General features: G+C 47.0%; 12 protein-coding genes, 1 long non-coding RNA gene and 1 pseudogene across 19 annotated transcripts in view; 9 read left to right on the top strand and 5 right to left on the bottom strand.

Moving 5' to 3' along the window:
- Positions 1 to 6409: 6409 nt before the first annotated feature.
- Pgam1 (phosphoglycerate mutase 1) lies at positions 6410 to 13143 on the top strand. Its single transcript, XM_021151862.3, has 4 exons — positions 6410 to 6708; positions 10137 to 10411; positions 11136 to 11316; positions 12088 to 13143. Exons 1-4 carry the CDS (start codon positions 6570 to 6572, stop codon positions 12255 to 12257), a joined length of 765 nt encoding a protein of 254 aa, XP_021007521.1. The 5' UTR covers positions 6410 to 6569; the 3' UTR covers positions 12258 to 13143.
- A 3945-nt stretch (positions 13144 to 17088) lies between these two features.
- On the bottom strand, positions 17089 to 26004 carry Exosc1 (exosome component 1). 2 transcript variants are annotated; one of them, XM_029472313.1, is made up of 8 exons: positions 25918 to 26004; positions 25715 to 25830; positions 25176 to 25250; positions 21947 to 22035; positions 20474 to 20507; positions 19360 to 19410; positions 18860 to 18944; positions 17089 to 17589 (listed from the first exon to the last, which is right to left on the bottom strand). In XM_029472313.1, exons 1-8 carry the CDS (start codon positions 25958 to 25960, stop codon positions 17555 to 17557), a joined length of 528 nt encoding a protein of 175 aa, XP_029328173.1. In that variant the 5' UTR covers positions 25961 to 26004; the 3' UTR covers positions 17089 to 17554. The 2 variants fall into 2 exon arrangements, with proteins under 2 accessions (XP_029328173.1, XP_021007651.1); XM_021151992.3 differs by lacking the exon at positions 17089 to 17589 and adding an exon at positions 17604 to 18223.
- Positions 26005 to 26142: 138 nt separating this feature from the next.
- Zdhhc16 (zDHHC palmitoyltransferase 16) lies at positions 26143 to 36109 on the top strand. Of its 3 annotated transcripts, none has more exons than XM_021151386.3 (12): positions 26143 to 26331; positions 27408 to 27554; positions 30202 to 30449; positions 30620 to 30814; positions 30961 to 31049; positions 31405 to 31433; positions 31984 to 32117; positions 32242 to 32289; positions 33031 to 33116; positions 33894 to 34017; positions 34313 to 34383; positions 35593 to 36109. In XM_021151386.3, exons 3-12 carry the CDS (start codon positions 30207 to 30209, stop codon positions 35705 to 35707), a joined length of 1134 nt encoding a protein of 377 aa, XP_021007045.1. In that variant the 5' UTR covers positions 26143 to 26331; positions 27408 to 27554; positions 30202 to 30206; the 3' UTR covers positions 35708 to 36109. The 3 variants fall into 3 exon arrangements, with proteins under 3 accessions (XP_021007045.1, XP_021007046.1, XP_021007047.1); XM_021151387.2 differs by having other exon boundaries at positions 27405 to 27554; XM_021151388.3 differs by lacking the exon at positions 32242 to 32289 and having other exon boundaries at positions 26144 to 26331.
- Positions 36110 to 36176: 67 nt separating this feature from the next.
- On the bottom strand, positions 36177 to 72772 carry Mms19 (MMS19 cytosolic iron-sulfur assembly component). Of its 3 annotated transcripts, XM_029472419.2 has the most exons (32): positions 72620 to 72738; positions 65453 to 65525; positions 61388 to 61436; positions 57801 to 57901; positions 56298 to 56383; positions 55844 to 55918; positions 55394 to 55463; positions 54945 to 55073; positions 54792 to 54853; positions 49770 to 49856; positions 49056 to 49130; positions 48421 to 48498; positions 47719 to 47857; positions 47315 to 47469; positions 47013 to 47091; positions 46627 to 46752; positions 46387 to 46468; positions 45842 to 45942; positions 45594 to 45743; positions 44366 to 44521; positions 42715 to 42814; positions 41740 to 41842; positions 41528 to 41596; positions 41214 to 41340; positions 40230 to 40330; positions 39721 to 39777; positions 38980 to 39166; positions 37687 to 37769; positions 37413 to 37577; positions 37283 to 37342; positions 36636 to 36736; positions 36177 to 36559 (listed from the first exon to the last, which is right to left on the bottom strand). In XM_029472419.2, exons 2-32 carry the CDS (start codon positions 65508 to 65510, stop codon positions 36532 to 36534), a joined length of 3039 nt encoding a protein of 1012 aa, XP_029328279.1. In that variant the 5' UTR covers positions 65511 to 65525; positions 72620 to 72738; the 3' UTR covers positions 36177 to 36531. The 3 variants fall into 3 exon arrangements, with proteins under 3 accessions (XP_029328279.1, XP_021007101.1, XP_021007102.1); XM_021151442.3 differs by lacking the exon at positions 65453 to 65525 and having other exon boundaries at positions 72620 to 72772; XM_021151443.3 differs by lacking the exon at positions 65453 to 65525 and having other exon boundaries at positions 45842 to 45939; positions 72620 to 72772.
- On the top strand, positions 66854 to 66954 carry LOC115030028 (U6 spliceosomal RNA; annotated as a pseudogene).
- A 139-nt stretch (positions 72773 to 72911) lies between the features above and the next one.
- On the top strand, positions 72912 to 128854 carry Ubtd1 (ubiquitin domain containing 1). 2 transcript variants are annotated; one of them, XM_021151444.3, is made up of 4 exons: positions 72912 to 73628; positions 92626 to 92717; positions 126184 to 126411; positions 127833 to 128854. In XM_021151444.3, the coding sequence occupies exons 1-4, from the start codon at positions 73534 to 73536 to the stop codon at positions 128216 to 128218; spliced, it is 801 nt and encodes a 266-aa protein (XP_021007103.1). In that variant the 5' UTR covers positions 72912 to 73533; the 3' UTR covers positions 128219 to 128854. The 2 variants fall into 2 exon arrangements, with proteins under 2 accessions (XP_021007103.1, XP_021007105.1); XM_021151446.3 differs by lacking the exon at positions 92626 to 92717 and having other exon boundaries at positions 72924 to 73628.
- Positions 128855 to 130089: 1235 nt separating this feature from the next.
- Positions 130090 to 139441, top strand: Ankrd2 (ankyrin repeat domain 2). Its single transcript, XM_021152093.3, has 9 exons — positions 130090 to 130317; positions 134065 to 134166; positions 134338 to 134496; positions 134590 to 134697; positions 136296 to 136394; positions 136710 to 136808; positions 138082 to 138180; positions 138373 to 138471; positions 139191 to 139441. Exons 1-9 carry the CDS (start codon positions 130231 to 130233, stop codon positions 139335 to 139337), a joined length of 999 nt encoding a protein of 332 aa, XP_021007752.1. The 5' UTR covers positions 130090 to 130230; the 3' UTR covers positions 139338 to 139441.
- Positions 139442 to 140104: 663 nt separating this feature from the next.
- Positions 140105 to 167516, top strand: Hoga1 (4-hydroxy-2-oxoglutarate aldolase 1). Its single transcript, XM_021151378.3, has 7 exons — positions 140105 to 140386; positions 154266 to 154394; positions 154545 to 154672; positions 155302 to 155436; positions 155677 to 155773; positions 157807 to 157940; positions 167205 to 167516. The coding sequence occupies exons 1-7, from the start codon at positions 140194 to 140196 to the stop codon at positions 167352 to 167354; spliced, it is 966 nt and encodes a 321-aa protein (XP_021007037.1). The 5' UTR covers positions 140105 to 140193; the 3' UTR covers positions 167355 to 167516.
- Positions 145802 to 147951, top strand: CUNH10orf62 (chromosome unknown C10orf62 homolog). Its single transcript, XM_021151379.3, has one exon. It carries the CDS (start codon positions 146759 to 146761, stop codon positions 147668 to 147670), a length of 912 nt encoding a protein of 303 aa, XP_021007038.1. The 5' UTR covers positions 145802 to 146758; the 3' UTR covers positions 147671 to 147951.
- Positions 167517 to 172275: 4759 nt separating the features above from the next.
- Positions 172276 to 183963, bottom strand: Morn4 (MORN repeat containing 4). Its single transcript, XM_021151750.3, has 5 exons — positions 183813 to 183963; positions 175950 to 176049; positions 175276 to 175390; positions 173752 to 173861; positions 172276 to 173553 (listed from the first exon to the last, which is right to left on the bottom strand). The coding sequence occupies exons 2-5, from the start codon at positions 176014 to 176016 to the stop codon at positions 173405 to 173407; spliced, it is 441 nt and encodes a 146-aa protein (XP_021007409.1). The 5' UTR covers positions 176017 to 176049; positions 183813 to 183963; the 3' UTR covers positions 172276 to 173404.
- A 4162-nt stretch (positions 183964 to 188125) lies between these two features.
- Pi4k2a (phosphatidylinositol 4-kinase type 2 alpha) lies at positions 188126 to 220532 on the top strand. The gene is made up of 9 exons (XM_021151762.3): positions 188126 to 188794; positions 199410 to 199610; positions 204411 to 204542; positions 204883 to 205036; positions 211909 to 211970; positions 213691 to 213790; positions 214534 to 214667; positions 215156 to 215215; positions 218314 to 220532. Exons 1-9 carry the CDS (start codon positions 188360 to 188362, stop codon positions 218473 to 218475), a joined length of 1440 nt encoding a protein of 479 aa, XP_021007421.1. The 5' UTR covers positions 188126 to 188359; the 3' UTR covers positions 218476 to 220532.
- LOC110285531 (uncharacterized) lies at positions 192297 to 204692 on the bottom strand. The gene is made up of 3 exons (XR_003835566.2): positions 204651 to 204692; positions 198464 to 198558; positions 192297 to 192544 (listed from the first exon to the last, which is right to left on the bottom strand). It is a non-coding gene; the product is annotated as an uncharacterized LOC110285531 (long non-coding RNA).
- Positions 220533 to 221810: 1278 nt separating the features above from the next.
- Positions 221811 to 227481, bottom strand: Avpi1 (arginine vasopressin induced 1). Its single transcript, XM_021152282.3, has 3 exons — positions 227243 to 227481; positions 223154 to 223432; positions 221811 to 222256 (listed from the first exon to the last, which is right to left on the bottom strand). The coding sequence occupies exons 2-3, from the start codon at positions 223420 to 223422 to the stop codon at positions 222097 to 222099; spliced, it is 429 nt and encodes a 142-aa protein (XP_021007941.1). The 5' UTR covers positions 223423 to 223432; positions 227243 to 227481; the 3' UTR covers positions 221811 to 222096.
- Positions 227482 to 247116: 19635 nt separating this feature from the next.
- Marveld1 (MARVEL domain containing 1) overlaps positions 247117 to 249970 on the top strand; it is a 4557-nt gene continuing 1703 nt past the window's right edge. The window contains exon 1 of the mRNA XM_021151856.2: positions 247117 to 249326. Coding sequence (XP_021007515.1) covers positions 247407 to 247928 — 522 coding nt within the window. The 5' untranslated portion in view covers positions 247117 to 247406 and the 3' untranslated portion in view covers positions 247929 to 249326. The remainder of the gene's footprint in view (positions 249327 to 249970) is intronic.

Here is a 249970-nt window from a genome sequence, read left to right as displayed (position 1 = left end):
TAAGCAACCAGCTTTGCCTATGCAGGACACACAATGTAGTTGGAATCACATTAATGTTACTGTCCAGGATTCTTGATATGGTTTGTTTTTCTATCCCAGCTAAAGACTTGAAAGGTAGCTGAGCAGTGGTAGCACACACCTTTAATCCCAGCACTCAGGAGACAGAGGCAGGTGGATTTCTGAGTTCGAGGCCAGCCTGGTCTACAGAGTGAATTCCAGGACATCCAGAGCTATACAGAGAAACCATGTCTGGAAAAACAACAACAACAACAAAAACCCTCTTAAGCCGGGCGTGGTGGCGCACGCCTATAATCCCAGCACTTGGGAGGCAGAGGCAGGCGGATTTCTGAGTTCGAGACCAGCCTGGTCTACAAAGTGAGTGCCAGGACAGCCAGGGCTATACAGAGAAACCCTGTCTCGAAAAACAAAAAACAAACAAACAAAAAAAAACCCTCTTAATATGAGTGAGTAAACACACACACACACTCACAAACACATACACACATATGGTGGGCCTAGAACTGTAACTTTAATGTTTTCAAAACATGTTTTTAGGGGGCTAGAGAGGTAGCAAGACGTTAAGAGTACTGCCTGCTTCTTCCAGAGGTCCTAAATCCAATTCCCAGCAACCACATGGTAGCTTAAAACCATCTATAAGGAGATCTGATGCCCTCTTCTGGCCTGCAGGCAGAAGGCTGTATTCATAATAAATAAACAAATCTTTAAAAAACAAAACGAAACCCTATTTAATGCTTTAATCTCCCCTGTAGCCCACCACCCAACAAAGAAAGAAAGATTATGGGAGGGGGTGGGGGAAGAGGAGTGTAGAACTGTTTAGAACGGTTCTTGGGGAGCAACTCCCATTTGGGTCAGTTTATAGGTCAGCAGCAGCTAGATTCACTGGAAAACACCTCACAGATGTGGCAGCAGTCCAGTTGAGGTAAAGTCGGAAGAGCAAACAGGAATCTGCAGCAGAGAGAGCCAGGGCTCTCTGTTTTGTCATCCAAATATAATCAGTATAGGCTGGCTCACACGAGGCAGTTTTGTGTGGGTCAGAAGAATTTGTGTACTACCATGCTTTGAGTTTTGTTATCACTGAGGGTTCACACATGGCCCAGTAGCAGAGGCTCTGGTACTGATAAATCCAAATGAAGGTAAGGGCTTGTCCCATAACTTGGCAAGAATTGCAGGTTGAAGCCAGGGCTTTTGGTGTGTGTGTGTGTGTGTGTGTGTGTGTGTGTGTTTATCTATTTGGTTTTTGAGGTAAGGTATCTCTATGTAGTCTTGGCTGGCCTGGTACTTAATATGTCTATCAGCCTGGCCTGAAATAACAGATCACAGATCTGTATACTTTTGCCTCCTAAATGCTAGGATTAAAGACATGCACCACCATGTCTGGCTGAAACCAAGAGGGAGCCCTTAGGAAGCCTTTCTTCTTCCTCTTCTTGTAGTGCCAGCTCAGGTTTGGTCATGTTCAACGATGACACATTCCGAGGGCAGGGATTTAAGCTTCATTTTGCAGGGAAGCGCAGCTCCTTCTTCACATAGAAGCTCAGAGGTGGCGGTAAGCATCAGCCTGGCTCATTCCCTTCCTCCCACTCGATGACAGTTTCCTCCCAGCCAGTGCTGAGCTGAACATTTGGCGATGAATGGGAGAAATGGTCCTACAGGCAAAGACATGTGGCGTCTTCACAGGGACTCCTTGGGGGCTGCGTGGCAGCCACTCCTTCCACACCTCACATATCTTGCTTCATCCCATTCCTTCTAAATCAGGCCCTGGGTGAATGTTCAGTTCTTGATAAGGCAATGTTCTGTTTGGGAAAAGAGATGGAGAAGGCCGGCTGAAGGAGGCTCCATTGTACCGCAGGGACAGTAGTGCCCAATAGGACTGTGCCTACTATTTATCCTCTCTGAATTTTCCCAGCCCACAGGTGTATTGTTTGAAAGCTGTCAGAGCCCCCAGGAAATTCCTCGGACCTAAGGAATTAAACATTGCTGTAGAAGAGGAGCCTTAGGCTCTTAGAGTTCAGAATTTCAGGTCTGGCTGGAGTCCAACTAGGACTTCATTTCTTAGAAGGCGCTCCTAGATCTGGGATAAGGGCAAAGAACACAAGCACGGACCCTTCACGGTCACGGTCACGGTCATCCCCACAGAAGGGGAACTGGCAAGTCAGACCTGCCCAATTTTAAACAGGGGTGGAGGTGGGAGGGGATGGGGAGTGGTTTGGTTCAGCGTCAGCCCACAGCTCACACAGCACATCATGTGTGTGTGTACTTGTATAATATCACAGAGAGAGGGAGGGAGGGAGGGAGGGAGAGAGAGAGAGAGAGAGAGAGAGAGAGAGAGAGAGAGAGAGAGAGAGAGAGAGAGAGAACAAAATATATTCTGGTTGTTTGCTTAGCTTTCCTCCGGCTTAGCTGGCATCTCTTCCTAGGTATCCTGCAGGGAGGTAAGCTTGGCAGAGTGCTCCCAGGTGTCCTCATTAACTTTTTCTCTCTCTTGGTCACACTGTTAATAATACTTGGGAGTACAATGTTGTTAACATTTCTCGCACTTAGGACTGATTGCCGGCTACAACAGCAAGCCCATCTCATGTGTCATCGGGTCACCTCATCGGGTCACCTCATTTATCTCTCCCCAAAGCTATATGCACGTGTGATTATCGTGTTAGTTCCTAGAGAGGGAAAGGGAAGAAGAGAAGGGGAATGACACGTTGCAAGTCCCTGAGCAAACCAAACCAGGCTTCCGAGGGCACCTTCTTTTTTATACTTCTTACTTGTTGTGGGATGGAGCACCCTAATTAGGTAAAAGCACAGAAATCTTGAATTTTGTGAGGCAAGAGCAGAATCTGGCAAGAGTCACAGAGGGGACACAGATAGGGCCAAGACAAAGGGAAAATGTGAAAATCGATTTTGGAAGTGAAGCCCGGCATTAGGTGAAGATGACTGCTGATTGGAAGCCGAGGGACAGTGTCCTGGAGGGTTAGGTGGGCTGTGGGAGAGATGGCTCAGCGGTTAAGAGCACTGACTGCTCTTCCAGAGGTCCTGAGTTCAAATCCCACCAACCTCGTGGTGGTTTACAACCATCTGTAATGAGATCTGACACCCTCTTCTGGTGTGTCTGAAGATACCTACAGTGTTTATATAATAAATAAATCTTTAAAAAAGGAGGAGGAGGAGGAGGAGGAGAAGGAGAAGAAGAAGAAGAAGAAGACGACGACAGATAGACAGCTGGGACTTATGTCAAGCAAGTTTATTAAAAAGTTCATAGTCTTACATGTTTTTTGGGGGGGAGTAGAGGTCAGCAGAAAGCTAAATGAAGCAGTGCTAGCAGGGACATAGGTACCTCAGGCACAGTTGATGACCATAGTCCTTCTGGGGAGAAAGCAGGGTTCCCAGGACCCAAACTCTTAACTCCTGGGAGGCCTAGGCTCCTTGCCAAGTCAGCTCCTGGATATGGACACAGAACTAAAGTTCCCTTTGTCTGGAAAATCTGACAAAGCCTCGGAATGGATTTTGTTTTTTTTTTTTGTTTTTTTTTTTAAGATTTATTTATTTATTATATTTAAGTACACTGTAGCTGTCTTCAGACATTCCAGAAGAGGGCACCAGATCTCGTTACGGATGGTTGTGAGCCACCATGTGGTTGCTGGGATTTGAACTCTGGACCTTCGGAAGAGCAGTCGGGTGCTCTTACCCACTGAGCCATCTCACCAGCCCCTTGTTTTTTTTTTTTTTTTAAGATTTAGTTATTTTTATGTATATGAGTACCCTGTAGCTGTCTTCATGCACACCAGAAGAGGGAATCAGATCTCATTACAGATGGTTGTGAGCCACCATGTGGTTGCTGGGAGTTGAACTCAGGACCTCTGGAAGAGCAGTCAGTGCTCTTAACCACTGAGCCATCTTTCCAGCCCCCCCACCGCCACCCACACACAACCACTCTTAAAGGGAGAAGGGAGGGCCTAGCTGTGTAGCACTGTGAACTATGAACCCCTCTGTGCAGATTTGTTACAAACTGAATACTGAGTTGCATCTTCAGGCCCCTGAAGAATTTGCCTTTGTGTTCTGGTTTCTCATCTATAATTTTTTTTTTGCGGGGGGTGGGGGTGGGGTGGGGGGGGTGGGGGGTGGGGGGGGGTGGGGGTGGGGGGGAGGTGGTGGCGGGGGTGGGGGGATGGGGGGTGTGGCGTCGGAAGAGACAGGAAATCTTGTAGCCAGCCAAAGCTGCTCTTGAACTCCTGATCCTCTAGCCCAAGTGGCTGGGACCAAGGCATCTCTGTCTATTATGCTCATTTTAAAAGATGAGGCTGAGAGATTCTGCAGTTTGATTGAGGGCTGTAAAGTAGAAGAGTGGCCTACACTTTAATCCCAGGACTTGGACCAAGGCAGCAGCAGGAGAATCTCTATGAGTTTGAGGCTGGCCTGGTCTATGCAGTAAGTTCCAGGTCTACCCAGGCCAGCTAAGAGCTACATAGTGAAATCTTATTTAAAAAAAAAAAAAAAAAAGTTGTGAATCAAATTCTACCCCAACTTTAAGGTCAACGGATTACAGCAAGCCTGTGGGTGCCACAGGCGTTAAGAGTGTGGCTTTTGAGCCAGCCGGTCACGGTTGAACTCGGTTCTTGTAACCTCAGTGGGACTGTCTGTCTATCCTGCTTTCTCATCTATAGTGTACGTGGGGCAAAAGTGCCCGCTTCAAAGGTTTATGAAACTAGAAAAGCTGGTGGCACATGCCTTTAATCCCAATACTCAGGAGGAGGGTTCAAGGCTAACCTGGTCTATACAGCAAGTTTCAGGACAGCCAGGCCTGCACAAAGAAACCCTGCCTGAAAAAAACAGAAGGGGGAGGGGGGAGAAAGAAAGAAAGAAAGAAAGAAAGAAAGAAAGAAAGAAAGAAAGAAAGAAAGAAAGAAAAGAAAAGAAACGGGGAAACAAGGAAGGAGTTAGTATGCATAAAGCACAAAAGCACTAACTCTGTTCAGTCCGTAGTAGGTACTTGACCATCTCATGTTAAAACTTTTCTTGGCTCTCTGTCGAAAGTACAGAAAGTGGCTCAGTTCTGTTGTCAATTGTTTAAATGTGGATTTTGCTCTCCACTAAAAGGACAGGAATCCATAACACTATGTTAGTATCTTAGTAATAGGCCACTGTCTGGCTAATGTTTAATGCTCATGAAGAGGCTTAATGGAAATAAACTAAGAGTCCACAGCCTGGGCAGGAGAAATTGGTCCTAACAAGTGGATACTAAAATTGGGGTAAGGAGAGACAGACCTTCCTTTTTGTAATGTTATAAGGGCCTAACGTTTGCTTCTCAGAAGGACATGAGCCTGTAGACCTACACAGGAGCTTCCACACACTCTCAGCTACACAATCAACATTGGGTAGAAGAAAAGGGATATAGAGCTATGCTCTTGGGGCTCGCGAGATGAGATGGATCAGCAGGTAACTGACTGCTCTTTTGAAGGTCCTGAGTTCAAATCCCAGAATCACATGGTGGCTCACAAACCACCCATAATGAGATCTGACGCCCTCCTCTGGCATGTCTGAAGACATCTACAGTGGACTTATGTATAAATACATATTTATTATTGTATTATATGTAATTATAAATGCATATGTATATATTTATTATACTATTATTTTTATAATAATAAATAATAAATTTTTTTGGCCAGAGCAAGCAGGGCCGACTGGAGCGAGCTGGGCCTACCAGAACGAACAGAAGTCCTAAAAAATTCAATTCCCAACAACCACAGGAAAGCTCACAACCCTCTGTACAGCTACATAAAAATAAATAATAAATAAATCTTAAAAAAAAAAAAAAAAAGCAGTGCTCTGACTGGCGTGTTGAACCACGCCTTTAATCTAGCACTTCGGTGGTAGAGACAGGAAATCTCTGAGTTCTAGGCCAACCTGGTCTACAGAACTTGTTCCAGGACAGTCAGGGTTACACAGAGAGACTGTCTCAAAAAAAAAAAAAAAAAAAAAAAACAACAACAACAAATAAGACACAAAAAACAACAAACCAACCCAAAAGAACCCATGTTTAGGTTTATAGAGTATTTTACAAGTGAGGCTGAGACGTCTTATGACTTGTCCGAAGTACAAGTTAAAAGGAAAAGGGTGTATATTGGAACTGCGCAGGGATGGGACTGTGGCCTGGCCGGGCTGAAAAACTGGTCAGAGGATAGTTGATCATCCCTAAAGAGGAAGCGCGGCACTTCCAGCCCGCGCCCGGAGCCTCAAGCTCGCAACCAGCAACCTCCGCGCTCCCTGCTTACGTGCGCTCCGTGACTGCCGGGTAGCACGCGGGTACCGCTACGTACGACGCATGCGCGCTGCCGCCGTGGTGCGCGACACCCCCCCCTTAGAAGGCCGCAGAACTTGCCTGAGGCGCATGCGCATACGGGGCGGGCGGCGGTCTATCGAGCGAGTGGAAAGATTTCGGGGAGAAAGTGCGCGGAAGCGGGGCGGGAGAGTGCAAGTGCGCAGGCGCGACCGGGGGGGCGGGCTGCGAAGAGAATCTCAGCGATCCTCAGTTGCTGCTGCATCCTCTGCCCGTCGTCATGGCTGCCTACAAGCTGGTGCTGATCCGGCATGGCGAGAGCGCCTGGAACCTGGAGAACCGCTTCAGCGGCTGGTACGACGCCGACCTGAGCCCGGCGGGCCACGAGGAGGCGAAGCGCGGCGGGCAGGCGTTGCGAGGTACGAGCGGGAAGAGCGCGACGAGCGCGGTGTGGCGTACAGGGCCAGCACTGGCCTAGGGGTCGCCTGAGCCCCCGGGCCCTCTCGAGAGTCGCGCACTTCGGTCTGCCTCTGCAGTTGAATTTTCATCTGGGGAGGTGAACGCAGGGTGGGGAGCCCGCTTGTCAAGGTCACCCCGTTAAGTCTGAGAGGCTGTGCCAGAAAGAGGGCACAGACGCCGCTAGGCGAAAATCTGTTCTTCCGGTCTGAGCAGCCCCACCTGTGGCGCCCAGGACCCTTTAGGGTACCACGAGGGCCTAGGGCGCCTGGCGGACGATTCCCCGTGACATCAGTGGCTGTACCCGAGTTTACTTGAGGCGCCTGCCCATCATGGCGAAGCGGCAGGTCACAGGCTCGGCCTGGGTAGTGTGGGGTGTTAGGTGGGGATGTCTAATGGCCTTCGAGACAACCTGGAAACCGCGTGCTTCGGAGAGCTTTGTAGCACAGCAGCAAACCACAAAACCGAATACAGGAATGTGAGTGGGTGATTTCAGTTGATGCTCTCTCCAGCCCTATGAAGCAGGCAGATCTAATTTCCCTCCTTTTTACCTCTCTCGGTCCTCTTGTTATAGTTTAGAAAAGTGACTGGAAAGACTTGTCCAAGGTCATACCTACTTAGTTCTAATCCAGTGTCCTTGCCCCATTTCTGGGTGGAGTAACGAGAAAGTGTGAGGAACTGGCGGGCCCGTGGCCAAGGACAGAGGCAGAGCAAAGGGTGAAAGCGTCCAGGAGATAAAGCTCGCCTTTGCCTATCCATACTGGGCGCCCTGCACCACCCACAGTTCTCTGTGATTTTGGAATGCTAATAAGAAAGGAAGTCCTCCCCGCTCCCGAGAGAATCCCTGTCGTGAAGAGGCGCTTCTCTTGGTGATTAGGGCACATCCTAACTTGGACACCGCAGTAGCTGTGTAAAAGGGTTGCTCATGCCTACCTGAAGTGATCTTGTGTCTTGGTTGCCCTCCCTAGCTTCTTGTACACCCTTTTCAGATGAGGGAAGACTTTGAACACGAATTCCTGAGGCAAGGAAACGAGACTGCTTTTGAGATGCACGGCCTATGTAGGAGAGGCTAGAAAAAAGGAAAGTGTTGGTTAAGGAAGCCATTTTCTTGAGCTCTGTGCCATGAAGCACTGTGTAGACCTGTGGTAGTTTGCTTATGCCTAGCTCAGGACAAAGTTAACTGCCTCTGTTCTCCGGGTTGAGCTGGAAAATAACAAGATCCCTTTCAACCTTAAATACTGTAGCACTAAGTTTTAGAACACCTCACACGTTAGATCGCACATGGTGTTGCATGCCTGTAATTTTTCTCAGCACCCAGGCAGCTAAGAAGGGAGGCTGTAGAGCACGGGCCAACTTGGACTACGCAGCTAGACTGTCTTTAAAAAGCTAATGTAAGTTTAGCATCTCCCAAAGATATCACAGATGATTAAAGGATGGAAGATTAAAAGCAAAAACCGACTGAGGGCTCCTGTGGATAATTCAGTAACAGAAAAGACCCAAGGTGCATACCATTCCACCAGTGTTCCTCCTGCTGATTTCAGAAGGAAACTAGAGAGACCTCCATGCAGCCTCAGGCGGAGGAAGGCAGTGGTCCTGGGGTGGGGGTGGGGTGGGGGGATGAGAGTTCATTGTCCCCCTGGCCATACTTTGGATTAAATGGGTGTGTCTTTGTGCTTCTGATGCTATGGCATTCTTGCCAGGGTCCTCAGGGGGTACCACTTTGGCCTTGGGGACTATTTGGAAATAATTGCAGTGAGACAGCAGCCTGTAGCATCTCATCACGGGTGCTGAGGCTTGTTCTGTGGGTATTCTGTGGGTGACTCAGCCTTTTTTTTGGGGAACATCCCTCCTCTTCTGGTTAAGGAGATGAAGGATGTGATGATGGCTGTCAGTTCTCATCAGCTTGTCCAGAGGCTCGGGGGTGAGATTGTCTTTCCTTGTGGGTGGTAGTGGTTTTCCTGGTATTAATCTTCCCTGTCCCCACTAGTTGGTCTCAGTGGCCTCATTGTCAGTTGACTGACTAGCAGGAAATTTTACTTCATTTTTTTTTTTAATAACTGTTGCTAGTCTCAATATGAAGCAATGCCCAGAAAAGTTTGTGGTTAAATTTGAAGAGGGCCTTGTGTGCTGGAGAACACAGGGGTGTGTCTTGGGGATAAGAAAAGGGACAGCTCCTTAATTCAAAAATAGAAAGACAAGTCCAACTAGCTAGGCTTGAACTCAAGATCCCCCAGGCTCCCTCTACCGAGCTGGGATTAAAAACATGCCGCCATGCCCAGTGCCTGTCTTTATTTTTCTGCTAAAAATGGGTAGAGAAGATAGTAACATCATAGGATTCTAGTGAAGACAAAATCACAGTGTGGTATGGGAGCATGAGCCCTTTAGAAAGGTTAGCTATGACTTAAGAGTTCACGTTTTAAAGATTTATTTATGTATAGGAGTATACTGTAGCTGTTTTCAGACATACCAGAAGAGGGCATCAGATTCCATTACAGATGACTCTGAGCCACCATGTGGCTGCTGTGAATTGAACACAGGACCTCTGGCAGAGCAGTCAGTGCTCTTAACCGCCAAGCCATCTCTCCAGCCCCAGAGTTCATACTTTTATGATCCTTTTTCTTTTTTTTTTTTTTTTTCCCTTTTGCTCCTTCCTGGTGTGGAAGGCTTAAGATTTATTTTATGTATGTGAGTACAATGTCACTCTCTTAAGACACACCAGAAGAGGGCATCAGATCTCATTTTAGATGGTTGTGAGCCATCATGTGGTTGCTGGGATTTGAACTCAGGACTCTTGGAAGAGCAGTCAGTGCTCTTAACCGCTGAGCCACCCCTTCAGCCCTTTATGATCCTTTTTCACTAAAACAAAATTAAACCCATTTTTCTATTGAGTAAGCACAGGTCTGTACACATGCATGCCTTGGGGTGCATGTATGGGGGAAGGACAACTTGTGGTCATCACTCCTTCCACTGTGTGGGTTCTGGGGATTGAACATGGTTTCAATCAAAATGTGTTCAGGAGTTAGAGTAAATTGTATAGCCTCAGGTTAGTTGGTTAACACTACATTATTATAATTAATTGGAGCCAATAGGAAGTGTGCTATTTGCTGTAATGTAAGTCAACAAAATTTCACTTAAGGGATGCAAGGATAATAAATATTTGCCAAAGAGACTTCTGTATAAAATCCTTGGAGCTCATGTTAGGCCTTGCTAGCTTCTCACTTGGACTTTTTTTCTTTCTTTGAGACAAGGACTCTTTGTAGCCTGGGCTGTCCTGGAACTTGCCGTGGAGGTCAGGTTGACCTTGAACTCACAAAGCCCTGTTGTCTCCCTAGTACCAGGGTCACAGGCATGTGCCACAATACCTGGCTCATTTGCACTTCTCAATTTCTAGATGCTGGCTATGAATTTGACATCTGCTTCACCTCTGTGCAGAAGAGAGCAATCCGGACCCTCTGGACAGTCCTGGATGCCATTGACCAGATGTGGTTGCCAGTGGTCAGGACTTGGCGCCTCAATGAGCGACACTATGGTGGTCTAACAGGTCTCAACAAAGCAGAAACTGCTGCTAAGCATGGTGAGGCCCAGGTAAAGATCTGGAGACGATCTTACGATGTCCCGCCACCTCCCATGGAGCCTGATCACCCCTTCTACAGCAACATCAGCAAGGTATGGTTACCGATGCAGGTGCGGTCACTTCATCAGCATTGAGTTAGCATGTGGGCCTCACACCAAGTTCTTATTTTCCAAGTCTATATATATGGTTGTTTTGCCTGTATATATTTATGTGCACACATGCCTGTCTGGTGCCTTTGGAGGTCAGAAGAGATCAAATCCTGTAGAGCTAGAAGTGATTGTGAACCTCTGAGTGCTGAGAGCCAAACCTGGGTCCTGTGGAAGAACAGCAGGTGTTCTCTTTTAACAGCTGAGCATCTCTCCAGCCCCAGGCCTCTTTTGTGTCTACATCTTGTCGTTAACCTTATAAAATTACAATAGTAATAAATAATATAACCTCCCATTGTTACAGGATTTAGTTAGAAGTTAGTGTTGTATCTGAGAGGATGCCGCCTTTCCACATCTCTACTGCCATATTTTATAAAGCCATCTCCAGCCTTCCTAAGCTAGCAGCAAACTAAAGTGAATTGGGAAACCTTGTTTGTTTTGTTAAGCCTCCTCCCTGGATTCTAAATTATGTGTTTTGGATTGGGAAATGAGGATGCAGGGCAGTGACTACTGATCCTCTTGTTCAAGTTCTGAGCTGCATTCTGGACCCTTGAGGGAGATGTTCATTAGTCACGTAATCCCTTAAGATCGGAGCTAGGTAGAATTGATAGACATGAAGTGCAACTTGGAATAACTGGCAACCTTGAAATAAGCCTTTGTTGTTGTTTAGGATCGCAGGTACGCAGACCTTACCGAGGACCAGCTCCCCTCCTGTGAGAGCCTGAAGGATACTATTGCCAGAGCACTGCCCTTCTGGAATGAAGAAATTGTCCCCCAGATCAAAGAGGGGAAAAGGGTCTTGATTGCCGCCCACGGCAACAGCCTTCGGGGCATCGTTAAGCATCTGGAGGGTAAGTGTATCTTCTCCCAGGAGTCGCAGGGATGGTGAGACACAGCTACTCGCATCAGACTGAGTTTTGTAGCAAGGAGGCTCTCTGGGGAAAGTATGATAGTGCAGATGGACTTAAAGACAAACTTGTTCTCAATCTACGGTCTGCCAGCAGGATGTGGTGGCTTACACCAGGGAGGCTGAAGCAAGAGAATCACTTAGAGTTCCAGGCCAGCCAGAGTTATATAGTGAGACCTTGATTCTAAGGCAACAGGAAGTGTGTTACAAAATAGTGACAGTGGGCCTTTGACACTGCTATATATAGGATGATCAGTTCAGAACTGTCACATGCTAAGTGACTCAATATGCATTAACGTACAAGCTTACCTGCTCTGCTCTAGGAGTGCTGGCTGAAACTGCGATCATAATGATGCAGGTCCTAGAGGCCTTGAGGACCTAGAGGTGCAGGTGGCTAGGCTATAGGATGTTCCAGGAGAACATAGTCCTTTCTGCTTTTCCACATGTACTTTTGTAGGGATATTTGTAGTGTAACTTTCTGCAGTTTGTTGTTGGCTCATCTTAGAATCTTGTATACTTTATCACTCTTTCTAATATTAAGAGGCTTGGAAAGTTATAATTGGGGGCTGGTCCATGGGGCACTAGATCCACTAACGGTAGATTGGAAAGGATGTCTTGTTTGTTCCTACTTAAGTGCTTTGCTAGTAGTAGATAAAGAGTAAATCTGCAGGGGATGTGGACTCTTTCTTGTGGCTGAAAATGGTGGCTCTTTTAGGTCTCTCAGAAGAGGCCATCATGGAGCTGAACCTGCCCACGGGCATCCCCATCGTCTATGAACTGGACAAGAACTTGAAGCCCATCAAGCCCATGCAGTTCCTGGGAGACGAGGAGACCGTGCGCAAAGCCATGGAAGCTGTGGCTGCTCAGGGCAAGGTGAAGAAGTGAAGGCGAGGAGGCAGACTCCTACCCCGACACCCTCCCTGCCTGTTCCTGCCTCTTGCACCCTCCCCAGCACCTGCCACACTGACTATGTCTTTAGGATTTTAAGTTTAAGTTGTAGCTGCAGATGGGGGCCTGTGGCTCCCGTTTTCATTGTAGTATTTTATCCCCTGCACCCACTCCCTTCATCGAATCTAGTCAGAATAACGCCTCTGGGGGTGCAGGTTCTTGGACCACATCGAGGGACAGCTCCCTGTACCAGGAGAGTTGAGAGATAGTAACTATAGTTTTTCTTAGGTCTTTGTTTACTAAGGGTCTGCTTAGGAAGAAGTCAGGGAGGAACTGTGCTGTGGTGTGACCAATGAGGAGAAGCTGCAGTCCAGTTTTGTCCCTGGAACCTGTCCTGCACTCTTCCTGCAGTTAGGTAACTGGGGGCATAGTCATTCCAGTGGAGAGTGGAAGTAACCTCATGGTGATTTTAACCCTACTTTCTCTCTGACCCTAAAGGAGCTGCTGGCCCTAGAAGGTTGGGATCAATCTTGTCAAGTCTATGTTACATTTACTTTTACAAATTAAAGTATATATACATATTATCAGCACACAAAAGCAACTCTGTGGTTGCTAAGTGACAGTTGAAACAGTCCTGTGTGGTCACCAGAAAATAAGCCATTCCTCATATCAGTGGGATAAACTTCTTGTACCACTTGCTGTGTTCGGATCCCTTGTTTTGTAGAGGTGAAGTACCCCTGGATCATGTCCGAGGTTTTGTCTTTCACTGTCTGAGTCATGTTCCAGCTGCTTGACCCTACCGTGTGGGTTCAGAGCTCGTTTGGGCGTAACAACTAAGTCTCTTTCCAGATCAGTATAATAAAGGAGTGATGTGCAATACTTACTGTTTGTCTTGTGTCTGTGAGAAAACCACAGCATTCAGTTTGAGATGCACATTAAGTCCTTGTTTTAAAGGTGCCAGAGGTGGCTCGCTTTGGATCACTTTGAGGGATCCAACATCCTCTTCTGGCCTTGGACACAGTGCACAAACATACTCACAGGGGAAACACCCATACACATGAAAGTAAATCTCACCAGCCATTAAATACACAGACGTGACCAAGTTGGGAAAGGAAACCAGTAACTACTGGATGTCCAACATGGCTTCTCAGAATCTCCTGTAGAGTTTAAGAATGAAGGACTGGAAGGGTGGCTCACTGGTTAAGAGTACTTGTTGCTTTTGTATATAACAAAATCAAACCATGTGGGTTTGGTTTCTAGCACATACCCACATGGTGCACGTACATACATATGGGTAAACCAAAGAGTTAAGCATCAGGAGGCCTGGCAAGATGATGGCTCCGTAAACAGGTAAAGCACTTGCCATTTAAACCTAGTGACCTGGAGTTCAATACTTGTACTCACGTAAAGGTGGAAGAATGGCAGGAACTGATTCCACAAAGTTGTGCCATGACCTCTACACTCGTACAAGCACATAGACACAGCATAGTTAAAGGCAAGTGTTTCTGGAATAATGGCTCCATGAGCTCATGTTTGACTATTTGGTCTGAAGTTGGTGGAAATGTTTGGGAAGGGTTACTTGTGCCCTGGGGGTGTAGACCTAGGATTAGAGAGGGACACCCAGCAATTGAGTTTGAAGTCAACCTGAAATAACACCCAATTCTGTCTCAAAAAGCAGTAGATAGTAATGGAAGGTGAGTCACACTAGGTGATAAGACCATCCTTACAGTGCTGGGTTGGAACTACACAACCACTATTCACCTGAGCTGCACCCCAGTCAGTCCCCTATCCTGTTTTTGTCCACACTCTTGGTGTTAAGGATTGAACCTACAAAGGCCGAATCCTTAGCCTGCTTTTTCTTTGTGATGGCTTTTCTTAAATCACTATAGAGTTAAAATGTTTCCTGGTTCACACCATCTGTCTTTCCCCACTAGAATGTAAGCTCTTCGAGGACAAGATTCACTCTTGCAGACGTTTACACACCCTGACTTCCTGAAGCTGGAAGGATTGTTCCATGTACCCTTAGTGAATGAGTACTGTCCAGCTAGTGTTCATGGACTGTCTCTCCAGAGCCATTGGTGTAAAGGAAGCCCCTTAGTCCAAGGGGAGGCAGAGCCTTTGAAGCTCTACAGCAAGATCTGACTTTGAATGCCATGCTGTTGTTGTATGGGAGTGAAAATAAGCTTTTTGTTTTTCTCTGTGTAGCCCTGGCTGACCTGGAACTCACTCTGTAGACCAGGCTGGCCTTGAACTCAGAAATCCACCTGCCTCTGCCTCCCAAGTGCTGGGATTAAAGGCATGCACCATCACTGCCCAGCTTTTTATTTTCTTAATGTTTCTTGAGACAGGGTTTCTCTTTGTAGCCTTGGTTATCCTGGAACTCCCTCCATAGACCAGGCTGGCATCAAACTGAGCTTACTTGCTTCTGCTTCCTAAATGCAGGGATTAAAAGCTCACACCACCACCACTTGGCATAAATGGATTATCCTAATTCTTGATTTATACTTCAAGATACAGGAATAACTGATACATTCCAGGTTCACTGAAGGAAGAAGGAAAATGTAAAACTGCTGCCAAGAAATTAAACTCTCAGCATATTTCTAGTTTTATGTAGCCCAAACGGAATTCTTTTCATCCATTTTTAGATTAATTGTATGTATCTTAGTGTTTTGCCTGCATGTATATGCATGCCTGGTTTCCACAGCAGTCTGAAGGCCTAGGATCTTCTATATTTAAGGATGGTTGTGAGCTACCATGTGGGTACTGGGAATTGAACTCAGGTCCTCTGCAAGAGCTGCAAGTGCCCTTAAGTACTGAGCCATCTCTGCAGCCTCTTTTTTTTTTTTTTTGTGCCAATCTCATGATGTAGACTAGGCAGTGCTGAGATTAAAGCCTTGTACCATAATTTTTTCCTTTCTTTCCTTATTAACCACTGGGTCTCTGGCTAGATACAACTCTGCAGGTGTCACCAATGTTGGAAACTAGATCAAAGGTACAAGAGATCTTTCCATTTTTAGTGCTGGTCTTGAATCCTGGGACTTGGTGGATGTCTTGGGTCAAGCCCAGCAGCAAAACATGAGCTTAGCATGTTCGAAGGCCTGAATCTGACCCCCAGCCAGCAAACAAAACACAAACACATGCCTTGCTTGTGGCCCTGTCCTGGAAATTTTTCTGTCAACTTGATACAAACCAGTTACCTGAAAGGAGGGAACCTCAATTGAGAAAATTCCTTCATAAGATCCAGATGTATGGCATTTTCTTAAATTAGTTGTAATTTTAATGGGGGAGTGCTCAGCCCATTGTGGGTGGTGTCATCCCTGGGCTGGTGGTCCTGGGTTCTCTAAGAAAGGCTGAGCAGGCAGTAAATGGTACCCATAGCCCTTGCATTAGCTCTTGCCTTCAGGTTCCAGCCCTGCTTGAGTTCCTATCCTCCTCCTTTACCGCTGAACAGTGCTGTGGAAGTGTAAGCTCAATAACCCCTTTCCTCTCCAACTTGCTTTTGCTCATGGCGTTTTGCAGCAGCAATAGAAACTCTAAGATAGGCCCTACAGTTATCTAAAGGGCGTGTTTTGAGATGATTCTGCTATTGTAGCCTAGATCGGCTTTACCTTATATTTCTCTTGCCTCCTGAATGTTCGAATTGCAAGTGAAGAACCACAGTGGGCATAATAAAAATTTCAATGAAGAAGACAAAAATGGGCTGGTGAGAAACCAAACCCAAGTCTGATCCCTGGGCCCACGTGGTAGAAGCAGAGAACCAATCTGACTTCCCACGGACAAAAATGTTCAATACTAGCTTTTTTCCTTTTTCTTTTGGACTGGGGAAGAGAGAGAGAGAGAGCTCCGTGTGTAAAGGCACTTGCCACACACCCCTGGAACCCATGTGAAAAGCTGGATGCAGGAACATACATCTATAATGCCAGGCAGGACTCTACAGTGACAAGCAGAGACAGGAGAAACCCTGGAAGCTCATGGGCTGAGCTTGCCTAGAACACAGAATGTAGCAGAAACAACAAAACGGATGGACACCCAGCCCAGCCCAGGTGCAGCGAGTGAGATGGCTCAGCAGGTAGAGGGGCTTGCTGTGCAAGCCTGGGGACTTGAGGCTGATCTCTGCAACTCACAGAAATGTGGAAGGAGAGAATGGACTCACATGGCTGTCCTTCGACTTTCAAACACATGCTGTGTCATACGTGCTGTGGTACAGACTTGTGCGCACAATTACACAATTTTAATTACACAACATAACTTTAAAAAGTGGCCATCTAATAAAAAAAAAAACAAAAACCAAGTTAGCTAAGAACTGATTCTCAAAAGCTGCCCTCTGACCACACACAAGCCTACACTTATATACATAGCACATGCTTACACATGCTAAGTAATTTCTTTAAAAAAGATAAAACTAAATAAAACATACTAACTTGCTGAAAGTTAGCAACCAGAGCTCACAGACCCAGGCAGGTTGAACCCAGAGCTCACCTCCAGCATGGACAAAGCACACTGAACTTCAAGGTCCTTGCATGTCAACAAGAGCCACCGTAGTGTCTTCATGCTTAGCTCATAGCTTTCCTCTTCCCCAAACTCAGGACGTGATTTCTGATCTCCACGCACAAGGATCACCTTCACGATTACCTAATTCCTTCACAATTCTTTTGGTATTGTCACCAATCCTCAACCATCTCACATGGTGGCATCCTGCCTCTCCTGTCAATTCAGTCAACAGTTCAGGGATGCCTACTCTGTCACAGTAACTATGTTTACTAAACATTTTCAGAACCGCTCACGTGCTGTTTGAGTCACCCAAAGGCACAACAGTTTTCACTAAACATAATGTACGTTAGTGAGAGGTTTATTATGTAGTACTCAGACCTTGTCTCAAGAAACAAAACAAAAAAGTGGGTGAGATCAGTGGCTGAGAGTAGTTGGAGCTCACAACTTGTGACTCCAGTTCCGGGGATCCAATGCCGTCTTCTGGCCTCCAGAGGCACTACACACAGGATGCACATAAAGGGAAGCAGGCACACATCAGATAAAACACAAAAGGATGGGTTGGTGATGGGGATAGTTAATGAGGGCCACTAGGTAAATTAACCTCATCCAAAGGTCACGCTACTACTTAGATTCTTCTCTCTGCTAAAGACAACAGAAGACATGGTAGCCATGCTTGTCATCCCTGTATTGGGGAGACAGAGTCAGAAATATATCACTGCACGTTCAACTAAATAGTGACAGCATGGGCTTGGGAGATGGCTTAAAAGGTAAAGGAAATCAGTACCTAACCATGAGCAGCTGAGTTAAAATCTCAAGCATTCACACGAAAAAGCTGACCCTGGTATCATAAAACACACACATACACACACACACACACACACACACACACACACACAGAGAGAGAGAGAGAGAGAGAGAAACTATATCACTAACAAATGAAAAGATTTTTTTCCAGTCATAGCAAAATACATATGTACATATTTATAAAGAAAGCATAAGGTATTTTCAATATTACATGATTTTGTTTGTTGAGTGCCTTTAAATGAGATTCATGAGCCAAGAGAATAAAAATAAGTTTCCCAAAAATAGTGTTTCAGATAGTGTACATTTTCTTTTTTGTCTTTTGGTTGAAAGAGTCTTAATATGTAGCCCAGGCTGGCCTCAAACTTGGGCACTAACAATCTTCCTGTCTCAGGGGCAGGGGCCTTGGGTGTTCATTACAGCATGAATACGTTTCTGGCACGTTGTTTCAAGAGATGGTTGCCAGCTGACTGCAGGGACCTTAATAAAGACCATGGCATCCTGGTGGGTTTTTTATACATGTACTTTTAGAAGTAGCTGAATCCCTCTTTGGGGTGGGTAGGCTTAGGTCTGTAAGAACTCGGGCTGTACTCGGGCCACTTTTCGGAATTCTTTAGTGTGGGTCTTGGGGCACTGCATCTCACACCAGCTGATGGGAACCATCTGAACACCTAGAGGGAAAAAGACAAAAAGGAGTGTTGGAGGGGACTCCAGAGACTCTGCTGAGGCTCTTCTCGTTTCAGCTGGGCACGATGTGGCTTCAGCTGAAGAAAGCTTGCTTAGCATATGGAAGACCATGGGTGTCATCCCTAGCACTAAGGGAACATTTCTCTAAGGGAAAAGAAGAAATCTTATTTATTTATTCCATGATACATGGGGCAGTTACCTAGTCTCTGACCTTAGGGGATCAATCTAATCTCAGTAAACTGAGCTATACATTGCTCAACGATGGGTACATGCTCTGAGAGATGAGACGTCAACACTGGGCAAGCATTGGCGTGAACGCACACACAGTAAGACAGATACATCACCAGGTGACCTTATCTTGTGGGTTTTTTTTTTTTTTTTTTTTTGGCTGGAAGATGCTGGGGACTGGACCCAGGGCCTCATGAATGCTAAGGAAGTACTCTAACATTAAGCTACATCTTTAGCACTGGGTGTTACAATTATAGGGGACCCACCATGGTATGTGACATCCATAATCAATCAAAATATTGTTTTCCACATCACATCTAAGTATGTGTGTCCCTATTGCTTCCCAGATAGCCATGGTTCCCAGGGCAAGGGACTTGGGAGCAAGGACTTACCTGACTCACTGTGGGCCACCACAACTCCTAGTTCGTTTTCAGCAGTAGTCAGCAGGTAATTGGACTGTGCGTCACCTAGGGAGATCTAGTCATACCGCACAGTGAAGGGAAATGAGGCTCTCAGTGCTGCTGCTAACACCACTTCACCTCCATTCTTAATACTTGTTTCCTGACATGGTTTTATTTATTCCCGGCCAGCCCTGAACTCCTGATCCTCCTGTCTTCACCTCCCAAGTACAATGATTCCATGATGTCATCGTGCCCAGTTCCATTTCTTCTTCTGAGAAACCACCAGAGTCTGGGGAATGAGGAATGCAGCGTGGGCTGGGCAGCTGCAGTGAGTCCCTTTAATCCTAGCACTTAGGAGGCAGAGGCAGGTGGACACCTGACTTCAAAGGCCAGCCCGGTCTAGAGTGAATCCCAGAACAGTCAGGATTACAGAGAAACTCTGTCTCAAAAACAAACACACACACACACACAAACACACCACAAAAGGATACAACTTTGGCCAAAACTATGTCACCTGGCCGAAAACTCTTGTAAATTTCTACCTGCAAAAACCAAAGAGGAATAAAAGATACAGACTAGGTCTGCGTGGCATCATTAACCATGCAGCAGAGGTAGGGACCTAAATTCAGGCTCTCATGCTCACACAGTAGGCATTTACCATCTTCATAGCCTACTAATACCTTTTATTTTTTTATTATTTTTTTGGACAGGGTCTTTTTCTTTTTTTTTTTAAAGATTTATTTATTATTCTACATAAGTACACTGTAGCTGTCTTCAGACGCACCAGAAGAGGGTGTCAGATCTCATTATGGGTGGTTGTGAGCCCCCATGTGGTTGCTGGGATTTGTACTCAGGACCTTCGGAAGAGCAGTCAGTGCTCTTAACCACTGAGCCATCTCACCAGCCGGGACAGGGTCTTTCTATGTAGCCCTGGTTTGCCTAGGACTTGCTATATAGACCAGGCTAGCCTTAAACACACAGGGCTTCACCTACTTGCCTCTCTCTCTTATGGGCACTGAAATTACAGACATGTACTACCATACTTGACTAATAACGTTTAGCGATAATATCAGCCTAACTTTATTTTGGTCAACTGAATGAAAAACATCTTGTATGGGAAGAAAGAGCAGTGATCTAAATTTCATGTCATAGCAGGAAATGTACTTTGAGACAAGGTCTTTGTAGTCTTGACCATTCTGGAACTAATTATGTAGACCAGGCAGGCCTCAAATTCAAGAGGTCTGCTGGCTTCTGGAGTGCTGGAGTTAAAGGTTGAGTATGCACCACTCCTGGCTATCCATCTATTCTCCTTTCTCTTAGATTTATTTATTATATGTGTATGCATGTGTGCCTGATATGTGCACCACATGCATGCAGGTGCCTGTGGAGGCCAAAATAGGTTGTCAGATGCCCTAAGACTGGAATCACAGGGGGTTGTTAGCCATTAGGTGCTGGGAACAAAATTGGTTCCTCTGGACAAAGAGTAAGTGCTCTTAAAAAAGTTGAGTCCTGGGGGTAACAATTTTTAAAGTAAGATTCCTAAAGTCACAGGACAAAACCCTCAAACCCCGACAAAAACAAATGCTCAAACCCCCAATCACCAACCTTGTCTTTTTCAGTTGCTCGGATATCTTCTTTGCTGAAAAAATCAAAACAGAGAGAGTGAGAGTGGTTATCTGAGGAGGAAAGGATAATGCAAGCAGACAGAATAGGCCACACTAGGTCGCCAACTGTCCCAAGGATGGACGACCATCTTTAGCATGGATGATAAAATTTACCCTCTCTTGGACAATACAGAATAACAACGGTTACCAGAAATTCAAGGTCATTCTTGGCTACATATGGAATTTAAGGATAGCCTGATTACAGGACTTTTGTCCCCCAAAAAACAAACCAAATCAAACCAAACCACCCCACCAAACCATCTGCCTACGATAATTGTGTAATTGTTTCCTTTCAAAGAAGCCACATAACAATCTACCATTTTATCCAGAAACCTTCTCTTCTTTTTAAAGATTGATTTCATGTGTATGAATGTTTTACCTGCGAGCATATATGTGTAGCGCATGCATGCCTGTTTGGTTCCTGGTACTGGAATTATCATGTGGGTTCTGGGAATTGAACCTGGGTCCTCTATAAGAGCAACAAGCACTCTTAACTGCTGAGCCATACCCCCAGGCCCTCTACAATGTTTCTTACAACCTTTGGGTTCAGTCAATATTAAAGAATAAGGTATACATTGTAGTGCAATTTTTTAATCCTAGCACATGGTTTATAGAGGCAGGAAAATTTTTGAGTTCAAGATCAGCCAGGGCTAAACATTGGGATGCTATCTTAAACAAACAAACAAAAAACAAAAACTAAAGAATAAAAAAGGTGGACAGCCAAGGTGGCCTAGGGCTAAAGACATGTGTCGTCTAAGCCTGATGAGCAGTTAAGTCTCTGGAACCTGCATCAAAGTGGAGAGAGAGAATCACCGCCATAAAGTCGTCCTGGCTTTCACATGTGTGCTGTGGTATGGGTCAGCATACACAGATTATATACAATAATAATAAAAATGGGAGAGCAGAAAAAGAACATGAAGGTGCTTCCTACGAGGCTCTACTTTGTCTTGCTTGGTTCATCCTGACATGGCTGGCTAGTGTACAGCTTTCCTCAGTTCTTACTGAGACAGGGTCGCATGCAGCCCAGGCTGGGCTTGAACTTGCTATGAAGCCCATATCTGCTTTTAGATTTATCTTGCTGTGTTCGCTGTGAACTTCTCACGTTCCTGTCTCCATTCCAGGCAGGCGCTGCTGCATCAGATCTATGTGGCACCTGAGAATCAAATCTCCATCAGCTGAGATGTATCACCAGCACCCTCTGCTTTATTTATAAATCCTCATTGTTAACATTGTCCTTTTCTTGTAGCTCATGTAACATTTCTCTGGGTGTACTGTGGGGCAAGAAGTAAAGCACAAAGGAAAGACTAAAGTGCAGAAAAAGGAACTATAATTGCTCCGCAAATTCCAGTCTTGCCCACCATGCTCTCCTGACTCCTGGTGCTGATGCAAATGTAAACACAAGAAGACCTCTTACCGGATAGTTCCTCGAAAAGCATTTTTGAGTGGTGTGGATCCCACATACAGGATGTGTACTTTGGCAAACCGTGAGTTGATGCTAGAGACCTAGGGGGCAGAGAAAGGATCAGCACCAGAGCACCGGCTACTGTCACTCAGGGAGCCGGAGAGCAAGGAGGGATTACTAGGACTTTAGCTCAGATTTAAGGGTTTTTGTTTGGTTTTGCTTTTAGAGTTATCTGATGCAATGAGTGTTTTGCCTACATGTATGTGTGTGTACCACATGTGTGTCTGCTGTCTACAGAGGTCAGAGGAGGGGGTTGGATCTCTTGGAACTGGAGTTATGGGTGATTGTGAACTACAATCTATGGTAATTGTGGGTGGTGGGAACTAAACCCAGGTTCACTGCAAGAGCAATAAGTGCTGTTAGCTACTAAGCCATCTTCCAGCCCCTCACTTAATTATATTCATGTGTCTGTATTTGGGTATGTGCACTTGTGTGCAGGTAGGTACTCATGGAGACTAGAGGTGTAATACCCACCCCCAGAAAATGCTGTCCCAGGCAGTTGAGCTGCTCAAAGTTGACGCTGGGAACTGAGAGCAGCAAGCGCTCCTAACTGGAAAGCCCTCTCTCTGTCCAGCCAGTGCTCCTAATCCAAGAGCCGTCTGTTCTGCCAATGCCCCTAACCCGAGAGCCGTCTGTCCAGCCAGTTTAAGGGAAGTTAACACTTGTCTAAGGCATGTCTGTGGGCTAAAGCCACAGTGGCTACCTGACAGTGCTATTATGAGAATCCAAAGAGAATATACAGTATTGTTTTTAAAAAGTACTCAGTAATCCTAAATCAGGTGTGGTGTTGTGGTGAATTGTCTATAATACAGTCCTAGCTACAACACAGGTTGAGACAGGAGGCTCTCAAACTGAAACCAGCTTGTTCTTCATAACTGCAAGTCTGAAGCCAGCCTCAGCAACGCTATCTCACTGGTCCTCTTTTCCCACTCCCCCAGACAGGGCTTCTCGGTGTAGCCCTGGCTGTCCTTGAACTTGGACAGCCTGCCTGGCTCTGCTTCCCAAGTGCTAGGATTTAAGGGTGTGAGCCACCAAGGACTGGCTCAAAATTTAATAAAACAACAACAACAACAACAACAACAACAAAAAGCCCACTAAGTTTTACATAAATATACAGTATAGGATAACAATCTAGACCCTTAACAGTTCTTCCCAAGATCCTAGTCTGTGGATGGAATTTAATCTACATTTCAGCTAATTCCTTGACAATGAGGTCATTGTGACTTTGTAACATTTCAGAACAACACAATACTTTTTACTCTAATAGTCTGAGGCCAGCCCTGGGCTACACAGTACGTTCCAGAGCATCGAGCACTATAGGATGAAACTTTTTCAAGGAAAAAGAGAAAGGACATCCTTTTCCCAGACATGAGCCGAAACAGCCTCGTGGGAATTATGAATTCTCTGAGATGCTAGGCTGGGATCTTAACTCACTGCAGAGGAAATGGTGATGCTGAACTATCTACCTTGATCCTGGAAGTCTTCAGATCAACAGAGTACAGTGGAACTTCTCCAAACAAATAAACAGAGCAAGCCTTTCTCACCTTTTAGAAAGTCATTATTATTACTATTATTATTATTATTAGTATTAGTATTAGTAGTAGTAGTAGTAGTGTGTGTTGGGTGCACTGAGTGCAGGCTCATATCCCACAGCAGAAGTGCGGAAGTGTGGAGGTCTGTTCGGTTTACTTTCTGTTACTGTGATAAATACACAGACCAAAAGTAACTTGGGAAGATTTTTAACATTACAGTCCATTATCAGGGAAAGCCAGGGTAGAAGAAACGTAAGGCAAAACCTCGAGTCAGGAAGAGAAGCAGAGGCCGTGGAGAAGCGCTGCTTACTGGCTCTCCTTGGCTTATCCAGCCAGCTTTCTTATACAATCCAAGATCATTTACCTAGTGGTGGCACTGCCCACAATGGCCCGGGCCATCCCACATCAAATGTCAATCAAGAAAATGTCCCATAGACAGGCCAAGCTGACTGAGGCCAATCCTCAACTGAGGTTCCCTCTTTCCAGGTAACTCTAGTATGTGGCAAGTTGACCAGACCAGACACCATTGTTGAGTTGGTTTTCTCCTGGATTCATATTTACATGGGTCAGCAGGCTTGCATGGAAAGTGACTGACCAGCTAAGCCACCTTACTGACCGACCCATGCTCTCCTCTACCCCTCCCTTTTTCCCCTTAAGACAGGGTCTTACTATGTAGCCCCACCTGTATCAGCACTGGCCATGTAAACCAGGTCGGCCTTGAACCACAGAGATATGCCTGCTTCTGCCTCTTGAGTGGTGGCTTAAAGGCACATGCTGCCAAGTCTGTCTTCTCTCTTTGGGACACAGTGCTACCACGCAGCCAGCTCTCCTTTGAGATCCTTCACCTCTCAAGCACCATCTGAGGAGTGTGCACCTATGTGCCCTGCCTGCAAAACTTCCTGTGATGTCAGAAATGTCATTTCCTGGGGCTGGACAGATGGCTCAGCAGTTACAGAACACTGGCTGCTCTGGTAGAGGATCTGGATCCAATTCCTAGCATGCACACGAGGGCCTATAATCATCTGCGCCTTCAGTCCCAGGGGTTACTACACCCTTTCCTAGGCTTTGTGGCACCAGGCATGCATATGACACAGACAAGATGACTATTCACACGCGATAAAACAAAATAAGAATCATTTCCTAGACCTGAGGGTGTTCTTCAGAGGAGTCCATCACTTTCCCACACCCCCCAAACAAGAGTCATATGCCAGCCAATATGGCAGTCACTAATCATGATTTGCTACTGATTACTTAAAATGTGAATAGTGTTGGGACTGTGGGGTACAGGGTCTCACTCTGTAGCCTATTCTGGTCTTGAACTACTGTCCAATAACTCTGTTCAGCTTCCAGATACTGAGACCAGACAGGATTAATTCTATCTATAAAGTAGCCTGGTTAAAAATAAAATTTTCATTTTTCTTTTCTTTTGAGACAGGGTTTCTCTACGAAGCCCTGGCTGTTCTGGAACCACTCTCTCAGTAGACCAGGCTGGCCTCACGTATCCACCTGCCTCTGCCTTCTGAGTACTGGGATTAAAGGCGTGAGTCAACACATAAACTTTAACAGCCCTATAGCCAGGCCACTACTGAATTAACTGAATTAAGCAGCGGACCACGCCAGTTGTAGCTTAGTGACTAGGACCCGCTCACCTTACAGGTGACGACAGCTCCCACATCTGGAAGCAACTGGGACTCTGTTTCTCTCATCACTGACACCACGGGAACCTGTGGAGAGAATAGAAAGGTCAGTGTAGTGGCTAAGTAAGCCTTGCTTTGAGAAGGCAGCCTGTAGATTCGTTTTTAGCCTATAGCAGAGGACATCAGTCATTTTAGGAAATTGAGGATCAGAGACCATTAGAATTAGGGTGCCAGGTTTAATATAATCATTCTGATTAGTTGTAAATTACTGAAGATTCTCTTGGAATTTCCTGGTACAAATCCTTTTGCGTGCTTTTCCCTCCACTTCCTTCTGCGAGTGCATCCACAGAACTTAAGTCAGATTAACCTAACGGGTGTGCGGCGGGTGTGCTTCAGCACAGCGCAGGGATCACAGCCGGGAGAAGCCGGGAGACCAAAGCGTTCTGCGGCCGAGCCACCAAAGACGCGTCCGCCCGCTCTGCCTGTGCCCAAGGACCAGAACTCAACGGCACCCTCAGAGGGAACGCGCGCTGGGTAGCCGCTTCCTTTACCGCGCCATTCTCGCTGGTCTTCGTCAAGCAGCCAGCCAGCGACGAAAAGATGTAGCCGTGCCGGGTGTAGGTGCCGCTGCCGGGGCTGCCTTCCTCCAGGTTACACAGACGTTCGCCTGCAGAAGACAAGCTGCCTCAGCCACGGGCTCCCAGAAGCTGGTTGCCACGCAGCCTAGAACTGCGTGCGGAGACCGCTCACTTACCGGGGATGCAGTACCTCACCGGTGGTGCCATGCTTGCCACCATCCACAACCCGGATGAGAACCAAGACGACTTCTCATTGGTCAGCTAGAGGAGCGGCCTCGCAGTTACACGAGTACCAATTGGCGCCTTCCACCGCACGGGGTGTAAGAGCGAGGCCTGACTCCATTTCCCAGGCTGCCCCGGGACAGATCTCTGGGCGTGCCTTTGCCAGCTCCGGGCCTCGCGCCTGCGCAGCGGGGTGGTGATGGGCGGGCGGCGGGTCCCAGTCCGATGGCCAGCGCTGTGGGCTGAGGGCCATGGTGGGTCAGCCTTAGCTCGGCCCGGCCTGGGTCCTGAGCTGGAAGGGGAGGCAGTGGGTGGCGGACAGGGAGACTGGGCCTAATCTGGCTGATTGAGAAGCTAGCAGGAGGCAGGTAAGAGTAAAGGCGCGGTTCTTGCTTCCCATCCGAGTCCCCGGTGTCCAGGCCTTTTAAGTTAAGTTCCTGATCTCTCTACGACCTGCCCTGCGTGGATGCGTCCTCCTAGGTCCGAACGCATTCTCAGCCCCAACTCGCGCATTTCATGAGTTTGAAGACTCAGATCCAGGTTTGCTTTGTACAACAAAGTGTCGAAGATGGTTCGAGACAGCCCAAGCTTAAGCCGATTTTTTTTTTTTTTTTTTGGACCTGAGCCCATCATAGATGGACCCTGCTGCACCTGGAGACACAACCTTTTTCTAGTTTTGTAGAACGACAGACAGTTTCTTCTCTTGCAGGCAGATATACTCTATAGAGTGTGAGCTCCTTAACTATGAATGAGCAGCTTGACGTTAGCATAGCATTCCTTTTGCTTTTTCCCTTTTTAGCATGTTAGCCGGGAAAGAAGCCTTCATTAATAGAATATTGTGCTTTATTGATGTCTGACATCAGCTTGAGGTGGCAAAGGTTCTGGGAGCAGCAGCTTTGTCCGGATGAAATTTGCCATGACTTTGATCTCAGTTTCATCTGTTGGCTCTGGAATTTATTCCTCTCTCCCCTTTCCCTCCCTGTCAGTCAGGCTTCTTTGAGATACAGATGGTGATTTAGTGCTGTTGCCTGCTAATCTCTAATCTGGTGGCAGATGGCCACTGTGGCCTGCGGGTTCTACTGAGAGGTGGCAGTACTTGGAGTGTGGAGAAATTATGCTGGCTTTATTCCTCCTCCGCTCATTCAGGTCATTCGTGCCTTCCCGCCACATTTAGATGTAAATACGACTTTGCTTTTTCTCTGTCTCCTGAGGGAAAACTTTTTCACTTGTGGCCCATTTAATATGTCTTTTTCTAGCCTCGTCATTATCCTGATATCCCATTAGGCTGAGGGGAGAGGGTCCTGGTCTCACTCTGTTCACTCAGAGTTGATAGGCACCACAAGCTTTCCATTTTACGGGTTTGATTTCCGGTTTGATTTGTCCTCTAGGTTATTGATCTCTAGAGCTACGATTCTAATACTGGTTTTATTTCCTTGTTAAGCAGAAAGGATGAGCGCGGCAAATACTTGGGTGTTATCACATTGGTGAGAGTGTCTTTGCTGGCTCCTGTACAGCTGCCAGCCTTTCCTGTTCCTGCATATCTCCAGGTCATTCATTCAACAAGTATTTATTGAATACTTCTACAAGCCAGGTATTAAGATGTTTATAAGCATTTGATTTAAACCTTGGGCATATGTGTGTTTATGTATGTATCTATATGCATACATTTGTATGTATAAGAATTTAAGGGTTAGAGAAGGAGGTTACAGGACTACTTATGGAAAGATTTGAACCCTAAATAGGGTATACATAGATGAGAATTGGTCAATTGAGCCTTAAAGTAGGCATTTCACACAGAACTCAAGGATGGAGAAGGTGATTGACAGTCGGATTCTTTATAAAGATACAGTTTCGTGTATCTCATGCTGGTCTCAGACTGGCTGTGAAGCCAAGGATGATTTTGATCTAATCCTCTTGTCCCCAGATGTACACACATGCCCAGTTTTGAGGATCTTTATTTATTTCTTAGGTGGGATATCACACTATATTTTAGATAGAACTGATTGTCCTGGAAACTCACTCTGTAGACCAGGCTGGCCTCTGCCTCCGAATGCTGATATTAAAGGCGTGTGCCTCAATCTTTCTTTTCAAAGGTTCCTTTTAATTCTTTCAGCTTCATAGGAAGTGATGGGAAAGGCCGGTATCTTACCCTGTGCAGTGGCTATTGGTCTTTTCCCCATTACGCTTCAGTTTTCTTGCAGGCCTTTTTTTTTTTTTTTTAAATCTTTTCATCTCACCTTGGGGTTTCCAAGATTGTGGAAGGAGATCATTAATGATTTTTGCAAAACCTTTTAAAGTGGGGTTGAGCCAGGGTGCAAGGAGAGTACATTACTCCAGTTACTGAACTGAAACCCATCTCCGCAGTAGAGTAGCTGCATCCAGTTTCTGCTGGGTCATGAGCTGCCTGTTAAATAAGTCAGTGAGGTTGCTGAAGGCAAAGCAGTATTCCTTATCCATCCATCGCTAAAACAGATTATTTTTACGAAGCTAATGAGACTATCATGGAAAGTCTGTTGGTGTCTCTGTGTCCACAGTTGTGTTCACTGCCTGGGCAGTGAGCTTCTCCTGTGTTGTAGAGGCAGTGCTGAGAGCCAGCTCAGTGCCTGGGAATCTTGGGGCCAAGACTATCAACCACAGAAATGCTACTTAAACAGAGAAGACCTGGAAAAGCTCCCAAGAGGGCAGGTCCCTCCCACTACTGTCTCATACCTGAAGTTAACTTGGTTGCTATATCCCAAGGAGAAGACTGGGAGTGAAACTGGAGACAAAGTATCTTATGTCATGCAAGTGATGGTTGACTGTTCTTATAGCTCACAGCCATCTGAAAGCTTCAAGGGATCCTCTGGCCTCGGCACTAGGTACAGGCATGGGTCTGTTGCAGCAAGTTTGATCACACTGTGAATCCCAAGATTATGTTATTTATTTACTGAAAAACTGTCTAGTTGTGGTGTGGCTCAGCCTTAGCACACACTTTTAATCTCTCTGACTGGAATACAGACACATGCTTAGTTCACACCTTTAATCCCAAACAATGAAGGTAAAGTTAGTTTGTAGAAGGAAGCACCCATTTTTGAAAGTTGTTGCGGCCCAGGCCACAACACGAACGGTTCAACTGAGAATGGCAGTTCGCTGAAAAGAGAGGAATCTAGACGGGGCGGAAGAAACAATGGAGCCAAGACAACAAGTTCTGATCAAAGCTCAATTTTACTATTTCCAGACACTCAGTTATAAAGGAAGGGGGAGGGAACCCAATATCCCACCAAGTAACTCAGGGTCCAGTAGCAGGACGAACACGTGTGTGCCTCCAGGCAGCAAAGGCAGGTTCCAGCAGTGGGCGTGGCAGGACGAATGAGCCGTTAGCTCCACCCTTGAGCAAGCAGGTTCCAGGCTGGGGGAAGGGAGGCCACAGAAAGTGATATCTAACTGAGTGGCAGACAAAGTGATGAATCAGAGAAAGATTTTGACAGGTTAGGATATGCCTAACTCTCATGAGAAGAGAGAGGAAAGGAAAGATATGTAAGAGAGCAGTGCAGAGAGAGGAAAGAGGCAGTTTTATTGAGACAGTTTTACAGAGACAGGTTGCAGAGAGAGAACGAGCCAGAGAATGAGAAGGAGCCAGAAGATTAGAACATACTGCCAAAGTTAGTATGAAGCCACACATAGTAATTTAGGAGAAGCTGAGAGTGTTTTGAGGCAGAACAGCTGAGATGAACCAGAATCAGCGATAAGTCTCAGGCTGAAAACCTTCTAGGCTGAGATTAGATTGTATGGAGGCTAGGAGCTTCCAGGACTGGGCCTAGGTTAGCAGATGGAGGGGAGACAACAACTAATTCAGGCCGATAAAAGATACTTTTAACATGGTCCACTTACATGCAGTTGTAAAGAAATACATGGAGAGCGACTGGGGAAGAGATACTTGATACCCATGTCTGGCCTCCACATGTGTCCTTCGACTTGAAGCTGTTTCTCTTTACTGTGGCCCTTCAGGTGTAAATTACCTGGGATTCCCTGCATAATCATGTAGTATAATGTAAATATGACCATCATTCCCTACATCCTGTAGTATGGTTGGAATGACGACACTGGAAATCCTATAGAAAAGTGACCTTTTCTGTTTTCATAGTTGATGACTGGCCTAATTGAAAAGTCCTCTAACTTGATGATTTGGGGTCTTCTCACTGTTGGAGTCGAGTGAGGTATGACTCAGGCTGGATCCTTATATTAGTATACTCTCCTAGGAGCCATGCGGGGCCAGCGAAGTCTGCTGTTGGGCCCAGCCCGCCTCTGCCTGCGCCTCCTTCTGCTCCTGGGCTACCGGCGTCGATGCCCACCTCTGCTCCGGGGCCTGGTACAGCGCTGGCGTTATGGCAAGGTTTGCCTGCGCTCCCTGCTCTACAATTCCTTTGGGGGCAGTGACACTGCCGTTGATGCTGCCTTTGAGCCTGTCTACTGGCTGGTGGACAATGTGATCCGCTGGTTCGGAGTGGTAAGTGCTGGGGCTCTAAGAGCCAGGAAGGGATGTTTTATGGGGAGAGGGTACATTTCTGATAGGCTTACGCTGAGCTTTGGAGGCATCTTATGAAGCTCTGGAAGTTCCTGAGTCTTCCTGGGTATTGCTCCCTCACGGCCTTTTCTTGACCTCACTGGTGTCGGCAGGTGTTTGTGGTGCTGGTGATCGTGCTGACCGGGTCCATCGTGGCCATTGCTTATCTGTGTGTCCTGCCCCTCATCCTCCGAACCTACTCGGTACCACGGCTCTGCTGGCATTTCTTCTATAGTCACTGGAATCTGATCCTCATCGTCTTCCATTACTACCAGGCCATCACCACTCCTCCTGGATACCCACCCCAGGTGGGGCCCCACAGGGCCTGGGGCGGAGCAGAGCTGCATGCTGTGCTAGCCAGTCCCATATATGGGAGGGAGAATGACTTGGGATCTTTGGAGGCAGAAATCTTCTCCTACTACTGTGGTCAAAATGTTCTTCTCAATGTGCACAGGGCAGGAATGACATTGCTACTGTCTCCATCTGTAAGAAGTGCATTTATCCCAAGCCAGCCCGAACACACCACTGCAGCATCTGTAATAGGTGGGTCTCAGCTTTGCTCTGAACCTCATTTGAGGGCAAACCGGCCCTGGAGTTAGTTAATTGTGTATCAAAGTATCTGTTAAGATGTAGCACTGTGCATCCCATCTGCTGACACCTAGTCTTCACCATGGTCTATGAGTGAGGCACTACTGTCACTTGTACAGACTGAGGCACGGAGATGTTTCCTTGTCAGTAGCCAATAAACGACAGAACTGTGTTTGAAGGAAGGCCTGGCTGTCTTCAAAGTCTGTGCCCTTTCCACCTCAGCAGGATGCTGGTCCTAGTAGGAAAGGATTGTCACTGACATCTCAAGATCCTTGGCCACCGTAACAGAGCCTGTGTCCCTCCCTCACAGGTGTGTGCTGAAGATGGATCATCACTGCCGTATCCTTTTGTTCTCTTCAGCCAAGGCCTTCTGTTTTACCCTCAGCGCACTGCACAGGGTTCATAGTCATGAGCTCCACACTTTCTCACTAGCATCAATCAGTCCAGAGAGTACTGGCTCATGAGAAGTTGGCATTGGGGAGCGGGGGGGCTTACCATTTTTTGGGAGAAGCAGAATGTTTACAGGTTTTCTAGAATGGATTTTGTAAGAGAAAGGAATTTTCTGGCATGTCTTTTGTGGTGAATCAAAAGGTGTTTGGGCATCTGTGGCTGAAGATGCCAGCCAGAACTGTGGGTCCCATTTTGGCTTTCTATGCAGATGGCTAACCTGAGTTAGGTTGAATATTTGCAGGTGGTTAAGATTTCCTGGTGGCATCTAGAAGCCCTGAAAAGCTTAGACAATTTTTACCTTAACCTTGGGAAACTGTCTCCTATTTCCTTGCCTTTATGCTGATGCCTTTGGGTGATGTCTTGATCTAAGGATGAGCTGTAGGGGGCTTGGACAACCCCAAATTATATTTGATCTTGTCCTTAATTATTCCTCCACCAGCCTGGCTAAACAACTGTGTGGGCCACTATAACCATCGCTACTTCTTCTCTTTCTGCTTTTTCATGACTCTGGGCTGTGTCTACTGTAGCTATGGAAGTTGGGACCTTTTCCGGGAGGCTTATGCTGCCATTGAGGTGAGCTCATGGCTAGGAAAAGACTTAAGTCAAACATAGCACAAACCTTTTCCCAAGGAGTTACTGGGTAGCCCCTTGTCTTAGAGGCCTGAGAGTATAACCCGCACTGTTTTCATCCCCTTAGAAAATGAAACAGCTTGACAAGAACAAACTACAGGCGATTGCCAACCAGGTGGGCAGTCTCCACTCCACTGCCTCCTGCTGCTCAGGCCTGAGGGTTAAGAGTTACGAAATCAACTGGGTCTGCTCTTTTAGGAATGTAGGGGTCAGAGGTTTCTAAGGAAGCTTTCACGGGTAGATTAAGTAGCCTGAGGGCAAGCTGGAAGTCTTGAGTAATCTATGCCAATCATCATTTCTTTGGGTTGAGCTTGGACTCTGCCTTCATGGTGGCCTGAGCAGCAAGGGGTCTATGTTAGTCTGTGTAATGGGGTCCCAGGGGACAGATACCAGGCTGGTCTGGCAGCTTTGGGATCACCCTGTTCATTTTAGGAAACCCCTTATCCTGTGCACTTCTTGGACTTTTATATTGCACTTCTGTTGCCTTTTCAGAGTCTTGCTCCCCTCCCCATTAGTCCAAGCCAGGTATAGATCACCTCTTGTGGGCGTAGCCACATAGTGAAGGATGTGGCTACAGGTTGGAGTGGTCTCCCGTGGTGTCCCATTACTGCTGGCAAGCGACATTCAGAGTAGTTCCTTCTGTGCTTGGCTGTCTACCCACTGTCTGTCCATGTGATGGTGCCACTGGGCTTGGTCCCCCATTTGCCTGCTGGTCTCATTTCCTCTGTGGCTTTAATCCCCATTTTTATCTGCCTGGTTTTATATTAATTCCTGCCCGTAGGTGCTTGGGGTTCTGGTGACAGTTTCTGGGACTGGCACAGCACGGGGGCCAGGCTTCGCTGTTTTCTTTTTGTAGACGTACCACCAGACTCCACCACCTACCTTCTCCTTTCGAGAAAGGATAACTCACAAGAGTCTTGTCTACCTCTGGTTCCTGTGCAGGTATTTAACTCAGTTTTAATAGTCCCCCATCGTCCCCTCCTCCTCCTGGGTTCTTGATATAGCCTTGGCTGTCCTGGAACTAGCTCTGTACACCAGGCTGGACTTGAATTCCTAGAGATCTGACTGCTTCTGCCTCTTGAGTGCGGGGAGTAAGGGCATATGCCATCATTGCCTGGCTCCATTTGGTAATTTTAAGGGAGGGCAGCATTAAGAAAAACCTTTTTAGATGCCATTGTCCTGGTCTGAGGCTGGCAAAGAGTGCTTTTCTTATATATTTTTGGGGCAGAGAACAATGGAATGTGACTATTAAGTACCAGTGGTACAATCATGCTTGTTATGGGACAAGGTAAAGCTCCTGTTTTATTGATCCCTATCCAAAAAGAACATGGCTCTATTTACTGAGAAGGGAAATCAGAAACTTAGAGGAATAAATGGATTTCTTCTGCAATGCACAGCTAGGAGTTGCAGAGTTGGAATATGAATTTCTGACAACCAAGTACAACCCCTTATGCTTGTATGAGCCTTCACTATCTTCTGAGCATGGACATTTTAAGAAAGTCTACATTTTTCTCAGTGGTAGACTTATTTCCCCATCTTCCTTTCCATTACCACTTTTCTCTAGCCTACTTTAACAAATCTCTACTTTAAAACGTAGAATACGTGCTCACCTAGGCCCTATATGAGATCAGGAAAATGAAGCAGAGAGGCTATGAGCCAGTCATAACCACAAGTTTGACTCCTGTCTTCCAGCTAAGTTCTATCAATTTTGCCTCTTAGTTCTGTGGCCCTGGCCCTGGGTGCCCTAACCATGTGGCATGCTGTTCTCATCAGTCGGGGTGAGACTAGCATCGAAAGGCATATCAACAAGAAGGAGAGGCGCCGGTTACAGGCCAAGGGCAGGGTGAGTGGGGAAGGGACTGGGTGAGCAAGTGGGGAACTGATTGTATGTCTAATAAACAGACCACCATCGGGGCTGACTTAGACAAGTTTCTAGCTTTTTGTTTTATTTTAAAGCTGGGTCCCATTATGTAGCTCTGGCTGGCCTGGAATGCCCAGTGCTGGGGTCAAAGGCATGTATCACCACAACCAGCCAACAGGTGTCTTAAAAGCTAGACTTTGCTTACAGGAACCCCATCATCTCCAAGATGAGAAGGAGATTAAGTTGAAGAGTAGCAATGTATTTTTCTTGTCTCTAGGTATTTAGGAATCCTTACAACTATGGCTGCTTGGACAACTGGAAGGTGTTCCTGGGTGTGGACACAGGAAGGTAAGCACAGACAGAGCAGTGCCGTGCAACAGAACCGTGATGGGGAGGTGGTCCACACCCAGGAGAGAGACTGTAATTGAGCTGAAGCAACAGGGAAGGTGGTCTGTCCACAAGAGCAGAGGCTGGTTAGTGCCACTGGAGCCTGCAGTTAGGTTTCATCCTCAGAAGAGCCGCGTGGGACCAGCTTTGTGTTATACATTTGGAATAACTACCATTTTATTTGACCCATTGGGGCCTGAAGCTAAAACTTTTTTTTTTTTTTTTGGTTTTTTGAGACAGGGTTTCTCTGTATAGCCCTGGCTGTCCTGGAACTCACTTTGTAGACCAGGCTGGCCTCGAACTCAGAAATCCACCTGCCTCTGCCTCCCAAGTGCTGGGATTACAGGTGTGCACTACCATAAAGAAAATAAAAGTATTTTTTCTGTGTACATGTATGCATATCATGTGCATGTCCGGTACCTGAGGTCGGGAGAGGGCACTGGATGGATCCATTGGGACTGGAGATGGTTACAACTTGCCATATGGGCACTAGGAATCAAAACTGGGTCCTCTGTAGGAGCAACCAGTACTCAACTGCTGAGCCATCTCTCCAGCCCTAAAACTGGTTTAAAAGGTATGGTTCAAGACAACTAGAGAAGAGCTTGTGGCTAGGCACTGCAGATTACTAGGCTAGGCATGATTATGTACGTCTGTAATCCCATCGCTTGGAAGGCACAGGCAGAGGATCAGGAGTTTGATGGCTTTGCCCCTCCTCACCCTATGTCCACCCTGACGGTTACTGAGGGTAGCAGTCAGATGAATCTGTGTCAGTCCTTCCTTCCTCTTTGCCCCATCGTCACCACATTCCCACCTCTACTGTGCTTGCAATCTCTTAAAAGATTGTGGCTGGTAATGGCAGCCCACGCCTGGAATCCCAGCACTTCAAGACCAACCCTATCGTGAAACAAAAATAAGTGACTTAAATTGAGAATTCTTAAGCTCTGTCTCCCCACTTTCTAGGCTTTTTGTGCTGAAACATAAATTAAAACTTTTCTTAAATTAAAAAAAGTGCTTAAGATGCCTTCAGAGCCCCAGAGAATACAGTTCTGACAGAATCAGATAGAGATGAGAACTCTGTCTTTTTGTTTGATGTATGCTTGCTACAGGGCAAATGGGAAGGACAACCAAGAATTGAGAACTAAAGAGATTTTCCCCCATCATTCCTCACAGGCATTGGCTGACCCGGGTGCTGTTACCTTCTAGTCACCTGCCCCATGGGAATGGGATGAGCTGGGACCCTCCTCCCTGGGTGACTGCTCACTCAGCCTCTGTGATGGCCGTGTAAGCCACAACTTGAATACTGTTTGATGTTTATCATCTCTGAAGAGCTACCAAGGGCAGCTTTTCCTGGAATCCATGACCATGAAGAGCCATCAGGCTTGCCTTAGAGTACTACACAGGGACCATCAAGAACAATCTTCTGCCACCTAAAAACAAGATGCAGCGTGCAGAAACTCAAGGACTGACGTCCCTTTACTCAGGCAAATAAGTCTTCGCTGCAGCCGAGCTCTAGGTCACAACACTGGGCTAACACCATCTCTTTCACTTTGGGAAAAGATCCATCAGGTATGTTCAAATTCTGGCTTCTCAACCGGACAAAGACAGTAAGCCTATTGCCAAGGTCACTGCCATTTCTCACGTGCTACAGAGGGAGCGAAAATAAAGGCATTTGATTTGTAAAAAGGTATGTAGCTTCTCTCTGCCTCGGTGTGTGCTTCTCTAGCATCTGTACAATAAGGCAATACACGTGAGTCTGCCCATTACAAAGAAGGCTTTATTCTCTGGCAGGTGAACTCAAGTAAGACCATCCCTAGTTCTCTAGGTCACACTCAGCTGCACTGACCCTTCAGCAGCACAGCTTCCTATTCCTGACAGGACACGGGAGAGCCCCAACATCCAAGGTCTTTTCCTCAAATACAAGTCTCGGTCTCTTCAACAATCCATTAGAAGTCATGGCTCTTTAAGAGTTTTGCACAGCCATGCAGGAGAGGCCCAGCATTTGTACTGCATCCATGGGAAGGCAGGCCAGTAGTCTTGCCTTGTGGGATGGCTCAACAGTTAGTACTTGCAGGTTAGATTGTCAGGAGGGTTTAGGCCATGACCAAGGGCTCAGCTTCCCGGGCTCCCAAGTAGGAACCTGTAGACATGAAGAATGTTACACACTATTCTGAGGTTCTCCTTGGTCTTGCCATTCCCTTCAGCCAACAGCTTACCATTCTCCCCTCGCTGACACTGCTTCCTTGCGCACAAGTCTCTTCTTGTCGTCCAGAGGCTTGGCTAAGGCTCGGATCACCTGAGATTTGTATGGCAGTAGCTGTGAAGTCAGAGACATCATCTTACTCTTGCTTCTGAGCAACAGGAAATGATGCTTCCCACACCATGCAGCTCACATTCTGATGGAAGTGAAATGCACCCGTGTATGCCTGGTGTCATGAGGCCAGATAAGGGCACTGGATTCCCTAGGAAGGACATTACAGTTGAGTGTATACTGCTAGGTATGTGGGTGCTAGGAATCAAACCTGGGTCTTGCTGAAGAACAGCCAGTGCTCCCAAGCAGTGGGCCATCTTTCCAGTCCCATTGTTCTTATTTGGTGTTTGAATGTTGGATGACCAATGTTACGAGGTGGTCAGAATTTACTAGATCCATTCTGTGCTCAGGGGAGGGGGTGGTAGCATATCTATGCTTATCTATGTGTACCATGTATGCAATTCCTGTCTTACCACACTCAGTTGGTGGCTAATCTCACTTGAAAGCAAAAAAGTATTCAACCAGGTATGGCAGTGTACATGAGTCAGGCCAGCATGGAGAACAGTGATTACCCTGTCTCAAACAGGCACTTCTGACTCTTCAGAGACTTACCACAGAAGTGGGGAGGCGAGTGAGAGCGTGCATACACTGCAGAGCAGCAATCCGGACAGCCTGAAACACAAATGAGGTCAGGGGAGACAAAAGGAGAAAGGTACTGAAGGGTGTGCTGGGCTCAACGCACCATTGAATGACTGGAGCTGAGGTTTAGGAATTTTGTAACCAGAGTGTCAACATGAAGACTCATGATTTGGGGTGCTTCCAGTAGTAGGGGTTGGAGACAGCTCAGAGTGGAAAGCTGGACCACAGAGTCAGGGCAGGATAGTGCTTCCAGCAGCAAGGAAAGAAGCTAAGGAACAATGGAAAATAGGATGCACGTTATGGTCTTGGATCTCCCTCTACCAGCTGTAGCCATGGGAACAGCCCCCTCCCTTGCTGAGGGTGCCTGCAGGACTTACTGTGGGCAGCTCTGGTAAAAGCACAGGCTTGGGTAGCCTGTTGAGTACGTGAGACAGACCCTTCAGATAGTTTGGCTTCACATCTGGGGATAGAAATAAAAAAAAAAAATGTGTGGGAGACAAACTGGGGTTAGACATTCAGTTTGAGAATTCAATCTCTAACTCACATGAGTAGGTATATCAGCTTATATAATAAGATGTGGTGACTGAAGCCTATTCAGCATTCAGGAGGCTGAGGCAAGGGGATTCAAAGCCAGTCTGAGCTAGACAGTGTGAGATCTGCCTAAGAGAAGGGTTGAGGCTAGGAACGATAGGTCAGGTGGGAAAGTACTTTCTGAGAAACATGAGGACCTAAGTTTTAGTCCCATTGACCCATAGGTACTATAAGTGCTGTAGTGCACCTGAGTGGAGACAGGGCACCTGGCTTGCTGGCTAGCTGATCTTGCCAAAGCAGCACGTTTGAGGTTCACTGGGAAATCCTGTCTCAAAAAAATGAAGTAGAAGCACTGGCAAGATAACTCCTTAGGTAAAGCATTTATGACCTAGCTCAATTCCTGGAACCCATTTGGTACAACTAACTTGGTTAGCTGTTCTTTGACCTCCAGGTGTACATATCTTTGTGCATGTACACACACACCACACACACATACAACACGGAGAACAATGGAAGAACATGTTATCAGGCCATCAAACTGGATCAGCAGGTCAGTGGGTATAGGCACCTGCTGTTAAGCCTGATTAGCATTCAATCATTGGAAGCTACATGGTGGAAGGAGAGACTTCCACAGACATATTGTGGCAAGCAATTAATACATAAAAAATGTAATAGGGCTGGAGAGATGGTTCAGTTGTTAAGAGCATTGACTGCTCTTCCAGAAGTCCTGAGTTCAACTCCCAGCAACCACACGGTGGCTCTGTTAAAGTATTGGATGCTGACTTTTGGCTCCCACACAAACATTGTCTCTGTCTCTCTGTCTCTCTCTCTCTCTGTCTGTCTCTGTCTCTCTCTCTCGGTGGCTCTGTTAAAAAAAGTATTGGATGCTGACTTTTGGCTCCCACACAAACATGTCTCTGTCTCTGTCTCTCTCTCTCTCTCACACACACACACGAGTTTAATAATGTTTGATTATGAACACTCTTGAGCTCATAATAGCTCAGATGTACTCATCAGGGAAAAGTGGGATTTAGTACAGCTCTGTAGGCATAGACCACAATATAGCATTTGGGTCCTAAATTACTGTAGGGGCTTATGGCCAAGAGTAGAGGTCCATATATTTGGAGATCAGCTTTCACCTTGGGGAGCGGCATGGAAACCTTGGACCAAAGCAGGCACATTGTCTGTGAAGAACCGCTGGCGGAACATGATCCGAACATCAGCATGGCCGGCACGAGTCAACACATCAGTGCAGTCAGACATGAGCAGAGAGAAGCCATCAGCTGCTGCACAGCCAAGTTCTGGATCACTGAGGAGGCCCATGAGCTAGTGAAAAACCAAACAAACAAACCAGCCTTTTAAGTGTGCTAGAAAGAAAAATCTCAAACACCAAAGAGGATGAAACCCTTGTAAGAATAAGAGACCAGGGCCTGAAGAGGTGGATCAGTGGTTGAGTGCACTTGCTGTTCATCCAGAGAACTTGTGTAAGTTTCCCACATGGTAGCTTACAACCACCCATAACTCCAGTTCCAGGGGATCTGACAATGTCCTCTGCCCTTCTCGGGCAGCAGGGATGCATATGGCACATCCTATAAACAATGGCCACATGTGCAAAACATAAACATTTTCTGTATGTATGCATGTATGTATGTATGTATGTATCAATCAATCAAGACAGGGCTTCTCTATGTAGCTCTGGCAGTCCTGGAACTCTTGAGGTAAACCAGGCTGGCGTCAAACTCAGAGATCTGCTTATCTCTGCCTGAGTGCTGGAACACAAGGCACCACACCCAACAAAGTTTAAATCTTTAAATAGTAAGAGGTAAATAGGATCCAAGGCAAGTTCTTTTTTAGATTTAAGTTATGTGTTAGAAACTTACCCGGGTGGTCAGGCAGGCACTGAGAGGATGGTATCTGAGGACTAGAGCCTTGGTTACCTGCAATCACAGAAAAGAGCAATCAAACTCCAGAAGCCAGAGGCACTTATAGTCACTCCTGCTACATGTGGCTCGGGGCTTTGGTGGCTTGGATGAGATGTCTGTCTCTAGTAAATCTGGCATTTGAGGACTTAGGAGGTCTGGCCTTGCTGGAAGGAAGAATGTCACTGGGGGTAGGTTTTGAGGTTTCAAAAGATTTAAGTCATTCCCAGTCTCTCTGCCTCCTGATTTTAGATCAAGCTGTTTCTGCTGTCATGCCTTTGCTCTGCCATCACTGACTGACTCCCTGAGACAAGTTTAAACCCAATTAGATGCTTTCTTTTTAAGCTATTTTAGTCATGGTATTTTAACCCAACAATAGGAAAGTAACTACTACAGGGGCAAAGAGGAATTTTTTTTAAAAATCTGACACACTTATCTGAGTCTAGCCAACATCTATGCTACCTCCTTACCCAGAGCAGCAGTGTGAAAGCCTGATCACGGGAGGATTCAGAGGCCAGGCCCGCCTCCACTGTGCCCACAGCGAGCTGGAGGAACTCCTCCAACTGCTGCCCTAGAAAGAGGAAGGAGGACATAGTAGTCTGTAGGTTGTTCTTTAAGGACAAAGGATGTAAAGGACCCGGTGCTGAGGACATACGAAACTATTAGAAAAAGACAACCAAAATGGCAGAATGCCAGCAGGACGGACTGGCAGAGTGCAGTACTCAACACAGGGTGCTGGCCCCTGAGAGCTGTCTACTCCAGTAAAGACTCACTCTGTGGAGGCTGGAGAGAGAGCTCAGCACTTGAGAGTACTAGATGCTCTTGCAGAAGACTGCGGTTTGGCTCTAGAACCCATATGGCAGGTCACAACCATATACAACTCCAGTTCCCAGGGATCCAATGCCCTCCTTTGGCTCCCAAGGACACCAGGCACCCATGTGGTGGACATAACAGGTAAGTTTTCATATACAAAAGATAAGCATCTTTTAAAAACATTTCTATGATCTTTAAGTATGTGTATGCAAGTGTCTGTGCAGCTATGTATACTGAGTGCAGGCGCTCCTGGAATCCAGAGGGTGCCATCATATTCTGGAACTAGACTTACAAGCAGTTGCGAGTGTTCAGACGTGGCTACTGGGAATTGCTCTATGAGCACAGTACATACACCTAACCCCTGAGCCATCTCTTTAGCCCCTACTTCCCACATTCTTGATAGCAGCATGATGGAACGAGATGGCAGGAGTTACTGGAGTCTCCTCCCACTCCTCTCTTCTTGGACCCTGAAATGCTCTGCTAAACTCTAGTCTCTGATAAGACTGTCTGAGAACAGTAGGTGAAGATTAGTCATTATGAGCTCCTTTAAGGAGAACAAGGACTAAATTTGTAGATTTCATCACTAGGTGGCCAGAGGAGGCTCGTGACCCAGCCCAGCCCAGCCCAACCCAGCCCTGTACCTGGAGGCTGCTTGTTGAGGAGCCCTGCAAAGCACTTGGTGGCGGCAGTGGAGGAGAAGGGACAGCTGTGGCCACAGCTCTGCTTCAAAAGCTCCCGCATGAGTCGGTTCAGCTGAGGGATTTCCACCTACAGAAAACCTGGCCATGTAATGGACCCAGAAGACACTTGAACTCTAAGAAATACTCAATAGAAAGCAACATCAGAGTTCAGTATGGAAAAGAACTTTTTTAAGTGGGGAAGCAAAAGACAGCTTAGCCTGTGAACTAAGCCCAGAGGTCATCTTAGTTCAAGAGTCTTAGCCGTGCTCACTTACATTTCGTGGCAGGGAGCAGACAAAAGCTGTAAGTAGTGCAACCAGCCGCCTCTGCCCAGAGGAGCCATCCTAGGAAGGAAGGAAGAGCCCCTTTGAACCTGCCCACCAGCAGAAGGCATGTAAGTCCATATGACCACCACAGAATAGTCCGAAAAATGAAGTCTAAAAGATATAGACTCTAGGCTCAAACATCAGAGATATTAGATTATTACCTGGAATGGCTGGAACTGGTCAGGGAAGCTGTTTTCAGGTAGAAAGGAAGTGTTGCCATCTAAGAAGAGGGGCACGATGCTTGTGACGCTCTGGGCAGCTAGTCTGGAGACAGAGTATCAGGCGTCATCAAGGAGTTAGGGTATGTACACATTTGTGTGCAGGTGCCATGGTTGTCACATATTAATATGTTAATTTGGTACAAAAAAGTCTATTCTAGACCCTGATGGTATAGCAATGAACCAGACTGATCAAAGCTGATTAAGACTCTGGGCCTGGGCTGGTGAGATGGCTCAGCAGGTAAGAGCACCCGATTGCTCTTCCAAAGGTCCTTAGTTCAAATCCCAGCAACCACATGGTGGCTCACAACCATCCTGAACAAGATCTGACTCCCTGTTCTGGTGTGTCTGAAGACAGCTACAGTGTACTTACATGTAATAAATAAATGGATCTTTAAAAAAAAAAAAAAAAAAAAAAAAGACTCTGGGCCTATAATCTTGTTAGGAATTCAATGCATACTTTTAAAACAGTCCACTGGTGAGCTTAGGCCTGAAAAGTTAGCTCAGTGGTTAAGAGCACTTGTTTTTGCAGAGGACCGGAGTCTGGTGCACAGAACCCACAGGGAGGCTAAGTTCTAGAGGATCTGACATCTTTTTCTGTCTGCATGAGGCACTGCATGCATATGGCACATACATTTGCATGCAGGTAAAACACCAATACACATGAAAGAAAAAGAAATAAACCTTAAAAACCCTAACAACATAAAACACTAACAAAACCCATTACCTCAAGGTTCACCTAATATTCTATGGTGCTTTTGAGAGACCCTTTCATTGTGTCACCATCAAACTTATAAAACAACTGCCCCCACACTTCCATACAGGCTCAGTGGACAACTGGAAAAGCACCATCTGTGGCTTCTGCCCAAGAATGCTGTCCCCTTCCTGGGGGATCAGGCCACTCATGGTTTTACTCACTCAGGGCTCAGATGGGTAGTGGCAGTGCCAATGACAGATGCCAACGCAGCCAAGACCTCATCCTCCAACAGTACTTTTCTCAGAACTGAGGATTCCTTCTCTGCAAAGAATAAGACCCACATGTACACCCACAGAACTAGAAGGCCACTACTGTGGTTCAGAAACCCAACTTTGACCAGGCACCTTTAGTCTCAGTGGTTAAAAGGCAGATCTCTGAGTTCGAGGCCAATCTGGTCCACAGAGCAAGTTCCAGGACAGCTAGGACTACACAGAAAAACCCTTTCTCGAAGAAAAAGTACCTGAAATTTGGGGTCAAGGTTGCTTGTAGCATCAGCTTTACAAGGCTGAAGCAGAAGGACTGTGGGCTTGAGGTCAAGCCTGGGCTGTGTTAAATAGTGAGACGAGTAAGGAAAAAGGAATTCAAAGTAGCTCTTGTCCTCCTTCTGACAGGCTAACTCCAGAGCATTTTTTAAGAGTGAGTGAGTGTGTGTGTGTGTGAGAGTGTGTGCGTGCGTGTTTGTAGGGGATGGTTTATGCACCTGATTGTAAGTGTCCTCGTAGTCCAGAAGAGAGTACGAGATCCCCTGGAGCCAGAGTGACAGGTGGTTATGAGCCACCCATGTGTTGGGAACTGAGCACAGGTTCCCTGGGAAAGTAGCCAACACTTTTAACTACTGAGCTACTCTCTCGCCCCTAATATTTCAGGCTATTTTTCTTCTTTTGCAGAAAGGGAGTCATCACGTAGTACTAACTAATCTGGAACTTGCTGTATAGACCAAGCTGGCTTCAAACTCACAAGAGACCCGCCTAATTTTGCCTATTGAGTGCTGCTGGGATTAAAGACATATGCAGTTACCATGCTTTTTTTTGTATTTTTTAATAGTATCTCAGGAAGCGTGGGCTATACCTGAACTACTGATCCTCCTGCCTCCACTTTCCACTGGGATTATAGGAGCACTCCACCACCCTGGTGAAAACCAGTAAGTTTAATGTACCCTGAACAAATGCTATGGGCTTAAAACCTCAAAGGAAGGCATAGCTACGCTTGATCTGACACAGGGCACAGGACTAGGAACACTGCACTGTGCTTATGGTAGTCAGCAGTGGAAAACAAGGCTGGCTAATTGGACAATCTTGGTACTGTAAGTAGAAATGTTGGCCTTCCAAATTTTTTTAAGACGTGCTTATTTTTATTGAGTCTTATTTATAAGCAACTATCAAACAATCAATACTACTGTCGCATTATCATTAATCCTTATCAATAACCTGTGATCACACAATATGTCATCCTACACACACACACACACACACACACACACACACACACACACACGCTGCTTAACTCTGCATGTTGTAGTGAGGAAGGAGCATTCAGATACGGTATCTTGTAAAGTTAGCAAGCTGAAGGTAAAACCCAACTGGACCTACTAGACTCCAAAGCTCAAGCCTAATAAATTAATAAAGCAATTACCATGTGCATCCCTTTGACTGATGCTATTACCACTCAATTCTGGTTATTGTCACTGTTCATTACAGTGGCATTTGTGCTTTACAGTATAACACACAGTGCTGGCAATACCCAGGAGGTAGTAGTCCTGTCCAACGCTAGTAGAAAGCCAACCTACTACAGGATGGAAGCAGAGAAAATCACCTGGCATTGAAGCCTGCACAGCCAATGCAAACAGGCAGGGTACAGCTGTCTTGTGGAAATACCAGTAGCTCTCAGGGTCCTGCTGGCATTTTTCTGCCACCTGCTGGAGACTCTGACAGACAGCAACAACTTCACTGGACTCTGTAACCATATTCCCTGTGGAGGACAACGTCAGAATTCTCCTTAGGGTTTTCTCTAAAGAACTTCCAGGTCTAGGGGTGTTTTGCCACCATGTCTGTGTACTCAGTGCCAACAGTGCCAGAAGAGGGCATCAGGGTCCCTTGTGACTGTAGTGACAGACATTTGTGAGTTGCCATGTGGGTTCTGGGAGTTGAACCAGGGTCCTCGGGAAGGGTTTTATGTATCCAAGATGGCCATGCATTTCTGATCTTCCTACCTATCTCCACATCTGAGTGTTGGTATACAGACAGGAAGACCTTGTCTATCTGATGCAGTGCTGGGGATGTGGCCCGGTGTTCTAGACAGTGCTCTACCAACTAAGCGACATGCCCAGCTCACGGTGCAACTTTTATACATGCAGATAGAACTGCGGGTCAGAGGATGTGTACTGTGTAATTCAAGAAGAGGAGCTCATTCAGTTTTTTGAAGATAATGAGACTGACAGAGTTGGACTGAGATCCAAATATCAGACTTTTCTTCCTTTTCCTTTTAACGTTTACCATGTCCACAAGAAAAAAATTTTTTTTTCATGTTTCAAATATTGGTTACCAGAGCCTGGAAAGGAAGGGAAAGGGAGAAGAGGGAGAGGTAGATACCAGGTGCCACACGAGATTAGAAGAATAGCTTTTGTGGGTGTGCACGGTCTCTGAATCAGCTACGAGCGTGAGCCAGGAAGCCCCGAAGATCCTCCCAAGAGATACAGTGTTCAACAGGATTACTAAGGATAAGAACAGTTTCTAGAATATTGCAAAATACCAAATAGAAATGGCTCTCAAGACTGCCGAGACACCAAAGGGCTGATGTGTAAGCTAACCGTAGACCACTTCCTTTCTTATGGTGTATTTGGATGAAACGTCAAACTGTACAACCGTAAATGTATATCTGCTTACTGTATAGCTATATTAATATTACTATATAAACAATCACTAGGTATTGGTTTTAAAGAGCTTACCATGTCACTGCTATGTACAACTACAATTACAACTTACAGGCCCTAGACCAGGGTTCCATTTAGTCCTGGCCCTTGGTGAGTGTTACTGCTAGTTACCTTTGTTTGCTTGACAGAGATGCTTCAGTAGCAGAGGCAGTGTCTCCTTGACAATGCTGGGATGTGTTGAAACAGCTGACAAAGCTTGCAGACAGCGGAAATGCCGGGAACATTTGGTGGGACCATCTGCTCTAGCCACATCTGACTCCCCTGAAAGCAATTGGTGAGATAAGTTTTTCCTGTGTGGTGGTGTGAAGGCCTTCTCAGAAAGCCCTGCTGGCAAGGGTTGGAACAGTTAGTACACATACCTTTATGCAGCTCCTCAGCAAGCTTAGGGAGCAAGTGTCTGCTGAAGGCTCCAGGATACAGAGTGGCCAGGGTTCCTGATGCCTCCAGTGCTGCCACCCTACTGGGGACAATGAACAGCATTAGCAGAGCCTTGGCCCATCACTCTTCCCAAGGCCTGAGAGCAGGAAGCTCCACGAGAATGGGCTCTCATGGATACCTTGCTGAAGAGCAAGACAAGTCCTACAACACTTGGTTGGACAGGACTTCTTTTTTTGTTTTTGTATTGTTTTTGTTTTTTGTTTTTTCCTTCTTTTTGAGCCAGTGTTTCTCTGTGTAGCCCTAGTTGTCTTAGAACTCTCTGTAGACTAGGTTGAGGTCAAACTCACAGAGATTGGCCTTCCTCTGCCTCTGAGTGCTAGGATTAAAGGCTTGTGCCATTGTCTTTCTGACCACTCAGCAGCCATATCCACACAGCACAGAACTCTGGCCTTGGCTGCATCTGCTGCTACTGATACAGAGGTGGGGTACAACTGCCCAGGATACCTCAACTGCTCTAGATTCTCACCAACTCTGGGAATCTCCCTCCAGGAAGGTCAGTCGGTACAGGTGACCTCCTGCCAGCTCCAAGTCCTCAGCAGACAGGAGACCTGCAGTTAGAGAGAACACTACCTGCATCTGTGCGTCCTTGTAGCCACCACCCTCCCAGGAAACCCTAGGACAAAGTACAGCACCCAGTGCCGCAGTGAGGACAGGGAATGCAAGGAGGGATCAATGCCCTCCTTGTCCTTTCTCCTGTGACATGTACCTGGCTGGGCACCCAAGACTGTGAGCGTCCGGATGCCAACAAGCTGAAGCTGGGTGCTGGGGTCTGTTAGAGCCATGAACACCAATGAGCATAGCTGGTCTTTGAAGCTACTCAGAGGCCTTTCATCTAGGAGAGACAAAGGCCAGGTCAGACGGGCTCACACCCATCCCTGACTGCAGTGCTGCAGACAACGTTGGGCAGATTTTAAGAGCTGGGATTCTAGGAGATGTGCATTGGAAAATGGCAATGCCATCAGTATAGTATTGCACTGCAGCCGATGAACATGGCCACTCTCCTGGACTCCTCTGTAGTACTCCGTCCTGCTGTACTTCTGGGCTACAAGGCTCAATAACTGCCCAGGATACCTCAACTCAAAGTGACCTCACCTCTGTCTTCATAGCTCCATTTCTGCTGTAGCTTTAGGAATCCCAGGATCATTTCAAGGATTGTCCGCCGCTGGTTGCTCTGATATTTCAAGGAATACTGGGGTCAGAGACTACGTTAAAGGATTTCAGCTCTGCTATTCTAACAATGAACCTTTTACTTAAGACAGAGACTATGTGAGAGTAAACAAGGGAACAAGCTAAGGTTAACAGGAGAAAACCCAGATCTATCTGAGACCAAACTAGAATGTCAGTCTCTCCAAGAAAGGGACCACAGGCACCCAAGTCTCACCTGTCCCCCTTACCTGGCTGTGCTTGTGGAACTGTTCCAGCAGCAAGGGAAGCACGTTGCTGGTGAGGTGCTCACAGGCCCGGGCAGACGCACCTGCAGCTGCCTGCAACAGCTTAGCGCTAGGCCATACAAGTTTCATGTCTGGTTCACATAGATGGTGCCTGCAGTCTAGAGAGGCAGCAATCACAGACCTGGGGAGTAGGCCAAATATTGCCTGTTTCCCCTTTAATCATAGAGGTTGGAGACTGACACCTGGAACTATTTGCTAGCAGTTAACATCTAACTGCCCTCAATACAAGTAGGGCTGCAGCCCCCAAATTATTGGACATGTGCGAGCCACCCATAAAGGGACACTGGCCCAAAGGAATATCAGCTCCAAGGTACTCACTCCCTTCGCTGGCTCCACGGTCCCATTACCTTGCAGGATGTTGCTAAGGAAGGAGCCAAGGAGGTCCTCAGCATCAGCTCTCAGCACAGAGCAGGACAGACACGCAGTCAGGGAGTGGAGAGCTGCCAGGCCCTCTGCCTCTACTCGCTCACTCGCAGTCTGGAACACCTGTCAGGGAGGGACCCCATGGCTACTGAGGTGAGCTTGTCCCAGCTAAGTCCCCACCACTGCACTGCCTTTCTTCTTGGGGTGCAGAAGAGTGTGCACTTGAGAATGTTTGGGGCACAGCAATGAAAATTAAAAACCCAACCTACTAGTATCTTCTTGGTTGGTTATATGTTCAGCAAGTCTTTTACCCGACTGGGAATGACATACTGCAAGAAACAGTTACCCACATAGAATAGAGATTATTATGACCCTTATTTAAGTCTCTTTCTCTCTCTTTACATTCAGATGGTGTCAGACCTATGCTCCTTGCCATGACAGGACAAGAAGCAGGCATTGTACAAAGGTGGCCATGTATTGTCACCAAGCAGGAAGCCCTCAAAAGAGAACTACCCCCTTTGACGTTCAACTGGAAATCTTTCTATCCCCTTGCTTGTTCACTGAAAAGAACACACACAGCATCTTGACTCTGGGAGACAGGAAAAAGGACAGGCCAGGGCCATTACTTCTCCTCATGCCCCGTATCTGTCAACTAACGCCAGTGAGTTCAAGTAACCAACACTCACCTCTCTACGGATGGAAGCCCAAAGGCTGGGCAGGAAGTCCTTCAGCTCCTTCTGTCCATACACAGCACAGCAAGCATTCTGCCAAAAGAACCACAGCCATTAGCTAGCTCACGCTCAAGGTGCTCTAGGATACATGGGCACCTAAATATGGTGGATTCTCAGCAGGGAAACCTTCAAGGTGTCCTAACAGTTCTACTGAGTGCACAGAAAAGAGCTCAGCCTATTTCTTACTGAAAGTACAAGGCTGATGGCAAAGCCCAGTGAAAGAGCGCTTGCTTACCTAGGATACATGAAGCTCTGGGTTCAATTACTAGCACCCATCCTCCACTAAGACAAGGTCTGCATTAGCAATACACATTAGTCTTATTAATTGGGAAGTGGAAGTAAAAAGATCAGGCCAGCCTGAGCTGAGAGACCCTTTCTCAAAAATCCAAAAAGAAAAAGAAGAACACTGACCAGTTCTTAGCTACACAGAGTAAGACAGTATGAATGTAATACAGTGCTTAGATAAACATTATAAGCCTAAGTCCTGGCCCGTGAGGCACGTGAACTGACCCCCGGCTGGCCACGAAGCTGCACTTTAGTATCACTAACCTGTGCAGAGATAGCTGGATCCTGTAAGGAGAAACACTCACCAGAGTTTGCAGAGAATCCAGCTTGGCACTTAAAATCTCCGAATCCACTTTCTCAATTAGCAGAGGCAGTAAGAACTGTGGCAAAGGAGGAAAAAGCAGAAGCCTGAGAGAGTATTTTAGCCATCAGAACCAATGCCCATATTATCATCAGCCCTAAGAGACAGGTGCTATACCAAGAAGTGGGGTTCAGGTCACGAGTTACAACTGTAACCAACATTCCTGCCACGCTGTGGTACTTAAGAAATAGGCACGTTAGCAAAGCTGATGCGTGTGAAGTACACTGTCTACAGAAGACATCAGTATTTTAGGGGATGGGATGATGACGTTTTCGATGCTGAAAGTCTGAAAGTATTTGATATATAAGATACTTATAGAACATCAACCCTAAAATACATAATAGAGCATTCTATCTCCTTATGCTTTTACTTTTCAAAAAACTTGTTGTTGTAATTGTTTTACGTGTATAAATGTTTGCTTGCAGGCACGTCAGTATACCACATGCATGTCTGATGCCACGCAGGCCAGAAGGTGTATTATATCATCTGGAACTAGAGTGACAGATGGCTGTGAGCCACCATGGGGTACTGGGCATCACACCTGGGTTCTTTGGAAGAGCAGCCAGTGCTCTTACTGCTGAGCCATGTCCAGACCCCCACACTGCTCTTTCTTTGGAGTGTTCTCTGGGCAGAGACTATTACAGTAGACCAGACCCACCTCAGCAAAGCGCGGTGTAGATGCCAGCACAGCACGGAGACTCAGGATGAGATCCTCTCTCTGGATGCCGTAAGGATCGTTAGGCGGCTGAAAATGGAAAGGAACCATGGATTTGTACAATTTTCGGGCCACCCTTGGACATAAGTCTGAACCTGGCAAGCCTGCAGAACAGGCAATCCCTAGACACAATCTAGCACAATCACACACCATGAGGCCCCAGCAAAAAGTTTTGCTCACTCTTAACATATTTTTGTCTTTAGGCATTTATTTTATTTTTCGGTTTCTTTTTTTTTTTTTTTCCGGTTTTTCAAGACAGGGTTTCTCTGTATAGCCCTGGCTGTCCTGGAACTCACTTTGTAGACCAGGCTGGCCTCGAACTCAGAAATCCGCCTGCCTCTGCCTCCCGAGTGCTGGGATTAAAGGCGTGCGCCACCACGCCCGGCTTTATTTTTCGGTTTCTTGAGACAGCTTTTCTAAGTAGCCCTGGCTCTCCTGGAACTCTAGACAACACTGGCCTTGAACTCAGAGAGATCCATCTGCCTTTGCCTTCTAAGTGCTGGGATTAAAGGTGTGTACTGAGTGGTGACACCCAGCAAGTCACTTATTTTTGCAGTGCTAGAATTAAGCAAGCATTTTGTACATGCCAGCCGAGCATTGTACCACTAAACTGTCTTCCCAACCCAGGCACATTCCATTCCCCTTTACCTTTATTCCTGTGTTTTGGAACGGTTGCTATGTAGCCTCCTGAATGCTAATTAGCATTACTAATATGAGCTACCACAGCACGCCCCAACACATTTTCTATCAGATCTACTGTTTACCACTTAGAGATAAAGATAAGCCCAATTACCAGCTGGCCTGCTTCTTCTCTGTATATATGTTAAGATGACTAATTGTATGGCTTGTAATCTATTTCTCACTTACTACATCAAGAACACCTTTTTAATAAGAAATGATCTCATGTAGCTCAAGCTAACTTGGAACACTGGATGTAGCTAATGTTGACCTAGAACTTCTGATTCCCTTGTGTTTACCTCTCAAGTGTTTGGCGCTACAGGCGTGGGCCACCAAACTTGTATTTTATGCTAGAATCAAACCGAGTACGTGGGCATGCCAGGCAAGTACTCTACCACCGAGTTACACTGTCAGTTACATTAAGATCATTCTCACCCAGGTGTGGGGGCACACAACCCTCTCTTTAATCCCAGCACTCAGGAGGCAGATCTCTGTGAGTTCCAGGGCAGCCTGGTCTCCAGAGTGAGTTCCAGGACAGCCAGGACTATACAGAGAAGCCCTATCTGGAAAAAACTAGAATGAAAATAAAAAAACATTCCCAAATGGTATTATTCTTCCTGAATATTAGTTTTATTATGTGGTTAAGTCAGTTGAAATAATTTCTCTTGGATGGACATTTTTATCTTTTTTTCACTTATATAAATAAAGCAGCAACTATGACAGTATAAAAAGCATTGATAACGTCTGTATCAAACCAGCAGACTGAAAATATCAATCAGATTTTTCCTTTTCTCCTCCGGAAACTGCACTAAAAATATAGTAAAGTTTGTTTGGTTTGGTTTGGTTTAAGTCAAAAAGCTAAATGTTGAAGAGAACCAGATAAGAGAGACAAAATTCTAGAAACTGGAAGGCAGACAGTCAGAAGGAAATGACTCAACACAGCTAAGATGAAAGACCCAGGGTAGACCTGGGGATAGCTGAGTGACTATCACTACACAGTCCCTGAGGGCTTTGGAACTGGCAGTTCTAAGGGAAGCTGGAACAAGGAATGGGGACAGAGAAGCAGACGGAGCTCCTGGACAGTTTCTCTATTCTTCCTTCATCATAGCAGAGCCTTGAAGTTTAATTTTCAACACTGGGTAAGAAAGGAGTCTACAGTTTTGGTGGTGCCGTTGAGAGCCTCAGTGCTGCACCAGGAGGTCAAAGGGATATGGTACCGGTATTGATAATCTCAGTTCACTTCTGCCAGGCAGTCCTTTTTTTTTCCTTTTTTCTTTTCTTTTGTTTTTCTTGTGCTAGGCAGTCCTAAGTTTTTTTGTTTTTGTTTTTTTTAAAGAAGATTGGCAAAATAAAGATGATTTTAAGAAGTTCCCATATATCCACGTTAAGTCATTAGAAAATGAAGCTCATATAGAATTTCCACCAATGTGTTCAGGGCTTCCCCTCAACAAAACAAAACAAGGGAGGGAGCAAGGAATATGTATGAATATGTGTGTATGTATGTGTGTATATACACATATATATATATAGAGAGAGAGAGCGAGAGAGAGAGAGATTGACCAACTGATGGAGCCAGTGATGGCTCACCAGGTAAAGGCCCTTTCTATCTACATAAGCCTAGCGCTGAGTCCAACCCTGAGAAGCCATGTAAAGTGCAGAGAGAACTGACTCCACAAAGCTGTCCTCTGATATCCACCTGTATCCCACGGCACCTAAGTACCAGCTATCCTCACACACAGACTAAGGAGCCGGCTCAGTGTGGAGAAGCTGGCACCGAGGCTGACGACCTGGGATCTACATGGTGGAAAGTAAGGGCCGACTCCCACATGCACAGGGGCTGTGGAGCAGTTTCCTCAGAGGCTAATTAAATTAAGCCTTTTGTTTTGGAGAAGCTTAAGACCCAGGATAAATGGGGATGTCAAACTGGGTATTTTAAGAAAGAATGTTTACAGGGAGATGAAGTACTCTATCCTCCAGGCAAGATGGCTAAGACAGGAAACAAACAACTTAAAATATCTTTAAGAAGTCCTTGAAATTGACCAGATTCACTAGCCTCTCCCTCTCCAAGTATATATCATAGGCAGTAAAAATTGTTGAGACACTCTCAGAGGAACCAAGCAGCCTGGAAGAAAGACCAGCTGAGCTGCCTGAAGAGGCTCAGGCCAGCGGAGGCATCTGAAAAGGGTACTCTCTAGCCTGCTGAGCTGCAGCAGACTGGGCAGTGTGCACCAAGGTATATTTTGTGAGATGTCATCTTTGGTGATGCACTTATCTTTGAATCATTTCTTTCCTGTAAATAACTCCTCACTCATATTCCTGTTAGAACCTCAATCAAATTGTTTCACCAATTCAGACTGTGTTGGTGTTCGTACTGTGGTCTGTTGACAGTTCCCTCTCTAGAGTGGGCAGACCTTTGTTTATACCTGCCAAGAACAGTGTTCCAGTGTGAGCAGTCACACAAATGTAAACAAAAAAGATTTAAGGGCTAGAGAGATGGCTCAACTGATTAGGGCACATAGTGCATGAACAAGGAACCTGAGTTCAGTTCCTAGACTCACGTTTGGATGCTCATAAGGACCTGTAATTGCAGCATCAGGGCACCAACACCCTATTCTGTCATATGCACACATAAGACATATATTCACTCAGATATATACCATAAATTTAAAAAAATCTTTAAAAAATTTAAAGTAACATTATTATTTTTGAAAGATATATCTACCCATGAACTAAAAACAGAACACTACAAAACAAAGAGAAATCAATAATGATAATGATGATGATGATGATAATAAACTTAAAGAAAACTTTCCTATCTAAGAGTGACACAGAGTGTGTGTCAGGAGATGTGTGAGAGGCCAGGCCTAGTGGTACAGCTTGTAATCACAACAGTTAGGGACTGAGCCTTGCTACAAGTTCAAGGTCACACACATAGCAAGACCTTATCTCACAACACCACCAGGAATAGAACTCACTTGTGTAGCCAGAGCTTTTACCTGCTGAGGCATCTAGCTTGCCCTATTACTTTACACACACACACACACACACACACACACACGCACACGCACACATACTCACACACCCTTGTCTGCCTGCCTGCCTGCCTGCCTGCCTGTCTGTCTGTCTGTCTATGTATCTTATCTATCAGCTGAACCAGTCTTTCACAGGTCTAAGGTTGTTCTGAGCTGTAACGATGGTTATTGGTTATGAAACATTTATTGATTATGAAGCAGTGTCAGCAGAAAGGAGGTCTAGCAGGATACCGACTGAGATAATCTGGGGAATGATGTCTAGTAAAGACAGCTGGGGCTCTTTAAAGTCAGCCAGAGCCAATATTCTCCAGCTCACTTGGCATGCTGCAGTCAAGGCTTTCATTTCTTTCACACTGCTAATACTTGCAGCACACATCCCCACACATCCCATGTAACAGAAGACCAAAGGTACCTGACCGTAGAAAAGAAACATAAAAGCAGAGTCAGAGCACACACTTGCTGTGCACGCTGTGTGGAACTGTAATACTTTGCTGTGATCATTTGCTTTATTACCTAGATGCCCTCCGTAACTACAAACTCATCTTCTATACTTCCCCCAGAAACCACCCAACATCCTCTCATCTGCTAGGTCAGTTCCTGCCAACTGTAGCTTCTACTAAACCCTTGTCTTTCAGAATGACTCTAGTACCATTCATTTTGATATCTAATCTATATTGTTACCTCAATGCTGCAGCCTTCAAGGGCAGGGACCACAGCTTACAACCCTGTGCCCTTCAGCACTGAGTGCATTGCTAGGTACCCTCTCAAGTACTTGCTGAGTTGAATCCCACCTTTGGTGTTAGATGACTCTCTATTTTCCAGTTTACTAAAATATGAATCCATAAGGACTTTAAAATATCTATCAGCCTGGGAAAATAGCTCAGTGGAAAAAGTGACAGGACAGCAGGAGCCACAGACCCCAATACAACGGTGGCTGTGTGACCCCAGCCCTGGGGCAGTGGACAGTGGTGTGCAGACAGTGGCCAGTCCAAAACCAGGGAGCTCCAATGTGCGTGGCAGACCCTGGTGGCAGGAGGGTCTGTCATGAACAAGTGGACAGGTATAAAAGAGACACTCAACGTCCTCCTCTGCCTCCACACTCAGGCACCCACACTGCACAAAACTGCACATGCATACACACTAAGCAAACAAAATGTAAATCCAGGGACTGTCTGTTTTGTTTGCGTGTCTAGAACAATGTCTCCACATAGCGCATATTCTTGAGTATCTGATCCAGAATGAAGGTGCTACTTACAGGGGTAAAATCAATAGGGAAATAACAAGATGTCACTTCAAATAACTCTTCCACAAAAGGTCCTGCGGCAACAGAGAAAGGATAAAGTTGACTTGGGTTCATTACCTCTAGCAGCTTCAATCAGGTAATTAATTCACTGCTATGAAAACATACCCAGACTGTAGTCCTTGGAGATGAGGTCATGGACGATGCGGAAAGCCAGCAAAAGATTACGGGGATCCTTCTCCCCATCCATCACCTGGATGAAGCCAAATGTGAAGTCAGCTCCCAGACCCTTCAGCTCTGGGAAGGAGAAAACAAGGTCACTGCTGTCCCATGGGACAGAAAGCCTGGTGTCTTCCTGCTGCCTCTTGCTCTCCTTTCCTGCCTAGATCTAAGTACTCAGTGAAGATATGTGCAAGTCAGTGTGTGCATGCATGCGCACTTACTCAAGTCCAGAATTAAAAACCTTACTATGCTGGGAAAAGTCTGTACCCCAAACCTTTATCATTCCTCAGTCTGAGGCCTTTCACATATCCCCTAGAGTACAATCCACCCTTCTAATGGGGGTTGCGGGGGGGCAGGGGGAGAAAGAGCAATCGCTTGCTTCTCAGATTCCTCACCTTCTTCTCGTGATCGCATGAAGTTAGTGATGATGCTGAAGACAGTATGGCGGTCCACCTGTAGCAGGGACTTGAGGATGGGGAAGAAAGACAGTGAGTGGAAAAGAGAACAAAGAATTCTTCAAACACTACAACCATTTCCTACTTCACGAATCTCTAAGCCAGCACGAGATCAGGTTAAGAGGACTGCAGAGAAAGGGCCTGGCTACTGACCAGCACAACAATGATGCCAGTAACCTAAACCTGCTTCATGTATGGCTTAGGTTCTTCAGCTGAGAGAATATTTCAGATCTAGTGTCGTCATTCCTCCCTTACCCAGTAGAAAGGTAAAGTCACCAGACCTTAAAGCATCCAGAACATGGAAGACAATCTGTTGTCACCTTGTCCTACTTATAGCAAATACACAAGACAAAGACTGACAACAAGAAATCAGCAACTATTACCACTCACCTGTACATGTACCTCCTGGAAGATGGCTTTAAGCACAGAGACAGCTAGTCCCGGGGGCAGGGCCACAGACATGCTCTGCGGTAGGAGGGAAGATATGAGTGAGAAAACTGTCTCTAAGATACAACTCTACAACGTGCCTCACTGGGTAATTGGGTATCCCAACATCCCTGCTCAGGAGGAAGCATTCACAGTGAGAAACGCTCTCTAGCCAAGTATTTCTCCACAGCTCCTTTTTATTTTTAGTGTAGATGATAGGTGCAGTGTATGACAAGGTAAAGTGGAACTGCCACACGGGGTGACCTCACCCTCTAGAGTAAGAACTACAGGTCTGGCTGACAGTAACCTACTCCTCTATGCGCCTTTGTCCTTCAGCATGTGAAGGTTCATCTCCAAAAGGCCCGGAGTGAACCTTCCAAGGACTACTGCAGACAGCCATGCAGTGAAAAGGACTTACCAGTGCCCTCAGGCCCTGTAGGACAGATGGGACCACGAGATGATGGTCCTTCAGCCGGTTCTCATAGAACAGGATCAGGTGGACCACTGCACAAACCAGATCGGTGTTAGCTTATCAGGAGGAAGACCCAGCAGCTACCTTTATCTGCTTCCTGAGGCCATCCCATTTCGACTTCCCTACAAATGTTCTTCTGAATCAAGAAATGCACTTTTAGCCGGGCGGTGGTGGCGCACGCCTTTAGTCCCAGCACTAGGGAGGCAGAGGCAGATGGATTTCTGAGTTCGAGGCCAGCCTGGTCTACAGAGTGAGTTCCAGGATAGCCAGGGCCACACAGAGAAACCCTTTCTCAACAAAACAAAAACAAAAACAAAAACCCTAAAAAACAAACAACGACGAAAGAAACTCACTTCCACTTCATGGTGTCTTTACTTAGCGAAACAGGAAAGTCTTTTACTATTCATTTTCATATAAACTCACAGCGAAACCCAGCTTTCCCCTCAGAACTGCTTTCTTTTTAACTGCATTATTTTATGTGTATGTGGTGGTCTGAATAAAAATGGCTCCCAAAGGTTCATCTATTTGAATGCTTGGTCCTCAGGGAGAGGCTCTACTTGAGAGGAATTGAGAGGCGTGGTTTGCTGAAGGGAGCATGTCACTGGAAGTGTTTCAAAAGCCCAAGCCATGCCTAGTATCTTTCTCTCCTTATGACTGTGGATCTGGATGTAGAACTCTCAGCTGCTTCTCCAACACCATGTCTGCCTGCATGCCACCATGCTCCCCATCATGGTGACAATGGACTAAACCTCTGAAACCATAAGCAAGACCTAATTAAATGCTTTTTAAAATAAGAACTGCCATGGTTGTTCATGCATCAGAACACTGACTAAGACACTCCAGACATAAAATGCAGGGCTCCAGGGTTTTGCCTAAAGCACCTTTATCTCTGAGCCACGTTATCAACCCCACAATCGCAATATGGATCTTTTCCTCTTTTGCTTTGGTGCTGGGGCTGAAAGCAGTTTCATGAGCTCCGCCACTACTAAGCTTGCTTTCTTTCTCTTTTTTTTTGAGGCTCTGACTAAGGACAACTTTTGGGCACCTGTTCTCTCCCTTTACTGTAGTTCCAGGGATCAAGCCCTGCTGTCAGGCTTGCACAGTAAGTGCCTGTACCCGCTCAGCCACAACAACAGTCCTCCACCTTTCCATTTCTTTACATGCTAGGGATTGAACACAGGCCTACCAACCTTTCTTTAAAGGGCCAGGCAGTAAGTATTATACATGCTTACAGGATGTAGACACTGAGATACACTGAAAAAATTATCAAAGACTATTTGAAATCCATGTCTTGTATCTTATTTTAGTCATCTCTGCCAAGTATACCAATAAGGAATGAAGTCCCTTAGTTAGCTGTGCATAGATAGGTTATAACCCTTTTGTCTGTGAACACTATGTAGGTCATGGCGCTGTGATTTGGAAAGTCATCCCTACTAGTGGTAAAAGTACCTTCCTTCTCCGAGAGCAAGGAGTGACACTGGAGCAGCACCTGTGACAGAAGCTGGGTTCCTCGAGCCCGAGTTCGGGGTTCTGCATTTTCCAGAGAGGACCTGAGAGATAGAAAGATAGAAAGCATCTGTCATTAACCAGTTCAAATTATCAAGAAAACATTCGGCAGCTAGTCACTACTCACACTTAAGTCTCTAGACAATAAAGAAAGCAAAGTCCTCTTAAAAAGTTTAAGAAAACAAACAAACAAAAAACCACCCAAAAACCCAGCCCATGAAGGTGCTCCTGAGCCAATAACATTAGTGTCCAGTAAACACCACAAGTCCCAGACAGGCAGTGGTACTGCACTTGAGAGGCAGAGGCAGGCAGATCTCTAAAGTTCAAAGCTAGCCTGGTCTACAGAGTGAGTTCCAGGACATCCAGGGCTACACAGCACTGTCTCTAAGGGGGGGGGGGGGGAGACTGAAGCCCAAACCTACCCTGATTAATCTGGCAGCAACAGAGGCTTAAGTGACACCACAGTCAACCAAAGTCTGTTTCCCCATCTCTTACTTGGCACCTGATGGGCACCATACTTACTGTGGACACATCCCTCTGAAACAGAGCTTGGTGGTACCCACGGGGCTTCAGAGATGCCTGGCAGCTGCAGCTTCTACTCAAGGGAAGCAGCAGCCTTTCACAGATTAAATAAAAACTCTGTGTATGTAGACAGAAATTTCTGTGTGTGTAAACAGAACTCTGGCTCTAGCCTTGCTTCGGCCCAAAGATTTATTTTATTATTATATGTAAGTACACTGTAACTATCTTTAGACACACCAGAAGAGGACGTCAGATCTCATTACAGACGGTTGTGAGCCACCATGTGGTTGCTGGGATTTGAACTCAGGACCTTCGGAAGAACAGTCAGTGCTCTTACTCGCTGAGCCATCTCTCCAGGCCTGGAAGGATTAAATTTTCCCCCCTTTTTGGAGACAGATTCATGTAGCCCAGGTTGGCCTCAAACTCCGCAATTGAGTATAGCCCCGAACTTATCCTTCGGTGTTCAACCTGAGTGCTGGAATCACAGAAGCGAGGCCTGATTTTATGTTGTTCTGGGGACTCAGGGCTTTGTGCGTGCTTGACAAGATCTCTCTCAACTGAGCAACAACTCTAACTGCAGCAGTTTTTGTTTTGGTTTGGTTTTTTGTTTGTTTGTTTTCTGTTTGTTTTTTTGAAATAGGGTTTCTTTGTGTAGCCTTACTTGCCTGAAACTAGCTCTGTAGACCAGCCTTAAAGTCAGAGAGCTCTGCCTGCCTCTGCCTCTGCCTCCTGAGAGCTGGTGTGAAAGGATCATACCAGCACAGTCCCTCCGACTCCAACACTTTTGGCTCATAAGGGAGTAGGTGAACTGCAGCAACAAGATGATGATATTCAAAATAACTCTCCTGAGATCACACTTCTACATAACCTCAGCAGGAAGTCGATTTCTGGAAAGCTGATCCCAGGAATTTAAAATTTAACCTTAAAGATAAAGGAACATACAACGATACAGAAATAAAACCACTCCTGATTCTGAGGACAGGAACTCAGAAATGTTTCTGCTTAGCAGGTAGAATATTGTGCATTTGCAGCATTTGAAAGAGGGACCAAGGCACACAAATGCTCCTAAGGGAATTTTTCTTAACAGCACAAGGGTGGAAACAACCCAGATGTCCATTTCAACTCATGTATAGTTAAACAGAATGCTGGTCATTGGTACAATGGAATGCTGTTTAGCAAGCCAAAAAAAAAAAAAAAAAAAAAAAGTAGACCTGACCCACGACAACATAAACCTTGTAATCATGCTGTAATGCTAACATTGGTTGTTATCATGCCATGATCTAGAATCACCCAAGAGACAAACCTCTAGGCAAACCATGAGGGATTACCTATATAAATATTCCTGTTACGGATTTTCTTGATGAAACTGAGTTAAGAAGGCTAACCCTGTATGTGGGAAACAACATTTTCTGGGCTGGGATCCTGGACTGCATGAATAGAGAGACCCCTGCTCCTTGATTTTGGATGTAGTATGACCTCATTTATGCCTCAAACTCCAGCCACCGGGCTCTCCCTGACAGAGTTTATCCTCGAGCTGTGAGCCCAATAAGCCTCCCTCCCTTAAGCTGCTCTCGTCAGCATTTCATCACAGCATTAGGAACAAGGCAGTGCATGCTCAGTGAGAGACCAGACACACGCTCACACAGCCCGCCCGGGGCTCTATATATCTGAAATGTCCACAGTCGGTTAGTCTATAGAGTGCCAGAGCCTGGGAAGAAGAGGGGCGAAGGGAATGGGTGGTAAGGAGCAGGAGGTTCACTTTGGAGTAAAAAGGATGTTTGAATGGCTGAACGTTGACGCTGGGGAAGAAAGCAGGGGGTGAGACAATTTAGTGAGCTTTGATATGTCAGATATGTATGTGTGTGTGTACAAATATGTGTATATATATATGTGTGTGTGTATAAAAATATATATTTAAAGATTTGTTTATGTGTATGGACGTTTTGCCCCTATGTATGTGTACCACATGCATGCCTAGCTCCCATGGAAGCCAGAAGAGGGTGCCAGATTCCCTGAGACTGGAATTAAAGACAGTTGTGAGCTGCCATATGAGTATGGGGAACTGAACCTGGGTCCTCTGGAAGAGCAGCCTGCATTTTTCACTACTGATCCATCCCTCTAGCCCTGTGTCAACTATATTTTCAATAAAACTATTATTAAAAAAAAAATAATGCTGAGTGGTAGTACACCTTTAATCCCAGCACTCAGGAAGCAGAAGCAGGTGGATTTCTGAGTCTGAGGCCAGCCTGGTCTATGGAGTAAGTTCAAGGACAGCCAGAGCTACCTGGAGAGACCCTGTCTCCAAACCAAACCAAAGCAAAAAAAAAACACCTAGGGCCATGAGAAAGTAACCAGAAAAGCTAAATAGTCTGTTCTGTGTAAGATGTGGCAGTTTTTAAAATCTTCCTTTAGTTTTCTGTTTTGATTTGTTTTTCCTATTTCAGAAGACATGCATTTTGAATAATAACTTATTAATAAGACTGGTCAACGTAAGTGGTCTGTGGTCTGAGATTTGAGGAAAGCAAGCCCTAGACTACAAGCATGTATCTAATCTGATTCTCAGAACCCAGGTTATAACACTCTTCTTTTAGCTGTTCCCAAGCCTCCTTGACTAGCACAGTCAAAGTCTGGGGATCTGGCACAGTCTTCCTCCCAAACATTCTCCAGACAGGGAGACAGGACCTATAGTATGTCAAAGCCATCTGGGGCAGCTAGACTCCTGAGGGATTAGGTGGATCTAAGGAAGCACAGAGGGCTGGCATTCCGATGAGACAACAGTGGAAGGCCGTAGCCGCCCATTTTACCTAAACCTGCAGGCTGAGTCAGAACCTGATGTGGATTACAGGCTGTACCTTTCTAAGAGGAACAACCCAAGACCAGCTTAGACTGAGTGCTGATATGGATCAGAAGCCTTCAACTACAAGGGAAAAAAATCAGGTTCTAGGGAGGGAATAATGCATAGAAGTATCTAGGCAAGACTGGAAGCATATTCTAAGAGAGGGGCTTACCCAAGGGCTTCTACTACTTGTAACACTGTATAGCCACCGGACTTCACATCTAGAAGAAATCGAAAGACATATGAAAAAGTTAAAACAGGGTTCAATGGTTGAGTGTTTCCTGTTTACACCGCGCCCCGTGCTAGGAGACTACACGCTGCTGAGTAAGATCCCCTCCTAGACAAGAAAGAAGCTGCCACATTTCAAATATGCAGTCGCAAGTATTTTTTTTTAAATAAGCATTTTCATCTGTAACTGAAATGATTGTATATGCAGAAAGGCCAAATTAAAGAATAAGCTGGCTACATATAAATTAGTATTATCAAATAAAAACCCTTTATGTATATAGACACACAACAGCCTATATAAAACAGCATAAAAGATGAATGGGGACAAATGGCACAAAGGCAAAACAAATAAACAAAACCATTGCTGAAGGTGTAGCTCAGCTGACTAAGTGCTGACCTGGCCTGCAGTGACTAACCCAGCAGCTAGCACAGCCTCGTAAGGGGTAGAGGAGGGTAGATCAGGGAGACCAAGAGAAAGAAAGGAACTAGATAGAAATTCAGGCCAGGTGGTGGTGGTGCACGCCTTTAATCCCACCACTCTGGAGGCAGAGGCAGGTGGATTTCTGAGTTTGAGGCCAGCCTGGTCTACAGAGTGAGTTCCAGGACAGCCAGGGCTACACAGAGAAATCCTGTCTTGAAAAACCAAAAAAAAAAGCACTCGATGCTCTGGCTTCATACCTGTCAGGATGTTGCTGCTTACAAAACAGACAAGAGACAAGGGCTGGAAGGACAGACAGAAACGGGAGTATGTACAAACATCGTTGGTAGAATGTAAACTAGTACAGTTGCTATGGAAAAAAGAGTATGGAGGTGCCTCAAAAAGAGAAAAAAAAAAGCCTCTACAACCCAGTTATAACACTCCTGTTTCACATACAAAGGAAATAAATTAATATCTGAAAAGAGTGTCATATGCCCACGTTCCCTGTAGAATTGTTCACAATAGCTCACATGTGAAACAAGACTGAAGTAGCTGTATGTGTGTACACTGAAAATCGGACAAGATCTCAACACAGAACAGTGTTATACTGTCCATGGTTATAGTATGTGCACAGAATACTTTATAATAATAATAATAAGTGCTAGGATTGAAGGCACATAGCACCACACCTGGCCTTGGGATAGTTTTAGATGAACAGAAAAGTTGCAAAGACAATGCAGAGTTTCTGTACAACCTTCACCCAGTCTTCCCCATTTTATCAGCGGACACAGTACATTTGTCAAATATATACATTTCTTAAAACTAAGAGCACAACATCGGCACACGACCACCTAACTCTAAACATTATTCAGGTTTCCCCAGTCTTCCCACTAATGCTCTGGGTCTCGGAATTAAATGTATCACTTTATAATTAGTGTCAGGAACCCTTAGGCTCCTCCCTAAGTGTCTCAGCTTTCCATGTTCTTCACAACCTTGATGAAAGAGGTCCTTTGCTAGGATGGCCTTCACTCTGGGTTTGATGCTCTTCTGTTTAGACTGCAGCTACTAGTTTTTAGAAGTCACAGGTCAGTGACTCTTCCGTCACAATGTCAGGGACAGTCGTCCGCAGGACCTCTTCTGCTCTCACAGGAGCCAGATTTACTTCAGACATGTGGCCCAGGTGTATCTCTCTCTGCAGGAGGTAGGGGTACTATTTCCTTTCAGGCACCCCATCCTTAAAGGGGAGCCATGGTTAGCCCTATTCAGGGAGGACGAGATTAAGTTCAACCATCTGGAGGAAGTAATTCTACCTAAATTATTTTAATTTCATCTACAAAGAGATTCTAGTTATTACTGTATCAATATTGACTAGTATATATTCATACACTGAGTTACAAACCAATAAATATAGTCAATTTAATAATAGCCAACAAGTCTTTTTCATTGTTCCCGATGCTCCATCTTTAGTCACTGAGCTTTTTGTTTTGTTTATCTGTGTATGTGTGCATGTGTGAAGGTGTTCTTGTACCACAGCACGCAAGTGAGGTCAGAGGATAACCTCTGGGAGACAGCTCTCTCTTTCTATTAGGTGGGCTCTGGGAATGGAATTCAGGTCTGTGGACTCGGCAGCAAGTCTTAACTTGCTGAGCCGTCTCACTGATTTGTTTTTGTTTGTTTGTTTGGTTTGTTTGTTTATTTTGGTTTTTCGAGACAGGATTTCTCTGTATAGCCATGGCTGTCCTGGAACTCACTCTGTAGACCAGGCTGGCCTCAAACTCAGAAATCCACCTGCCTCTGCCTCCAGAGTGCTGGGATTAAAGGCATGTGCTTAATTTTAATTTTTTTTTTTTTTTAACTTTGGCTGTCCAGGAACTCACTATGTAGATCAAGTTGGTCTCAAACTCACATAGATCATCTGGCTGTCTCCTGGGTGCTGGAATTAAAGCAAAGTACTCCTATTCCCAACCCCTACTGAGCTTTTCTCTGTGAATTGGAAGCCAGCTGCTCTCCATAGGAAGCTCCAAGATAGAGCTATATAGTAAGTAAGACACTATCTCAATGAAACCAACCAACCAACCATGGTCTGGGTGTGTCATTAGAATGAAACTGCTTCTAGATTCTCTCAGTTGAAAGAGCTGAGAAATATGTCTACACACACACACATACATATATATACATATATACACACATACATATATCTATATATGTACATTATATGTATGTATAACAATTCATCCACATTACACAAACATCTGCCACTATTTCTTTATCTGTATATGTCAAACTAAATATAAAATGATAAAAGTCTCTAAGTCTCAGGGGCTGGAGAGATGGATGGCTCACTGGTTAAGAGCACTGACTGCTCTTCTAGAGGTTCCAGGTTGGATCACATGTTGGTTTGTGGCTCCAATTGCAGTTCTGTGGGATCTGATACCCTGTTTTGATCTCTTTGGACACCAGGCACGAAAATAGTTCACAGATATACATGTATTTAAAAAAAAAAAAAAGTCTGCCAGGGTGTAGTGCCAACATACCTTTAATCCCAGCACTTGGGATGGGCAGGCACATCTCTAAGTTGGAAGCCAGCCTGTTCTATAGAGTGAGTTCCAGGACAGGACAGTCAGGACTACACTGAGAAACATTGTCTCAAAAAAACCGAAGGGGGAGAAATGAGAGAGAAAAGAAAGAAAAACAAGGAAAATTCTTTAAGTCTAATCTCTGTAGCCTTCAATTTGTAATATCTCTGACAGTGGGAAACTAGTTCTTTTATTTATTTATAATTACTCCTTGGTTATGAGGTATATATATATATATATATATATATATATATATATATATATATATATATATATATATATATATATATATACACACACACACACACACACACGTGTGTATGTGTGCTCATATTTGTGTGTGGTATATGTGTGAAGATGTGTGAATGCATGTATAGTTAGGGGCCAATCTCAGCTGTGGTCTCTCAGGCATCTTTTGTCTTTGACACAGGGTTTTTCAGTGACCTGGAACTTCATGTTGTAGGCTGGCTAGCGAGCCAGCTCCAGGAATTTACCTGTCTCTACCTTTGGTCACTCCGTCACTAAAGTACAAGCGTGTGCCACCATGCCCTGTCTGGGGATCTGAACTCAGGTCTTAATGCCTGCAAGCCCAAGGTATTAACAACTGAGTTACCTTTCCAGTCCCATAAATTATCTTCAGAATTGTTAGCCTCCTTGAGAAACAAGTTTATGGGAACAATACAGTGCTTTTATAGTTTTATCTTTGGCTATACAGTTTCTAGACAAACTTGTTCTCTAAAATCACTCATGTCAGATCTTTCCCCCCACCACTTCAACTGAGGCTATGTCCCACAGTAATAGCAAAGATCATGCCAGAGTCTACAGTCCACTGTGGGATGGAAGAGGAGCTTCTCACCATGTATCCTTTGACACCTTCAGTCTCCTACCTGGTAAATATATAGCTTAGCATTAGCAACACCACACAAGTAACAGATCTGCCTCTACATTTGCAAGAGGAAAGCAAGGAGTAACAGGCTGTCTTGGAAGGACTGGGTTATCATGGATGAAGCTTTACCTAATGAAGGTATGGGAATTACTTCCAAAAGTCTGTTCATGGTTCTTGACTTAGACATCTCTAAATGCTGAACCTGTCAACAAAAGGGAAATGCGGGAAAGACTTCAGCATGCTGTTCTAAACCTCCAGTTCCCCGAAGTCTGCTGGGCTTATGGCAACATTGTGAGCTGAGATGGGCAGAGGCTCAGTTTAGTACTAGAGTAAGCAATCCAACCAGACGGAGGGAAGGGGAACTCTAGTGAGAATTCATAGCTCGTGACTGGCACCAACTTAGCCTTCAGGCACTCCTAGCTCTACTTGTGCCAGGATGTGGAAGGCCCAGCTGCTGCCCACATGCCTGAGAAAAGAGCCCAGGGGAAAATGAGCAAGCTGTACAGTGGGGGTAGGGGCAACAAGGCAGGCTCACAGGACAAACAGATCAAGGAGCTCCCCACAGCCAAGTCCCACTCGAGAGGGTCCTTCAGATTTTAAACTGAAAGCTGCTTCTTCAGCATTCAGAATGAGTCAAATTGAAGCTGGCGGATTCCTACAGCAGAGCATCAGTGTGCGTGTGACTGCGTGACACGTGGTGGTTAAGTTTAGCTAGTATCTTATTCTAGCTCTGGTTAGTCTACCTGCCTCAGACATGACTTTCCACACCTTACAAATAACCACTACTTCTCCGCTCTTATTTTTGGTGTGATAAAAAGTGTTGGGAGCTGAGGATGCTCTGAGTGAATGCAAACTATTGACAAAGCCCAGCCCCTAGGCCCGTGGGAATTGGCAAAGGCTTCCTCCAGTCTGTGTGAACGTTGACACAGTGTACAAAAAGCGTGAGCTGCAGCTGCTCACAGCCGGACACTGCTCCCCGACAGAGACCTCCCACAGAGAGGAGCGATCCCTCTTTCACCAGCTATAAACACTGAAGGGGTATTTGGTACCCAGAAGACATCTGTGTGTCTATCCTGTCTTCATTCTCTCACTGCCTCAGTCAGGTTTTCAGGACTAAGGTGCTTGGGTGCAGTGGAAATGTTCCTGAGATTCTTTTTGTGTTGGGGCAGCTGTGGTGGGGTGCACATGTGCAGCTCAGAAGACAACTTGCAAGAGCTCATCTTCCCCTTGGTTCCTGGCTGCACATCACTTTTTTAGCCACTGAGCTTTTAGGATGTAGCAGTGCTAACAGAACACTGTGACTAGACAAGAGCAGCTGGACTGCTCTCTTAAAACAGTTCAAGTGGGTTAAGAGCACTGACTGTTCTTCCAAGAGGACCTGGGGTCAATTCCCAGCATACACAGGAAAGCTCACAACTGTCTGTAACTCCAATTCCAGAGGATCCAACACCCTGATACACCATACAGGAAGGCACAACATCAATGCATATGAAATGAAATGAAATGAATACAATTAAAAAAAAAGTCTTTGAGCTCACTTTAGCACATATGTTAAACTTGGAATGATACAGAGATTCTCATGGCCCCTATGCAAGAATGACATGCAAATTAATGATGCATTCCAAGGTTTAAAGTTTTAAAAAGGTTAAAAGTCTTCCATTCTGCTGGTACTTTATGTAGAATTATCTATCTGAAACACAACTATTTGTTTACCATCCTCATTTTCTCCTTATTGCCCCAAAGTCCTTTACAAGGTGGCTCCGGAGCTCTCTATCCACTTTCCCAGGAGTTTTCTCACTCAGTCACATGAAATGGGAAGTCCTCGTCCTTCAGTTTGAAATGCTCCTTGCCATTCCTGGTCTGAGGAACTTACGCACTCAAGTGTCAATACTTATGATGCCTTAAGTACCCCCAAGCAGAATCATTCTCTTCCTCTTTGGTGTTTCTTACATCTTAAAAGGCTGTTTTCCTTCAATACTGTTGTCTTTTATAAAGCAAACACTGGTAGGGTTTAAGGCAGAAATTGAGAGGGTCTTACTGTGTAGCCCAGGCCAGCCCTGAACTCACAGAGATCTGCCTCCCTCTGCCTTTCGAGGACTGGGCTTAAAGGAGTGTGCTTCCACACCCAGCTAGACAGGGAGTGCTTAAGAAAACCCACTGTTGCCGGGAGTGGTGGCGCACACCTTTAGTCCCAGCACTCTGGAGGCAGAGGGAGGCGGATTTCTGAGTTTGAGGCCAGCCTGGTCTACAAAGTGAGTTCCAGGACAGCCAGGGCTATACAGAGAAACCCTGTCTCAAAAAAAAAAAAAAAAACAAAAACAAAAAAACCCAAACCACTGTCAGGCTGGAGAGATGGCTCAGCTGTTAAAGGCTAGGCTCATAGCCAAAAATATAAGAAAACCCACTGTCTATGGGGCAGAAAGGCATTTTAAACAAAGTGTCCACCATTCAGTCTCCCCACAGTAATATAAAAAAGGTAACAGAAGGTGTTCTGTTCTGGGTCATGGAAATGGGTTACTAAGTTTATTTTGTTCTTGAAAGCAAGGTCTCCATCCATCCTATAGCCCAGGCCAAGCTGACCTACAACTATTTATCCCAGGCTGGCCTTTATAACTCTTCCTGGTAAAGTTTCCTGAAAGACAGGATTATAGATGTGAGCCACCTGTGCGCCTGAGCTACTAATTTTAAGTCACAGTACATTTTCCCAAATGAAAATAGCCAAAACACACAGAAATACTATCAATTATTTTTTGTACTTTGTACTTCTGGGGTAAGAGAACCTATAATAGTTAAAATAAAGAATTATTTTCCCCCGAGGGTAGTTTTACTGGCAGAAAGGAAAAATATAAGTTCCTTTCCCTTTATAGGACGCCTAAGTTTTTACAATGTGTGCAGGATTTTCTGTGTAACAATGGCCTTGCTAGCTTTCCTACCTTTGTATACTTTCCTTAGCCAAGCGAGTTCATGTGGAGCATGGAGAAGGGTCAAAAGCAGGATTTATGTGGCCACCAACACAGAAGGAACAATTAGGTCTCTGTCTGATGGAACTGCAGCCTCTTGAGAATCTGGAGTGGCAGCCCAAAGAAGGGGGGGCCAGGGCTGGGGTGCTGTGGGCAGAAGCGCATGAGCAGAATGGAGGGAAATCCCCCAGGAATAGGTTCTAGGCAGGCTCTTAAAAAGGCCATTTCTGGGGATGAGGATGGGCAAGTTCGGTTGGGCATGTGCCTGTCAGAGGCTCTGAGGTGGGTTTCCAGCACTGTATGGCACAAGCCTGTAATCCTGGCCCTTGGATCAGAAGTACAAGTTCACCCGCAGTTAAGCAGTTTTTGGCCAGTCTGCTTACAAGAGGCCCCATCTCAAAATCAAAACAAAACAACAAAAACCTTCCTGATGATGCCACAGTCGTTCCTCTACAATTACTCTTTACTCCTTAATAATTTTATTTCAGTAATAGTGGTTTCTTCGGGCAATCAAAAACATGACAAAATAGAATGAACGCTGAACTACAGGGAAACCCTAATGGTGGGGGTGGGAAAGTAGACCGGTGCTTCTGTTTTTGGATAAAGTTACTTCTTCTTTTTCCTGGCCCCCAGGCTCAAAATGCTGGGTAGGCTTTTTAGTTCCTTCAAGTCTTAGAGCTAACTGGGCCTCAAATTCCACAGATTCTACTTGCTTCCTTAATTCTTGTCACACAAACTTTTCTTTTTACATTTTGTGTATGTGGAGGTCAGAGAACAATTTCAGAGAAACTGTTTTCTTCCCATCACGTGTGTCCAGAGGATTGAACTCAGGATATCAAGCAATTTTTACTCACTGAGCCACCTTGCTGGCCCTGAAGAGTTTTGTGGTGTGTGTACTCAGGCTAGTTCCAGGGGACTCTTGGTAGAAATGGAAGGGTAGGGTCAGATGTGGGTACTCATAGACATACCTGTGAAATAAATCTGCTCGAGAGTTCATGAGCGGGTGGGAAATCTATTGGGGTTGGAGATGCTGTGTAGAACCAGGAAATAAGGAAATACCGGGCGGGGGAACAGCACTAACGGGCCTTGACCATACGGTCTAGCTTTGGATTTAGATAAAGCTGGTGGAGGGAACAGGAAAGACAGCGCTTGGGAAATGGAGAACAAAGGCTGGTGCCTGGAACTAAAGGTCCAAGAGGCTAGTGGTGAGAATGAAGGCTGGGACAACAAGTACTGGCTATCCATGAGAGCCTGCCTGAGAGGCCTTCATTCCTCGGCTTCCAAATCATTTCCTTCCTAGTACTTGCATGCTCGTGGGAGCTGACAACTATTGCCACCAGGAGCCACCAGGTGCCAAACAATGATGGCAGCTCCCTTGTGATCACAAAGGACTCCTTCTGCATTTGTACTTGTAAGTGAGCTGCTGCTTCCTAGGCTGATGTATGGGTTCAGTACTGCACAGACTGACTCAGGCTGGAGAAACTATCTGGGGACGGTTCAAAACTGTCCCCTTATCATAGTCTAACAACGAAGACGAGGATCAGTTAAGACTAAGAATACTAATTCAATCCTTCCTAAATTTCCTTCCATTCTACAACCCTTGCTTAAAGGGCTGAACACCCATTACCTAAAACAAGCCGTTCAGATCCTTCTGCTGGAGTTCAAGGTTATATATAATCCGGCTCCATCAACCCATTCAACCTTACTATTCCTTTGTACCAACCTTCCTTTTGTTAAGAGGAATAAATTACAATAGGTTCACTTACACAGGTACTACCAGAGTAGATTTTAAACCATACATGCACTGGCTAGTTTTGTGTCGACTTGACACAAGCTAGAGTCATCATTGAGGAAGGAACATCCCTTGAGGAAATGCCTCCATGAGATCCAGCTGTAAAGCATTTTCTCAATTAGTGGTCAATGAGGGAGGACCCATCCCATTCTGGGTGGTGCCATCCCTGAGCTAGTGGTCCTGGCTTCCGTAAGAAAGCAGGCTGAGCAAGCCACAGGAAACAAACCAGCAAGCAGCACCCTCCATGGCCTCTGCATCAGCTCTTGCTGCCAGGTTTGAGTTCCCGTCCTGAATTCCTCCAATGATTGACTGTGATCTCCAAGTATAAGCCAAATAAACCCTTTCCTCCCCAACTTGCTTTCTGGTCATGGAGTTTAGTCATAGCAATAGAAACACTAGAACAAGATGAGAGTTCAGGCTCCCTTTTTAGACATAACAAAAAAAAAAAGTATTTTATGAAAAAATAAGAAGGCAGTTATTTAAGCTATCTTTTAAAGATGTGTTACGCATCCATAAAATCCAAAATTATTATTCCCAGAGTGCACAAATGTGGAAGAACAATTACAGATAACATTACTATAGTAACATCTATCTTGGTATGGGGGTGGGATTAAGTATATCTAAGCTTCTGTGAAAACAATGGTCTTGATATATAGTTCACTGGATCTAAAGTTTACCCCCAAACAAACCAAAAGCAAACACTAGTCAATGAGAAGCTCGCTAAAGAAGTTAGAGATTAATGTATTGATTTCTGCAGTTTAAACGGGTAGGGTTGTGACAATTCAAATTAAAGAAAAAAATGTTAGTGATAGGCTCTAAGTAGTGAATCTATGATCTTTTAAAAAAATTTTAAGTTGGGCAGGGGTAGTGCATGCCCGTCATCCCAGCATTTGGGAGGGAGGGATTTAGATCTTTGAGTCCAAGACCAGCCTGGTCTACAGAGTTTCAGGATAGCCAGGGCAACACAGAGAGAGCCTGTCTCAAAAGACAATACACAAACAGATAGCTAACTAAAAATTAAAATTCTTTAGATTTTGTTAAATACTGTGAAATCTCCATAGTAAAATCTGGGAGGAAATGGCATTGATAATAACCCATAACAGACAATACTTGATTAAGTTGTAAAATGTTATAAGCTTAAGCGCAAGTACCAGGGGCTTTATTTTCTTTCTGAGATTGGGGCTCACACTGTAGCTGAGGCTGGCCTAGAACTCACTAGCAAACTTGCCACCCCCCTGCCAAATCCTGGAACTAAAGGAATGCACTACCAAGCCCAGCCAATAGCAGGCATTTTTGTCCCTTGATGTTCTGGAACCATATACTTACCTCTTACAACACAGTTCTTTCTCTCACTAATTATAATAGTTTGATGGCCATAGATAGTATCTTATTTGTATTTCTGTCCTCAATTCTTTTCATGCTGGGTAAAAAATACGTGCTCAGAAATAATAGAATGGCAAAGAATGTGGACTATTGCTAAGGACCAACATATATTTCTAGCAGTTCATTTCTCACATATTCCAAAAATTAATCTGTTCAATTTGCTAAAGAAACTTCTTCACCCATAAACTTCCAAACATAATTTTTAAAAACCCGCATCTATATCCATTTTGTATTCTATTTCTTAAACCCGACTCTGAAGGCCTAACATTCAACATTCAGAAAGAATTCTAAGGAGGCACCCTGGATTTGTTCAAATCCTGGATAAACTCGGAACTGAGAGATTCCTGAAATTGGAACTCTGGGAAGAAGGATAAAAAATGGGACATTAAAAAGTTATAAATCTAATTTATCAAAAAGCCTACTTAGGGCCGGAGAGATGGCTCAACAATTAAGAGCACAAACTGCTCTTGCAGAGGTCCTGAGTTTAATTCCCAGCAACCATATGATGGCTCACAACCATCTGTAATGGGATCCGATGTCCTCTCCTGGTGTGTCTGACAGCGTACTCACATACATAAAATAAATAAATAAATAAATAAATCTTTTTTTTTTTTAAAGCCTACTAAGACACACAGGTGAATCTTTAAAGACGCTAGTCATCTACACGTCCATCGACCTAGAGCCAGACTGGCTCCTCCTCTCCACCATCCAATTACAACCACTCAGACCGCTGGAACGCACGCTACTTCCAGGAAGGCAAGAGGCCGGAGAGTAACCCTTGGAACCCAGACCTTCTCCCCTTAACACTCCGCAAACAACGCGGTCCTGCCGTGCAAGCACCAGGTTTGGACCAGAACACCCGAGTCCAAGTCCCAGCTCCACTTCCGGAGTCGTCTGTGCCTTGCACAAGTCTATTACTCTCGGAGAAATGCAATGATTCTCTATGGACCACAGCGAGATGCGGAATGTAAAGAAAGCTTTAAGGAAGATGCAAGGGACTCTCCAACTTGTTAGGGCAGTAGCGCTCCCAGCGGGGGCAGAGCGGCCAGAGGACCAATCACAATCACCTCTCCCTTCACTCCCTTCCCGCCGCGCGCGGGTGCTGAGGCCGCTCCCTGCGGTCCGGCCCCTGCAGAAGCTTCGCGGCGTTGCTTGCCATACCTGCAGCCACCTGGTCAGCGGGCCCCTCCTGCTGACCCATGACGAAGTCTTGCACGAGGCCACACAGGGCGCCCATAGGCGCCGCTGCCTCCTCCAGAGCGGTGGCGGCAGCCATGACGCTAGCCAGAGATTGTGGGAGGGGGAAGTGGGTGTGGCTACAAGATGCGTCTCTCCGCGCACGCGCCTCCATGGCCAATAGTTGGGCGCAGGCTTCGGGGGCGGGGCACCCCGGGTCACGTGCCTGCCGGCTCTGGGCCAGGCAGTCCCTTCAGGGACCTAACGGCCCCTCCCCAGAGGGCGGGGCCTGGGCCGGGGCGCGGCTCCGGGAGGGGAAGTGACTGCCGGGCACGCAGCCGGGGCGGTTGAGGGCGCATAATTCCCGGCGGCTCTCCCCGGGAGACGGGCGACAGGGCGGGCACCTGGCTGGGTGGGGCCGAGGGGCGGTACGCATCCTGGGAGAAGCCAATGAGAAAACCAGGCCCGGCCCGAGGGGCGGTGCCGTCGGTCACATGCGCACCTGGGGCGGCTGGCGACCGTGGCGCGGGCACCCCAAGCGGGAGGAAGGGAGCGGGGCCGGGCCGGGGCGGGGTTAGGCAGGTGAGTGACAGGCTCCGGGGGGCCGGCCCCAGCTGGGAGCTCGGAGTGATCCTGGAGTAGCTGCGGCGGTGTCCGCCCCCTCCCTCCGCCCCTCCAGCCGGGCTGGTCTCTGGCCGGGCACTGTCGCGGGCCCCCCTGGCCTGGCCACCTCCCTCTCCCCTGGCCCGCAAAGTTTGTGGCGAAGCCGGCGTCGGGCAGAGCGCTCCCCAGGGGAGATCCAGGAGCTCCCGATGTCGGGCTGCGGGAGCCATTGACCCGGGGACGCCGCGGTTCGGGGCAGCAGCGTGGAGCAGCCGGCCGACCGCCGCCTCTGGTGCATGGGGGACCGGCTGAGAAGCCAGCATGGGCAACTGCGTGGGGAGACAGCGCCGGGAGAGGCCGGCTGCTCCGGGACACCCCCGCAAGCGAGCAGGTAACGCCAGGAAAGGCAACGGGGTCCCGGCGCGCTGCCAGTTGGCCCTTGCCTTGCCCGAACCTTGGGGTTCCCGAGCGACCTCGCTCGGCGCCGGGCGCTTGGGTTCCCCCATGGCTTCTCGGAGCCAGACGGGGCCCTCCCCGGCGCGGGCTGTCTGGGAAGCGAGTTGGGGTAACTGCGAGCGCTGACCCGGCTGGGAGGCCAACTCGCTCCCACCGGGAAGCTGGGGATGGGGGCGGGGGCAGGAAATGTTTCCAGACCGCGACGAGGCTGGCGGAGGGGGCCAAGCGAGTGCGCCGCGGATCTGGCAGCCCCGGCCGGGGTCGGCCGGCGGCCGGCCGGGGCGCGGCGTGGGCAGCCTGCGTCCCCAGAAGTCGGAGCGATCGAGGCGAACACAGTCGCTCATTCCAGCGAGTCACTGTGTCATTATCGGGCTGCAGGTCGTTGTCTGCGGGAATCCGACTTGTAAAAGCAGTGCAGGACCATGGAAAATAGAAATCTTTATTTCCCCCCACCTCTCCACACGGCTTTTTGGAGCCTCGGTGGCTGTCTGGGAGTCTAGGAAATGTGGGGTGCGGGGTGAGCGTCGCCTTCGTGTTTGTTAGGAGCGTTCTCAGCTCTTGGAATGGGATCCCTCTCAGCCATGAGAATGGGATCTGCTCTCTGGCAATCTTCGAAGCTCCAGTAGCGCGGTCTCACTTTCTTGGAACACCAGTTCTGTCCTGGTGCTTCGTTTGAGGGTCATTTCCCTGTCTTGTACTCTCTTCTCTGGGGGTGTTGCAAAGAACTTATGCAAATGATAAACTGTGGCGCACAAAAAGACCTTCAACACTGGACTGAATTTCCAGATCTACCTCTCTTTTATGTAAAAACACAGATCCAGAGAGGTTGGGCAGCTTCCCCTAAGTCACACAGTGAGTTAGAAGTGCAACTGGGGTTGGAATCCGGTCTCTTCCCCCTTGTTACCACATACCCCTTTATGTAAGAGGAGCCACAGGCGCAGTTGTTAATGAAGTGGAAACTCTAGTTGGAGTTTCCTGTCTGCTTTGACACTGAAGGTGTGTTGTTTTGCTTGTGTAAACTGGGAAGGAAGATGGGGAGAAGCAGAGGGGAAGTTGGGAAGGATATGTGTGTGTGTGTCTGTGTGTGTGTGTGTGTGTGCTGGACAGGATGACTTGTGCAAGCAGAAACGTTTTTATAGGAGGATGGAGTAAAACTTACAAATTCCTCTTGAAAGCAACCCTGGCCTTTCTTCTGACCAAGGAGTTTTGTTCGTTCATTCATTCATTTATATCATTCATATATTTGATCAAGCAGACAGTCAGCAAATAATTTTTTATTTCTTGTATGCTCCATCCTTGATCTTGCCTCGTGTTTTCATGGTTGACTACCCTTTCCTACCTCAGACTCCGAACTGCTTTCTATCTCTGCTATCCTTATCCTGGTTTCCTTTCTCTATCATTTTTTTTCCAGTTTTGAGGGTAGGAGTTTACAGACGCATTCTGCCTTGAATTGCATCTCTATCCTCCAATTTTCCTTTTCAATTTCTCTTGCCCACCCTCACCTGTTAGACACCAGGGGCTCAGTTTGACAATCTGGGTTTCCTCATGACACCCCCTCCCAGAGAGAGCTTACTTAGTTGCACAACTCTCTGTCCATCAGAAAGACCCCTGCCTCTTAGTTATCAGCTTGATTCCCAAACCCCCATGTCTAGGCAGACATCAGTACTGTGGATATCCTGGGGCTCCACCCATCCACAACAGGTTCTGCACATCTCTACCGGCTGTCCTATACTCTGCTGACTTGTCCTCAGCTTTCTGTCAGCTCGTCACAGGAGCCTGCTAGTTCTCCCATCAGAGTCATTGTGTCTTACAGACATGCCCTTTCCCAAACCATCTCAAGCCCGGCTATTCCCCCAGGCTGCAGTGAGCTCCAGGGAGGGCAAGCTCACCATCAGTCATTCATCTCATACCTGCATACACTCCATCTAGAAGCCACTGTGTGTCCAGACTGCAGTTATTTTTGTTCAGTACCTTCTACCTCTACAAGGCCTTTAACTTTCAAGACTGGACAAGTCTGGCCTGGTCCTTTTAGAACCCTATTGCTTCCTCTTCCTTGACATTAAGGCCAGTAATGTTTACATATACCTTTTCCACTTTATGAGAGTCTTTCTTCAGAGTACACCTCAAACCCCAAATTCATCCATCCATCCTATTTGCCTTCATTTCTTTTCTTTTGAGACAGGACATTGCAGTATAATGAAAACAGACTGGCCTAGAACTTCCTATGTACCTAGTATAGCCATGTACCCTAGCCTGGCCTTGAACTCTCTCTCCAGCCTCGAGTGCTGGGATTATAGGAGTCTACCACCACATCCTACTTTTTATTTACTTGTTTATTTGTTTGTTTGTTTTTGAGACAGGGTTTCTCTGTATAGCCCTGGCTGTCCTGGAACTCACTTTGTAGACCAGGCTGGCCTCGAACTCAGAAATCCGCCTGCCTCTGCCTCCTGAGTACTGGGATTAAAGGTGTGCGCCACCACACCCGGCTAATTTTTTTTTTTAATCAGCACACAAGATGGGTTTAGTTTTTGACATTTTCATATATCTGCATCTCATACTCTGCTCATGCCCATATCCCCTTGAAGCAGCCTGCTCATCAGGCCCCCACCCCCAGCAGGAAGGTGGCTTCTGAGAACTACTGCAGACACTTAGCAGTGCCATGGTGCCACTTTGTTAACAATTATCTGTTCTATATTATTAGTCATGTCTTTGAAGTTCACAGTCCTCTATCAGCAGCTGACGCTGTAAGTCTGGAGACCTGGCTTCTGTCTTTCCTTGTATGTTGGTCTGTTTCTGTCCCTCACTCACTCGCTCACTCACTCACACAACTATGTACACACAATCAGCACTGAGCACAGTGGCTCCTACCGAGGAAGCCCTCAGCACTTGTTACTGTAGAAAGCTACCCTGACTTCATCCTGCCACTTTAATCTTTTATGCAAACATTTTGCTGAAGTATATCTCAACTTTTTTTTAGCCTGCTAGTGAATGGTCCTTTTAATTCTGTGGACCCTACTATGAATAGTTTTATTCATAAAGTCCAAAGCCAAGGGCTACTCTGATGGATGACAGATTTGGTACAAGGGGAGGGATCCCTCTTAACTTCACAGCACGCACTTGGCACCCTGTAGTATCTGTGGCTTACCTTTTGACAGGGACACAGTTTCATGTTGTCAGACTGATGCCTAGAACTAGGGGGTGGCACAGAGGTAGACTCCTGGCCTATAACGTATAACTGAACCCCCAACACTGAGTTTAGGGTGTGCCTGACCCTTCCCCATAACTGAACCCTAACTTTTGCTTTCTTTTGTCATGTGTGGGATGAAGCCCTGAACAGAGTCAGGCAGGCAGGTCAGGTCACTTGGCACCAAACCTGACCATCTGCGTTTAATCCTTGAGATTCACATAATAGAAAGAGAGGACAGCCTCCTGAGTGTTCTTCTTTGACTTCCACACTCATGTCTGGGACAGAGTGTACGTGTACGTGTGTGTATGTGTGTGTGTGTGTGTGTGTGCGCGCACACACACAAAAACACATACAAAACATTTTTTAAAAGAGAGAAGGAGAGGTGGGGCATGGTGATACACATTGTGAATCCTAATACTCTGGATGCAGAGGCAGGAGGATCTGTGAGTTTGAGGCCAGCCTTGTCTACATATTGAGGTTTGGGCCAGCCAGGGATACATGATGAGACCCTGTCTCAAAAAAATAAAACAACAAGAAGTTCAACAGGAGGAGGAGCCTGAAGTCTGGGCCTAGGCCTCTGACCCTGGGCACCTCAGCAGGGCTCTCTACCTTGTCAGAGTGGACAGTCACTGGAAGCCATCAGTGTTATCATCTCCTTCCCTAAAGGTGGTTGTTCCAGCTGGGCGTGGTGGCACACGCCTTTAATCCCAGCACTGGGGAGGCAGAGGCAGGCGGATTTCTGAGTTCAAGGCCAGACTGGTATTCAGAGTGAGTTCCAAAACAGTCAGGGCTACACAGAGAAACCCTGTCTCAAAACAAACAAACAAACAAACAAAAAAGGTTGTTCCAGACTAGAGTTATTGGACTGAAATGTACCTCACAATGGTACCCTTTGTCCTTAATTCTGTCTTCTCAGTCATTTGACAAATGAAATGGACTCAGTGTCCCTGGTCAAAGAATCTCGGTCAGAGGACATTTGGCCTGAGTCGGTTCTCTCTGTCTGCCATGTAGTTTGTGGCAGTCACATACACAGGTGCTCAGTAGTGGTAGCAAGAGTTATTTTTATTTTATGTGTATTGTGCTTGTGTCTATGGGTACCCACAGAGGCCAGAAGAGTATAGAGTCTCCAGAGCTAGAGTTACCAGCAGTTGTAAACCATCCAATGTGAGTGCTAGGTACTGAACTCAGGTTCTCTGGAATAGCAGCAAGCACTCTGGACTGCTAACCCGCCTCTGAGCCCTCACAATAAGTGTGATTTTCTAGTCTTGTTCCTGTTGGGAACTCATTTGAGTGCTAGTGATTGAGAAAAGGAGTCTTGTGTATCTATGGTACTCTTTATTGTTTAGTGACATTTTAAATTTTTCTTGGGTAGTAACAACTACAGACACCAAAAACACTAATGTATTTTTAAATAATTTTTGAGACATAGTCTTTAGTTTTTCTTACTAGTAGCCCCCTTTAAAGTTATTTTTGTTTGTGTGTTTGTTTGTTTGCTTTGGTTTTTTGAGACAGGGTTTCTCTGTATAACCCTGGCTGTCCTGGAACTCACTTTGTAGACCATGCTGACCTTGAACTCAGAAATCTGCCTGCCTCTGCCTCCGCCTCCCCAGTGCTGGGATTAAAGGCGTGCTTGTTTGTTTGTTTTGCTCCGAATGCATGCTGCGTAGGCTCGGGTTCCCTTTTTCTAGATCCTGGCTATCCTGGATGCTTCGAAGCCTACTTGAGGATTTACTCCTGTGGCGAGTCCTTCCCATCCAGTGCCTCAGGTAGAGCAGCATCCTGCCCAGGAATGGGGTGAAGCAACCCTGGCCCACAGCCATGGTCGAGAGAAATGGAGGTGGCAGAACAGGCCCCGCTCTGTGAGACTGTGGCAGGGTTGAAACCCAAATGTCTGACCCTGTGCTGTGCCAGGTGGATCCACTTACATCCTGGACTCGTTAGCTTAGAGGGAAGAGCCCCGGGCCCTGGTTCAGCCTGGCTGGGCTGGGCTCTGTGGTTGCAAGGAGGCTGCTGCTTGTGGGGCCAGTCTTTTTTTTTTTTTTTTTTTTTAAGATTTATTTATTGATTATATGTAAGTACACTGTAGCCGTCTTCAGACACTCCAGAAGAGGGAGTCAGATCTCGTTACGGATGGTTGTGAGCCACCATGTTGTGAGCCACCATGTGGTTGCTGGGATTTGAACTCTAGACCTTCGGGAGAGCAGTCGGGTGCTCTTACCCACTGAGCCATCTCACCAGCCCGGGGCCAGTCTTAAAGGAGTAATGGAGCAGCTTCTCCATTTGCTCGGTAAACATTTACTGACCACCAGGCACCTTGCTGGCTGTGGACGGGCATGGTCCCTGGCCACACAGAGTCTTGGGGGTACAGACAGTAAATACAAGAAAATTACATGATTACCCATGTGATCATGCTTATTGTTTATAGTTATGTATTATATATGCTAGTGACTCCTGTGTTTATAATCTCAACCCATCCTCTTCAATTTCAGTCTTGAAGATTTTTCTGTTTGTCTGTCCCTCTCCTTCCCAAGGGTTTCTCACATGTACATCCAAGCCAGAGCGAATCCGCACTCCTCTCTTACCCTCCATCTTGTTTCTGTCTCTGTTATTGGTGACTTCATTCTCCAGTTGTCCTGGCCTCTAAAACTCTCAAATTTCCCTGTCTCAAATTCCATATCCATTTAATCAGTAAGTCCTGCTGGCTCTGCCCTTAGTGTATTCTGCACTAGACACTCTCCATTCTGTACCACTGTGACCCACAGACAAAGTGATGGTGTGACCTGTAAGTTAGATTTTGTTACTTCCATGCTCAGCCCTTCCTGGGACTGCCCAGCTCACTCTGTCCTGCTGGTGGAGTACAAGGCGCCCGTTCACTTGTCTTTAGGCATCTGCTCTCTTTACTCCCCTTCTCAGCCCCTTGGAACCTGAATTGGTCCCATCTTCTCCTCAGCCCTCCCAGGCCATTCTTCTGGAAAATCATCCCTCCTTCCTTTGCTCTTGGCATTATTTCCCATCTCTGTTCTGTTTTCCTCCATAATCCACAGCATCACCTAACACTGACTGGATCACCTTTCTCTGTGTAGTCAGAGATTTGGTCTTCAGTGCCAACAGCAGTGCCTAACATGGTAGGTGCCCAATCAGTTTTTCTGGAATGAATTAACATGTAACAAAGCTAATAGGATCTGCAGGAAATGTAAGTGAGCCTGCCTGCATTAGAGCAGGTATCCTGAGGAAAGAACTTGGGCTACAGCCTGAGTGACCTAGGACCAGCATGCCCCTACCCAGGAGTGAGTAGACCAGCTAGTGCCTGGGGTATGATTCTGAGTGGGAGCCTCATGTTGGAGACAGAGGTACTGAAGCTACAGCACTCCTTAGAGCAGCGTCACTGTGAGGTCCTAGCCAGGCAGGGGCACTGCATTTGATGTGTGCAGGCTTACCCTGTGTTCATAGTCTGTAACTCACAGGGCAGGGAAGAAGTAGCCATGTAGAATGTGAGGCAGGAAGTCAAGTGATGTGGATCCCAGGCCTCTTCATCATTGATTTGGTAGAGCATTTTTAGGATCATAGGATTTCAGAGCTGAAAAGAAACCTAGAGATTTCTTTATCTTTCTCTCTTTTTTTTTCTTATCCAGCTATTAAAAAGGAGAACAAAGGTGTATCCGCGCCCCACCTCGTTCACAGAACTACAGTGCAGCTTATATTTAAACTGCATGGGCTCTGTCAAGTATTGATTGCCATGAGGTCAAGAGGTGTGGTGTCGGCAAGGTCAAACGTATTCAAGAGGGAGGAACATTTAGTCTCTGTTATGTTCATGATTGGAGTAGGCAGGTCATTTGTTTCCTGCTTGGTTGATATATAAGTTGTATACACATACGTATATACATATATGACACTATTTCTAGTTTACTGCAGCAAGAAGTTATGAGGATGAAGTTAGCTAAATAATTTTAAATTCTTTTCATGGCTGCACAGTCTCAATCCAGGCTTTCATCTGACATTGGAGGGAAAGCTTTTCTTCCTTTCTCCATTCCAGTTGTCTGTGTGGCTTTGGATAAGCCCTTGATCTCTTTAAGCCTCAGTTTCCCTGTTAGTATAATGGAGAGACTGCCTCTCTGCTGACCTCTCAGAGAGGTTGTAAGACTGAAACGAGACCCTGGATGAAGAGGAGACTTTGTGAACTTAGAAGGTTTCTATTCAAAGCTACAGAATTTTTACAAAGGCATATCCAGTGATTTTTCCCCCCTTTTAGATCACTGAAGCTCTTTTTAAGGTGAAAAACTATAAAAGATGTAGTTAGAACCTATTTTTGGATGGGAATCACTAAAACAACCAAGGTTCTCCTGAGTAAGATAGATGCAACATAGAGATCGCTGTGTCACTTTGGTTGTTGAGGTCACTCCGTGCATGTGTACAGCACCTGCTCGGTGGGAGTGGGGACCCCCCAACAAGGTCTTCTCAGAAGCTTTATATTAGAAAGAAGAGAGTTCTGGCTGGCGAGAAAAGTGATGGGGCAGATGGCAACCATGAGCTGTCCTGCCTGTCACTGTGCATCTAATAACGTGAGGCCTCTGAGGCCTGGGGCTGAGGACTCCCACCTGAGTGGTCCCATGCTGAGTTCATTGTGGCCCGTGTTTCCACTTACAAACCTTGCTGAGTCTTCTTCCTGGAAATGAGTGGTCACCTTTCCCTGTTAACAAGCAGCCTAGTTAAGCTGGGCCACTGGAGAAGAGGAAGCACATGAATGAGAAGCTCGGGTCAGTTTAGGCCATAGAGGAAGTCAGAGGCCAGCATGGGTGACACTGAGATCCCGTCTCGTCAAAACACAGCAAACAGTGCCCCTCCCCCATGGCTAACCAGACACGTAACATAAAATATATATATAATGTACATAAACTATACTTGAGTTTCTAATGACATCTAGGACCTTACACGTGCAAGTCCTAGACCACTCGGTTATGCCCCTTCGGTTTTTAGGAGTGGTCTCATTCTGTAGCTCAAACTGGGCGGAAACTTGCTATGTAGTTTAGGCTGGCTGTGAACTCATATTTGTTGAATGCCTTGCTTCTGCCTTCTGAGTGCTGGGATTCCGGGATTGTGGCACCATGCCTATGTAGAATATTTTCACTATTCATCCATATTGTAGCATGTGTCAAAGTGTCTTTTCATAAAAAAAAAGAAAAGAAAAGAAGGAATACCTAATTGTCCTGCTGCCTGCTGCTTTGCTTCTGTATCTTTATAATATCCACACTAATGGTTTCCCATGTAGTGGACATGTCTTTTGGGCTCAGATAACCCCTTCAGACAGCAGAGCTTCTTCCGTTTAGAGAAAGATCAGTAGATCGGAACTTGAAGCCTGAAGGGTATTCCAGATGGTGGGTGTAGGCCAACATCTCTTGGTCAGAATCTGGCTGGCTTCTGGGTTTCTAACTCCGTGGCTGGTGGTTGGGAAAGATACAATATGGTGTTCTGATAATTCATCTGGCTCCTAATGTCATCTTACTCAGGCCTAGACAGCCACTAGTCTTGTTCCTTTTGCAGACAAGAGTAGTAGACCTATGGTTCCCCTGGGGGAAGGTAGGGCGTGGCCCAGGGCTTTGGCTACATGGTGAACTTCTTGGCCCCACAGGGCCATGCATGAACTCTTATTTTCTCCCCCGCCTGCAAGGACAGCATCCCCCTTGCATTGGAGAAAGACTGAACTCTGTGTGCATTGCACTTGCACCATCCTTGACCCTGGGTTTGTTGCCCTCAGGACAGCCTATTAGGAAAGGGACAGACCCTCTGCTGTGTCCATATGATTACAGTGCTGGAATGGCTCCTCACTTGCTGCTGTTTGTTCTAAGAGGCAGGTTTTAGGAGCCCACAGTGAAGAGTGGAATTCTCAGAGCCCAAGCCTGGATGCCTGAGAGCCAGCCAGCCACTGTCTGGCCAGTGAGCCCATGGGCTGCAGGGTTATTTTTGAGAACTCAAGAGATGCAGCTAGCAGGTCATCTGGGGTGCACCATGTTCCAGGAGCATCAGGTGCAGGATTCAGGTGAATTCTACTAACCAAAGGCTGCCACCATCATCTTTAAACAGGCAAAGAAACAGCCTCAGAGAGACAGTTTTGCTGTCCAGGAACACACAGCTTGTTGCACCACTGGACTGAAACCCTGATGAGCTGAGGTCTCAGAGCCCAGGGTTCTAGCACCACAGTTTTTTTGTCATTGCCTTTTTGTTTCTAGGTTTTTCATTTGTTTTTGTCTTTCAAGACAGGGTTTCTCTGTGTAGCCCTGGCTGTCCTGGAATTGCTCTTTAGACCAGGCTGGCCTTGAACTCAGAGACTCCTCTGCCTCTGCCTCCTGAGTGCTAGGGTTAAAGACATGTGCCACCACCTCCTGGGAAGGCCTGGACTCTTAATTCCATGTCCACAGAGCATGTGTATTGCTGTAGCCCTGTCCGGCTTATGGAAGCACCCAGGCTGACAGCCTTGAGGTCTACACAGCTCCATGATGAGAGCTTTCCTCTATCTGTTGCTGGTTCTGCCTTGTTTGGTTTCCTGGCACCAGACCACACCTTCACAGGCAGAAAAGCCCAGCCACCATCCTCTTGGCACATAGTAGGTACTTGATAGATGTGCCTGGACTGCTATTTGAGGGCTTAGTGCTGGAGGCAGTGGAATTCCGGCCAAGATCCTGATCCTGAAGAGAAAAACAAAACAAAACAAAAACAAATAATAAAAACAAAAACCAAACATCCCTCCTCCCCCCCAATAGAATGCAAATGTAACTACTCTCTCTGCCTTCTCCCAGTGAACCCCCACTCCCCAACTCCCAGGTGCCGGGACTTGAAGAAAGGAGTTGCCCACGCTTCACAGCCTCTGAATTATTCTCAGACTCCCAGGGAAAGCGAAAAGGAGAGTCACGTTAGTAAGTGCTCACAGAACCAGGCGTCACTCTTTGTGATTAGGAAGATGAACGATCCCTTGCTTTGCTCAGCACTTTGTAGATTTCAAAGTGCTTCCTCAGCCACTGGGAACTGTTGGATCCCCCGCAGCCTTCCTGATAGGCAGGCTGGGCAGGAATCCCGGTTCTCCTTCCAGGCACCTAGACTGAGAGAGTCCTGAGCTGCCTTAGGTTATTTACTAGCAAACAGCAGAAGCCTGGGGGTGAGGGGAGGCACTTGCTCCATGAGTGCTTGATATGTGTGGGTGTTTTGTGTTTTGCCTGCATGTATGTTCGAGTGCTGGTGTACAGGGAGGACAGAAGAAGAGGTAAGATCCCTCGGACTGTGAGCTGTCATGTGGCCCAGAATTGAATCTGGAGCCTCTGGAAGAACAGCCAGTGCTCTTAACTGCTGAGCCATCTCTCCAGCCCCTCCATTCAGTTTCAGTTTCTACGTCAGTGAAGTGGAGACCAGAGACTATTTAGAGTCACTAGGTTAAGTGTGATGATGAGTGGGAGTGGCAGCTGAGGGCTCACACCCATTTTAGAGAATGGTACTGGGTTTTACTGACATAACCCAAGGCAGAGCACCTGGTCCTGTGAAAACTGTCTGTCTTCCCCAGTGTTGAAAGGAGCAGAGCAGAGCTCATCCTGTAACCTGGGAGGGGTCTGGTAGTCACCCTCTGATCCTTTCTTCAATTGAGTGCACAGTAGGACTGGCCATGACTTTTCTTTCATTCACAAATACTGGAGTTCTCTTGCAGGAAGATTATGAAATAGTTTTCTTTTAGTGGCAGGAAACTATGGTAATTACGGTAAAAAAATTTATTCATTTGGTGTTTATCTTAAATATCACAGATCCTCTAGCTCATTAATGTAATGTAGGGCAAAGTAATTGGAATTTTTTGGCTCTCACTTTGTTCATCTGTAAAATGGAGAAGCAGTGCCTACCCCAAAGTGTTGTGATGAGGATTCAGTGAGCTACTCTGGGTAGAGAATTGTGCCCGGGGCGCATTAAACGTGCAGTTAATATTAGTTATTATTTACTATTGCTCTCTGTACTTGGTGGCTGTCTTCCATCTACCCCTCCCTTGGTTAAGATAACCAACGGATGTTCAAATGCAAGTCCTGATTCCTCAGTTATTTCTAGAGTTAGCTACCATTCTTTTTCATTCCATTTATTCAGGAAGGAAAATTGTAAGCAAGTTGCCAAACAGTGATGTTATGATGGAGCTAGCCTTGAATTCAGCTTCACTTTTAAAATGTGAATCATTCACAAAAACTTGAGAACTTCAGCTCTCATTAGTAGCAAATCATTGGCAGCGCTCCCGGCTGGCCGCTCCTGCAGATGATTGCAGCAGCAGCCAGTGGCTGTTCTAGGCTGTCTCCAAACAGACTCAGACAGTTCTTGTTCAGTAGGTCAGAGCTGCGGAGGGCACTCAGTTTGCTGGGGCGGTAGTACCTCCAGGTTGGCTGGACTGTCTCAGACTCTTTGGGGCTTCCTTCCTGGAGCCTTTGTTCATTTGTCTGACGCAGGCCAGCTGTGATCATGCTCATTGTTGCCCTCCTCACACACACACACACACCCCCCACACCTCTCCACACCTGAGAAGCAGCCCCTGGATTGGGTGAGTCCTGTTGGATTATGTGTAGTAAGCATTTACACCTGTCTGGTACGATGGTCCTGTAAAGGTGTCCCTCCCCACCCCGGGTGAGGGGTTCCGCACTTTGTGATATTAACTACTGTGAGAACTGGAAGGGGGCTCACACAGTACAAAATGGAAGAATGTGGACTTAGACCATTCCTCCTGACCCTCTCAGCCTTGGGTTCCTTCTCCACCCTACCTACTTACCTTCCAATTCAGCAAAGGGCTCACTGGTCTCTAAACAGGTATAGCTGGTTTACTGACGTCATTGCTACTCGTGACTAATAGTACCCTACTTCTGCCAGTTTGCTTCAGCTCCTGAATGTTCCAGAAAGTGCATTTGTAACAGTGTTATAGGTCCATGCTCCCAGTGCTGCCATCCCAGCATCTGGGGCAGGCCACACTTAACCTCTGTAGCATGGGACAGTGCACACAAGGTTGGTGCGTTGTTTTTCCTAGCTAAGGCTCTCTGTCTTCTCGCAATAGGTGCACACACTTTTATTTCCCAAGCCCTGTCCCAGAGCTGCAGGAATCCTTGTTACTGAAGTCAGTACAATTTATTAATCTACTACATTTATGGTAAGACCCCTCCCAAGTGTTTAACATTGAGTCTTTAGTCTTCACTTTGGGTTTGCGGTGTAGACCTGTCACTTCCACTTCACAGAGGCCCAGTGGGTGCGGAAACTAAGACTTCGGAGGATTACGATTGAGCCAGAGCTTCGTGCTTAAGGCACACACCCTGCTAGTGCTACCTGGGAATAAGATACTGGCAAGTGAAAGAGCTGCTGTAGAGTGGCCCCTGACCACTCTGCTGCCCGCTTCTCCCTGACCACTCTGCTGCCCTCTTCTCCCTGACCACTCTGCTGCCCTCTTCTCCCTGACCACTCTGCTGCCCGCTGCTCCCTGACCACTCTGCTGCCCACTGCTCCCTGACCACTCTGCTGCCCGCTGCTCCCTGACCACTCTGCTAACCCCTGCTCTTGCCAGATGTGAGAAGCACTGACACAAAGGGTCTGCTCCAACTCCACAGGGAGCGCACAGTGTGATAGCCTGAATGGTGCTGAGTCTCTGTGATTTGTTTTTCTAAGTCAGCTTTCTCCTCCCCACACCTACTCCTCCAGGGGCATCCATAGTTCACAGCGCCAGGATTCCCAGGGGACCTAGGGGAGGCAGTGCCCGAGGGAGCCCACAGTGCTCTCTGCACAGCCAGTTTATGCCCAAGGCCAACTTCTGTCTACTTTCTGTCCTCTGAATTCTTATGTCTGCTCTATAGAACCCAGAGCTCATCTGGGTCCAGAGCTCTGTGATATTCCTGGCATGACCTGGTTCAGGTCCGGTTGCTGAGGAGATGGGAGACATCATTTGGCTAGAAACTTATTACTGCTGTGATTTTTACATCATGGTTCACCAGAATCCTTTTACAGTTTCCTCGTTTCTCCTGTCACTGGGGTCTCTCTCTAGGAATAGGATGGACTAGCAAAAGGGAAAAAAGGGGGGGGGGGATCAGCCACATTCTCTGGGGGGTGCCTGTAACCTGAAGCCAACCCTTTCTGAAGCTGAGCCCTACTTTGTTCTAGTAGTTCAAGGTCCCTGAAGGAAGAGGCAGGGCCTGGCTGGCTGGTCCTTGATCTTCAGGCATTTCTCCTGAAGGCCTGGGCCAAGAATTGAGCCTGCTACAGTTCCACAGCACCTTTCCTTTGGCATGAGGGCGGTGACCCAGAGGCTGCTTCCAAGAAGCAGCTGTAGCCTTAGGCCCCATTCTTCTGGTGTCTGCCCACCATACTGTGCCAGTTTGAGTTTCAACAGATAGCCTCAGCTCTAGAGGTGAAGGGGTAATTTTCCAAAACCTGCGAGGTCAACAGGCTTGTCCAGATGCATCCATTGAAGTGACAGGGACTTCCCAACCCAGCCCTAGCCCTGAGTGAGAATAACTTGGTGTGCAGGGGGCTCAAGACACTGGTCAGTACAGAGGTGGTGTGAATTTGATGCTCTGATACCTGATAGGAAACATGAGCCTGTTTCCTGTGTTATTTGTGATAGATAGTTGGTCCTGCTTCACAAACAGGCGCGTGTAGCATCCTTGTCCATCACATCGTCTGCGATGGTTTATGGAGAAACGCCTAGAGGAGGGAACAAAGGCAAAGACGGTAGCATTTCAAACAGCAACTGTGCGGACCAGGCTTGCATGGTATGATCAAGTTGTATGGTCACTGAAGATGAGCTGGGTGGGGGAGGTCCCTGTAGACTCAGGGTTCAGGGTTCATCTCCAGAGGAAGCAGCTAAGCTGCTCCCTGCAGGGCAGGAGTTGGGGTTGCATGAGAGCTGAGCGGAGCGGAGGCATGAATGGGTATGATTGGCAGAAAGGTCAGTGCTGGGAAAAGGGTGCAGGTGGGAGAGAAGCAAGCAGTAGCATTTTTCTCACTGTAAAATCAGGGTGCATTCACGTAAAAAATGTGAATTACAGTGCAGAAAGGCCAAGTAAGAAATCTGTCTTCCTGCCACTGGAGGGTCTCCATTCTCTTTGGATATTTATCTAGCTCCTCACCCAGACCCTTTCCTTGTTCTTCTACACCAAGATTATACAAGATCTTGCATAGTGATCAGGGTGTTTGGATAAATAGGAGTTCCTGTTGGTTTGTGTGCGAGGGGACAGACGTATGAAGTGACTTGAGAAGAGTCACCTGGCATTGTGAGCAGGCAGGACTGGAGGCTGTCACACTCGGTGGTTTTAGCATTTACGATTTGGAACTTGGGACTGGAGATACGGCTCAGTAGCTAAGAGCACTTGTTGCAGATTCCCAGTCCCCACACGACAGCTCACTGCCATCGGTTACTCTGGTTTCACTGTCCCCTTCTGACCTTGAGGACACTAGGCATCCATGTGGCTCACAGATACACATGAGCAAATCATTCATATATACAAAATTAAATAAATAAATTTTAAAAACTTTAAACACAGATTTGGAACTCATTGAATCACTCATCTACCTCATAAATGTCAGGTTGACACCTCCAGTCCCCCAGAGGTCAGGGGTCAACGACAAGAATTTCACCAGAGTTGTCTGAAACACTTGCTTCCACTTCGTACACCCACCTTCCCAAAGACCGTTTTCCCATTGCCACATGCTTTCTGCCGCTGCCCTCCTCCGGACTCATGGACACAGAGCCAGGTTTTGCCACAGCACAGACCTTTCTACTATGTGAGGTCATTTCAGGGGAGAAACTATATATAGCAGAGGGCCAGCATCAGGACAATCCCACATTGTCAGGGCATTTAGCATCACCCTTCCGCTGATGCTGTCAGGGTCACCGTAGACTAAGCTGTCTGGTGGGGATGGGGTATGATAGGAGCACGTCAGGGCAAGTTCCCTGTGCCCACCACATAAGGCATTAAGGCTGACTCCTTGTCTGAATGATGGCGTTGGTCTGGCCCAGGATTCTTAAAACATTTTTAACTACTAAAACTCTTGCAGGTGGAGGTCACAAGACGCTCAGTAAATACAATCAGATGGACACTGCATTGAGAGAAACCAGGGAGAATGGTCCTCAAAGATTATACTTAGGTCCTTGGGTTCTATGAAGGGCACATTTTGAAAACGAGTTGGCAAATGTTCCTCCGAGGTGTCCTCCAGCTATTGAACTATTAGGTCTAGCTTTGTGTTTAGTCTATGGGACTAATGACTCATTGACATTGTCCTTAGTTTTATGACCTGCTAGAGACTGGTAGTCATCCTGGGCAGATCAGGGGTATAGCATAGGGCAGAAATACCAGGGAAGGACAGTCAGGACGGTACCGTTTGCGGCCCCAGCCTGCCCTGCTGGCCTGTGCTCTGAAGGCCCGTCATTTCTGGCCCGCTCCTGCTGCCTCTCCTTTAAGTGCTGACTTGCCCCAAAGAAGAGATGACAATGGGGATGTGATGCATTGTAGGCAAGGAACATGTGTTCAGCTTGAGCAGCCTGGGGCTGTGCTCCTTGCCTCACATAGTGGGTTTGTGGGGTAGTGGTGCCTTTGGCAGAAATAGGAAAGCTCAAATCTGGGGCCAGTTTTCCTTCATTTAGCAACCATTTGTGGAACACCTGCTTTGTATTCCTGGAAAAACTTAAAAGGGAGACCCTTGCTATATTAGGACCCCCAGATCGCAAGTAATGCAAACCAAATGAATCTAGCCTAATTTGGCAAGAAGCCACAGGCGGATTGGTGCCTTGGGAAATTGCCCCTCTGTGGCTCAGCTCTTAGTTGGCTTCTCTCTGTGCACTCTAACTGCTTCTGTCCAGGGCTCAAGGTCCTATGTCTTGCTGCTCAAATGGGTTGAGGTCTTTCCACTCAAGAGTCTGCATGGCTGGAGCTAGAGAGATGGCTCAGCCAATAAAAGCACTGACTGCTCTTCCGAAGGTCCTGAGTTCAAATCCCAGAAACTACATGGTGGCTCACAGTCATCCATAATGAGATCTGATGCCCTCTTCTGGTGTGTCTGAAGACAGCTACAGTGTGTATAATAATAAATAAATCTTTAAAAAAAAAAAAAAAAGAGCCGGGTGCGGTGGTGCACACCTTTAATCCCAGCACTCGGGAGGCAGAGGCAGGTGGATTTCTGAGTTCGAGGCCAGCCTGATCTACAAAGTGAGTTCCAGGACAGCCAGGGCTATACGGAGAAACCCGGTCTCAAAAAACCAAAAAAAAAAAAAAAGAGAGTCTGCATTCCTATAGGGACCAGTTGACCCTGCTCTAGTTAGGTCTCTACTGGTCTACTTAACTCTAGTTAGGATGCAGTCTTGTAAGACAGAGAACTCTGGCATAGGCCACTCCAAACATTGTGCATTTTCGTGACAGTTCTAGAAAAGGTGACCTGGAAGCTGCCCAGCTCGAAAGCTCTGTGCTCCTCAGGCCTCCAGGAGGAATTCTAGTCCTGGGAAGGAGACCAACTTTGTGGGGAACATGTCATAGCCACACAAGAGGACAATGAAACAGTACCTTTAACAGTGCCTACATCTGCCTCAGAGAAGGCTTGCTCAGCTCGGGCTATTGGACAAAGAGCAGGGCTCCCTGAACTTGATGCCGTCAGAGTTGCACAGGACAGCAGGAGATAACCAGGTCAACTTAGAGAAGAGTGTTCTGAGGCTACTGCCCCTAGAACAGGCCTGAAGGAGGTCAGGAATGGAGGAAGCTCTGTCTCTGGGACCTGTGAACATTTCTTTGCTTCTAAACATCTGCTCTTGACTCCTCCCTTGGTGGTCACATCCTTCTTACTCATCAGCTTGCTTCATGACCTAGCAGCATCCCAACCTCCTCAGCATCCCAGGGGAGCCTCGAGTCCTCGTGGCTCTTCCAGTCGGAGTGCTGTGCATACTAGAGAATGGATCCTTGTATGAATGAGCAGAGAGAAGAGCTAACTGAGCTAGAGCAATGTGTGTGTGTGTGGGGGGGGGGGCGGGGGTTGTGTTCTGAGGAGGGGCATTGAAAAGAAAGGCCGGAAGGGCACCTTGACTATAGAATTTAGGGTTAGAACTGTGGAGCTGAAGGGAAGACACGGGAAACTGCCACCCAGCCACTAGGGCACTTGTGGAGTAGACTAAAAAAGGAGGGGCTAGGGTAAGATGATGGTCACTTAGAAGAACAGAGTGCTCCAGGTAGAGGGGGTGGGCTGGGAGTAAAGTGGGGTGTAGAATCCCGCTGAGGAAGTCTACAGGACCTGCTGACAGGTTAGCTATACCAGCAGGGACTAGAGGGGTGGAGGCAGATGGTAGGAGACCTGGGGAGGGCTGTATGAGTGTATGTGTGTGTGTGTGTGCGTGTGTGTGTGTGTGTGTGTGTGCATGTGTGTGAGTGAGTGTGTGTGTATGTGTGTGTGCGCACGTGTGTGTGTGTATGTGTGTGTGAGTGTGTGTGTGTGTGTGTGTGTGTGTGTGTGTGTGTGTGTACTAAGCAGGCATTCTACCCCTGAGCTACATCCCAAGCCCTGATTCTTCCTCAGAGCAGCAGAACGCTGCTGGAAAGTTTGTAGTTTCTTGCTTAGGCTGAGGAGAAGTTAATGTCTTCATAGCAGAAAAGGAAGTTCTGGGGTAAAAGGGCAGACTGCTGCACCCACCAGCTCTGCTTCTTAGCAAGTGTGACCTTGGCCAAGTGGCCCCAGCTTCCTCTTCCAAATGGGAACAATATCTGCCCAGTCCCTCAAAGTGGGGAAGAAAGCCAGGCAGTGGTGGCGCACGCCTTTAATTCCAACACTTTGGAGGCAGAGGCAGGCGGATTTCTGAGTTTGAGGCCAGCCTAGTCTACTGAGTAAGTTCCAGGACAGTCAGGGTTATACAGAGAAACCCTGTCTCAGAAAAAACAAAACAAACAAACAAAAAAACCCAAAAAACCAAAACAAACAAACAAAACAGAGTCAGGGAGAGGTGACAAAGCTTTGTACACAGCAAACCCAGTAAGTATAGGTATCTTGTTAGCATGGCCTTTGCTACACAGCCATCCTGTGGGGTCAAGGAGACCTATTTAGGCCTGAGATGTGACTTGATACTGTAAGACTCTAGGAGAACACGGGAAGTATGAGTGTTAGCTTTATTATGTCTAGTACTGTGCTTGTTTCCCAGTAGGAATCTGGGCAGCTGGAAGGGCAGTCATCAGGCACCTGGCAACCCTCTGCTTTTCATTTCCTATTTATTGTCACAAGTTATGGACCCTGGTTGAGGACAAGAACAGCTGGGCAGGTCAGGGGAACATGCAGCAGCTGCGTTTTAGGAAAAGTAACATGCCAAGGGGCCTAGTTTGGGAATGAGCTGACACTGGAATTCAAAGTCTGGCCTGGGGTGGGGGCAGGCAGTTCCCACAGAGGCTCTGGGAGGGGAAAAGAAACAGAAATAGCCAAAGAAGCTATAGAGTGAGGAACACACACACCAAAGGCAGCGTGGGGCTCCTGGGTAAAGGAAGCTTTAGATCCACAGGAAGAGCAAGATGTTGAAAGCAGAGGGGAGCTGGGAAGGCAGGGCAGGATGAAAAGGAATACCATAGCCTCTCCTCTGCCTGACCCTGGTCCTTTCCTGAAGCCTCTTGCACCTCGCTAGATTCAGTGGGCCCCAGACTTTAGCCTCCACTCTCTTTCTCCATCTGGGTCCTCTTCCTAGGCTGCTGAGAAAACCGGATGCAGCAACGTTTCACATCCCCCCTTCCCTGTGTCTCAGGAACATGCGCACCATGGTTTTCTTGATGGGGAGCAGGCCATGGAGGCCAACACAGATGGACAGGGGAGTGGCCATAGCCATCATTACCATAGGTAAGTTGGCCTACCTGCAGGTCTTTCTGCACTGCACTTCTCTCTTGGAAGATGAGCTCAGCCCGCTCCCTCCTGACCACACACACACACACACACACACACACAAAGCAGTCATGGGAGACCAACAGAAGTCATCTGGAATGAGGACCTAAAGGTCACTCAGACAGGGCTCCACACCACGCCCAAGTACCACGCAGCATTATGTCATCTGAATGGAAGTATGGGCAGCTTGGGTGGAGCCAGTACAGTACAAAACATTTCACATGTATTACATTAACTCCATGTAAGCTACCGAGCTAAGTCGTATCCCCATCCTCTCACAGGTGGAGACTGAAGCTCTAAGGTGTTCCCTCTCCCCAGCACCATCAATAAGTGGGATCAGGCTAGACTCTGTATTGCTATGACTCCATGGTTGGTCTAGCTTGTGCTACCCTTGCCTCCTACTGGAGGAGGAGAGTTAGTTGAAGGATTGCAAGGCAGATACCTCCACAGCCCATCTTAACCCCAGCTTCTCCAGTTCCCCTTTTGGCTGTCGTAAACTGTTGCTGGCACAATTGAAGAAACTCCACAGTGTCATTCGCAGAGTGTTGGGTGGGAGTGAGAACTCACAAGTGTTTCTCTTTACTGTGGATTCCCCCACTCCAGTGGCCCTCTTCACCGTGTCGGAAACTGCCTTCCTGAAGCTATAGCCCAGTGGTTCTCAACCTTCCTAAAGCTCTGACTCTTTAATACAGTTCTTCATGTTGAGTCAAGCCCAACATAAAATTATTTTATTACATCATAACTATAATTTTGCTACTGTTACAATTTGTAATACAAATTATCTGATATATAGCTATCTGATATGCGACCCTACAAGGGGGCACAACCAATGGGTTGAGAACCACTGCCCCGGACCTTTAATTGGTGCTGTCCTGACAAAGGGGCAAAGGAGAAGCAGTTGTTCAATCGCTTGAATCCCCCTGCAAGCAGTCTTTCCACTGAGACTCAGCTGCCATCCTGCTGAAATGCCCATGGCTTGCCCTCTTCTGCACACTCTGTGCTGGTGCGGGCCATCTCTGCTCTTAGAGGCAGGCCCTTTATGTCTGTCATTGTCTGTGAATGGTAACTGTCAATGGGGAGAAAGAATAAATTGTGTTCTCTGGGAACTGTGGCAAATGAGACATTTGAAAAGCATATTCAATATCATAATCCCATTTTGGGTTTTGAAAATATATTTTATAGGTAGAACTGTTGAAGGGAGAGTGTGACAAAATCTTACCTACTATGGCATTACTTCTCAAGTGAAATATGGCTAGGTATTGGTGTGTGTGTGTGTGTGAGTGAGTATGCATATTTATCAGAAAGATGTGTACTCTGAAACTTCATCTTTCATCTCTCTTTCAGCCTTGAAGGGATATACTGAAGGTCTTTGGACATGGTCCCTATCTTAGGGAAGGCCCCAGGCTTAAGCAGATGCAGTATTTAAACACTGGCTTGCTAGCCTCAATCAGGTTACAAAGGGAGACCTTGCAGCTTAAAGGCTAGGGACACAGATTTACTTAATGATTGTATTGCTTAACTTTGTGTTATTGTAATAGACATGGTCTTACAGTATACAGCCCAGGGTGGTCTGGAAAGCTGGGTAACCTAGGCTGGCCTTGAAGTTATAATCCTCTTGTCTCAGCTTCTCAAGTCCTGGGTTATTTGCTATTATGCCCAACTTGTATTTCTTAACTCTTTTTCCCCCACTTAGATAGGGTTTCAGTATATAGCCCTGGCTATCCTGGAACTTGATCAGGCTGACCTCAAACATACAGAGATCCTCCTGCCTCTGCCTCCTGAGTACTGAAACAAACCGCATGTGCCACCACTGCCTGGCATATTTGTTACCTCTTAATGCCTCCGTTTTTACATATCTTTACGGAGGGTGCCTGGCACCAAGCTCATAGAGCAGCTGTGAGGGGTGAGTGGAGTAACCCCACTGCCTGGCATCCCCACAGTAGACACTGTTGTTCTTTTCCTGGCCTGTCTTGTCTCTGTTGAATCCAAGATCCTGGGGCACTGGGTGGCCGACTGTGGCTTTGCTCTCTGTATGGATAAAGGTGGCATCTGTGTCTATCTGAAGCATATACAGGTATTCCTGACTCACACTGAGGCTGTGTCCTGATAAAACTCCATAAAATGGAAATATCATTAGGCCAGCACCTCTCATCTAAGCTGGTTTGGTGGTGGTTCTATAGTCTCAGTTTCCCAGAAGGCCTCTGAGTCTAGAGGATGGCTTGAGCCCAGAACTTCTAGATCATCCTGGGAAGCATAGTGAGATTTCCATCTCAAATGTATAAATTAATTATACTTATTAATGTGTTAATACCTATTATATATTTATTGAGCCTCATAACGGAGTATTCTACCGTGAGTATACTCAGAACACTTACATTAATTTATAGTCAGTCAAAATCACCTAACAAAGTCCTGAATAACTGTGTCGTCTGTTGACTGCTGTATTAAAAGTGAAAAGCACAGTGGTGCCGTGCGGGGGGCCTCAGTGTGACTAGCAAACGGACGCTTCCTTAGCCAAGGACTGAACCCCACACCTCGGATGTGCGCTGAGTTTGTATGTGCTGGGCCCTGTGCCTAAGCTTGAAGTTGAACAAGGACCCACAGATAGTGGGGAAAACAGATGATAGTTAAATAACTAACATTGACAAATGCCACTGTGTGAAAGGAGGTGGTATGGGGACAGAATTATAGGATTAGAGAAACGAGAATGGGGCGAGGGGGTCAGGAAGACTTCCCTAAAGAAGGAACACAGTAGCCAAGCAGTCTCGTGAGGTTGGCACTGATGGAGCCATGTTTATCTCATGTGGTCCCGGTGGCCCCATCCCTGTTGAGGACTACCTGTGGATGAGTTTAAATAAATAAATGAAACTCCTCAGGGCTGGAGCATCCCTGCCAGAGCCATAGTTGACACTAGAACATGTGCTTTATAGCTGCCTCTGCTCGACAGTCCAGTTCTTCTGTGATCCATACAACCAAAGTGGGATCTGAGCAGGGAACTCCAAAGAAAGGCTCTTGGATGGTGACAGTCTTGCCGTCTCGTAGGAAAGCAGCACATGCAGCAGGACACTGGCCAGATTCCGAGGGCCAGGGCTGGCAGCCCCCTCGCCCTCCCCCTCCCCCAGGACCTGGTCTTCTCTGAGTTGTGTGTTGTCACTTGATTTGGATTATCATGGCCTGTGTTAAGAGTTTCCGTCACTGGGATGAAACACCATGGCCAACAAGCAGCTCAGAGAGGAAAGGGTTTATTGGGTTTATGTCCACGCCGTCGTCCATCACTGAAAGAAACCAGGGCAGGAGCTCTAAGAGGCAGGAACCTGAAGGCAGACGTTGAAGTAGAAGCCGTGGAAAGGCACATCTGTCTGCTTGCTCCCCATGGCAAATGAAGGTTTAAAGTCAGACTTTGTGGGATGCATGAACCCTAGAGCCTCCATGAAGAGACAGCATTGAGTTTACCAGAGCATTGCTTTATGGAGTAGCTAGGACCCTAAATCATTGGAAGGAAGGTTTTTATGTAGTGGAGCAGTGACCCTGCAGGGCTCGGTGTGGTACCTGAAGGGTACATCGAAGGTGCTTAGCACTACTGAGATTGAAGAGATCCCCTCTGGCATCTTACCAGAGAGATGTGTTCAAATTCTAACACAGAGTTTTGGCTCCTTTCCAAGACATGGCATTTATACATTAGCTGCCAAGTGACAGCAATGAGGGGATGTTTGAGGAACTTGAAATTATGCTGTCAGGAACTGGGAACTGCTTAGTAAGAAACTACAAGGACTTAGGGTGACGGAAGAGGCTCTCAGAAATCTAAACTGTCACCAAGGCTCCCTTAGCATTCCTACCTAGCATGTAGTGGGTGTAGCAGTGTGTCCGAGCTGTGCACACCCTCCTGCAGATCTCTCCCTTGTTAACCCATAAAGTGGATTCTCATCCCTCTTCAATAAGGGAAGAAGTCTGAGGTTAGGGAAATGTTCTACTCTTGGTTTTAAGCAGATCCATCTGACTCCATGGCACACAGTTATTGAGCGATCTGAACCCTACAGCAGGGCTTCCTGCCTAGAGAGTTGTTGTGTGATTTTTGTAGATAGAGTTACCACCCATGGAGGGAACTTCCTGGAAGTTAGGTTTTCTGTTCCCTATAAGAGAAAGCTTAAGAAAGCAGTCTAAAATAGGAACCAACTTGTGCCGAAGGAGCCCACCCCACCCCCAATTGCTCATGTCTGCTCAGGGGCATGCTTGCATCATCTGGGGCATCTAGCTAGGACCTTTCCAGCTCCAACAGGATCTGGGTCTGCAAAAGATAAGCCCTGGCGCCACAGCCTGGCAGTAGCTCTTTCTGGATGGTGCTTTAGAAAGGGTCACCCTCACCCAGGCATGAGCAGCATGCTCTAGACTTCCTTACAGGGGAAGCCCATTCAGGATCTCTGGTTACCCTTCTTCTTTGAGGATTGGTCCAGGTCCCCTCCAGCATGAGCTAGGCATCATTGTGTACCTCTCCAGAGCAGATTATACAACCACCTGGCCAGGTATCTAGATTGGGCATAGAAGCTGGCACTGGGCTGGGTCTGAGAGCAGGGTGCACCTACTGTCTGCTGTTGCTAATCAGCTAGCTAGTCCTGGGATTGTGGGGCTTCAGACTTTGCATAACTGAGCTGCCTATCCTTTGGCCTTTGCTCAGTCTCATTGACTTTCTGTAGGTACAGCATGGGTTTGGAGGTTCCTCTCAAAGCACCAAATGGATAGGAGTGTTGTGTAAACCTCAGAGGCTGCAGGAGGAACATATCTATAACTGGCAGTGCTGGGAATTGATCCTGCCTGATGCAGATGAGACTGCCTCTTCAGTGCCAGGGCTCTGGGGCAGAATACCAGAGTGGGAAAAACCCTGCAGGCCCTGCTGCCCAGATGTCTAGCCAGTGTGCACTTGCTCCACTTAGGGGCCTGACCAGGGCAGCCAGACTTTCCTTGAGCAAGGCTAGATCTCAGATGGACCAGTGAATAGGAGGCCCTTGTTCATGTTGGCCCATTCCTCTACAGCAGTGGTTCTCAATTGTGGGTTTGTGGGTTGTGACCCCTTTGTGGGTGTCAAACAACCCTCTTACCAGGGTTTCATATCAGATATCCTTCATATCAGATATTTATATTATGATTCATAACAGTAGCAAAATTACAGCTATAAAGTAGCAATGAAAGTAATTTTATGGTTGGAGGTCACTACAACCCGAGGAACTGCATTAAAGTTTTCACCTTTGGGAGGGTTAGAACTACTGCTCTACATTCTGTTTTGTTGCTACTTTATTGCACAGGGCTGCTGTGTCCTTTCGAGGACAGTTCTGTTACTCAGTGAAATTTCATGAGCTGAGTGTGCCCGCCTTGTGTGTGCCATGTGCTGGGTCTGTTCTGTTGGTTGGTGGGCTAGGCACTAACAATCTGTCTTAGAGTGGAAGGAATCAAACATAGGCCAAATGACTTGCCTGAGTCACCCCTCGGAATGCCTGCCCAGACACATTCTGCCTCCTTTCTGACCCACAGTCTTCTTATTTCAGCATCTGAAGAGCTCTGTTTGAAGAGTAAAGCTAGCGCTTTCGTTACCTTCTTCTTTAGAATGTGTTTGGCCAGGGGGAGAGTAGAGATGGGCATGCAGGGCCGTGTGGTGCTAGGAACAGGGGTGTTAGAGGTTGGAGGGGAATCTGGAGGGTGCTATACCGTGACAGTCTCTCTGAGGGGGAACTGACTGTAGAGACTAGGCTATTCTGGCAACTCCTGGGGTCTCTCCTCAGCTCCCCTCCCCTCCTCTCCCCTCTCTCTCTTCTTCATGCCAGTAATCACACCTAGAGCTTTGTATGCACTAGGCAAGGGCTCTTCAACTGAGTTACACGTCTGTCTTCTCCTAGGTCTTCTGTAGAGATTTTTATCTCCTTGTCCTGTTTCTTGTCTGCCTCTCTTTTTCCTTCTGATGAAGCATCCCTGAGCTAACGCCCCTCTAGCTGCCTTAGCATCTCTTGTCTGCCTACCTAAAGATCTAGAGACCTTGGGATTCAGCTCCCTTGACACATTGTACTTCTAGGTACTGTTTCCCTCCTGGTTCCTCTGCCACTGACATCTCATTTCAGAGCATCTGTTTGTGTTGGGCACTTTAGAAGCAGAGCCTCAGTCAGACACACTGCGCTCAGCCTGCTGGCCCAGATGCCTTGACCCTCAATGACAGGCCTGACGGTGGCAAGACAAGGAAGGATGACACTTGGGAACAATAAAAGGAAACGGCCATTTATGGCATCCCATGCAGGCACAGGCATGTTCTGTGCTTTCTCTAACACCGACAAGCACTGTTACTCTCTGCCTCACAGATTGAGTACCAAAGCTTGCTCGGGGTCACAGAGCCAGTTGAAAGGGTGGGATCCAAATGTGGAGTTTGTTCTGCTTGGCTCCCTTAGGCTGTGACACCTGTCAGCCACGTGGTTAAAGGAGACACACTCAAGCTGCCAGGCAGGCATAGGTGAGCTGTGAGCACCCGGCTGGGAAGGGAGTGGCTTTTGTGTTTCTAATGGATGTCAGTCTGTGGTCACTAGGATGTAGGACTCAGAGGATCCAGGCATGGAGTAAAAACAAGTGGTAATAGGTGTAGTAGACCCAGAATTGTCTCCTGGAGTACACCTCAGTGGGAGGAAGTTGTATTCCCCCCTACACACACACAGACCCCGCCCTACGACAGCCAAGGATGTGAGGAAGACCAAAAAGCAGAATTAACATAAGATTTGGGTGTATTAGCTTTTCCCTCAAGCCTTTGTGATAGTTAGCTTATTATTTCTGTAACAAAGTACCCAAGAGAATTACCTTAAAATGAAAAAAGGCTTGATTGGCTCATAGCTTGAGGGGCTTCAGTCCATGTTCTTTTGATTGTCACTTTGGGCCTGTTAAAGCCCATGGCAGAGGAGGTCTTTTCATTGGCAGCCAGGAAACAAACAAGAGTAGGTCAGGGTCCCAGAATTTTATCCAGTACACGCCACCTCTTAAAGGTTCTGCCGACTTTTTTTTTTTTTCTTTCGAGACAGGGTTTCTCAGTATAGCCCTGGCTGTCCTGGAACTCATTTTGTAGACCAGGCTGGCCTCAAACTCAGAAATCCACCTGCCTCTGCCTCCTGAGTGCTGGGATTAAAGGTGTGCACCACCATGCCCGGCATAGGTTCTACCAACCTTTAAGGCTAGTGACCAAGCCCGTAGCACAGAGGCAACTGGGATTCCTTTCAGATATAAATACCACATCCCTTTTACCACCATGAGTCAGGCCTTTAACCCCCTTGCAAGCTCTGATGCCGCCCTTCCCACCTCTGCCCTCTCCTCTTTGAGTTCCAGGAGGCCTTTGCCATGGCTTGTCTACCGCCTTCATCTCACCTCTTGTGACCCTCCTAAATCTTAGTGGATTGGCTGGGAAGCAAGACTCTATGTTCCCCCAACTAGCTAGGCACTAAGAAAAGGGGGTTCTGTTTATTTATTTCAAGATTTGTGTGTGTGTGTGTGTGTGTGTGCACATGTGTGAGTACTCTTAGAGTTCAGAAGAGGGCATTGGATATCCAAGAGTTGGGGGTCAAAAGTGGTTGTGAGTCACCTACTGTGGGTCCTGGGGACCAAACTTGATCTTGTGGAAGAGCAGCAAGTGCTCTTTACCACGGAGCCGTTTCTCTGCTCCACTAAGAGAGATTTATGAGGACAGTCGTGGCGTCAGGTATTCAGCCCATTCTATGAAGGCAGGTGTCTTCTTTGGTGTACAGCCCCATTGCTGTGTTACAGGGGCCCAAAGGCGTCGTGGCATAGTGGAGGGGAAACCTGTTTTCTGTCTCATGTACTGTTCCGGACATGAAGATACCAGGAGAAGTGGACCTCAGCTGCTGGTGCTCATCTCAGGATCCAGTAATTCACCCACTTTCTCTTCAACAAACTTGCACACACCCTTGCTGAACATCTTTGTCCCAGACTGCCCTGCCACAAAACTTCGTGAATCAGAAGCTGACTAAAGCACGTCTGCTCTGTGTAGAAGCAAGCTATTATAGAGACTCTTGTATATGCTGGGCAATGCGGTCACAATGTATAGATCATATCTGTAGACTACAAAGAGACTATGAAGTGCCAGGAGCAGACCAAACCCAGAGAGTCAAGAGCAGGAGGTCTTCATAGCGTAACACCCAAGCTGGCTAAGAGGTCATCAAGGTCAACTAGAGGAGGGGGGAGGGGTCTTCAGGAGGGAAACATGGGCCTGAGATCTGGGGATGCATGGAGAGTGGTGCTGGGTGTAGTCTGAGCACAGAGGATGGGCAGGAAAGAAGACTGTCCCAGACTTCCATGTGGCTCACTCTTTAGGTCATTTTGGCCTCTACACCTGTTCGAGCCTTCTCTAACCACTGTTTCTAAAATTATGCCCCTCTTCTCACTATGTGTTTCTGCTTTATTTTGAGAGGAATGCTTATGTGTATGCTCCATGTATATAAAGAGTACGCATTGAAATACTTGTTAAAAGATGAGTGGCCAGGCATGGTGGTGCATGCCTTTAATCCCAGCACTGGGGAGGGAGGCAGAAGCAGGAGGGTCTCTTGTAAGTTAGAGGCTAACCTGGTCTTCACAGTGAATTTCAGGACAGCCAGGACTAAAAAAGAAAAACCCTGTCTCAAAAAAAAAAAAAAAAAAAAAAAGGTAGTGAGTGAACTGTATTGAAGGGCATATTTTTGGAAAGTATGATCTCTGTAATAAGGAATTCAATTTCATCATTGAGGCACTAGTATGTTGTAGAAATCATTTAAACTTGGCCCCAGGTTTCTACCCTGCCTTACTTAGTTAGATCCTTTAGTTCTCAGATGAAGGACAGCACAGACTTCATATTTACAGTATAAGCCTTAAACAACATAAGTAAGAGCTGGGCAGCTACTGCTCTCTGTGCTGTCAGAATCCACTTTTCTTTTTTTTTTTTTTTTTTTTAATTTTTTTTTTCATTTTTTTTTTAAGATGTATTTATTATATGTAAGTACACTGTAGCTGTCTTCAGACACTCCAGAAGAGGGCGCCAGATCTCGTTACGGATGGTTGTGAGCCACCATGTGGTTGCTGGGATTTGAACTCTGAACCTTCGGAAGAGCAGTCGGGTGCTCTTACCCACTGAGCCATCTCTCCAGCCCCCAGAATCCACTTTTCAATCCATGACTCCGAGTTTTTTATTTACTGTTTCATCTGGGCTGCTCTTAACCCTTCTGCCCTCGGGTCCACGTTCTCTTGACTCCTAATCGACTCATGGTGGCTTCTCCTTCCTCATCCTGCACTCTTCTACCCTCGTAGTCTCCCTCTGACCCCAAGCCAGCGGAAACCTAAACCCCACCCATGTCTCTTTTGCTCAGCTATTTGCTGTTGGCATCTTTATTTACCAATCAGAAGTAACTTGGGGAAGGGTCACTCAGCATCTTACATGTAGACTCTCTCATCTCTGGGGTAACCAGTCCTAGGGGCCAAATATTAACATTAAAATATAAATAACATTAGGCCAACTCACTATATTTTAGGGTGTTTTTAGAAATGTGTCTATGTCTATGAGTGTACACTGCATGTGTGTGTATGTGTCTGTGTGTGTGTCTGTGTGTGTGTCTGTGAGTGTGTTTGTGTGTTTGTGTGTGTGTACCTGTAGAGGCCAGAAGAGTGCATTGGATTCCTTGGAGCTGGGGTTCCAGAAGCTGCCTGACTTGCTGCTGGGTCTTCAGGAAGAGGTGGCCTGCACTCTTTAACCACCGAGCTGTCTCTCCAGCCTCTGCCTTACAGGCATTGGAGAGTCCTGGAAGGGAATGTTTTTGAGCAAATGAGTGAGATATCACTAATAGTAAGGAAGATGGGTTAGAACAAGAAGAGAGCCTCTTATTTGGCCCAACCTATCTGCAAAGTCACTTAGCCCCACTTAGTTCCTTAGCCCCAGGTCCTGTTGACGTAGCGTAACCTGTTCCTGGAAGCCATCCTTTCATTCAGAGCCTAATAAAGGTGCTTCCTGAGTCTTCTGTCCTAACAGTGGAGGGAACAGGAGCTGCCCTCTGACCCCTGTTGGACCTGAACACTACTGCACTTGTGGGCACTATTGGTAGAATGGGAATTCAGAGGTCTTTCTGGAAAGCAGTTTGGCAAAAGGACCAAGAGCCCTAAAAATATCCTGCCTCTTTGACCTAGAAATTCCCCAGTGAGGATTTTATCACAGGGACCAAGCTGAAATGTGCCCAAAGCTTTATGTGCGAAGACTTTCATCACAGTGTAGGAAATTAGAAACATGCTGGGGAGAACTTAGTGGTTGGGTATGTGCCTGCCCTTGGTAAGAGCTCCAGCCTTGGTTTTAGAAACAGAGTTACCTAATATGTAATTCAAGCCCCTCCCAGATCCAGTCCCTCCATCCCCATCTCCATCATCTCCATGCAGAGACCTCAGTACACTGCTAGGCCAGGTTCACAGCAGCTCAGAACCCTGACAATCAGACCCTCTAATGGGGCCCAGACTGAGCCATGGGAGCACGTCCTCTTCTGCTTTACCTCCTCTGAGGCCCTCCATCTCTGTTCTCTGTACTTGTAACTTGATCTCTCACTGTCCTTTTGTGTTTGTCTCCTTGACTGGCTCTGACCTTGACAGTGTTTTTACTCTGTCCACAGTCCCAGGCCTAGGGCTTCATACGTGTTGTGACTGAGTAGATGAATGAATGAGTCGAGGATACTGTCTGGCTTTGAAGAATCACATTTGGTATAGTGCCTAGCACGTAGCATGGTGAGCACCGAGTAATTGCTTCCTGAATGAGTCTGAAATAAAGACAGCAGGACTTTTTATTTTATTTAGATTTCATGTGCTTCCTGAGTCACTACCAGGCACAACCAAGCATTTGGGCATCTGGATTTGCATTGAGCCGCCATAGGTGAATATGACTAGCAGCAGGGGGTTGGGAGTCACTGAGCTGGGGGCTGGCTTCAGAGTGAGGCTGTTACAACACCACAAGCTTCAGTTATGCACACTGTATGATCCCATCATTGCAGAAAATACCTCAGTGTGGTTTTGCTAGTTATTTTTAGGCAATAGAATACAGGTGACTTACATTTTTCTCTTTTTATGTTTCTCTTAGGTAATTGCTCTATGTGTGGCATATGTCATTTTAAAAAAAAATTTTAAAAAATGAGGAAGGTGTTTGGGTGAGGGTTCCTATTTAGTACTGCAGGGGGTGGGCTGTGTTTCTGTTCTACAACTTCTGCCAGTTCTGGGGCTGGTCCCAGGCATATATAACCTAGTCTACAAGCTGATCCTCTGATAAATCAAGTGATTGCCTCGGGATCTGGGAAGAATAGAGATAGTTCCTAGGTTAAGAGCAGATTGCCTGTGGCTTGAGGGTCCAAAAGGAAGAAAGGGGCATGAGTGCTGTGACAGACCCTGGGGTGAAGGGATTTTCCTTAAAAATTTGCCAGTGATGGGGCTGGAGAGATGGCCCACCAGTTAAGTGCATTGGCTGCTCTTATAGAGGATCCAGGTTTGATCCCAACATCCACCTGGTGGCTCACAACCATCTGTAACTCCAATTTGATGTCCACAGGCACCAGACACATACATGATGCACACATACATACATGCAGGCAAAACACCAGTATACAGAAACATAAAGGAAAAAAAAAGACCTAAATAATTCACCAGTGAAAAAGCCTTCACTGAGGCTGGCCTGGAGTACATTGTGGGGGGAACCTAGGGCTACATGTGGGCCTAGACAGCAGAGATTGTGACACTGGGGTCTAGGTAGTTGGCTGGCTTAGCAGGCAGTTTGAAGGTCAGCCAAGTGGGACGCCATTATTAGAAAGGTAAGACAGTTGAGAGATACTGACTGGCTTGCAGAAAGCAACCACCTGGAGGGAGCCAAGGTGTTCTCATCTTTGCTTCAGAGCAAACCAAGCAGGTGAAGCTGTCTGCTGTGGGGATGTGCTGGCTTGTTTTGTTATCTAATGCCACCCAGCTCAGAGCCTCTTCTGCATTCTCCCCTAACGTGTCTGTGTTCTCTCTTTTAAAGTCCTGCTCATCTTTGCTCTTGCCTCCTCTAGCTTTCTGCCCTTGCTTTTGGAGGGGCAAGATGGAGCCTTGCACATCTTTGAGGTCTTCATGTGACCATGTCGTTCCTGGCCCATGGTTAGGTTAGAGTCCACTGAGGGAGGCGTGCTTTGCATTTATCCACTTTCCCAGCTGGAAATGTCAAGGCTCAGTGTAGCTCTCTCTGGCTTTGTGACTGGTGCCTGCCCTGTGCTTCCCTGGGTCACCAAGGCGACGAAATGTTCACTTGCAAGCAAATAGCATCCCTGGTCAGGGCTGCCAGCCTTAGCTGTCCTTGCCTTCTAGCTGAGCTGAAACCAAGAGGATGCCTTTCCCACTGCTCTGAGATGTGCCCACGGGGCTCTCAGTCTGGTGGCAATACTGAAAACAGATAGCTCCTGCTGCCTGGCACTGTTGGCACTGCCTCCTCCTCTTGTTCACCTCACTCTGGAGCCTATCTAGCATCTATGGCAGGGAGTAGGTTTGGGACAAGTGCTCTTCTAGTGCACAAATGGCAGCTACAACCTGTCTGCAGGGGCACCATCTTCTCGGGCTGCTTCCTCCTGGGGGCCTCTTTTTTCTCCTGGGTTTGATAAAGAAGCTCCTGTCTTCTAAGCTACCCAAACAAGGGAGGGGCCCAACGCGAGGCTGCTCTGGCCAGTGTGGGACTAGTGGAGCACTCCTGAGAGAATGAGGCTTGACCCGTCTGCCCTGCCTCTGCATAGCCCCACCCATCCCAAAACTGACTCAGCTCTCTTTGACACAGATCTTAAGCCCTTGTCAGACTTGTCTCAGAAAGGACAGGTGATATGGGCTGTGACCAGCAGCCCCAGGCCAGCCAGGCCCTACGGCCTTCTACTCCAGGAAGCCTTATAGCCTGGAGCAGCTGTGACGCCTGGCCACCCAATTGTCAGCCTGCCTTCTGCTAAGAGTGGGCAGGTCCTCTCTGTTGTTCCTGCTGCCCCTCGCTCACATCACCTTTTCCCAGGAGAACTGTGTGTTTCACTCTGCTTCGCTCTCTTAGCACTGAGCTAAGCACAGTACTGAGCACCGTACATGCCTGATGCTCCTGCAGTGTGGAGGGAGGCTCAGTCCTGCCCCAAACCCCATTTTGGTTTAGGTTTTGGTTTTGAGACACTGGCAACTGCAGGACTCACCAGATCCTGTCTCAGCTTACAAGTATGTGCACTGCCGCACCGACCCTCGTAGCTCATCTGAGGCGCGTGGCTTAAGGTGAAGCTTTAGATGATCCAAGACGATCAATACATTTTTCTGCAACCAAAGATCCAGCTGGACTGTCTCAGACTTGTCACAACAGAGGTCTCTATTGCCCTACACGGCTTTAAATTCTCTACCAAACTTCATTTAGATGAAAGATACACACTCAGGTGCATTGCTCTTTAAAAAGCCCACCTGTGCACAAACATGCTGCTTAGAAAAGGCACGGCCTACCCACCAGCCCTCAGCTGGCAAGGTTGGTGTGTGTTCATCTAGATTTTCTTCCTCACAGGTGCCAACCTGAGCTCACTTAGAGTTGCCCGTTTTCTTGGGAAGCACACAAACCTGACAGGACCAACTGACCACTGACAGGACCACTAACTGACCACTAACTAACCACTGACAGGACCACTGGCTGACCACTCACAGGGCCACTAACTGACCACTGGCAGGACCACTGGCTGACCACTGGCAGGACCACTGATTGACCACTGGCAGGGCCACTGACTGACCACTGGCAGGGCCACTGACTGACCACTGGCAGGACCACTGACTGACCACTGGCAGGACCACTGACTGACCACCGACAGGGCCACTGACACTGGCGGGGCCACTGACTGACCACCGGCGGGGCCACTGACTGACCACTGGCGGGGCCACTAACTGACCACTGGTGGGACTACTAACTTACCACTGGCAGGGCCACTAACTGACCACTGGCAGGGCCACTAACTGACCACTGGCGGGACTACTATCTGACCACTAACAGGGTCACTAACTGACCACTGGCACGACCACTAACTGACCACTGGAGTTACCCCAGCTCTGCCAAGTAGAGGTGGTGTCAGATGCAGTTCTTACCTACTCCCCTGCCATATTGCTCTTTGTCAGTGCTTTAACACCATGGCTGGCAAAGGTGTGACTGCCCCCTTTCAGGATGACACAAGAGTAGGCATCAGGGACAGCTCACCAGAGACTGTGAGCATCTGGGTTTCTGTCCTTTCTCTCTCTGGCCTTCTCTCTCAGCTCTTCTGCTGCTGCCCTTCTCTGTCCTTAAGACCCTCTCAGGCCAGGCACAGCCATCCTTTTGGATTTGGGTCCTATCAGTTCTTTATGGCTTGCTTATACTGGACCAGTTTCAGTTGACAGACATGTCAGCATTTCCATCATTAAGAAGCTTGCCTGTGGCCGGGCGTTGGTGGCGCACACCTTTGATCTCAGCACTTGGGAAGCAGAGGCAGGTGGATTTCTGAGTTCGAGGTCAGCCTGGTCTACAAAGTGAGTTCCGGGACAGCCAGGGCTACACAGAGAAACCCTGTCTCAAAAAACAAAAACAAAAAAACAAAGAAGCTTGCCTGTAAGCTAAATATAGTACCACACACCTGTAATCCCAGCTCTCAGGAGGCAGAGGCAGGAGGATCACAAATTCTAGACCAGCCTAGGCTACACAGTGTCCTTGCTCAGCCTTGGCTATGCAGTGAGACCCTATCACAAAACAGAACAACCAACAACTTCCTGGGTTATCTGAATGAAGTTGGAGATACCTACTTTTGAGGCTTGGGAGAGAGGGGCCATAAGAGCTTTTCTTTAGTGCCCCATGGTGGCATGACCAGTTAAACGAGCTGATCAAGAGAGGTACAGAGACTAAAAACAAACAAGCAAAACACCAGGGCAGCCCAGTGAGTGCCAGCGAGAGTTCAGTTTAGAGCTGACCCCATCACCACACCACAGGCATGTGTCCTCATTTATCCACAAAGAAGAGTGTAAGTAGGCGGACCATGGGATGGGGCAGGGCACCCATTAGACCTTGCAAGGTCCAGGTCAATCCATCAGATGCCCAACTGGTCCTGCTGGCTGCCCTGGCTATCCCACCTGACTGAAGGCCTCTGCTTCTTCCATTCCTGCCACATGAGCCACTTCTTCCAAAGCCAAGGTCCCAAGGTCCTGTCTCCTGCAGTAAGTCTTCCCAGACATGCCCCATTCCATTCCCACCTTTGTTTCTCCTCAACCTTTTGGGTCTCCTTTGTGCCAAGCAATGCTTGTCTGATAACTAGCCAGCCAGCCAGCCATTCATCATCTACCCAACCACCAAGGACTTGTGAAAACTGAATCTGTGCCAGGGACCTAGCAACTATGAGGGAGAGATGTAGGCCCTGCCCTAGAGGCTACTTCCAGTAGTAGAGATGGGGTCAAGGTGGTGGGTTACCAATGGCTGGATTAGGAGGAAAGCTGAGATAGGGAATAGGGAGACCACTTGTTAGGTTGGAAGGGAGGACCTCTTGGAGGAAGCAGTCCTTAAGCTTTGAATATTCTTAAGGTAATTAAAATGTCAACTTCACTTCCTCAGGCCCTTGAGGGCCTGGCAAGGGTGCTCAGGAATCAAATGTTGAAATGAATCTGGGCCATGACCCTTTTGTCTGGGCCTGCACATCCTAGCAGCCAGTAATCATCTGCTTCCCTGCCTTTGGGCCTCCTGGCACCACCCAAGTTGTCATTTGAGCACAGAGAATTGGGTTACCTGGGAGGGGGGTGACGGGGTGAAGCAGGGTCCTAAGAACTTGAGTGGCCCAGTATGGAGCTCAAGGCTGACTCTGTCAGCACCAGGGGCAGAATGGCTGCAGAACTGGCAGTGTTGGCCCACAGGCTCTGGGTTGCTCTTTTACACAGATTCTCTCATAGATGCCTCTGTTCCCATCATTACCCCTAAGGGAAACTGAGGCCCAGAGCTTGTTCTTTTAGCAGCAGCAGAGGCCAAAGTAGGGCAGTGTGCTGTGTTGGAAGGAGGGTGAAATGAGGAGTCTGAGTTCAGGCACGGGGCTAAGGCTTTGTCCCTCCCTGCCAGAGCCTGTGTCACACAGGGTCAGGTTTGGAGGCCTCCGCTGAGCAACCCTGGGTTCCAGCCACTGCTGTGGTAGATGTGGAGGAGTCCGTGGGCCAGGGCGTATGCTCCCTGCAGACTGGCTACATGCCTCCACTCCTGTACCTACTTATTTGGATGCTTGTTTCAGCTTTGAATTTACATATTTATTTATTGTATGTTTATATAGTTTAAAAAAAATGTGCCAGAGCACACATTCCAAGGATTTCCTAAATTATTCAGATATTTTCATAACAACAAGTGTGAACATACTGTATCAAAAAACCAAAAACATTGTGCATCATTTATGTGATTCAGACTCGGCTGAGTCAAGGAGATAAGCTTGTCTGGTCAGAGACTTATTCTCATTTCAGAGCTGTCCACTGGGCCTAGCCCTGCCAGAAGACCAGCGAGTGACTGGGAGTATGTGAGTGGTCTGAGCACTTTCTCTCTGTGTCTCTCATGTCTGTCTGTGTGTGTGCGTGTGCTTGTGTATGTTGGAGGGCCAGGAGTCCTTACAGACTTTCCAGTGAGTGGGTTGGAGCTGAATGGAGAACGAGAAGCAGCTATGAACTGTAGTGCAGAGGAAGGAGCTCAGCTAAGAATCCAAAGCAGTGGGGGCTGGAGAGATGGCTCAGAGGTTAAAAGCACTGACTGCTCTTTCAGAGGTCCAGAGTTCAAATCCCAGCAACCACATGGTGGCTCACAACCATCTGTAATGAGATCTGATGCCCTCTTCTGGAGTGTCTGAAGACAGCTACAGTGTACTTATATATAATAAATAAATAAATCTTTTAGGGAAAAAAAAAAGAATTCAAAGCAGCTCTGCCCAGACTGCTTGATACAGGAAGGGCCTGCTGCCAGGTAATGTCCTGGTCTCTGAGAGTATCTCAGCTGAGATGTCCCTGTCACACAGAGCTGAGGTAAATGATGTCCAGGTGAGGGCCTTCCTCCTCCACCAGCAGCTCCTGTTGAGAAGCCGAGGGAAGGCATTGCCAGTGGGAGCTGAGGCTCTGGTGTCCTCTGGAGCCTGTGGTCTTCATGGTCCTCCTGTCAGGAGGAATGATGTTTGTACTCCACCCCTTTCCCCAGAACCTCTTTCCTTTGCCTGCCTCAGAGAATAGCTTCTTTGAAAGCCTTCTGCTACTTTCTTTGGGGTGTGTGTATGGGGATAAGAGTTTGCTGTTTTTAAAAAGGAAGGAAACAAAAGCCCGGTCTCCTACTGTTACTTAAACCAGGTCTCACCTGCCCACTGCATCAGCCCATTCTGTAGGGAAAGGAAACGAAGGCCTGAGCAGGAGGAGCACGGAGAGTTCCTGGCTCAGTTTGGAGGCCCTGCTCTGTGGCCTGGGATGTGCTTTGTGGGAATGCTGGGGGCCCTGGCTGCCCCTGGGTTCCATGCAGGTGTCAGAGCCCTCCTGGGGACATATACCACTGTTGGCTCCCTGTTTTCCAAGACCACTTTTTTTAGGCATTGGAAATTAAATGCCTTAGGATACCTGGACAGCCTCTCAGGCATTTCCACAACCAGCTGGGCACTGCCATCTGGGCACAGCCAAGGAACGCCTCTGGTCTCTCCACACACTGAGGAGCTGCTACTACTCATGTGAAGTCAGAGGACATGGTGCTACCAGAGTTGGGGCTATTGTCTCACCCAGAAATCTGGATCCTGTTATCCTCCTATGAAAGGAATAGGAGGCTCTGCTCACCAAGGTCCTAGCTTTTGTTGCTTCTGATTGCTTTGTGGCTGTTGCTGTTTGGACATGCATTCTTGCTGTATAGCCCAGGCTGACTTTATATTCGAGATCCACTGCCGCAGCCTCCCTAGCTGCTTGGGTTATAGTCCTGTAGCACCACACTGCCAGTCGATGGATGTTGAGATTGAGGTCACATCTGTGAAGGTGGCATCAAGAAGTAGACCCAGCCGGGCGTGGTGGCACACGCCTTTAATCCCAGCACTCGGGAGGCAGAGGCAGGCGGATTTCTAAGTTTGAGGCCAGCCTGGTCTACAAAGTGAGTGCCAGGACAGCCAGGGCTACACAGAGAAACCCTGTCTCGAAAAACCAAAAAAAAAAAAAGTAGACCCAGGTCTTGTGATTTCAAAACTGCTTTTTTTTTTTTTTTAATGTTCTAAACCCTTTTGTTTCCTCACCTTCCCCAGCTCAGCTAGTAACTTACTGAGCCAGCCCCAGGAGCCTGTGGGTATTGGGGGCCTAAGCTGAGCTAGGTTTTCTTGCCAGAACAGCCATACAGCCTAGCAGCTATTGTGGCCGGATATGTCCTGGAACACCCAGGGGATTAAAAGGGTGGACTTTACTTGTGCACAGTTCCAGTTGGGAGCCCCCTGTGGACTGCCCACCCACTTCTGGCGAGTGTGTTGCCTGCCTGTGAGTCACACAGACACTAATGAGTCAGGTTTTTCCCTCCTTCAGTCTGGAGCAGCTGGGGAGGAGCAGCTGGGGAGGAGTGGGGTTTCCTTAGGAAACAGATCCCTCTCTGCTCTCCTGCTCACTCCGGTCTTGGAGCTGAGTCTTTTCTATGCACACAACCACATCTTGGGCCTGAATGAAGGGTCTTCTGTGTCCCCACAGAAAAGGTATCTAAGCTCTGGCCACACTGGTCAGGCCTCAGGCTGAGTGGAGTCAGGAAGAGGGAAAAGTGAAAGGGCCTGCCAGCCTTAGCGGTAAGGATTGCAGGGAGCCCATCCAAGGTGTCTCCCTGGAAATCCATGCGCCTGGGTTGGGGCCCGGTTTGTTCTCTCTGCGCAGAGGTGACTGCCCTCTGGTCATGCATTGAGGTTCTCCCAAGCTATCCTCTGATCTCCCTTAAGCTGGCCCTTACTGCTGTTAGCCAGCCTGATTGTCCAGATGGTCAGCCTCAAGTAGGCAAAGGGTTCTCCCAGAGTGCCCCTTGCCAGGCCCTCACAGAGGCCTGATTAAACACAGAGAAAGCAGCCAGCTTGGCCGTGTAGCAAGTTCCTGAGCAGTGCTTCTTGGCATGGCTGTCTATTGGAACCATCTGGAGAGCGTCTAAACCCCTGTGGTGCTGGGAGCAAGGAGCAGACTCTAGAGCAGTTAAGTCAGAACTGTAGCCCTCAAGGCAGGGTGTATGTGTGTGTGTGTGTGTGTGTGTGTGTGTATCTTGTGTACCATTCTGTATTGGTTCTCAAGAGCTTGTTCTCCAGTAATTGACGGTATCTGCAAGGACAGCAAACCATGGGAAATATCCCGGAGAGTCACCCAGAGCTTGTGTTGGGGACTTCAGGCTGTCAGGAAAAAGACTTCCTTTGGTCTTGGATCCAGATGGACTGAGGCTAGAAATCTGGACCCCTTAGTGCTACGGAAGGAAAGCAGGAGGCCGAGGTCTGCCAGGGCTGATGAGTCACAGACTAGAGGAGGAAGGGGAAGGGATGAGTCAGGCACAGCTGCCGGCAAGGCCCAAACTTGGCTCTGGAGCACGAATGTGTTCAGTGAGTTCTCTGTCAATCTGCAGACTAAATGGTGTGTGTCCCAAGCTGTGCTGCACGAGGAAGTGGGTGATGAGCCTTGAAACGATGGGGTTCAAGATCTCAGAATGCTGAGCATTGGTGTGCATACTCTGAGCAGTTTACAGAGACTCTAGGCAGATAAAGGAGTGGCTTTCGTATGTGGCAGATGTGCATGGAGGATCACACAGGGAGGTGATGAAGAGGACTTGGACTTCTCATCCCAAGTTCACTCGACTAAGAATGTCAACCAGAAAGACAATGGCATAGAGATCCTTACTGACTTCTGAACAAAATGCCAATTAAACTAACGGAGGGCTTGGGAGATATTGGAGCCTCACCAGGGAAAGCCACAATCTTTTTAGCTGTGATCATACAAAGCAGGGCTTTTTTCTTTGTTTGTTTTGAGATAGAGTTTCATACAGTTGAGGCTGGTCTAGAACCCACGATAGAGCTGAGGATGGTCCTGAACTCCTGATCTTCCTGCCCCCTCAGCTGTTGTGATTACAGATGTGTCCCACATGCCCAGCTTGACCCCAGTAGTTTTCCACATGCTTGGCGTGGCGTTTGCTGTGGGGCAGAGTTCTAGTGTACTTGGTACTAGGCCTCACCTGGGCTGTTCAGTCCTCTCAACTAACCTAACTAAACCAACGCCTGAGTGTTGTTCATGGCCTCTCTCCTGGTTAGTGTTACCCTCAGACATTTTATTTCTTCCAGGTAAGTCTGGGGGAGTGTGTGTCTGCATGTATCAGACTCAACATCCTGAGTGTTAAAAATGAGAGAAGCATTAGCAGGAAGTAGGGATTGTCAGTGTGGAGGGTAGTGAAATGCAGGGAGCCCCACTGTTGTGTGTAGTTTTAAAACTACCGCCTTTGCTGGAGGTCTGATGTGCTCTGACCCCTCCCAGCTCCCACTTTGTTCTACCAGCCTAGCTCTGGGAGGTGACTCTGCCGACCCACTCCCAAGACCCTGGCAGCACTCACAAGGCTTGCTGAGAGGAGGTGGGGCCTTTAGGGATCTGTCCAGTGAGTGGCTTGATGCTTTCTTCTACGTGCGCCCCTTCCCTTTCCTGAACACATGCAGCTTGTTCTTTGGCTTTTCTGTTGAGCACATGACCTCATTCATTTAACCCCCCCTGTATCCTCCTGTACTTTGAAGCAAAGAGCAACAGGTTTCAAGGTTTTCAGAACAGCAACTTCCTGAAGAAGCTGACTTTGTTCTAATGCATAGTATTGACTCAGCTTGACGATTGGAGTCAGTTTCCAGCACCATGTATGGGACTTTTAGAATTGCGGGCTGAAATAGGCCTCTTCTTCCTTCCTGAGGTAGCTACTCTCTGCTCTTCTGTTATAGCAACAGAAAACAGACCAAGACAGTAGGCCATGCTAAGCTGTGCTGTTGGGTAAGTCAGGTATATTAAATGCATTTTTGTTTTATGCTGTTCAACGTACAGGGAGCTTACATCTTCAGGTCTGAGCATCTGTGCTCCCTTCCCCCGAGTGAGGAGTAACTAGAATTAGTGTTCGATTTTCAACACTTATCCAACAATGGAAGTAGACTTCTGCATGGTGTAGCAGTTGCCCCAAGTGGGGTAGTTATATGAGATTGGAGACTGGTCTCCACTACTGAGCCCTAAGCCAGCTGTGCTTAGTTGGGGTCTAGCTGGTTCCCAAATCTGTGCCTCTTCAAGCCTGTGAATGACCTGCTGGGCACTCAGTCCTAGGAGTGGGCTCGGATCCAGGATTTAGAGCAGGGCTGAACCTCTAACTCCTGTTACCTTGCTCCTATTCTGGGTTTGTTTGTTTGTTTGCTTTCTGCCTTTCCCACTCTAATCACTGAGTTTAGCTTTAGATATCTTTATTTTCCAGTTAAAACTTAACCTGCTCTGTTGGTGGAATAGGTTTTGTTTGTTTGTTTGTTTTTGTTTTTGTTTTTTCGAGACAGGGTCTCTCTGTGTAGCCCTGGCTGTCCTGGAACTCACTCTGTAGACCAGGCTGGCCTTGAACTCAGAAATCCGACTGCCTCACCTCCCAAATGCTGGGATTAAAGGTGTGTACCACCACTGCCCGGCGGAATAGTTTAACAGAAAGAATTTATGCTACATACACACACACACTTGGGAAACAGACATAGGATCCAGGGCAAGTCACCTTACCTCTCAGCCCCAGTGTCCTCATCAGTAAAACGAAGGGCTAAGGCTACAGTAGATTAAGGTATCCCTCTCAGCTTCATGATTCTGCCCTACCTTCAATGCTATGTGCTGATGAAATGGCATGCCTGGTCCTCACTGGGTTTTCCCCTGTGATGGCAGCTGAGACATCTGGTCTACCTGTGTGGAAAGAGCTAGTCCTGCCCTCTCTTTCCTCCCTCCTTCCCTACAGTCCCAAGGTAGCAAAGGGAGCTGGCCAGATGCAGGAGACCTTTCTAGCAGCCCCCAAGGAGCTCCTGATTTATTTATTAGCTGCCATCTCCTTCTTCTGCCCTAGGAAAACTGCTGAGCCTGTGCTGACCATGAGGCCTGCATGGGAACGCAGCGTCCATCAAGCCTGTGCTTTGTCCCTGATAAACTTAACCTCGTTTAACCCCTGTGTTCTCCTGTACTTGGAAGTACAGAGCAGGAGTTTTCAGGTTTTTAAAAATCACTTCAACTTCAGAAAGAAGCTGCTGACCTCTATCTAAGTGCACTGTGGTAATGCTAAATTAGTCTTTTATTTAGGCACCAGGCAGAGTGGTCACACTTAGTTCTTAGCATAGCCCCATGAAATGGTCTTTCTACATATGGGAACACCGAGGCATAGGATGGTACCACATTCACACAGGTGCTTGCTGGTCAGAGAGAGCCCCCATCTGCCCATCTCTGAAGGCCTTGGGGAGTAGTCAGAAAACAAAAAGGTAAACTGTCTCCTTAGTTATCTGTGGCCAGAGAATTCATGTTCAGGTCAGGACCCTGGTTGCACTTGGAAACAAATATCAGCACGAGATGAGGAGGAGAATGTAGTCACTTAAGTGTGGGGACTTTATCAACACCTGCTGTCTAATGGCATTTATGTCCTCTTCCCTCAGACTAGCCTCAGCTACGGGAGCAGTTGGCCATATGGCCTGTTAGAATACCCTCCTGAGATGGGGGCTCTGTTTGTCACTGAACCTCACATAGGCCAATTCTTCCTCAGGAAGTAGCCCGTTCCCTGGTTGGTAACCAGGGTGGTTGGTTAGTGCCCACTTTGGGTACTACCTGCTTTTGCTTGACTTTCCAGGGGCCTGGTCTGGGGGTTCAGGCCAGAGGGCAGATAATGACATCTTTCCTGGTATACTCAGGGTGTCCTGCCTGTGAATGTGTACGTTGTGTCAGAGTGGTGAAAACACAGGCTGTCTGTGCTCTTGTGAGCCCCCTTGTCCTTTTCCATAGCTGCCCCCAAGACTTGTGGGTAAGACTGTTTCTCTTGGCTACACTTGGAGCTCCCCTCACCGCAGAGGTTCCGGCCTTCTCTGGGCTTGGTTTCTGGCATCCAGTGCCTCGTCCTTCTGCAGTCTCCTCACTGAGTACTCTGTGACTGGTCTTGGACCTCTCAGGCCCTCCTCTGTTCCCTCTCCCTGTCTTACTCACAAACAGACCTCTCCCCAGTTTGCAAGGCTTTCTTCCCAGTGAATCTGCCATTCTGTCTGCTCACTTCATTTGTACCAGATGCTGAACCTGCCCATGGGACCAGGAAGATAAACTTCAAGGCTCTTATAGCTTCAGGCCACTGAAAAAGATAGTGGCAGAAGAGTGCAGTGCTCTGGGCGTGGTGCCATCCTGGAGCCAGAGTTCTGGAGGACCGGAGTCTTCCTGCCTTGATCCTTCTGCCCTGCCCAGGATGGCTTGAGACCTGGAGGACATACAGTTTAGGATGTCTGACTTGTCACTTAGCAACCAGCTCCACTCTTCCCCTTCCCTAAGCCCTGGAGGTTGACCCCAGGGAATGGGAGGCAGGGCCCATAAGGCCTGCTTAGAGCCCCAGCTGAAGAGAGCTGGACCAGCAGACTCCCTCTTCGTTCCCATCGAAGGTTACCCAAGCTCTGAGGGTCATCTCAGGCTACCTCTGGCTATAAATACTATCTATCCTGAGGGATTACCTGGACTTTTCTCCTGGCTGCACCCTCTTAGGCTGGGCTGATCCTCTCAGGGCCATTGGTTCTTTCTGACCTCTCATCCCCTTAGCCAGGTGGGTCACTGTAGACTTCTGCATTCAGCTGTGACTGCTGGGGACAATGGGAAGAGCCAGGAGAGACTGAAGAATGTATTCTAGCCAAGTGAGCTCTTGCAGTCCAGACTGCTGAGACCAAGTGACTCTGATTCTTGCTTTCTTCTGTGTGGAACTTTCATCTCCTTTCAGCCAGCACAAGCCCAGGCTTGTCCATAATCAGTACTTCAGGCCAGGACACTTTTGGCCCCATCCTTGGAGCCAGGCCTGGGGTGGAGCTTGGTAACTGAGTATGGAAATAGCTGAGGGATTTCTGCGGGCATAAATAGGGCCAGCTCTTGGCTTGTCTTGGGAAGCGTCTGTTCCCTTTTGTTGGTCTCCAGCTCCGTATCACATCTCAGGGGCTCAGTTGCTCTAGTCCCTGAACCATAGGAAGGATCTCCTGGGGTCTGAGATCAAGAAGCAAAGGGAGGGCAGGTATGATGGCACAGACTTGTGATGGCACAGACTTCAGGCTCAAGAGCCTGAAGCAGAAATATATGAGTTGTAGGGAGCCTGGGCTACGAAAGTAAGACCCCCGTGTACACACTCACACAGCCGTGCACTCCCATCCTGCTCTGTCAGTTCGTTCACAATTCAGCAGATATTTCTGTGAATCTGCATTGTGCTTGACACCCTCAAGACACTAGGTTACCCAGAGCAAGGCCACGGAGTTTGCCATGCCCTTCCTGTGCTTCTGAGAACTCCTGTTCTACATAGTCATTCTGACTTAGGCAGTCTGAATCAGGTGCTGGGAGTGACCACACACACACACACACACACACACACACACACACACACACACACGCGCGCTCTCACCACCGCCATAGGCAATTTAGAAAGGACCTGTAGTGTTCTCTGTCCTGCCCTCCTCTCACCGCCCTCCCTTTGGTGCCAGACACCACTCATTATCCAGGCCAAGCCACAGCAGCCACCATCATTATCCTCCCCCAACCCAGACACTGTGCCTTCTTGCTTTCTCCTCTCCCCAAGTCAGCTTGGCAGCCACATTGAAGACCATATGTTAAGCTAACCTGTGTTAACCTATGCTGCGTTATTACAGCATTTCCCTTCCTGTTCTGCTATGTTTACAAATAGGATTTTTTGGGAGGGTGGGAGGTTGAAGCAGGGTTTCATATAGTCCAGGCTGGCTTTGAATTCCATGTACAGCAGAGAATGACTCTGCACAACTCTAGCTCATCCTGCTGCTACTGCCCAATTCTAGGTTTACAGATAAGTACCCCACATATAAGTACGAATTGGGGTTTTTGGTTTCCCATGCTGGGGATTGAACCCAAGGCCAGGCACCTAGGCATTAGCTTGGTAATACTCTATCACTGAGCTGAACCCCCAGGCTGTCCTCTAACCTCCATATTGCTTTGTGACCCATGCTCCCTCACACACATCATGCCCACATACACACACACACACACACACACACACACACACCTTGGTTTCAGGGATCAGACTTAAGTCAGCAAGTGTTTCCTCCACCAGGACCACCTGAGCTTTGTCAGCTTGCATCTGTGCTCTTAGCAGGCACCCCAAGAACTCTGGTACAGGAGCTATGCAGTGTCTCTCAGAGGCTCCTCCACTCACACACACGTCCTGCCCAGTCACAAGAGCTTTTTGCTCTTGCCTGCTCACTCGAGTCACAGAAGCCCAGGACCTTGTCACTGTTTCTTTTACCTCCTCCCATGGAGATGCTCCTTGACCATAATTGTTGTGTTTACAGACTTTTGTGGGCTACATCCAAAGCCAGGGGTGTTTCCTGTGCTCCAGCTTCTAAGTAGTCACCACTGCTTGTGCTGCTGTAGAACCCGCAGAACCCACCCTGGCCCAGGACGAAACTCATGGTGTGCCTACCGGTGCTGGACCTCTGACTGCTGCTCTCTCTTCCTTTCCGTGCTCCCTGCTGTCCTCCGCTGGCTTCCAGTGCTCTTCAGTGTCTTTCTGGCTACCCCCAAAATACCAAGTGTCCTCGAGCTTATTAACAACTTCCATGGTAATCTGATTACAAACACAACAAATTCTCATTGTAGAAAACTTTTTTAAAAGAATTGTTTATTTTATATGAATACTCTGTAGCTGTCTTCAGCCACACCAGAGGAGGGCATGGGATCCCATTACAGATGGTTTGAGCCATCATGTGGTTGCTGAGAATTGAACTCAGGACCTCTGGAAGAGCGTCAGTGCCCTTAACCACTGAGCCATCTCTCCAGCCAACTTTGAGAATTTAACCAAAAAAAAAAAAAAAAAAAAAAAAAAATCACTGGTAACTGCTGCCATTCATTATAGCCACTGTTCACATTTCAGTATAAATTCTTGCAGCCTTTTTAATATTTATATAATTATACTCTTTTAGAAGCAAAAGCTGGGGCACAGAGCACTTGCTGGTCTAGAGCCTTTCCTCATTGTTACAAAGTGGCTGCCACTGATGGGTGGCACAGAGGTACATTTTACTTCTTTTTCTGCATAGTTCAGCTGTCCCAGCTGTCCCTGTATGAAACTGCTGAATAAAACCATTTGTCGCCGGGCGTGGTGGCGCACGCCTTTAATCCCAGCACTCGGGAGGCAGAGGCAGGCGGATTTCTGAGTTCGAGGCCAGCCTGGTCTACAAAGTGAGTGCCAGGACAGCCAGGACTACACAGAGAAACCCTATCTCGAAAAACCAAAAAAAAAAAAAAAAAAAAAAAAAAACCATTTGTCTTGGGGATATGTTCTCAGAATACATTCCTAGAAAGCCAAAAAGTTAAGCCAAACTTTGTAGTTTTGACATCATGTCAAATAAATAAGCTTAATACGATTTATAACAATGCATTGCCATACGAGTGAGTATTCATATCCTTTTGAGACAAGGTTTCATGTAGGCCATGCTGACCTCAGACTCACTCTGCAGCAAGAGCAACCTTCAGCTTCTGACCTTCCTGCTGCCACCTCATGAATCTGGGGTATAGACCTGTACCCAGTGGGTCTGATACTAAGGATCACACCAGGGCTTTGTGCGCGCTGGGCAAGCACTCTGCCGGCCACCATCAATCAACTCCATTCTTTTTTTTTTTTTTTTTTCGAGACAGGGTTTCTCTGTGTAGCCCTGGCTGTCCTGGAACTCACTTTGTAGACCAGGCTGGCCTCGAACTCAGAAATCCGCCTGCCTCTGCCTCCCGAGTGCTGGGATTAAAGGCGTACACCACCACCGCCCGGCCATTCTTTTTATAAAATGATTCTTTCATTTATTTCTTCATGTGCTTAATTAGTTAGTTAGTTAGTTAGTTAGTTAGTACAGCATCTTACAATGGAGTCCTAGCCAGCCTTGCATTTGCTGTAGCACAGGCTGGCCTCAAATTCTTGGCAGTTCTTCTGCCTCAGTCTCCTGACCAGTACAACTACAGCCAACTGTCCAATTTGATTTTAACGTGTGTGCATGTGTGTGGTGTGTGTGTGTGTGTGTGTGTGTGTGTGTGTGTGTGCGTGCGAGCGCGCGCGCGCATCTCACTATAGAGACACAGGCATCACAGATAAGCTCTACCTTTCCCAGCTCTTACACAGGGTTGGGGGGATTTGAACTTAACTTTTTTTGTTTGTTTTGATTTTTGTTTCTTTGAGATAGGGTTTCTCTTTGTAGCCCTGGCTGTCCTGGAACTTGCTCTGTAGACAAGGCTGACCTTGAACTCAGAGATCTACCTACCTCTGCCTCCCAAGTGCTGGGATTAAAGACTGTACCTAGGCTGGAGAGATGGCTCAGCAGTTAAGAACACTGACTGCTCTTCCAGAGGTCATGAGTTCAAATCCCAGCAACTACATGGCAGCTCACAACCATCTGTAATGAGATCTGATGTGTCTGAAGACAGCTACAGTGTACTTATATATAATAAGTAAATCTTTTAAAAAAGGCTTGTGCTACCACCTGGCTGAGGTCCTTATTTATTATGTAGCAAGCATCTTACTCTCTAAGTCATTTCCCTCAGCCCCAGTTTGTTTGTTTGTTTGTTTGTTTTGTTCAATTCAGCTACCTACAAAATATCTTGAAAGTAAAATTAAAAAGCCATCATCGATTAACTTTCGTGCTTAGATGAAAAGCTTCCTTTTCTGGTTTGTCTGGATTTTGTCTGATTATACACTCCGGCACATAAGGCTCAGATATCCAGGCATGTGTCCTGTGTGTGCTCATGTTTGTGCCTGGAGAGCTGATATTTTTATGCTGTTTGACCCACTGATGAGGATCCAGGCTGGCCTAGAGATGCTGCCACTGCCCTCTGCCGGCCCACAGGAGAACAACACTGAAAGCTCACTGGCCTGATGGTATCTCCCCTTCTGCTCCTGCCTCACCACCCTCTCATGGCTGAGGGAAGCGTGAAAAGCCTTGTATCCCCGGTCACTGTGGTACAGAGAGGCTCAGGAACAGTGCCAGCTCATGAGTGAGAAGTGTATAAATGACACTTTAGAAAGTTAGCGGCTGTGTGGGTGGAGGAGAGATAGCCCTGGAGGTTGCTTTAAGAGATATATGAGCAAAGCAGTATTCCCAAGGAAGTTGTAAACAAAGACAGCATCCCAGGTATAAGTGTGGGCTTCCAAGGTGATATAGAAGCATCAGATGACAGACACCATACCGCCACGCTGTGTTTACGTGGGTTCTAGAGATTTGAACTCAGGTCCTCACAGTTGCACAACAGAATACCACAGGGTTGTTATTGTGAAGATCAGTCCTTTACACAGAGCCCTTGGGAGAGGCACATATACATAGTTACGGTTCAGATGTCCTTAGGGTCACAACTAAGTTACCTCAGTTGTCAGGCGCAGCTGAGGTAACACTGAAACATCCCCAAGCTTGCCTGTGGCTTCTGTAGGAAGCCCGTGATTAGCAGAGAATGAGGGCACATTCCTGTAACGCTAGCATGGTGAGGTCAGAGGAGGCGGGTTAGGAGTTCAGGGCCATCCTAGACTAGCTGAGACCCCTGTCTTACAGGAAAGCAGTAAGGAAAGGAAGCAGTGCTGACACTCAGGTGTCTCCTTTTGCCCAGCGCTCAGCAGGTTAGTGGTTGCCATGTGTCAGACCCTATCTCTGCCCAAGCTAAGAGCAGCAGACAGCCAGAGAGAAATATATCTAGCAACAAAGGAGACAGGAAAACTACAGAAAGGTTCAAGAAGCCAATGAGCACTGAGCAGGGGCCAGAGGCTCATAATCAGGGTCCCAAGGGCATCCCCACTACTAGCCATGGCTCCTGCTGGATCTCAGCTCCAGCCCAGGAGTAATCACCCTCACAGACCCAAAGAGACAGAGGCAAAGAGTGTAGAAATCAGAAGAAGAGGTGGGTCCTTGCTCAAGGCAAAAACATCTTCAAACCAAAGTCCATCCCAAAAATGTGTTTTCAAAATGTGTTGCTATTTCCCAGTGCCTCTTTACGTTGATCTTGCTTTGCTTTTTGTGGTTTGTAGGAAACGTAGGGGTTATTCTATACGATAAACCTGTAACCCCAACATGATTACCAGATAGCTCACCTTCTACCCCTGTCCCTACCAGCAGTGTTCTTTCTTGCTGGAGGAGAGGTGGTATGTGCACCTGGGCTCATTTCCAGGCTCTCTCTTCTGTTCTTTTGGTCTCTGTCCATTCCTGATGAACATGGTGCAGGGCCTCCATAATGGTGGTGCTGGCTATCCCACTGTATCCCTGGCTCATAGCTCTCCCCCCTCATTCATTCATTCATTCATTCATTTTGTATCCCAATCAGTTTATATTGCAGCCCAGCTCCCTTTTCCAGTCCCTGGCTCATGTTTTAAAGACTCTTATTGCTTAACTTTGCTAATTGATAACCTGTTCTAATTCCAGTCTGAAAGTACTGGTAAGCCTGGTTCTTCTGCTGTTCTCTGGCTCTGACTCACACCACTGTATTTATTGCATCTTATGAACTTCATTGTTGGGTTTTTGTTTCTTTTGGTTTTTGAGACAAGGTTTCTCTGGGTAACCTAGATTGGCATAAAACTTACTGTGTGACCAGGCCATCCTCAAACCTGTGATCCTCCTACCTCCATCTTTTGAGTACTGGAGTTATAGGCAAGACAGAGTCTTATCATAAAGCCCTGGCTGTCCTGGAACTTGCTGTGTAGATCAGACTGGCCTCCTAGCTCACAGAGATCTGCCTGCCTCTTCCTCCCAAGTGCTGGGATTAAAGGTGTGTACCACTACACCGGACCTCTGTTGGGTATTTTCAAGAGCTGGTTTGAAGTTGTTTTCTGTGTTTCCCAGGAACATGTTCCATTTAATGTTGGCCATAGCTTTCCACTCACACAAAAAGAACTGTGTATTTTGGAGTACAAGCCATGGGATTTAGTAAAACCCCTCATTCTGTCTTCAAGGAGGCTATTTAATCTTCCTGCATCTGCCCTGTCTTCTGTGAAATTGCATCCTGGTACCTACTGCCTCAGGCCACAAGGCTGGGATGGGATAGGGCACATAAACGAAAAGACATCAGTGATGGTCAGTGAGTAGTGTGCTCTTGTACTGAGTAGCTTCAGTTCTGGCCCCCAGTAGGGGCCTCAGCCTCGGCTACTAGCATGACCAGTTACAGAGTACAGCCTTGAACTTGCTTTGTAGTCAAGGTGAACTTTAATGCTTCACCTAGCTCCTGTGAGTTCTCACCTCAGCTTTGCGATGGCTGAGCCTGCAGTGCCTGACAGAAGCCTCTGCCCCCGTCTTGACCATAGGCTGGAACTGTCTTGTAGATCATTTGGACCTGGGCACCAAGAAGAAATGACACTTAACAAATCATTTTCTTCAGATGTTGAAGAAATTAGTTGTTTATGACTTTTTAAAGTTATTACATCATGAATACACCTCAGAAATATAATGATTATTTATATATACAGACACTGGAAAAAAAGAAAAAGTTCATTATATCGACATGGTAGAATAATAAGATACTAGTAATTTTATGTGTATGAGTGTTTTGCCTGCATATAAGTCTGTGTACCACATGCATGCCTAGTACCTGTGGAGCCCAAAGTAGGACTTCAGCTTCCCTGGGTCTGGAGTTATGGACAGCTGTGTTCCAGTATGTGGGAGCTGGGAAGCAAACCAGAGCTAGTGAGACAGCCGTGTTTCTTAACTGCAGAGCCAGCTCTCCAGCCTCAAAATGTTTTAGTCACGTGAAAAGTTGACATTAATATAAATATGAACTAAGAGGAAGATTGAAATCGTATATTGGCATGAAAATATCTTAACTCCTTTCTGGGAAAAGGATTGTAAAGAAATGAATTTAATATCATGACCCGAGTGCAGAGTACAAGAGAATATTGCACCTGCCTGCCTGCCTGTCTATCTGTCTTTTTTTTCTTTCTTTCTTTTTTATTTTTTTTTTATGACAGGGTTTCTCTGTGTAGCCCTGGCTGTCCTGGAACTCACTCTGTAGACCTTGCTGACCTTGAACTTAGAGATCTGCTTGTTTCTGCCTCCCGAGTGCTGGAAGTAAAAGTGTGCACCGCCACTGCCCGTTCTGTATTCCTTTTGAATTCTAAGTAATTTTTTCCCAGTGGCAGCATAGAGCAGTGGTCAGAGGCTGGACTTGGAGTCAGAAAGTCATGGGCTTAGCGTCTGTTTGGCTTTTGGCGATAGACAGACTCCTGGTTTTCCCATCTGTTGGGTTGTTCTGAGGTGTAGTCATGTACCAGGGTACATTTCTAGTATGCAGAAAGAAAGCCTTTTTTTTTTTTTTTTCAAGGAAAGAAAGAAGGCAGGCAGGTGAGGTGGGGCATTGAGTCTAAGGACTTTCCTGTGTTCTGGCATACTTGGTTGTAAATGGTTTGCGTTACTAGGTTTCTCCTTGTTTACGGCGTGGCTTTGGCTATTTATACGGTAGGAAGCATATTCATGGGCATATGATGACCCCCTTTTCCTCTCAAAGCATGGGGGCTGGGATCTTCCTAGTAAGGTAATTATTCCCATGATCCTCTTGAAAAGCTTAAAAGATGGACCCTAGCCACGATTCGAACGTTGTGTAATGAAGTGGAGTACTCTGAGGACACAGATGTGTCATTAGTGCACAAGTCTGACTACTGGGAAAGTTCACTGGCACCATAGTTTCTGGCACCGTGGGAGGACCCTAACTGCAGCCTCAAGGATGCTTGTCCACAAAGGGCACCCTGGCCACTGGGCACTGCTGGGCCTTCCTAGTTAACCCAGCTGGTCTTATTCTGTTATTCTTAAGGTATCTGTGCTGTTTCCAGATTTCTTTTATGCTAAACATGTACTTCTTTATAATCCAAGAGCAAGATAAAAATGTCCAATAACAAGCTGGAGGCAATGGTTATATTCTCAAACCTTAGAAAGCTGAGGCAGGAAGATCGTAAATTCTAGGTCAGCCTTGAGATATTCCATAAAATAAAATAATAAACCTTAAACAACAGCAAAGGCTGTGCAAACCATCCCTAACTTTGGATCGTTTCATTGTCTGTCTTTTTTTTTCTTCTTCTTTCTTTCTTTTCCTTTTTTCCTTCTTTTTTTTTTCTTTCATTTAAACATTTTTTTTCCTTAAAAAATTACATTGTCAAGGTTAGAGAGATGACTCAGTGGTTAAGAGTGCTTGCTGTTCTTACAAAGGACCCTGGTTCATTTCCTAGGAATCTTGTATGGCTCACAACTATTTGTAAGTCCAGTCCCAGAGGCTCAAATACCTCCTTCTGACCTCTGAGGGCACGAGGCACACACATGGTGTGCACATGCAGCTAAGACACCCATGCACATCACAGAAAGTTTAGAAACACTCACTCATAGCCACACGGAAGTCAGAGGGCAGCGTGTAGGCCTGGTTCCCTCCTTCCACTATGTGGGGTCCTGGGAACAAGCGTAGATAGTGCCTTACTCACCAAGCTGTCTCATCGGCCCAAGATCTTTGGATTTCAGAAGGCGCAGAAGTGACAGACAATCAGTAGAAACCACACCTCAGCTTTTAGGTTTGATCTTTTCCTCTGCTAGCAACATACAGTGTGACACCCTCCCTGTGCTGGCTAGCAGCTGTCTCGGCCATTCATGGACAGCTGACACTCAGCTTGGGCTGAGTTGCTAAGCTGCAGTGGTCTGTAGATTATAGACACTGAATTTTGTCTCAGAATATTTTCAGTTTATAATGGATTTAGTAGTACATTGTAAGTCGAGGTTCATCTGTACAGAACATACTTGGCTCTGGGGCTGGAGAGAAGATGGTTCGGTGGTTAAGAGCACCTGCTCCTCTTATAGAGGACTCTGGTTTAGTTTCAGCTCCCATGTGGCAGCTCACAGCCATCCATAACTCCACTTCCAAGACGTTTAACACCCTCCTCTACTGGTTTCCTTTGACACCAGCCTTGCACATGGTGCACACATATAAAATAAAAATAAGTAAATACAAGGGACAAGAACATATTTGCCTGAAATTTTTATTTCATATCCCTAATGTGGGTTTCCATACTCTTTCCTGCTATTCAGAAAGTGTCCCAATGCCCTAACTACATAGGGACTGGTACAGTGAAGTCCCTGATAGGCCAGGGCCAGAGAGGGGGTCAGTTACAGCTTAAGTGGCTTTCAAGATGCTGAACCTCTGCACCTGTCTTACCTAGGCCGCAATGAGCCCTTGAAGAAGGAGCGGCTCAAGTGGAAGAGTGACTATCCCATGACTGATGGGCAGCTGCGGAGCAAACGAGATGAGTTCTGGGACACAGCACCTGCCTTTGAGGGCCGCAAGGAGATCTGGGATGCCCTCAAGGCTGCCGCCTATGCTGCTGAAGCTAACGACCATGAGCTGGCTCAGGCCATCCTGGATGGAGCCAGCATCACCCTGCCTCATGGTAAGCAGGCAGGGCCTGGGCTCTGTTCTTACCTGGACTGGGGCTTGAGGTTTCATTAGCACAGAAAGCAAGTCTCATGTGAGAAGTTTCTGTTTTAGCTGGTGGAGATAAAGGAGTATGCCTATATGTGTGACTGTCTTCTTCGTTTAAACGACTCTTTATGGCATGAACAAAGAAACACAAGACACAGAACCAAGCGTAGTGGCACATGCCTGTGATCATGAGAGGTAGACACAGGGGGATCTGAAGTTCAAGTTCAAGACCAGCCTAGATTACATGAGACTGTCAGGAGGAGGAAAGGAAGGAGGGGAGAAGGAGGAAGGGATGGACAGAATCCCCTTTTGCCTAATGAGAAGACAGGAAGACACCAATAAAACCTACAAGCTAAAAAGGCACTTGGGGCCTGAGAGCATTTGAAGCACTGATCTGGAACCTTCTGCTGCATTGCCACATTTCTGTTCCTAGCACCCTCATTAGCTGTGAAGGGAAGGTGACAGTAGACCCTCAGTCACAGACCTGGTTTTTTTTTTTTTTTGGTTTTCTGAGACAGGGTTTCTCTGTGTAGCCCTGGCTGTCCTGGAACTCACTCTGTAGCCCAGGCTGGCCTTGAACTCAGAAATCCGCCTGCCTCTGCCTCCCGAGTGCTGGGATTAAAGGCGTGCGCCACCATGCCCGGCTTCAGACCTGGGTCTTGACTGTGTTCTTTTCTCAGCTTGTGACTTTTCCTAGCCATATGTCCCAGAGCAGGGCAAGTCTCAGGTTAGAGCCTGAGTCTCTTGCAATCAATCACAAAGGATTAATCGTGATGTGCATAATACCACCTAGTCTAGTACCAGCACTTACAAGGATACTGAAGACTAAATAAATGTGTTCCCACCTGCATTATATTATACCAGTAAGGGAACAGGGACCCAGCCCAACACCTGCATGTGCATTCAGCCAGCACAATGTCAAATAAACACGTAAGAGGTAGCATCCTGTGGCTGAGGGAGCCAGAACCTGATGACCAGGAGGTTAGCCCCGGTCTCCTGACTATGGGGAAGGACTAGGGACGGTGAAGTAGCTGTAGTGAGTGAATTAACTTGCTTACACTGGTGTAGCAGAGGACCACAGGCAGGCTCCTCAAACAGTAGAAGTTTGTTGCCCACAGTTTGAGAGACTGGAAAGTCCAAGATCAAAGGCCCAGCTGTTTAGTCCTGGATGCTTCTTGGGTTTCTGCTGTTTTTACATGGTGGGCGTGCAGAAAAGAGGACTGAGTGGGTTCTCTGGGGCTTTTCCCTGAAAGGAAGCTGGTCCTGTCATTTACCCGTGTAATCTTATTCCTTCCAAATATGCCTTAACATGGGAGTTTGGGGGACACAGCATTCAGTGTGTGACATCAGGCCCCCCAGACTACACTGATCACCCTGCCTTTCCCACAGGAACTCTTTGTGAATGCTATGACGAGCTGGGTAACCGCTATCAACTGCCCATCTATTGCCTGTCCCCACCTGTGAACTTGCTGCTGGAGCACACGGAGGAGGAGAGCCTGGAACCTCCCGAGCCCACCCCTAGTGTGCGCCGTGAATTCCCATTGAAAGTGCGCCTCTCCACAGGCAAGGACGTGAGGCTCAATGCCAGCCTGCCTGACACGGTGGGGCAACTCAAGAGGCAGCTGCACAGCCAGGAGGGCATTGAGCCATCCTGGCAGAGATGGTTCTTCTCTGGGAAGCTGCTTACAGACCGCACACGGCTCCAGGAAACAAAGATTCAAAAGGACTTCGTCATCCAGGTCATCATCAACCGGCCCCCACCGCCCCAGGACTGACTGCGCAGACTCCTGGGAAAAGAGGCCATGGAGGGCCCCACACGCTGTGGGGCCCAGTGCTGCTGTCTTCTTCAGGGGCGCCTCCCACCGCCCTGCTGTATGGCTCTTAGTGAGCTGCGAAGGGACTTGCCTTCCGGGGTACTGGATCCACCAGTGCTCAGCACCCAGGGAGCAGTGCTGCCTGCCACACACAGGCCTTGCCAACCTTGGAGAAAAGGCACGTGGCACTCTCCACCGCAGGTTGGAGCCATGGGGGCCGTCCTGGCGACCTGTCATCTGGTGCCACACTGTGCTCACTCCAGTTTTCTGCTCAGGGTTGGAAGCAATTGCTGTCTCCCCTTTATCCCTCACCATGACTCTGCCCTGGCCACAGTGCCAGTCCCCTGGATGGGGAGGGAGCCCGGTGGGCCCCAGGGCTTAAGGAGCTTGAGGTGGGCCTCTCTGCCTCTCCCTGCACCCAGCACAATCTGCAGAGATGAGGCGGGTGGCCGGATAGCCAGGCTTCGTGGCAGGGGTTTGCACAGGGCTGTCCCCAACCTGTAACCCAGGCAGGGTGGGGTCCGAAGCCTGGTCATAGCCCAGCGGGGCCCTGTGTACAGATACATCTGCATTTTATCAATAAAGCCTTTGCTCCTCTCTTGCCTAGCACATGACTTCCTGTTTCACAGCATGCCAGCCAGCCCGAGTCCAGAGCTTCTGCTGGCTTGGCTGCCGATGGGCACAACAGAGCATCCAACCTGATGCTCCTCCTGGGGGCCCTAGTCTCATCCAACCTCGCTGTGTTCTGTGGGTCCTGAAAAAAGCCACTTCACCTCTGAACGCAGTTTGCTTTCCTTTAAAGGAGAGATGGTGCCTCCCGCCCTGCCTCCTGCAGCAGCTGGGACGATTAAGGGGGAGGGGGGTGTCAGAAAGAGTGAAGGAGCACCCACAGAGGGCAGCATAGCCATGTGGCAGCCACCCCACAGGGCCCACATGGGATGGTGGAGATGCGATGCCCATGCTGTGTCAGAGCGTGGGATGACAAGCTTCCAGAAATGTGCGAGCCAGAGACAGACAGGGCTGATTCCTCCTGTTTCTTCTGCAGAACTGTGTACATCACCAGAGGGGAATCTCGGGTGCCACTTGTAGTTGTAGAAGTATGGAACATTTGTAGTCCACTGGCAGATTAAACCTAGGTCATAATGACCTCGGGCTCCAGGCTGGGAGTCCCAGGCGAGGAGCTCAAAGTACAGGTCTGCCTTTCCTCTGTGTATTCTCTGTTCTCAGGGAGTGTGGCCAGCTCCGCCCACAGCAGTCTGGCATTGCCTAGTACTCGTGAGATGGCCTTAGCTCTGAACTCTTGACTTCCTGAGCTCTTAAAACAACACTGGGTTCTGCTGAGGACTCCAGGAAGATGAAACAAACAGATGGACAGGGTCTGTTCATGGCTAATGGACATGCCATGCAGCATAGCCGTGTTTCCCCAGGGCGTGCTATGGGACCCATAGCAGCCACCAGAGGGCAGCAGCCATTCCAGCTCTTGCTTGGAGAAGGTCTCCGATGCCCACAGATCTGCTGGGGCTCATATTTGGTTTTTCAGGCTCCCCTGCCTGGCACAAGCTAGACAGCATTTCTGGGCATCCAGCAGGTGGCACTCCAGCCAGACCAATGGCAGCATGTAGGTCCTTTGCAGCCCATTCACCCTGGCTAAGACTTAGCCAGTTCCCAGCACTGAGGACACACTGGACAGGCCTCTTTCCCACAGCTGTCCTTTGGGGCGGTGTGCCTTCTGGCTCTGGTAGGCCAGAGGTTAGGGGAGGGGCAAGTTCCCTGGCCTGGACAGTGGCTTCCCATGCTCCCTGGGGCTGTCCGAGGTGAAGGTGACAGGTGGGGGAGGCAGGTGGAGAGTTGAGATAGTAAGCTCATGACAGATGGAGAAACAAGCCTGTGAGCTAATGACAAAGGCGCCCAGTGGGCGGGGTGGGTGCTCGGGCCTATAAAGACCCCATGCCCTGTGGCTTGCAGAAACAGTCATGGAGGGTACCATGGAGGGGCCCGAGGCGGTGCAGAGAGCCACAGAGCTCATCGAGCAGCGGCTTGCCCAGGAGGAAGAGACTGAGGTGGGAGCTGAGGTGAAGGGTGTCAGGGAGGGAGGGAGGCCTCAGGGTTAACGGTTGGTCCATCTGTGCTGTCCTGGGAAGGGAAAGTCCGGCTGCTACCTGGGTCCAGACAACATGCTATTTCCCAGGGCCCAAGCAGGCCCATTTCCACAGGAGGATGTTCCTAACATGGTTGTGGGTGGTGGGAGATGGGGCTTCAGCCCCTCAAACAGGCACTTGGAGGGGGCAGGCCTTCCAGAGACCCTGCCCACTCACCTGGGCTTCAAGAGATAGACTGGACTGGACAGGGAAGACAGATGAGTATTCTCTGGGAAAACCAGAAAGGTAAGGTACACACACACACACACACACTCACACACACACACACACACACACACAGAATGTCCCCCTGGATGCCAGGGCTGGTTGCTGTGGGAGAGCAAACTGACAGGAGTCAGGAAGGGGAGATGGGGAAGGGCAGCTGGGACTTAGCCAGGACTGTGGGCAGAGGCCTAATGCACACGCAGGTTCGTTTTCTCTTGGCTAAGTTAAGTGGGGCTGGACTACTGACTGGTCCTGCTCTACATCTTATTCAAAAACAGTTGAGCCTGGTGTGGTGGTACATACATATAATCTCAGAGGTGGAGCCAGCCTGGGCTACATGGTGAGATTACCCTGCCCCCTGGGGTGGGGGTGGAGGACCAGGAGCCTAGAGTCCAGTGCGTAGGACGAAGGTGGGCACTAATTGCAACCTTTCATTTGTATCATCAACTAAGAAGCAGGCAGAGGGCAGAAATGGGCAATGGAGAGTAGTGGTGAATGGGTGGGTGAGCCCTTCCGGCCCTCTGGGACTACTCTGGTCAGGATGGAGTGTGAGCTGGGCCTTTGGGATTAAGAAGTGTAGTCGGGATATGGGGAGAGGACTTGAGGCTAAACAGCAGATAGATAAAAGTGGTCATGAAAATGTGTGACAGACACCAACATCTGGGGCTAGAAAGAGGGCCAAGGACAAACCAAAGAAGACCAGGTGAGAGATGCAAGCTCCGTGAGCAGTGAGGACCACTGACTGTTAGAGTGCTGTGCCACCGTCTGACCCGTTATAGAGCCGGTTCTGATGTTGCTGAAAGGAACTTATTAGAAGGGAAAGGGGGAGCCTATCGGAACTCAGAGGCCCCCATCATTTAAGAGAAGCGATGAGCTCAGATTTATCAAGGGGAGTGTGGACAGCAGCTGAGCATCCCTGGATCTCCAGGAATCTCGCTCCTCCCTCCCCGGAGAGCGTGTGCCCATGGCTGCTGCTGCTGGACAGGAACGTCATCTGCCTGTCATCTCTGGAGTGTGGCCACAAGACACTGGAAGCTTCTGCGAGGGGACACGATCCTCCCCCATCCATTCATCTAACAAATATAGCCACAGGGCTGCAGGGCCACAGGCACCCACAGTGCCAGCCTTCTCACCCAGCTCCTCTCCCTGCCAGCGTCTTTACAAGCATCCTCTCTAAGCTGAAGTGTGTTCTGTGGAGTCGGGTGGGAGTTTCCTTCTTACTCCGGACCTGCATTCGATTTCATAAACATTCAATGAATGCAAACTCTGCCAGCCCACCAACAAATCTGAGAGGAGTCAGAGTAAGAAAAGGGCGGCACTAGAGTGTAAATTCCTCCTGTATTGGAAGGAATAGAAGGCACCGAGGCCACTTCGGGATTTGCTGCTCACTGGGTAAAGTCTCCATTAACTAAGAACTACCAAGATGGCAGAGATGCTGCGTCTGTGTGGCCATTACTCATTCACTTGTTCACCGTCTGTTTGATTAACAAGTGTTAGGTGAGCAACTACTCCATGCCAGGCCCTGTCACAATAAATGCTGGAAACAGCAGGTGATTAAGCCCCATCCCCCCGCCCCCATGCTCCCTCATAATCCAGCCAGACTCCCACAAGCTAGTTGTAGCCCAAGGTCATCTCTTTTTTCCTAAAGGAAGATGCCTGAGAACAGCCCGGGAGACTCCAAATCATACAGTCCTACAAACCTGCCAGGTTGTGTAGTCAGAAGCCTGGCAAGAAAGGCAGTCAAGGGACCATCAAAATAAACACTGGGAGAGAGGGGAGTCACTCAGTTGATAGAGTGTTAGACTGTCCTGTGAAGCCCTGAGTTCTAGCTCAGCGCTACGAAAAATCAAAGTAAACGGGAAACATCGGAAATAAAACCTATAACTTTCCCTGGGAGAGGTTAGAACCAGGGCTCTGTGGGAATGGGCAAGGTGCCTGGGCCACATGGGAGGCAAGGTCTCTCCAGCTGCCCTCCTGCCTGGTTATCCTCAACCTGGGCACATATGTCTACCCACGCTGCTTAGGAGACGCTGGGGAAGAAGTGCCAGGACATCACTAAGACTGAAGCAGTCTGGGAAACCAGAGCTTCAGATGCAGAGAGGAGGCTCGTCATACCAGGACCATGTGACCGTGAAAGCCAGAAGCTGCTGTTCTACCCAAGCTCTGGATATTCAGAGCCGAACGTTTCTGAGAAAAATGCAGTATCTAGCATAGAACTACCAAGCTTTTATATCGCCGAAAGGGCTGTTAGGGGGAGAAAGACGATGGGGCTGGGGACTGTAGCTCAGTGGTAGAGCCCTTGCAAGGCCTAAGTTCAATACCTGGGGCTTGGGGGACACCAAGACCAAAATTGCCATCTCTGGTCACAATTATCTCATCAAAACGATTTTTTTCCCCATTTAGACCCCTGTATCCTTAGGTTCTACCTCTATGGACTCAACCAACCACAGATGGGAACTTTCTTACATTTTGGCTTTATGTTAATTTTATGTGTGTGAATATTTTTGCCTGCATGTATGTCTTGCATTACATGCATTTCTGGTACCTACAGAGGCCAAAAGAAAGGGTTGTATCCCCTGGAACGGGAATTACAGATAGTTGTTAGCTGTCATGTGGGTGTTAGGAATCAAACCTTGTTCCTCTGGGCGAGTAGTCAGTGCTTTTAATTACTGAGCCACCTAACCCTATGGAAATATTTAAATGTTTTATTTGTAATGAACATGAACAGGATTTTCCCGTCTTTATCCCTTAAACAATAAAAACACTCACATTGTTTTAGTCGCTATATATAATATTGAGGTTAAAAATATACGGGATTGTGTATGGGTGTCTTAGGGTTTTACTGCTGTGAACAGATACCGTGACCAAGGCAACTCTTATAAGGGCAACATTGAATTGAGGCTGGCTTACAGGTTCAGAGGTTCAGTCCAGTATCATCAAGGTGGGAACATGGCAGCATCCAGGCAGGCATGGTGCAGGAGGAACTGAGAGTTCTACATCTTCATCTGAAGGCTGCTAGCAGAATACTGGCTTCCAGGTAGCTGGAACTAGGATCTTAAAGCCCACGCCCACAGTGACACAACTACTCCAACAAGGCCATACCTCCTAATAGTGCCACTCCCTGGGCCAAGCATATACAAACCATCACAGTAGGTATATATAAAGAAGTATGATATTTTATAAAAGGGCTTAGATATGCTAGAATTTGTTGTGGTGGGGTTTGTTTTGGATTTTAAAACAGGGTCTTACTGTGTAACTCCAGCTGGCTCAGAACTCACTATGTGGACCAGACTGGCCCTCCAGAACAGTAATCCTCATTTTTAGTCTCAAGTGCTCAGATGGTAGGTGTGTACTACTACACCTGGACAAAAAAAGAAAAAAGAAAAAAAGAAAAAAGAAAAAAATCATATCCTTAGTCTTAAGTAGGTTTCGATGGCTTTCTAGAAACTTCGAAGATCCGCTCCTGGGAAGCTGTCGATGGACATGCTAGTGCTAGAGGAAGAGAAGCGCCTCGGGGTTCAGAGTCCTGCTTTACAAAAGGTTAAGGTAAGTGTGGAGGAACTAAGAGTGTGCGCTCAGGTGACAGGCCAGCTAGACCCTCTGCCTGCTGTCATCCTGCTGCCAGCTTGGCTCTTGTGGCTCTTGTATCACTCCGTATCATCCTGTATCAGCCCACACTCTGCCCCAGGGTGGAGGTGATGGGCCATCTCCACACAGGGCCAAGAGCGCGTGCGCAAGACATCCCTGGACCTGCGACGTGAGATCATTGACGTGGGTGGGATCCAGAACCTCATAGAACTGAGGAAAAAACGCAAGCAGAAAAAGCGAGATGCCCTGGCTGCAGCCCAGGAGCCGCCTCCAGAGCCGGAGGAGATCGTAAGGCTTCTGGTTTGGACAGATGTGGGCAAGGGGAGCCTGGGAGGCCCGGAAGCACCCTTTATTCTTTATTGGCGTATGTTCTACCTGCAGACCGGCCCTGTGAATGAGGAGACATTCCTGAAAGCTGCAGTGGAGGGGAAAATGAAAGTCATTGACAAGTACCTGGCGGACGGAGGTTCAGCGGACACCTGTGATGAGGTGATCCCCCCCCCCCCGCGCCCCCTGCCGTTGCACCCAATGCTCTTTCAGGACCAACACCATAACCGAGTTGGATCCTGTATTAGCTCCACTTGTGGGCTTGTTTGAGAACTCTCACAGATATTCTTAGGGTGGCTTAGGTAACCCCATAGTGGGCTTTCTTCCTCACTCCATAATTTCCCCAAATCCGTTTCAGACCTTTCTCCAGCCCAGGTCACCTCCAAAACAAATGTTACATGTTTCTGCATGGGAGATGAAGGAAAAGAATTCAATTAAGACAGCTCAGGAGATTTGGGCCAAAAATCCTCTATCTCCCTAGAATCCCTAGCTGTGGGACCTGGACCTGTGGCTACGCTGTTGCCTCCCCATGACCCAGATCCTACTAGTGTGGACCATGAGTGCCCCAGTACATGTTGAATGGATGGAGGGACTATAAAGTGTGTGCGGAGATAGGACACTTTCTCTTCCTTGTGATATACACTCATGCTTCTTTGTACAATTATCTTTATTTATTTTAAGACTGGGTCTCACTATGTAGCCCTGGCTGTCCTGGAACTCACAGAGATCCACCTGCCTGTGCCTCTGTGTTCTGGGATTAAAGCTGCATACCACCACGCCTGGCTTACAATTATTTATTAATATTGTTAGTATCATTTGCAGCTCCAGGGCACTGTGTGTACTAGGCAAGTGTTCTACCACTGACTCACACCCCAGTCCCTATTTTTATTATTCTACTGTGGAAATATATAACATGAAATACATCATTTTAACCATGTTGATTTAGAGTGACACTGATTATAGTGTTGTACGACTATGGCCACCATCTGGTTTTTGGGGGGTTTTTTGTTTGTTTGTTTGTTTATTTGTTTTTATTTTTCTGTTGCCTGGTGCACTTTTTTTTTCCTTTCTCTCGTCCCTGTCATGAGTCCAAGCCTGACAGTGGCCACCTACCCTTGGGCCTGCTCTGTACTATAATAGACATCAACTATGTCTTTTTTGTTCTTTTGCTTCCAGGCTCTTAATGTTTTTTGTCCCCTCCCATTTGCTGCATATCAAGACAAAAATATAAGATAAAACAAGAGGATGGTCATGGAAGACTGCCCATAACCAGAGGATAGAAAGACTTTCATTGTGGTACAAGGGTTCCCTGAATCCCAAGCAGAAAGTGGCCTTCAGAGAGGGAAGTCTGTTCCTTCCTTGAATCCGTAGTCAGGTGTGGCCTGGGCATCCAAGTCCTGCCTAGCACTTCATGTTCTAGGGATGCAGACTCCAGCCTGTCAGTGTTTCCCTTAGACTCAGGAAACAGCCGGAGGCAGCTTGGAAAGAGGTCTCAGTAAAACCATGGCACACACCTGTGAACCATCACCAAGCATCGTAGCATGTGAGGTAGAATAGCCATGACCAGCAGGGGTGCCAGCCACAGGCGTCAGCTATCCAAAGCCATGGCTGGCTGCACAGGAGCGGTGAAGAAGCTGGAGTCCCAGAGCAAGACTCCAAGGCCAGTCTGGATACAAGCGGGCTAAGCACAGCACACATAGGCACCAAGTTTTAGGCCTCGGTTTCATGGGACTCAGGGCTGACAGTCTCTTTGGGGACAGTTCCGTCGGACAGCACTGCATCGGGCCTCCCTGGAGGGACACATGGAGATACTGGAGAAACTTCTGGAGAACGGGGCCACCGTGGACTTCCAGGATCGGGTGAGAGAGCAGGTATTGGGTGGGAGGTAAGAATTAGATCTAGTCTGTAGAATTCTACTTCCTGTCAAATCTGTTTTAGTGGGCTGCCAGTGGGCTACCAGGGGGGGCAGGCCCTACCTCTGTGTGTTCTGTGACATCTGGTGAGCCCCATCACCCCCTAAGTTGTCTCTGGGACTCTCACATGAACTAGTTGGGCCCTGGGCTGTCTGTCCTACTTCCGTACCTTTTGTCCTTCCACTTTCTTGGCTTCAATCCTTTCCCCAGAGAGCTTCTTTCCCTTCAGCTCTCCCGTTAAATCCCATCTACCCCTTCCAGCTGGACTGCACAGCCATGCACTGGGCCTGCCGTGGGGGCCACCTGGAGGTGGTGAGACTCCTGCAAAGCCGGGGGGCCGACACCAACGTGAGAGACAAGGTGAAGCAGTGCTTCAGTACACATTGGGGTGCATGGGAGGATGGGGACAGCCAATGGCAAACAAGCTCAAGTGGTGGGCGGTGGGCAGGTAAAGGACCAGCCTGGTTTCTAGTCAGCAGAGGCTTCCGGCCCTCCAGGGAGCTTGGCAGGAGCAAGTGCTGAGAGGAGACAAAGACAATACTTTCTTGGCGCTGTGGTCCACTGAGAAGATGCAGGGCTTGTACATCCTTGGCATCCGCCATCCTTCATCATCCACCCGCCTGTCCATCCGTTTATTCATTTACTCATTAATCTATCATCTTTCTGTCCATCCATCTCTTTACATGGAAGCTTGAACACGTCCCTTGGCTTCCAAGGCACCGTTTGTCAGCCGCAAAACTTGTGGAGTTCTTACGTAGATCAGGAGGAAAATGTTTGTAAATGAATACTTTTTTAACATAAGAAGCTTTTGCCACATCTATCACAGTCATTTCTCAGTTAATGGCATCTAATATAATTATTCAAAAACGCCGGAGCTGGGTGGTGGTTTCACATCTTTAATCCTAGTACTCGGGAGGCAGAGGCAGGAGGATCACTAAGATCAAGGTCAGCCTGGTCTACACTGTGAGACTATGTCTCATTAAAAAAAAAAAAAATTACTAAAAGGAAGTGCGCCAGGTGTGGTGTGTGACTCCATGGTAGCATACTTGTTTAGTATGTGCAAGATCATGGGCTCAGTCCCACTGTTCCCATGAATAAGCATGTTAATTGATTGAAGGAGAACCTAGATACCTGGGAGGCAGAGATAAGAGAATTGAGAGTTTGCAGCTGCCTGGGCTAGGTAGTAAGACCCTGACTTTTTTTTAATATTTTATTTATTTATTTTATGTATATGAGTACATTGTAGCTATCTTCAGATATACAAGATGAGGGCATTGGATCCCATTACGGATGGTTGTGAGTCACCACGTGGTTGCTGGGAATTGAACTCAGGACCTCTGGAAGAAGTCAGTGCTCTTAACCGCTGAGCCCAGAGTCCCTGACTTTTTACAAAGGTAGAGGAGTGGGCAATAGCTCACTGCCAGGCAAGAAGGGAACTGCAGTAGGCTCACCAGAGAAGGTGGCACTTAGAGCTGTACAACCAGGCAACTGGGAGGGATAGTGGTATGTTGTACCATTCTCTCCTGTCCAAGGCTCAGGCTTTGGCACTCAGACTTTGGTGGAGATAGCTCTTCCACCCCAGGATACCATAGCCCAGGCCCATGTGCCAACAGTCCTGTTTCCTCCCGCACAGCTACTGAGCACCCCCCTGCATGTGGCCGTCCGTACTGGACACGTGGAGATTGTGGGACACTTCCTCTCCCTGGGCTTGGATATCAATGCCAAAGACAGAGTGAGTCCTTGCTTGCTCCCCTGCTCAGCCAGTATGGGTGTAACAGCAGCCTACCAGGCTGCCAAGGGCGAGTAGTCCTTCCTTACAGGACCCTAGGGTGTCCGCTTCTGAGCAAGGCCTCTAGCCCCATCTCCTATCACCCTACCCACCCACTGACCTCAAGGGTTACCTGTGTGCTAACACTGATTCTAGGAAGGGGACAGTGCCCTACATGATGCTGTGAGACTCAACCGCTACAAAATCATCAAACTGCTGCTCTTGCATGGGGCAGACATGATGGCTAAGAACCTGGTGAGTCTGTTTCTCTGGCTTGGTGGTTTGGGGTGCCCTTGCATGGTGGATGTTCTGCAGAGGCCATGGGGCAGCCACAGCCTAGGTACTCATGTCATTGGCGCTTGGCCACACCACCCTAATTCCAGGTCTCCCTCCATGTGTCAAGGTCCAAAGCGTAAATTTAGAGAAACAATAAGAGAGGTAGTGGGAGGACTTCCCCAAGATTCCCAGATAGGTGAAGGGGATCCCAGCGCTCAGGCCCAATCCATGGAGGGCCAGTGGAAAGGGAATCAAATTACTTGGTTGGTGTGGCCATTGTAGCACCTCATGTTGGTTCGTGGTAGGTCTCAGACTTTCTATGAATAGTTGTCCTCTGGCCCAAGCCTATCTATTGGTTCACAGAACCATCACAGGAGAGGGGCATGGAAAAGTTCTTCTGGCACAGGAACGCATAGGGACATTGAGGGAAGCAAGAGCACATGGAGAGGGTGTGGATGGTCTTAGCTTTGCAGACACTGGGGCTGGACGATTCATAATGAAGGGACTTTCCTGTGCACTGTCCCAGCATCTCAGGCCTCTGCCCACTAGAAAGCAGAAGCAACCATAACCTCTAGTTGTGAAATGCAAGATGGCTTTACCCCTGGGGATTTGCCTCTAGCTGAGAACCACTGGTATAGCTGAAGACAAGTTCGGGTGGGCTGCTCAAATCTGAGTATGTCTGCTTCTATTTTCTCCAGGCGGGAAAGACCCCCACGGATCTGGTCCAGCTCTGGCAAGCAGACACCCGGCATGCCCTGGAGCATCCCGAGCCAGAATCAGAGCAGAACGGACTGGAGAGGCCTGGGAGTGGCCGTGAGACACCTCAGCCTATACCAGCCCAGTAAATACCTACCCGGATCTGGGCACCCGACCCCCTACTATGAGCTGCCTGCAGCCAGTCTAGCAGGAACACCCCTAGATTCAACACAATAAAGTGCTGGCTTTGCTATTTGTGGTGTTTGTCTCTGTTCGTGCTCCAAACACGTAAGAGCAAAGACTGGATGCTAGAGTGAACTTGGGAACGCAGGAAATGTGGAGTCCCTTGGGTCCTGAGTTAGTAGGTCTCCCAACGCTGGCCTGGCCTTGCTTTGTCCCTCCCATCCTGCTTTTCTCTCCTAATCCCTGGGGCCGCGATTGTGCTATGTTTCACTCTGTGGCCTATTCATCTTCTGCTCCTATCTTCAAGACTGTTCCATGGAGCTGTGTGTCCCTGTGTGGCCAGCAGAGGGCTGACACGTGACGGCCCTTGGCAGCAGCTTAGTAGACAGGAGGAGTGATTTTTCACAACTGCTTCTGGAAGAGCGAGTAGTTGGCTACAGTAGGGTTCAGCCAGCCTAGAAACAGAGGGTGTGCGTATTGGGGTCAGGGGGTAAGGGTGGGGTGGGTGGCTCCAGGTCCCTGTCAGAGACTGTTTTTAGTGTTGAAACTCCAAGGGCCAGCTCTCTTTTGGGCCGTAATTGTGGCGTTTCTCCAGCGGCTTTCCAGCAGGGAAGAAAGCCGGCCTGGAGACTCTCTAGACCCGCCCCCGACCTGGGACACCCAGTGCAAAGCTGCACGCTCCCAAGCCATGCCCACAGGTTGTGGTGGGAACACAAAATTTTAACTGCGTATGTAGATCATTAACAGTGGGGTTGGGAGAAGAAGTCCAAACTCAGTTCCCCTGTGGTCACAGGCAGCTGAGGCTCCAGACCTCCTGCAGAAATGCTGGGCCCTCAAATCTGGGCCTCCATGAGGCAGGGTCTGAGCAGGGGCTTGTCTAGGAATGTGAAGGGCAAGAAGGTAGACATTGCCGGCATCTACCCACCCGTGACCACCCCATTCACCGCCACCGCAGAGGTAGACTATGGAAAACTGGAAGAGAACCTGAACAGACTGGCCACCTTCCCCTTTCGAGGTAAGAGGGCAGTTGGGGAGCCAGATCCAGGAGGGTGGGGAGCTGTGGGGAAGCTCTGACACTTTGGACAGAGCCTCACCTGCCTTTGTTTCCCCAGCTGGGAAGGGCTAAGGCACCTTCTTTGCTCCCAGGGTTATTGTAGTGAAAACATGGGGCAGTGAATGAGGGCATCCTTGTCTCTCAGGCCCGCTTGCTGATGGGAAGGCGCTAGCCAGGTCACACAGGAGGGCAGCCTGTTTTCAGCCTCCTTCCCCCTGGAGCCTGCCTGGGGGCTCAATGTGCTGGATCCTCTGATCCACCTCTTGCTTTAACCTGGGTCCTCTCCTAGAGGCCACAGACCACATCCTATGTGAGATTCATCTGCCTCACAGACATAGGTCCAGTAAGAGAAGGTAGAAAAGGGCAGTCCCCTGCCCCGCTCCATCCCATTCCACCCACCCAGGGCAATTCCTGGTCAGTGCTGTCAATGACACCATCTCGTAGGTGGGAACGTGGGCTCCCAGAGATGTGGTCACCGTCTAAAGCCATTCAGCTAACACATAGCTGAGCTGAGACTGGAACTGCTGACTAGAAGCTCTGTTCTGCCCACTGATTCTAACACCTCCTTCGAAGTTGTGGGATCTATCTAAGACTATCCCTACAAATGTCGTTTGCTGGGCACCAGCTTGGAGAATGGCCTCTTGCTGACCGAGAAGAAGATACAAGCTAGCAGCTAGGATAGTGGACTCTAGTTTCCAGTTGCTGCTTTGCCAGTGGTCTTACTCCGTGGGATACTCTAGCCCTGTTTCCCCATAAGACACACAGGAGTGATAATGCTCTTACCGTGGGGCAGCCAGAAGAAGAATCTGGAAGAAGGTGAAGAAAAAGCATGGTATAAATTCTATAGTGCTATATATTGGAAGGGATAGACTCTTGGGAAGTCTCAAACCCTGGGAGAACTATCTGAAGGATCTATTTAACATATCAAAGCAGACCTGGCTGCCAGGTTTTCCTAGCCTCGTTCAGTCCCTACCTGTTACAGGTATGGCTGGCATACCCCACCCTCTAGTGCCCTCCCTCCCCAACTCTCCAGCCCCGGGGGCTGGGCTGCCCTATCCCAGAGGCTCTTCTCTGTGGAGTGCAGCCATTTTGGTTATCCACCCTTTCTTTTACATCTTGGCCCCTGCACCTGATTCCTCCCATCCCCCTTCCCCTCCCTCCTCTCCTCAGTGGCTCAGGGTCCTGGTCACTCTGGACTCTCCCAGATGTTTCTATCTCTGGCTATGCTCTCCCTTTGACCTACAATGAACTTTTCCCTCCACCACACCTAGGAGTAGTCATGTCCTTTTTCAGTTTTTATTTTTTTTATTTTTTCATTCAACACTGTAGCAAAACTGCTTGGTGCTTGGTGACAGTGACCACTGGCCCAGGTGAGCCCACTTTATAGCTCAGGACCCAGATGATGTTTGTGAGGGGACAGTGGCCTTTGGGTGCATGTTCTGAGTGAGTAGGGGATAGCATGGCTACTAGAACTTGCTTATGCTGGCCTGGAGGGATAACCCTTAGCTTCAAATAGAACACTGTGCTTCAGCTTAAAGATCAAGGACACTTTAGTGTAGGGGCCAGAAGACTGGCTTCTGTATCCATTTTGTTTCTGAAATCCTGTATCTAGGATTTCACAGAGATCTCCACAATTGTCTTTGAATTCCCCCTTTGTCTCTCTAACTCATGCAACCAGCATCGGGTGCCCTGGGCAGGTTTGTTGTTTGGTTGGTTGGTAGAGGGAAGGATTTGGCTTCTGGGTTCCTGATGTTGTCTGATTCCTCCATTCACCACATAGCAGGAGATTGGGGCTTTGGGAGGAAGCGACCAATCTCTGAAGTTGGAAGACTCCTCTGGCTATTATAGCAACTGAGAAATCACACTCGGGCTGGAGAGATGGCTCAGCCGTTAAAGGCTAGGCTCACAACCAAAAATATAAGAAAAATCACACTCCCTCTGTAGTCCAGTTTCCTTACTTGAGAACAGGAGCTAAGCCCTCAGGAGCTTAGCCATGTGGCTCAATATAATTCCCCCAAGATGGGCAGCCATGGTGCTGTCACAGAGGACGAAGGGTCAGGGGTGTCTTTTCACAGTTCTAGCACGGAGCCAAACATTGATGTTTCTCTTTCTGGAATAGACCTTGCAATCTTAACACTCAGGAGAAGATAGAGACAGCTGCCAAATGCTATTACTACTTTGTATCAGTGTGGGTAACAAGCCCTCCAAAGAGGTGGGAACCTGCCCTTGGTGCTTCAGTGAACACAGAGAATATTCTTGAAGGCTTAGTCTGAGGCTGTGAAGTTATTTGTTTTGATTTGTTTTTTTGAGACAGGGTTTTTTTCTGTGTAGTCCTGGTTGTCCTGGAATTCCCTCTGTAGACCAGGCTGGCCTCGAACTCAGAGATCCCTGCCTCTGCCTCTCAAATGCTGGTAAAGTATTGCTAATTTGTGATTATTTAAATGAAGGGTATTCCTTTAAAATAAAAGTTAAGGACGAGATGGCACACTGGGTAACGGCTCTTGCTGTCAAGCGATTTGTTAAGTCCAATCTCCAGAATCTATGTAAGGTGGAAGGGGAGAACTAGCTTCTACAAGCTATCCTTTGCCCTCCACATGCATGCCATGATACACATGTCTCTCCCCTCCCACAAATAAATAAGTGTAAAAGGCTTTTTGGGGGGACAGATTAACTAATACTTTATCAAATGTGTTTTAAAACCCCACAATTATTAATAAAAGGACCATGCAAAACCTTTAGCCTCTGTTTATAGAAAATACATGTCAGTTTTGGGTCACAATAGTTCCGTTGAACTACCAAAAAAAAAAAAAAAGAATCATAAGAAAGAATTTAAAAGCTATGCAATGGCTGCTTTTAGTGTCAGCTACAACAAACCAACCCCCATTAGCTGTTTTGGAAAGTGAAAGTGGGCCTTAATTTGTAGATAAGGGATGTCTCCAGTAGTTTAGAAAATTATAGGGGGGCTGGAGAGATGGCTCAGGGGTTAAGAGCACTGATTGCTCTTCTAGAGGCCCTGAGTTCAATTCCCAGCAACCACATGGTGGCTCATAGCCATCTGTAATGGGATCTGATATCTTCTTCTGGTGTGTCTGAAGACAGCTACAGTGTACTCACATACATAAAATAAACAAATAAATCTTTAAAAAAAGAAAAGAAAAAGAAAACTATAAACTCTGCAAAAGTTTGTCAGTCTTATACAGAAGCAGGAAATGGTGTCAGCACCACAGTAGGCATGGGTCTGCTCTTACGTTTTCCTATCTTGTGCAGCATGCAGACTTGATGTTGTGCTCAGCTATAAAATGAACCTTGAATAAAGGTTTCTATAATCATAAGTTTAAAAAAAATTTTAAGTAAGGGACTGGAGAGATGGTTCAGCAATTAAGAGCACTGACTACCCTTCCAGAGGTTCTGAGTTCAATTCCCAGCAACCACATGGTGGCATCTCACAACCCTCTGTAATGGGATCTGATGCCCTCTTCTGGTGTGTCTGAAGACAGAGACAATGTACTCACATACATAATAAATACATGAATAAGTAAATAAATCCTTTAAAAAATTAAGTAAAATAAAAGTTATAACCAAATATGGTGTGCCTAAACTGAACTCGAGCAATGACAGTATTAATAAACTAGGAAGGGGGAAATCTCATGGGTTCTATCCTCAAGACAGAGACAGTTAACTACTGACTGCCAAGAGAGGGAGAATTAGCCTCTCCCAGGATGAACCCTAATTAGTTTTCCAGTGCCGAGTGGTCAGCCTTGAAGTCATGGACATATGGACTCTGCAGGTTGTATCTCTGATATGCAATGGTTATATGTATATCTGTGTGTAGGTGTGTGTGTGTGTATATATACATATATATGTATATATACATATACATATGTGTATATATATATATATATATATATATATATATATATATATATGCCTTTAATCCCAGCACTCGGGAGACAGAGGCAGGAGGATTTCTGAGTTTGAGGCCAGCCTGGTCTACAAAGTGAGTTCCAGGACAGCCAGGGCTATACAGAGAAACCTTGTCTCAAAACAAAAACAAAAACAAAAACAGAAAAAGAAAAAAAAAACAAAACAAAAAAACCCCAAAACAAAACAAAACAAAACAAAGAAGAGAAAGAAAAAGAGGCCATCTGTCTGAGGGGGAGAGAGGGGAGACATGGAAAAGGTTGGAGAGGAGAAATAGAAGAGGAAAGTGATGTGATTATATTATTATTTAAGTTTTTTATTAAAAATCAAACTTTTAGCACGTTATAACCAAAGGCCAGACGGGAGAGTTGACAGGAGGGCCAGTGGCCCTGGACTTACACCTGTCAATAGACTCACAGGTGGACTTTGAGTTGTTATTTCCAGTGAGGTCAGTGGACAGTCGCAGGGCTATTTCAGCAAGGCTGGAGAGGTGAGGTCCCCAGAGCTTCTAGCTGTGCCTTATTCCTTCCCCACATAAAGTCCACCAGAGTTTCTTCTCAAAGAGAAAACATTTTTGTGTATATAAAAAGTATTACTTCATTAAAGGAAATGTTTCAAATAACATTATTTTTTTGAGGCAGGTAAGAGGTTGGAACTCACTTTGCAGACTCAGCTGACCTTGAACCCACAGAGATCTGTCTACCCTTGCCTTCCGAGCGCTGGGATTAAAGGTGTGTGCCACCATGACTGGCAACAACTTTTAAAGACTATTTCCTTTTTAATTGTGTCTAGGTGTGTGTCTGCGTGTGGGTGTGGGCATGTGAATACAGGCACCAGATAAGGCCAGAGGTGTTAGATCCACTAGAACTGGAGTTACAGAGGACTGAGCTGCCCGACCAGTACTGGAAACCAAACTCAGGGCCTCTAGAAGAATAGCAAGTGCTCTGAACCTAGCTTTCCAGCCCCTCAGATAGCACAATTTTTTTTTTTCCAGCCAGGGGGTAGTGCAGAGATAGGTGGATATGAATTTGAGGCTAGCCTGGTCTACAGAGTTAGTTCCAGGACAACCAAGGTCACATAGAGAACCCTATCTAGAAAAAAAACAAAAGAAATATATTTATGTTTATGAGCTCTCTGCATGTCAGAAGATGACATCAGATCCCATATTAGATAAATTATAAGTTGCCATGTAGTTGCTGGGAATTGAACTTAAGACCTCTGAAAAGTGTTCTTAACTGCCTAGTATTTTTTTTTCCAGCTACAAACAACACAGCTTCTCCAGTGCCAACATTTGGCATTTTCTTTCTTTCTTTCTCTAAGATAAATATACTGTAGCTGTTTTCAGACACACCAGAAGAGGGCATCTGAACTCATTACAGATGGTTGTGAGCCACCATGTGGTTGCTGGGATTTGAACTCAGGACCTTCGGAAGAGCAGTCAGTGCTCTTAACCGCTGAGCCATCTCTCCAGCCCCCCATTTGGCATTCTCTAAGTGTGCTACTTGCCTTGAGGGAAACAGTAGCACAGGCCTGTTTCTAGCCCCACATACACAGGAGTTACTCAAGATTGGGCAGGCTAGCCAGGCTCAAAACTTTGTCATGTTTATCAGGGGGCAAATTCTGTATCTGCTGGCTATCACTCAGGCAAGATGTAGCTTAATTACCCTGGGATGGCCCTGAAGTCAGTCCTGCCTGCTCTGCCTTCTCAGCCTATTCTTTGTTTTCAATTGTGACCTCACATTGTTCCATATGAGCCCCTTCCCGGATCCTTTCTTTCCCTTCTGGACTCTCCCCTGTAATAGAGCTAGGGATATTGTGCTGACAGCAGAGATGGGTCCTGGAAATTGAGTACAACACTTATTGACCAGGGATGGATGCCAGTCTAATTGAGTGGTCCCAGTTTTTCATGGCCAAACTGACTCAGTATCCTCTATCCTGTGGGGGCCACTAGATCAGGAACAGGAGCAAGGGAAACCAAAGACTGGAAATTAAGCAGAACAGAAGAGCAGAATGCCTTGGAAGTGGGAGGCAGGAGAGTTTGATGATGCTATCTTTCTTTCTGCGGAGGACAGGAGACAAGACCTGATCCTTACACGAAGCTTGCCAAACTAGGTCTGAGTGATGAGGTGGCCTTGCCTCACCCCACCCCCAGCTGCCTTCCTCACAATGGGGCTCATTGCTGAGGTGTCAGAGGGCATCCTAGGGAGGGTGAGGCAGGGGCCTGCTTGCCAGACACCTGCAGGGCTCCGGGCCCCTTCAAGCATGAACCTTACCATCTGGGCTCCGGCACTCCCACTGTGCTCTTAGCTCTGTGTGAGGCCTAGGGCCCTGGAGGACTTCTTGGAGTTCCTCCAGCAACCATCATGCAGGGTGGTGCTGGGGACCGCTCTCTTGCTCGGAAGTGGAGGCCTCATGCTGTGGGCTCACCGGAAGAAAAGGAAGGCAGCCACTGAGACTACAGAAGGCAAGCCTCCGGAATCCCACAGAGCAAATGACAGCTGGATCAAATCTCACTTCAGCCGCCTATCTGAGGAGAGGTTGCCCACCTGCCGCTATGTCAGCAACAATGGCCACTCACCTGAAAGCAGGCATGGGGAAGTCAATACCACCCTCCACGTGGATACCCTCACCACCAAACACGGAGAAAGGGGCGCGGCTCTGCACCGAGATTCCTTTGCCAGCAAACAGAAGATATCTGGAAGCTCAATGACCAAAGAGATGCAGAGGGAGTCAGGGAAGTCCCCGTCCATGGAGGATGAAACCTGGGCTGCTGTGGCAGCGTGTACGAAGGAGATTGATGCCAAGGGGCATCGGGTGGCTAACTCCATGCTGCAGCGATCCACAACTCACCATCGTAAAGGCCATGCTGAATCCAGGAACATCAGCCCAGAAGAGCTGAAGGCTCTGGAGGAGGTGGAGATAAAACTGAAAGGGAATTTCCTAACTCACCATGAAACTGGAGTAGCTGGGGCCAACCAATCGCACACAGTCTATAGCCAGAGTCGCCATAGTAACCAAAGCCACCATTCCTATCCAAGCCACCAGAGCAACCAGAGTCATCCCGTTTACTCCAGCCACCAGGGTCATCCAAGTCACTTGAGCCACCAGAGTTATCCAAGTTACTCAAGTCACCAGAGTCATCCGGGCCACTCCAACCACCAGGGTCATTCAGGCCTCTCAAGCCACCAGACTCATCTGGGCCACTCCAACCACCAGGGTCATCCAGGTCACTCGAGTCACCAGAGTCACCAGGGTCAGCCAGGTCACCCAAGCCACCAGAGCCATAATCTGCCCAACCACAGAAACCAAATCTATGGCTCTTAAACCATGTGTCCCTGCCCCTGCAGGGCTGGCTCTCATACATAGGCCTGTTTTCTCTTCCATGGGGAAACCTACGCGGTCAGGGTAAGAGACTGCCAAACAAATTCCTGCTGCTTCTGGCCCCAGCAGAGGTCTTGAGGGAAGGAGGAAAGGACGCAGCTTCAACAGCCCAAAGGCCCTGATGACCCACGAGAGAAGACATGAGGCAGATTACAGGAGCAACCACAAGCCCCACACTGACTCCACATGCCTGAATGGAGCCAATAAAGCCCTGCACACCCTCACTCCGTGTCCAGGGGCTCTGTAGTCAACTGACATCTGGGCAGGGTTGGAAGAGAGGGTATGTCCCCAGCAGTGCTGCAAGTGGACCTTGTCTGGGGCCCTTTCCATTGCATTAGACTTAGAATCAGAACAGTCTCCCCTGGTCTGGGTTAGGGTACTGCCAGAGACCTCAATCCAATCTGCCTACTGTTGCCAAGAAGTAGGATATAGCCAGATGCTTGAGAAGAGGGACCAGGGACAGGCTTTCAGACAGGTGGGACTTTAGGCCCCATCCTCTTGGTGCCATCTCAAGTTTCCAGGGTCCACAGGGATCCATGTGTCCACAGCTGGAAAGCTGTATAAGACATAGCTGGGTCATGTCACCGTTGCTTGACTTGTGATTGTGGCTACTATAGATGCTGCCAATATTAAGACTACTTATGGCTACCACTCACGATTTTGTTTTTGAAACTGTGTGGCTCAGTCTGTCTTGGAACTCATTGTGTAAACCAGGCCGGTCTTGAATTCACAAAGATACGCCTGACTCTGCCTCCTGAGTGCCCTGCTGTGCTTCCTTTAAGTGGATGCTTTGTGTTAAGCCACAAATTCTCTGTCATAAATAAGGTCCCTGAGGTTCAGAGATAGAACTCCTCCTGGATGACTTAGTGAGATTTTTAGATCCAGCTTGCCCCACAGTCCCACAGTCTCCTGACCTCTGCTCAGAGCTTGTCTCCCTGTTCTCTTCTGTTCTGCCTCTCAGCCTATCTGTGACATCCCCCCACACCCTGCCTCCTCTACCCGCCCACAAGCCTGGCATTCTTCCCGTGTCTGCCTCCTGGGCCTCAAGGAGTAAGAAGTGACCCTCTACTCCCAAATCATGCAGCCACTTCTGCGATTCTTTGGACAGGTCCCCGAGTCACTGCTGACCTCCAAGTAAATCTTTGGCATAGATTTGAATCTGTTACACATTTGCCAGGGAGGTTACCAGTCGGTGGGCCTTAGGCCTCTGGGGCGAAGCACTGAGAATAGCCAAGTTCATAAACACCTTAAATGTGGTCAGTTGCTTTTTATGGAGTTTTATGGGAAGTAGTTTTATTTTGTGGACATCCCTAGTGTAAATCTATGCATTACATTCATTTTAAATGTTTAAACTTTTCTGTGGGCATATGATGCATCTGTGTAGAGATCAGAGGGCAGCTTTATGGAGTCATTTCTTTCCACCTTTGCGTGGGCTCCAGGGGTTAACCCAGGCCAGCAGCTTTTATCAAGGTGGACAGAGCTTTTTAACCACTGAACCACTGCCCCAAATGTACATGGATTTTTATTTACATTATTTTCGTCAGAATAAACATAAACTTAGGAAAACGGAGAAAGAATTCCTCCAAGTGAGAGGGGTTCTGTGAAAGGAATGCCTTATAGTTGCATATTTTAAATGTTTCATAAAGGTTTGACCATGGGGAGGTAGAGAAGGTGGATCTCTGGGGCTTCCTGGCCCGCTGCCATAACTTAGTGTGCTCCGCGCTAGGGAAAGACTGTCTCAGAAAACGGGATGGACAGAAGCAACAATTGAGATTGTCCTCGGGCCACCACATGGACACACACACACACACATATGTACACACGTACACATGTGGACACACGTGGACCAGTACATACACAGCCACCCACAGATACAAATACACTTTATTTGGCAAAAAGGGGGGGGGGCTCAATCAGTGGAAAGTATTGTAGGCTGCAAACTTGTATAAAAAGCAAGAGTGGTGAAATTTGGCATCTGAAATAGACAAAACATACAAGCACAGGACTGGAGATATAGTTCTATGATGGATAAAGCCCCTGGTTTTTGTGTTCAAGGTCTTGGATTTGTTCCTCTGCTCAGAAAAAAAAAAAAAAAAAAAGCAAAGGAACATATATTTGGGACATCTTAAATCATGTACTCAAAGACTTACATAAAATTTCAAATTAGCTCCCAATTTTGGAATTTTCTTTTCAAAGTTTCATCCAGGCACAGTGGTGCACAGATGCAATTTCAGTACTGTCAAAGATGGAGAGGCAGGAGTGTCCCGAGGTCACAGTCACCCTCAGCTCCATAGTTTGAGGCCAGCCCAAGCAACAAGTGACCCTGTGTCAAAAGAAACAAATTTGAAAATATTTCAAGTTGACTCAGTTAAGTGTTCAGCGAGCACCCATGTTAATTCTTTTTTTTTTTTTTTTTTTTTTTGGTTTTTCGAGACAGGGTTTCTCTGTATAGCCTTGGCTGTCCTGGAACTCACTTTGTAGACCAGGCTGGCCTCGAACTCAGAAATCCGCCTGCCTCTGCCTCCCGAGTGCTGGGATTAAAGGCGTGCGCCACCACGCCCGGCTCCATGTTAATTCTTGGTTCTGTTTGTTGTGCTGTAAGGAAGATGCTATTGGCATTCTGCACTTTCCGTCTGTCTTCAAAATCCAACGCTGAAACACTTGCCGACAACCCACAAGGACATACCAACGAGGACATACATGTCAAAGTTTTATTGTAGTCTTGTTGTAAGCAAAATGGCCCAGAGGCAGGCCACTCAAATAGATTCTTGGTGAGGACATTTTTATTAGGGAAAAGAAGAAAAGACAGATGACTGAAATTAAGGCTAGGCACAAAAGCAGCTAACTAGCCCTAGACACTGGCCTGAGTCAGCTGGGAGGTGGCTGGCTTCCCAGTCCCTGGCCTTATCCCACTGAAGTTCATTGGGAAATTGCTTAAGCATTTTGCTAAGCTTTTTATTCCCAGAGGGTAGTTATAAATTAGATCATGTTCAAAAGAACTCTGCCTCAGGCCTGCAGTTTATGATGGTTATTTTTGTTTGTTTGCTATTTTGTTTTGGGGATCTTTGTAGTCCTGGCTATCCTGGAATTCACTCTGTAGATCAGGCTAGCCCTCCAGCTCATATGTAGGATAATGACTTTATACAGCAAATTATCAACACCCACCTCAGAGAGTCTGTATTGGACATGAACAGGGCCACTGTCCCTGTCTGAATGATTCCAGGCCAAGAAAGAAGAGCCACACTCCTGCTTTAAGGTGAACTTTCTTCTAACTCCAAAAGTCTTGTATACCTAATGATTCCAGGCCAAGCAAGAAGAGCACACAGTAGGGCAGCGGGATGCTGTGGGCTTCAGGACCCAGAGGGACAGGGATTTGAGATACTTAACAGCTTTTGAATTTTTGAAGTATCTCTGCTGGGGTTGAAACAAAGTCAGACCATGAACAACTGTGCTGAGGCAGGAGAATGGCAGTGTGTTGGGACAGAACCCTGACAGATTTGCTTCTGTGGTTCTTAGGAATCTAACAAGGGCCTCACATAAACCAAGCAAGTGGTCCCTAAGACACACACCCCCATCTTGAGGGACAGGGGACATTAAGAGATGGGTAAGGGCTAGAGAGAAAGAAGAGTGAGTGTAGAACTCAGAGCAGAGGAGGACTTAGGAGTCTGTCAGCTCTCTGCTGTCATCCTGTAAGAGAGGCCAGGGTGAGAAGACTTCCTGATCCCTTGGTGTGGTTGAAGGGCTCCAAGCACCTCTACATGTGAGCATACAACAGGAAACATGATAAAGAACTGGGAAGGGAAGCTCAGAGGAGAAAGGCTCAAAGTCCAGAGACTCATAGAGGGGTCCCAGGGTGGTACTTTAGAGGAGGAAGTGATGTTGAAGCACCACGGGGCCATACCAGTAACCAAGGTTGCCTTTTCTGTGAGACACCCAGTCTCCTGTTGGCCACAGTAAATCACCAGGTCTCCTGTGCAGCCCAGCTCCAGGCAGCAGCCTCAGCCACTTGAGCAGCCAGCTCCAATGAGAGGGACTCCTCCTGCTCAGTGGGAGACAAGAGGTGAGAGGTGCTCCCTTCTGGCTCAGCCACACTCCTGCTTTAAGGTGAACTTTCTTCTAACTCCAAAAGTCTTGTATACGTAACGCCCACTATTCCCGAGGCTCTGAAGACTAACTCATTTTAACTTCCCTGTTTGAAAGAAATACCAATATCTCTGTTTTTCAGTTAAGGAAGCTAAGGTTTGGTTAAGTCATTTTCTCTCTCTCTTTTTAAAATATTTTTTACATATTTGTGTATGTGTGTCTGTCTGTCTGATGGTCTGTCTGTGGGGACTGGAAGAGAGCACTGGATTCCTAGAGGTGGAGTCACAGGCAGTTGTGTACTGCCCGACTTGAGACCTGGGAACTGAACTCAGGCCCTCAGGAAGAGCAGAAGGTGTTCTAACCACTGAACCACGTCTCCAACCTGCTGCCTTTCCCTCTTTCCTCGGAAGTGACGATTTTGAGATAGGATCTCTCTGTGTATCCCCAGACTGGCCTTGTATTCATAATCCTCCTGACTTGGCCTCCTGAGAGCTAGGGTTGCAAGCATGTGCCTCCATGCCTGGTCCTGGGTTTTACAACTTAAGAGTCTGTGCTCCAACTATCCTACCAGTTGCTTTGCACTTGCTTTCCTCATAGGGTCCTTTGGCTGAGCCCCTCCAGACTGATGCAAATCCTGCGGTTGGATGAAGGAGGAAGGAGGGGATTTTTTTTTTTCTTTTCTAGATCCCAGACATCAAAGTACTTTCCAGGACATCTTCCTAGCTGAGCTTTCAAAACAACAACTCTGTAAGGGCCCAGGCATAGGTCTAGTGCCTGACTCCAGAGGCAGGCAGCTGAGAGCTGAAAGCTGTGCTTCAGGAGACTGGAGTATGGAGCCTGCTGCTGCCTCCCAGGGCATCAGACCTTACTGTCTTGCCTTGAGATCTAGCAATGGAGCCCAGGGGTTTCTGGAACTGTCTGCCAGAGGAAGAGTGACTTGGAAGTGACTGTGGCCAGGTTTGGGGCCATAGTATAAACCTGCCGATACTTGATTTAGCAGATAGATAGTTGTGGCAACTAAACAGAGCCAACACAGTCTCGGTCTTGGAATAGTCGAGGACTGGTCCAGTGTTAGTTAAATGGGAGCCCTCAGCAGGGCAGGCAGCTTCTTCAAAGGGGTGGGACACTGGCAGCAAAACAAGAGATTCTACCCTCCCAGGCTCGAGGAACCGACCTCAGGACATGGATCTAGCTGAAGACAAATCCTTTTGATTTCAACATGGTTGCTTGTATTAGTATAAAGGAAAAGAAAAACTCCTGGCAGCTTTCTTAGTGGGGAGAGCTTCAATAAACACGGAAAAGGTGTGTGGTATGAAGCCATGTGGACATCACACCGTGTTCCTTTCAGGGTGACTCACGGGAACACACTTTCCCTCAGTCTCAGTGCCAGGAAACTCTGTGTCTCTCCCGGGCAGCTGCTTTGCTCCTTACTCTCAGGTGACTGCAGGGAAGCTCCAGTTCACTTGATGGCTCATCACCCAGGGCTGTGTGGCATGGTTTTTGTATGCTAATACTGCTCCCAGCTTTACGGTCCTTTTCTTCTATAACATATCTATTTAATATTCAGGTGTACTGGGTTCTGTAATTGTGCACTACTTATGATTTTTATTGTTTGAGACAGAGTCTCCCATATTCCACAGGGTGGCCTTGAATTCTTGATTCTCTACTTTGCACATCACAGGTGCTGGAACTACAGATATGGTGGGTTTTTGTTTTTTGTTGTTTTTTTGGGGGGGTTGTTTGATTTTTGTGAAAGGACATTGTTTTAGTTACCTTTCCTAACATTAATATACTCTGACTAAATGAAAGAAGAAAAGGAATAAGAAGGAGGAGAAGTAGAGGAGGAAGAAGAGGAGGAGGAGACGGAGGAGGAGGAGGAGAAGAAGAACAATAAGAAGAACAAGAACAAGAACAAGAAGAAGAACAAGAACAAGAAGAACAAGAACAAGAAGAACAAGAACAAGAACAACAAGAACAAACAAGAACAAGAGCAAGAACAAGAAGAAGAGAAGGAAGAGAGAGAGGGAGAGAGAGAGAGAGAGAGGAAGGGAAAGGACAGGACTGCTCCTAGGTATGGTAGAAGAGGAGAAAGTTCATTGTAGATAAAAGGGAGAGCAAAGCCAGAAATATAATCTTATTCGTGGTATTTACATAATAATTTTTATACACTTATTGCAAGTGTAGAAAGACATGAAAAACACCTGAGTTGGGGCAGAACGCCCAAATGGAAGGTAATGGGAGGGTTGTCCCGGACCCTGGGAACACAGGTGCAGGGTATGTTACGGACTATTCTTTCTGGAATAACCGAAATCTGTTAAGACCCCTCTGTTTATGGCCGGACAGGGATGGGAAGGGTGTGGTGGGAAAGTGACCCTGGGCACTGTGCAGCATCAGCATCCTGATGTTCTGGAAACGGTCGGAATGGGTGCACTGCACTGATGGGGCTGTGTTGCAGGCTTCGTGGTCCAGGGTTCGACTGGAGAGTTTCCGTTCCTAACCAGCCTCGAGCGCCTGGAGGTGGTGAGCCGCGTGCGCCAGGCCATACCCAAGGACAAGTTCCTGATAGCCGGTTCTGGCTGCGAGTGTGAGGACCCAATGCCTTGGGACCTGGGGTTGCTGGGCGGTTGCGGGGCAGAATCCAGGCTCCTTGGCCCTGGGGTTGGGTTCTGTCTGTTGTTTTGCCTCTGCTGGGGTGCACTGAAGCCTGCTTTGCTTGCCTTCTCCCTCACTGCAGCCACGCAAGCCACAGTAGAGATGACTGTCAGCATGGCTCAGGTGGGTGCTGATGTCGCCATGGTGGTGACCCCTTGTTACTATCGTGGCCGCATGAGCAGCGCTGCCCTCATTCACCACTACACCAAGGTAGGTGGGAGCGGTGGGCGTGGACTAAAGGTCAGGCACCAAGAGATTGACAGAGATGGAGGCGGTGCCTAAGGAGAGGCTAGGAACGGATAGCATATGTCCTGTAAATAGCCACTCTAGGACATACTTATGATGCTAGTGTGTACCAACTGTGTGACAGTAGACCATTTCTACCAGATTCCTTTCCTTTAAAACAGGGAGAATAGGAACTGGAGAGATGGCTCCTACAGAGGACCTAACTTCATTTCCCAGCACCCATATTGGGTGGCTTGCAACCACATATAACAACTCCAGTTCCAGGGGATAGACCTCTGACCTTTGAGGGCACCCGCACTCGTGTGCATATACCCATGATTAAAAATAAAAAAATACATCTTTTTAAAAACCCAGGGAGAATAATGGCCTCCTCTTTGTGTGCTTCTTCAGGGTTACAGCTTCATAGCTTCAGTTGTGCCTGATGTGCCGACGGCACTCAGAAACTTGCTACCCATCATTCATTGCTCTTCGTACTTCAGGAGGCAGACCTGCCACATAGCCCCGCGCAGCGACCCAGTCCAGGGCCCGGAAGGGTGAGCCTGCAGCCCTTCAGAGCCAGGCAATTGCCTTCTCCTTTTTCTCTGGGCCCACAGGTTGCTGACGTTTCTCCAATCCCAGTGGTGTTGTACAGTGTCCCAGCCAATACGGGGCTAGAGCTGCCTGTGGATACCGTGGTTACATTGTCTCAGCACCCAAATATCATCGGCTTGAAGGACAGTGGCGGAGATGTGAGTGGCTGCAGCTCCCAGACTGGGACCTCCTTCCCTTTCACTGGTCCCAGTTCTGCAGCTTGTAACCCAGAGCAGCTCTGAGACCTATGGCAGTCCCTAGGCTCTGCTCGTTGGGCGGGCTCGCTGAGGCACTGCCTGGACTTGAGGGCATCCCTATGGGTATTTTGATAGCACATGCCCAGCCCATCCAGGCTGGTGGTTCTAGGCTCAGCTCTCATGCCACATTTACTGCTATAGGTGACCAGGATTGGACTGATAGTTCACAAGACCAGCAAGCAGGATTTCCAGGTGCTGGCTGGGTCAGCTGGCTTCCTCCTGGCCAGCTATGCTGTGGGTAAGCCTCCTGCTGTTCTTGAACCACCCTGACCAACCAAGGTGCACGCAAGCATCTGGGGCTGCAGGAAATGGTTGTCTCAACTCTGGGTGCTTTGGCTTGACCCTTTCGGGTGGGTGTATGAGGACAGTGGTGACCTGTAGGGATGCCTGAAGTTGGTAAAGTCCCAATTCCATGCTTAGATGACAAAATTAACTCCTCTAATCTCACCCTGTAAATCATTCTCAGAGCAGAGGTCTGGGGCCTCTGCTCTAGGCCAGGAGTCCGCTTTCCTCTGCCTCTATCCATGGGGCGGAATGAACTGTCAGACCTGGGGGTTGGGATGGGATCTCTAGCTGTCTGATCAGACTCTCTTCAGTCTGGCCTCCCAGCAATGCCATGGAGACCAGCTGCTCTTGTTTGTTTTGAGAGCCAGCCTTTGGGTTCAAGCGGGATTCAGCCACGGTGGGTAGGGCCGAGGGGACAGAAGCATCCGCGCCCTGAGATCTGAGTAGATTTTTCAGCACCGTGAGAGACAATAGTGGTTTCCCTTACCTTAGGCTCTGCAGACTGGTCTTTGGTCAAGGTTCTTGTGTATTTCCCTTTACTATCCTACAGCTTCTAAAGTGGAGAATCCACATGGGGAAGGCACAGACTCTGGAGGTGGGGGCAACTGAGCTGGGGTTTCAACCATGCCGTTCATTCACTCAAAACACCAGCCCTCACTGGACTTGTCTTTTTACCCTAAAAATTGAAGTGGTCTGGTGAGGGTTAGAAGGCCAGTTCCATCTACCACGGTGCCCAGCACATAAGTATTTTTCTTTTCTTTTCTTTTTTTAAAAAAGATTTTATTTATTTATTTTATGTATATGAGTACATTGTAGCTGTCTTCAGATATATCAGATGAGGGCATTGGATCCCCATTACGGATGGTTGTGAGCCACCATGAGGTTGCTGGGAATTGAACTCAGAACCTCTGGAAGAGCAGTCAGTGCTCTTAACCATTGAGCCATCTCTCCAACCCTTCTTTTTTTTTTTTTTGAGACAGGTCTCTCTCTGTATCCCTGGTTATCCTAGAACTTGCTATGTTGCCCAGGCTGGCCTTTGAACTCACAGAGATCCACCTGCCTCTGCTTCCCGAATGCTGGGATTAAAGGCATATACCACCATGCCTGTCTATGAATATCTTTTGTTTTTAAATAAATTTGTTCTCATTAAATTTTTAAAGATTATTTTTTGTTGTTTTTTTCCAGACAGGGTTTCTCTGTGTAGCCCTGGCTGTCCTGGAACTCTCTCTATAAGCCAGGCTGGCCTTGAACTCAGAGATCCACCTGCCTCTGCCTCCCAAGTGCTGGGATTACAGGCATGTACTACATACATATGTATACATGAGGGTACACATGCTTAACAAACAGCACATATGTGGAGGTCAAAGGACAACTTTGAGAAGATGTTTCTTTCCTACCCCTTAAGTCCTGAGGATTGAACTTGGGTCACCAGGCTTAACTTGTAAGAATCTCTTACGCACGGAACCCTCTCCCTGGCCCATAAGGAGGTATCTTTTAACTAGCAAGCATACTGGCCCATTCCAAACTGCCTTCCTTCCAGTCTTGAGCCACTGGGCGAAGGGTTATCACTCTTAACTCATCATGGAAGCACAATCAAAGGCTGATTTTCACATCACAAAGCAAAGGGGAGCACTCTCCTCCTCCCTACCAGTTAACTGGAGGAATGAGATTTCAGAACTCCAGTTCCTAGTTCCTCAGCCTCTAAGGGGTCAAGATCCTGTTGGGGGGACACGGTGGGTGGGAGGCAGGCTGTGTCCCCTGCCCTGCGGCTGGCTCTGAATGGCAACTGTCATGCAGACTTCTCATTTAGAATATACGGGAGTCTTTACCTCTGGAAGTACATATTCTGGACACACAGAATATGCCCAGAGATTATAGAAATCTACCTCCAGTGTTCTCAAAATGAAAAGGTATGGAGCCCAAGGTTTGGGATTCTGTGTAGCAAGTAGCCCTTCCTGATGGATGTTCTGTGTCTCCTTTGGGCAGGAGCTGTTGGGGGCATATGTGGCTTGGCGAATGTCTTGGGGGCCCAGGTGTGCCAGCTGGAGAGACTCTGCCTCACAGGGCAGTGGGAAGCTGCCCAGGAACTACAGCACCGTCTCATCGAGCCCAACACTGCGGTGAGCTCCCAGGCTGTACTGACAAGGGGTTCCTGTTCAATGCCCTCTCAGAAAATCCATTTAGAGAATGTCCTAGTATGGCAGCCCCCACAGCCTCCCCCAGGAAACCCTGATTGCAGAGAGAATGATCCCTGTCCATTCTCAAGCTTTGGAATTCATTGGCGTTCCCACGTAGGCCAGTTAAATGTCCAACCCTTCTCATTTTGAACATGTGGGCAGTCTTTGCCTTTAAGCATGCATTGAAACAAGTATCCTGACTGATGGCAACATCAGTAACTCTGGGGTTATACCTAGAGATCCAAAGCCTAGAGACAGTGTAGCCTGGCCTTTACAAGGGACAGATACCACAAGTCAGAGTGACTGGCAGGGGAGACCTGGAGATATTTCCATTTCCCAGAAAAGCTGTTAGAATAAGGTACTCTGCAGTTGAGACCTTGTGTTCTAGTTCTTTTGGGGGTGCGTCAAGGAGGAATTAGCAGGGAAGGCTGATCTAGATCAAAGTTATTTTGAAATCTGAAGCAAGCTGAAAAAAGAATACATTTTCTCATTTTATTTGAAATGGACTCTCACGGTGTTTGCCCAGGCCGGATTTGAACTCATTGGCTCTTGAGATCCTTCTGCCTCAGCCTAATGTGGCTGTGTGTGCATCTACCAGCATGCATGTTGTACTGTCTTATTTCAGCTCTTTTGGTAGCTGGACAGTAATGTGTGTCTGAGGACACTGAATATCTTTTCACGCATTTGCTTGTCCCAGCCCTGTAACTCAGATATCTGCTTCTGCCCTGAGCCCATTTACTTTTTCTTTCTGGGGCTGGAATTCGTATCCAAGCTTTACACAAGCCAGACATGGGTTCTGTTTCCCAACTCTAGCCCTGCCCTGTCTCTTCACCATTTCTAAGGGAATGTCTTTCTTTTTTTTTTTTTATTTATTTTTAATTAGGTATTTTCCTCATTTACATTTCCAATACTATCCAAAAAGTCCCCAATACACTCCCCCCCACACTCCCCTACCCACCCACTCCCACTTTTTGGCCCTGGCGTTCCTCTGTACTGGGGCATATAAAGTTTGCAAGTCCAATGGGCCTCTCTTTCCAGTGATGGCCGACTTGGCCATCTTTTGATACATATGCAGCTAGAGTCAAGAGCTCCGGGGTACTGGTTAGTTCATATTGTTGTTCCCCCTATAGGGTTGCAGATCCCTTTAACTCCTTGGGTACTTTCTCTAGCTCTTCCATTGGGGGCCCTGTGATCCATCCAATAGCTGACTGTGAGCATCCACTTCTGTGTTTGAAAGCCCCGGCATTGTCTCACAAGAGACAGCTATATCTGGGTCCTTTCAGCAAAATCTTGCTAGTGTATGCAATGGTGTCAGCGTTTGGAAGCTGATTATGGGATGGATCCCTGGATATGGCAGTCTTTAGATGGTCCACCCTTTCGTCACAGCTCCAAACTTTGTCTCTGTAACTCCTTCCATGGGTGTTCTGTTCCCAATTCTAAGGAGGGGCATAGTGTCCACACTTCCGTCTTCATTCTTCTTGAGTTTCATGTGTTTAGCAAACTGTATCTTATATCTTGGGTATCCTAAGTTTTGGGCTAATATCCACTTATCAGTGAGTACATATTGTGTGAGTTCCTTTGTGATTGTGTTACCTCACTCAGGATGATGCCCTCCAGGTCCATCCATTTGGCTATGAATTTCATAAATTCATTCTTTTTAATAGCTGAGTAGTACTCCATTGTGTAAATGTACCACATTTTCTGTATCCATTCCTCTGTTGAGAGGCATCTGGGTTCTTTCCAGCTTCTGGCTATTATAAATAAGGCTGCTATGAACATAGTGGCGCATGTGTCCTCCTTACCGGTTGGAACATCTTCTAGAGAATGTCTTTCTTAACTGTTGAATTTTGAAGAGCTACACACTAGTCCTTCGTTGGATACGTGTTTACAAATATGTCTCCCTAGTTTTTAGTTTGTCTTTTTCATTTTCTTTACACAGTTTTGGTCAATTAAGTGTGACATTTTGAAAAAAAGAATGAGATATTGATGAAGTCAATTTTCTTTCTTGAATCATACTATCAATGTCAAGTCTAAGAAGTCTCTGTTCAGCTCTACTTGCTACATATGTCCTCCTACTTTGTTTCCTAAAAGTTTTATAGTTACGTTGTGAAAGTTAGTGACCCATTTTGAGTTAATTTTTGTGTAAAGCCTGAGACTTTGGCCAAGGTTCCTTTTTTATTATTATTATGGCTGTCCAGTGCCTCCAAACCCATTTGTTGGGAAAGCTTTCTTTCTCCCATTGAACTGCCTTTCTGCCTTTGTCAAACCTCAGTGGGGCAGATTTGTAAGAGTCTATTTCTGGGTTCTCTGTTCTCTCCATTGATCTGTGTGTCCATGGCTCCCCTGTGCTGCAGCCTGGACTTGTTGCTGCTGCAGATGAAGGGCCTCAGATGTCTTTTAACAGGATGCTTCCTTCTGGTTTTTTTTCTTCCTCAATATTGCTTTAGGTAATTGGTTCCCTTGTCTTTCCACATTAATTTTAGAATAATCTTGTCTATATTGACAAAAACTCTCACTAGGAATTGCTAATCAGTCTGGGAAGGCAATGCCCTCTGTGTCCTCGTTTGATCCTTAAACACGGTGCTTTCTCTACTCATTGGAATCATCTTTGTTTTCACTGTTTTGGAGTTTTGTTTTGTTTGTTTGTTTCAAAGAAGTTCTTTACATAGTTTGAAAGCATATACTTAGCCTTGGCTGGCCGGATACAGAGATCTGCCTATTTTTGCTTTCCAAGTTCTGGGATTAAAGGCATACATCACCACATCCAACTACTTCCTGTTTTTCTTGGGCGAGTGAATTGTGTTTTAATTTCACTATCTGTTTATTTATTGCTACTAGTCTAGTACTTAGAAACATGACTCTCTCTCTCTCTCTCTCTCTGTGTACGCACATGCATATGTGTGTGTGTGTGTCACGTATGATAATGATGAACCCCAGGGCCTCAAGCATGCTAGGAAATTTGCCATATCACTGAGCTACTTTCTCAGCCCTATAGCTGGTTTTTAAATATCTTAACCTCCTGTAGCTTTGCTGAACTCACTCAGTAGTTCTAGAAGGGGGTTCTTGTCATTTGTAGATTCTTTGGAATGCTCTACATAGACTTCATATCATCTACTATCAACTACACATAGACATCATATCATCTACACATAGACATCAGACCATCTACACATAGATTTCATATTGTCTACACATAGGCATCATATCATGTACACATAGGAAGACTTAATTGTGTTCATATTTATTTATTTAATGTATATGAGTACAATGTGTCTGTCTTCAGACATGCCAGTGGATTACATCAGATCCCATTACAGATGGTTGTGAGCCATCATGTGGTTGCTGGGAATTGAACTCAGGACCTCTGGAAGAGCAGTCAGTGTTCTTAATCACTGAGCCATCTCTCCAGCCTCTAATTGTATGTGTTCATTTTGACTTGTCTCATTTATTTGCTTTTTTTTTAAAACCTTTCTGCACTAACCAGGACTTCCTCTGCCAGGTTGAATAAAATTCCTGGTTCTTGATTTCAAAGAGAAAGCACTCAGTCTTTCACAAGTATAATGCTTGCTCTGAGTTTTGTAGATGTGCATATATATATATATATATATATATATATATATATATGTATATGTATACACACCAGCACTCTCTGTTTCTACTTTTCTTTGAATTTATACAAATCATTAACAAGTGCTGAATTTTGACAAATTTTTTTCATATTGCTTTATATGATTTTTGTGACTGTTCTTTAGCCTACTAATATGGTGGACTACATATTTTTATTTTATATGTTTTTCCTACATGTCTGTATGTGAACCATGTGCATGCCTTGTGGCCATGAAGTCCCACTGAAGTTACAGATGGTTGCAGTCTACCCGTGCAGGTGCTGGGAACTGAACCTGGGTCCTCTGCCAGAGCAGCAGCAGAGCCTCACACTCTTGACAGCTGAGCCATCTCTTCAGCCCCCAAACCACTACCTTGTTTTGTTTTATTTTTTGAGACAGAGTGTCTTTATATAGTCTGGGCTGTCCTGGAACTTGCTATGTAGACCAGGCTGGCCTCAAACTCACAGAGAGCTACCTGCCCCTGGCTCTAGAGTGTTGGGATTAAAGGTGTGCTCCTGGCTAACCACTTTTCAAATACTAACACAGATGTGCATTCCTGGGACAAACCTCATTCAGTCAGAGTATTTTGATGTATTGCTGAAATTTAATTTATTGATGTTTTGCTAAGAATTTTATGTCTCTATTCATAAGGAATAAAGTCTATTTTTTCCTCTTTCCTCTCTCTCTCCCTCCTCCCCTTCCTCCTCCCCTCTCTCCTCCCCTCCCTCCTTCCTCCACTCCCTTCTTCTCAAATGAATTAGGAAGTATTCCTTGCTTTTCTGTTTCCTGACAGAAATGATGTAGAATTGATATTAAATCTTCAAATATCTTGTAAAATTGCCTAGTTGAAATCATATGACCATGGTGATTTATTGAGTTCATTGGACCACAGATATAGATGGTTGTAAGCCACCACGTGGGTACTGGGAACTGAAATCAGGACCTCTTGAAGAAGCAGCCAGTGTTAACTGCAGAACTTTAATTTTAATCTTTTTATTATTTTGGGGGTGGCACCTGCATGCCCTGCTGTGCATGTGAAAGTCAGAAGACACCTTTGTAGACTTGATTCTCTTTCTCTACCTTTTATGGGTCCCAGGGATCAAATTCAGGTCATTAGGCCTGCCTGGCCAGTGCTTTACCCACTGAGCCACCTCCCTGGCTCCTGTTGGGAATTTTATTGGTTGTGCCCACTGGCATTTTATGGCTTGACTTGAGTCCTACCTCTGAACCAGGGGACTCACCACTGTGCAGGGCCTGGGCTTGAGGTTCCTGTGGTTGATCTCCCTTCTTCAGTTTATCTTTTAGAGTTTCCTTTGTGTTTTTGAGACTGGGTTTCTCTGTGTAGCTCTGGCTGGCCTGGAACTTACTCTGTAGACCAGGCTGGCCTGCAACTCACAGAGATCCACCTGCCTCTGCCTCCCAAGTGCTGGGATTAAAGATGCCCAGAACAGATCCGTCCACCTGTTTTCTGTAATGCCCAGAGTGTTCATCTGTGGCCATCGGAAAAAAATGAACACAAATGCCTCTACCTTCTTAAATGTGAAAGTTTAAGTAATTTCCCAGGTTGTGACCCCTCCCACCCTGAACATTCACAGTTGAAAAGAATACATAGCAAATTGGATATATAAAACTGAGGACATTACTTACTTTAGGTTTAAATATCTGATACATACTTAAGAATTTATTATCTAGCCGGACGTGGTGGTGCATGCCTTTGATCCCAGCACTTGGGAGGCAGGGGCAGAGGCAGGCAAATTTCTGAGTTCAAGGCCAGCCTGGTCTACAGAGTGAGTTCCAGGACAGCCAGGGCTAACCTGGTCTACAGAATGAGTTCCAGGACAGCCAGGGCTACACAGAGAAACACTGTCTTGAAAAACAAAAAACATATGCAGCTAGAGTCAAGAGCTCCGGGGTACTGGTTAGTTCATAATGTTGTTCCACCCATAGCATTGCAGATCCCTTCAGCTCCTTGGGTACTTTCTCCAGCTCCTCCACTGGGGGCCCTGTGATCCATTCACTAGCTGACTGTGAGCATCCACTTCTGTGTTTGCTAGGCCCCGGCATAGTCTCACAGCTATATCTGGGTCCTTTCAGCAAAATCTTGCTAGTGAATGCAATGGTGTCAGCGTTTGGATGCTGATCATAGGATGGATCTCTGGATGTGGCAGTCTCTAGATGGTCCATCCTTTCATCACAGCTCCAAACTTTGTCTCTGTAACTCCTTCCATGGGTGTTCTGTTCCCAATTCTAAGGAGGGGCATAGTGTCCACACTTCCGTCTTCATTCTTCTTGAGTTTCATGTGTTTAGCAAACTGTATCTTATATCTTGGGTATCCTAAGTTTTGGGCTAATATCCACTTATCAGTGAGTACATATTGTGTGAGTTCCTTTGTGATTGTGTTACCTCACTCAGGTTGATGCCCTCCAGGTCCATCCATTTGGCTATGAATTTCATAAATTCATTCTTTTTAATAGCTGAGTAGTACTCCATTGTGTAAATGTACCACATTTTCTGTATCCATTCCTCTGTTGAGAGGCATCTGGGTTCTTTCCAGCTTCTGGCTATTATAAATAAGGCTGCTATGAACATAGTGGAGCATGTGTCCTTCTTACCGGTTGGGACATCTTCTGGATATATGCCCAGGAGAGGTATAGCTGGATCCTCCGGTAGTATTATGTCCAATTTTCTGAGGAACCACCAGACTGATTTCCAGAGTGGTTGTACAAGCTTGCAATCCCACCAACAATGGAGGAGTGTTCCTCTTTCTCCACATCCTCGCCAGCATCTGCTGTCACCTGAATTTTTGATCTTAGCCATTCTGACTGGTGTGAGGTGGAATCTCAGGGTTGTTTTGATTTGCATTTCCCTGATGATTAAGGATGTTGAACATTTTTTCAGGTGCTTCTCTGCCATTCGGTATTCCTCAGGTGAGAATTCTTTGTTCAATTCTGAGCCCCATTTTTAATGGGGTTATTTGAATTTCTGGAGTCCACCTTCTTGAGTTCTTTATATATATTGGATATTAGTCCCCTATCTGATTTACGATAGGTAAAAATCCTTTCCCAATCTTTTGGTGGTCTTTTTGTCTTATTGACGGTGTCTTTTGCCTTGCAGAAGCTTTGCAGTTTCATGAGGTCCCATTTGTCAATTCTCGATCTTACAGCACAAGCCATTGCTGTTCTATTCAGGAATCTTTCCCCTGTGCCCATATGTTCAAGGCTTTTCCCCACTTTCTCCTCTATAAGTTTCAGTGTCTCTGGTTTTATGTGAAGTTCCTTGATCCACTTAGATTTGATATGTATCAAAAGATGGCCTAGTCGGCCATCACTGGAAAGAGAGGCCCATTGGACATGCAAACTTTATATGCCCCAGTACAGGGGAACGCCAGGGCCAAAAAAATGGGAATGGGTGGGTAGAGAAGTAGGGGGGAGGGTATGGGGGACTTTTGGGATAGCATTGGAAATGTAATTGAGGAAAAGATGTAATAAAATATATATATATATATATATATATATATATATATATAAAAGAAAAACAAAAAAAAAAAAACAAAAAAAAAGAATTTATTATCATTTTACTTTCCTGGTTTTAATGGCAACAAACTCATTAAAACATCTTTTTTTCCATAAATCTGTTTTTAGAAACAAAATCAAGCCAACAAACAAAACATTGTCCAGGCTGCCCTTGAACTGTCTCTATAATCCAGGCAGGCCAAGCAGTTGTGAGCCTCCTGCCTCAGCCGCCTGACTTGCTGGTATGGGAGGCCTGTGCCACTGGGCCCACCTTACCTTGATTTATTTTTGCTTTTTAAATTTTGCATCAAAGGCACGTATTCAAGCTATCTGTACACTACACAGTAGCCGACTCTTAGTAGCAAGATGTGGGTGAACTCTATGTCTTCTTCCTAGCTTGGGTCCTCTCCTCTGTTTTAGAGGAAAGACAGCCTAGAAGAAGAGCAGGCCTCTTCCTGGATGTGGCGCCTCTCCCGGAAGTGACTGTGTCAATAGGTTCTGAGAACTTGTAGAGACAAAGCCTTCTAGCTAAGCTAGGCACAGGCTGCCCAGGACACTCTGGTCATTCCCCTGGGGAGAAGACACGATTCTCCCGCCCCACCTACCCACATGAGAGAAGGGCCCCACACCTGCATCCTGCCAGGATAGGAGGAGGTGGTGCCTCCAGGGATCTTGGGACCACTGCGATGTTGACTGTGGTGTTTTTCTCATCTGATGTTGGAGTCCTCTCTATGGGTGAGCGTAGATACCATCTCACTTTACAGAGGAAGCGAAGTTGGCTGCCCCTCCAGGAAGATGGAAAGCCCGGTTGCCATTAAAGCTCTCTGAGGTCATCTCACCCTATCCTGTCCCACCCTTCAGGCTATGCTCTCATATGCCAGCCCTGGGCACACACTCAGGAATGCCTGGAACCCCTTGCTGCTGCTGCTGCCTGAGCTGTAGGCTCAGATACTCCAACAGCAGCCTGATGTCACTTTATTGACTTGTCCTTGTCCAAGGGGATGTCCTGCCTTCCCACCCAGCCAGCCTCCTGCCCCAGCTATATTTAGGACGTTGCCACCCAAACCTTTCTCCGGGGCTGAGAAGGAAGCACATGGCGTACCTTTGGAAATCCGTGGTAGAATCAAGGTTTCTCCAGGGCTTGCATGGTTCTATCTTCTTTGGGAGATTTTTGCCACTTGCGAAGCTTCCGGATTTTAAAAGCCAGGCAATTAAGACATCATGGGTGGGAAGACATATTTGCTGCTGATGGCTGGCCTCTAGTGGTGGATAGCTGCAAGCCAGTTATCCGGCATCCCTCCTAACCTTTCTCCACTCCACTTTCTCGCTCAGTGTTTTTACTCCTTATGAAACCCGTAACCTCGTAAAGCTTCCTTTCCCCGCCCCAAACAGAACTTTATTAAGCAATGAGTTCTTTCTTGGTCATCAAAGAGTCATTCCACTATTTCCGATCAGTTGCTATAACAGAAGGAAAGAAGCTGGATGCCGCATTTAATCTGTAAAATCCCCTGTATGGTTTTTGACCGTGACAGTAGCTGCCGGTGCCCACTGTGATACGCAAGCCCTTAGTGACCATGTTGTTCAGCTCCTTCATGTTTCTAGGGGAGAGAAGTTGCTTAGGCAATAAATCATACAATTATAAAACAAACCTCCTTTGTCCAATAATAATATTGCTTTCTGTGAGAACATTTAAATAGGGCCAAGGAGAAGCTGTGGGTGTTAGGGGGAACCTTGATGCTGGGGACTAAAGGTCTGGGGTGTGCCCAAGGCTGTCTCAGAGCTGTCCCCTTCTTTGCTAACCAGATCTGCTGTGCTGCAGGGACCTGGCACAGGTCATGCTCTCTGGTCCCCAGCCTTGCTACCTTCTTCTTGTTGGAGAAGATTTTCTCCTAAAACCCGACAGGGAATGTCTTTCTTCAGTCTGAGTCTCTCAATACCTGACCAGCTTCTGGGGTCCAATCTGGATCCTCAGTGCACCCTGGATGCCATTGGTTATAGTTTCTTACAGGAGGGTGGGAGATTTATGAAGCAACAGACAGAAGTGAAGGTGGGGGCTCGGCAGTCTTTTCTAACAAGTGCTTCCTCTCAGGTGACCCGGCGCTTTGGAATACCGGGGCTGAAGAAAACCATGGACTGGTTTGGCTACTATGGAGGTCCCTGCCGTGCCCCGTTGCAGGAGCTGAGCCCCACAGAGGAGGAGGCACTGCGCTTGGATTTCAGCAACAATGGCTGGCTTTAATGACAAGCAGGAGACGCCTGGCCTGAGCTCTCTGGGACTCTTGTTCTCACAGCCTGAGGAGGAGCAGGGCTTTAGGAATTAGGGCTTATTTTTGTCTGTGTTCTCTTGCTGTGAAGAGACACCATGACCATGGCAACTCATAAAAGAAAGTGTTTAATGGTGGCTGGCTTACAGTTTCAGAGGTTCAGTCCATCATCATCCTGGCAGGGAGCATGGCAGCCGGCAGGCAGTCATGGTGCTGAAGAAGCAGCAGAGAGTTCTACATCTAGATCTACAGGAAGCAGGAAGAGAAAGCTACTCGGCCTTGCTTGGACTTTTGAAAAACCTCAAAGCCCACCTCCAGCGACACAGCCTCCAACAAGGCCACACCTCCTAATCCTTTCAAATAGTGCCACTCCCTAAGCATTTATATATGTTAACTTGAGGGGGGCGCATTCTTTTTTTTTTTTTTTTTTTTTTGGTTTTTTCGAGACAGGGTTTCTCTTTATAGCTCTGGCTGTCCTGGAGCTCACTCTGTAGACCAGGCTGGCCTCGAACTCAGAAATCCGCCTGCCTCTGCCTCCCGAGTGCTGGGATTAAAGGCGTGCGCCACCACGCCCGGCTGGGGGGCGCATTCTTAATCAAACCACCACATTCCACCCCAGGCCTCATAGGCCAGTAGCCATATTATAATGCAAAATGCATTCAGTCCAACTTCAAAAGTTTCTGTAGTCTATCAGTCTGAAGACTGATTAAAAGTTTAAAGTTTAAGCCGAGCGGTTGTGGCGCATGCCTTTAATCCCAGCACTTGGGAGGCAGAGGCAGGCGGATTTCTGAGTTCGAGGGCAGCCTGGTTTACAGTGAGTTCCAGGACAGCCAGGGCTACAGAGAAACCCTGTCTCGAAAAACAAAAAACAAACAAACAAAAAAAAAGTTTAAAGTTTAAAGTGCAAAGTCTCACTGTAAAATCAAAATAAAAAACCAGATCAGATATTTCCAACATACAATGTCACAGAATATATATATATATACACTGCTGTGCCATAAGGGAGAAATGGGAACTTAGAAGATACTGGACCAAAACAAGCCTTAAAACAAGCTGGGCAAACTCCAAACTCGGCATCTCCACGGCTGATGCCAAAGTGCTCTTTAGATCTCCATCTCTTTTCAGTTTCGTTGAGAGCAGCATGCTTCTTTCTCTTGGGCTGGTTACACTCCCTGTTAGTAGCTTTCCTCAGCCGGTATCCCACGACTCTGGCATCTCCAACATCATGGGGGTTCCAGGATTCGCTTTCACAGCTTCTCGCAATGGCCGCCCTGGGCCTCCATGCTGACACACATCTGACACACATCAGACACACATCTGGCCTCAGCAGCTCTCCTTAGTCACGGAGGGAGAGTCTACAACCCCTTTCTTGTATCCTTAACTCTAAAGTCTGAACCATGTGTCCCAAACTGCCAAGTTCTGCTGCTTGGTGGGGCTGGAACCTTCCCCTCTCATTCAAATACACGTAGCTGGTAGCTGTTTTTGATGGATTCCTCCACTGTGTAAGCTTTTCCTTCATACTGTTTCCCAACTGTTTCCCAAGTTGAAAGCTTTGTTGGGTAGCATCTTTCTCCGAGCTCACCACTCTCTTTATTCCATTTAACATCAGGCTTTTCTTTAAACGTTTTAATCTCCCTAGGCACTGAATTTAATTCTAGTAAACTTCCGGGTGCTCTTTTTCTCCTCAAATTATTTTATTTTGTATATCTTGCACGTTATATTTTCCCTTGCCCCTCTTGCCTTTTCCTGCATAAGGCTGGCCACTAAATACACGTGACAAAGTCAATATTAGGCTGTCTTGACATCTTCTCTGCCAATTGTATCAATCCAAAACTCTTCAATTTAGACTCCAGAAGATGTTTTTGTACAGGGCAAAAAGCAGCCACATTTCGAGAAAATAATCACCAGAGCAGTTATCTCTCGGCCACTTAATACTACTCTTTCCCTCTGAAACCTCACGAGTGTGGCCGTCATGTTATGCATTGCCCTCAGCACCGCTGTCTTCCATGTACTTGCTAGGATGGCCCATTGAACCCCACTGACAGTGTCTGGCTGCTTTCCTAATCCTAAGTCCCAAAGTCCACATTCTGCAAACAAGAAGCATAGCCTGGCCTGTTACAGCAATACCCTGCTCCCTGGTACCAACGTCTGTCTCAGAGTCCTTCTATTGCTATGAACAACTCTTATAAGGGAGACTCAGCAGCTCTCCTTAGTCATGGAGGGAGAGTCCCTTGTGTCCTTAACTCTAAAGTTGCCACGGCAACTCTGAGAAGGGAAAACATTGAAATCGAGTTTGTAGTTTCTGAGGGTTAGTTCATGATGATCATGATAGGAAGTACGGCAGCACACAGGCAGACGTGGGACTGGAGAGGTAGCTGAGAGTTCTGGATCTGCAGGGAACAGGAAGAGAAAGCCATTGGGTCTGGCTTGGGCTTTTGAAAACCTCAAAGCCCATTTCCAGTGACATACTTCTTCCAATAAGGCACACAGCTCCCAATCCTTTCAAACAGTGCCACCCCTAAGCCCTCAAGTCTGTGAGCCTATGGGAGCCATTCTTACTCAGCGCCCCCACAGAGCTCCTTTCCCAAATGCTCTCAGCTTTCCCCTCCTCTTCACAGCCTGTGGCTTCTCACCTCTGCACACTACACAGAATCCCTAGAGACCCTTTACCAGGAAGGAACACTCTCTTACTTGTCTCCATTGTGGGTACTTTATTCTGTGCTAAGGTGGGTGATCCAGGGAACCTAGCAAAAGGGTGAGGGGTGTAGCTGGAAACCAAGCAAACTGGCTACTGAACGGATTGCCACTCCTAACTTGAGGCTAGAAATCTTGATTGTGCATGACGTGGCTGGAAAGGGATGGCCTGATCGGAATGTGTCTCTTGTTTTTGAAAGGCATCCAAGCTGTATCCCAGCCTTGAAGTCCTTTCCTAACTCACTCACTTCTGAGTCTTGTCTCCAGGTTTGATCCTCACTGTTGCATGACCAAGACAGTCTAGTGCCTAGTCACATTAGTAGATCATGACACCTGGTGGATAGACACATGATGTACACTCTAGACAACGTCTGACTGGCCCAGGTATGAATTCTGAAGACTGGGACTGAGACAGGCCCACCCTCTTCTCCGAAGGTACTTTTCTTTTATTATCAAAACTGGCCACGGCGTTACTATAATAAAATATAACAAGTGAGACTTGATTGACTATGGAGAAGAGTTCCTGGCCAGATGCCAACGATCTTCCTAAAGGCTGTGGGACCTGCATGGTCAGTCTTTTCTCACCACTGAGCAAAGCCTTAGTAATCTCAAGCAGAAGCCCACTATTAGAGAGGTAGCCTAGGAAAACGTAATGACTTTTTTTGTTAATGTGTATAGACACCACGTGCAATTATTCCTACAGACAAGCTGGGGGCTAGTGATTGACGTCAGGCGTCCTCTATCACTCTCCAGTTTATTTCTTTAAGGCAGGGTCTGTCATTAGATCTGGAGTTTGTCATTTTGGCCATACAGGGCTGCCATCAATTGTCTGAGACCTGCCTGCTTCTATTTTCCAGTGTTGGGGTTACAGGCATGCACCACTATGCCTGGCTTTTTATGTGGGTGCTGGGGGCTCAAATCCAGGTCCTCATGTGTGTGGAGCAAACCCTTTGCTTACTAAGTAAGCCATTTCCCCCAGCTTCCCACTGGCTTTGAATGACAGAGAGACAAAAGGACTCAGCTGAGATGTTTAGAAACGCTCAGACACATCAATCAAAAAGACGGCCTTCTCCAAAATGCTCAGTTCATTTTGGTGGTGACGCAGGACCAGCAGCAGAGAAGCCAAGACAGAAAGTTTAAATTACTCATTAAATAGAGAACAGGTCCCTGTTTGGGGCAGAGGCTAGAGAAGACTATTAAAGATAATCACCAATCAGAAGTAAGTGTCTGATGGCATCAAAGCCTGGGGCAATGGCTCTTGTATTTCTTTCATGACCACCTTCCAGAGCAGTGGGGCTTATACAAGAGGAGGTTTAGGGCTGATAGGAAAAGGGGGGCCAGGAGAGGCAGCCAAAAAAGCTGGCTAAGAGCTCAGCCTTTGGGCTTCAACAGCCCTGGGTTTAAGACTGGGACCCCTGGTGTTTATGAGGCCTTGGAGTAGTCCCCTAATTTCCCTGAGACTCAGCTAGACTAAACCTTTCTCCCAGAGCTGTAGGGAAGACTGAGGAAGAAGTGTAAATAAATGAGCTAGTATGGTGGAGGTGTTCTGTTAGTGGGTGCAGAAAAAGGGAAACATGGGCAGGAGATAACTTGTTTGAGGCCACCCAGTGGGTCTGGCAGTAACTGGTATTGGGGCTTGTAGACATTGATGCTCAGGGTGAAAGGAATCCAGTGGAAGGGAATTATAATCAGAATGTGTAGGACAGAAACCCCATCTAGTCTGCCACTTACTGGCCTGAACAACCTGAACCTGCTGGTTTTAAAAACCTCATGCCTTCTACTTCACAGAAGGTCTCTCTCTCTCTCTCTCTGTGTGTGTGTGTGTGTATGTGTGTAGTTATAGGTTGACATTCTGTGTCCCCCAGGAGCTGTCCATTCTGGTACCTGGGACCCACTAGTTAGGCTAGGCTAAGCTGGCCTGACAGTCAGCCCCAGAGATACTTTGTCTTTGAATCCCTGGACCTGGGAGTCTAAGCATGCACAGCCACATCCAGCTATTTACACGGGCGCTGGGGATCGAACTCGGGTCCTCATGCTTGCATAGCAAGCATTCCACTGACTGGCTTTTCTCTCCAGCTCCCCACAGGGGTTCTGAGAAACAGATGACATCACATAGCAAAGTGTTCAGTATTAGCTGTTTCCATAAATATTAAACAGGTTGACATTCGTGAGTCCCCAAGTCCAGAAAGTTCATAACACAAATTATAGGCAGTTCTGGTGACTGGTTTATTCCTATAAACACTTGTTTCTACAGTACAGTTCAGATAATAAATAGAGGCACACAGCTATAATTTCCACCACAGTCTGCTGTTGAGAGAGGTTGGAGGATGGGGCCTGGGGCTGGGACTGGGGCTGGGACTGGGACTAGGCTAACTGGAGACCTTATGATCATTTTGGCAGGAAGATATGTCCCAGGCCTGAGGGCCAAGACTCTTGCTTCCAGAGTCAAAAGGAGGAGCCCATGCTAGACAGTTCTCACACTAGGATGGACCCATGTCTTTGAACACCCAGGGGACAGTGAGCCTGATCCAATGGTACGCTGGGAAGGAACTCTCAGTGCAAGCCTTCCCTGGGATTCCAGGTCATTCCATAGAAAGCCTGGATGGAGTGAGTAAAGAGTGCAGGTCATAAGTTACTTTTACACTGGTTTCTTACTTGGCTATTCTATAAAGGGATCCTGTCTGATGTCTAAGGGGAGAGAGAGGCACAGATGGGGATTGGGCTGTCTGCTGTATCTCAGGTAAGGAAGATGCAGCTAAAGCTGAGGAGGAAGAAAACCGCACTCTTACACCGAGGAGGGATAAGAAGACACAGAGGCCAGTCTGGAGCCAGGCCTCCAATTGCAGTGAATGAGTGGGTAACCCCCAGAAGAGCTCTGGCCTGGACTTCACAGAGCTGCTGTGGTCTAAGTCACCCCTGTCTTTTTCCTGATTTCTCCAATGGTAGCACACAGGACTGGTTGTGAGTCCAGGCCCAGATTATCTGCGGTAAGTAAGGGTGGGCAGAATGAAGAGATGGTTTGACAGCAGGCGGAGAGAAGGCCACAGCACTGGGTAACCAAGGTCTTGGGGATAACAAGGAAGAAAAGGGCAGGCCCTGTTCTTGATAACATCGGGGCCAGGGAAGGACATAACTGCCGCAGGGTCTTGGGGCCAAACCCATCCACACTTTTCTGCGACTGAACTCCTGGTCGGCAGGGGACGGAGCACCTCCCAGGCTGTGGCATCAAGGTCATTCTCATCATCTCATATCCGTTTCATTTGTTCACCTCGCACGCATACAAGGGATGCCACTGCTCTACAGATCCTTTCCAGCTGCGCCCAAAGCTCCGTCAGGCAGTGAGGTTCCTGGCTGACTTGGAGGCGCTCTGAGCCCGCTGAACCACGGCGGAACACTTCTCACGCCGCAGTAGCTTGTTGTTCTCGAACAGACCTTCATTGCGGGGTATTCCGTGAGAACCATCTGGGAAAGTCAGCAGGCCTGTGAGGAGGACAGAGAGGGAGAGGGCACTAATGTTTCCCGCTCAGCTTGATGTGCCGAGGCTGAAGGAAAAGAACAAGTTATGGCTATGGGCACTGCAGGTTGCTGGAGAGAGTCCCGGGAGAATTAAGATAAAGGGGAAGGATTCTATCCATGTTACATTTACCTAAATTACCATTCTACTGAGCTGAAACTTACCAAAACCGTCTACTCTGCCATTTTTAAATTCCCCCTCAAAGGTCATGTTGTCATAGCGAATGAAGACTCCGACGCCATTGAACTTGCCCTGGGAAAACTCCCCCTCATACCTGCAGAGACACCAAGATGTAAGTTAGCCTTTAGTGCATAGGTTAGCTGTGCAGGATAACGGAGGCAAGCACTTGTCAATGTGTCTGTTAGTCAAGGTACAGAGGGAAGCTCATCTCAGAACTCTTCTAGTGCCACCTAGACCATTCATTCCTCAGTAGCACAGAAGGGTCAGAGGCTATGTAATGTGAAGTCTTAATTCCAGGAAAGGAATTCTCTGTATAACAAAAGTCATGTTATATTTGTATCAGAGTTGTCTAAGAACTCACTATGTAGACCAGGCTGGCATCAACTCACAGAGGTCTGCCTGCCTTTTCCTCCTGAGTGCTGGGATTAAAGGGCGTGCACCACCATGCCCAGACAAGGAAAGCGAATTTAAGTGAACAGAGGTAGAGTAGACAGTCACTCACCTTCTTGGCATTTCCAATTTCATAACTATTTAATTTGGATTTGTTTGTTTGTTTTGTTTTGTTTTGTTTTGTTTGAGACAGGGTTTCTCTGTGTAGCCCTGGCTGTCCTGGAACTCACTCTGTAGACCAGGCTGGCCTCGAACTCAGAAATCCACCTGCCTCTGCCTCCCAAGTGCTGTGATTAAAGGTGTGCGCCACCACTGCCCAGCTTTAACTAATTTTTTAAAAGATTTATTTATTTATTTTATGTATATGAGTACACTGTAGCTATACAGATGGTTGTGAGCTATCATGTAATTGCTAGGAATTGAATTTAGGACCTCTGCTTGCTCCTGTCAACCTTGCTTACTCTGGCCCAAAGATTATTTATTATTATAAATGAGTACACTGCAGCTGTCTTCAGAGACTCCAGAAGAGGGCGTCAGATCTCATTACGGATGGTTGTGAGCCACGATGTGGTTGCTGGGATTTGAACTCAGGACCTTCGGGAGAGCAATCAGTGCCATCTCTCCAGCCCGGCTATAACTATTTAATTTGATATACTTGTTTTAATTAGGGACAGAGTCTTGCTATCTAGCCCAGGTTGGCCTCAAATTCAGGATTCTCTTGCCTTTGTCTCCCCAGTGCTGGGATTATAGACATTCGCCACCATGCCTGGCTCTCACATCTATTTTAAAATAATAAAGGCAGGCAAGATGGCTTAGACCAAAGAAACCTGTCTCAACACTTAATAACTGAGTTAAATCCTAGGGACCCTCATGGTGGAAGAGGAGAACTGACTCCTCCGACCATCACAAGCATGTGGTGCACCCTCCACAAATAAAGAACACATAGGAATAAATAAAAAATTTAAAAGCAAAGTAATTAACAAAAGAACTGTTCATTCTTTTCCTGTTTTCTTTAGGGCTTGAGCAAGCTCAGGGTTGAACTGACAACCACCACTGCCCATATCTGTATTAGAGTCTTGCCAGTTCAAAGATGGAGAAAGGAATGACTTAATACTTGCCTTGAGCCATCTGAGAAGGTCAGGACTCCAAAGCCATTAAAAAGCCCATTCTCAAAGTGACCCAGGTAGGTGCCACCGTCTGCAAACACCAATTGACCAAAGCCATGTCTCCGGCCTGAGCGAAGAGAAGGACAGGTACCAGGTTGGAATGGGGAAGCTTCAAGGTCCCTCCTCACTGGCTTAGCATCCCATGGTTTTCTACAACCTCACCCACCAAAAGCTGCCCTTCGCCCCTGTGAGTGTGGAAAGGCCCGTCTCCTTGGGGGCAGTTTCGTGGCTTGCTACGACTGAACACTGGGAGACTCTAAGGTGGCCAGCTTGACTTTCCAAAGTGAACCATTAAAGTGCTTTCGGTATAGTTTCAGCATAGGTCACAGCTCCAAAGCATTTTGCTTTCCCTAAGAATAGATTACTCCCAGCTGTAAAAAGCTGTCGTAGGAAAGTCAGAATCCTGAGCTCTCTAAACTGCACACCAAAGAGTTGACTTGGCTCTTCTGGGCACATTCACATTTAAGACAACAGACTGTTAAAGCACTGTACATCCAAGAGTAGAGACTGCATTCATTTCTAGTTCCTTCATTAAGCCCCGACATAAAGGAAAGGTTCTATGTGGAGCCGAGTCCTGCAGTGGGAACTGAGTGATACTTGATGGCTGCCCCAGAGCTTCTTCTCACCCTCTTTCCACTCGCCGCGGTATTCCTCCCCGCTGGAGTAAGTAAAGGAACCTTTGGTCAGGGTCATGGTGGCAGCTTACAGAAGAAGAGGATGACAGCTCTAAGAAACAGAAAGAGAAAGCAGTGTCACGGAATGGCTAGTGGACCAGAGGCGGTGCTCCGGCAAGTGCACACTTGCCTCAGGTGGACTCCTACCTCAGGTCACTTAAAACGCCCTCCTCGCCACCACCTTCACCTCTGCTAAGGCACCCTCACCCCTACTTCTCTTAATAGTTTTCAGCCAGTTCCTGTTTCCTGTGATGAAGAGGAAAGCTACATCTACCAATATTTACTTGACACGTACTATGTGCTCAGTGGATGTATGAACAGGGTCCCCTCAATGAAGTTATCATATGGTCAGTAGGCTCAGCGGGTGAAGCACCACACGCTATACCAGAGACAAGGTAATTCTGTGTCAGCTCAGATGGCAGGAATTAGTAAGTACACAGGTGAGCAGCCCGCAGCACAACCATGGTGCATGTCTGTAGCCTCGGCAGAGTCAGGCGGCTCATGCACTCGACGTCATCCTCAGCTACATGCCACGGCCGCAACATAAATAAATAGGAAAAATAATAAAACAAAAGCAAGCAGCAAAAAGAGGGAAACAACAACAACCAAAGCACAAGATATCCAGGGGAAAAACTCAGAGCTGGTCCGCCCAGATAAGACGTCTTGTTTAGAGGCGATACTCTACACCGAGACCTTGAGATGTTAACGAACCGCACAGATGTGGTTGCAAACTCCTTCATGTTATAGATGAAGAAACACAAGCTCAGAAGAAGCCTGTGGTTAAGAAGTTTTGGTGGAGCTGGCAAGGTGGCTCAGTGGCTAAGAGCACTTGTTGCTCTTGCAGAGGACCCAGGTTCCATTCCCAGCTTCACATCATGTTTCACAACCATCTAAACTCCAGTTCCAAGGGATCCAAAGCCTCCTTCTGACTTCCGTAGGTACCAAGTAAGCACATGGTCCACACACATACCCATAGACAAGTACTCCATACAGGTAAAATTAAAACAAAACAAAAAAAAAAACTAAAAAAATTACTCATAACAAAAATTTGGTTGGTGGCTGAGCAAGGGACAAGAATATAACCCTCCGTGACCATGCTGGCTCTCCTTCCTCAGGTTGAGCCTCTGGTTTAGGTCAGACTTGTTTGTTCATGGTGCTCTCTGAAAACTTGGCAGACTACAGCAGCTAAGTTAGGGAAAGGAAGAGTTGGTGGTGTCTGGGGTTGGGGGCGGGGCACTGAACCAGGATTGGAATTGGATGAAAGCTGTGGTCAAGAAAAATGACTGTGACAACAGGAGGGGTTGGGGCAGCCGAGTCCCGTCAGAGAAGCTTTCGAGGAAGAGCTAGCCTCCTACCAAGAGACAGAATTGCCTTAGTCTGGGTCGGCTGTGTGCATTACATAGTTAATGGAATGTTATCAAAGGTACAGGTTTTTTGTTTTTTTTTTTTTTTTTTTTTTTTTTTTTTTTTTTTTTTTTTTTTGTCGTTTTTCGAGACAGGGTTTCTCTGTGTAGCCCTGGCTGTCCTGGCACTCACTTTGTAGACCAGGCTGGCCTCGAACTCAGAAATCCGCCTGCCTCTGCCTCCCGAGTGCTGGGATTAAAGGCGTGCGCCACCACGCCCAGCAGGTACAGATATTTAAACCTGGAGATTTGAGGAGCACCCGGCTAGCCTCTCTGCTGCACTGGGACCTGTTCTGTTTCCAGTGCAGGAGTCTAGACTAATCTTCCAGATGAGAAGAGATCACATGGAGTAATTGTTCCAGCTGACCACAGAAACCTGAACTCAGCAAGATGTCGAGGGCACTGCCCTTTGAGCTGGGGCCCCATGCTAATGAGTCACGGTTTCATCCGGCAAAGAAATAATGGCTGTTTCTGGCCATAGGTCTTGGAGGTGTGTGTCATCACGCAGTAGGAGCTGACATCTACATATGGGTGGCTGTGGTGTGCAGAAGGCATGCTAAGTGTGTATCATAGAAAAAGAAGCCACACCAATAGCATTGGGGACTAGTGGGTGGTAAGAGAATTTTGTATTCAAGGATATCCCATAAGGTTTAAGATACCGTTCAGTATAAACAGAGGCAAACAGAATCAATAAACAATAGAAATATTTTTTTCAATTTTCTAGATCTTTTTATTCACCCCTTTGGCTTTTCTATATTTAAGCATTACAATGTTTTCTCAAGTGAAAAAATGCAGATTCACAGGCCTGACCTCAAACCTATTGAGTCCAATTCTGTGTAGTTACAGCTCGGGAACCTGTAGTTTGAACAAGCACATCACTAGATTCCCATTTGAACGTCTGCGGACCGTGACTCAACCATAGGGAGACACTCAAAGTTACAGCCAGAGGTTGCCACGGTGAATAACCAACTGGAAGTCTCTCTCGAAGGCACCTGCCTGATGCTAACAGGACAAGTGCAGCTTTTCTTCAGAGTCCCGGACTGTCCTGTCTGGTGCACGGAACTAGAGAGCATCCTTAAATCCTCGAGGGCCTGGTGCCAGTCAGCAGCTCCTTTCCTTCAAGCCGCACAGAAACTGAAACTCTTATCATCAGCCCAGCATCAGAGCAGGCTCAGGCTGAGGTCAGTGAGGCTTCACAGCAAATACAACATTAATGAGAGGAAGACAAGAAGTTTTCCATAAGAATTTCAAGAGGCCGGGCGATGGTGGCGCATGCCTTTAATCCCAGCACTCGGGAGGCAGAGGCAGGCGGATTTCTGAGTTCGAGGCCAGCCTGGTCTACAGAGTGAGTTCTAGGACAGCCAGGGCTACACAGAGAAACCCTGTCTCGAAAAATCAAGAAAAAAAAAAAAAAAAAGAAAAATTCAAGAGAAAACTCTTTACAGTGGAGTTAAGGTATTCTGAGAGCTACAGGCCATCTTTAGCTTTTCCAGAACTAAGTGAGTTCGTGCAGTCAAAGTCAAATGATGATACAAATTGTAAAAGCACTGGCCACTAATCCCAGCATTCTGGAGGCAACAGGCAGGCAGATGTCTTTGAATTCCAGGCCAGTCAGCGTTATGCATGAGAGCTTATCTCAAAAAAACAAAATAAAAAACTCCAAACTGCTACATAGCTCTTCAAAACACACCCACCTGAATCTGAAGAGCTGTGTGTATGCATATGAGTGTGTGTGCGTGAGTATGTATGCATATCAGTGTGTGTGTATATGACTGTGTGTATATGACTGTGTGTATGCATATGACTGTGTGTATGCATAGGAGTGTGTGTATGCATATGAGTGTGTGTATATATAAGTATATGTGAGTGTGTGTGCCCGTATATGAGTGAGTATATGCAAATGAGTATGTTTATATGTGTATATATGTGAGCATGTGTGTATATATGTATGTGTATATGACTGTGTATATGTATGTCTATGAGTGTGTATATATATGAGTATGTATGTATGTAATGAGTATGTGTGTGTGTATGAGCATGTGTGTATGCATATTTGACATTCTGATCTCTCTATGAAGAGAGATAGGGTCTCTCTATAAAGTCTTGACTAGCCTTGAGCTTGCTGTGTAGACCAGGCTGGCCTTGCATTCACAAATATCCTCCTGCCTCTGCTTCCTGGGTTTACCGCATGCACCACCATTCTTGGCTGTGCAACTGTGTATCTTTGACTAAATTTGCATGTCATGATGAAGTCAGTCAGTAGACTTAGAAGATAGTATGATAAGGGAATCTTTTTTTTTTTTTTTTTTTTGCCAGTGGTTAACCAACTTCTCTTCCCTCAGAAGTTGGTGAGTTACTGCAGTGAGAGCTAGGAGGTGGCACAAGGCTCCAAGGGATGATGCTTTTGTATCTGTTTGCTCTTCATGAAAGCTACATGGAACTTCCAGGGCTGCATCTCACCGTGGCCCACAGGGACCGGGGGGAAGCAAGGAAGTATTTGAGGATTCTCTATGGACAAAGTACTAGCTATGCTCCTCTAAGTGTAACGCTATCTTGTCGTTGTTGTTGTTGTTATGCTGTCAGCTCTTGGGCTAATATCTTAAATATTTTAAGGAGGGTGATGAAATTTGAAATTTTATTTAAAATTTAAAAAGGGATTTATCTTTCTGTCCGTCTGCCTGCCTGCCTGTCTGTCTATTTAATGTATCAGTGTTCTGCCTGAATTTTTTTTTTTTTCGAGACAGGGTTTCTCTGTGTAGCCCTGGCTGTCCTGGAACTCACTCTATAGACCAGGCTGGCCTTGAACTCAGAAATCCACCTGCCTCTGCCTCTGAATTTTTGCCTGCATGCCAGAAGAGGGTCCCATTATAGAAGGTTGTGTGCCCCCATGTGGTTGATGGGAATTGACCTCAGGACCTCTGGAAGAGCAGCCAGTGCTCTTAACCGCTGAGCCATCTCTCCAGTCCCTGAAAATTCTTTTTTTTTTTTTTCCTCTAATTCCTTAACATGGTAGACTACATTTTCTAAAGATGTTTGCAATGTCTCCCTAAATTTGATCAGACTTGTGGGCACCAAACACAGCATCATGAACGCTCATTCTGCTGTCACTATGCTCCCATGGCTTGAGACCTGAGCCACGACCTGAGCACACCTGACTGGAGCCTGTGAGATGGTTCAGCAGGTTAAGGAACCTGCCCCTAAGACTGGCAACCTGAGCTTCATCCCTGGACCCACACGGTGGGAGGAGAGAACAGATTCCACAAACTGTCCTCTGACCTCCACAAAGCATACCGTGGCATGTAAACATACACACACAGAAATAAGTAAGTAAATACGGAAATAAAAGTGTTATTCTAAAATTGAATATATTATTTGGAGGTTCCCAAGTGATGAGGAAGCCAGAAGGTACAGGGCATGAAGGCTGTTTCTCCAGTTGATATTCCAATTTTGGGGGTGGGAGGTGGGAAGAAGTTTCAAGACAGGGTTTCTCTGTGTAGTCCTGGCTGTCCTGGAACTTACTCTGTAGATCAGGCTGGCCTCGAACTCACAGAGACCCGTATGCTCAGACAGGAGCAGGCATTAGTGAAGGAGCTGTCAATCGGTTCCAGTTCCCAGACTCTGACCCACTCATCGGAGAAACTACTGAAGAAACAAACAGAGGCTATCTCCATGATGTCAGGTCTAGATTCCTGGCCCATAAGATCTGAGAGTATTGTGGGGTAGTTTTAAGCTCAGTGTTGGGTTAATTCATTGTTTAGTGATAATAAATAGAATACCGGGGGGCTGGAGAGATGGCTCAGTGGTTAAGAGCACCGACTGCTCTTCCGAAGGTCTGGAGTTCAAATCCCAGCAACCACATGGTGGCTCACAACCATCTGTAATGAGATCTGATGCCCTCTTCTGGTGCATCTGAAGACAACTACAATGTACTTAGATATAGTAATAGATACATCTTTAAAAAAAAAAATAAATAAATAAAATACCATCGGCCAACCCACCCCTGACACCATTCCGTGCTGGTTTTCTAGAGTATACATTACAAATTTCCATTCCTTTTTGATCTAGGGTGATACAGTAAAATCAGAAGTGGTTTGTCAAGACCATGCCCAGTCTCAAGACTTAAATCAGAAGTGCTAATTAAAAGGACCATATGTGGAACTCATGGACCTCAGGCCATGGCTGAATACATTTGGCTAGGAAATGCAACATGTGTCCAAACAGCTGATACTGTCACTACCTGGGACAGTGTTTGAATTTTTAACTAATGAATCTTGTAACTATCAGTGATAATTAATAGCTCCACAGCCACTAGGCCAAGAGGGAATTTCACCAAGATTATCCATAGTTACTGAGACAAATATAGTTTGTTGTTGTTGTTGTTGGGTTTGTTTGTTTGTGGTTTTTTTGGCTTTTTCGAGACAGGGTTTCTCTGCATTGCCCTGGCTGTCCTGGAACTCACTTTGTAGACCAGGCTGGCCTGGAACTCAGAAATCCTCCTGCCTCTGCCTCCCGAGTGCTGGGATTAAAGGCATGTGCCACCATCGTCCGGCTCAAATATAGTTTAATAAAGTGTAGCCAGTACTAATGGAAAAGCCCAACACTTTAATAACAGGCACAGATCGATGTTCACAATACGTGCTTATATGATCCTGCTGAAGAAAACTGATGGCCTAGGCTCTCAAGCTATACACAGAATACAGTCACAAACCAAGACGACTCACATTCCCACAGAGCCCTTTCTATACTTGTGATAGACAAGCTGCAAAACACCAGTCCAAAACATAATCTAAAAGTACTATTCTGTCTCTGTAATCCAAAGTCCTAGGGCCATGCAAAGGAGACCATATCCTTTGATATCTTACTTTAAAAAAAAAAAAAAAGAATCCATGGATGGCTCCAAATAAAACCCAAAGACAGGGCTGGTGAGATGGCTCAGCGGGTAAGAGCACCCGATAAGAAATTGTTTTCATTTTTTAAAAGTGCTTTAAATTTATGTGTCTCAATGTGAACCTGCATGAGTGTATGTATGCTACGTGTGTACAAGAGCCCATGGAAGCCAGAGGACTTTAGATGCCCTGGTACTGGAGTTACAGGTGCTGTGAGCCACCATGTAGGTGCTAAGAACTAATTCCTGGCTAGTAAACACTATTCGCTATTGCTGAGCCATCTCTTGTGTGTCTCATTGTCTCCCCACCCCTCATAAAACTAAGCTTACTAAAGAACATTTATGTATTTGCAGCAACTTTTGTCTAAATTAAGAAGTTTTTGTTTGTTTTTTGAAAGAGGATCTATGTAGTCCTTGGCTGTCCTGGAACTCACTATGTAGACCAGGCTGGCCTTGAACTCACAAAGATCTACTTCTGCCTCCTAAGGCTCCACCATGTTCAGCTTAAATTGAGAAGTTTTAAAACAAAATAACAATCTCCCCCCTCCAATCTACGAATAATCATATCCCAGTTAGAGACTGTTTGGAAGTAGCCACCCTAACTACCCACACAATCTCCAAAATGTCCCCAAAACCACTTTCTTGGGTAGGCAATCTTTTAGTTATAAAGGAAGCAACCATGGGTTTTTAGAGCCCTAAGAGGAGACAATGAAAGCTTTGATGAACAAAGACTAGGAAACTGGAAATACTGTTTTATAAAATGTATTTTTAAATGAATATGAAATAATTAGGTTTTGAACGTTATAATTCGAATCTCCTTCCTAGCTGGAAAGTAAACAGGGGCATTGTTACTATAAGCAGGTCTTATTTAGGAAGAATGTGGGATAGTTAGATGCAAAAAGATGAAAAGAACACTGGTACAGGAAGGTTTTTAAAAACACGATGAACCAAGAGTGATGGGCTCTCCGAAGTAATATTGTCAGGACACTATTCTATGCCAAGGGAAAAGAGAATGCCTGCGCCGGGCTCTAATACAGCGAAGTTACTCAGGTTGGTACCTAAATTGTTTGTGGATACTGAATTACAGAGATGACAATCCATTTCCCAAGCCTCAGTATGTGGGACCTCTCCCTACCTGTGGCACAGACGCGCCCTAGATTAAACAAAGCCTCAGACTTTCACCAGGCAACCCAGCCTTCCACTGCATTTTTCATCCCAGCCCGGCTCCGTCCTTTTTTGGGAGATCGGCCCCACCACACAGGCTCTTCAAGCTCTCATGGGTCTGGCATTCCCTCCAGACACAGCCTGGCACACCCCTCTCGATAACCAGTGTCCTGTGTTCTCCCGGGCTGCGACCTCTGGATCGAAACTCCAAACCCAGTTTTGGGGTCCCACTCGCAGCCACCTTCTGGTCAGTACAGCCAGGACAGAGGCTCGCTCCCCAGCCCAGTCACCTGCTTGCCGCCTTAGTCCCTACCTGGTGGACCGCACTCCCAGGTCCTCCTCCCACCCGCGCTGCAGACCTACCTGAGCTCCGCTTCTGGGCGACGACTGTCACGCCCCAACGCGATGCGGGGCTCCAGCAGCTAGGATCTTTGCTGCTCTGGGCTCCCAACTGCCACTCTCCCCTCCGCCACCTCCACCCGCCTCAGCCACACTGGACGCCGCCATCCCTGTCGGGCCGCACTGGGCACAATTCCTGCTGTTCATTGGCTGTTACCTAGGCAACCGCGAGCAACGCCACTCCCCATTGGTCCAGCCCTCTTTCGTGCCATCTTTGTGAGGGGCCCAGTGTTTTGGGAGTCTGGGCCAAAGATCTGAAAGACAGGTGGGGCTGAGCCGGCTGTTCAATCTCATTAATCCCACCAGAAAACAAGGACACAGGTTTCACCTCTCCAGAGACCTTCAGGCATAAACTTTAATCCCAAATAAGGCTGAACAAGCGTTCAAAGTGGCTACCCTCTCAAAAGGTTGTGATTTTTAGATGCATGAACAACTCCACCGCTAAGTATGAAGAGAAAACCTAAACCGTGCTTTAGAAGCTCAGCTTTGTAATTAAGGATGCGCTGCACATTTGCATTCATAGGGACTCACTGTGTCCCACATCTTCTGTATTTAAAATATATTGCTATTATTGGAGCAAATCTTCCCAAATACTGTTCCCGAATGTCTGTATAGCTGTATGTTTATTTATTGAAATGCGTGTGGGCAGCAAGTTCTTCAGGATTTGGGAAGCCATGGTCGTCGTTGCTTCTCTCGTGAAACTCATATGACATGTGTGAGGCATTGAAAGACAAAGCAAATGGCTTCAATAGCTTTTTGGATTGGGATTTCTTCAGTTGCAGGTTAGAAAATGGTAATGATGAAAATAATGGTGGCTTTTCAGGACCTGTATGAGAATATAACACCAGGGGCTGGTGAGATGGCTCAGTGGGTAAGAGCACCCGACTGCTCTTCCGAAGGTCCAGAGTTCAAATCCCAGCAACCACATGGTGGCTCACAACCATCCGCAACGAGATCTGGCACCTTCTTCTGGAGTGTCTGAAGATAGCTACAGTGTACTTACATATAATAAATAAATCTTAAAAAAAAAAAACCAAAAAAACAAAACGAGAATATAACGCCAAAAGAACGGTAGTTTGAAGTTAATTTTAAAAGATTTGATTTCTGTGTTCAAATCCTATTTTCGCTACTTACAAATTGTGTATATTTTTGAGTAACTTAGTAAGCTCTCTGGCCTGTAAAATGAGATCAGACCGATAAATTCAATATGGTATTAATAATACTCACTAGGTAATATAAGCTAAACTGTGGAATAGATGTAGATTAAAGTGCAGTCATTGAGTTGGGCGTGGTGGTGCACACCTTTAATCCCAGCACTCAGGAGGCAGAGGCAGGCAGATTTCTGAGTTTGAGGCCAGCCTGGTCTACAAAGTGAGTTCCAGGACAGCCAGGGCTATACAGAGAAACCCTGTCTCAAAACAAAACAAAACAAAACAAAACAAAACAAAACAAAACAAAACAAATAAGTGCAGTCATTGAAAAATAGAATGTAAAGAAAGGGATCTCTTTAGAACTTGTGTTAGGAAATATGAAGAAATGAGATTAAATCACAGATTGTGTGAGACCAAATTATGGAAAGACCTATAAATTTGCAACAACAACAAAAAAGCTTGCAAAATGTAGTTTCTTTGGCCAGCAAGATGGTTTGTTGGTTTGTTGGTAAGAACAAATTACCTTGTCTCCTTGGGTTACAGCATCCAACATAATTGGAGTTATAATGGGAGTTAGTGAAGCGAATCCACGTAAGATACAATGCCCAGCACATACTTAGCACTGAGTAAGCGTACTCTCCATGTGTATTGAGACACATAGACTTACCTAAAAGAGAAACCTAGTCCCGAGTGGCAGACACAGAAATAAAGCTTGAGGGGGAAAACTCAGAATTCCAGGGAGAACTCAGAATCTTGGATCTTTCCTTGCCCATAATATTAAATCCATTAGCTAAATGAGATGAATGATATCAAATACCATTTCCGTGGTTCTGAGAACCCACTATATCACTACATGAGTTAGGTAGACATCGCTACATAGCTACTTTACCTATAAAAGGCCAGCGAACTCTATATAGATCTTTGGCCAGGATGGCGTATTTATTTTTTGTTGTGTTGGAGGTGAACACAGGGTCTTCTATATGGTAAGCAAACACTCTACCACTGGGATAGCCTCTCAGCCCTGGAAGGACTCATTGGAAAAAAAGAAGTTGAAGACATCCTCACACATACAACTAAACAATAGCTCTTTCGGTTCAGTACTTCTCTCGAGTTGGAACAATAATTTGACTCAAGAAAGTAGGCTGATGGGGGCTGGTGAGATGGGTCACCAGGTTGGCACTTGTCATCAAGCTTGACAACCTGAGTTTAATCCCTGGGACACACTTAGAAGTGAGAACCAATTACTGTCCTCTGACTGCCACACATGCACACACACGTGACACACGTGTACATGCGTACATTCAGAAATTAAATAAACGGAAAACTTTAAGGTGATTATGTGATTGGTTATCTTCTGTGAAAACTTCTGCTTGCTGGTGGTTCTGAGATGAAAAACAAAAATACCATTAATCATAATCTCAGCAGTTATGAAAGGGGATGTCTGTGGAAGGCCTTTTGTGTCCTGATTATAGGTAAGGGTGATTACTGTCATTTTATAGATGGGGAACTTTAGAAAATTTAAAAATCAACTTCTTAAAAAAATGATAATCATTTAGAACAGAGCTTAACTTCAAACATCTCTGATTTCCAAGCCCGTGTTTTTATGTATTATATTTTACACTATAATTGTATTGAAATTATTTTTTTAATTATTTATTTCATATGCATTGGTGTTTTGCCTGCACTCTGTGCCTGTGCGAGGGTGTCAAATTCCCTGGAGCTTGAGTTACATAGACAACTGTCATGTGGGTGCTATGCTCTTAACTACTGAGTCATCGCTCCAGTCCCTCCTTATTATTATTATTATTATTTTCTCTATTCTTCTGAATCTGTCTCTGTTTCTCTCTCTCTCTCTCTCTCTCTCTCTCTCTCTCTCTCTTTCTCTCTCTCTCTGTCACTCTCTCTTCTGTGTTTGTCCGTGTGAAGGTACCTGAAGGGGCTTAAAGGAGGATGTCAGATTCCCTAGAGCAAGACTTAGAGGTTTTTGTGGCCAACCTGATATGAGTGCTGGGAACTGGTTCCGGTTCCGGTTCCGGTTCCGGTGTAAGAGCAGCAAGTGTCTTAGCTGTTCCTCCATGCCTGCAGCCTCTGTTCTCTCTCTAGGTTTAGAGTGGATACGCTCTACATTGCACTCCTGCAAGCTCTGCCCTCCGAAGCTTCCGGATGTCACGTGCCCTCTGCTGGCTCTCTAGGCCTTTAGTGTTTAGCTCTGCTTTTCCTCAGCTAAGCAGGGTGTCCTAAATAGGCTTTAGCCTTCTTCCTGGTTCTCTTTGGCAATGCTCCGTGTGCATGGTATGCCTTTTCTTTCCTTCTCCCCTTGCAATTCAGCTACTTCCTTTAGCAGCTGGCTCTTGGTACAGACCCTGTATACGGCCTTTTCTCACTCTCCACCCGTTCTCAAGTCTATGAACTATTGCGAACTTTCAGCTAATATTGTTAGCTTTAGATCTCTGTCTCCGGTGGTGCTTATACAGAGTGAGGACAAAGCTATATTTTTCTTCTTCCTTTTATTAATGAAAACGAGGACCAACTGTGTCTAGACACTCAGGGAATAAAGTCACGGACTAATTTATTCTCAAGGGACCAAAGCTTTCCTTAATGATCAGATTTACATAGTATATGAGCAAAGCATAAAACATTGCTCATACACTATGTAAACTGCATGAAGACTGACATTTATTATTTATTTTTGTTTTTTCGAGACAGGGTTTCTCTGTGTAACCTTGGAACCCGTCCTGGAACTCGCTATGGCCTCAAACTCAAGAAACAGATCCACCTGCCTCTGACTCCAAAGTGCAAGGTTTAAAGGTTTAAAGGCAACCACCCGGCTGAGGTACTAGGATTTTTTTTTTTTTTTTAACTTACTGCGATAGCAGCACAAGTGACCTATCTCATTGTTGTCGTTTCAATTCTTTGTCCATAGCTGGTGTTTAGTGACACAAAAATGACATTTTGCAGTTTCACAGTCTGGTCAGGGTAGCCAGTCAATAAGTTAGCAAGGAAGCAGCTATCGGGAAAGCTTCCGAAGATCTGTCTGCCAATTGGAAGCTGGGGCGGGCTAAGGGCAGAGGGCGTACCTGACCCGGGTTTGTCTCATAGAGCATGCGCGGTCTTCACAGAAGGTGACGCGAAAGCTAAGGAGGCCGCGATTGCGTAGGCGCAGGTTCTGATTGGCCACTACACAAGCGCGAGGGGCCGTGCCTACGCGTCGCCAAGTAAACAGGACAGGCTAGAGGCGGAGCTACGGAGGCGCGGCTTCCTGGTTGGCCAAGCGGGAGGTGGGGGAGTGCCGCGGATTGGTCACGGCCGCGAGCTCGCTGGTGTGGAGCGCGCCGGGTCCCCGAGCCGGCGGCCTGAGGGATGGACGAGACGAGCCCGCTAGTGTCCCCCGAGCGGGCCCAACCCCCGGAGTACACCTTCCCGTCGGGCTCCGGAGCTCACTTTCCGCAAGTCCCGGGGGGCGCGGTCCGCGTGGCGGCGGCGGCCGGCTCCGGCCCGTCACCGCCGTGCTCGCCCGGCCACGACCGGGAGCGGCAGCCCCTGCTGGACCGGGCCCGGGGCGCGGCGGCGCAGGGCCAGACCCACACGGTGGCTGTGCAGGCCCAGGCCCTGGCCGCCCAGGCGGCCGTGGCGGCGCACGCCGTTCAGACCCACCGCGAGCGGAACGACTTCCCGGAGGACCCCGAGTTCGAGGTGGTGGTGCGGCAGGCCGAGGTTGCCATCGAGTGCAGCATCTATCCCGAGCGCATCTACCAGGGCTCCAGTGGAAGCTACTTCGTCAAGGACTCTCAGGGGGTGAGCGCGGGGGTGCGGGCGCAGCGGGGGCGGCGCCCCGGGACCGGGGAAAGGGGGAATCGAGAGGGTGCAGAAAAGAAACTTCAGCGCCAGTCCCCGGCGAGATTGGGGATGCTTCTGGGGACTGGAAGTGGAGAAACCTCGCGGGATGAAGAAATCAATCAGAACCTTTTTGCAGGGGAAGGCGTGAGCGGAAAGAGAAAAGAGGAAATTGACCAGATACGGGGCAGAAAAGTCCTGACCCAAGCTGCTTTCCAGTCGGTCCCTTAGCTTCAAACTACTGGGACAAATAGCTAGTCATTGCCTCCAGATTCAGGGTTTTAGACCTATTCTCTTTCACCTTTTATTTATTTATTTTAGTTTGGCCCAAAGCTGTGTGTCGACCCATCACGGGCTCTGAGGATTTAATTCCCTCTTGTGTTGTGGGGCTGTCTTTGCAGGGATCCCAGGTTTCTTATTAGCAGTCATTGGTGACAGCGTGGGTGGACTCGTCAGTGTCATCTGTCCTGATTATTGCTCACTTCTGGGAAAAGGTTCATATCGTCGCTTATGGTTCCTCAGTGTCACAGTGTGGAGCTTTAAAAACACGAAACTGTCTCCTGCCCGTTAATTTTTCTTTCAGTTCTATATCAGGAGTTTACTTAGCTAGGGCAGTTTTGATGACCTTAATTTTTGTCGCCTGCTTTTGTACTGGGGGGTGTGGAAGCAGGATAATGTGGGGCATGAGGTGACCGAGGCAGCTAAGAAGTGACCTTTATCCATTTGAGACTTCATAAGAATTTAAAACTTGGGACACAGATCAGACCAGAGCTATTAGAGGATTAGTAGGTCAAGATATATCAGCTCTTTCTTGTTGGTGTTTTCAGATGTGCCAAATGGTTCATTTAAAAAATTTACTATTGTTATATATATTAAAATTATGGGTGTTAAAGTTGTATCAAAATTCCCTCCCTTCCCTCTCCATATATCCCCCCCACACACACACACCGTTTCTCTCTGTAGTCCTGGTTGTCTCTGGAATTCACTCTGTAGACCTGGCTGGCCTTGATCAGCCTGCCTGTGCCTTCCCAGTGCTGAGATTAAAGGCATGTGCCACCACTGGGCAGCTGGTCCCTTGCATTTGTGAGTGTGTGAATTTAAAAACAAAACCAAAAACCAAAAACACAACCTTAAAAAATTAGCAGGTGTGGACCAAGCCTTTAATCCCAGCAATCAGAAGGCAGAAGCTGAGGGTTCTTTGTTAATTGGAGGCCAGCTTAATCTACAGAACGAGATCTAGGACAGAGCTACCTAGAAGCACCTTGTCTCATTTCACTGTGTAGCCCAGGTTGGCTTCAACTCACATTCCTCCTGCCTGAACCTCCAGAATACTGTGTGGACTCTTTGTTTATCTTATTTTTTTCATTTAAAAACTTTTTTTTTGTTTTTGTTTTTCGAGACAGGGTTTCTCAGTATAGCCCTGGCTGTCCTGGAACTCACTCAGTAGACCAGGCTGGCCTCGAACTCAGAAATCCGCCTGTCTCCGCCTCCCGAGTGCTGGGACTAAAGGTGTGCACCACCACGCCCGGCCATTTTAAAACATTTTATGTGTCTTGATATTTTGTCTTTATTTATGTGTCTTTTCCCAGAGGATGGTTGGATCCTTGGGATTGGAGTTTCAGATGACTGTGAGCTGTCGTATGGGTGCTGAGAATGGAACCCTGGGTCTTCTAGAAGAGCGGCAGCTTCCGGGCCATTTCTCCAGCCCCTGTGTGCTCTTTACATGGGTTGCATGCTGCTGTGTTGAACTGGTCAGGGTGGGTTGGGACTGACTGCTCTCGATAGAGTTCATTTACCCAGAGCTGCCCTTGAGATTACAAAACCAGAGAGCAATTCTCTCAACAGCATTTGTATAAACTGGACTGGAGAAAACTTTGAGACTATACACAAGGCCCCCGATCCAGCACAAGAAGCCAAGTCAGCAAGACTTAAATCTTTTTTATTCCAGAACAGAATGGGGATTTAGGTAGGAATTGCGTTTGGGGGGGGGGGGGGGAGTGGGTAATGCGTAACATGTTGGCTGGACCTTTTGATAGCACAGGAGGGAGATTTTTGTTTTTTCTCATTTAGAAGTATGTCGGGTCAACTGGGAAATGATCTGGTGCTCTGATAAATGGGAGTAACATGATCTGTGAGTTCTGTTACCTCGGTCCAGCACGGAGCACAGGCCGAAGGGCTCGGGGTTGGAGGCTGTCGTTTTGGTGTGGGCAGTGGTCAGGCTCTAAGTTTCTGGCCACTGTCCCCTGTTAGAGGTAAAAATCTACACGTACATTTCCAAAACAGGAATAAAAAGATTAGTAATATGATTGCCTTGCCCTGCTCCCTCTGAAAGTGTGGTCTAGAGCTGAGGAGCCACTTCCTGAGGGCTTGTGGAGGTTACACTGGCCCACAGAAACAGTTTGGTATTTGTTACCTTAGACTCTGCACCAAATTTGTTTAAGTTTAATGCTTAAATTGTGCAGAATTGTTCAAGTGCTTTATGAATATTAACGCTTGTTCCCAAAACCACCTCGGAAGTTGCTACCGTTTTGTCTCCACAGGTGACCCTGGGTACAGTGTAATTGATTTGCACAAGGTTGGTCCCCTAGGAAGGCATCTTGGCTCCGAGGTTCTGCTCCTCACCTCACTACTGTTTGAGAAGCGGTCAGCCATGTGAACTCAGTTTCTCTGGTGTCCGTTAGCATCGGGCTTGCCTGTGTGTGACAGATATTTTTAAATAATGACCAAAGGTGGGGAAAAGGTTTCTTTTTTTTTTTTTTTTTTTGGTTTTTTGAGACAGGGTTTCTCTGTATAGCCCTGGCTGTCCTGGAACTCACTTTGTAGACCAGGCTGGCCTCGAACTCAGAAATCTGCCTGCCTCTGCCTCCCAAGTGCTGGGATTAAAGGCGTGCACCACCACCACCCGGCGGTTTCTTTATCTCAAATGTAAAGGGAGTCTATGGGCTTCTCAGAACCAGCGTGGCTTTTCACTGTGTTTGCAGATGTGCCTGTCCTCAGAGTGTGGCCTACATGTCCTCTGCTAATGGCTGCTCAAGCTTCCTTGTTTGTCAGCCATTGGAAAGAGGGAGAGAAAGAATGTGTCCCCACCCTTGCTGGCCCTTCCTTGAAGTTGCATCAGGTTTTTCTGCCTACATCTGATTGTCTAGAACGTAGTTGTGGTGGTTAGTGCTTGTGACCTGTAGGTTTTATCTTCCCTACACAATAAAATAAGACAGGCAAGGAGGAACCAGGAGTGTGTGTAAGAACCACTTTTGGAACAGTCTGAAAGGCTCTTTTTTAATTTTTTTAAGATTAATTTTTTATTTTTGAGACAAGGTCTTACTATGTAGCCTTGGCTGATTTGGAGCTCACTATGTAGACAAGGCTGACTTTGAACTCACAGAGGTTCAGCTGCCTAGTTATGGCTAGGATTAAAGGTGTCCAGCACCAGTCCCAGCCTGTTTTAATTTAAATTTATTTTATTTATGAGTGTGTCTGCAGGTTTTTATGCCACTTGGATGTGGTTGCCCTTGGAGGTCAGGAGTGAGTGTTGGATCTCCTAGAGTCAGGGCTCCAGGTGGTTGAGAGCCACCTGCTATGAGGGCTGGCAGTGTGCTCAGGCCCTCTAGAAGGGTGCGTGCTCCCGCTCATTCTGAAAGACTTGACTGTGACAGCCTTGACTGTACTTCCCAGTTTATGGTAGTTTCTGCCACAGGATGATTAAGTAAGGACCTGGAACAGTAAAATGGAAAATGCTAGATTAGTGGTTGCCATGGTGATGTGTCTCACATTACCCCTCCTCACTTACAGGCTTGCTGCTTCAGATCTCATGGTCACTTGACTACATACGTATTTTCTTAGCATCTACTCTTTGATGAAGTTCATAGTTCCAGGAATTGCAGAACATGTGATATAAATAGTTTTAAGAAGATCAATGGACCAGGCATGGTGGTGCAAGCCTATAACCCCAGCCCTCAAGAGGCAGAGGCAGGCAGCTGGCGAGATTGCTCAGAAGTTAAGAGCAGTGACTGCTAAGTCCCTGAGTTCAAATCCCAGCAACCACATGGTGGCTCATGACCACCTGCAATGAGATCTGACTCCTGGTGTGTCTGAAGACAGCTACAGTGTACTTATGTATAATTATAAATAAATCTTTGGGCCTGAGTGAGTGGGGTTGACTGGAGAGAGTGAGTGGGGCCGACAGGAGTGAGCAGAGGTCCTAAAAATTCAATTCCCAACAACTACATGAAGGCTCACAACCATCTGTAGAGCTACAGTGTACTTATATACATAAAATAAATAAATAAATCTTTAAAAAAAAAAAAAAAAGCAGAGGCAGGCAGAGCTCTGTGAATTTGAAGTCAGCCTGATTTACAGAGTGTGTTCCAGGTCAGCCAGGGCTACACAGTAAAGTAAGGGGCGGTGTGGTTAAACATCACACAGGAAAGCCCCTGGTAGGGAGTTCTGGTACTTAGCAGATATTTACTCAGGAGTTTTTCATTTTGTCCCTTTGTTTTGTTTCTCTTCTTAAACAGGGTCTTAGGTAGCCCAGCCTGGCTTCTTCAGTCTAGCTATTTAGCCAAAAATGAGTTTGTACTATGGATCCTCTTGGCTGCTTCTCTGGAACTCCTGGGAGTAGAGGCATGTTTCACTCCGACTGCTTATCTTGTTCTGTTTTCCAGTCGTATGCCTGCTTACCTCTATATTAGGCTTTCTTGGATACATGGTGTTGTGGAAGGCAGTAGTAGTATAATTGTGAGAGGATATTCTTGTAACCACTGAGAATAACAATTCATCAAGGAATGCTATTTAAAATTCTTTGCATATAAAATTGCCAAGTACAGTGTCTGCAGAGATATCTGTCCACATATTCTAGGCACTTTATATCACATCAATGGTTTTTTAACCTTATATAATTGACCATTTTATTGTTTATTTAATAGGTTGCTTTGGAGGGGGGAGGGATAGGTTCTTACCTGTGTAGCCCTCCAGACTTGGAATTTTGTAGACCAGACTGGACTTTACTGCCTCTACCTTGTGAGTGTGGGGATTAAAGGCTTTTGCCACCGCTCTAGCGTGTGTGTTTGTTTTTAAGACAGGGATTCACGATGTAGACCTGGCTAGCCTGGAATTCACAGTACTTGACACCCTCTGCCTCCCGAATGCTGGGATTGAAGGTGCACACCACCATGTCCTGCCTATGCGTTTGTTTTTGTTTGTTTGGTTGGTTTTTTGTTTTTGTTTTTTTTTTTTTTTCTGAGACAGGGTTTCTCTGTATAGCCCTGGTGGTCCTGGAACTCACTTTGTAGACCAGGCTGGCCTCAAACTCAGAAATCTGCCTGCCTCTGCTTCCCAAGTGCTGGGATTAAAGGCATGCGCTACCACCGCCTGGCCTATGCTGTTTTCTAAAATCTGTTTATTTGTTAAGTGTGCATGTGCCTCTCTCTAAATAACATTTAAAAACGGTTTTCTTGTTCACATGCACAGATAGAAGAAACACATTCAGTATTTGAAAAACAGCAAAAGATGACTTCCTCAGCTTCTCCCACGTTCAGAAGAATCCTCTCATCCTTTCACTTGGTTAAGAACCATATTGATAGCATCACCAGACCTTACTGAGCAAACACTTGAATGATATAGTGAATGCTGTATATCCTCTGTGGATATAGGTCATGAGATTTTAAGCTTTATCTGCCATCTGGTACAGGGAGCTACCACACCCAAGTTAGGAGTAAAATAGTTTGCAGGCGACCGTAGTTCTTAAAGTATGGCCCAGGGATCACTGTAAATTTTGAGGGCCCAGGGATGAGCATTTTCTTTTTTTTTTTTTAAAGATTTATTTATTTATTATATGTAAGTACACTGTAGCTGTCTTCAGACCCTCCAGAAGAGGGAGCCAGATCTCACTACGGATGGTTGTGAGCCACCATGTGGTTGCTGGGATTTGAACTCCAGACCTTCAGAAGAGCAGTCGGGTGCTCTTACCCACTGAGCCATCTCACCAGCCCGAGCATTTTCATAATATGTGTAAGGCTTTATTTGTCTGCTCTCTGTCATTTCCCTTTGTGTGTAGAGAAGAGACTCGGAGATCAGATGTGAAATACTGAAACCTTGACCAGGTATGAGGACGAAGCTCTAGTCTGTTAACTCAGACACTACAGGGTTTTGCAACACTGTTTTGAAATGGCTATTTTCATAAATATTTTAGTTAGTTCTTTGAGAATTTCATATATTTTGATCATATTCACACTCCCCCATTTCTCCTAGGTTTCTCCCAATACCTTGACCTCTCTTGGAGTTTTCTTTTAAATTATTTTAGTCTAATCTGGGCTGCCCTGGAGTGCAGTTGACCTACCGGGAATCACACCGTTAAAAGACTGACTCCCCCTCTCTTAGTGCGGGATCTTACTAATTTTTTTTAATTTTTGATTTTTGGTTTTGGTTTTTCGAGACAGGGTTTCTCTGTGTAGCCCTGGTTATCCTGGAACTCACTTTGTACACCAGGCTGGCCTCGAACTCAGAGATCTGCCTGTCTCTGCCTCCTGAGTGCTGGGATTAAAGGGGTGCACCACCACCCCCCGGCTTCTAATTTTTAACAATTTAAGAGAATTCTAGTTCTGTGCTATCATGCCTGTCTTGAAGGAAATCTTAAAAGAAAGAAATTTGTGAGCCTTCCATGTTGTGTGTACCAAACAAAATTTATTTTGAATCTTTGTGCACATATGCGCAGAGTGAGGTTGGAGTTCAGAAGGCAACTTGTGAGGTCAGTTCTTTGCTTCAAACCAAATAGGTTCTGAGCATTGAAATCAGTCATCAGACTGGATGGCAAGAACTTTTTAACCCACTGAGCACTCTGGCTAGCCCCTAAACTTAAAAAACAACCAAAATTTAAACTAAAACTCACTTCTGGTTATATCACTGTACATGAGTGATTTATTTAAACTCAAGTTTTGAGTCCTTGGAAAAAAGAAATAAATGTATTCCTCCTTTTCCTTCCTTTTCTTTCTTTTTTTTTTTTTTTAGACCAGAGTCTTACTATGTAGCCAAGACTGACCGTGTTTGTGAACTTCCTGCTGCATTACATTACCTCTGTATCATTTTGTTTATTGAGATGGGGGTCTCAGCATTATTTCCAAGCCCAAGCATTGTTAACAAGGCTGGCCTTGTAACCCTCGACTCCAGTAGATCTGCAGTCTTTCTAGTAGGTAGATTGGCTGCAAATATATGACACTTCACTTTTCGGGGTCTCTCTATCATATCCTTATGTTGGTCATTGCTTGTTAGTGATAGGAAACTTGGGTTCCAGTAAGTGATTGTGGATTCTGACACCAGCTAGCAAGGAGTTTCCTGGTTCCTGATACAGTTCTGTTTTTATTTATGGACTGGTACTTCCTAAGATATCTGTATATTATTTTACATTAACTAGGGAGCACAGTAAGTGGGGGTTAAGGAAGGATGCTTTTGGGCTGGAGAGATGGCTCAACAGTTAAGAGCACCGACCGATCTTCCAAAGGTCCTGAGTTCAATTCCCAACAACCACATGGTGGCTCACAACCATCTGTAATGTAATCTGATGTACTCTTCTGGGATGTGTCTGAAGACAGCTACCATGTACTCACATAAATAAAATAAATCTTTAAAAACAGGAAAGCTGCTTTTAAAATCAGATCCACAGAGATCCATTCTCTTGGGTGTAACAAGAATGAACTATCTAGGACGAGAGAATGGTGAGGAGGTCAGTCAGTTTCTTCCCGAGCTGAGTACTGGGAGGTATTCTTTTTTAATTTGAGTGGTGTGGTGGTTTGGATGACGAGGCCCCCATAGATTCATGTGTTTGGATGCTTGGCCATAGGGAGTGGCACTATTAGGAGGTGTGGCCTTTTTGGAGGAGTGAGTACATCATGCACTTGTAGGTGAGCTTTGAGGGCTCCTATGCTCAGGCTCCGCCCACTGTGGATGTTACTCTCATCCTGGCTGCCTCTTGGTTCCTCCAGCACCACATCTGCCTGCATGCTGCCAAGCTTCCTGCCATGATGATAATGGACTAAACCTCTGAAACTGTAAGCCAGCCCCAATGGAATGTTTGCCTTTATAAGAGTTGTCGGGGCTGGAGAGATGGCTCAGCGGTTAAGAGCACTGACTGTTCTTCCAAAGGTCCTGAGTTCAAATCCCAGCAACCACATGGTGGCTCACAACTATCTGTAATAAGATCTGGCGCCCTCTTCTGGGGTGTCTAAAGACAGCTACAGTGTACTTAGATATAATACATAAAACTTGAAAAAATTAAAAAAAAAAAAGAGTTGTCTTGCCAGGCAGTGGTGGCGCACGCCTTTAATCCCAGCACTTGGGAGGCAGAGGCAGGTGGATTTCTGAGTTCAAGGCCAGCCTGGTCTACAGCCAGGACAGCCAAACCCTGTCTCGAAACCCCCACCCCCCAAAAAAACAAAAACCAAACCAAAAGAGTGTCTTCACAGCAGTGTCTTAGAGTTCATCCTCGGGAGAGGAGAGCATTTTTTGATTTGCCAGCAACATCGTCCACTCTATGCAGTTAACATGGCTGTGAAAATTAGGGCAGAGGCTGCTTTGTGTCTTGAGGAAACCGACCACACACTTGCACAAACTAGATCCTAATCAGAGTTTAGCAGAGCTGAGTTGTACTGAGGTCTGGTCTTAGTCCTAAGAGGTGTGTGTCTCCCCCGTGCCAAATGCCCTTCTAGTTCTCAGTCTCCCTCCACTTTACTTCCCTCAATTCTTTAATCTAGACAGAATTCGTCATTGATGTCCCTGTGTTACAGAGATAACCATATTTTATTTCTTTGAAGAACCAATTAATGGTTTCCTCATGATGAGTGGAAGTTGAGAGGCCTGGGAGGTCAGTAATAAATGACACTTGTCTGCAGTTTGCCTTCAAGTTCTGTTTTCTTCAAGTAGAAGAATTTAACTTATTCCTCAGTACTTTGCTGCCCTCACTGGTACCTGGAAGGTCTCCGTCCCCCTTTCTTTGGCGACTGCATGCTACACTGTTGAAGGGTCCAGTTCAGTGGCCTGTGGCAGCGTCTCTGGTTTTCAGAGACCGGGTTCTGTGAACACAGAAGCTGCTTCGTGCCAAGGCTTCTTACTAGCCACTTTGGATAAGAAAGTAACTGTGGCAGGGTATGATGGCATACATCTTTAATCCCAGCATTGGGGAGGCCGAGGCAGGCTGATTTCTATGAATTCAACTAGCTTGGTCTAACAAGTTAAAGGCCAGCCAGGGCTACATAGTGAGACCATGCCTTTAAAAAGTAATTACAAAGACTTACAATATCATTTATATTTTACTTTTACCAATAAATTTGACCTTAAAAATAAATGTATTCTTGTTAGAAAGAAAAAAAAAGTGTTATGGGTTTTTCTTGTCTTTACAAATCCTTATAAGATTTTTTTTTGAAGGATCTGGCCTCACGATTTAATTCATTATTAGCAGTGGGATGAGTCAGCTCACTAGTACTCACTAAATGAAGGCAGATGGATATAATACGTTGTCTACTGTGACCTACCCTAACTCAGGAAGTGATACAAAAAAAAAAAAAAATCGCTTTCTGACCCAGCAGCCACCCTTGGATTGGCTGTGAAGTAAGTAGGGAAGAAGAGGAGTCTAAGATGACTCACTTAGTTAGCACATCTGCCTCTCTTCCTTAGAAGTAGCCGTTTGGGGACTGGAAGGAATGCGATAGATGGAAAGCGAGTCCAGAGGGCCTAAGGGTCTGTGGAAGAAAACAGTCAGAGTTTAGGTGTTGTAGAGCACACCTTTAGTCCCAGCACTCAAGAGGTAGAGGAGGTGGATCTGAGTGTGAGGTCAGAGGGTCTACACTGCCGAATTCTGAGCCAGCCAGGGATACACGATAAGACTCAACCTAATAAGACACAATACTTAATACACAATAAGACACAACTTAATCTGTTTTTCTGGTTTTGGACAAACAAAACCAGGAAAGCAGATTAAGTTGTAGGTTAGAGAAAATGAACTGTGTGTTCTCTTCTCCTGAACCTTGCCTATCAGACTCTGTTAAGAGAACCCCAGTTGTGACCATGTTGTAGCACCTTCTTTTTCCTGCTATGATTTTTGTTTCTTCTTTGGTTGTTTTGTTATTAGATTGTCTCTCTTAGACAATCTCCCACCCTCCCAGTGTCTCCCAGCATTTGGGAGGCAGAGGGAGGTGATGGATCTCTGAGTTTGAGGCCAGCCTGGTCTACAAGGCAAGTTCCAGGACTGCCAAAGCTACACAGAAAAACCTGTCTTGAGCACCCCCCACCCCTCCCTGAAAGATGTCTTACCAAGTTGTCTTCTGGTCTTTCACCTGGAAGCATACATTTACTTTGTTTCCTACAAACCATTGACATTGAAGCACAGAGTTATATCAGAGAAGAAGGATGAGGAAGCAGAAGTGTGAAGCAAGAAGACTGAGGGGTCTGGTATTGTTGGCTGTAGCTCTTTCTAGCAGCCTGTCTCCACTGAGTTAAGGGCCTTATAAATGCTGAGTATGTGATCTTCTACTGAACAACGCCCAGACTTGTGAATCACCTTCCCTGCCCTCTCTCTGTTTTGTCTATGTAGAGAATCGTTGCTGTCTTCAAACCCAAGAATGAAGAGCCATACGGGCACCTTAACCCTAAGTGGACCAAGTGGCTGCAGAAGCTGTGCTGCCCCTGCTGCTTTGGCCGAGACTGCCTTGTTCTCAACCAGGGCTATCTCTCAGAGGCAGGGGCTAGCCTGGTGGACCAAAAACTGGAACTCAACATTGTACCACGTACAAAGGTCAGTGACCCAGTTCTGGGGAGCCTTAGTTCTTTGCTATAGGCTTGCTTGGTCCCTGAGTTCTGTTAGTGGAACAGAGGGCTCAGGGAGGGCTTGTTTAAATCTGAGATACTCAGCCTTTTGGGGATGGGTGGTAGGAACAGGCTTACAGTTTAAAAGCTATTCTCAGGGCATGGATGAGTCTTCTATATAATCTCAGGAATCTGACAGGTGCCTTGTGTACATTTAAGGGCTTCCTTGGTCTCTGTATTCAGCAAGCTGGCTATAAACCTAGGTGTTTTTACTGCTCATCCTCAGTGACTTCTGGACCAAGATTTAAGCACACAGTTTCTTTTCTTCCTTTCCCCTCTCCCTTTTCTTCTTCTTTGGGGGACAGTGGTGGTAGTGGATTTTGAGACAGGGTTTTTCTGTGTAGCCCTGGCTGTTCTGGAATGTACTATACATACTAGGCTGGCCTAGAATTCACTGATAACTGACTGCCTCTGCCTCCTGAGTGCTGGGATTAAAGGCATGCACCACCATGCTCAGCGGATGCACGCTTGCGCTCTCTCTCTCTCTCTTTCTCTCTCTCTCTCTCTTAAAAAAATGATGTGTGTTTGTCTCTGCATGTATGTATGAGCTCATGTGTGTGGGTGCCAATGAAGGATCCTCTGGAGCTGGAGTCACAGGTGATTGTGAGTCTCATGTGGGTGCTGGGTACTGGATTCCACTCCTGCAAGAGCGGCAGTGCTCTTAACCTGAGTCATGTCTCTCTCCATTCCCTCTTTTCTTTCTAAGAGACCAGGAAGGTCTTGTTATCCTCCAGTGACCACCTGTATCAACCTCCCAAGTACCTGAGTCTATAGTGTGCCACCATGTCTGCCTTTAGATACAAATTATCTGATGTCAGCTGAGGATGAGAGTAAAATGTGTGCTCCAACTCCCTCAAAGGACTGCCTTGGAGTTGCCCTCACCTGCCTTCACGATGTGGAATCCTGGGACTTGTCTGAGCATAGCGGGATCGAGGGCCTGGCCTGGGTTGTTGCTCACTGTTGGAACACTTACTTAGCATAAGCATATGCAAGCCCGGGGATTCAGTCCACAACACCACGGGGGGCAAGAAGGAAAAGGAAAGGACCTGTCCTGGGCAAGTTGAAATACAGAGGCGAGTCACACACTCCTTGTGTTTGTTATGATTGAGCTGAGACTCTGATAGAGAGTCGGGACCATCCTCCCCTCCCCTTTGAAGCAGTGCTGAGTGCATAGTTGATTTCATATGACTTCAGGGAACTTAATGATCCTATAGTGTTTAAGAACATCTTATGTGATAATTATTGCTTTATAGTCTGTTTCCTAACCTGAAATCCTAGGTCAGGCCCCTTCAAGACTCTAGGAGCCCTTTTTACACAGTCCCTGCTCTGCTTTGTCATAGTATAAACAGCACAGAGCCACAGCTGCTTCCTGGCTGGTTTCCTCTGCTAGTGTTTCTGGGGTACAGTGCCTAAGGCCTTGTCCAAGGTTTGAGTCAGAATTCTACTCAGTGGCTTTCCTCTTGTTAGAGATACAGTCTTGATATGTAGCCCAGGATGGCCTTAAACTTGTGATCTTTCTGTTTTAGGCTCCTAAGTACTGGGATCACAGAACTGGCCTCTGTGGCTTCTTCTTCTTCTTTTTTTTTTTTTAAAGACTTTATGTATGTATGTATTTATTGTATATGTGTACACTGTAGCTGTACAGATGGTTATGAGCCACCATGTGGTTGCTGGGATTTGAACTCAGGATCTTCAGAAGAGCAGTCAGTGCTCTTAACTGCTGAGCCATCTCTCCAGCCCCTCTGTGGCTTCTTTTTTTTTTTTTTTGGTTTTTCGAGACAGGGTTTCTCTGTGTAGCCCTGGCTGTCCTGGAACTCACTTTGTAGACCAGGCTGGCCTCGAACTCAGAAATCCGCCTGCCTCTGCCTCCAGAGTGCTGGGATTAAAGGCGTGCGCCACCACGCCCGGCATTCCTCTATGGCTTCTTATTTGTGTGACCCATGGGTAAATCAGTGACTCCCCTAGTGTATGTTCACTCTCCTCCTTGAAAACATAGAGATAGAAGTAGTAGTTACTTAGTAGCGTGATTTTTAAGATTATACTGGATCCATATATAAACACAGGGCATAATGTTAATACTCTATACATTTTGTGATTTTTTAAAAGCTTTTTTTAAAAAGATTTATTTATTTATTTATTTATTTATTTATTTATTTATTATATGTAAGTACACTGTAGCTGTCTTCAGACACTCCAGAAGAGGGAGTCAGATCTCATTATGGATGGTTGTGAGCCACCATGTGGTTGCTGGGATTTGAACTCTGGACCTTCGCAAGAACAGTCGGGTCCTCTTACCCACTGAGCCATCTCACCAGCCCCTTGTGATTTTTTAAAATTATCTTTAGTTTTTTAAAAATTATATAATTCAGCCGGGCGTGGTGGCGCATGCCTTTAATCCCAGCACTCGGGAGGCAGAGGCAGGCGGATTTCTGAGTTCGAGGCCAGCCTGGTCTACAAAGTGAGTGCCAGGACAGCCAGGGCTACACAGAGAAACCCTGTCTCGAAAAACCAAAAAAAAAAAAAAAAAAATTATATAATTCTCATTTCTCCCTTTTCTCCCTCCAAACCCTCCTATGTATACCACCTCTTTGATCTCTTTGAAATTCACAACCTCTTTTGTCTTTATTTGTGTATGTGTGTGTGTTTCTAAGTACATAAATAAGTAATGCTCAGTTTATATGGTTTTTTTTTTTTTTTTTTTTTGGTTTTTCGAGACAGGGTTTCTCTGTGTAGCCCTGGCTGTCCTGGAACTCACTTTGTAGACCAGGCTGGCTTTGAACTCTGAAATCCACCTGCCTCTGCCTCCCAAGTGCTGGGATTAAAGGCGTGCGCCACCAACTGCCTGGCTGATGATATTTTTAATATGTTCTAAGGGCTGTCTGTCCATTGATTGGTATTGGATAATTAGTTGGTGTGCTCTTCCCTGGAAGGCTATTTCTCCTGCTCTCAACATTCCTTAATTACCTATAGTTCTTTGTCTAGGGTTGAGGCCTCATCTGTTTTTCCCCTCGCACATCAGTCTGGCTCTTTGTGATGGTCTTGTTCAGCTCTTATCTAGGCAGCCATATTGGTAAGACTTCATAGCTGTAGCGTCTGACATTTTTCAGTCTCACAGCAAGTTCCTTGCTCCTCTGGCTTTCTCTCTCTCTTTGCCCTCCCTTCCACAGTGATCTCTGAGCCTTGGGTGTAAAAGTTGCGTGTAGTAGATGGGTCAGCTGCGACTGTGCTTCACACCTCTGCATTTTGATCAGTTACAGTTTTCCATAGTGGTCTTTGTCTGTGGCAAAGAAATATGCTTGATGAGGGGTCTTGTGTTTTTATAAGCTGTTTTAATCATTAACAGTTTTTCTCTGACTTCCTTGATAGAGAATAATGAGTTGTGAGGCTTTCTTGCATCAGAATGAACAATACAAAAACACTTAATCTGCCCACGATAGTGATGTGCACCTTTAATCCCAGAAGCAGAAGCAGGAGGATCTCTGTGAGTTCGAGGCCAGCCTGGGCTATAGATTGAGATCAGAACATAAAAAACTCCCTATCTTCTATGAGGCTGAGTTAAGACAGAACTTTGCAAGTTTAAATTCAGCTGCCAGAGAATCTAAGAGGAATCTCTAACCTTTACTGCCTGTCCTACTCTTGTGCTTGGATTCTATCCAGTTGATCAGAGTATCTGTCACTATGGAAACAGGGCTCACACTGTGAAGGTACTTCAAATAGTAAAGCTCTGGTTCTCACTCACTGGCTGCTCCACTTCCTGGGAGGTCAGGAGTGGTGGGCTGGGAAGAAAAGTGGCAAGGAAAGCTGGAAGCTGATGGCAGGGGAAGCTGATGGCAGGGGGAGCTGATGGCAGGGCGAGATGCTTTGAAGCTTGAACAGGCTGGGGTTTTCAAGTGGAAACTGGAAAAATGGCCTGAAAACACTTTTTCCCACACTTACTTATTATGAATAGTAATAACTAGGTAGTAGAGAAGCACATATGCCAACACTCACTTGTGGGAGTCGATGCTCTCTCCACAGTTGTGTGTTCTGGGGGCCACATTTAGGTGGTCACGCTTGGTGCCCAGTGCCTTGACCTGTGAGCCATCTTCCAGTATTTTTTCTTTCCTTGTTGCTCCTTTCTCCCCTCTCCCGTTTTTTTCTCTCCCCTCCCTTTTCCTTCTCTTCCCTTCTGTAAAATGAATTACTTTTTTTTCCTAGGGAGTTGGTTGATTTATATCAACCCCTAAGCTAATCTGGCTACCTCTCAGCCATGCTCCCAAGTATAAACTTGCAATTAGGGCTTCTGTTGTTCAGATGAATTTTTTTTTTTTTTTTAAGATTCATTTTATGTATGTGATTACACTGTAGCTATCTTCAGACACACCAGAAGAGGGCATCAGATTCCATTGCAGATGATTGTGAGCCACCAGGACCTCTGGAAGAACAGTTAGTGCTGTTAACCGCTGAGCCATCTCTCCAGCTTTCAGATGAACTCTTTTTTTTTTTTTTTTTTTTTTTTTTTTTTTTGGTTTTTCGAGACAGGGTTTCTCTGTATAGCTCTGGCTGTCCTGAAACTTACTCTGTGGACCAGGCTGGCCTCTAACTCAGAAATTTGCCTGCCTTTGCCTCCCAAGTGCTGGGGTTAAAGGCGTGCACCACCACACCTAGCCATTTTAAAACATTTTATGTGTGCTAGTTTCCTTTCTTAAACTTAACTCTAACCTAAGTATATTTTCTCTTTACCCTGTAGGTAGTATACCTGGCCAGTGAAACCTTCAACTACAGTGCCATTGACCGAGTAAAGTCCAGGGGCAAGCGGCTTGCACTAGAGAAAGTGCCAAAAGTTGGGCAGCGGTTTAACCGCATCGGCCTGCCACCAAAGGTATAGATTGCACCTATGCGACTTGACAAAGTAGATGGTTTATGGTGGCACCGTCACTCGGGGGCAGCAGGGTCTTACAGACTTCATCTGTGCATGGGGATGGCCTACCTGAGGTGCTTGTCTCTCACTTCTCTCAGGGACCGAAGAGTCCTCACCTCATTCCTCTAGAGTCTAGACCTTCAGCTTGAACCTACAAGGAGATGAAGGCACAATACTCTGGAAACGGTCCTTTCTCTGTCTGGTGTGAACACCACAGGGCCTTTGTGGGTCTTTGGCTTACTTCTGTGGTCTTTAACTTGGCCTCCACAGAGATGCTTTTGTTCCTTCCTCTTGGTTGTAGGTCGGGTCATTCCAGCTCTTCGTTGAAGGCTACAAAGACGCAGACTATTGGCTGCGGCGTTTTGAAGCAGAACCTCTTCCTGAGAACACGAACCGACAGCTACTATTGCAGTTTGAGCGGTTGGTGGTACTGGACTACATCATCCGCAACACTGGTGAGCAGCCAGGGGTGCTCCCATGCTTTGTACCAAATTTCCGAGGGTTGAGGTGGGCCTGAGGCTCTGTAGGAACTGAAGTCGATACTTTGTGAGGAATGTGTTTCCTGTGTTTGAATGGGTATTTGTATTTGAGGGCCTGGCAGACCAACTTTCCAGGTTACATTTTGTCTAGATATAGCATCTGCAAGTTGTCAGAGGCAGTAAAGCCTGAGTTGGGATTTGCCTGGCTCTTCCAAACTCTGTGAAAAGTACACTCACTCTAGGGTCCTTCATGACTTTTTTGAAGTGGGTTCTTGGATCACCGATTTTCTTTTGTTGTTTTTTGAAACAGGGTTTTGTTATCTCTGGTTGTCTTGGAACCTTGAACTCACCGAGATCTACCTGCCTTTGCCTTTAAGTGCTGAGATTAAGTGGGTTACTATGCCTGACATGATTTTCTTTTCTTTTCTTTTCTTTTCTTTTCTTTTCTTTTCTTTTCTTTTCTTTTCTTTTCTTTTCTTTTCCTTTCCTTTCCTTTCCTTTTCTTTTCTTTTCTTTTCTTTTCTTTTCTTTTCCTTTTCTTTTCTTTTCTTTTCTTTTCTTCTTTTCTTTTCTTCTCTGTATGTTGGTGAACTTGAATTCATCTTACCTGACCAAACCTACTTGTATTGAGGATAAAAGCTTTAGATTCTTGCCTTCTTTTTTTTTTAAAGTGGAATCCCTGGTGCTGAGAACCTAGGCTTTTTTTTTAAAGATTTATTTATTTATTATATGTAAGTACACTGTAGCTGTCTTCAGACACTCCAGAAGAGGGCGCCATATCTCATTACAGATGGTTGTGAGCCACCATGTGGTTGCTGGGATTTGAACTCTGGACCTTCGGAAGAGCAGTCAGGTGCTCTTAACCACTGAGCCATCTCACCAGCCCAGATTCTTGCCTTCTTAACAGGACATTTTGATTACTAAGTCAGTCGTCTTAGGAGATTTCTGATTTTTGTGGTTTAATCACGGCAGGTTTTGTGTGTCTAAGACTTTCTCCATTTCATCTAGGTCATTGAGTTTGTTGACATAGAATTGTTTTTAGTGTTAAGTTCTTTCTTTATTTTTGTTTTTGTTTTTTGTTTTGATTTGCTTCTTTTTTTTTTTTTTTTTTTTTTTTTTTTGGTTTTTCGAGACAGGGTTTCTCTGTAAAGCCCTGGCTGTGTCCTGGAACTCACTCTGTAAACCAGACTGGCCTCGAACTCAGAAATCCGCCTGCCTCTGCCTCCTGAGTGCTGGGATTAAAGGTGTGCGCCACCACCACCCGGCCTTTTTAAAAATTTTTTTTTTTTTTTTTTTTTTTTTTGGTTTTTACGAGACAGGGTTTCTCTGTATAGCCCTGGCTGTCCTGGAGCTCACTTTGTAGACCAGGCTGGCCTCGAACTCAGAAATCCGCCTGCCTCTGCCTCCCGAGTGCTGGGATTAAAGGCGTGCGCCACCACGCCCGGCTTTTTTTTTTTTTTTTTTTTTGTTAAAAATTTTTAAGTTCTTTTTATGTTTATAGAATTATTGGTAATATTTCTGCTCTTGTTTTTTTTTTTTTTTTAATTCATTTTCCCCTTTATTCTGTCTAAAGCTTTGTCCCTTTTGTTGATCTTTGCTTGTTTATATGATTTTGGTTAAGATAGGGTTTCACCATTCTCTCTGGCTGTCCTGGAAGTCTCTATGTGGTTCAGGCCTGGCCTCAAACTCACCAGGGTCCTTTGCATCTGTCTTCCAAGTGCCATAACTAAAGGCATGTGTCATCATGAATTCCTGCTGGTCTTAAAGATCAGCTTTGGTATCCTTGTTTTTCTGCTTTTTTGTTGATTCTTTGTTCAGGGTGCATCTGCCCTGGTGCCACATCCTCTCTTCCATTAGCTTTGTTTGTTCTTCTTTCTATTTCTATAAGCTATAAGGTGAGGCTGTTGACTAGTGAGCTTTCTCATTTTACAATATAAGTATTTATAGCTGTAAATCTATCTGTAAACGCTGTGCTGTAATATCCTGTACATTTTAGTAAGGTGTCTATTTGCTTCCATTGTCTCATAAGCTTTTCCTAGTTGCCATTATGATTTCTTTTTCATCTATTGGTTAAAGAATTTGTTGTTTAATTATGGAATTTTGTGAGTTTTCTTCTTCTGCCTCCTCCTCCTCTTGCTCCTCCTGTTCCCCCTCCTTCAGGACAAGGTTACACCCCGTAGCCCAGGCTGTTCTGGAACTCGGTGTGTAGCTCAGGTTAGTCTAGAACTCAGTGCACTATTTCTGCTTCTCGGAAAGCAGGGGTGAGCTCCTGTGTTCAGCCTTCCTGTTTTCTGTCTGCTGTTGCTTGGTGACTGACTTTATTCCATAGTGCTCCTTTATTTGTAGTTTTGCTTCCTGTTGTTTGTTACCTATGGCTAACTCTGGGCTGAAAATATTAAATGGGAAGGTTCAGAAATAAATTATTCATAAGTTTTATATAACTTTTTAAAAAAGATTCCATTCTGAGCAGCTTCAAGTTTCTTGCTGTCTTACCAGCACGTGAATCATCCCTTTGACCAGCAGATCTGCGCTGCAGAATTACCCATCTGTCCTGATGATCTTAGCTAGTCCCTCAGCTGGTGCTGTAAGAGTTCCTTATTTTGCTGAATAGTGGGTCCGAAATACAAGATTTTTTTTTTTTTTTTTTTTTTTTTTTTTTGGTTTTTCGAGACAGGGTTTCTCTGTGTAGCCCTGGCTGTCCTGGCACTCACTTTGTAGACCAGGCTGGCCTCGAACTCAGAAATCCGCCTGCCTCTGCCTCCCGAGTGCTGGGATTAAAGGCGTGCGCCACCACGCCCGGCTTGAAATACAAGATTATTAACAGTAGCAATTGGGACAGGTCAAAGATGAGCATAGAGTATTTCCTTCTGGAAAGGTAACCTTACCAGAGCATATACGTGAGGGGAGAGAGCACAGTTTATATGCAACTTAGTTTTAGGATCATTGGGAGTCTGGGAACACACCCTTGGATAAGGAGGAGCCGCACTTTGACTGTTACCTACTTTTCTTCAGTCCATTAACAGTCTGTGACTTCATACCTGATCATCCTGGAAAGTATCTCATGTATAGTGAGGAGAAGAGAAGAGTTCTGTGTGTGTCTGTATGTCTGTGTGTCTGTTAGACTTGCCCAGAGTTCTGTGTGCATATGTGTCTGTTAGACCGAGATCTGTCTGCCTCTTCCTCCTGAGTCCTGGGACTAAAGGTGTTCCATATCTGTTTTGTTTAATGGTCATGAACACATTTTTTATTACATTGATTTATTTATGGAGGTGGAGGGAGTCATGTCTGCCATGGCCCCACATATAAGGTAAGAGGGCAGTTCAGGAGTCAGTTCTCATATTCTACTTTGTGGGTCCTGGGGATTGAATTTAGGTGATAAGGTGTTCTTACCTGCTGAACCATCTCAGTTAAAGATGTATTGCCTCTTTATCCCTAAGTATTTCCTAAATACAAGGAGATTCTCTTATGTAACAGTAGTACAACTATAAAACATTTAAATGTGCTATTATCTAATCTGTGCACTGAATTCATTTGGTCTTCACCAGCTTGCTTTATGATGTTTTCATTGTGAAATAAAGTTCTGGGTCTTAGATGGCTGCGTAGCACAGGGCTGGAGTCCAGGGGAGGTAGAGGCATGGCGTTGGAGGACAATGGTAGACTATACATAAGACATCTGGACCACTAGTTTTGTCTGGTTGTTATCTCTTGTTTCTCCTTTAGTCTGGAACAGTTCTCAGTCTAGCATGACGTCAGCATTTTGGAAGACTGTCATTTGGAAGGCCAGTGATTATTTTGCTTGTCTTCTCTTCAGCTTGGTGTATCTGCTTCCTCCCACCTAGTGGACAGAAGTTTAGGTCACGGGGGTTGTGCCATTGTTGAAGTAAGGGGGCTTGGGGCCCTGGTTCCTTCTCATTTCTGTGTGCCTCCTAACCATCTTTAGGTGAGCATCCTCCTCCCCCATATCCTCCTTACTGTGTTCTGCTTCCTTCCCACAAACCCAGGGTAACAGGGCCAGGTGACCTCAGGCTGAAACTGAACCAGACTAAATGTTACCTCCTTATAAGCTGATTTCTTTCGCAGGTACTTTGCCATAGCAATGGGACACAAACACATTGACTTGTTTATTGAGACAGGGTCTCTTTATGTAGCCCTAGCTGCCCTAAAACTCTGTATACCAGGCTGGCCTTGAACTCATAGAGGTCCACCTCTCTTGGCTGGCTGAGTAGTGGAACTAAAGGTGTGCATCACCCAGCCACATAATTTTTATTTAATGTATTTACTCACTTTCTGTCCTTATTTATTTTGATGCTCAAATTGTCCCTAAGTTGGACAGTGTTCCCTGTGCTCTTTTGATATGTATGTGCTATAAGCACTTCCTTAATTTCTGGCACGAGATGTTCTGGGTTCATCTTCTGGTTCCAAGCTGGAATTGCCATTTCTCTGAGGTTCCTCTTTTCAAAAAGGATGTATTTACAGCTACGGGAATTTATGAGTTCATATGAGTACCTCCATTTTCATTCATTTTAGCCTTCTTTGATTTATAATTCCTTTCTGGATACAGACTGACCTAGCTCCCATTACAACTATTTACAATACAAGAAATAATATGTTTACTTATTTGTTTAATCCTTACAGCACAGAAAGTAGTTTCAGAATTGCTAGAGGGAGGAAAAAGTACTAGGTAGATTTGAGACTTTGTAAAAGCATTAGCCTTTTTCCAAATAGCAGAATTATCTACTATTGTTGTTTCTTTTCCCACCTTTTCTACTTCCTCCCCCAGCCCTTCTTCCCATTCTTTTCACTACTTCTTCTACTACTCTACTACTACTACTACTTCTTCTTCTTCTTCTTCTTCTTCTTCTTCTTCTTCTTCTTCTTCTTCTTCTTCTTCTTCTTCTTCTTCTTCTCCTTCTCCCTCTCCCTCTCCCTCTCCCTCTCCCTCTCCCTCTCCCTCTCCCTCCTCTTCTTTTTTTTTTTTTTTTTTTTTTTTGAGACCGCCTGTAGCCTGTATGGCCATGAATGTTTGATCTTCCTGCCTCAAGCCTCATTAATGTTGGAATTATAGGCATGTGGCACTGTACCCAACTACCAGAATACTTTGCCCACCTGAATATTTTATTTGTAATGTGCATTCATCTTTTAAAGGACTCAGTTATTCTCATTTTGACAAATCTTTCTGTTGTTTGTTTTGGGGATGGGGTGTGGGGTGGCCTGTCCATAGCACATAGTCCAGACTGGCTTGGTGTAAACCCATAATCTTTCTGCCTCAGCCTCCTGAGTGGCCCTTCTCCATCCTTCTCCTTTTTGTTGTTGTTATTGTTTTGTATACCTTGTAGCCCTGACTGTCCTGGAACTTGTAGTGTAGCCTACATTGACCTTGAACTCACAGCAATCCACCTCTGTCTGGGTCCCAAGTGATGGGACTAAAGGTGTGCTCCATCAGCCTGTATGGCTTGAGTTCCAGTTGCCTTTAATTTTATTTTTTTCCCAATGATTTAAAACCGTCTTACTTAACCCAGGGTGACCTTGAAGTCTCAATCTTCCTGTCTTCACCTCCTGAGTGCTGGTATTAAAGGCCTGTATCTCCACTCCTGGCTATACCTTTTATCTTCTTGAAGATACTAAATATTTTACTTGGCCATTTAAAAGTCTGTAGAAAATAAGTCCCTTGTTTGGAGGTGTTACAGGTGTTTTTGTGGTCTCACTTCTGTTCTTTCTGTGTTTGTTTTTGTGCTTGGTTGGCTGTCAGATACTTTATCAGAGCTGTAGAGAGTTTCAGGTGATATGTGTATATATATATAGTTTGTTTGTTTGTTTGTTTTGTTTCAATGGTGATATGTATGTGTGTGTATATGTGTATATATATATGGTTTTTTGTGTGTATATATATATATATAAAACATATATATATATAAAAAACATATATATATATGTTTTGTTTTGTTTTGTTTTGTTTTGTTTCGAGATAGGGTTTCTCTGTGTAGCCCTGGCTGTCCTGGAACTCACTTTGTAGACCAGGCTGGCCTCGAACTCAGAAATCCACCTGCCTCTGCCTCCCAAGTCTTGGGATTAAAGGCAGGCGCCACCACTCCTGGCTTGATATGTATATCTTATCGGGAGTATAAAGTTTATGAAGGGCCAGCACCTAAGTCACTGGTTGCCCAGGGTCACATTGGTCTCAGATACTGAGAAGGAGCTTTGGTTGTTTCCAGGTGTTTTCTCTCAAGAGCCACTGTCCCATTTCCCAGCCTTCCAACCACCTCTTGCCAAATCAGTGGGTGCTGCCTGCAGTAGGGAATGAAAGCCATAGGTATGGAATCCTTTCTGTGTGTGCTTTCTTTCCTGGACCCAGCTCTTAGATTCTTTTCTTCCTTCCCTCCTTCCTTCCTTCCCTCTCTTCCAGACAGTTTTGTGGGAAGAATTAGGTTGGCCTTGAATTTAGGATCTTCCTACCTCAGCTTCTTGAATGCTGGGATTTTGACTCATATTTTTATGATCGTGTTAAAATCACCAGTGCCTTCCAGAGATTTTAAAATATTTTATCCTGCAGCTGGGCGTGGTGGCGCACGCCTTTAATACCAGCACTCAGGAGGCAGAGGCAGGCGGATTTCTGAGTTCGAGGCCAGCCTGGTCTACAAAGTGAGTTCCAGGACAGCCAGGGCTATACAGAGAAATCCTGTCTTGAAAAAAACAAAAACAAAAACAAAACAAATATATATATATACATATATTTTATCCTGCCTTAAAGTTGATCTCAGTTGAAGGGGTGGTCCATGTATCCCAAATGTTTAATCCATCACTTCTAAAGTCAGACAAGTTATTTCTGCTAACTCTGTTTCTGTTTGCAGACCGAGGCAATGACAACTGGTTGATCAAATATGACTGTCCGATGGATAATTCTAGCTGTCGGGTAAGAGTGCACCCCATCAAAGAGGAGGATGGGGAGAGTGGCCCTTAAACTGTGGACACACAGAAGAGAGATTTAGGTCACAGACGTTCAGAAGAGTGAGAGAAACACAAGGATTTAAAGTTCATAGTTGGTATAGTTTTATTGCAATGTGTGTTTTCAGGAGCATCTTGCTGAGTGGTGTTAACTGGGATAGCATCAAGAAAAGGAGCAAGTTTGGAGCACATTACAGACCCTTTCCCTTCTTTCCTTTGAGCTTCATGCCCACCGTAGCATAGTGAAGGTCTGAGAAGTACTACATAGAATGAATCTGCCCAATGTGTTTATCCTAGTGGTTCCCACCCTTTGAGGCCATGGGGCATTTTTTTAAAAAACAGACAAATCAGACCCTACAAGTTTATAAAAAGTTTCAGTGCCTTTTTTTTTTTTACTTTGAAGATGGAATTCATGTGTACGAGTTTTTGCCTGAGTAGATGTCTGTGCACCACATGTGTACCCGGTGTCTGCAGAGGCCAGAAGAGTGTCTGATCTGTGGCTCTGAGCCACTGTGTGGGTGTTGGGAATCAATCCTGTGTGCTCTGCAAGAGCAGCCAGTGCTCTTAACCTCAAGCCGTTTTGCTTCAATTCCTGTTCCTGGGATGGCCCCACTGAGCCTGTGGAAATCATGGAACCACATAGTGTTCCAGGTGTCGCCTCCAAGGCTGCTGACTCTACCCTGGTCCTGTCCTGTCCTGTCCTGTCCTGCCCTACTCTGTTCTGCTCTTTATTTTCTTTTGTTTGTTTGTTTGTTTGTTTTATTTTTATTATTTTTTTCCAGACAGGGTTTTTCTTTATAGCCCTAGCTGTCCTGGAACTAGCTCTGTAGACCAGGCTGGTTTAGAACTCAGAGATCTGCCTCTACCTCCCAAGTGCTGGGATTAAAGGTGTGTGCCACCACTGCCAGGCTTGCCCTTTTCATTTTTGTATATCACTGACAGATGATGGTTACCTTATATAGAAATCAGCCACCTGTCATCTTGATTCTGTTTTCTCAATGGAAAATGGGGACATTGTTACTATTACCAGTAAAGTCATGTCTGAGAGAGGTTCCACACTAAAAGACCTTGGCTGACTGACACAAAATTTTCTTTCCTTCTATTCTCAAATTTTACCTTAGGATAATTTCCAACAATTTTTGATTTTGTCGTTATCCTAGTAAGGACTCAGGCAAATTCTAGGTAAATAAATATACATGTTCCAGAGCAAGCAAGGACCTCTACCAGTGTATATGGTACATACTCGTAACACTAGCATCTAGGAGGTAGAGACCAGCCTGAGCAACACAGTAAGACTCTGGGAGTAAGGGGTGGGGAAAGATGGAGAAATTCCAGAGGACCTTGAACAGACTCAGGTGCCACTAATAAACCAGATCCAGAAAACAGTATGAAAACTGGTAGAGGTTAGAACTAGGTAAGCTAAAGGAGGGGCGGAGATGAGCTGTCTTGCTGCTATTTATTTATTTATTTGCTTGTTTACTTGTTTGTTTGTTTTGTTTGAGGCAGGGTCCCTCTTATCTAGCCATGGCTGGTCTGGAACTTGTTATGTAGACCAGGCTAGCCTTGAACTCAGAGATCCTCCTGCCTTTGCCTCCTGAATGCTAGAATTAAAGTTATGTATCAGCCCCATCCTCCCTTCTTGCTGCTATTTTAAAGGGCCTGCCTGAGCAAGTCTCTTTATTCTGCAGGACACAGATTGGGTGATGGTGAGGGAGCCTGTTATCAAGGTGGCTGCCATAGACAATGGGCTAGCTTTCCCACTGAAGCATCCTGACTCCTGGAGGGCATGTAAGTTTAAAAGCACTGGACTTTGCTCTGTTCGTTGCTGTAGTAGGGTCGGCCTAAGAATTAATGAAATACTGTAGCTTCAGGCATTTTACACGGTAGCCAGCAGCATATGGTAACCGTTCCATAGTATAAGCTGTTTTAATTTTTACCATTTATTCCCACTAGAGGTATATGGGTAAAGAGAGAGTAGACACACCTGGGCTGGGTGTGGAGCATGTGCAGAGCCCTTGGGTCCATTTCTAATTCTTGCAAAGTAAATGAATCAGTATAAAGATGCTTTTTCTCATTTCACTTTGCCTTCAAACTCCTCATATTTTATTTCATTTGGGTTTCTGCAGATAAATTACTGTCGGTGCCCTGTCTTCCTTGTTGTACTCCGTACCACATTGTAACTGAGAATCTTTAAGGACAGGAGTAGAGTCATTAGCCCCCTTTGTAGTGCTGGGCTTCATCTTCAGGACCATCTAAAAGTCTAGCAAGAAGTTGCATCTGGATAGGCCTGTTTGTAGAAGGTCACATGTCACCTGGGAAAGAACTCTGAGATCAGGCAGCTCTGGTGTGACGCCTGAGTCCTGTGTATACTAGTCCTGTAGTCTTAGGACCAGCAGCTCTCGAATGTGGAGTTTATTGGCCATGTATGTCAGGGAAGAGTTGTTTTGTTTTCGGAGCACCCTGACAGAAGGCAGGCCCAGGATAGGGGACTTTCCCAGCAGCAGCTTTGCTGTGGCCTTTTCTCTTTTCAGATCCTTTTTACTGGGCCTGGCTGCCTCAGGCGAAAGTCCCGTTCTCTCAGGAGATCAAAGATTTGATTCTTCCAAAGATTTCAGACCCTAACTTCATCAAGGACTTGGAGGAGGACCTATATGAACTCTTCAAGGTCAGCCTTTCTGGTTTTTCTTCTTTGTCCTGGCACAAGTCAAGAAGACTTAGACCATTCTCACTTGAGTTAGCCAGAAGAGCAAGGTTACTACATACCAGCTGGAGCTGGTTTGGAGGGATTGAAAGAAGTGGCAGCCCTGGTGTATCTCAGTTTGCAGAGCGTTTACTTAGCAAACAGAGAGCCCTGGTTCCATCTCTAGCACCACATGAAGCCTGTGTGCTGTGTACTCAACCGGGGGAGGCAGGAGGATCACACAAACATTCAGCCTTCTCAGTGGGACAGGAAATAGTGCGTTGCTTCCCAGCCCACGGCTTCCTTTCTCTGCACTGAGGAGGCTACTCTGAGAAACTTAACTGGGTCTCAAAAACCAAATAAATAAAATAAAATAAAAAATAACAAAAAAAGAAACTTAACTGGGGAGAAAAAATGGGTTCCTGGGAGGCATTCACGTGGGTCCATCATTTCCCTTCTCCCTTCTCTTGTAGAGAGATCCTGGCTTCGACAGGGGCCAGTTCCATAAGCAGATTGCTGTCATGAGAGGCCAGGTAAGCCTGGGACATCCTCCATTGCCTTTTTCTCTCTGGAAGGGTTATATGCTCATGTTGAGCAGATGGAGCAGGATTGGTGACGCCCTTTTAACTGTGTGCCATATATAATTATGACTCTGCCCTAAAATATGGGACAGGAGAGGTAGCCTTCTGCAGTCTCCTTCGCTCTCATCCACAGCGTTGATACCAGGGTTGGCTGAAGTACTCATTGAGTGTTTGGCCCTGTACTAGCTTCTATGTGCGTTATTGGTAAATAAACCAGCACACTGGCCTTGAATCACTCAAGGCTACATGTCTTACTCAGGGCCTGATAATTGGGCAGATCACACCAGTTACAGGTTCTGTGATGCTTGGGCAAGAGTCTGCATTTTCTTGCTTATAAAATAGGGTAGTAACTCTGCCTTGCTCTGTTGTGGACAAGTGCATAAGAGAATTCATGGTAAGCAGTAAGTAAAAATATTGCGGGGCAGGCACATGGTAAGCATGCATATACTCATCACAGTCACAGTGTTGTTGTTTGAGGTATAAGTTGTTTCTTCTTCCTTTCGATTTCACCTTCAGAGGGAACTACAGAAATGTGGAATTCTCAGAACTGTGCAGACCCAAGCACGGTGGTGCACAGCTATATTTCCAGCACTCAGGAGGCAGAGACAGTTGGATCTCTGTGAATTTGAGGCCAGCCTGGTCTACATAGGGAGCTCAGGGCAGCCAGAGCTATGTAGTTAGATCCTATCTCAGAGACTAAGCAAAATTGTAGGTATTGGTGTCCTGAGTTATCACTTAAGGACAGCTCAGCAGTGAAGGATACAAAGTGATCAGAGTGCCTGGGTCTCGAGCCTGCCTATGAGACCTACTGACTCTCTCTCCTTTCCTTCATTTCCTCTCTGCACTTGCTTCATGCTGTTATGATTAGATATATATTTTTTTAAATAGTTGTAAATAGAAAAGTCAGTTTCTTGAATTTTCTTTCTTTCTTTCTTTTTTACATATGACAAATTTCTCTGTGTGACAGCCCTGGCTATCTTGGAGCTTCATTTGTAGACCAGGCTGGTTTCAAACTCACACAGATCCACCTGCCTCTGCCTCCTGAGGCATGTGCCACCATGCCCAGCTTCTGGAATCTTTTTCCTCTTTGAGATAGGATGTTGTACAGCCCGTGCTGGGCCTAAAGTTATTATGTAGTCCAAAACTCTTGATCACCCTGGCTCCATCTCCCAAGTGCTAAGAGATGACAGGCATGTGGCTAGAATTATCTTACTAACTTGAATCTTCAAAGAATGTATTAATCTTTCCACCACAAGTATATTTCCACTCTTCCTGCCATTTAGCTAAAGGCTCCCAAAGAGTGCCTTTGGGCTTGCTGAGCTCATTTTCCTCGGAAATGGGATAGTCAGGACGTTTTAAGAGCTATTCTCCCCTAGCTTTACCCCTACCTGGATTGGGTACAGTGGGAGAAGGGCAGGTGAAATTTTACCTTTCCTCTACCTTGTGTTCTTAAAGTCTTTAGAATAGCTTTTACAACAGGTTGCTATGTAAGCAACGGAAGCATTGTTTCGCACATAGGAATTGCAATTTGATTGCATACTCAGGACAGATCAAGGACAGGGGAAGCCAGGCAGTGGTGGTGCATGCCTTTAATCCCAGCACTTGGGAGGCAGAGGCAGGTGGATTTCTGAGTTCGAGGCCAGCCTGGTCTGCAGAATGAGTTCCAAGACAGCCAAGGCTACACAGAGAAACCCTGTCTCACAAAAATAACCCCCCCCCCAAAAAAAAAAAGAAAAGGAAAAGAAAGAAAGAAAGAAAGAAGAAAAGAAAAGAAAGAGTGGAAGAGAAACTTACAAGGAACCCAGCAAATTAGTCTATGTCACTTGTTTTGAAACTTTTGGGGTAAGTTGATGGACTGTGGGTAAATAATCATAGGGTAGGACTGTGTTGTCGCCTTCTGACTCAGATAATCATAGTTTGCTTAGTCACATACACTCAGCCAGTTCACCTACCCTTCACAATGACAGGGCCAATACTCTGAACCTGAGGGAGGCTGGGGGAGGAAGGGCTTAGCTGATGGGCACTGCCTGGTCAGAGGAAGCTTTGGGTCTGGACCCCAGCACCACAGGTTTTGAGAGAGGATTGCAAGGTCAGATTCTTTTCAGCTTTCCCTGTGATAATTCCACATTCCAGCCCCGCAGCCATGTGGTCTGTGTCTTGGAGCACTCTCCACCTCTCAGGCCATATTTTCTATCTCTGTCATCTTAAAGGGCAAAGAAGTATTTGTTTCTACTTGGGATTATAATTTCTTCTTTGTTTACTTGTTTGTTTTAAGGCAGGGATATACCATATTGTCCAGGTTGGTCTCAGATTCCTGACCCCTGCCTTACACAGGCAAACACAGTTTTTAAAAATTGTCAGTGAGGTGATGCCCACTTCCATGGGATGCCTATTCAGATTCCTACTTTCTTAAAAAGAAATTTAGGATCATTTTATTTTATTGTATGGGTGTTTTGCTTGTATGTTTATCTGTACCCCACTTGTATGAATGGTGGCCATAAAGGCCAGGAACAAAGGTCAGATCCCCTGAACTGGAATAACAGGTGGTTGTGAGCTACCATGTGGGTGCTGGGAATTGAACTCAGATGCTATGGAAGAGCAATCAGTGCCTTTTAAGTATGAGCCATCTCTTTAGCCCCCACATTTTCAAATTTCATTTAAAATTATGTGTCTATATCTGCATTTGTGCATGTAAGTGTGGTGACCTAGTATTACAAAAGAGGGCATCAGACGCCTTGGAACTGGAGTTAGAGGTGGTTGTGAGCCACCCTACAGGGATGCTAGGAGCTGAACTCAGATCCGCAAGAGCAGTACGTGCCCTAAGTCACTGAGCTGCCTCTCCAGCCTCACATGCCTACTGTTGTAAGTAGCCTGCTTCCATGGTATTTCCGCTGGCATGTTTTTGACATGAAGGATGGTACTGCAGAGGCAGGCTTAGAATACTAGGCCTTTCAGCCGGGCGTGGTGGCGCACGCCTTTAATCCCAGCACTCGGGAGGCAGAGGCAGGCTTAGAATACTAGGTCTTTCACCTTTTTTCTTTTCAATGCAGATCCTAAATTTGACCCAGGCCCTAAAAGACAATAAGAGCCCCCTGCATCTCGTCCAGATGCCTCCTGTGATTGTCGAGACAGCCCGTTCTCATCAGCGGTCTGCAAGCGAATCCTACACACAGAGCTTTCAGAGTCGGAAGCCCTTCTTTTCATGGTGGTAGCCCCAGAGGCAGGCAGAAGAAATCCTGCAGGTGACAGGCTGGGAGGAAGCCTGGAATCCCAGGTTCGCAGAAGCCCGAGAAGCTGGCGCACAGCAGAGCCTTTCAGAGCCCTTCCTCTTTGCTTGCCACCTCCCTCAGGGCTTTCCTACCCACAGGGAGAAGCACAATGGGGGGACAAGAGTGTTCCTGGACCTTCAGAGTGTTGGGGAGGCTCCTGGCCAGGCAAGGAGCGCAGGCGGCTGAGGAGGAGCCACTCCCTCCTAGCATTTGGTGGCTGGTTGGGAAAGTCCCATCTCTCCCTGACAACCCTCTCCATCCAGGTTACCTAATATATTCTGCATCAGAAACCAACAAAACAAAAACAACAGAAACAAATTTAAATGCTTATAGGAAAACCTACATTAGATCCTCTGACATCAGAAGCCCTTAATCTAGAAACTAAATTTGCTCAGACACAGGCACTCTGATACCTAGCAGTTGTTTACTCCATGAACTGAGCGGTCAGAGGCCCATCGCTGGTCCACAGACAGAAGCCATTCCTTTCTGGTTTTGCCAAATTGAGCCTCCTCTTGCCACACTGGTACTGACTTCTTGTGGCAATGAGGAGCAGGTTCATGTTCTGCACACAACACAGGCTTCTCTGCCCTGCTGTAACTTGCCCGGCACTCATCTGAGGTGGGAGGGGCTAGCCTTGGCAGTGTGCTCTGCCAGGAGTGGTTGTGTGCCTGCTTGCATGCTGGGTGCTAGGAGGGTTCTATGGGAGCCTGGCACAGCCTCACTCTTGGTCCTTAGTTACGGCCTTCCCTACTTTTCTGTTTGGTATTCTAGTTTCCCCCATTTTAAAATGAGTTCAGTTTGGGTTCTGGAGTGGCTCTCAGCAGGGGTTGTGGGTCAGTAGGTTCATGGGCAGCCAGGACAGCGTCTCTGTTCATGTGTTAACCGCTGCTGCCTGGAGAGAACAGGACTGTGTTCTGCCCCCTAACCAGCGTGCCCCTTGGCTCCTGCCTTCCTGTCCTGGGATGGTTTCTGCTCAGCTTCTTGAAGAGAGGCCTTCAAACAGTTCCCCAGTGCCTGCCCAGCTCAACGTGCATCTTCCTGCTTCCATGTCTTCTCCCTTGCCAGGTGTTTGAACCCTTTCTACACCAAAGCAAAGAATTGACTTCAGGAGGGAGTGAAAAGGGGGCCGAGAGGCTGTAGGCAGCGGCAGTGGTCACACCCTGTGCTGTGGACCCTTGAGTGTTCTCACACTCTACAGTTGGTCAGTCAGCCTTGGAAAGAAATGTCCTGAAGGCTTGATACAACCAAAGACCTGGAGTGAGGAGCACAACTGTGCCTCAGCTGCTTGCCGGGCTCCCACCGCCTGGAGGCAGGGCCGAAGACAGCCTTCCGTCAGGTGGGGCAGGCTGCTCCCTGTCCATTCCAACCCAGGAGCCAGCTTGCTATGGGCTTCCACTCAGCAACATGAATCTCCGAGCACTGGATATGCATGCCCTATGGACAGTCGCTGTTGTTTGCCCCATCTTGACAATCCCATCCAGCTCACGTGGACTCTGGCCTCAGAACCTTCTTTGAGAGAATCTCTCTCTCTCATCGACACAGGAGCCAGCAGGGGTCCAGGTGTGTGCGGGTCTTCACAGATGTTTCCACACCAGCCGGGTGGTGAGACTCCCTCTAGAGTGCTGGAGAGAACTCAGTGTTGCCCCAGACTTGTGTGCACTGTCCTGCCCCAGACCAGGTTTGCCATCAGGAGGAAATTGGGTCCAATGGAAGAGGGGGCCGGTGCCAGGCCCAGTGGGCAAGAGTGCAGGCAGCCTTCCCTGCCTCCCTCCCTCGAAGCTTGTACTCAAGTTGCCTTGAATGTGGACTTGGGAGTGCCAGGAGCCCAGAGTGTCAGGTACTTCAGAACAGCCGCCCCTCTGCCAGCTTAGGTCTGTCCCGTGTCTAGGAGCTGAAGCTGGCTGGTGAGCGCTGCTGCCCTGTTCTTCTAATGCACTGTAGAAATTGTATGTATTGTATTTAAATCAATGCAGATGTATGAATAACAAATCCAGTTCTGACCTCTTTGTCCAATTTTCTTTGGGGGAAGACAGACAAGGTAAATGCAGTTTTAAGGACAAAGACACATTTCCATGAAGTTATGGGGACTTGGCTCTTGAAAACCAAGTGTTTTCTTAAGACATTTCAAAAACTGACAGGAGTCTGCATTGATAGAACACATGCTTGCTTTTGGTATGAATACTTGCTATAGTGCTTGCCCTGGCTACTTGCTTACAGTCAGAATTCTGGGGTTAGGTATAGAGCAGGGGCTGCGACCCTTTGGGGGGTGTTGAATAACCATTTCACAGGCGTCTCCTAAGACCATCGGGAAACAGATTTACATTATGATTTATAACAGTAGCAAAATTAGTTTTGAAATACGAACAAAGTAATTTGTTGGGGTTCCCACAACATGAGTAGAACTGTGTTAAAGGTCGCAGCGTTAGGAAGGTTGAGAGCCACTGGTTTAGATGCAAATTTAGGAGAGGTTGGCTTTTATCCTTGGCCATCAGAGGGCAGTCCTGCCTATAGGATGGATCATCACTGTTCCTGGGGGTGGGGGGTGGCAAGGAGAGGGTCGTGCTAATGAGCACATAGTCTGGAATAATGGGAAGAGCTCTTACTCCTGTGTCATCAGATCCTCTGACATCAGAAGCCCTTAATCTAGGACCTAAATTTGCTCAGACACAGGCGCTCTGATACCTCCATGAACTGAGCAGTCAGAGGTCCATCGCTGGACCACAGACAGAAGCCATTCCTTTCTGGTTTTGCCAAATTGACCCTCTTCCTCCTCCTCCTCCTCCTCCTATCTTACTCCTGTTACATCAGTCCTGTGCCATCCCACCCTTGATGGTACTGTCTGACAGATGATGCTCCCAACAACTACACACTACCTAGGACCCAAGTGCTGCAGTGTGGAGCTGATGTAGGCTGACCTGTCTCCCCTTCCCCTGGTCTCCTTTGGATCAGGCCTATCTGCAGAGACCTCATTTTTTCTTGCACCCTGCCCACCTCTGGAAGAGGAAGCTGTAGTACCAGGATCCCCGGGGCAGTGGTTATAGAAGCACAAGCATCCAGCCCAGATCTATGTCCTGGAGAATATCCTGTCCTCCAAACCTGGTTGTGTCGGTTTTGGGATTCTCCCCTTCTGTAACACACTCCGACAAATCTTGATGCAAATGTCTTATTTTCCACTTAAACAAGTTTCCCTTTTGCACTGGCCTGTGGCACAAGACAGATGGCTGGGTGGTGACATTAACTGTCAAGTTAGTGAGATCCAGAGATGGTGAGACGCTGCATTTGAGTGCATATTACTTTTATTCCAGAGGAACGCCATGTAGCCCAGTTACACCATTAGGTCAGAAAGGCTGATGTGTGACCAGCCTCTATTGCCTCCCTTGGTAAGAAGGACCCACAAGTGCAGAGTCCAGCAGATGCTGGCTCTGAGCTGAACTTGGAACATTCCGATTACCACTTTCTTCTTCACCTACACAGGGCCTGCTCAGATGTCCTTTTTACAACTCCATAAGCCCTTTGGCCAAAGTCCCTGCAGTATTTGGGGAGGACCTCCCCACCCTTCACCGGTCAGTGTCTGATCTGGTGGAGGTAACCTGTGGGGCCTGACTTATTCCAGTTCCGGTGGGCTCTAGCACTTGTTCTCCGGGAGTTCCCAGACTGCTCACTGGAGGCCGTGTCAGTGGTGCTGGCCTGGGGGTCGGGCGCTGTAGAACCAGGCTCTGGCACTCTGTGGAAACAAGTGTGTGATAGATAGGTCAGTGTCAGTGCAGAGAGCACGAGGGTCTATAAAAGGAGACCGTCTGCCCCCAAGAACTGTATGGCACCTTTCCAAAACTGAGCGTTAAGAGGCTGGGGCTGGATTGGGGGGTGGGACACTCAACAAGTCTCTCCCCACCTTCTTTTTCTCCTTAAGACAGGGTTTCTTCATAGAGCCCTGGCTGTTTGGAACTCACTCTGTAGACCATCTGCCTCAGACTCCTGAGTGCTGAGACTAAAGGCATGTGCCACCACCGCCTGGCTCCTCCCTACTTTCTCTGCCTTGCTTTTATGGCACTGTGTAAGACAGGTATAAATGACATCAGTTAATGCAAGCAGTGAACTCATTCACCATTCTCAGACCCGAGGATCTGTTCAGACTATGAGAGGAAGATCCTAGAGAGAAACTTGTAATGCTTTAAAGCTGGATAGTTTACCTGGGTCCCCCGAGGCTCACTATTCCTGGGCTGGCAGTGACATGGGCAGAGGTAGATGGTCAGAGAAAATCTCTATGCTTTGTCACCTAGCCTCTCCGCATAATCTTAGGCCATCTCTCAAGGCTTTAACTAGGATTACCTTTGAATTTTACTACTGGTAATTTTTTATTTCTTTCCAAACAGTTATCCCTTCTAGCTGGCCAAGAGTCACAGAAACACCGTAGCACTGCTTTGACTGGGCTTTCTTTCCTATGGATATTACAGAGTCACAGGACTCTTAACAATAACAATAGTCTTTGAGGTACCAGCACCACAGCACTAGAAACAGGAAGAGTTGAGGGCAAGTCACCGGCTCCAGGCCACACAGCCAGAGCAGTGGGACGGGCATCCTTTCTTCCCCCACCCTCAGCCCTCCAGTTCCGGGCACCTACCTAAGCCGGCTGCAGTGGTTCTGTCTGGGCGGCCTTTTCCTGCGCAGCCTCCTCAGCGCCTCAGCTACACGGTGATCCCCTGCACACTCCCAGATGATCTGGGCCCGCTCTTCAGCCAGCTGGTCCCCACTGCGCTGGAACAGGCCCTGGATCTGTACCAGCTCAGCATCCTGGAAGATGTTGGCAGAGGCCTGCTTGCGGCCCCTGGTCTGAGGTGTTGAAACCTGCCACAGGGGTGGCTCGCTCACGACAGAGGCTGGAGTCCCCATCACTAGTACTCTGAAATGAAAAGTAGAGACATAAACACTCCTATAGCCATCCTTCAGAGGCACTGCCAACCAGTAGCTGGCCATACATTGGACAAAAGAAAGTTAGAATATATTCACAGAAAGATATGTACATATTTGTTGAAAGTTGGCAGTGTGTGGATTGGGGGCTGGGAATAGCTCGTTTCTTTCAGAGTGCTTGCATAGCATGCGTGGAGCTCTCGATTTGAGCCCCAGTACCACATCAACTAAGTATGGTAATACATGTCTGTAATCTGAGAGGTGGAGCCAGGAGGATTAAAGTACAGTCAGGACCGGAGAGGTGGCCAGCAGTTAAGAGCAGAAGATGAAGTTCAGTTCCTAGCACTCACATGTCTGCTCACAACCGTCTGTAATTCCAATTCCAGGGAACCTGATGCCCTTTCCCTGGCTTCTGAAGGCCCTAGGCATGTACCCATACATGCAGTCAAACACATGAATTTAAAAGAAATCTTAAAAAGCTAGAAAGCCATCCTGAGCTATATATATAGTGAGTATGGGCCAGCCGGACTACATGATGCCATTTTTACAAAAAAGTGACACAAGCATTCCCAGTTTGTCCTCAGCCTGCCCACGGCAGTAGCCCTAACCCTCACCGCTGGTCTTTTTGTCCTCGAGTCTGAGTCATCACCCCATTCAGAACTATTACCCCCTCCCTAGTCTGGCCTTCAGTCCACCTCATTATTCAGACACATTATTCCAGTAATTGCCACACTCACACTGTCCTAGTTTCTATCCCAAGAACCCCACTCTCTTCAAGACCTAAGTAAGATAAGCCCACAGTAGGCATCTAGATTAAATCATAAAACTTGTATTTGTACCTGAAAAATGGGAATAAGAAAATTCATCTCTCAGGCACTATTAACAGAGCCCAGTTAAAGCCTGTGTGGTAATTAGCCCCCCCAGGAACCGGTGGATCTACACACACACTGAGAACAAAAGATAAGTGACTGAGGCACACTTTGAGGTTGATGAGAAAGAAAAGGCAAGCGTGGGTGTTTACTGTGCCCTGGCTGATGTGCACAACATCACTGATGCTCAAAATAACCCTAAAACTAATACTGTTATCACTATCCTGCTGCAAGAGCAGCAAGGCCTGGGGCCCAGGCTGGACCTTGTCTTTTGACTGCGGTTCACAGTTTAAACCACTGCACCACATGCTTTCCAAGGCGAGCAACTCAATCCACTTCCTTCCATTCCCCTGAGGAGTGAAGGACAGGATCTATCTATCCCCCAGGGTGAAGTCTGCGCACTGGTTAGTTAGTTTAGTCACCAGGGTCAATCGAGGCTGCCTGCTGACTAGGTGACCTCATCCTCGGCTTTGAACCAGCAGCCCTTTTCAGATCTCCAACTTCTCCTAAACAATTGTAGGACTGAGGCGGAGCCTGGCGCACAGGGTGCCGGCGTGTGACTCAGGCTCAGCATTCTAGCCCTGCCACTCAGTAGCTGACAGGCTTCAGGAGTACCCATCATCTCTGGGCCGATTCTGTCTGCGGCTCTAGAGGAGATGCTGATGGTCTCCGAGGGCTTGCACTGGTGTTGAGTCATCAATGTGTGACAAGGACAGACCTATGTTGAAGGATAGCACTGCTTGCCCACTCCTTGTGGGCTGGGAGCTGCATGCGTGGACAGGTCTCACTAATTAGCTTCCAGAAAACGCCTCAACTAGTAGTTAGCCTTCTCCTCCCTACCCCAAGCCTCCCTAAGACCAGATACTGATTTGCTACAGTGGGTGGAGGGGTCCGTATCGGGCAGGAGCACAACAGGGCTAAGTGGTCAAGCCCTAGGTAGCCTCTTAGGCTGGTCTGGGGTGGTAGAAGAAAGGGTGATGCCCTTTTTTCAGAATCAGCAATCTCATGTTCTCTGTAGAAGCTGGCAGACCAAGGATCAACCAGCAGCTATTTGGAAGGAGGAAATGGCTGCCCACTTTGTTCCAACAACCTGTACGGGACTGTAGGGCTTTGACTGGCCAGCCCCCAGTGAGCTAAGTACACCCAAGCAAGAAACACGGGGCAGTCTAGTGTCTAGCACTCAACCACACACCCTCTGAACCCTGGGAAGCCTTGGCCCCTGGAGATTTTGAAGCCCTTCGCTAGTGGGAGCCTCACCCTGGGAGTAAGGCAACTGAGTGAAGGTAGGATTCCAGGTAGGGCAAGATGCTAAACATTGGGAAAACTGAAGTGGGGGTGGGAACACTTTGTCAGGAGACACTTCCTGTCTCATTCAATAGGTTCAATCATTAATCTCTTCCTAATCGCCTGGACAAGACCTTATGCCAAGAAGCTCAGTGTATACTTGAACAATGGTACATTTTAAAACTGGAAAGCAAAAGCATGGGGCCGTTAAGATAACAGACAGAGCTTTCCTTCTAGAGCCGATATAGAAGATAAGCTCGGATCCGTGCACAGACCAAGTAAGGACTTGTCGCAAAACACTACAAATGGACCCCAGAGCGTCAGAATGGACCCCCAGAGTAAATACTGAATGTTGAGGATGGCAAAGTTCAACATCTTTTGAATTGGGCATTAAAGGAAGGACATACTATAGAGCTCTTAACTCGACGCTTCTCTGCCTTGGAAGTGAAGAAAGAAACTGGGCCCCTACTCCAGACCCGTTTTCAGGCATGACTTGAAAAATGAACTAACAGAGCAAGGAAAAGGTCCTTTTGAAAGAATTCGAAACCCCTAAAGTGGCAGTGACGCTGACCACTGAGTGACCTTGGACAAGTCACTTTTCCTTTGCTTTGTTCATCAAAATAGTGAGAGGGAAAAATCCTCACTGGGTACAGAGATGAAATATGAATGTCCATCCTAGTACCTGGCCTACTGTGGACACTCAACATTGTACATTGGTTGAATGAAAAATGATGCGAAGAGAAGGCTATTAACAAGACTATATAGAACCATGGCTGTGGTTAACTTAACACTGACATGCAAACTACTCAGAGGGCTTCAAAGACAGGCTCATCTGTGCACTTCTAAAACCATGGTTTCATGGCTACATAGAAGGAAGCTTGCTGCGTCAAGCAAGAAGAGCACTTTTGAGGACCTTTTGGTCCTCATGTCAGGTGGCATCCTAATCCCCTGTTAGCGGGCACGATTGTTAAACACATTTTCCAGATGAAAAAGCTGACCTCTTGAAGTGGTGACTTGCTCAACTCCACAAGGCTGGTAGGTGATCTTAGGCTATTAACCAGGTGGTCTGACCTGGGCGCCTACCAGTGTTACTTTCATTCTTTCCAGGTGGCTGAGAAGGTAAAAGAAACAAGGGGGCAGACGGTTCTGAAACCTCTAAGGCCCTGCCATCTTCGTCTGGGGGTTTTGGAGGTCGCCACTGATTCACTGACAGGATTCCCACGCCAGCCTCTTCGCTGGACTTAGAGCAAGCGGAGCTAGAGCAGAGCCCCCTGGGAAATTAGATCGGTGTCGGGTCAACCTATTGCCAGTTCCAGGAGACCCCAATCGGGATCCGGCGGCCAAGACGCCTACTGTAACCTCTCTCGGGCTTTTGGGAAAGGGCGAGCGCAGCTCTGGGCTTCCTGCCCTGAAAGTGATCACAAAGGCCAAGCGGAGGTGACTGGCTGGCTAAGAGCTTGAGAGAGGATATCTTGCCCGAAGTTACAGCGCGACATCCCCACCACAGTGAGCCCCAGGGCTCAAAGGTGGCGACTGACAGAGAAAAACCCCTAAGTAGATCTAGGATGTGAGACCCAGCGGATTCTCAGCTGCGGACCGTCGGCCCGCGCGCTCCCACGCACAGCTGAGCCGGACCGTGGCCTACCTACCTGGTTGCCTTGGCTGCCCGAGGCGGGCGGAACGCAGCCGGGAGCCTGGCCGGGCCACCTGGATCACAGCCACAGTTCCTCAGAGAAAGTGCTCCGAGCCCCTTCAACAGCCAATCCTCGGTCACAGCTTTAGAGCGAGAAGCCGAGCCAACTTCGCCAAATCGAACGCGGAGCCTCCGCGGGCCAATCAGCTGCTGCAGGGGGGAGGGGCGTGCCTTATCCCTCCCTTTTCCCGTGCCCGCCTCCAAACCCAGTGCGGAGATTCCTTGAGTCCAATCATCTAGGGAGTATCGGCGAGGGGCGTGTCCTCTGGGTCCTCCCCATCCTCCCAGCTCACCTGCCCTCCCCACGCCTGGAGGCGCCCCCTTGATTGACGTCAGTCCCAGGGGCGGGCTCTGTTTTGCCAGCACGCAGGCGGGGCGGGGTCGCATTCCTGACGCCGGGTGCGGCTGGAGACCGCGGGCCCTGCAGGGTACACGTGACAAGTGCCTCTTTTCTTTGGGTCGAGTCCAACGCCCATGGCATAGGGTTTCATTGTTAAGATCCTCATAACCTACAGTTCCAAAAACTCCCTTCACCTCCCAGGCCTCCTGGGCCTGCATTCAGAATGATTTTCAAATCTTGTAGCGACTGTGCGAGTTTGGTTACCTAAGGAGAACTTAACAGTTCTTTGGACATCTTTCACTGAGACCCTTTCCAGTTCAGTTTCCTTGACGGGCTGTAAGAGAACTGCAACCCTTGCCTTGAGGTAGTTAACAGCCTACCGACAGAGGCTAACACTGAACTACCACTTGGTATGTGACTACAATCATGATCACATGAAGCTGAAAGAAGGTCAAGAGGAAGGAAGCATCTTTGAGAGGTCCTGGAAGCCACAAGAAGGAGCATAACCAGTGAAAGAAAGGAGCTAAAGTTTTAGAACGAGGAAGAATGGGCCTGGGCAGAATAAAGGAAGAGAGGGAAGAAAGCACGGGAGCCAGGACGGCTATTCTCCAGAGGGATAAAATAAGGCCTGGAGATCCGCTATAAATAGCAAGGTAGCCATGGTGGGAGGATGTAGGTAGGCAGTGACGTTTGCATTTGCCCCTCTGAGGCTCTATAAGCAAGGAAATAGAGTGATTTGTACTTATGAATGGGCATTCTGCGGTCTTTACAGGTCTTTACAGAGTGACTATAATGTGGTCAGCCCTTTACAAGGGTTAATTCATTCTGCACCAACACCAACAACAACCTTGGCGCTAAATTTGCATTTTCAGAAGGTCTCACCAGTTCTAAGGAAGCCGGGTTGGAAAGGACAAATGACTGCAGGGAATCTATGAGGCTCCTTTTTAGTTCTTCACTGCTGTGTGCATGCTGAGAAAATGCTCAGCCACTGAGCGACTGTGTGCCAGTTCTTGTCTGTCTATCTGTCCGGCTGCCTTTCTGTTTCACTGAGATAGGTTTTATTTTGTAGTTCAGACTGGCCTGGAATTTCCATCCTCCTGGCTCAGCCTCTTGAGTGCTGGGATAATAGAGACGTACCACAAGGCCCAGCTGTCAACCTGGAGGGATGTTGACTTCCTTCATCGAGGGCTTGTCCAGAAATGTCCGGAGGGATGCCTGTCTGGGCAGCAGGTGCAGGCAGAAAGTTTTCCTGACTTCCCTCACGTCAAAGCTGACATTCTAAGTTTAGTTTCTCGTCTGTAAAAGTCCCAGGTAGGGAGGAGATGAAGGGGGCTGGAGAGATGGCTCAGTGGTTAAGGAGCGCTTAACCAGCACCCACAGGGCAGCTCACAAGCTTCTGTAACTCCAGTTTCAGAGGATCTGATGCCCCTCTCTGACTCTGAGGGTACCAAGCACACACCCGGTGCATATCTACTCAAGCAAAACATACACATAAAGAAAAACTTCAAAATGTTCCACCAGCTTCTTGGGATTCTTTTTGCAGGGTAAAGGGGAATTTTCTATTCTTCCTCATCCTGGTGACTAGTTCCGCCTTGTCCCTCTGCACAGCACAAAACGACAAAGAATATGTCTCAAAGGGTTTGTTTTCTTTTTTAAGTCCTGGGGAAATGAAGAGAGAATGATAGACAAAAGATATCCAAGTGCAAGATCACGCAAGAGAAATTAGCAATGTTTGTTCTTTCCAAGTGCTGCTTGGAAGGTGCCAGGCTGAGGAGAGACCGCAGGCTCTTTAAACCGGAAGGCTGGGCTTCTCAGACTCTCAGCATATCCATATTTAAGGACCTGGGGGTCACCTGCTCAGATGATACCCAATGCTGGAATTGGGACTTGGGACCTCTGGGTCAGATGTGACTAAGGCTGGGTGGAGACAATTTTGCAGGCTCCTGCTGGTGCTCGCCACACAATGTGGCTGTTTCCTTCCCCACAGCTTTATGATTCAGTGTTTCTGATGAGTAGGCAGGGCACTCCCCTCAGGCATGGGGGCCGTAAGAAACCTTGCCAGAAATGGGGATATTTCAGAATCTCTCAACAGTGCAGGAAACCAACCGTAACTACCAGCACAAGGGACCCTGATTGTTTTGAGCCAGCGTCTCTTTCGGTAGCTCAGACAGGACTCAAATTCCAGATCCTCTTGCTTCAGCCTTCAGGGTTCTGGGATTACAATCTGGGTCACCATTCCATAGCTTTATGGGGCCCTGTTTAGAGGAGGTTAGCACTGAGGAGTGTCCCCTAGTGTCATACAAAGACTTGCTTTTATCCAGGGCCCAGATTAAGGTAGGGACATGTCTTAGTTAGGGTTTTACTGCTGTGAACAGACACCATGACCAAGGCAACTCTTATAAGGACAACATTTAATTGGGGTTGGCTTATAGGTTCAGAGGTTTAAGTCCATTAGCATCCAAGCAGGCATTGTGCAGGAGAAGCTGAGAGTTCTACATCTTCATCTGAAGGATGCTAGCAGAATACTGCTTTTCAGGCAGCTAGGATGAGGGACTTATAGCCCAAATCCACAGTGACACACTTAATCCAACAGGGCCACACCTCCTAATAGTGCCACTCCCTGGGCCAAGCATATACAAACCATCACAGGACAGGTGAGATGGCTCAGTGGGTAAAGGCACTGCCACCAAGGCCAAGTTTGGGAACCAGTTTGACCTGCAGGACCAACAGGATAGGAGAGAAAGGACTCCCGAAAGTCATCCTCTGACCTCCACACACCTCCTTGACATTGGCATGGAGATACACACACACACACACACACTGAGTACATAAATGATAAGTAAAATGCAATTAAAATTAAGATGAGGATAATGAAGAAATCTGGGTTGCAAACTTAATAGACATAAAACAAGAACAAGAACAACAACAACAAACAAAAACAAAAAAACGCTGGGCATGATGGTGCATGCCTTTAATCCCAGCACTCGGGAGGCAGAGGCAGGCGGATTTCTGAGTTCGAGGACAGCCTGGTCTACAAAGTGAGTTCCAGGACAGCCAGGGCTACACAGAGAAACCCTGTCTCAAAAAACAAAACAAAGAAAGAAAGAAAGAAAGAAAGAAAGAAAGAAAGAAAGAAAGAAAGAAAGGAAATACAGAAAAAACAAACAAAACAAAAAACCAAACAGATGCCAAAAACATCTGAGATGAACAAACTATGAAAATTTAAAACACAGACAGGCCTTCGTTTGTTTTCATGGCTCTGATTTATTTTGTACTAGACACTCATTTCCCAGCAGCCTTCAGTCCCAGTCACACTATCACAGCAGTGGCTTCAGGAGGACTGGAGGCAGACACACTGGGCAGCTCTGCTTTTCATTAGTTTTGGTTGGGGGCCTATTCAGTTTTTCCACTCAGCTTAGGACCTGGGAAGATGTTTGCACGAGGGCATATGGAACACTTGGTTGCCCTCCTGATTCGTGCTCCAATCTGGTTCAGCCTGGGGCTGTTTTCCCAGAGGAAAGTCTAGGAAAGGCTTCTGCTTATTCTTCCCTAAGCAAGTGATTAAACCTTTCTGTGCCTCAGCTTTCTGGTCTTTAAAATGGGAGTGATTGAGGCTGGAATCACAGCTTGGTTTTAAAATGTGACTTAGCATGAAAGACATCAGGGATTCAATCCTCTGTTCCGCAAAATAAATAATAAGGTGATTAATAAGAAATTTAATATGCATGTTACCATGACAATGGAAGGAAGTACTGCAGCCTGAGTGCTTCAGTCTCAGACGGAAAATGCTATATTTTCCAATTGTTTTCTATCTATCTATCTATCTATCTATCTATCTATCTATCTATCTATCGTGAATGTCTCCTGTAGCCCAGGCTGGCCTCTTATCTTATTATAGTCAAGGATGTCCCTGAACTTCTGATTCTCTTTCAGCACTAGTTTCTGTGGTACTGGGGATTGAATGAAGAACTAAGTCCCCAGCCCTTAGACTGGAAAAGCAGCAAATGGGAGCACTTACAGCACACGCAAGGCCTTACAGCACACGCAGGGCCTTACCAGCACACTCAAGGCCTTACAGCACATGTAGGGCCTTACCAGCACACACAAGGCCTTACCAGCACACACAAGGCCTTACCAGCACATGCAAGACCTTACCAGCACACACAAGACCTTACAGCACATATAGGGCCATACCAGCACACACAAGGCCTTATTAGCACATGCAAGACCTTACCAGCACATGCAAGGCCTTATGTTTAAGTCCTGGGATTCCAGTTAAATAAAGTAAAAATAATTTTATTTTGAGATAGTAAAAGTACCAAGACAAGACGTAAAGTCATATGTGTCTGTGTGTCTGTGTTGTTATGCTGGGATCAAACCGAGGACCTTCTAAAGCTATTCACATACTCTATTGTGGAGCCACACTCCAGCACAAAGACCTGGCTATTTGATATAAGATACATGAACATCTCCAGATTATTGTATTTATAGGCACCGATCTCACCCCCTTCCCACACAGAGCCCAGAGATCCCTGGACCTCCTACAAACGCTAGACCAGCACCTGACCTCCTCCCTGAGTCTCCCTGTTCTGGAGCCTTTGGGGTGGTTGGGCAGCTCTTGTTCCCCAATGCTGGGCCTTCTTATTCAGATGGTGGTTGTATCTTCTTCTGAAAGAGCCAAGAGAGTGTTCGCCTTCAGCTGACCACAGTTTAACTTGAAAGTCAACTCTGTGTGGATACGGATGCACGCGAAGGCCAGAGGACAATTGCAGGTCCTTGCTCTCTCCTTCCATTGTGTGGATCATGGGCATTGACTTTCGATTATCAGGCTTCTCGAGGAGCCTCTTTACCCAATGAGACACCTTCCTAATCACTGTGGGAAGCCACATGTGCCGTTGCAGGGTGGCGCTGGCTTCTGCTGGCCACCACGCATACATAGGCAGTAAAGTTTTTTTGCCAAGATGAGGTTTTGAGAATTAACCAAAATTAACCAATCAGATGAGAGAGAAGTTAACCAATCAGATGAGAGAGAAGTTAACCAATCAGATGAGAGAGAAGTTAACCAATCAGATGAGAGAGAAGTTAACCAATCAGATGAGAGAGAAGTTAACCAATCAGATGTAGGCATGCAAATGAGGTGGTAAGCATCAACCAAGCACAACCAATCCGGGTGTGAGACCCGCCTCTCCTAGGCCTATATAAGCAGCACCAGTTCTGGGCTTGGGGTCTATTCGCCTCTACAATCAAGCTCTCCCAATAAACGTGTGCAGAAGGATCCTGTTGCAGCCTCTCGTTCTTGCTGATTGAGTCGGATGCGCGCAAGAAGCCACGATTCATTTTTTCTTGATACACGACCATGGGCAGGCTGCTGCTGTGGTTTGAATGTGAAATGTCTCCCACCGGCTCATGTTTTGAATGCTAGGTACCCAGTTTGTGTTGTGATTTCAAGAAGGTTCCAACCCTTCAGGAGGCAAGGCCTGGCTGGTGGAAGCAGCTCTCCAGAGGGTGTCCCGCGGGTACTGCTCATCTTTACATTTTGTTTATTTATTTACTTATTTTTCTTGGAGACAAGAGTCTCTCACTGGCCTGATACTTGCCTTGCCTAGTAGACGAGGCCGGCTTGTCAGCAAGCCTCAAAGATCCACCTGTTTTATCTCCCAAGCACTGGGATTGCAAGCATGCGCATCCAAAGCTTTCCCATGTACAAGTACTTCACTGACTGAGCTACCATCCAAGCTGAGAGATGTATTTTCTCACAGGTCTTAAGGCTGAGACATCCAAGTTTCAGGAGTTGGGTGAATCCATTTGTGGTAAAATGGGGGTGTTGGTGGTGGATGGATGGCTCCGTGGTAAAGAGCACTTCCTGTTCTTGCAGAGGATTTAACTTCAACTTCTCCAAATGCTTATAACTTAGCTCTAGGGCATCCAGTGCCTCTTGATTCCATAGGTACCAGCACAATACATACCAGAGCACACATGTACACATATACACAATTTAAAAATAATAAAATAAACGTTTAAAACAAGTGACAAGAACTCTGCTGCTGCCTTCCTTGTAGATGGTGACCTGATCTTTTGGGGAAGGGAGAGAAAAAGGGAGGGAGGGAGGGAGGGAGGGAAGGGGAAGATTGGGAGGGAGGGAGAGAGAGAGAGAGACCATATTTATCTGGGAGGAAATGTTTCATGACTTGTTTCTCTCCCTCCCATTTCTTGTGGGCAAATCTTATCAGTCTAGTCCAGTTGAAACCCAGAGAGAGAAAGGAGCCTTCTGATGTGGTTGAAGCAGATTGTCCCCTGACCCCCAGAGGACAGGTGCCCCCAGAGAGTAGTAAACGATGGAGAAGGACCAGGAAGAGGACAGAGAAAGTGCCTACTGTGTAGTTAACATGATTGTCAACTTGACAGAGTCTAGAACCACCCATGAGACTAGCCAGCAGGCATCTCTGTGAGGAAGTTTCTAGAATGGGTTCATTGAGGTTGAAAGACACCCCCCCCCCAAATGTGGATGGTATTATTCCATGGCTGGGGCAGGGGGTCCTGACCTACAGACAAAGGATGGGGACCGAGTACCAGCATCTTACTTCCTGACAGCAGACCAACATGATCACCTGCCTCCGGCTCCTGCCACCAGGACTCCTGGCCCTGATGGACTGACTGCACCCTTAAACTGGGAGCCACCCTTCTTCCTTTAAGTTGCTTTGCTAGGTACTTTTGTAGGCAGTAACTTAAGGATGATAGCCTTATCTGTTCCCGTTCTAACCCCAAATAATTGACACGAAGACCCTATTAAGTTTATTAACAAGCTTTAAGCACTATGACAGGGCAGATATTCATTGATTCTAATCCTATAAGCTATCTACTTCCCAGCCACAGGCCCTGCGTTACTTGCAGTTTGAGTCTTGCCCTGGCGTGCTTTGTGCTGTGTGTGTCTGAAAGGAAATAAAACTTGAGACCTGTGATTCATGTAATGTATGTCAAATAGCCCAAAGAGTTGTTTGTGAGCTTTGAAACCTGGGGCTGAGAACATAGCAGAACAGACCAGGACATGCCCCGGCAGGCCCGTCGCCTCCCTATCTCCCACCCCTCTGACCTAAGTTAAATGTTAACTGGCTGCTGATGTTTAAATGGACCAATCATGTGAAACCGCACCAATTCCTTCCCCCAGCCCCACTCCTTTTCTATAAAAACCCCTAGCTTCCAAGTCTCGTGGTCGAATCCACTGTCTCCTGTGTGAGATACGTTTCGCCCTGGAGCTCCGCCATTAAAATACCTCGTGTTGTTACATCAAGGTGTTGTGTTCTATTCGTGATTCTTGGGTGCACGCCGAATCGGAAGTTGAGTGGGGGTTTCCCCACTAGGTTCTTTCAGGTCCTCACGGAAGATCCCTTAACAGCTTGCTCATCATGACTCCTCCTGGACCCTCTCCTCGTGGCTACCTCTTCTCTTCCTCCCTCTTCCCCTTTTGGATGCTCCTGGGATTGAAAATCCTGCCTTCTCTGCCAGGACATAGGCTGATGAGCTCTGTATTAACCAATCAGAGATAATTGGGAACATTCTTTACACAACCTAGATACCTTTAGGTGGTTCAATACATGACATGACAAAGATGGAGTCAGACTTTTACTGGTGGGCGTCCAGGCTGTAATCTGATCTCTGGACAGCGAGATTAGCATCTGAATACACAGTGCCCCAAACCATCTCCCAACACACTTTGTCACCACTAGGAAGGTAATTAACATAACTAGCTAATGATGTAAGCAAATGGAAGCAATATTCTCTCTCACCACCAGGGGCCCAGAGGCTGGGGAGGGGAGAGTTCTTGGAATGACCTGTGAAGTAGGGCAACACAATTGATCTGTTGATTCTGCTAAATCATCTCTGCACACTGGCCACACTGACTCCCATAAACCCCTGGGGTTGCAGAAGTTCTACGGGCGAGATTCAATCAGGACTCTGTTTCTCCCCAAGTACCGTGGGTTTTATTTCTCTGTTGTACTGTTTTTATTTGTTTTTGTTTTTTTTTTTTGTTTGGTTTTGTTTGTTTGTTTGTTTGGAGACAGGTTTTATTTGTTTTTAATTACCATTTTTGAGATGAGCTCTTGCTATGAAACCTGGTCTGGAACTTGAGATTCTCCCGTCTCAGCCTCCCCAGTCCTGGAATTACAGGTGTATGCCACCCACGGCTAACCTAGGTCTTCTTTTTGATGTATTACCTTATTAAAGAGCAGTATTAGTTCACAATCAAATTGAGCACATCAGTGAATTTCCTAGCTTACAACTCACGCCTGGGAAGCCTTCCCCTCTCCCACTGTCCTGTACCAGAAGGGCATACTTGCTGTAATCACCAATGCTACACTGACACAACATTGTTACCCTTTCCTCTGTTGGGCTTTGACACTTGTATCCACTATGGTAATTCCATACAGTGTAGTTTCGCTCTCCCAGCCATCCTCTGCCTTCCTGCTCATCCCTTCTTACACTCTGGCAACTGTCTCCAACATTTTGCCTTTCCTAGAGTGAGGTATATATAGAATCATACAAAACATAGCTTTTGGGGGTTCCTTCATTCCATCCCACACTTGAGATTAAACACAGAGCTCACAGAGCTTTGTACTTGGGAGGCAAGCACCCCACCACTGAGCTGTACCTCTCAGTCCAGAATATCGTTTACCTTTCAATTTGGCTTCCTCCGCTTCTATGCATGTAATGTTCCTTTCTGGCTCCTTGTGGCCTGATAACCCATTTTTGTTTCAGCACTGAATAATATTCCATTGTGTGGGTACCACAGTTCACATATCCATCTGCCTACATCTTGGTTGCTTACATGTTTGGGGAATAATGAATCAAGCTTCTCCATGCATCTGGACAGGCTTTTGTGTGGACATGAAACTCACAATTAGTCTAGAGAGGCTATGCTGAGTTTTGGGTTTTTTTTTTAAAAAGATTTTATTTATTTATTGTATGTAAGTACACAGTAGCTGTCTTCAGATCTCATTATGGGTAGTTGTGAGCCACCATGTGGTTGCTGGGATTTGAACTCAGGACCTCTGGAAAAGCAGTCAGTGCTCTTACCCGCTGAGCCATTTCACCAGCCCCCTATGCTGAGTTTTATAGGAAACTATCAAACTGGCTTTCAAAGTGGCTGCTCTACTTTGCACTCCCATGATCCTCTGCTGCTTCACATCCTTGCAAGCATTTTGGGTTGCCATTGCTTTAGATTTATTACTATTATTATCATTTACATTTTAGATAAAGTCTTATTATGGAGATATCCTAACTTTAAAACTTGCTGCCATCCTCCTGCCTCTGCCTCCCAAGTGCTGGGATTATAAGTATACACCCGATACCCAGTGTGGATTTTGCTCTCTCACTGGTATTGAATACATTGTTTTAATTTGCAATTCACTGATGACATAGGATGTTAAACATTTTCATATGCCCTTTTGCCATTCTTGGTGAAGTTTTATTCCTTTTGCTCTTTATTTATTTATTTGTTTGTTTTTTGGTTTTTCGAGACAGGGTTTCTCTGTGTAGCCCTGGCTGTCCTGAAACTCACTCTGTAGACCAGGCTGGCCTTGAACTCAGAAATCCACCTGCCTCTGCCTCCCGAGTGCTGGGATTAAAGGCGTGCGCCACCACTGCCTGACTTCATGCGTTGATTTTAAATGAAGACAATTTTTCCTAAGCTTTATCCATTAAGTTTATACCCACATTTCATTAGCTGACACTGGATCGTATACTCAGTCTCAGACCGTTCCAAACAGAGAGATATTCTGTCATAACGATCCAAACCAGGCCACTCCCGTGGTTTAATCTGCACCCATTGCCATCTGATATCTGAACAGTTGAATTGCTAACAGGAACAAAGGGAAATGGCTAGCAGGCAAGCAAATCCTGTTTACCACAGATCCTGAGCATGATGGGTCTGGGAACTCACGAGGCCTAAGTGATGTGGGAGAGAGGGGTGGGGTGGAGGTGGGGGTGGTGGTGGATTGTTCTTTCCGCAGTCTGAACTTCTTCTTCTTCTTCTTCTTTTTTTTTTTTTTTGGTTTTTCGAGACAGGGTTTCTCTGTATAGCACTGGCTGTCCTGGAACTCACTTTGTAGACCAGGCTGGCCTCGAACTCAGAAATCTTCCCGAGTGTGGGATTAAAGGCGTGTGCGCCACCACACCCGGCTCAGTCTGAACTTCTTAAAGAGCCTTATCAAAGGATCGTGCCTCTTGATGATATATAGGTGGTGTGAAGTACAAATGGTTTACACTGTAGAAAGCCCATTGTGTGACGTGGCTCAAAATGTGTTGATGCCTCAGGACTTCATTACTGTATCCATCTCCTGAACTTTTGTGGAGTCCATCTCCTGCCCTCCAGATCACACGAGTGTTACTATCGTATCAAGCGCATTTGTTATTTCCTGATTATCAGAACGACTACATATAATATTGTCACATTGTATGTGATACAATATCACACTGTTAGACCGGCGAGGTGGTTGGCACACTGTCAAAGTGATCAACATCCATTCATGACAGGGGACTGAAGAATTGGAAGCATGACAAACAGCTTTTCACAAGCTCTCTAGTTCTTGTTCAGTGGGCTCATGAACTGTGGTGCTGGAGACGGAGACTGTACACCGTGGGACTGTTTTCCGCCAGGCTGCTAGGCACCGCAGCTGGGGAGGCAGAACACAGGGAGTATGACTGCACTTATCCCACGCTAGGCTTCAGGGAAGAGCTGAGACACCCCCGAAGCTGGTATTTCCTGGCTTCTGGGCCCCCAAGTCCCTGCTGGAGAACAGCACGTAGAAGTCCGGGAGATCTACGGACTGCTAAGGGGCCTGGACCGGGTGCTCCCAAATTCCTGGACACTCAGGCGTTGCTGAGTCCTGAGGAGTTGAGCGCTGAGTCAGGGGGGACACAGGCTAGGGACTGTGACTAGCCCAGGGCCGGGGATAGTGGGGGTAATGGCTTTGGTCATTGGTGAAGGTCCTTAGCTTGGTGGTGACTGTGTCTGTGGATGCAGATAGACCTTCTACGGGAGACTTAGGCAGCAGCTCTGTAGGTGAAGGCCTGCTCCATGCTCCTCAGGGTGGTTCTGGATAAAAGAGACAGTCCCTGGTTCCAAAGTGTTTATTGGTTGTTCATCATGGAAAATGGATGCACACTGACTTCTCAAAAAAGGGTGGTGACTTCTACAAAAGGGTGGACCTTTTGTAGGGGGGAATGATTGGGAAGGGAAGCTTATTGGCTAAACCCTCAGGACTCTCGTTAGCATGGAGAACTCTGGTCTGGGCCTACGTGACTACGGGTGGGTCACATTTCCTATGTGGGAAGTGTGGCACGTGTTCCAGGCCAGGAATTTGGCAGGGAGCAGGGAGGTGCCTACTGTCTTAGGTGGGTACCCACAGAGTTTACGGGATCTTAGCCTGCTCTACCCACTAAGCTTCCCGGCTTGGTTTCACGTCCCACAGTCGACTGGTTTACGACTCTATGGACACCCCACCAAAGCTGACCTAAATACGCCTATTCAACCACCCCCAACTCACCACTCACCAAGGGGACCAGCAAGCCACCTGTGGCAAATTCATTGTAATTTTCGGGGTTGTGAAAGGGTTGATACATAGCAATTACTCTTCCTGCGGCTGAGACCACAGATTGGCAAAAAGCAACCTAAGCAAGAAGGAAGGGCTTAGGGCTGGAGAGATGGCTCGGTGGTTAAGAGCGCCAACTGCTCCCGAGTTCAAATCCCAGCAACCACATGGTGGCTCACAACCATCCATAATGAAATCTGACGTCCCCTTCTGAAGTGTCTGAAGACAGCTAAAGAGTACTTACATATAATAATAAATAAATAAGATTTTTTTAAAAAAGAAGGAAGGGCTTAGTTAGAGTCACAGCCTGAGGGTACAGTCCACGGTGACAGAGAAGATGTGGTGGGAGGAGCACAAGGCAGAGGGTCCCGTTGCATCTGCAGTCAGGAAGCAGAGAGAGGTGAAGGTCGGTGGTTGTGCTAGATAATTTTATGTCAATTTAACACAAGCTAGGGAAATCAAGAAAACCCCTCCCTCAGATCAGGCTGTCAGCAAGCTTGTAGAACATTTTCTTAGCTAGTGCTCAGTGGGGGAGGGCCCAGTTCACTGGGGAGGAGGCCAACCCTGGCTGAGCAAGCCATGAAAAGCAAGGCAGTAAGCCGCGCCCCTCCTTAACCTCGGTATCAGTTCCTACCTCCAGGTTCCTCCCCTGTTTGAGCTCCTGTCCTGACTCCCTCAGTGATGAACAGTGCTGCCAGAAGTGTGAGCCAAAGAAGCTCTCCCCTCCCCAAGCTGCTTTGGTCGTGGAGTAACCATAGTAACCGTAACTAAGGCAGTGCTTGATTTCAGTCTCCATCTCATTCCGTGTGAACACCAGCCCATGTGTGGCACAGTCAGTCTTCCCTCTATATTCAGGGTAAATCGTCCTTCTCCAGTTTATCATCTCTGAAAACAGCCTCGCAGACACGTGTAGGTGCGCCTGGTAGGTGGTTCCAAATCCACTCAAGTTGACAGAGCAGTTGAAAGATTAAGCCATCGCAGCTCCGGATCTGAGTATGTCTTCCTTGCCCACAGTGTTTCTGCGAGGATTGCCATCCACAGACTCAGATGGGGCTTTTCTGCCACCAAGGTGTCACTTCTATTGCTGTAACGAAACACCTTGACCAAGGCAACTTATAGAAGGGACTATTTATTTGGGCTTATGGTTCCAGAGGAATAATGGTGGCATAGCATCAGCAGGCGGCAGGTCTGGAGACTGGAGCTGAGGGCTCACATCTTGAGCCACAAACAGGAAGCAGAGAGCATGCTGGGAATGGAGTGTGTCCACCTCCTGTGACACACTTCCTCCAACAAGGACACACCTCCTACACATCCCAAAACAGCACCACCAACTGGGGACCGAATATTCAAATACCGAATATTCAAAGACATTTATCACTCAAACTGCCACACTGAGATTCCCTTTAGTAATACTTTTCTAAAAAAAAAAAGTCATGATTTTATTCCATATGATATAAAACAACATGGATAGATTTGATACATTATTGATACATTATGGTTTCGTTTTCACTGCAGGGACAAGGAAAAAGTGAACTCAGTTGGTAAAGTGGTTTCCACACAAGCATGAGGGCCTGAGTTCGAATCTCCAAAATTCACGAAAACAAACAAACAAACAACAAAAGCATGATACTGTACACCTGCTATCCCAGAGCTGGAGATGCAGCGATAAGAGCATCCCTGGGGTAGCTGAACAGCCAGTCTAGACAAACTGGCAAGCTTCAGGTTCCGTGAGAGCTCAAAAATACACCTCAAACAATAAGGTGAAGGTTGGAGAGATTGCTAAGTGAGTAAGAGCACTAGAATCTCTTCCAGAGGACCCAGGCTCAATTCTCGGCACCCGCATGGTGGTTCAACACCATCTTTAACTCAACCAGAAGATCTAACCTGCCCTCTTCTGGCCTCTGAGGCCACTAAGCATGTATTTCATATATAGGCACGCAAGCAGGCAAAACACTCAGACATACTTTTAAAAAATCAAAAAGCAAAAACAACATGGTAAGGTTGAGACGGGGTCTGGCGAGGTGGCTTGGTGGTTAAGAGCACTTGCTGCAAAAACAGGAGAATCAGAGTTCAGATCCCAGCACCCTGCTAGGCATGGTGGCACATACCTTCAATCCCAGTACTCAGGAAGTTGAGGCAAAAGGATATCTGGGAGTTCAAAACTAGCCTGGGCTACATAGTGAGTTCCAGGGCAGTCAGGGCTATGCTATCTATCTATCTATCTATCTATCTATCTATCTATCTATCTATGCCCTGTCTTGAGGGAGAGAGAGAGAGAGAGAGAGAGAGAGAGAGAGAGAGAGAGAGAGAGAGAATGTGTGAGGCTTAGAGGCTTAGTTGGGGTTTTATTGCTGTGAAGAGACACCATGACCAAGCAATTCTTATAAAGGCGAACATTCAATTGGGGATGGCTTACAGTTTCAGAGGTTCAGTCCATTATCACCATGGTGGGAAGCACATCGTGCAGGCAGATGTAGTGCTGGAGGAGCCAAGAAGGCAGCAGGAGACTATGTCTTCCGCAAGCAGCCAGGAGAAGGCTCTATTCAGACTGGGCGGAGCTTGGAGATAAAGACCTTAAAGCCCACCCCACAGTGTCACACTTCCTCCAATAAGGCTACTCCTACTCCAACAAAGCCACACCTCCTAATAGCGCCACACCCCATGGACTAAACATTCAAGCACAGGAGTCTATGGGGGGGGGGGGGGGGCAAACATATTTAAAGCACCAGGTTGTTGGGAGGAGGTGGGAAGGAGGGAGAGAGGACTAACATAATAAAGTAAATGTCCCCACAGACTCCTGCAGCCCCAGCTCCAGTGTGGGTAGACATGAACATCTTCTGGCTTCCAGTCTATCAGGGAAAATGCAAGCCTCGGGTTCAGGAAAGACTGTTTCAGAGGAAGAGAGTACCGGAGAACACCTGATGCCCTCTTCTGGCCTCTCTCTCTATGCCTATACTCACACTTGCACACATACACATGTTCATAGCCCTACTCAGACACACATGTATACATATACACATGAAACCTTTTTTTTTTTTAAAGATTTATTTATTTATTATATGTAAGTACACTGTAGCTGTCTTCAGACACTCCAGAAGAGGGCGCCAGATCTCGTTATGGATGGTTGTTAGCCACCATGTGGTTGCTGGGATTTGAACTCTGGACCTTTGGAAGAGCAGTTGGGTGCTCTTACCCACTGAGCCATCTCACCAGCCCCACATGAAACCTTTTGTCCTATTGCTGCGAAGAGCCACCGTGACCATGGCAACTTTTTTATAAAGGAAAGCATTTATTTGGGGGTTGCTTACAGTTTCCGAGGAGGTTTAGTCCGTTATCACAGTGGGAAGCATGGTGGCACAAAGGCAGACAGGATGCTGGAGAGGTAGCTCAGAAGTTCAACATCCAGAGCTGCAGATGGCAGCAGAAAGAAAGAAAGACACTGGGCCTGGCTTGGACATTTGAAACCTCAAAGCCCACCCCTAGTGAAGTAACACTTCCTCCAAAAGACCACACGTACTCCAACAACGCCACAAGCCTTAATCCTTTCAAGTAGTACCCTCTACCCCTTGACTAAGCATTCACATCTATGAGTCTGTGGGGGGCCATTCTTATTCAAACCACTGCAGACATGATTTTAAAAATAATTTAGAGAGATAGAGGAAGACACTCAGTGTCAACCTCTGGCTTCCACACTCGTGTATACACTTACGCAAACATTTAAACATGGAGACACACACACAACTAATGGCCAAATGGTTTATCATTTTCTTCCCTTTTTCTTTTGAGGGAGAGTTTCATGTAGTCCAGGCTACCCTAGAACGTGAAGTCTAGTGGGAGGCTCTATTAACACCCCTGGGGTCTCTTCTTGATGGCAAGACATCAGGGGCAACAGTGAGCACCTGGGGACCTTGTGGTCTGGCTAGCTAACATCCCATGGAGTGGGCAGGCGGTGGGCTAAGACTGCTATTCAAATTTCTTTTCTAGCTGTTCAGGCCCAGACAATTGTCCCTAGCTCTTGCTCCTATTCAGAGTTCAGGCTGCTTGTGGCCTGAGGACCCCGGGAGGGGCTAGATTAGCAAATCACTTAAACCGGGCATGGTGGCGCACGCCTTTAATCCCAGCACTTGGGAGGCAGAGGCAGGTGGATTTCTGAGTTCAAGGGCAGCCTGGTCTACAAGAGTGAGTTCCAGGACAGCCAGGGCTACACAGAGTAACCCTGTCTCAAAACAAACAAACAAACAAACAAACAAACAAACAACAACAACAACAAAAACCAAGTCACTTAACTGCAAAACTCTCCTCCTCTATGGAGAAACGAATTGCCTTATCCCCGAGGTTGCAGGCTGCGTACACACAAAGAGGGGTCATATATGTGCCATGTTCTTGTATTCTAGGTATACCCAGGGGAGACTTCCAGCAAGCTCAGAGCCCCCTGGGGATAGCCCCACCCAAAGTTTGTCTTCAGTTTCCTCTTGTCTGAGTACTACCCACCCTCTATGACACTTATGACTGAAAATTCCCCAGTCGTCCTGTCAAAACTCCCTCGTCTTTTGTAGTTTGCTTATAACCTTCCTTTCCTTGACCTCTTCTGTCCCTTAGCAACCAGTGAGTGCCAACACTTGAGAACAGGAGTAAATCCTCTTCCGCTGGGCAGTGGTGGCGCACACCTTGAATCTCAGCACTTGGGAGGCAGAGGCAGGTGGATTTCTGAGTCCGAGACCAGCCTGGTCTACAGAGTGAGTTCCAGAGCTACACAGAGAAACCCTATCTCAAAAAACCAAAAAAAAAAAAAAAAGTCCTCTTCCTTCTTACATTCTGTGTTTGTATCTGGAAGGTGCTTAGATTTATTGAGTAGGACAGAATCAAAGCTTTTCTCTAAAACTGTATACTTACACTTTTCCAGAGAGTCTGTTCCGCCTCCTCTTAGAATGTTTTCAAGATTCCAGAAGCTAAAAATATCGTCCCAAAGCTTTTGCAAGAACTCTTCCATGTAAGGAGCCCAGTGGAGACTCTTGAAGCTGAAAGTTCATGTCCACCAGGTGGCGCCCTAACCCACACGTCTCCTGCTGTCTTTTTTTTTTTTTTTTTTTTTTAAAGATGGAGGAATTCTTTCCTTCCTCCTAATGTTAATAGGCTCCGTGCTCATAGAGATGACTTCAGCGGTCCAGCATCCAGATCCAACTGCTAGATGCAGTTTAGAGTCTCAGCCATAGGCAAGGGCACTAAGCACATCGTTCCAGGGGCTGCTAACTTAGGATCAGAACATACAGGTCTGGATTCCAGTGCGACACAGACTCTGGGTCACTTTTCTGGGTCCCTGCCAGAGTAGCTGTAAACAGAACATGAGAAATGTGTAAAAGTGCTAGGATTGCGGATGAGAAGTCATCTTCATCTGTGGCCTAGCAGCTCCTGAAACAAGGTCAACTGCTTCAACACTCTGAACCCACTGTCCGTCCCTCTTGGTGGGTCAGAGCTCAGAACACCATCAACAGGAGCAGTAAATATAACTTCTTCTAGCACAGTAAACATCCCCTTCCCCACACCACACATATCGTACATCCCTGGCCTCTAAAATGGTGCTCAGTGTTTAATGTCTGTTTGCTGCATGAAATTATATATATATATATATATATTTTGTTTTGTTTTTTGTTTTTTTGTTTTTTGTTTTTTGGTTTTTGGTTTTTGGTTTTTCCAGACAGGGTTTCTCTGTGTAGCCCTGGCTGTCCTGGCACTCACTTTGTAGACCAGGCTGGCCTCGAACTCAGAAATCCGCCTGCCTCTGCCCCCCGAGTTCTGGGATTAAAGGCGTGCGCCACCACGCCCGGCTGGCATGAAATTATTTTTACAGATGAAGTAATCAGGCACAGAGGGCTGGGAAACCCCTCCTCCGTGCCCGACGATGGAGTGAGCAATGGAGTGAAGAACTCACTCTTGTTCTCAAGTGTTGGCACTTGCTGATTGCTAAGGGAGTGAAGTCAAGTAAGAAAGGCTATGCTGTCTTGTGTGGATATGCTACACACCACAATTTAAGCATTTATAACATGCATCTGGAGCTTTCTTGAGTAGTATGTACTGGGGTGGCAATGACAGGCCAAAGTTTTTTTTCTTCAAAGGGGAACCAGGCTGCAGGGAAGGGGACCTGCTGTTCCAGGCCAAGGGGATGGGACTCTGAAGTGTATGATCAGCTGTGGTCTGATGCAGGCATTGTCCTGTAGGCAAATGTGGCTTGCTTAGTGTCTTAGTTAGGGTTTTATGGCTGTGAAGAGATGCCCTTACCACTGAAATTCTTGTTACGGTGTCATGGCAAGAAGCATGGTGGCATACAGGCATGCGTGGTGCTGGAGAAGGAGCTGAGAATTCTACATCTTGATCCGCAGGCAGCAGAAAGAGACTATGTTCCACAGTGTTCCAGCTTGAGCACATGAGACCTTAAGGTCCACCGCCACAGTGAAACAGGTCCTCTAGCAAGGCCACACTGATTCCCACAAGGCTACACCTCTTAATGGCGCCAATCCCTATGGGCCAAGCAGCGAGTTTATGGGGGCGGTATCTATTCAAATCACCACACTTAGGTCCAGTAGTTTTCCTGTAGCCAATTGTCAAGCAACTCCACCTGTATGTACTGAGGGGGTCCTACATGCCAGGCTCAAGCAAAGATGGAGAAGCCAGAATAGACCACAGTTTTTGATGTAGTAGACTCAGAACTATTGCAGGAGGATGATTCAAATGGAGGCCCAGACAAGCAAATAATCGTCCATGTGGGGAGCTCAACCCTAAACCAGTAAGTGCTTAAACTGGATATGTCTGCTGGCGAGGGAGTGTCTGGAAAATAAAGAGCATTCTGAGTTCATGCGGGAAACTTGCAGTTCATAAGTGACAGAGTGTGGACAGGAGTTGGGGAAGGAAGTGGAAAAAACCCAAGAAACTGGAAGTTGGTTGGGGACAGATTATGTAATGTGCCACATTGACAGGACACAGCTCCATACTGGGTTGGGAACAGCCAGATCAGTTGTGTAACACGGCTGAAGCACAAAGGTTGGCTCCTTGGTGGGGTGGGAGAGCTGAGAAGCCATCACTGGCTTCCTGGTCTGAAACCCTTTAGGCTTCAGGAAAATGAAAACAACGATTGCTCTCCTGTCTTGGGTCTCGGGAAGCTTGCATAGAGAGGGCCCTGTAATGCCAATGAGCCTTGGCATCGTTGGGATCCTTGCCATCTAGGTCAATAGTTAAGCATACAGGACATGTCATCTCTGAGACCTAGGCCTGTCCTGACCATGTTAGGTGACATGTTTTTAATCTAAGCAAGACGCAAAGATGGCCAGGAAGGAATGGTCGAAGTGTTTGGCGTTGCTATGCTCTTTGCGCTGTGGGTGAGGCACCTGGGCCTCCAGCGAGTGATAGTTTTCTTACACTGACCAAGAGACCTTCATGGCAAGACAGTCTGAGGCCAGCTTTGGACAGGCGAGTTTGTGGTGGGCAAGTGAAGGGTACTGAGGGTGTCCTAATGAGAACAGCTGTCAGTTCAGACCTCCTTACTCAGGCTTGCTGGGACGCCTCGATGGGAGAGAATTATGTCTCCAGTCTCCTGTGACTGCAGAGAAGGTTAATCAAGAGGGTCCAGCCACAGGCTGGGCAGACGCTGTTGTAGCTTCCTTCTTGAAGACCTAAGGTCGGCCAGGCCTGCGAGGCAGGGAGGGCTGGGGTGGCTCCAGATGTGGCAAACTTGGCCCAGCAGCCTGGGCAAAAGGCCTGTCATGGGCCAGGGGGGTGCGGGCATTCAGCCCTGGCTGCAGAACGAAGGAATCGGAGCGGAGGAGAAAGGGGGGTAGCCAGGGTGGAGGGCGCGACGGCAGGAAGCTGGGAGGCGCGAGCAGGGGTGGAGACCAACGAAGGGGACGGCCAAAGAGCGAGTAGGAGGGCTGGAGAGAGGGAGAAAAAGGAGAGAGGGGAGGAAGAGTGCCGACGAGAAGCAGCGCTGAGGACTTGAAGTAGAGGGAGGAGGGCAGGCCTCAGCGGGAGCAGCGGGAGCAGCGGGAGCAGCGGGAGCAGCGGGAGCAGCGGGAGCAGCGGGAGCAGCGGGAGCAGCGGGAGCAGCGGGAGCAGCGGGCCCGGGCCCGGGCCGCCCCCGCGAGCAAGGCGCCGCCATTCCGCTGCTCGGGGCGCCGCCGCCGCCGCCGCCGCGTCCGGGGGCCATGCTCCCGCCGCCCCCGCGCCAGCCGCCGCCCCAGGCGCGCACGGCCCGCGGCTCCGTGCGCCTGCAGCGGGCTTTCCTGCGCGGCCCGCTGGGCGTGCTGCGGCTGCTGCAGCTGCTGGCCGGAGCCGCCTTCTGGATCACCATTGCCACCAGCAAGTACCAGGGCCCGGTGCACTTCGCGCTGTTCGTGTCCGTGCTCTTCTGGCTGCTCACCCTGGGGCTCTACTTCATCACGCTGTTGGGCAAGCAGGAGCTGGTGCCCGTGCTGGGCTCGCGCTGGCTCGTGGTCAACGTGGCGCACGACCTGCTGGCGGCCGCTCTCTACGGGGCGGCGACGGGCATCATGATCGACCAGACGCAGCGCCACAGTTACTGCAACCTCAAGAACTACCGGCTGCCCTGCGCCTACCATGCCTTCCTGGCGGCCTCTGTCTGCGGCGGCCTCTGCCTCGGCCTCTACCTACTCTCGGCACTCTACGGCTGCTGCCGTCGCTACCAGGGCAAGGAGGAGGTGGTGTGAGGCCACCCGCTCCACCGCGGCCCAGATCGGTTTAGGGAATCCCTCCCGAACCCTTCCTGCCGCCGCCTAGTGCCGGTGTGCCCCTGCACCCTCTCCCTGCCTGCGTTTCCACTGCCCGCGCCCTGGATCCCCGACGTTCAGTTCCAGTCTGACTGCTGTACCGCAGCTCAGCCCAGATATCAGCTTCCAGGGACCCACGCAGCCATCCGAGGCGCCGACGCACACACCCAGTTGGGCCGCTTCAGGCGAAGCCTGGAAGTCCCTTTCCTCATTCCCTGTCGAGAGCTAGACGTGGACAGGCGCCGCCGCGTAGATCCGGGGGAGGCTCCCAAATTGGAACCAGTCTTTGGACTGCGCCATTGCCCCCTCCCTCCTGCCCTGCAGTCGGAAGAGCAGCCCTTCCCTGCCCCCTCTTCCAGCCTAAGGAGGTGTAGAATGCAGTCAGGCAGCTGCAAGAGGAGCAGGGGACAGGCTTTAGCTAGTGCTAGGATGGATGACGGATGACGTCTTTAGTTGTAGTTTGGCTCTCTCCCTGCTCAGCCCTACGTCTACGAAGTCTTTGGGTGGAGTCAGCTACAGAAGTGGTGGATAGCAAAGGCCCGCTGGCTATACCTTACTTAACGACGCAAGTCTTCTCTCCGCCTTAATCCTTGGTGTTCATTCAGATTGGGCCAACTGTACTAACTTCCCTGGCCTCTCAGATGTCACTCACCAGCTTCTGCCGCACTTCACCTTTAAATATGTTTGCATTGGGGATCCCACGTGACCAACGGCGATCATTAAGGTGCTGCCCACCTCTTTGGGAACCCAGATCCCACTCTTCCAAACAGCTGTTCTAATATTAGAAGCGCACTCTTTCCTCTAAAGCAGTGGGTTGTCTGGGTTGTCTAGGGAGCCAGTCCTGTGTTACTTCCCAAAGAAGGGGTAGAAGGCAAACGGGGTCTGTCAATGGTGCTGCCTTCCCGAGCAGATTCACAATGTTTGTTAGCACAATGCGGTCTCTCTGAGAAGTTCTGCCGGTACCGCAGCCACACATGGTAATTCAGTTCACTGGAGTAACTATTGGGCCTAAGCCATCCCCACTGCAAGACTGTGTCTATGTTGTCTAGGTCATGGCCACAGGTTGATCCACTGAAAATTGGGAAGCTCTTCTTCCCCTAACTCTAACTGGGGGTTCACCCAGTGACAAAGGAGCGAGGACCCCCTCCCTAGCTAGAGACCTGAGAACAGTTGAACATTCATTCACGTTGTTGGAAACAAGAAGCCAAGCATATCCAGATGATCTCCCAATTCAAAGAGATCCTGGCATTGACTCTGAGCAGCTGGTGCGGTGAGTTCTGTCTGCCACCAAATTGAGAACATCTGGACCTGGGGTGGACAGCTGGTGCCACCTCTAAGGTAAGGCATTTTGGATAACTGGGAAGTGCCATAGGCCTCTAGCAGGAAGCCCAAGGCCACCTTCTCTTCCAAACTGAAAGTGACCTTATTGACAGAGTATGAAGAGCGACACTGATAACCACAAGGGCCAGAGATGGTGTGAAAACCCACTGTTGTTACTAACTCAAGCTCAGCTTTCTCTGGAAACAGGGCATAGGACACTGCGTGTTAGAGATGGAGCCCAGAGCTCCTGTCATGTTTAAGGAGCACCCACCACAGAGCCACACCCTGCCCCTGCAAGTGACAGAGCCACACCCCAGCCCCTGCAAGTACATCTTCCAAGCTCAGGGGTGGAGATGTGGGATTGTCTGCGGCTATTACGAAGGCGGTGGCTGGAGTGGAATATAAATTTTATGTAGCACTTACTATAGCCCTACTGTGTGGGTACACTGCTTGAATGCATGTGTTCTTTGTATCCTACTCTGAGATCAGTGCCCAAGTCTCCTTGGTGCTGAGTGATGGCGGTTGGCTTTGAACCCTCACAGTCCAGTTTCTTCAGGAACAGGCTATATTATGTGTAGAAAGAGTCATGTGGCTAATACTTATTCTGAGGCTAAGGTATGGCTTGGTGGTGCCACCATGTGCAGTAGGTACAAGGTACCTGG

The sequence above is a fragment of the Mus caroli genome, unplaced genomic scaffold (assembly GCF_978045245.1).
Source record: "Mus caroli unplaced genomic scaffold, Mus_caroli_1 scaffold_20, whole genome shotgun sequence".
NCBI lineage: Eukaryota > Metazoa > Chordata > Mammalia > Rodentia > Muridae > Mus > Mus caroli.
Note: the sequence above shows the minus strand (reverse complement) of the source record. Positions and strands in the feature narration are given on the sequence as shown.

Coding starts and splice junctions, on each gene's coding strand:
- Pgam1 (XM_021151862.3), top strand. CDS start 6,570: ATGGCTGCCTACAAGCTGGTGCTGATCCGGCATGGCGAGAGCGCCTGG. Junction 6,709..10,136: donor CGGCGGGCAGGCGTTGCGAG/GTACGAGCGGGA, acceptor CTCAATTTCTAG/ATGCTGGCTATGAATTTGAC. Junction 10,412..11,135: donor TCTACAGCAACATCAGCAAG/GTATGGTTACCG, acceptor GTTGTTGTTTAG/GATCGCAGGTACGCAGACCT.
- Exosc1 (XM_021151992.3), bottom strand. CDS start 25,960: ATGGTGGCAAGCATGGCACCACCGGTGAGGTACTGCATCCCCG. Junction 22,036..25,175: donor GAGCTGTCGTCACCTGTAAG/GTGAGCGGGTCC, acceptor TCTGCCCCCTAG/GTCTCTAGCATCAACTCACG. Junction 18,224..18,859: donor GGTGGCCCACAGTGAGTCAG/GTAAGTCCTTGC, acceptor TTTTCCCTCTAG/GTGTTCAGATGGTTCCCATC.
- Zdhhc16 (XM_021151386.3), top strand. CDS start 30,207: ATGCGGGGCCAGCGAAGTCTGCTGTTGGGCCCAGCCCGCCTCTGCCTG. Junction 33,117..33,893: donor TACCTCTGGTTCCTGTGCAG/GTATTTAACTCA, acceptor TTTGCCTCTTAG/TTCTGTGGCCCTGGCCCTGG. Junction 34,018..34,312: donor GGTTACAGGCCAAGGGCAGG/GTGAGTGGGGAA, acceptor TCTTGTCTCTAG/GTATTTAGGAATCCTTACAA.
- Mms19 (XM_021151442.3), bottom strand. CDS start 72,734: ATGGCTGCCGCCACCGCTCTGGAGGAGGCAGCGGCGCCTATGGGCGCC. Junction 49,131..49,769: donor CTACACCGCGCTTTGCTGAG/GTGGGTCTGGTC, acceptor CCTTTGCCACAG/TTCTTACTGCCTCTGCTAAT. Junction 41,597..41,739: donor ACCAGTTCCAGCCATTCCAG/GTAATAATCTAA, acceptor CTTCCTTCCTAG/GATGGCTCCTCTGGGCAGAG.
- Ubtd1 (XM_021151444.3), top strand. CDS start 73,534: ATGGGGGACCGGCTGAGAAGCCAGCATGGGCAACTGCGTGGGGAGACA. Junction 73,629..92,625: donor ACACCCCCGCAAGCGAGCAG/GTAACGCCAGGA, acceptor CCTGTGTCTCAG/GAACATGCGCACCATGGTTT. Junction 92,718..126,183: donor CATAGCCATCATTACCATAG/GTAAGTTGGCCT, acceptor TGTCTTACCTAG/GCCGCAATGAGCCCTTGAAG.
- Ankrd2 (XM_021152093.3), top strand. CDS start 130,231: ATGGAGGGTACCATGGAGGGGCCCGAGGCGGTGCAGAGAGCCACAGAG. Junction 130,318..134,064: donor CCCAGGAGGAAGAGACTGAG/GTGGGAGCTGAG, acceptor ATGGCTTTCTAG/AAACTTCGAAGATCCGCTCC. Junction 138,181..138,372: donor ATATCAATGCCAAAGACAGA/GTGAGTCCTTGC, acceptor CACTGATTCTAG/GAAGGGGACAGTGCCCTACA.
- Hoga1 (XM_021151378.3), top strand. CDS start 140,194: ATGCTGGGCCCTCAAATCTGGGCCTCCATGAGGCAGGGTCTGAGCAGG. Junction 155,774..157,806: donor CCTGGCCAGCTATGCTGTGG/GTAAGCCTCCTG, acceptor TCCTTTGGGCAG/GAGCTGTTGGGGGCATATGT. Junction 157,941..167,204: donor TCATCGAGCCCAACACTGCG/GTGAGCTCCCAG, acceptor GCTTCCTCTCAG/GTGACCCGGCGCTTTGGAAT.
- CUNH10orf62 (XM_021151379.3), top strand. CDS start 146,759: ATGCTGTGGGCTCACCGGAAGAAAAGGAAGGCAGCCACTGAGACTACA.
- Morn4 (XM_021151750.3), bottom strand. CDS start 176,016: ATGACCCTGACCAAAGGTTCCTTTACTTACTCCAGCGGGGAGGAATAC. Junction 175,391..175,949: donor CCGCGGCGAGTGGAAAGAGG/GTGAGAAGAAGC, acceptor CTCTTCGCTCAG/GCCGGAGACATGGCTTTGGT. Junction 173,862..175,275: donor ACCTTCTCAGATGGCTCAAG/GCAAGTATTAAG, acceptor GTGTCTCTGCAG/GTATGAGGGGGAGTTTTCCC.
- Pi4k2a (XM_021151762.3), top strand. CDS start 188,360: ATGGACGAGACGAGCCCGCTAGTGTCCCCCGAGCGGGCCCAACCCCCG. Junction 204,543..204,882: donor GCATCGGCCTGCCACCAAAG/GTATAGATTGCA, acceptor TCTTGGTTGTAG/GTCGGGTCATTCCAGCTCTT. Junction 211,971..213,690: donor TGGATAATTCTAGCTGTCGG/GTAAGAGTGCAC, acceptor TTTATTCTGCAG/GACACAGATTGGGTGATGGT.
- Avpi1 (XM_021152282.3), bottom strand. CDS start 223,422: ATGGGGACTCCAGCCTCTGTCGTGAGCGAGCCACCCCTGTGGCAGGTT. Junction 222,257..223,153: donor AACCACTGCAGCCGGCTTAG/GTAGGTGCCCGG, acceptor TTGTTTCCACAG/AGTGCCAGAGCCTGGTTCTA.